Below are 214,480 nucleotides of genomic sequence, written 5' to 3'. Positions count from 1 at the left end.
TTTATGACCATATCTTAATGAAACTTGGTCAGAATGTTAATTTTGATGATCTTTAGGTCAGTAGGTCAGGTGAGCGATTCAAGGCCTTAATGGCCCTCTTGTTAAGATACAGCCTTGATATTTGGATGACGTACAGTTTTGCACACCGATCTTAAAACTGACTTTCATTGACCATGTATATGATCTACTTCCTAATATTTTAGCATCAGTTAGCCATTTTAAACATGTGGCTCATATAACTCAGGTGAGCGATTCAGGGTCATCATGACCCTCTTGTTGTAATGATTTTAATCAAACTTGCACACAACTTGTATTGGCATAATATCTAGGATCCTTCTGAAAACTGGCCAGATCCCATTATGGGTTCCAGAGTTATGGTCCCTTAAAGGGTCAATATTTGCTATTAGATACTTCATTTATGGTTTGATTTGATGCAAACTTGCAAAATATCTTTAACAACAATAGATCTTGGAATCCATGATGAATCCATCAGATCCAATCATAGGTTCCGGATGTTACGACCCCTGATTGACCCATGAAAGAGCCAAAATTTGTAAATTTTAACCTTATGAACACGATAGAAGTGACATTTTACATTTGATTTTAACCACATGTACACACAACTTTAGTCACATTAAGATCTCGGGTCCTTTTGAAAACTGGCTAGATTCCGTCATGGGTTCTAGAGAAACTGCCTCTGAAAGGGACAGAAGTTTCTGTTTTGGCACTTTTAGCAATATAAAGGTTCATTTATGCTTTGATTTGATACAACTTGCTAGGCCAAGTTTGAAACTGGATCATGTAGGGTCAAAAACTAGGTCACCAGGTCAAAACAAGGAAAAGCTTGTTTAACACCCTATAGGCCACATTTATGACCCTATCTTCATGAGACTTGGCCAGAATGTGTATCTTGTCGATTCCTGTGCCAAGTTCGAAACTGGGTCATGTAGGGTCAAAAACTAGGTCACCCGGTCAAATTAAGGAAAAGCTTGTTAACACTGTAGAAGCCACATTTATGACCCTATCTTCATGAAAATTGGTCAGAATGTTTATCTTGATGATTCCAAGGCCAAGTTTAGCAGGTGAGCGATATAGGGTCATCATGACGCTCTTGTTTTAACGATTTTGTCTACCTTGGTGAAAATAAGCAGGGGAGATTTTGTCCTTTGTGGTGGTTGGATTTTGACACCTTTGGAAATATTCCCTATAAGCTAATATCTCGGTTATTATTAATCAGATGTTAAAGAAACTTCAAACATGCATTGCCGATCTTAATACCAGCTGAATGTTACAGGCTCCATAACTCTTGCCTTCAGTTTTATAAAACTATGCCCCTCTTTGTAATTAGCCTTTATTTTAAAACAACCCCGGAAGCCTAGTGGTAGAGTGCCAGATTTGAGTGCGGGAGGTCGTGGGTTCACTTCAATGATATGAAAAATGGTACTAGGAGCTTCCTTGTTTGACACTTGGCATTAATAGAACAGTAATAGGACTGGTAAGCCCAGTTTCAGTATGATATGATTGGAAGGGATATGTCGCGTGTTTATGGTATGATATGATTGGAAGGGATATGTCGCGTGTTTATGGTATGATATTTCAGTGAGGCAGCACTAAAAAGTTTGGCATTGTGTTTACTGCTACAAGTAGACATCTGTGTTAAAAGAAGACGCTAAACCCGAACATACACTCTTTTATAACTGCAATTGTCAGTAAGTTAGTATCTAACTTTAATGTATATGTCACACAAAAAATTTCATATACTATGGTAATACCAACTGAGTGACAAACATCCGGTAACTTAATGAAATAAGCTCCTTTTTGCGACTGAACATGTTTTCCATATTTATATCGCCTGAGCACATATTGCTCATTGTAAGCTTTAAGGATCGTTAGATATGGGTTTGTTTGTGTTCGGCAATTGTTTAAAAAAAGATACATCCTAAATTATGAAGTTGACCGTCTACAAAATTTGTTCAAATGATTCTGTTTTGTAAACAGAGGGCTTGGTTAGGTTTCCTTATATGGCTTCGTGGAAAACTTTTAAAGTCTTCTGTGAAACGGCCGGTCGGATTTCAAAATAATTTCACGGCAATGTTTCTTGAGTGAACCTCTACCAGATAATATTTATGGAACAACTCTGTTAACGATGTGAATTCTAAATTTGTACTGATTATTCCTACTGTCATACGATTCATGAAATAAGGGTAAAAATCACAAAAACAAATTTCATGAAAAAAAAGGAAAAGACTGTATAAAGACAGAAGAAAGTGAAACACATATATTACAACGAAAAAACCATAAAACCATAAAAATACCTATCACTTATAGTAAGTGGGGTAACATATCTTTTATGACCCGCCTTGAAACAACACTGACCGGATATTGTTTACCCCTAGGCAATATTGTAGTACACAATAAAAGTCAAAGGGTAATTTTAAGATATTTGTTACAATTAAATCGAATAATAGATATCGCAATTTTTTAAAACGAATGATTAAAGAATGTACCAAAAACATGCATTAATTTAAGAATACAGAATAATATATACAAAGAAGGTTCGGAAAGAAGCAGAATTATTAGTTCATCAAGGCTATCTTTCAAATTAAAGCTTGATCATATTATGAATAATAGAAAATGTTTTTTTTTTTCTTTTTTATACGTCCGTTTGAAAAACGGGACGTATTATGGGAACGCCCCTGGCGGGCGGGCGGGCGGGCGGCGTCTACAGACCTTGTCCGGAGCATATCTTCTACATGCATGAAGGGATTTTGATGAAACTTGGCACAGTTGTTCACCATCATGAGACGGAGTGTCATGCGCAAGAACCAGGTCCCTAGGTCTAAGATCAAGGTCACACTTAGAGGTCAAAGGTCAAATTCAAGAATGACTTTGTCCGGAGCATATCTTCATGCATAGAGGGATTTTGATGAAAGTTGGCACAATTGTTCATCATCATGAGAAGGAGTGTCATGCGCAAGAACCAGGTCCCTAGGTCTAAGGTCAAGGTCACACTTAGAGGTCAAAGGATACAAGAATGAAAGCTTTGTCCGGAGCATTTCTTCTTCATGCATAGAGGGATTTTGATATAACTTGGCACAAATGTTCACCACCATGAGGCGGAGTGTCATGCACAAGAACCAGGTCTCTAGGTCTAAGGTCAAGGTCACACTTAGAGGTCAAAGGATACAAGAATCAAAACCTTGTCCGGAGCATGTCTTCTTCATGCATAGAGGGATTTTGATATAACTTGGCACAAATGTTCACCACCACGAGGCGTAGTGTCATGCGCAAGAACCAGGTCCCTAGGTCTAAGGTCAAGGTCACACTTAGAGGCCAAAGGTCAGATACAAGAATGACTTTGTCTGAAGCATTTCTTCTTCATGCATGGAGGGATTTTGATGTAACTTGACACAATTATACACCATCATGAGACGAAGTGTCATGCGCAGTTCCCTTCTTTCGAATTACTTCCCTTTGTTGTTACTATAAATAGCTTATATTGTAACTTTTTCATTTCTAGTCATAGGGAAAAATCGAGACCACTTTTCTGTAGTACAAAATGCATGCTACATCCAATTTTGAGGTGTATTTTGACCAGTCTCTACCTGGTAAAGATTTTTGTGAGGACTTACAATTTTTTTTTTTATTTTATTTTTTTTTTTTATTTTTTTTTTTTTAAGATTAACTTCCCTTAGTTGTTACTGTAAATAACTTATATTGTAACTTTTTTATAATTGACCATAGGGAAAAACCAAGACCACTTTTCTGTGGTACAACATAGATGTTACTTTCCAATTTTAGGTGTATTTTAAGGTATCTCTACCTGGTAAGGATTTTTTTTTGTGGACTTAGAAAAACAAAACACTTAGTTATTACTAAACAACGACAAAGTTAAAATTCCATTTGCAAATACAGGTGCTAGAGTAAAGAAATTTGCTGTGACGGGCGTATATTGTGACATTCTTGCACTCTTGTTAAAAATTATTAAAAATCCCATATGAAGTAAAAAAGATGAACGCGTCGGAGATAGGACCCGGACCGCCGCGGCAATAAAAAAGTCTCCTGATCGTTCGACAAAAAATAATATAGGTATCTTGAAATTAATAAATTAATCATCGTTATATTTCTTAAGAACTCAATTACTGACAGACTATATTTTACGGAAAACGAGAATTAGTTGCTTTAAGTATAGTTTGCGATGAAAATTAAAAGCTGAGGGGATTTCAAAAAATGTTGATACTAACGTGCTGTCGTAGAAACTCATTACGAACACAAGGACGGCTTTTTTTTCATGGACTTCTATATGGTTTCAATAGCTATGTACATTGAAAATTTCAACACAGTTGGTTTTGTTATAGCGGAGTTCCATGCGTTTTAACATACCAAACTGGTTTACACTGGTGTTGTTTTATCGTAAGCAAGGAGGCTCCAGGTAAGAGAGAAATTAGATCCTACATAAAGATGCGTTGATTTACCAGCCAAGCAAATTCTGCAAGAATTTATGGTGATTCTTCCCCAACTAAAGTCACTGCATGTTTATAGGTGGGTTTATTTAATGTGGGGGAATCTGCCTCATGTAGGCGCCCTAAAACGCCAACATCCTCTCATAACTTTGCTGCCATTGTAGCAGAAGACTTGAGATATCCTGCTTCCTAAACAGATGCACCAGTGGACATTTTATCGGGATGTCCATGAGTTCTTATTGCTGATTGTAAGCCCTTAAAGCCAAGTGAGCATGTGGGGGCTTGTTGAAAGCATTTGTCCCTCTGAACATTTGTGAACGGAGCTGCGGGGTTCGTATTCTGTGTGCTCACCCTACCCACTGTCGATGATTTATCGTTTGTTGATGTTGGCTCTTCTTGGTGACTTGGCTTGTTTTTAGCTCGACTTTTTGAAGAAAATGTAGAGCTATTGTACTCGCCCCGGCGTCGGCGTCGGCGTCGGCGTCTGCGTTGGTTAAAGTTTTTGATAAAGTCAAATATCTCTGTTACTATTAAAGCTATTGACTTGAAACTTAAAATACTTATTTACTATCAAAGTCTACACCAGGAGAAACAATCCCCATAACTCTGGTTTGAATTTTGACAGAATTATGCCCCTTTTTAACTTAGAATTTTTGGTTAAAGTTTTTGATAAAGTCAAATATCTCTGTTACTATCAAAGCTATTGACTTGAAACTTAAAATACTTATTTACTATCAAAGTCTACACCAGGAGAAACAATCCCCATAGCTCTGGTTTGAATTTTGACAGAATTATGCCCCTTTTTAACTTAGAATTTTTGGTTAAAGTTTTTGATAAAGTCAAATATCTCTGTTACTATCAAAGCTATGGACTTGAAACTTAAAATACTTATTTATTATCAAAGTCTACACCAGGAGAAATAATCCCCGTAACACTGAATTGAATTTTGACAGAATTATGCCCCCTTTTAACTTAGAAATTTTGTTAAATTATTTGATAAAGTCAAATATCTCTGTTACTTTTAAAGCTTTTTACTTGAAACTCAAAATAGTTATTTACTATCAAAATCTACACCAGGAGAAACAATTCCTATAACTCTGGGTTGAATTTTGACAAAATTATGCCCCTTTTTAACTTAGAATTTTTAGTTAAAGTTTTTGATGAAGTCAAATATCTCTGTTACTATCAAAGCTTTTGACTTGAAACTTAAAATAGTTATTTACCATCATAGTCTACACCAGGAGAAACAATCCCCATAACTCTGATTTGAATTTTGACAGAATTATGCCCCTTTTAACTTAGTTTTTTTTGTTAACATTTTTGATAAAGTCAAGTATCTCTGTTACTATTAAAGCTTTTGACTTGAAACTCAAAATAGTTATTTACTATCAAAGTCTACACCAAGAGACACAATTCTTATAACTATAATTTGAATTTTGATAGAGTTATGCCCCTTTTTAACTTGGATTTTTTTTTTACTGACAAAGCTCAAATTCAGAGTCAAGCACTGAGAAAAGTCGAGCGCGCTGTCTTACGGACAGCTCTTGTTATTTCCCATTTTTTACCTGATGTTTTGTAAAACCCCGTGTTCTGTATTTTTGCAGTACAATGTAATTATATTGTATTTGCTCGTTTCTGTACACTACACTACCACATAATTTTATATGTTTTTTTCTCTCAATTTAAATTTTAACCATCCTGATTTTGTGTAAAAAAACATGTTTAACATCTTGCATTAATGATCCACAATTGCACGTTGGACGTTCATTTAGATGATTTAAGAAAACTTTATTGTTAAAAAGAGTACAATCATTTCTTGGATTTATCGTGATCTTTTTGCCTCTTTGAAGTATCACTGCCATGAAAATGTTTAAAATTTGGTTAATTAGTTTTTACAGGTGGTCGAGTGAATTTCAGTAAACACCACATCTTTCTAGCCAAATCTTCCACAAATAGCCCGTGTAATATTCTTGAGGTGTCATGAAGGGACCACCCTGATAATCTCACATGCCCAGACAACAAGGCAGGTGTTGCACTGAGAGATCAATTGTTCAAGTATTAATCATTTATCACTGGCATTGTAGAAACTTGCAGCAAAATATTGTTTGCTGTAAAGAAGTTTGTTTGAATGCCAGAGAAACATGTTAATCTAATGCCAATGCGGGTTAACTGTAAAGCGTATCGTCTTGGAATATTGTCAATGTGAATTTTCCAGAGCTCTCCAGTTTGATGTACTTCGTTTATAACTCGTTCCGGAACTAAAATGGAAAGTTCAGAGCTAGAGAAATGTATTTATGTCTAAGTCACTCTACTTTTGCTCGATTTATTTTAGAATATACTAAAGGCGGTTGCTTTTCTGAGTTTTTAACCTCAAACCAACATATTTCAGGACCTAATATCTCTTAAAAACATCAATCGGAAGCATCTTTGGAATCTTACCGACATAATTACATTGCATACTAACACAATATTCTTGACAGTGTTATCAATTGTCAACATCCCCAAACGACAAGTGAGCCACGCCATGAGAAAACCAACATAGTGGCTTTGCGACTAGCATGGATCCAGACCAGACTGCGCAGATGCTAGTCGCAAAGCCACTATGTTGGTCAGGATCCATGCTGTTCGCTTTCAAAGTCTATTGCAATTAGGGAAACTGTTAGCGAACAGCATGGATCCTGACCAGACTGCGCGGATGCGCAGGCTGGTCTGGATCCATGCTGGTCGCAAAGCCACTATGTTTTCTCATGGCACGGCTCAAATATTTCATAAGAACGGCTTCAGCTTTCTTAACAGTGCATCAAAAATTTTTCCACCTGCTGTGCAACCTTACAAATGCAACAAGAATTTAAACTTGTATACCAGATATCAACTTACTCTGTCAAACTTTTTTTTACACTAGCAATCCCACAAAAGAAATGTCGCGAACATTACCAGACCATATTTAACCTAAAAATGCAGTCAGAGATATTAAGCAAATGCACATAGGCTTTTGTTGATCTAGTTGACATCTGAGTGAAACATGGACAATTGAATTTGTTCAAGGCGATGAAAATGGCGTTAGAAACTAGAATGAACAGAATGTTTTCATTTTCACGTGAATAGTTCCAAATATTTCATTTTCCCTACAACAGAAGACCACAAATTAATCTTATTTAACATAAAATAATGCAATTCTTCTATTTAACCTCAACCAACATGTCGATAGAAATAACGTTGCTTTTTATCTTTTTTTCCATGTACATGTACTTGAAATTGGCATTGTGTGTACTTTCATTAGAAGCATGCAGTGTTTGCGTATTTTCTTCAATGTTTTACATGAATGTATTAAATGAGTTGATAAAGATAATAAAATACGAGGCTTTGTCGAGCATGTTGCCCTTTGTATTCATTCAATGCGGAAAGACATGAATGTAAAAATCATTTCGTCACATACCAGCATTTGATTTTGTTGTAATATCAAAATTTCACACTTATCGGACAGAAAAATCTCTATTTTTAGAAATGCTGGAAAATCTTTTCTTGCATACCAGACGGGGATTTCCTGTATTTTTACCGGTGCTGGAAAAATCCATCTTACACCCCGGGGTGTAAGATGACTCTCGTGCTTTAAATGACGTAATACGAACTACATATATGTAGAAGATTTATGTAGTTATTTATATTTTATTTCGAAAAACGGAATAAAAATCCAATACCTTGACAGTTCCTCTTTGTTCCTGATAGTATATTTCTCGATTCAAAACACGTTGTTTTATAAAAAAATCATAACGTTACGCTGGAACTGATAAAAGAAAACCGGAACTAAACATTGTTATTTGTCTTTGAAACGTCATGACGTCTTTCCTGTTTACGGACGTTGATTTCCCGCGCTTTGTTTAAATACGCTGCTATAAGAAATAGTTGTAAAAAGAAAGCCGTTCGACTGATTTTATTTTTATTATTATATCTTTATATCGGTATACAAGAAAAAGATTCTGTCACTGGTTATAGGTTCAGATGGGAATATCCGGCTCTCGGGTAACTGTTTAGGCGGTCACTCGGTAGGAACCTCGTTACCGCCTAAAAAGTTACCCTCGAGGCCGGAAATTCCCATCTGCACCTACAACCAGTGAAAGAATCTTATATTCTTGCATACCAGACGGGGTTTCCGGGTATTTTTACCGGTGCTGGAAAAATCCATCTTACACCCCGGGGTGTAAGATGACTCTCTGCTTGTAAATGACGAAATTACGAACTACATATATGTAGAAGATTTATGTAGTTAATTTATATTTTATTTCGAAAAACGGAATAAAAATTCAATACCTTGACAGTTCCTCTTTGTTCTGATAGTATATTTCTCGATTCAAAACACGTTGTTTTATAAAATTCATAACGTTACGCTGGAACTGATAAAACAAAACCGGAACTAAACATTGTTATTTGTCTTTGAAACGTCATGACGTCTTTCCTGTTTACGGACGTTGATTTCCCGCGCTTTGTTTAAATACGCTGCTATAAGAAATAGTTCTAAAAAGAAAGCCGTTCGACTGATTTTATTTTTATTATTATATCTTTATATCGGTGTACAAGAAAAAGATTCTGTCACTGGTTATAGGTTCAGATGGGAATATCCGGCTCTCGGGTAACTGTTTAGGCGGTAACTCGGTAGGAACCTCGTTACCGCCTAAACAGTTACCCTCGAGGCCGGAAATTCCCATCTGCACCTACAACCAGTGAAAGAATCTTATATTCTTGCATACCAGACGGGGTTTCCGGTATTTTTACCGGTGCTGGAAAAATCCATCTTACACCCCGGGGTGTAAGATGACTCTCATGTTGTAAATGACGTATTACGAACTACATGTATGTAGAAGATTTATGTAGTAATTTACATTTTATTTAAAAAACGGAATAAAAATTCAATACCTTGACAGTTCCTCTTTGTTTCTGATAGTATATTTCTCGATTCAAAACACGTTATTTTATCATAAATTCATAACGTTACGCTGGAACTGATAAAACAAAACCGGAACTAAACATTGTTATTTGTTTTGAAACGCCATGACGTCTTCCTGTTTGCGGACGTTGGTTTCCCGCGCTTTGTTTAAATACACTGCCATAAGATATAGTTCTAAAAAGAAAGCCGTTCGATTGATTTTATTTTTATTATTATTTCTTGAAATCGGTATGCAAGAAAAAGATTCTGTCACTGGTTATACGTGCAGATGGAAATATCCGGCTCTCGGGTAACTGTTTAGGCGGTAACTCGGTAAGAACGTCGTTACCGCCTAAAAAGTTACCCTCGAGGCCGGACATTACCATCTGCACCTATAACCAGTAAAGAATCTTATAATCTCACATGGGTTATCCCACACTCCTGTGACGGACTACTTTATGCACTGAATATACATATTATTTATGTAAAATAATTAAAAATCAGGTACCTTTATCTTTTCTCTCCGTTCCTTATAGTGTATTTCTCGATTCAAAATTCATTACTTCATGATAAGAACGTACCGTTATGCTACAAACGATAAAACTAAAGCGGAACTTTGTTATTGTGCGTCACTGAAATGTCACGACGTCACATCTGCTTACAGACGTCAATTTCCCGCGTTTTAAATAGTTTCATATTTTCATGCTTGTTTTTATTGTTTCTGTTGTGGTAAGTGAGAAATAGAATCCATTATTGGTGTTCGATGAAGATCGGAAATCCCAACCCTCGGGCGCACCGCTCAAGTCTTAAACTCGGCACAGCCTCGTTTAAGACTTGAGCGGTGCGCCCTCGGGTTGGGATTTTCTGATCTTCACCGAAGACCAATGACAGATTCTATATTTCTTTTTGCTTTACCTATCATAGACAAAGTCAACTCGACATACGTCTTTATACCATAAACGACAACGTCCAAATGTTATTATCACATGGCATTATTTCAGTAAAATGTATCCCATTCAACCTTTGCTTTATAAAATATCTTTTAAAAGCATCAGTTGTTTTCATGAAAAATACAATAGATACAACAACCACTTCTATAAATATCATTCTTTACCTGTCTTGTCTTTTACCTAACTTACATGTGTTGTATATTGAATTTAGTCCACATGTAAAATATATTGGTCCTGAACTAATATCGTACTTGCATGAGAAAAGTAGCCAAGGACCAATATTTTTTCAAAATTGAGTAAATGCAACACTTGTTCTAAATCAAATTTGTCATTGATTGCTGTACTGCCAGAGATAAGGAATACATGTACATGATGATGAATTATTTCGCACGTTTTTCTCAAGCAGGTCATGTATATGTTTGCGCCAGCACGGATCATTACTGATACCCATCTTCTTGCTAATTACCCTCGACATCTTCCATTGTTCAAGTCTTCTTTGATTCTGGCGATACAAGTTCTCATTACATACCTATGACAGTACATAGTTCAAGAGTTAAACTGCATAACTGCCAAAGTTTATGATTGTTTCACGTCGTAATCGAAATCAACAATCGCTCTCTTTGGCCTCCAAGAATATCACTGGCTTCCGTCTAGTTATTTCCTGGTTTCTTGTATTTGTCTAGAAATTTACCACCTGACGTGAGAGTTGAAAATATTTAAAGACAGCTTGTTTTAAAGTGAGGACATTATTAAGATGGAGCCGAGCAATATTGAAGTTACGCATTACGTGTATCCTAAATACATGGAAGAACGGGAATTTCCGAAATGGACCGAAAAGGATGCTAGAGCTCTTCATAAATACCATACTGAGGTAGGCGTTTTTGTTAGGTTACAAATAGTTCAAATAATTGTATTTGTGTTGACATTCATGTATTTTTGTGTCTGCGTTTCTGTATTGTTCTTTAATGATGCGTCACATAATGGTTTATTTCTTGGTCGTCAGTTAATTGGACATGTACTATCTGGCACACTTCCTATCAATTAACTTTAAGATAGTTTTGTACATTTTTTGGACTTGCATTCTGAGACGGAAGCATGTACATAAGAAAAGCATTTTACTTTCGTTTTTAAAATGTTGAATCAAATAATTGTATGAATCCCCGAAAAAAAAAGTTTTAGATGTAACCTTATTTATTAAAATAATCGACAGAAAAAATAGGGAACTTTTTTTGTTGAAATATTATTTTGTAAAATTAAAAGCGAAACTTATAAATCCTGATTGTTTTTCTTTTCTTTTTGTATTTATATATTACCTTTAGATGAATATACAATTTTTTAATGAGTGAAGAGTCACCTGTCCTGTTTTTGATGTGAGCTGTTGGTCGCTTCTAGTAGATTTTTTTTATCCCCCGCCGAAGGCGGAGGCATATAGTTTTAGCGTCGTCCTGTTCGTCCGTTCGGAGCTATATATAAAAAATGGTTCGGAATATTTAGATAAAACTTCATATACATATTCACCACTATAGGGAAATGCGGTCCGTCAAGTTTTAGTCAGATTGCCCAAATAACAACAGAGTTACAGCCATGAGTAGTTTCTAGTGTTAACTATGTATCATAACTTGCGACTTATTTGAGCTAGAACTATGAATCTTAAAATAAATTTAGATCACCATAATGTTGTAGTGCACACACTATTTCGTCAGGATATCTTCAGTTTACTTAAGAATTATTGCCCTTCAATTGTTTAAAAATCCACATATTTCTACATAACAAACTAACCTATTGCTAAAATTTCATTAACTGTTTTTCACTTTTTTGCATGAACATTTATTATCAACATGTACCCACACCCGGTCACCCCCACCACCCTGGTCATAACCCCTCCCCCTTCCCATCCCACGATTAAAAAAAAAATCTTAAACCTTCCATGAGTAATTTATCAACATGCAAAGATGTACCCTCCCCCACCTCGCTCCTCCACCCAGTCACCCCCACCCCCACGATCATGCACCCCCACACCACCCGCAACATTTTTTTCTTCATTTTTTTTATTTTCCAGCAATATTTCAACATGTGAAGTTTTGTACCCTCACCCGGTCCTCCTCTCCTCACCCACGCCCCCCAAAAAATTCCTTCCTTATTTTTTTAATTTTTCAAACCTTCCGCGAATATTTATCAACATGTAAAGTTGTAACCCCCCGTCACCACCCACGTTCCAGATGTCTTACTTGATTGTGCTCTCTTAAGCACTTCTGTTCATTTAAGTTCAAATGTAATGAAATTATTTGCTTCTTAGTAACATCCTTAACCTTTTTTGCCGGCTATATTTCTTTGCCATTCCTTAACGCAAACCCATACGGCGGGGGATACCAATTAATCGAATTTGCTTGTTAATATTAAGTATAGTGTTTTTATTTGAAGTTGCACTTCTTATTCGAACATACAGAACGGATTAGAATATTCATTTAGATTTAAGCAGTGCAGCTTTGTTATCTGTCACCATTTCGAATTGCAGTGTTTCTTAAAAAGCCAGTTTAACATATTTAAGGTTCATGTTAGATTACTTCTAATGAGCAACTAAAAGACATACTTCCTAAGCCAATATTTCTATTTGCACTTGCAGAAATAGTACTTCCCACTTGCTTATTTTCAAAGCTATATTTTCTTAAATTAGGTGAATATTTACATGAAATGTATAATATCATAATCGTTATACCAATAACATCAAATTACAAATACGACTGGTGTTAACTGTTTCGCATGCATAATATCTTGGATATCAATGCAGAACGGAGATATGATAGCTTGTATTTTGAATCAGAAACCAAGGAAAGATACAAAGCTTTGATGCATACGGTTTAATTAGCAACATTTTAGATTGACGACTCGCGATTCAAACGTCAGTAACGTTCAGTCATGTTTTGAAAATTAAAAGCTCGTTGATGTGGACTGGTGTATCAGAATTCAGTGATTCATTTCGTCAGAGCCACAGGAATATTAGTGTTTAGATATTTAAAATGCATTTAATTGCGAGAAACTTTGAACCACTGGTAATAACAAGTTGTATTAATATTCAATGATTAAAGATGTCTAAGAAACGATACATAAATAAGGTTCATGTGCTAACATCTACAATTGAAGTATTCACATTAAATATGTTCTTCAAATATAAGCAAAATAGGATCAGCCATAAATAAAGATAAAGATATGAGCCGTGCCATGGGAAAACCAACATAGTGGGTATGCGACCAGCATGGATCCAGACCCAGGATCCATGCTGTTCGCTAACAGTTTCTCCAATTCCAATAGGCTTTAAAAGCGAACAGCATGGAGCCTGACCAGACTGCGCGGATGCGCAGGCTGGTCTGGATCCATGCTGGTCGCAAACCCACTATGTTGGTTTTCCCATGGCACGGCTCATATGTTGTTTCTGAACACCCCTTGTATTTCTTCATACTTCATGTTCCTTTTGTTTGGCAAAGTAGTTCTGAGACAACACGTTGCGATATGGGAAGATAAATTCTAGTAAACATCTCTATGTCGACATGTTTTGATATGCTGGTGTTTGTTTAATGACCTTTGCCTGATTTATCAACTTTAACGTTGAATGACAGTTAACATTTCTAGTTTATTGCGCTTGCGGTTTTCCATGGGAAGATTGTTGATTTTAAATCTGCCTCATTAAGAGTGCCGGTGTATCCCATGTAATGATGTAAGATTCTTTTACTGATTTTTAGCACTATTTTTTTAGCAGCGTACTTAAGCAAAACGCGGGAAATAAACGTCCGTAAACACAAAGATGTAATAATGTTTCAAATACAAATAACAACGTTACTTATGTTTGATAGAATAACGTTTTTTTTTTTCAATCCAGAAATATACTGTAAAGAACATTCGAATATGCATGTCTTCGTTAAATTTGTTAATTACGCTAGAATGACGTCACGTTAACTTGCGGTGACGTCAAAGTTTTTGTTGCGACAAAGAATGAGCGCTACTATATTTTATCTACTGTTTTAGATTAAGGGCATATTAGAATTGAAATAATTCATAGCAAAAGCGTGTTTTACACTCTTTATACACTCGGGCGGTAATACGTAGTACAAATAATTTCACTCGGGCTTCGCCCTCGTGAAATTATTACGCCCGACGTATAACCTATAATTATTTCTAAAATGATGAACTACCAAAATATTTGATTGATGTTCCGTTTTATGAAATTAAATATGAATAATTGCATTATTCTTGCATACTAGACGGGGATTACGGTATTTTCACCGGTGATGGAAAACACCATCTTACACCCCCGGATGACTCTCGTGTTGTAAATGACTTATTATGAACTACACATATGTAGAAGATTTTATGTAGTAATTATGTCTCCCCCAGGAGACATATTGTTTTTGCCCTGTCCGTCCGTCCTTCCGTCCGTCCGTCCGTACGTCACACTTCATTTCCGAGCAATAACTGGAGAACCATTTGACCTAGAACCTTCAAACTTCATAGGGTCGTAGGGCTGCTGGAGTATTGTTTTTGGGGTCACTCCCTCAAAGGTCAAGGTCACAGGGGCCTGAACATTGAAAACCATTTCCGATCAATAACTAGAGAACCACTTGACCCAGAATGTTGAAACTTCATAGGATGATTGGTCATGAAGAGTAAATGACTCCTATTGATTTTGGGGTCACTCCGTCAAAGGTCAAGGTCACAGAGGCCTGAACATTGAAAACCATTTCCGATCAATAACTAGAGAACCACTTGACCTAGACTATTGAAACTTCATAGGATGATTGGTCATGAAGAGTAGATGACCTCTATTGATTTTGGGGTCACTCCGTCAAAGGTCAAGGTCACAGGGGCCTGGACATTGAAAACCATTTCCAATCAATAACTAGAGAACCACCTGACCCAGAATGTTGAAACTTGATAGGATGATTGGTCATAAAGAGTAGATGACCCTTATTGATTATGGGATCACTCCGTCAAAGGTCAAGGTCACAGGGGCCTGAACATTGAAAACCATTTCTGATCAATAACTAGAGAACCACTTGACCCAGAGTTGAAACTTCATAGGATGATTGTACATGCAAAGTAGGTGACCCCTATTGATTTTGGGGTCACTCCATTAAAGGTCAAGGTCACAGGGGCCTGAACATTGAAAACCATTTCCGGTCAGTAACTTGAGAACCAGTTGACCCAGAATGTTGAAACTTAATAGGATGATTGGTCATAAAGAGTAGATGACCGGGTAACGATTTTGGGGTCACTCTGTGAAAGGTCAAGGTCACAGGGGCCCGAACATTGAAAACCATTTCCGGTCAGTAACTTGAGAACCACTTGACCCAGAATGTTGAAACTTAATAGGATGATTGGTCATAAAGAGTAGATGACCCCTAACGATTTTGGGGTCACTCTGTGAAAGGTCAAGGTCACAGGGGCCCGGACATTGAAAACCATTTCCGGTCAGTAACTTGTGAACCACTTGACCCAGAATGATGAAACTTCGTAGGATGATTGGTCATACAGAGAAGATGAACCCTAACGATTTTAGGGTCACTTTGTTAAAGGTCAAGGCCACAGGGGCCTGAACATGGAAAACCATTTCCAATCAATAACTTGAGAACCTCTCGACCCAGAATGTTGAAACTTCATAGGATGATTGTTCATGCAGAGTAAATGACCTAGACTGTTGAAACTTCATAGGATGATTGGTCATGAAGAGTAGATGACCTCTATTGATTTTGGGGTCACTCCGTCAAAGGTCAAGGTCACAGGGGCCTGAACATTGAAAACCATTTCCAATCAATAACTAGAGAACCACCTGACCCAGAATGTTGAAACTTGATAGGATGATTGGTCATAAAGAGTAGATGACCCTTATTGATTATGGGATCACTTCGTTAAAGGTCAAGGTCACAGGGGCCTGAACATTGAAAACCATTTCTGATCAATAACTAGAGAACCACTTGACCCAGAGTTGAAACTTCATAGGATGATTGTACATGCAAAGTAGATGACCCCTATTGATTTTGGGGTCACTCCATTAAAGGTCAAGGTCACAGGGGCCTGAACATTGAAAACCATTTCCGGTCAGTAACTTGAGAACCACTTGACCCAGAATGTTGAAACTTAATAGGATGATTGGTCATAAAGAGTAGATGACCGGGTAACGATTTTGGGGTCACTGTGTGAAAGGTCAAGGTCACAGGGGCCCGAACATTGAAAACCATTTCCGGTCAGTAACTTGAGAACCACTTGACCCAGAATGTTGAAACTTAATAGGATGATTGGTCATAAAGAGTAGATGACCCCTAACGATTTTGGGGTCACTCTGTGAAAGGTCAAGGTCACAGGGGCCCGGACATTGAAAACCATTTCCGGTCAGTAATTTGTGAACCACTTGACCCAGAATGATGAAACTTCGTAGGATGATTGGTCATACAGAGTAGATGAACCCTAACAATTTTAGGGTCACTTTGTTAATGGTCAAGGCCACAGGGGCCTGAACATGGAAAACCATTTCCAATCAATAACTTGAGAACCTCTCGACCCAGAATGTTGAAACTTCATAGGATGATTGTTCATGCAGAGTAAATGACCCTTATTGTTTTTGGGTTCACTCTGTTAAAGGTCAAGGTCACAGGGGCCTGAACATTGATAACCAGTTCCGATCAATAACTAGAGAACCACTTGACCCAGAATGTTGAAACTTGATAGGATGATTGAACATGCAGAGTAGATGACCCCTGTTGATTTTGGGGTCAGTCTGTTAAAGGTCAAGGTCACAGTGGCCTGTTCATGTAAAATCATTTTTTGGAAATAACTTGAGAACCACTTGACCTACAATGTTGAAACTTAATAGGATGATTGGACATGCAGAGTAGATGACCCCTATTTATTTCGAGGTCACTTGATCAAAGGTCAATGTCACAGGAGCCTGAACAGTGACTTGAGAACCACTAGGCCACGAGTGTTGAAATTTAGCAGGATGACTGGACATGCCAAGTAGATGATCCTTATTGCAGCTAACCATCAGTGTCTCTTTGACCTTCGCTCCTGACCCCTGTTTACTTCTTGCCTATAGGACTTTGCATTGGGGGAGACATGCGCTTTTTTACAAAAGCATTTTCTAGTTTATATTTTGTTTCATAAAAAGGAATAAAAATCCAATACCTTGATAGTTCCTCTTTGTTTCTTATAGTACAGTTCATGATTCAAAAACGTCATTTTAGCAAAACATATATAATATTACGCTGCAAGTGATAAAACAAAACCAGCACTAAACATTGTTGTTTGACTTTGAAATGTCATGACGCCTTTCCTGTTTACGGACATTGATTTCTCGCGCTATGTTTAAATACACTACTATAAAAATAGTTCTAAAAAGAAAGTCTTTCGTTTGGTTTTATTTATTTACTATTATCTCTTGAATATTGTATGCAAGATAAAGACTCTATAACTGGCTGTAGGTGCAGATGGGAAAATCCAGTTCTCGGGTATCTGTTCACACGGTAACTCGGCATAACCTCGTTGCCTCTTAAAACAGTTACCATTGAGCCGGATATACCCTTGATCCGGATATTCACATCTGCACCTACAACCAATGAAACACTCTTATAATCTTTTACATGCATGTGGATCGTTATACGTCATTTACAACACGAGAGGTGTATGTTAGAGTTTTCCAGCAACATTGAAAACACTAGAAATGCCCGTCTAGTATGAAAAAAATATGGTATAGTTTTTCTCGTTGGATAAGATTTACTATGGCGTGCAGTCATGTTGAGAACTGAAAGTAATGAATAGTTTCCAAATCACTCATATGAAGAGTAAATTTTTTTACAAAATTTTACGATCATGTATGCATTATTTTGTTAATATGCAATAAATGTGTAAAGAAATTTCTGAGGAATAGTTGATCACAACTGACTTTAACGGAGAAGTCATGAACAAACTCTTTTTAGGCTGATCACTACCAAATAGAGTGTAAGCCTCCTCTGGTCTATCACAAGTAGTCCAAATATAAATAGTACTGATCTTTTTTCCTTTCCTAGTGCACTTTCTCGATAGCAACGTGATTACTTTTACCCTACCGCGTTTCAGTATGTATCACTGCATTCTATTGAAATCGACATGTTCCTATCGCATGCTAGGTAAAAAATGGCGGCGTAAGAATTTAATGTCTCGAAAAGAGAAATTGAAAGAAGCGAAAAGTAGTAAATTCAGCGGGTTGTATTTACCGAACTGTAGTTTTCTTATATGAAAGTGAACACCCCCTTTTCTTTTCTTTTTTGTAAAGAAGCGATCTAGTTCTTTATGGGAATATAAGTCTCTGAAAATCTGATATGCTAGAAAATGTCGAAAAACCGTTATAAAGTCATGTATAACATTTTAAGTAAAGCTACATTTTTAACGTTTGAGGGTTCTACTTTTAAATCATTTTCAGTTAAGTTAAAGTTGCTTGAAATCTGTTTGTAAATATTTTCTTGAGATATATTATTTAAGACATACGTGATGACATCTATTAAATAATGGAATTTTATGTGTTAACATGTAAATGGTCCTCTTTTATGTTCTGAATATTTTTGTACCTACATCGCAAAGAACACATGTTTGCAAAATACGAAATTGAGAAAGAAAGGAAAAACACCCGAGGGGAGGTAACAAAGCACGTCAAAGAATAATTCACTTCTTGTCAAACAATCCAGTTTCCTGGACTTGTCTCCCTTGTAAATAAAAATCATTGATTAATAAGCTCTACCTAATATAGGTAAAAAATAACATGATATAAGTGAAATAACTTAAACATTTTGTACGGCATACATTTTGAAAATAGCATTGTTTGTAAAGAGGGGTTAACACATTTTGATGTTGGTGTTGCTCTACATAGTAGTCTCATATTTGTATGATCTGGAAAATTGCCGACAGGTTGATTTAATATCAGGATGTCTAAATGTCACAGGATGAATAATTTGCTGAGGTAAATAATAAATGAAATACCTGTGTTTTATAATCTCGGGAACCATATTTTCATGAAATATTCGAGATATTTAGACATTTGATGTATTGCTAAATTATATTTCCTGACATTTTGTAGAATTATGATGATTATTAACTATGGTCGAAAGAACTTCCACTATCTTTTGAACATACTCATATACCTGTATAACCAAACCGCAGGGCTAATTTGAATTTGATCTGATAGAAATGTTTCGATTGTCAGCAGCACTAGCAACAGTTAGTATAACGCATAGTGAACTACTAATAAACTTTGATAATGTGGCAGTTGACCTAAATCCAATCGACACTGAATATTTTCCAATACAGGTAAATCCAATATTTGCTTTACAATAGATCAATGACGGATTATCTTTGAACATCCCTGGACTTATTGGACTCAACTGCCACATTATCAAAGTTTATTAGTACTTTAGTATATCTGAACTTTGATTGTTTTTATTGTTTTTACCTTTCACCATAGAAAACACCGTGGATGATGTGTTGTTAAAAGACAACCTTTTACTATACGCATAGTGCCTAAAAATGTGCAGGCAGATATGGACTTGAATTCGAGGGCTAGGAATGCTCTTTTAAATTAGTTATCCTCCCATTTTTAAAAATCAAGCCATAAAGTGTCACATAAATTATAATTGAAAGTCTAAGCAATATGCACAGTAGTTCAAAAAAGTTTATTTTTTCATAATGATGTAAATCTACATATCTAAACCAGCTTTTTAGTTTTTTTTCGTCAGTATCTAATAATGTTATCAATAAAACATATCAATTTGGCACGAAAACATCATGAACGCCTACAAAAAAAAAGAGACAAAAACAGAAATTGAGGTAGGCAGTCAAAACATGTAAAACAAAAGTAAAGTGATGATGGAAATCTTAGAGTAGGTCAGGTAAAAAATCAGGTATTTTTAACGAAATATTTGACAGGTAAAACATGTGAAAGACATAAGAGAGAAATTGGTTAGAAGTATTACTATTCAATGCTTAAGGCACACATATATGATGTAATATGTTGTAATTAATCAAGGTAAGACGCAACAATATCAACATTTCAAGGTAGAACGTACACTCCTTTTTTTCCATTAAGAAGGACGCTCCCTAAAACGCAAATTTTAACATATAGAGAACGGGGACAAACAAACCAAAAGTAAAAAAGCAGATTCGTAAATATTGAAAGAGGATAATGACGTCACACCCAACATAAATAAATAAAGCAAGGTGGTAACAGAGTCTGTTCATAGCAGGTACTCACCCCCTAGCAACGGCTTAAGTGGAACTCTTATTAATAAGAAATATTGAATGAAAGGATCATCGAAATAATGCTTAAGACTGAGTGAATGTTCCGGGGAGACTTTTTAGTTTGCGTATGGGCATACATTTTGATGTTTTTTTGTACAGTACAGAATTGATTACTATAACGACATTGATAACGCTAATCTAAGCGAAAATGTATAAATGCACTAAACTATCATCTAACCTGCAACTGGCACTCTAGTTTTGGTTCACGTGTTGTAGACGGCAATAAGTAATTGCTAATAAACAAGAGCTGTCCGTAAGACAGCCAAGCTCGACTATTCGAAATATTGTCCCAGAAGCAGGAAAATATTACCCAAAAAGGTTAAATATCAAAAGAGTTTTAAGTTCAAAAGGGGGCATAATTTGACCAAAATGCATATCAGTTATGGGACTTGCTGCTATCAACTAGTTTTATAACCCCGAAGGCACATGTGAAGTTTCAATTCAATATCTGCATTAGTTTTGGAGATAGACACTCGCATGTAAAACTTTAACCAAAAGGGGGCATAATTTGCCCAAAATACATGCCAGAGTTATGGGACTTGACCCAGTGAGGTTGGTAATTGATCTAGAAAAAGAAAAAATAAGTTTCAAATCTATATGCCTTTTAGTAATAGCTGTATGTACTTGCACGCAAAACTTTAATCAGAATTTTCTAAGTCCAAAAGGGGGCATAATTTGGCCAAAATGAAGGTCAGAGTTATGGGACTTGCTGCTATCAACTAGTTTTATAACCCCGAAGACACATGTGAAGTTTCAAATCAATATCTTCATTAGTTTTGGAGATAGTAACCTGCATGTAAAACTTTAACCAAAATTTTCTAAGTCCAAAAGGGGGCATAATTTGCTCAAAATACATGCCAGAGTTATGGGACTTGACCCAGTGAGGTTGGTAATTGATCTAGAAAAAGAAAAAATAAGTTTCAAATCTATATGCCTTTTAAAAATAGCTGTATGTACTTGCACGCAAAACTTTAACCAGAATTTTCTAAGTCCAAAAGGGGGCATAATTTGGCCAAAATGAAGGTCAGAGTTATAGGACTTGCTGCTATCAACTAGTTTTATAACCCCGAAGACACATGTGAAGTTTCAAATCAATATCTGCATTAGTTTTGGAGATAGTAACCTGCATGTAAAACTTTAACCAAAATTTTCTAAGTCCAAAAGGGGGCATAATTTGCTCAAAATACATGTCAGAGTTATGGGACTTGACCCAGTGAGGTTGGTAATTGATCTAGAAAAAGAAAAAATAAGTTTCAAATCTATATGCATTTTAGAAATAGCTGTATGTACTTGCACGCAAAACTTTAACCAGAATTTTCTAAGTCCAAAAGGGGGCATAATTTGGCCAAAATGAAGGTCAGAGTTATAGGACTTGCTGCTATCAACTAGTTTTATAACCCCGAAGACACATGTGAAGTTTCAAATCAATATCTGCATTAGTTTTGGAGATAGTAACTTGCATGTAAAACTTTAACCAAAATTTTCTAAGTCTAAAAGGGGGCATAATTTGCTCAAAATACATGTCAGAGCTATGGGACTTGACCCAGAGAGGTTGGTAATTGATCTAGAAAAAGAAAAAATAAGTTTCAAAGCTATATGTCTTTAATTGATGGCTGTATGTACTTGCATGCAAAAACTTAACCAAGGTGTGACGCCGACGCCGACGCCAGGGTGTGTAGAATAGCTAGACTATTCTTCGAATAGTCGAGCTAAAAACTGAAACATACTGGAGAATTGTCTGAAAATGTGTTTGCGTATACAGGTGCCAAGCTAAAGTAGTCAGTTGCTATTGCTATGCAAGTATGCATATAATTTACATAATTATCAATGCACTTAAAAATTGTTTAGTGATATTCTAAGACTTCAAATACTTCAGTGGTAGCTCTTTTTGATGGTAACTAGAATTGACTTTTTTAATGTTTGATTTCTTAACTCAAATAGAAAGAAGGTATCTTACTCTGCATATACACACGTCCCAGCGACTTAATTGTATGAAAAGTATTTTTGTTTTGTTCGTGTTGCTTTTGGAGACACGCCGACAAAGTGAGGTCATATGACGAATTTTTCAGATATTGGTGGCTAACGAAGACCCCAGGTGCACATCCGTGCATTTTTTTTTCAGGCAGGAGCGAGCACCTGGGTCGTACCACCGATCTTTCATAGGCCAGCTGGATGTCTCCCTCACATGAATCACATGAAAGAATTCTACACTCATCGTTGAGGGTTGAGTGATTGCACGTCACGTCCTTAACCACTCGGCCACGGAATATAGTTTTGTACCATCTTAGAATGCCAATGATTAAAGCGAAAATTATTAATTAGTGTAAGTATAGGCTAAGATATATCTAACAGGAAATGCCATGACCATATTCTATACAATGCAAATATTGCAAAACACAAAGCAAAAAATCAAACTTCTGGAAATGGATTTTGATTTTAAAGTAAAAACTTATTATGATACTGCTACGCTAGTGTGATGTTTATATTTTCATTCGGTCAAAACTCATAACTTGACATTTTAATGCTATTTATAGAAACAAAAACAGAAATGTGAGCACCATTATATCTTGATAGTTTTGCAAATTTGATAAAATGTATTGATCTTTTAGAAGCATAGAATGCAACCGAGCAAAGTAATAGCAAATTCGGTTTAATATAGTTTGTTTATGAGGGTGCAATGTGCAAAAAAATACGACCCCTTGCACCGGCTTGAGTGAAACATAGTCACTTGTACATATATATTGAATTGTCTCCATGATCATAAAGCATCAGAAAATATAACAACGAAGTACATTTGTACAAGGATTTGATTGTAAATAAAATCGATGAAAATATCGTTTGGAAGGATAAGCTGGGACTCTTTTACTGTATTGAATGGACTAAATTATCATCAAGGACAAGGGAAAATAACAGAATTGAGTCAAAGTACTTAAAAACTAAGGAATTGCTTTTATTTGTCCGTCAACAGTATGCACAAATTTATTAGCAATGCATAAGTAACTGCGTGAAATGTGTGCGTTCCAGTGGGCGAATACCATAAGTTCTTAAATCAAATTTCAACGTAGAATGTAAACGGCCTTGTTGAACCTTCAATTCTTACATTCTTTTCTTGAATTGTAGCAACAATAAAAAAATATTAAGCTATTGTAGTATGGAAGTTCACACATTCCAAGGACAAATGCCATGAGTTCTGTGGAATGTAAATGTACTTACTGAACCTTCAATTCTTACATTCCTTTTTTTGTTGAACTGAAGCAACAAATGAATAAGCCGCGCCATGACAAAGTCAACATAGTGCGTTTGCGACCAGCATGGATCCAGAGCAGCCTGCGCATCCGAGCAGTCTGGTCAGGATCCATGCTGTTCGCTAACAGTTCATCTAATTGCAATAGGCTTTGAAAGCGAACAACATGGATCCTGACCAGACTGCGCGGAGTTTTTGTTATTTTCAAACACTCAGCAAATTCTCACTACTGTAAAGCTAAAAATCGACATTTGCTAAGAGTTACCTCATACCACCAATCTGTAAGGGATTCTGTTTATCTCTATGACAAACAAGAAGAAAGGGAAAGTGGCATTATGGGTAATCGCATGTAAAGTTGATATAAGAAACATACAACTGTAGAATGTGTAAAGAGAATAACAAATGCATAACTATTGTCTCAGTACAATATGTTTAAAGTTTAATGTGTATATTTTAAAAGAGATCGTATTTCAACAAGGCCGTTACCAGACCTTTCTTTAACATGTTCTATATGCTTAATTGGTTGTGTAGAAATGTTTTAAAAATATGTGCAATATATAATGTAGTGGATGAAAAACAAAACAGGAGAAAACTGGTTCTGATGGGATTTGAATCCACACAAGATAATTACAGAATAATGTATTGGAACAAATACATAAGGTCAATGATCATTGTTTTCTCAACATGTTTAATGACGACAAAGTAATCAGAAAATGGTTGAAAATTCTTTTTGTAAATCTAGCTTACACATTACCAACTTTTAGTAACATCGATCTATTGGAAAATCGATAAATTTGCCTATATAAACAAAGAAGGAAAAAAATACTTAATCTTAAATAGAAAAAGTTCTATTTGAAAATCAAAAATTCGATACCCCACAAATTAAAGTTTAATTTATTCCGGATATTATGAATATTTTTTTAAAAAAATTATTTTATATTTGGTTGGTCCTTTTTGACTTTAAATAGACCCACCTCAGTTCATATAGACTCTGTAGGAAACGGGTAAAAAAAACTGACTTTTTCAAATATAACAGATAAAATGAGATATTTTCCGCAAAAAATCAAAAATTCGATACCCCTAAAAATGTAGAAAAATTATTCAATTTTCGTTATTTGTAATTTGTTTTAAATTTTATAATGATTTGTTTGGTCCTTTTTGCATTTTAGTGTGTACAGTGAACATTTCTTAAAAGATTCCGGCTTTTTCCGCCGTTATCCGTAAGTACTCGTAAGTATTGTCGTCTGCTAGTCTGACTTTGTCGGTACAAATTGTTATAGCTCAAAGCCTATGAATTGTAGGCAACTTCACATTGACAAAAAAAAAAAAAAAAAAAAACAAGAAAAAAAAATGAAAAAAAAAACAAAACAACAGACTGTAATAAGACAAATTAAAACAAATTAATTGTTGAACTCAGAAACGCCGAAACCTAGATCCGCTGTCGTTTAAAATAACGCTATGGAGGATTTAGTGTTCAATTCGCATTCAATATACTAATGCTTTTAATTTTCATCGCAAAATATACTTAAAGCAACTAATTCTCATGTGTTTCCGTAAATTATAGTCTGTCAGTAATTGAGTTTCAAAGCATTCTTAAGAAATATAGCGATGATTAATTTATTAATTTCCAGATACCTATATTATTTTTTGCCGAACGATCTGGAGACTTTTTTTATTGCCGCGGCGGTCCGGGTCCGATCTCCGACGCGGTCATCTTTTTTTCTTCATATGGGATTTTTAATAATTTCTAAACAAAAAAAAATAATTTTCTATTATTCATAATATGACCAAAGTTTAATTTGAAAGAGAGCCTTGATGAACTGATAATTCTGCTTCTTTCCGAACCTCCTTTGTATATATTATTCAGTATTCTTAAATTAATGCATGTTTTTTTGGTACATTCTTTAATCATTCGTTTTAAAAACGCGATATCTGTTATTGTTTTAGTCTCAAGATTGCACACACATTAAGCATAAAATGATTTAATTGTAACAAATATCTTAAAATTACCCTTTGACTTTTATTGTGTATTACAATATTGCCTAGGGGTAAACAATATCCGGTCAGTGTTGTTTCAAGGCGGGTCATAAAAGAGATGTTACCCCACTTACAATAAGTGATAGGTATTTTTATGGTTTTATGGTTTTTGCGTTGTAATTTATGTCTTTCACTTTCTTCTGTCTTTATATAGTCTTTTCCCTTTCTTTCAGGAAACTTGTTTTTACGATTTTTATCCTTATTTCATGAATCGTATGACAGTAGGAAGAATCAGTACAAATTTAGAATTCACATCGTTAACAGAGTTGTTCCGTAAAATGTTACTGAGTAAAGATCCTGGCCCAAATTTCACGAAAAATCTTAAGTTATTACTTAGTTAAGTCCGCTATTCTAAAATTGAAATATTGATGAAGTTATTGTTATTTAATGTTGCTTTTTTCCTGTAACAATATATTTATAGTTAAAGTATACTATGGTAGTAGTATTTGTCAGCAGTACTTATTCAACTCACGCAAATATGATATTTCTATTTAGGCACGATATAAGAAACTTGATCCTTACCATGCTAAATTACAATAATGAACTTGTCTATCTTTCAATTTGGACAGTACTATTAATTATGAAAAGGGGTGCATACCAAAAAGTTACTGGCTGAATGGCAGACAGTGCAGATCATGATCAGTCTGCACGGATGTGCAGGCTGATCATGACCTACACTGATTGCAAAGGAAGAACCAATCGCGTGTCCAGTATGGTAAGGGTTAAATACAATCTGACTAAAGTACATCTCCTATTACGCTACGCATAGGATCTGACAACGAGCTATTGATGGCCTCGTTCTGACAACCCTTCCGCTAGCCAATCAAAAGCTAACTTACAACATTCTGCAAGCTTTAAAAAGCCTTGGTTTTAGATATCAACAATTTTTATGTCGATAGATGTCAGATAGCCGGTTAGCTCAGTCGGTTAGTCACTTACTCTGTAAGCGAGAGGTCCCGGGTTCGAGCCCTGGATTAACTGCAAATTTTTCTTACTCTTTGACATTCGAACAAGTTGTCTGATTGGTTCAAACGAAAATAGATTTGCGAAAATAAAAATAGCAATATTGGAAATCCAAAATATACAGAAGACGAATGTGAATGGGTCCTTCTCAGATCTTCGTTTAGAAGATCAAGTACTTTAGTCAGATTGGGGTTAAATATTTCCTTTTAAAAGTATAAGTCTTATTTCATACTTCTTTTTCTTTAAAGCGACCGGCCTCCAGATCGTTCGACAACAAAAATACCTTTTAGATAACTTGAAAAAAAAGCTATATTTCTTATGAAGGCTTCAAAACTTAAATACTGACAAATTTCATGTTATGGAAATACATGAGAATTTGCTGTTTTTACTACCTTTTACGGTGAAAATCGAAAAACGTTAGTGATTTAGAATTTTGAAAATATTTCAGAATCACTAAAGAAAAAGCTCATATTCTAATGTTCATAATATGTGAAAGAAAGCGCGTATAAATATTTTGGATAACATATTCATATTCTTGAATATTTATTTTATTTACAGACAGTTTCTTGTGCGTAAATGTCTCTTTTCTGTACATAGATATACGTTAGCATGATGTTTCATGTATTAAAAAGGAAGTAAATCTATGTGTTCGATGTATAAAATGTAACGATTTCTAAATATTTTAGATAACATATTCATATTCTTAAATATTACTTTTATTTGACAATTAATAAAGTATTATGTAGATTTTTGACTTGTTCCGATTTTCACTTTTATAATTATCAAAACTTCATTCAATTCAAGTATATCGTTTAGCAAACCGCCCGCCTGTAAATGCATCAGATAATGACCAAAGATGTTAATTATCGATTTTTCCCCCGTGTTACTACAACAACAACAATTAGTACGGAAATCAACGAATCCGTCCGGTAGCGATGATATTGGATTATTGGTTTATTGATTTTTATGATAGGTAGATCTGTCCCGCTTTATCGGTTTCGAGATGTTACTAAAAGTTGGTAATGAGATAATTCAAAGGAGACTAAACTCCTTACGAAAAAAGTCTAACAAAATGCATTACATCACATGTCTGCTTTTTTCATCATAAATAACAATTTAACCAGCATTCAGTCAATTTACCGTGAGGTGGATGAACTTGGAATCCTGGAAAAGTCATTATAACAACAACGTGTCTTGTTGTTGATTTGCTTATCTGTTCCAAAAATCCAAACACTTTGTAAAAATTTTCTAACTAAAGATTTTGACAGTATGTGTGGGGTGTGACGTAAAATGTGGATTTCCTTTTTGTAATAGGACACCTATCCATTTAATGTCAATATAACAAACAAAACATGAATAATTGATGACATTTCATTAATCTTAATAACAGAAAAGACAATATGAAACAACAACATTTTATGACGCCTCGGACAAAGACGTTTTGAAAAAATTTGATGATAATCAGAAATAGGCGTTGAAGAATATTTGACATTTATGAAAACATTATCAATGTCATTTTTGCATTAAATAGGTACTCTACAATATTTGATATTAAACTATACCTATGCTCAACTTTGTAATAAATGGGGCCACTTTGGTCGAGTAATTAGGTCGCTGACTCGAATAACTTCCCCTCACCGATGTGGGTTAGAAATCTCTTTTGATGTGTAGAACTATTTCATGTGAAGAACCTACCCAGCTGGTCTACGGACGATTGATGTTTTTACCAAGGCGTCCACCTGAAATAACGCTCGGAAGGGCATCTGGGGTCCAGCTAAAAATTTGTTAAACACAACAAAAACTATTAAAATATCATGAGTTCACAATTAAACTATATTCAAATATTTTTTTTAAGAATCTTCATGTCATAGAATTAGGTTATGGTTAGAAAAGTCCACAAGTATACACGTATTCTATACAGACGCTCATATCACGCTCATGTATTAAACATTAGCTGCTTTATTTGTTTTGCTTCATCGTTATCAGTAGTTGATATCAAAAGATAGGATACATAAATAATTGGTGCTGTCTTTGATGCACCGAACAGTTGCCATGAAAACATCATAAATGCCTACAAAAGATAAATGATCAATTTGAGACAGGTAATCAAATGCAGAATAACTGTACTACAAAAAAGCTTTTCATAAAAAGATACTCAAAGAAAGAAAATATTAAAATTACACCTTTTAACATTTCTTTTAAATGCAAACGTATATAAAGTTCTTGATAGAAAACGCATGCCTAAGTCTAGTAATTTTTATTTGATAACCGAGGCAGAAAAAAGTTACTGTATAGATAAAGAAAAAGTAAACAAGGCTTTTATTTATCTTTATGAAAAAGACAGTACTACTCATAAAATAAACAAACGTGTTTGTTAACATGGACGGTTCCAAACTGAAGGGGATCCATGCTAAAAAATAATGAGGAAATACAATACATATCGCATATCCGTAGCCCTGACCAACCTATAAACCGGGCTAGTCTATTTTATAAGTACAACAACACTGTTGACCCATTTAAACGAGGAGTAACGTGAATGTATAGGTATTGCTACTATATATTGTACTAATATTGCATAACGAAAACAATAAGCTCTATCAGGGGTGGATTGGGGTTGGGGGCGGGGAGTGGAATAAAACAGATAAACTGCCATAACATACTATACTAGACTGAAAACACCATTATTTAAAGCAAATTAACGTTGAATATTTTCATTATTTTCTTTATTACGGCATAGCTAAGTACAATCATTTAATCAGTTTTAGAGTTGAATATCTATGATACTAGTTGATCCATTATCTTATACAATCAAGTTATGTATCAACAATATTACTCTTCAGAATGAGCTTGGACAGCTGAATTCCATTGTCTACAAGCACGCAAGTACAGACTGATATGTAAATATCAGACATACACTCGTTTATATCAAACAATAATATAACCATAATACTGATAAGTTAAGGAAACTATAATTCAGCTAAAATGTATTCCAGTAATTATGATTGTCCTAAATTAAATGATACCAAGAACATAATGCTTTTGCAGGCGGTAAAATTTATATAACGAATTTCTTCATTGATATACACATTTTCTTAATCAACATCTGCAATGTCCCTACAAAGAACTTAACACCTGTATACGGAGCTAGTTAATTCAGTGTACATAATAGAGTGGATACAACAGTTACTTACATCATTTAACAAAAAAGACCATTATCAGTCTTCGAAAATTAATGATTGGTAATGTAACATTAGGTTATATGTAACAATAATTAATCATCCCACTTACTTCAGCAGATATTTCAGATTTTTAATTTATTGAATTCTTTAAGTGTATGTTTTGGTTTGATTAACATTCTTTGTGAGGAAAAAGACCGTTTAAAAACTAAAGGTAAATTATAAATTGTATTGCTTTTGGAAAGGCCGCCTCCGAAACGGAAGTGTAAATTGACATACAGTAATACGTAATAGTACAAAGAGATGATTAGAACTTGAACGGACATGACTGGAAGTTTAGTTTCGCACATTCTCCTCTCTTTATGAATAACATCTGTGCTAAGTACTACCCATTTTACATTTGATTTCAACATGAACCGTACAACCTTAAACTGGCATAGCCGAGAGATGCGTTCTGCACACTTTCCACTCATTATCGATAACCTTTCAACTATTAATACATTTTTTCAAGGAGTTGAACGGACGTGCATGATGGAAAATTGCATTCTGCATTTTGTCTCATTATCGCTAACATTTATGCCAAGTTACCAAAAAAAAAAAAAAAAAAAAAAAAACAACAAAAAACAAACAAAACACTCCATGTACTGCTTCTCTGACTTTCGATCTCACCGTTTCGCCTTTACTTGAAAATGACATGACTAAAAAGTCTTCCCCTTTTCTCATTATGGTAAACATTCATGCTATGTAGTAAAAATATGTTCAAAGAAAGCAGACAGGAAGTATTTCAATACATTTTGCAACATTCTTTCCATGTATTTTCATTTTTATAATCAGAGTTGTTTAAAACATTTGCGTTCGTGCTTTCTTTTTTTTTGTATAAGAAATGTTATGACACCTCAAATGAGCAATTTAGATCTATATTATATTCTACTTGTAAAGCTTCAATCACGGCCTCATTTGTTTGACGGGAGAAGGGGTGCATTGTCATAACTGCAGGCTGTTATTCGTGTTTCTACGATATTTAGTACCAGCGTTGTGAGAAAATGTGCTAAAGTGTTCATTCATGAGTGTACATCGGTGTGCTCAAAACATAGTTAAATCAAGTCCTACCTACAAAGACGATGTCAGTGCCTGGTATTGATGCAAGACCTCATCTCTGTAGGCTTTTTATTTGGCTACACTTTATATCATAATATTTTTGCCCTACTATATTGATCAAACACTTTTGTATCCGTCCATCAGTCACGGATATCCAGATTTGTTTGTCTTACTTCTTGTTCGTTGTTTGGCCAATTCCTTTAAAATATGATGGTGTAGTTCAGCATTCAGTTTAGACGATGGATAGGAGTTTAGTGTATTATACATGTATTATACGTCGGTATTATACATACTCCTGTAAAGTATTAAATAAGACATTGTCTGTGTTACAATTATGCCTTATTACAGACACTGCCTACTTTCATTAAGTCATAAGTAAATAACTAGTGTAAGGCTGGAAGAATTTTCATTTTTGCGACAATTACACTTCAAAGTAGCTGCAAAAGTTGTAAGCTTCTATCGGCACTTGTTCGCTACTTTTTTTTTTCACAGTATATAGTTTACTGGGAAACCTTTGACAAGCTTCCAATATTGTGTGCTTAAACCGTCTTTCGGAAAATAACGTGAAATATGTGAAAAGAAAATATGACGTCTATTTTTTCTCAGTTGTGAAACACCCAGTTAATATCATTAGTATATCCTTATTTCAGTCAACTTAGATACATTGAATAATTTCGTGCCCTTCAAATGTTCTCTGACAGACTTATTTGCATATTTTCTATTATTTAAGACGTATTATTTGTCAGTGGGTTACTTTCAAGGCCTCAAAAAGACTAATAATCAACAAGAGGAATGAGGTTATGTCTTACCAAACACGGGTATACAGGAAAAGTAGCCTGACATTATTGTGCCAGACATTTAAGAGGCAACAACATCAGAATGTATAGCTCTAAAATTTTGTAATGATTCATTATGATGTTCTTCTACATACTTGATTCATATTAGTGTGATCTGGAACCTTGCCGAGGACTAAACTGTGTAAATGTCAGTGTTAGAAGTATCTGCTCTGATACAAGGTCATAAATGAAATACCTGCTTCTTATACTCTGTGTTATACATAATAATCATTAATAAGTAATTTCTTTCCTGAACCTTATGTTTAACCCGAGGTTAACAGATGGAAAAGAAATTCCAGATAGTCTTACATACTTATACATTCCTTGACATTGTGGTATTCAGCATGGTGTTTAGTCGTATAGATTGTTTTTAAACAGTGATAGATAACCTGAACATACATGTCTTCTGCGAGTGCTATGTCACACCCTATATTGCTCCTTTCGGATATAGCTCCTCTGGGAGCTGTATACAGAGCACGTACTCGTATATAGCTCCCTTGCAAAAATGGAGCTATAAACGGAACACATGTTGCTCCGTTCCGCATATAGCTCTCTGGTCTTGTTATGCAACTTTGACCATGTAGTTGTTAATTCATTTAAATAATTTAAGTTATTGAGATTAATTTCTAAAAAGCGACTTAAAATATACAACACATATAGTCCGTATCTGCATTTTACGTTCATTGTGACGTTGGCTCTAGGATTAGCTATCAGCATTAATATCTATATAGTGAAAAACAAATACCGAGCTGCAATGCCAAGCAAATGAATACAGAGCTAGAGGAATAAGGTCAGTAATTCGGTCGAAAATGTGCTTCCGTGGTGTAGTCGAAAGAAGTCCATAATAAATAGATCCTAATTTTCCCATTTTGCGCGCAAATTCGTGTAGAACGAGTGCTTTAATCACCATTTTTCACTACTAGAATACATTCTGCATGAAATGAGACGGTTTTCATGTTCATACACCCCACCTGGCATGTTTTGCAGATCGAAACCGGAAGTAGGTGTTTATTGCGCGGACGAGAGCAAATATGCGCCAATTTTAGGGTAGCAGACCACAACTGACTGGCATTTCACTAGGAACTACATAACCCCCTAATTTCTTTTCAATTTTTCGTTAGTTTGTGATAGAACTTTCATGAAAAATAGGTGTAGGAAAAAGTGATGTTCTCTGAAGATACGTAAAGACGATCTGAAGTTGTCGTTTTTTTATATGAAACAAAGAAGGATTTGAATTACTGACCTTAACCTAGAATGCCAGGCTCGGCAATAGAAATTTAATCTTTCATAGTAATAAATGAATTTCGAGCTTAAATACGGAGGGTCATGCTCAATGTGTCACGACATTGTCTCTGAAATATCGCGTCATCGTAGATGCATCATCGCGTAATCTTTTAAAGAAGGTAACCGCGTTATTCCTGGGAAAACACACATTCAGGATGTTTCTGTATTGGCTTCTACACATACAAATCTAGAACTCTGTCGATAGGATACCAATGTCCCTACTTTGTCACTTTTTTTTCACAGAACAGAAACATTGATATTCTCCTTTGAGACTTCATGAAATGTATGTTAAATCTGTTTCACTGTTTGCAATATTTCACAAATGGTGTCTAAAATCTTTTTGAAGGGTCGTACCTTAACCACTCTTTGCTAGTCAATACGTCTGTACAGTTATGCGAATTTGGTGGCAATTACTTTACCTCGCCAAGGGCTCTAATTCTGTAGTTACTGGTCCAATCGTCACATCTAATTAACATTTTTTTAGAATTTGGTGATCCTTTCACAAAGTTTTCAGAAGATGGATGCCTGTCATAGTATGATCAAGAATGTATTTGGACTAAATTAAGGGCCACAACTGCCAGTCCAGATACAAAAATTTAAACCCAGGATGCCTAACTTAATTTATCAGTTTTGTAAAGTTTGGTGATTATCAATCAAATGGTACCCATTTTAGGGGCATACGTACCTACGTACGCTCGCTCTCTTACTCATTCGTACAAACGGAGAAGAGCAAATCTTTATGCCTCCCTCTCTTTCCAAAGGGGGATGCAATCATATGTCCAAATAACACTCTGGCACATACAAACGCTTTGTATTACTGTAACATTATTGTTACAGCATTTTAATCCATGTTTAGGGAGTCATGTTTGGGTTTGCTCATGCTTTCGTTCGTATAAAGTTCCTCTGCAGCAAGGAGCTATATACGAAGGGAGCCATATAGGGTGTGACAGTGCTATATTAAGTATCCTCGTGCAGTAAGTGTAACTGCAGTGAAACACCGCTCGGTCAAGCATCAATACCTCGAGCGCCAGCACTGACTCGATAGGTTTTGCTATATTTTCCATGCTGGATAGCCGGAAAACTTAATAATTTGAGCATTCTACTCATCCCTTCACAGCTTTGAGTAATCGATATTTAAGTGTAGAAGGATATTTTTCTTCTAAAATTAATCTCGAACTTGTTTGTGCAATGTGTTTAGATTTTTCTGTCTTAACAGAATCCTTGATTTTACCGAGAACTGTTGCTGTAGGAATAAATAGATGTTTGCAAAACATTTAGACTGTTATATTACTTCCAGGTGGTAAATACTGGTAACCTATTTGGCCTGTGTCTTTTCCTATTCATAGAGCGTTTCAAACGGTACAAAGCTCATTTTTGCATTTCTGGAGGCATAATGCTCATTCTTCTCTTGTTTGACCATAAATTGAATGTTAAAACGAGAAAGAGATTATATTGTTCTAATTTGCAAAAATATCTATTTCCAACATATATCTGGTTTCTTGAAACATCAAAGTAACACTGGGCCGCAAATTTTGTGAAAATGACAAGTGTGCGGTTAATTTTTGTTATAGTTTATGGACTTGAATCATTATCTTTTCATAGATATAATAATAAATAACAGCATTAACAAGCATTCGAACATTTTACAGGGAGGCGGATCATCTTGAAATACTGTTAATATAATTATAACCATAGGCACGAGAGGTGTTGTTCATTTGTCTACACGTTCCTTATGTTAAGGCAGGAGAGAAATAGCAAATTAAACACGTCATTTCCTATGAAGGTAGATGTAAAGTGAATTCGAATGATAATTTGCAGCTTAATAGAATTATAGTTTATATTTTTGCAAAGAAGGTTAAGAAATAGTTTTGAATATGGCAAAAGAAACGAACCTTTGTTGAAATAGTTATTTAAATAATTAGGCTTTAAGCATACAATATGCTTTTAATTTTGACAAAATTCAATTTTAAGATACGAAACAAGAACGTTATTCGTTATGGTTGAGCCCCCGCCAAAAATAAAACAATCCCAACGAACCTGTATTATCACTTGATTATTTATTATTGATTTATGAAGATGAAAATGAACACAAAATAACACAAACCTTTAATAAAATGGCTAAATGAATAGAGCTATTTATAAAAAACAAACTTTGATCTGCTTCAAAAAATAAGCTTCAGATGTTTTACTACATAGTTAAGAAGCAATCATACATACGGTACAGTCTTTTTACATGTTAACAGATTTGTCATATTTATTCATAGACGTAAATAAAACATTGCACTCCCTGGTTTGAAGTAATTTATTTCCAATCATAAGGATATATTTTTTTACAACGAAGTCTTAAAAACTAATCAAAATGTTGACTGTCATGGGCTCAAGGTAGTACGGAGTGATCAAACTCATTAAGCATTATTTTGTGATGACATCAAGGAAAATAAGATAATATTAACAATCGGTGTTTTCTGTGATACACCAAACAGTTGCTATAAAAACACCATGAATGTCAGAAAAGATAAATGATACATAGTAGATGTAGCAAATATGCTGACCACAAAATTTGAGTCTTCCTAACCTGTTTAGATACACATGTCGTTGAAATGTTTGTTGGAGGACGCATTTTCCATTCAAAGTATTTGTGTAAACTGCAACATACATAAAGGTATTCAAAGGTAAAGTAGAAATAGAAATTAACCTATATTATAGAACAGCAGAGCATTGGTGTCATATGTACGTTATCTGTTAACTCGAGGTTTCAAGATACTATCTCAAAATCTCGAGATAATTATTCGAGATTTCGAGTGACTTACACAGCCACAGTACACGCAGTTTTTGGTCCTGGCCAAGTTTAGGCAAATTTTATAGCCTCTGTCATCTCTGTCATATAAGAAGACAGTGCTATCTCTAAAATAATCACGATCTGAAACCTATTTATATCTGAAAGGTTTTTTTACTCAGTTTGAACTCATATAGACCTATCCTACATGAACGTGTAGTTATTGAGTTTGACTAGGGTACCTGGGTAGCTGTAGATTTTGAGGAGATGTCATATATAGTGACCGAGTAGTATTTGAAGTTAGAATATTTCACTATTTTGACCATATCTTGAAGGTTTTCGACCTAGTTCGAGCCCTTCCACATGAAAATACTATAAATGTGAATGTAGGTATAAATCCTGGATACAGTTAGATCTAGAGGTTAGGGTAGGTTATGCATTGATGTATGGCAGTATATGTCAAGTTTCTACATGTTGGGTACAATATATGTGTAGGTAGATGTATTCACTTTACATATTTACTATCTAAAGCCGATAAAATAGCCTCATTAAAACATAAAAGCCTTTGCAAGACAGTCTGGGGGATAAAAAGGGAAGATACTATCAAATTGCATTCGTTTGAACTCGACGGGTCCGGCAAAATATGTTCAAGGTAGTAGTTCGAGCCATCTAACAATATACATTATAAAAGGATTTGCCAGGACCTGGCGATGAGTCCGAGCGAAGGGCGATGCTCGAATTATCCGAGTTCGAACATACGAACTTTGACGAGTTAGTAACGTTTTTTATTTTAAAATGCCGGCATTTAATAACCGAACCAGGCGTTCAATATGAAATAAAAAATCCATCGAAATGTATAGTTTTAAATAAAAATATTAGATACAATAAGCTTTCCTTTGTCGTTATATGCAACGTCAAACTGCGAATAGTCTGCCTCGGTGAAATGTTTTTATTCTCTGTAGCAGTCAGATATAACTTAGTTCACTCCTGAACAAGAAGAAGTCTCACCTAGATCAGTTTGTGATAAGCATGAACATATTGTATACCTCTCTTGACATTGTGGTATGTGGCTATGTGTAAAATATCTATAATGTTGGTTTAACAACGAGATATAGCCTAAACATACCAGCCTGTGCACTTGAAATTGCCTGTTCTCGAGTTGTTGTTTTGGGTAGAATTTGTTTTTTGTTACCACTAGTGACAATTGTAACTGAGAGGAGAAAATGAGGAGGAAAACTAAATTCAGTAGAATCACCTATAGCCTTTAACATGCTATTAAATTCTGGGTGAAAAAGAATTATATGTTTTCATTTTGATCTTTTATGTGTCTTTTGTTCTTAGCATCGCTGTGTTCCAAACAACTTTTATGATATTACATGGGCAAAAATAGAGAGAATTGTAAAAACGTTAACAGAAACTGACATAATTATATTAAGGACATATTTAACAAAACATATTGCACCAAACAACTGCACTTTTCATCATAAATAATTAACATTAACCTACAAGAATGGAACAACTCTAAATGCCTATAAGTTATAAATACTATGTAATCTGTAAATATGTAGAATCTGCATGTTATTTATGCTGTGTTTGAAAGCCTTCCACAGATAGTACGTGGATTGCCTCAGGAAATGAAACGTTCAGAAAAATGATATTGTTTTGGAATTTGGAAACTAAAAACAAAAACATTCAGCAAACAATAAATACAGGAACTTTGCAATCTTTAGATATTATCAAAAGCTGTTATTCCGAGATTTCATCATCAAAATAAATATAGAAGAGAAATGTATGCGATAAAATGTCGTTTCAATCATAGATATAATCAATCCTTATATATTACATTGTGTTATATATTCTATCGTTATTCAGTACCAAATAACTGTGCATCTATAAACCGTTCTGATCTAACTATTGCACTCCTGACCATTCGGAATGGTTCCTGCATACATGTATGTATCAGAAGCGATAGTCCGTTTCAGCATGCAGAATATGCCTTTTTTCAAGAAATGAACTGGCTTATTGATATAAATCTAAATGGAAATGTGATGAAATTAATCATACTTATATAATCGGCGTTTATCATTAATGCAACACTCAAAACTATTTTTTCTTGCAATCAGCACAGAATTCTAAAGTTGCGAATTAAATGCCGTGCACAAGTATGTATTTGTGCGCATTCTTAACCAAAACGCATGTTAACCTTTCACTTAAAGTTGTCAATCAAATTCGAAACAATTCATACTAAAATATAAAAAGGTGGAATAACACGACATGAATGAATACCGTCACACCCTCATGTCCCGGGTTGTGCAGAGCTCAGTTCTTTTACACATGCTACAAGTACCAAAGTATTATTTAGAGGTACCCGCAGATGTACAAAAACGATGGTGTAAAAATAATGGAATGATAAACACACATTTGTTTATAGTCATTTTTCTTCATTATGCAGAGAAACAGGAAGCTAGTAAAACGACATATTTAAAAACAAATCATCGCACTTTTATTTAAGTGTTTGCAAAACATTATGTTATATTTTATCAATAGTGAATCGTGTAATATTACATGGTTATAAGTATTCAAATTTCTAATGAAGATATGAATAAACAAAAATATCCGGTATATAAATCAATAACAATAACTTCCAACCAAACCAATTGAGAGCCGCTTTTAACAAGAGCTTTTTACCATAGGAAGACGACATTTGACTGACTAACTACACGTATTTCGGACTTTGTTGCAAGCTCCCAGCATATCCACTTGGTAGATTTTATGCATTTCACAAATAATTGATTCAACTAAGGTTCTTTAAAAATATAGACGGTCACATAAGATTTCACATTGTACATGTTACAGAATTGTGAAACAATTTCAAACACATACACTTGGCAAATATTTTAATACGTTACCTGGCATTTAATAATATTTATGTCTCCCCTATTGATTTTGTTTTGTTCGTCATTCTGTCTGTGTGTCCGTCTGTCCGTCTGTCCGTCTCTCACGATCGTTTGTTTGGACTACTCTCCTGTACTGAATGGTAGGATTTCAACGAGACTTTGTGGTGATGCTCAGTACTATAATTTGTTTTGCAAATCATTGGCACTTTCAGGCTGAAGTGCATTAACTATTATTTTGAATGGTTGCGTTCTACGATTCGCAAGGATCTTTCTGCTTGTTTATATCTAAATACAATCCTATATACATTATATATGCCATATAATGAGCAGACGTGTGCTTTTTTTCTGAAATCAATTATTATTTTTTATTTGACTTACAAGACATCAAAGGAAATTCGTGAAGTTTTGTAATACATCAGTAATGACAACATCTCCTGTAAATTGGATTGCACAATACCTGACATTAACAGAATTACAGGCATAGGGAGTCACCCATTAAACAATTAAACATGCAACCACTTATTATAATTAAACAAATTGTAGTATATATTGCTGGCGTTCGTATGCAGTGCGCATATGTATCACAGAAAATTACACGATTCTATATGGCAAGTTTTAAAGGAACTCATTCACACATTTTCAGGGAAAACTTTTATCTCTCAAATATCAGTCAATGTGGGTGCTGTGAAAGCGACAAGAGGAACAAACATTTTTGCAAGACATCTTGCTGTGCAGAAGGGAGTAAATCGTTGAAGCGCTAAAATCAAATTCAGCTTAACTTTATTTTACAAATTTTCAACCGTTATCTTCCATCACTTTTCTCAGTGTCATACATATTTTCTGTTCATAACCTGGGAGAAATAAAATGAACATGTTGAAAATTTTCACCCAACTGTTTGCTAGTTGCTAACAAGTGCATCTTTCGGTAGCTTTATAGGGAGGGGGCAATCAGTCTTTTGTCAAGAAACAGATGGATTCGAAACTTAAACACTAATTGTGTTCACTTAATACAAGTCAGATTTTCATTAGAGGTATTTCTAAAATTTAATTTTCCTATTCTGATAGTCCAACCAAGACAGAGTTAATTTTTGCATATGTATTTTGATATAATATACGTACTTTGCCTGAGGAATGATATAAGACCTATAGCATTATATCCGTTTACACTATTGCAGCTTTTGAAAAATAAAATAAATACATATTGTGCTGAAATTCATTAGAAATGCAAGTTTGAAAAAATACTATTCTCTCCCTTTTCCTATCTTTATTAAGCAAATGCCGATGCTTCAAGCATTTTTAAAACGTGCCGTTTGGTTCAGAATGTTAAAATATCCCAATATCTAACAAATGTAGATATAAAACTAGAAATTATATCGAAATTAAAAGAAATAGAGATTTAAATATAATTAACCAATCTTTTTCGTTATTTCTACAGAATATACAAATAGTGAATTTTCAGTATTGCAATTTCTGTTATCAGGAACTGGAAGATTTTGCCTCTGAATATATGATGAACGCTAAGTAACACAAACTGCATGGATACATCATGGCTATATGACACAATCCCTGCATATTTCTAGGTATGTTATTAACTTATATATTCGGAATAGGACTATATTGAAAAGACTTTTGAAGACATCTGCGAAATGTTTCGCGAAAGGTCATTCAATATGTGCTAAACTCTACATTGTACTGTATGACTATATTAACCTGTTTAAGGTAGTTCTGCACGTTTGATAAACCGGAAGTGATGGCGTAACGCCATTTATCCGGATATGAAATGAAAATCGTTTTATGAATTTATGACAACCCGTGAGTACCTTTATTACAATTGCAACGTTACAACCTTTCTAAAGTTAAAATATGATATTAAAACATCTGACACGTTAAATAATTCAAAACAAAAGATTTTTATTAAAGTTTAAAAGTAGAATCAAATATCTTAAGAAAATGATCTTCAATGATTTTATTATCATACAGAAAAAAAAAATGCGGATAAAAGATATTATCTTTTCCGTCGGGGCTATGTATCAAAAGAAAAAAACAGATTATTAAACAAAACAAATTTAAAACAGCCAAGGAAGTTTGTCAGCATTTTGTGTTATGAAGCTTGCTGGTTACCAAGGTAACACTGCAATTATTCGTTTCTATATCAAGAACATTTACCATCAATCGTACATTAATGACGTTCATTATCATATTCATTTGCATCAACTATTTTTGTTTTGTACAAGAAAAGTGATTATATAATTATTATGTTGATGCCATGCACAGGAAAAAGCTATATCTAGGTGATATGAAAAAATTCTTGCAAGGGTCATTTAATAAGTAGCTTGCAAACTGCCATTGGCAATTCTATGATTATCTATGTATAGACATGTTAATTGAATATTCTGTTGCGCAAAATGGTACATGATACTGTAAAATCATAAACATTCTCGGTGGAAAAAATTTCATGGATTTCGTGATTGCGTCTATATACGAAATCAAATCCCATCATATATATAAAATTTTCACACCTTTCATCCTGAAAAGCTGAAATCACGAATTCATTTCCCAACGAAAAAGCTGTCTTGGCAAAATCCACGATATTTCGTGCATACAAAATTAAATTAGTTCATAGCAGATAGACAAATATGGAAATAATGGCTTGGGAGAGTCTGTCTTATTGTAAAGATTTGTCTTCATGAAAAAATGTTTGTGTTATTAACGGATGTTTGTTTTATATTACACAGTCTCTCAAAATTAAAACAAAACAAAAATGTACAGAAATAAAACAAGGAATAATTTTGTAGAGGTAGGGTAAAATTATTCACAATCTCTATACGCGTTTTCATATAAGCGAATTCATGAAACAGTCCTTACTATCTTAAATTACTAGTATTTGCTTTTTATTTGAATTTACAAGCTTATTGTTTTACATGTCATGTGCGTATGAGGTGTTCACATTGGCGGGGATTTTTTTGCTTATATCGTCCTGTGACTTTTGTGCGTGCGTGCGTGTGTGCGTGCGTGCGTTTGCACCTGCGTGTGTATGAGTGCGCGCGCTTGTGTTGCTCGTGTGCAAGTTAAAACGTTTACAGCTGTAATTGTTTGTTTGTTTTGGGTTTAACGCCGTTTTTCAACAGTATTTCAGTCATGTAACGGCGGGCAGTTAACCTAACCTGTGTTCCTGGATTCTCTACCAGTACAAACCTGTTCTCTTAAGTTGCGGGTTGGAGAAGATGCATGGAACGTGCCTTTCCTAGTTTGATTTTTATCCTTGTTTTTTTTCACTGCAACAGACAAAACATACTATATTTTTTCAGTTTCAATGCGTTTCTTTTAAACATCAACTGAAAGATATGTGTTTTATTTCGACTCCTTGCTTTATGTATTTTTGAGTGGGAATAATGCACACCCTTAAAGAGTTTCGACTTAAGAGGGCGTATGTTTTCTTATTGGATATTTGTCCTTCTATAATACAGGCCATGATTGGACAGATTGTACTGTATTTGACATCCAGTTGCCAATGTGATGTCACACATTTTTGTTGTAATGTAGCCATATTGTCAATTAAACCAAATAACAGTAGAGCAGAATCTAATCAATACGCTTTTGTTGTTCTACACCATTGAAGTTATACGTCGATAATCAGCAAAATATTCAAACAAAATCCACAGTCATAATTAGAAAAACAAAAAGAAAAAAAGTGGAATAAACGGTATGCTCGGTTTTCTCGTGTTGACTGGAAATGCTCAGATAAATCATTACCATGTTTATCTGATAAAGAAAAATGACTGTAATGAATCTCTTTGGCAAACAATATCTTACATGCAATTACGTTTGTCAAAGTTTTGTCGACTTGAGTAACATTTATTACCTTGCTTTCATACTTGTGAACATCACTGCCAAGAGTAAAAAATACGCCATACATATACTACATAAAACGGACACAACAATGTAACAATGTCTGTCTACGAAACCAGAGATCGCGAGTTCGACCTCCTGCTCCGCCAACTAAACGATAATTAATATTCGAATAAGAGTCCTGTTCATGGGTGCTTCACAGCTTTACACTTGGCACGGTAAAGAATCAGGGAAGGTTTTGAAATTGGAGATTCGTCTGCATATTGCATTAATCTTTTACTAAAAAAAAAACAAAAAAAAAAACAATCTTCTACTGATAAGCTTACGCATACACTGATTCTGATCATAAAATCGTATTTTTTTTCTGTTATTTTTTTTATATCAACTGCATTATTTAGTGATTTATGATTCTTGTGTGACTTTTTCGTCCACATTCATAATAGCTTTACCCGGTCTTTGATATGCGCATTTAGTATTGATAACTTTTGTACCCATTTCTAGAAAGCTTTTCTGATAAATTCTTGTTTGTTTACATAACGTGTCACATTTTAGGAATGATATTTGGCGTTTCTTTTTCTTCTTAAGCTGCATTATGCTATGTCTTTCGTTAGTTTGTAGTATCTTTTAGTCCTTCTGTAGAGAAGTTAGCCAAATGAATATCAAGATATTTTCGCATTTCAGATTTTGAGCTTCTTCTAGTCCGGAGCGTAAAAACACTCAGGATTGTTTAGTTTCAGGGCTGCGCGAATAGTAATTTCATGGCTACAGCATATTATGTGCTAAAATATCATACACCTTCTGACGAAATGTAAGAAAATGATAAAATTTGATATATTTCATGTCATGTATTTTCACAGCATAAATTCTTTTTGACTACAAAAAAACATACTTTTAGAAATTTCATTGGTTTTATAAAACTATAAGTTTCAGACATAACTGCATTTGTGATGTGAAATAAAGTAATATACATGCATGTCTTTTTAATTTTCATTTAATTAGATAGGCAGTTTATCAATACTTTTAATTTCACACACAAATATATATATATATATACCTTTTATGTCTTTTGCATATAATACGCTTCCTATTACTAAACCTAACTTTTTGTTCCAACAATTTCTACTCTATCAATGCTCTCCGAATGTTACTTCTGTGGCTCTTCTCTTGAAATCATTCTTATGATGGATATTAAATTAACCTTAGCTTCAATTGAATGATATTTTTGGATGTCCCCTGAATAACTGGATATATGTATAAAAAGAAGTAAAAAACATAATGAAATGCCGTGAAAAAGTGTGAACATACAACTTACAAAAATAAGATTTTTAAAACGATTCATTTAAATTTAATAAAGAAATGCCATGACCTGAGAAGGAAAATAAATTATACCAGGTTTTTCAATTAGCCTGATTCTCTTGTAGATATATTTATTTACTTATGTTATATTAAGAGCCCGGATCTCAAACGAGACCTAATATTTATTTTAGTAATCTAACCTACCAAGATTTATGTTTATAATTGTCTTGCTATGCACTCAATCATCAACAGAATTTCCTTACTTATTTAGATATTTAAATATAGATTAGCATATTGATAATAGTTGAATTCCACCGAGAAGAAAATACAAATTTTCATGAAGGAAGCATTCGGTATAGCCAACATAGTCAGGGCCACACATTGCAAAGTAGACCAAACACAAAGTGAAACTGCACCGGAAAGATATAGCAGACAGACTGATCAAACTATCCATCAACAAGTACATTTTATTATTATGAATTATATTAAAAATGAGACTGAGTTAAAAAAGGAGAGGGGAAAGGGAAGCAAAAATGTGGATGTTGTGGACAGGAAAAAAATGAGGGTCGGAGGCAAAGGCAAGGTGCACCATCAACATACCAAATAAATTACATTACAACAGAAACCAGCAAAGAGCAAGTTAAAATAGACACCGCATTGAAGCGGTCTGCTATCTTTCAGAAACTTAGGCGGGGACAGGTAACGCGTTTGAGACATGTAACACATACCTTTGAAAGTCGACTAGGTTTTAAAGTTGAGAATGTGTCAGCAGCAATGTTAAAAAGTAAAGCCTGGGAACAAAAGTAAACCAATCGTATGGCAGGTCAGTGACACATGCAATATAGTATACCCATCTCGTTGCATCCAGTTTTGAAACTTATTATTAAAGCTGTACACTTTATATCTGAGCACTTATATGTTAAATAATCTGTATTTCATTCCAACAAATGTTCAATTTGAGATCCGTTGCAAAATTCAATTCCTATTCAACGCCAGATGGAAATTTTATATTAAAAGTCTACTAGTCAAATGTCTTAATTTTAAAATGCAATCGTCTCTAAAGGAGTCTCCATATCATATCGGGGTTACGGACAGAGCCTATGGAATCAACATCGGAGAACTTATTAAACTGATTTTTGTAGTTTTAAATCAAATGTCTGTTATAATGTATTGATAGATATGGTGTATTGATAAAACATCAAATATTATGTGAAATCATCTAGAAACGCACATATTTGCCTACAGATTGACCCAAGATATAAGATTTTATCAAAATAGTTTATGGATAGCTTTAGCGTTCGCTTTGCAATTGCAGTTTATTTGTTCACAATTCAAATTTCGGTCTCATCTTTAAACGATACTCCACCCTAAGTGATCTCTCTTGTAGCTTGACGATATTCCGTTTCTCACAGTCATTGTCACCATTTCCTATGTAGCACATTAGGTTATGCCTGTATGTTCCATCTGAGTAGCCTCATCAAACTTTTTGGTTTCCAATATCCGATTACACAGTTTCTTACATAGTCTCAATGAACTTGCTGATTTGCTCTTTTTTTGTTGATGTTTGCAGTTTTAAGACCATGAAGCTTTCATTTCTTCTACAGCTTAGCTCCTTTATTTAAAAAAAAACACTGTTAAACGTTTCAAGAGAAACTCCTTACTTGCCCAGCATCTCTCTTTATGACCTGTGGGATCATATAAGCGATTGACTCAATGACAGAAGGTTTTGCCGTAGAAGGTCATTTCTGGAACGTAAGTGCTATTTCTATTGCACAGTACCCAGATATTAAGAAACACAACCGTAACCGGCTCGTAAAGTTGTTATAACCAAATTCATTTAAAACTGTTACAAATAGATATGAAAGATTAAATTAATCAACAAAAACCCACGTACTATACCCTCTAACATGTTCATTTAAGATATTGTTTTGCTAAAATCAGTGCAAATGCACAAATCCCGAACTACATATACCTGTCTCTCAGAGTTCAGTCATAAGCGGAACACCTCTTGAATTTCATCAGTATCGTAGATTTGCAAGAAGTATATATCAAAATGAGCCGCGCCATGAGAAAACCAACATAGTGGGTTTGCGACCAGCATGGATCCAGACCAGCCTGCGCATCCGCGCAGTCTGGTCAGGATCCATGCTTTTCGCTAACGGTTTCTCTAATTGCTATAGGTTTTGAAAGCGAACAGCATGGATTCTGACCAGACTGCGCGGATGCGCAGGCTGGTCTGGATCCATGCTGGTCGCAAACCCACTATGTTGGTTTTCTCATGGCGCGGCTCAAATGACGATTCCTTATCTAAGGTAAAAAAGAATCCATAAACTTTTGTTTATTCATTAGAACCAAACCAACGCACTTGCCTGTGTTTGTAAGATTTCTGTTTGTTTATATAGCAACGTAGGATGAAAGTAGACCTCCCGTGTTCATCATGTGGTAACTTTCTTCTTCCAAAACAAACAGTTAAAACAAGCTTAAACTGTTTTGAGCTAGTGTGAAAAAATGAAATATACTGAGCAGTTCTGTACCAGGCAGTCTGAGTCTGAGCTATACGTTCGTAATGTAAATAGAATTAAAAATTGGTAGGAAAAGATGATTTGGTACATTAATAATTTCTTCAAATTTCGCATTCTGTTTAACGTTAATGTATTTAGTACTGCTTCTTTCATTACTTTTTAGCGCTTGTAACATTATTGTAAATGATAAACAAAGCTTAGTTTTAATGCGTTATTTTTTTCTGTTTTAAACTGATTGAAATATAGCAACCTGTTTAAACATTGTTGGCGATTTCTTTCATTTAAAAAATCTTTAAAAGCTAGGTACTTGGTAGGAAAAGATGATTTGTTCCACTGGTAATTCAAGTCTATTTAACTTTCAGAAAGTTTCTGAGATTTAACTTTATCAAAAAATGCATTGCTTAAGTACATATTTGCCGTAATCTATACTTTATAACAAAAACAACGCGTATGAAAATGAGCATTCTTGCTTTGATCACATGATCAAACAATTCTCCATCACGTGACCAAAATAAACTATAAATGACCTGTAAAAATCGTATGTGAACTTCAGCACCATCCGCGTAGATCTAATAATCGGTATTAAAACCAAGTTGCCTCTTTTGTAAATGTTTTAAATTAAAACTCAGTTCCTGCTAGAAAAGTTAATCGAAATTTTATTATTATAACAGCGCCAATGAGCTTGTTTTGATCAGAAAACATCTAACTTAGCACGGCGTGCGTTCTAGTTCGGATATCCCGCACCCGTGTATCCGTCGAGCTTTGTAGCATAGGAATGGGTTTATGGAAAGATGTTTTGTATGAAATCAACAGAAGAGATGTTATCTTACTTATTTCTCATAGAGAAAGATACGATCCTTTCATAATACGTACGTAAATGATTTTTATTTGCACGACTTAGGAAAATAATTGCAGCCGTAACGAAGGGGGCGAAAAATTCGTACCTGTTTCCCGAAAATACGAACGTATGCACTTCAATTTGATTTAATATTACATTCCAGCTGGTGTTTGTGATTGAAATATCATTAAAGGGTATAATTAACTCGAAAGAAACATTATGTTTTAACACGTTAACCTTTTAACCAGTAGATTTGCGGCGTTTTCATCCACAAATATTCACGTACTGGCGTGCGATTTCTTCTCGGATAATTATACAATAGCGGGATTTGGAAGACTGCAATGAAATCATCTGAGACAATTCAAACTAAGTTCTAAAAGTCTCAATTTCCAATATTTACATTTTTAACAATAAAATTTGCAAACAGATCCTTCGGAAGCATAGAATGCAACCAAGAAGAATAACAGCAGACTCGGTTTGATTGAGTGTGTTCATGAGAGGTAATGTAATGTGCAACATCTCTTACGCCCCCTTGCACTGGCTTAAGCGGAAGTCTACATATGTTGAATGGATTCCATGATCCCAAAGGAACAGAAAATTTACAACACTAAAGCAGGCATGCTGTCATGGTTATGAGGCATATTATATTTATCTACAGCTGAAAAATGACTGAATGTAACCCTAAGATCATGATGTGTGCTGATATTGGAGACAGTAGTAGTTGTTTTGGTTGTTTTAAAATTTAATGAAACATCTAATTTCATTGTAAATATTTTTGTTTGCTTTTAGTTTAGGAACTATTCTGTGTCTTTTATCTATGTAATTTATGTATAATATATTCCTAGCCTGCTTTTACCAAAATGGGATCTCATTTGAAAAAAAAAATCACCTGTCAATGTCACAGGGACCTGAACATGGAAACCCATTTCTGATAAGTAACTTGGGAACCACTTGACCCAGAATGTTAAACTTCATAGGATGATTGGACATGTAGAGTAGATGACGCCTGTTGATTTTTAAATCACTTGATCAAAAGTTATGGTCACAGGAACCAGAACTTTGAAAACAGTTTCCAACCAACCACTTTATAATCATTTGACCCAGATCCTTCAAACACTGTGATAGTAATTACAAAGTCAAGGACCCTTAATGTTTCTGGGGTCACTTGACTTAAGGGAAAGGTCAGAGAGGCATGAAGATGGAAAAACTCTTTCTTGATCAGTAAATTGAGAATCACTTGACCCAGAATATTGAAACGTAATAGGATGATTGGACATGCAGAGTAGATGACCCTTGTTTATTTTGGGTTCACTCGATCAGAGATCAAGGTCACAGGGGCCTGAACATGGGAAAACGGTTTACTTGAGAATCATTTGATCCAGAATTTTGCACCTTCATAGGGTGACTGGACATGTCAAGTAGAAGATCTCTATTGCAGCCAATCATTAGTGTCTCTTTGTTTTTCGCTTCTATCCTCTATTGACTTCTTGCTTATTACGTCTATGCATTGGGGGCCTAGGAATACAGGAGGGGTATATTGTAAATATTTATGTTTGATGATGGATGTCGGGCGGTCTGTAGACAAATCAGTTTCCGGATGTTAGCTGGAGAACGCTTGGCCCTAGGATCATGAGATCGGGAGATTTGTCATGACTAGCAAATGACCCCTATTGATTTTGAGCTCAGTAGGTGAAAGGCCAATATCACATAGACAATAGAACTTTTTTGCCAGAGAATCACTAAACTTAAGCTAACTGTTCATGCCCATTACCAGAAGCTGTAAACCGCAGCCCACATCAGTTCTCTCAGTGCTTTGATTTTCACTTACTTTACCATTTTTCAATGACATATATACATTCTTTTTCAAACTTGGTGGAAAGGAACATGTTGAAAATTTTCATCCAAAAACTGTGGGTAAGTAGCACTAAATACGCCCGTTCCTTAAAATAATAAAACAATGAACACATTGTCACTTATCAACTTCTTGTCAGTTTATTGTAGAATACATACCAAGGCAATTGATACATTATCAAGGTAAGCCAGTTATACTCTTCCGAGTCAGTACCTGCATCGCAATAAAAATTAACACTTGAAGAGGTAGAAGTGAATATAAAAGCATTTCCAGATTGTATTGTTTATAATTGCGAGCATTCTCCCAATTTTTGTTAATACCTACACTATGCGATAAAGGTATTAATGCAAAGCTGCGGAACAGTGTACACAGTGTACCTTGCACCGACAGAGGTTGCCAAAATTCTATATGTATATTTCGATTTCCATGTTTTCTAGTTTTTATACGCCCGAAGGGACGTATTATGTTATACCCCGGTGTCTGTCTGTCCGTCCGTTAGCAATTTCGTGTCCGCTCTGTAACTCTTGAACCCCTTGAAGGATTTCAAAGAAACTTGACACAAATGTTCACCACACTGAGACGACGTGCAGAGCGCATGTTTTGGATGTCTCCCTTCAAGGTCAAGGTCACACTTAGGGTTCAAAAGTCATATGAGTGTGTTTCGTGTCCGCTCTGTAACTCTTGAACTGCTTGAAGGATTTTAAAGAAACTTGGCATAAATGTTCACCACACTGAGAGGACGTGCAGAGCGCTTGTTTTGGACGACTAGCTTCAAGGTCAAGGTCACACTTAGGAGTGAAAATTCATATATGACTTTGCTGTGTCCGCTCTGTAACTCATGAACTGCTTGAAGGATTTCAAAGAAATTTGGCACAAATGTTTACCACACTGAGGCGACGTGCAGAGCGCATGTTTTGAATGACTCGCTTCAAGGTCAAGGTCACACTTAGGGGTCAAAGGTCATATATGATTTTGCTTTGTGTATACTGCTTTGCATTGCAGTGCTCTTGTTATTATTTGGCAGATCCCTTTTTTGTTCTCTTACAATAAATGTTTTATGAATTACTTCCCTTTTTTTGTTACTATAAATAGCTTTTTTGAAACTTTTTATTGGCAATAGAGAAAAACTGAGGCCACTTTTCTGTGGTACAACATGGATAGTACATCCAATTCTTACATGTATTCTGACATTACTTTACCTGGTAAGAATTTATTTTTGACTTAGATGTTTTTTTTGAATTTCTTCTTTTTGTTGTTCCTGTCCTTTGGGCTTCAACAGTCAAGTTCTTTAAATTTTGCTTCCATCCTCTGATGTAACCCTTCGGACGTATATTGACCCGCTTCTTGTTATTTGAGTTATGAAAATGTTATGGTCTTCATCTGTAATTTGACTATAAATGCAACGAATTAAACACATTCTGACCAAGCTGATATTCCAAACGCTGTATTTTATTACCTAAATTTACCATATATATAGAATTCAAATTTGATGCCATCATTGATATCCTTTGACGTTTTTGTTTGGGGTCCATATCACGAAAAGACTTTCCATCTATAGATCTAAGATTCAATGCAATCGTAAAAGCATTTATATATATAGAGATTTGGTTGGCATTTAAGTAATCCAGTTGGTCCATCTACACTCTTTTAAACCTCTTTCTCTCGTTATAAGTGACAATTATATAAAACAACAACAGCAACAATAACAACAACAAATGAAAAAGATCCGCCACCCCCCTCCCCCCTCTAAAAAAAACAACTTAAGTCACATCTCCACAAACTTACGTTTTCAATAAAATCTGTAAAAAGATTCCTATGGAAGCATAGGGTGCAACGAAGCAACATAAGAATCGGTTTGACTGAGTATGTTCGCGAGATGAAATGTGCAACACATCTCACGACACCTAGCATCGGCTTAAGCGGAATTCCATTACAGTAACATGAATGTATTCCATGATCCCAAAGGACCAAAAAAGATAACAACACTTAGATTATCAAAGCATTTACAAAAACTAATTCAGTTTCAATTGCTTGCAGACAAATATTTCTTGAAAATATTGTTTACTAAATTCTCTGAAATCTTGATCTTTGCACATCTTAATTTTTTTCCGCTTCGATGGCGTAATACATTTACAAACAGGTTCTTAAAAAGCATTTTGTTCTTCATATACCAAAGGTATGACGTACAAATTTGACTTTTCAGTTGAAGTTATCAAACATGTGGCAATCTGTACACTCAATTGAAATCATCTCTATGTTATTTCACTACAACGTCTGCCAGTCTCGTTAACGATAGATCTTATATTTAAAAGATAGAAGGGTTTACTTTTTTCTCATTTACTTTTTGTGCTGATTAAACTTTAGCAATACCAATGTATTGATACTATGTTATCATATATAGAACGTTCTTATATATATAATATATAGTTAATTGTTTAAATAATATTTTAAAAATTAAAATCGATATCATATCATACAAATAATTTGCTCTAACATACTTAAAAATTTAAGTTTTTCAAAGGAATTGACAGGAACTGACAAGGTGTGTTTATTTCCCTGCTAATTATACAATAAAAGGCCTATTGGCACACAATGAACTGTAATTAGGCTATAAAAGCTTTAGAAATCCTTCCAGATACAAGTCTCCATGCGGGGCATTTTTCCAGGTAAAATGTTTCATATTGAGAATATCTTCCCACCTTCTGCTAGCTCGGTAAGTTCTCAAGCCGTTATAATTACCCCTGTATAATCAAGGCTCAAATGACAACTGGCACGCGGAATATCAAAGATAGTGAAAGTTATTAGCCGTCCCAGCAGCCTTTGCGAAAGGAACGCTGACATTCTGAAGGTCGTCTGCCGTCGGGGGAACGAGAACTCCAACTAGTTTGAAAATTAACACACGGGTTGAATAAGCCCTTGGACTAGGGACCATATATTTTTCTTGAAAAATAAACACTTTAATTGTTGGATTTTACCGGAAAAGAGAAAATGGCACACAAGTTCATGAGAGGAGCAGGCACAGAAGCCGATCAAAAGGTATTTATTACAAAACTTAAATAGTTAAATTTATAGTTGCTTACTAGGCATAATTTAACAAGACGAATTTCAATAGAGAATTCCTTTAAAAATGTATATATGCAATTTTGACTGATACACGTATATGAATGTCTTTTATAAAGTTCGTTTAACAATACAATTAATAACTGTCAAAAATTTATCCTATAGCGTACCTTTACGTTTATTCTATTTGAAATTTAATATGTTTAACTTTCACTGCAAAGTTTTGTATCGACAAACCAGACCTTTATCAACTCGAATATATGTATTTAATATCAACGAACAAATTTTGGCAAAATAGTGAGAATGTAATTTTTCTAAACTATTTATTTCATGGCCTATTATAAATCAGTTTATTTTGGGAACGTAATCTTTCAAGTTTCTATGTAATATTGTTTGACGTGTACTAAGTGCATTTCCTACGTCAATACTATCTTTTAGAAATATTATAATCACAAATACAGTATATGTTAAAGTTGTTTAGTGTATGTTTGTATTGTGAAATATGTAATTATGGCTTATACATTTGATGGCAATAATTGGCCCCGTAGTGTCACAACACTTAAGTAGTCACCGCTATCATAAGAAATAGTAAACAGTCGTTAACCGAGTTGGGTTTGAATCCACGACCTCATTTTTAAGCTGTACCTCAACTTCTCGACAATAGCTTTACATTTACATTGGCAGATAAACATGTTCGTCTAACTTACAAAACAAGTCTTTATAAGTAACAATCATTTAGTGATAAAAATATTACCTTAATACAGGACTTACTGTACATGAGGCTAACGTGCATGATTTAAGTGGCATTTAAGGATTACTGAACTGAGTCTTACTATTCAGAAGGCAGACATTCATGATTTAAGTGGTGCTAAAGGATTTCTGAACGGTGTCTTACTGTACGTAAGTCAAACGTTCATGATTTTAGTGGCATTAAAGGATTACTGAATTGTGTCTTGTTATTCATAAGACAGACGTTCATAATTTAAGTGGCATTAAAGGATTACTGAACGGTGTCTTACTGAACGTAGGTCAAACGTTCATGATTTAAGTGGCATTAAAGGATTACTGAACGGTGTCTTACTGTATGTAAGTCAAATGTTCATGATTTTAGTGGCATTAAAGGATTTCTGAACGGTGTCTTACTGTACGTAGGTCAAACGTTCATGATTTAAGTGGCATTAAAGGATTACTGAACGGTGTCTTACTGTACGTAGGTCAAACGTTCATGATTTAAGTGGCATTAAAGGATTACTGAACGGTGTCTTACTGTACGTAAGACAAACGTTCATGATTTAAGTGGCATTAAAGGATTACTGAACGGTGTCTTACTGTACGCAAGACAAACGTTCATGATTTAAGTGGCATTAAAGGATTACTGAACTGTGTCTTACTATTCGTAAGGCAAACGTTCTTGATTTAAGTGCCATTCAATTAATACTAAACTGTGTCTTACTGTACATAAGGCAAACGGTCATGATTGCAGCGGCATTTAAGGATTACTGGACGGTGTCTTACTATACATAAGGCAAACATTGATGATTTAAGTGGTGCTGAAGAATTACTGAACGGTGTCTTACTGTATATAAGTCTAATGCTCATGATTTAGTGGCATTAGAATTTAACTGAACGGTGTCTTAAAGTACATAAGAGAAACGTTCATGATTTTAGTGGCATCATAGGAGTAATGAACGGTGCCTTACTGTATATTAAGCAAACGTTCATGATTTAAGTGGCATTACAGGACTACTTAACGGTACCTAACTGTACATAAGTCAGACGTTCATGATTTTTGTGGTATTAAAGAATTACTGAGATGCGTCTTTTCGATGTCTTTAAGTTCACCGGCTATTATATCATTGACTAGGTTATGCTTATTGTTATTATGTTGGCTACGACTAGCGGAAAACAATTGACGTGATAATATCATTGTAATTGCCGTGGTTTACCATCATTATTTAATAATTCTTATCATATCGTTCTTGTGATTTTGTTAGGTCGTCAAGCAAAGAACACGATGCCGGTATAATGGTTATTGCCAACATTTCTATTTATTTCATTTTGCCGTAATACTGGTTATGTTGTGAAAGAATACCGTCGTTCGATAAATACCGACATGTGACTGTCATGTGATAGCTATTCTCTTCTTGTGGCCTTGCAAACAGTGTCGACATGTGATTACCATTCTGACAAGTATAAAAACTTAAAGTTAATACTGTTGACATGAAGAAAGCTGCGAAAATATGTGCCATAAAGACGACATGTGAAAGAATCGATTATGCCGTACTGACATTATGACGTTTAGCCGTCATTTGCACCTGTATTGTACAGTTGAACCTGCCTTAGCGGTCACCTGTATTATGCAGCCACTTACTTTAAGCCGCTAGTCAGCTAACTGTCATAATTTACATTTTATTTTAATTTCAACTTTTTTAAGTTGCCACCTGCCTTAAACTGTAGACAGGCAATTCTTTCAACTTGTACCGTCATACTGATTGCTTTTATCCTAAACAACTCGGAATGTCGATGTTTTCCATGTTGCTTGTAGTTAAAGATATCATGATCCTTACACCGATTTGTAATACATGCAGGTATGAAATTTTAATGTGGATATGTCAGCAATGACTTCAGGTGAATTTGAAGAAGGACCGTAAATTTTAAACAGCTTTGCACTTATCGAGTGTCCACGGCCACGAAATGATACCAGAGACTTTTGGTACTTTATCAGAATGAAAAGTAGTCATAAGGAATTCTAAATATTAATACACATGACTTTCGGGAGAATAAAACGTGTATAAACTACAAGTTTATTTTGACAATTTTATTTATAAACAATATAAAGTTTATATAAATGGTGAGTGACTGAATTTCGGTTAAAGAGAAAGTTGCTCAGGTAAAGCCGTTAGATGGCAGTAATGCGCAGTTAAATTCAAATTTCAATGATATGCTCCTTTTGTTCTTGTTACATAAATTCAAAGAAACAACGACACATTACACTACCATTATGTACAGGTAATAGTGAGTCCTTATGTAATTGACTCAATGCTCTTAAAAGAATATTTCCGGCCATCAGTTAATAATGCGATTTATTGAATAAAAGTTTGCCATATATATTATTATTGTCAAAGAGGTAGCTAAACTTATTATCAAATTTGATTAGGGTCAATTGGGTGCTGACTCTCTATCAGTATCTCTGTCTTTATGATTATCAAAACGAATTGATTTCTTTTTGGTAAATAAATCAAATTATGTAGCATCAAACGTAATACCTTTTCCCTCTGTTAAAATTGCTGCATTGATTGCTTGGCGAGTGTATTTACCCTTTCATCTTTGCAAAAAATTGTTACGTGATTTATGCGTTTCGCTGTCTAAAGAAGCAAAGGTTTTTATGTGATGTTATGACGATAGAAATTCTTATCTTCTAGACAGTTTCAATACAAACATAAAATGAGCCGTGCTATGGGAAAACCAACATAGTGGTTTTGCGACCAGCATGGATCCAGACCAGCCTGCGCATCCGCGCAGTCTGGTCAGGAACCATGCTGTTCACTATTAGTTTCTCTAATTCCATTAGGCTTTGAAAGCGAACAGCATGGATCCTGAACAGACTGCGCGGATGCGCATGCTGGTCTGGATCCATGCTGGTCGCAAAGCCACTATGTTGGTTTTCTCATGGCACGGCTCAAATTAACTTCATTTATTCAAGGTAATACAAGTTAATACATTCCTTACATTTACATATGGCAGAGAATCATACCTGCAGACAGTAATCATAGACAGTTCACTTTATATGAGCTTTCAGAAAAAGTACCCAGTCTTCAATATAAAATATCATTATATACCTTGCTATGAATAGTAACATAACTGCATAGGACAAAACCCTGTAGTCCAGGCAAAATAACCGGAAGAGGGCACTATAACTGGAAACGGGCATTATAACCGATTAATGGCCCAGGATGGATGAGTGACGTCATTTTTGATGTCAATTTACCCTTTGTCGACGCGATTAAAACCATTAACATCAAGATTAATATGATTTACTGATTCATGTAATCGAGAAATCGTTATTGTGTTTAGGTATATAATGAACAACTGATTGTGCAGCAATGCCGTTCCTTACGTAGTTATAAGCACTACTGAACTTAAGTTGGCACTATGGGTACATTCTTCTGCAATATAGACTTAGTGATGTTTATAACCACTTCAGGCCCGCCGTGGCCGTTTAGTAAGTGTATATTATGATATTGTAATGAATTAAACGCCCTATGCTTTTGTAACATTTGGATCAGTTTGTTATTGTTCTTGCTTTCGGTAATGTGGATGCGCTGACGTTTGTTTATACAACGCTTCCATGGTTATATATATTGTATTTTTATCTGTTTTAAATCAGATGGACATAAAAATCAACTTATTATTTGATTCGAGATCTTTTTGAAAAAGACAAAATAGCTTTGTACTTTGTTTTTTTTTTAATCCATTAGAATCTACAAACTCCAGCATGCAGTAATAATGTAATTAACATCACACATGGACGTTTACCAGTAATTCTCGGTATGTTCAACCCGTCTGAGTTCCGTGAGTGTAAATGCCACGTTTCATACTGTTTTCTAATTTACAGATAACGTATGCCTGCCTGCCCGCCTGATATGTTATTAATAGATATTTTGTATGTTTTAATAAACGATGTTTTCCTGAGAGATTATTGAGTAGATGTTTCTGTTATACTTCTATCCGGTTACCAATGTATGCTAATAATTACATATACATCGGACATTTTCACCTCGTGTATTTTTTAGCTGTTTGCAACGTTTAAATTTGCAGATATAGGGGCCTATATTGCCTAATGATACATTTCTCTGACTTCAAATTTATTTATTACTGCTTTTAATTACAATAGTTCGGAACCAATTAATTTATTGTTCCAGTCTGGGTAAACTGGATGTTGACACGTTCGGTATTCCTTTCTTTTTGTATTTAATGTTAATTGATTGAAGTTTGGCATTTTAGTCATCACATAACGTACTTTTAAACGAAATACGATGATCCCTCTTCTGCTGATTTCTCTGTAGGACGGGTGTTTTTTTACAATTCTTTATTGCATAAAATAATTATTATTAGATTTATGCGTTACACTGTCTAGACTAAAGAAACAACGTTCCATGTAATGTAACGACGATGAAAAATTTTCAAAATAAGTACAAAAGGAGCTTCATTTTTGCTTTCAGATACGTTCATTACAATGTTCGGCCAAAGGGAAATTCCCTTCATATATACATTTCAAGAATAGACTCAGCTATCTCTATATTAAAAGATTCTTTGTGTAAAAACACTCAGTATTCTTGTAATGTTTTGTTTTATATTTAAACTAAGGAACTTAAAATGTTCTTCTAATAAAAACTTTAGATCAATATGGATTGATCTTGACTTGTCAAAAGAGGGATATGCTGGATGCGCGGTAAAGAATGGGCTTTTGTCGGTGGCTTACTTCGTGTTTCTCTTCCAAGTAAGAGGGACAAAAAAATCGTCATTACATTTAATCTAAAGACTTTTCAAAGGAACCGTGTTCAATATACTATTAACTGTTCTTGAAAATGTTATAAAGTCACAGATGGACGTTTACCAGTAACTCTCGACGTAGTAAACACCGAATGTAAATAACATACGTTTTGTGTTCTCCTCTGAGATTTATAAAAAAAATGTTTCTGTAATATCTCTTTCAGGTTGCCAATTTATGATAAATAGACATATATTAAACACTTATACCTCATGTATTTTGTAAGCTAGTTGCAACGTTTTAATTGATAGACATAAGAGCCTTTGTTACCAATTGATTTATTCCTCTGACATTAATTTATTTATTACTACTCTTCATTCAGATTCAACACATGGTTGGGGACGTAGTAGTCCTCATGTCCATGTACCGTTTGTTTTGAAATAATTTACTTGGGTCCATGGAGTGTTATTATTGGAAACAAAAACGTCAACACTTTTTCATTATAGAACGAGACAAATCGAAAAAGGTATTTAGGTAACAGTAAGACAAATACCGCCATTGTCTCTAAGCGACAGGTGTACCATCTCAAGCTACTCCTTTCTTGAGCTGTTTATTGGTATTGTTCGGAAATTCACTTATAAGTACATTTACGTTGGTCTGTGCTGTGTCTAGCACGACTTCATCATTGATTTACAGCGGACTGTTTCTTAAAACAAGTTTTGGCAGTGGTTCGAGATCTTATCCTCCCAAAGTTTTGGCTGTTTCATGTGAGAAACACCCTTTATGCTCTCAAGCACAAATTAAACGGAAACTATCTTACATTAATTGAATATTCATCCTACTAGTAGTTTTTCTTCTCCCCATAACACCCCAGTTCTTTACCCTATCCTTTTTTAACTTTCATATAATTAAGATATACTTGTTAATGCATATTTGAAGCAGCCCGTTTGCTATACTTTTCACTACATTTTCTATTTATTGCTGGCCTCCTTTGCGATATGTGAATGTGTTGGCTGTGCTCTGTGCTTCTAGGGAATCTACCAATTCTTTTGTCTAAGTGTCATAAATAACCATACTATTAAGCTCAAGTAAGTAGCCGACGTGTTGAATTTTCGAAAACTTCTAACAGTAACGTGTACATTGTTTATTTACCGTATCTGATATGTTACCAGATAAACATCACTTTGATGCACTGCAATACCTGTATCCCACAATCTTTATCTACATTCTTTGTAGTTTAGTTTTGTTTACCTTGAAACACTATATGCTAACATTGCCAAGAAGCTGTTGCTTACTTAAAAATAAATCAATTCTGTTTTTCCACTTTATGACAGCCTCAAATACAGTCATGTTTCAAGGCGGTTTATAAAGAATGCAGGGTTAGACCCACGACGTGATATCACAAAATTGTTAACCTAAATGATTTTGAAATAAACAGACGTCACTTTTTTATAACGTCAGATGAATAATTTACGCAAACATATTGCCATTATAGTAAAGTCCATATCAGAAAAAGAAAGAAGATAGTCTGAATTTCATACAGGAAAAGCTAAAAACCCCAAAACCATTGACATTTCTTGTCTCAGGTTATTCAAAGACCCGAACAGATTACAGTCAATACATTGTTTATACATATTGTTAATACATATTGACTTATTATTATATAGGAGATGTCGCCATATGACCTATCATGTGTAGGTGCGACGTTAAATCCAACCAAACAAAAAAAAAAAAAAAAGAAAGACAAAAAAATATATATATACAAATGTATATATATATATACGACGTGAAATATTTTTCTGGAATACGCAGTTTCTCATGGTTTATTTGACTTTAAACATTTATGTAATTTGTAAGATTTCACACACACACACACACACACACACACACACACACACACAATTTAATAAATCAAAAGTATTTATTTTAAAGATTAAACACGCTTTCGAAAATGACCATTGGAAAATCCACTCGGTATCGGTTGATTCACAACATACAGCTTGAACACGAATTGTTCACGCGTAGAAGTAGTATTTTACATCTATAGTTGGATATCAAACTCAGTTTATCATGATCTGGTCAATAGAGAACTTATCTCATACTAAAGAATACAACAAAATTGTGGGTTTGAAACGTACATGTTTTGTGTTTTTCTCAAAACATTTTTCCTATACATTTTACTTTTTCATATTGATATAATGTGACAAATGTTTGCTATGATTTAGTTTGTCATAAACACATTTTTTGAATATTTTCTTTTACGGACTAATAAACATCATTTGTATTTAGATGCATTATATATGCCGCTGCCTTTTCTTTATAATAACTTCATAGTTAATAGACTATAACGTAATATAGAAAATATTTGAAACAGAAATAACGCTTTTAGAATGAGGAGAAAATAATCAGAAAAATCATGTATATCAGAGCAGAGAGTTTGTAGGGTAAAATGGGGTAACTGGGACACTTAAAGAAACACTGTTGAGTAATATTTTAGAAAGACAAAATATATACTTGATTTATTGATATTTCAGTATGCGCAACCTATATAATATATGACGAATATAAACTTTTACAAATACCTGATAACCTGTGATTAACTATAAATTAATTAAACATTGGTTAAGTGTCCCAAGTTACCCCACCCAGTTGGGGTAACTTGGGACATTTTAGTTTTATTAGAATTTATGTATATTACAGTCGCATTTATGACAAATGAAACCATTCATGTCCACAGATCAAAAACGAATTCTAAACTGAAAATATAGCTCCGTATTAATTACAATTTATGACTGTTTTGTAAAACACGGATGCATAAAGAAATCAATATGTCCAAGTTTTGCCTAAATTATGTCATTATTTGTTTCAATATATGCTTATTATATAAATCGTTTAAAATAGAAAAATGTTATAAGTGTAAATAACTATGTATGAATTAAACATAAACTTGACATAATCCATTATGTACTTATAAATGTGATTTTTACACTTGAAACTGATTAAAATTTTAAACAGTCTTAAAACATAGATTTTATCAAATATTAACGGGACATTTAAAATGTGTGTCTTTTTTGACAAAGAAATAAGGACATTAACTAGCTTTTTGCATACAGGAAAACTCGGGGAGGAGGGGATGAAATGTGAGTAGAATGAAGGCAGGGTTAAGGTGATCTAGACGGACACATGGGCATACGCTCTCGGAAACTATTAGCAATTGTACCTAAAATGTGTTGTCTGGCCAATATTTGGTGTTTGCTTTAGCCTGAATATTTGACACAACGTCATCTTTTAAAGGAGTAATTAACTAAAAGAACTACTATGTTGGCTTGACTGTCAGTTGGTTCCTGCGCTTCACCTAGTATAAATACTACTTATTAATATAAGATTTGCCGACAGTTTCTTTAAACATGAAAGAAATATCAGTATTAGCCTATTAGACTATCAAAAATTCTAAACTCACCAGATTTTACGCGGAATGAGTGGGAGGGGTTCACGGAACGATCTCCCTTTAAATAAACGTATGTGACAAAACAGTGACTTAGATCATGTAAACTTGGTATCGGGTAGAAAATTCAGTACTAATAAACTTTGATAATGTGGCAGTTGAGTCCAATAAGTCCGGGGATGTTCAAGGATAATCCGCCATATATCTATTGCAAAGCAATTATTGGATTTACCTGTATTGGACAATAAACAGTATCGATTGTATTCAGGTCAACTGCCACATTATCAAAGTTTATTAGTAGTTGCACCAGAGTTAAGCTAATATATATTATGACCACGCCTGTGAACTAGTGGTATATTTACAAAATATCAGAGTTTCGTCATTACTAGACTTTCTTTCCTATTTTCATTTCATTTGTGGAAAAAGATTAAAAGTTGACAATTTATGGTGGTTATGTCCAGTTATGTACAACATTTTATGTACTGTCCATTGGAGCATATCCCCATTTTCTTCCAGCATCCAGTTCGTTCAAAAATAAAAACATGGAGAACTTTGTTCTTAACGACGGTGTCCCACTTGCCCGAATACATTAGGGTAAGTGGGACACTTTCGGAAAGGAACGTTCAAAAATAAAGTATGTTGTAATTTCTCAAAAACAAATCCCATTGTATGAAATAGTAATGTGATACCTACATTTTTGCCACTCTTCCCATAACTGAAGGTATCAACACATACCAATATAAATATTTTGGACATGCCATATTTCACAAACAAGCACCTGTTTTATAACGTTGTTGTCTGACGTCAACGCAACGGTTCATGACAGGCCACTTTATTATTCAAAATGAAAGTCAATAAAACAAAATCATTATACATTTTTATAGAATTTTAAAAAAAATAATGTCATGTCCTTGATTTGCAATGATACACAATACGCTTCAATAATTCAAACAAGTTAAATGCGATATTACATGTATACGAGAACCAGCTTCTTGCGTCAAATTGACGTCACATTTATGATCAAGCCGTTACGGTACCGAAATTAAATATCTTTAGATCTTATTGATATACCGACCATATATAAGCAAGTATATCTAGAAAGTCAGACGACTATTTCCACTGTGCGTTTCACTAGACAGGAACATAACGAAAATATTTTAATGCACCATCTGAAAAAAGTAGGCATAATTATTTACAGCGTGTAATTTTATGTTTTCTTATTTTTATTTAATTAGTAATATTTCAACATATGTCTAAGGAAATCGATTCTTAAAATATTTTCCAATCCACCGGCAGAAAAGTTTTGTCATAATAGGCTTTAACACTGAATGTTCTTTTTCAACATATAATCTTATTTAGGGAACGTAACCAATATTTACCCCAATTTACTGAAAAGTGTAAAGTGTCCCAGTTTCCCCATTGTCCCAGTTACCCCATTTTACCCTACGAACGCAACATTTCATAATATCTAAAAAAGTGAAGTCAGTCAATTTATCAGTTATACGTAAGAGTCACTTAACACTTTATTTGTTGTTTTGAAAAAGCATAATGTTCAACCACTGTAAAAGGGGTGTATGCAAAGTTATCGATATGCGTCTATACAATATATTAATTTACAATGGATAATATGCTAATGATATCAGTAACTGCCATTTTAGCTCAATAGTTTAAACTACAGACTGCGAATCGAGGGCTGGAGAGTTAGATGCCAGGGTGCAGCCTATATGATAATTTCATAACAAAATTTGTATATCAAATGTGGATTCGTGTTAAAAAAGCGGTTACTGTAATTTAACAAAATCAGATAAGTGGTTGAATTTTCAACGAAATGTAAACTTTATGTCCTTTTTGAATTGATACGATGACAAATGTTAGACTCCATCAAGTTTTCTCCTAATTACTACACATAACGGAGAGAGCTGGTTTGACTTGTAACTTTCCCATTTGTGTCCGAGAAAATTAAGCTTCTGACGCTCTGAATTCATATAAGTTATTCTTTATATTAAAATCTTGTTATTTTTAAACAGTTGGATATTTAGTCATTTGTGTTAGATATTACCCCAATTGGGAATAATTGTATTTACACATTCTGATGTAACAGGATGTATTCAAGGTAGGTGTGAGGTTGTTACCTCCAATGACCTTTACAAAGTTTACTGTAGACAATTCCAAGGATATGTTTCCACTTTCAACTTGCTATATGTGCCTAACACGACATAAATGAAACTGTTACAGGCTCAATCAAACCAAGCTTGCAATATTTTCATTTATATGGGTTTTTGTTTGGTTTTGCACTTGTTATCCCTCGACGAAAGTCGGAGGGATATAGTTTTTTGCGTTGTCCGTCCGTCCGTCCGTCCTTCCGTCCGTCTTTCCGTCCGTCCGTCCAGAGCCATATCTAGGAAATGGTTAGGAATATTTATTTAAAACTTCATATACATGTTCACCACTATGAGTTCTTGCAAGTTTCAATTAGATTGCCCAAGTAACACCAGAGTTATGGCCCTTAGAAATTTCTAGTGTTAACTATATAGGGTACTATAAATATGGAAATTTCTGCATCATAACTTTTGATATATTTGGCCTAGAACTATGAAACTTAAACAGAATTAGATCACCATAATGTGGTTGTGTACACACAATTTCGTTCGGATTTGTTTGTAAATTTAGAGTTATTGCCCTTTAATTGTATAAAAATCCACATATTTGTACATAACAAACTTACCATTTGGTAGAATTTCATTAAATTTCTTTCATTCTTTTCCATGAACATTTATTGTAAACATGTGAAGTTGTGTACCCACACCTGGTCACCCCTTACCTTGATCACATCCCTCCCCCTCCCGATCCCCCATAAATATATATTTCCATTCCTTTTTTTATATGTTCAAACCTTCAACATGTTAAGTTGTGACTGCACAAACCTTACCCTCAGCCATGTTCAAGATATCTTACATGTGTTCTCTTAAGGACATCTGTTCTTTTAAGTTCAAATGTACATGTTAAACAGCAACACCTGGTGCCAAACCACTCAAAGACAATATTTCGTTCCAGTTAAACTTCAAGCTCACATTTCAATTAACTGCATTTAATTTTAAAAGCTAAGCTTATTACAGTAAGCATATCCCATTCAAAATAAATTCTTTAGTCAGGATCAAAGTATCATACATTTATTATGTACTCCTTAATTTATTGGTGGGTGCTAGGGTATTTATATATATATACAGTCAAACCCGGCTGCAGAACCTCCCTTGGGGACTGAAAATGCGGATATTTGTGAAAACATATATTTTTTCAAGACAGGTGACGTGTGACCATAGTAAGCAGGTTATATTTTTTGGTGGCTGTCTACAGTACAGGTCTGAATGCAAAAGAGAGTTCATCGGTTCTAAGACAAAGATGAATGTACCAAGTAATATAGCAAAAACAAAACAAAATTATGTGGGATAAGGCCGTGACTTTATTGTAAATTTTCAAATGAAGATTATGGCATATTGTAAATATATAGCATGGTATATATGAAAATGATGAGAAAATATGAAAGACGAAGCTCAAGATAAATGCCTGTGTGCAAAAAACTATGAAAATAAGCGCAGAACATACCAGACCTAATAGGAAATTGTAGGTGATAATACTTCGCACTATTGAGAAACGAGGCAAAGATGCTGTCACCGATCTCTATCATATAAGATGATAACTAGATTTCAACGAATGTAATGCATTTTAGATTTTAATACTTATAAGATTTACAATATGCCATACCGAAATGCACAATACGTGTATTGAGAGCCATTCAACGTTTTATGAAAATAAAATTCGGCAAAACGAGGTATGCAGTGAATACACGTTTACTCAAAAGGTACAGCAGCTCATTGACAAACAGTTAAAGTCTAGAGCTAGAAAATACCTTTTGCTATGTAACTTAATTTTTAAGATGTATCAAAATCTATGAAACTCGCTGCATATTTTACATATTGTATATCTTTAAACGTTACAATGTCATTCAGGTACATGTACATATGTACATATTATCCAATAGTTCGATTACTGTAAGCCAGGGTCATCATGAAATCTTTTGCTGAGGTTTCAGTCAAAATGTATTATCTATTTATTTTGAACGAACATCAGACGAACGGACGGACGGACGGATAGAAAACCAATAGCCTTAAAATTTTCAATCTGAAGAGTCTTACTGCCACTGACTTGTTACGTCATAAACAGAATATACTTGAACAGTTTCCTGTGACGTCTTCTTAGCATTCGTATTATCGAAATTATTATTCATATCATTATTGTTATTATAATTATTATTATTATTAACATTATTCTCATAATTGATTCAATTCTGTATTACATATATTTTCGATATTTCTTGATTATTTCGTTTTCCATATTAATGCATTTTTATAACTTATCCTTTTACATGCAGGCAGTTAAGTAATGCATGCAATGGACCTAGATAAATCGGATCTAATAAAATTAACCAGGTACAGCAGTTACCTTTCAAGACAAGGTGCCCAAATAGCTGCCGACCCCAACCATGCCACGCTGCTCCTATAGCTAAACTGTTTAAAGTCATTAGGAGAATAGCTGGTTGACGACATTAGTTTTGTGCAGCCCCTTATACCAGAGATTGACCGTGTTAATGCTGGTGTTACAGTTGCTGACGTAATGGATTATCCGCATCAAAGCGTACAGGCTAGAACTGCGTCTAAAATTAATGTGTATGCATTTCATTAGCGTGTAACATTGATAACCGAAATCCATATTTTAGTTATTAAGAAATACATTTATAGCTGAATATTTTTCAAAATATAACAATAATCTGAATTAATTTATATAAGTCTTTGTATATGATAATCTTTTGCAGAACGGAACCATGCAAAGTATTAGCAGATTCGGTTCGATTAACTTGGTTCATGGGAAATCAGTCGTCGCACTCCCAAGTAGTGTGGTTTATTCCATTTCGCTCAGAATGTTTGTGTTTTTATTTCTATAGCACCGTTCTCCATAAGTTTCGTTGTTTTGCTGGATTTTATTCTTATGTAAAATACACCAGACTTAAGTATGAAAAGCACATCTTACCTTACTTCGAACATGTCCGCATTATATGGTTTTACAGTTCTGAAAGAGCTTTGTAATTTCATTACAATGAATTAATAATATATCTATAAATCCGTGAATTATTTGCTTTAAACATGACGCTTTCGTGCTTTAAGAAATATTTCAACGACTTAGAATTGTGACAGTATGTTATTAATTTTCATAAGCATCACTTATCATTTACTGTTACACATTACAGCAGTTGAGATCAAGGTTGCACTGCTGATGTATAAAATGAAAATATATCTTACATTTCTGTCGAAATCTAACAAACAGCAGCTAACCAATATGTTACATTATGAAAACATCCAATATACACTATTCTTTCTTGTCAGATGTTAATGTTTCATGCCATGGTACGAACCCAACTGGAACGCTCTCTTGCTAGTATAGCTAATCAAGTTAATATAGCCAATATCGTTCCTGGACACGAAAAGCGGAAGCTTACATTACCTTATTACATACCAATTTTCCTATGTGCAGTCTCTACGAACACTTCAACCATCTGACCGCCATTGTATAACTGAAATACTGTTGAAAACGGCATGGAACCAATTAATTCAATGTCGCTCCTTTCTCATAGGATCTGTTAAGCTGTAACTAGAATATGCAGCATGCTTGTTATCATTTGAAGCAAGATATTTAAAGTATAATTTTGACACTTGGTAAGAAACAACCACATGTATATTTCTATTTGATTTAATGACATAATAGTTTGTATTTTTTTGAAATTACATTAGGCTACAAAGCAAAATTCTTTGATTCATCCCAACGATACTAAATCATGTTACAAAATATTTCCGCAACAATGTACGTTAGAAATGCATAAACCTCAATACACCTCGGGTGAAACCAGTACTTGCATATTGTACATATGATTTATGTCCATAAATAATAATGACCGAGAATAATGTACAGGAACTAACGTAATGCATTTTTGCGCATGTACATGCAAACAAAAAACGCTCATGTTTTACCTGTGAGTGTTTGTCAGCTCACTATGCCTGTTTATTTTATTCATTTTTATAACTAAAATTCACTTCAGACTGATTCAGTCAGTGATTGAATAAAACCAAATAACCAATATCTTGCTGATTGTACGATACGTGTCTACATTACTTTCCAGAGGACATATTGAAATGCTGTATAAACAGAAAGTTCATCAATCAAAATTATAAGCGCAGACATCTAAAGAAAGTATATAATGTATACTCATCTGAATTGTGAATTCTCAAAACAGTAGCACTGCAGTTTTCTGCCGTATTCTTCTGTAATTTTTTGTAAACGATCTGTTCTCTACGGATTTCCGATAAAGAATGTACTTGTCACTGCACTAAATTTGCCCATGAAAATCTCGTAGGATTAAAACTTATCAGACTAGTATTTGCACTGATAAGACTATAAATACAAATACAGGTGCGGATTAGCAGTGAGGCGTTATGTTAGGCAAGACGATATCCACCAAAATTAAAACAATTTATTTCATAAGAGAACATAAATTTACTTAATTAAGCATTTGTTTTCTGTTAAATTGATTTTGACTAATGAAATTCTTTGCTTCTTATTAACATCCTTAACTTTTTTGCCGGATATATATTTTTTACCATTCCTCACCACAAACTCTTTCGGCGGGGGATACCAATTCATCGAATTTGCTTGTTCTATTTCAAATGTTATACCCGTTGTCCTCTTTTACGTTAGCAATGTTACTAACCATCCATTCCATTTGGAAGGATATCTCATAGCTTCCCATCACAGCGTCTATTTATCTATTATCTGATTTGCAGTGTATGGCGCTGTGCTCAGTTCTTCTAGGGCTCTTTATAAATAATTTTCTCTTATTTTGATTCGTTTCTAATATAATCCTATCTGTCATCCTTGGACAAGATATATCCGTTTGATGTACGCTTATTACAAAAGATCCTGATTATATTCAAAGTTTATAACATGAATAATTGTAAAAAAGAGCGTTCATTTATTCTAAAATGCTCTTTTATCCACAATCGATTTATTGCAGGTGCATTAAAGCAGGAATAAAACAGTATACAACTGATACGTTCATGATAAAATATGTGAAATAGAAACGTAATATTCTGTTTCATTGTTTGTGCATAATGTCAACGCTTTTAAATCAGTATTCTTCCTCGAAACCATTTTGGCAAAAACATTATTTGTTTTCATCCTTTCATAAGTCATTCTGGTCCCAGAAAATATTATACGATTTTCCATTGCTGACCTATACCAGAAACAAACACGTTTTGTATTAATCAATGAATCTGCAGGTACAGTTGAAACAATACTAAAGAACCCATAAGAACAGCCAGATACCAAGACCACAGCCACTACTACAGCTGTGTATGTGTGGATGATGTTTAAATGTGCCTTCTATATCTGCAGGAGAACAGTGTTAGTTAAATTTGGAAATAAGCTAACTGAAGGTATAAGTCTTGTGTTCCTTGAAGGCAATGCAGAAAATGTAGCCTGAATCCTTTGTTTTAAGCATCTACAAATGCCTTTATCTGCCCAGACAATTCTTCTAGCTGACAAGTCAGGTTACATATTAGTGATTGCATATTGAGCTTTTTTATTTTTGCGGAACAGGTAGACTATAGCAAGTTGTGATAACTGGACAATGGGAAGATTGAACGAATATCGGCTTCCTGTTAAATATATTGATGTTATTACAATTTGGCTGAACTAGTAGACAATAGCAAGTTGGTATAACAGGACATAGGAAAGACTGAACGAATAGCGGCTTCCTGTGTGACATATTATGGCTGCTGTTCTAATAATATATTTGTGGTATAGACATTGTTGAATGAAACAACTTGTGATTCGTTCCTCAGTGCATTTTAGTGGTTGGCAGCTTGGCTTTTCTTATGCTTGCCTGACCTCTCCAATTACGAGCAGGTCAGGTACTTAAAAAATGAAACTATTTTTTCGGTATTCATGCGAAATGAACGACAGAATAGGATCGGCAAATCCATGAATCGCGCTAGCGATTCATGTTTAATTTGCCGATCCTATTTTGTTTTTCATTTCGTATGAACACCGAAAAAAAAAAGTTTCATTTCTTATTTTTACATTACATTTCTATCCATTTGTAAACAAGATAATACTATAGATTGCACATATTTTGTGACATTTAACATCAAAATCAGCTTCCCAGCCATTCTGTTCAACACACGGAATAACTGCGTCGTCATCTAAGGAACGTTCTCCCTGACTACGCGGACGTCGTCAAAACAGCGGTCGGTTATCACTAAGCAGCGATGACGTAAATTTAGCGCCTTTCGTTCTGCTGTTAATACGAAATGAACATCATAATTTTCAATGGAAAAGAATAGGGCGAATGTAAATATAATAAAGATACAATGCTATTCGCGAACATATTATTAAAAGTACTTTGATAGTACAATAAAAATCCAGTATACCCGAGTGATTGCCTAGGTTTTCAAATAATAACCACGTAGAATGCTATTTATTGAATTCTACGTAAACATCGGCTTCAGATATGAAACAAAAATATAAGCCCGGAAACACGGAATACTCTAAATACAGCCATGCATCGCAAAGTAGGCTCAAAACAAAAAGGTCTCTACAGTAACGTTTGAACTATAAATGTTTATATAATGATATAAACGACTTGTCTAAACTATTTATATACCTAAATGTATCCCTAGCATCGACTGGTGCAGGGCGACAATTTACAGACAAAATGATGTACTTAAATACAGAAGAGTCACAAAAAAGTCATGTAGTTTTCGAGTATTTCTTCTGTCCGTAATATTTACATCTGCAACACACCGTCCGGTTTCATTTTATTTTCTAACTCTTTAATGTTAAAGTTAAAAGCTGCTTGTTTTAAATCGACCTTATGTAATGCGTGTTTGCATTTTGAAACAATAACTACCTGCATATTAGTCATATACTTGAATCTACCTAGATATGCCAAACAATATCTTCCGGATTCTTGAGGATATAAAAGCACTTGTGACTGCCACAAAATTGTTTATATGTATACCTTGAGAGTTACGCTAATTGATGGGAGAAGCTAATATTAACAAGTATTTGTATATGAAAAGAGATACTTTTTTGTGCACTTAGAAAGACCTTAGCTACTCTATCTGTTAATGTACTTACAAAAGCAGCAGAATGTAGGCACCAGTTTTCGTTTTATTGTATTTTTGGCTCTAATATTCTCTTTGATACGAAAAAAACCCCAACAAAACAAGTTAATTACCGTAGGTGCATATTTTCCGATACACAGTAAAGTAAACGAATATCAATACACCTTACGTTTAATAAATAAAAACAACAGAGCTGATATATCCGTATCAAAAAGAAATCTGGAAAGTAGATCCCTCGGAAGCACCGAGAACAAGGCAAACAGTGAAAATTGCAGACTCGGTTTGTGTCTGGATACATATTGTACATACCTGTGAAAATGCTAGCTCACCAATGTTTCACTAAAAAAAAAATAGAAAAAAAAACACAACAACAACAACAACTCATGCAATATATCAGTCTTCGAAACCTCGCTTTCAATGTAATATATATATATGAGGAAGCTATACAAATTGACCCAGACTGTAAGGAACTTTGGATCTTCCTCCACCTTAAACGATCTAAATTGTGGTAGCGTATTTCAAAACTCAAATTTTACGAGCCATTAACTTGAATTTATATTATATGATTTTGTGTTAAATGGCGTAATCACATCTCCAGATGTTTTTGAAAGCTTAATTAGTAAAAGTTTTACAAGCGAAAACAATACACAGTGTATAGATAGATATGAATCATTGAATGCACGTGGTAGTAAGTGTTAAAAAGAATAACACCTTTAGCTTAAATCATCTGGAAAATAAATAGTGCTTTGTTGTTTCTCTTTTCCGATGCTAATAGAAAAATAAACAAACTAATAAATAATAACAACGCCCGATCGAAATGATGTCAAAATAGCATGTTATAATGTTCTTTTAATCATCAAATGACAGTTACAGAATTAACAGTACAGACAAGAAATCGGACATGACGTAATTTTTTTCTTTCTACATAACTCTATATAAATGGAAGTAACACTCAAGAGAGAGAAACGTTCGATGCAAAAATGTTAATGAAATGTAAGAAATAATTCAATTTAGCAGGTACATATCTATGGCTCACCAAAGCGAACTTGTTCTAACGTTTGCAACTAAATGGCTGTAAAATAACGCGGAAATAATTGCACATGAAAATTCACAGAAACATAGGTATATCAATTTTCTATAGGTAGTTCTGTTTTGTAATGATAATTTGTTTGAATTGCAGGGAAGATTATACAAGGAATCTGTTTTCAAAAGAGTTGGCGCATTTATCTCCCTTTTTCTTCAGCAATCGGGTTTGTTTATAATAGCAGTCAAACCAAAAGACAAACCAGGCAGAGGACTCTATGCCAGGTGGTTCTTATGTCCCCCCGAAACAGCAATTTTTATAATTGTCTTTTGTCTTGTTTCTTTGGGCCCTTACGATATTCGGTCTTCTGCAAAAGCATTGAGTACATTCGTTTTGGTTTTTTAAGGATTGCTTTTTATATAAATACAAGAGCATTTTTTTGTGTTTTACATAACTTGCCTTCTGTCTTATAGATATTATTACTTGATAAGTTCTATAACAAATACTGTATTATTCTTTAATTGATTAGATTTTAATTACTGTATAGTATCATTAGCAACAGAATAAGTAATCATTTAACATATGCATCTTGTCGATATGGTGCAGCTAGAAAACACTTTGCCAGCTGTTTATTTGAGGATATCCTGTTATGAAAATGTAACAGTATACTTTTACCAGACATTGATGCCATGCAAGAATAGAATCCCTTCCCTGGAATTACTGAGCACAGAGTGCACAACCAGAGCCACACACAGCAATGCATTCCACCCTTAACACTAGTGGAAAGATGTGGCAGAAATAAGTGATTAAGATACCTATAAAAATGTTCATTTTTATATACTGAACGCATTTTAAAAGAGACTGGCTTAGAGGAAGCAGGATTGGGTGAGGGGGAAGGGGCTGACGGGGGAGGGGGGGGGGGTTGTCGGGGGGCATTTTACTTAACATAATATGAAAGAAGCAAACTTAGGACAAAGGATTCAATAAAAATGCTTTGTGTTTTTTATCTTTAGAAACCTGCATGTCAACACGATTTGCAAATGTTAAGCTGATTGGCTTACAATTTTTTTCCTTTGTCAAATTCTAAGGACGGACAAAAGCGCTCAACCGTAACTATTTGAAGTGTTACGTTTCAGGCTATTTCAGCTATAAATGCTGTATAAATATTGAGTGTCCAAGTTTTCATTTGGAGGACAAAAATAATTTAACATCTTTATACAGATACGCGTGTATCACTTTACATAACACTAGCATGTAAATAGAAGATACCAGTGCATAAAAGAATGATGACTTCCAGTATGTTTGGGGACACATTTTTAGCTGTTGTTTTGATTGTTTCGGATTCTACAAAACTATGTAAAATTGTATTTTACATGCTAGACCATGATCGGCCAGTGAAAATGACTTTGGTTTAAAACATTAGCCGCAGAATGAACAAGTTATACACCTTTCTAACGCTGTTACATTACTTGTCTAGAAATGCTGCAATCGCGCAACATACAATTCGCCTTCTACTTATGACGTACATCGTTCGTTATTCATAAATCGGGAGAAGTTGATATCACTCCGCCAAAACACATCAGAATCGCTGAGCGTGCATGCATGCTTGGTATCTAAAATGGCATTGTATAAATTTTATTGGTGTATGTGTGCGTGTCATGTGATAAACGGTGCCAAAGGAAATGCAATATATACTTCTTACAACTCTAGTGTATCAATTGGGGAATGCATTTATGTAGTTCTTACACTGCCAACGTTTGAAATGATGCGCAAGAGAGATTCTGTACTTCTCAATCGGCTACTGTATCAAAGATGAAGATAAATAAATATAAACTTTTATTATACACTTTTATGAATTCATTCTGTTGAAAATACTGCTTTTATTTCACAAGTAAATATGAACAGGCAGAAAAATACGTATTGTACCTTTTGTATGTTGCTGGTCTATTTCTATTCAGTTCTATTAATAGTGCACACAAAAACTTCTCTCATATCTGTTTTAACATCGACAAACAACGAAGATTTCATTCGGTAACAAAACAACAAACAAAAAGGTGGAGGTATATGATAAAAGGGTTATTACAACAGTAGCTCGAGCTGGGATTTTGTATTCGCCTCTGGTGGATTTTGCAAGGACGGATCACAATTGGCGCTTGCGCGACTCGTGAAATCCGATCTGACAAAATCCACTCCAGCATTTCAGATCGAGCTACGATTATAATAATCCTATTATCTCATGACTTATACATGTATGCATGTGGCAAAGGAAGATAAAATATATACTTCTGACACCGGTAATATATCCATTAATGTATCTACTTACGGCGTAAGAAGGTGCATTAAATACATTTTACACGTATTACGAATATGCTCAGAGGTTAAAGGGAAATACGTGTTAAAACCAGACAACTATTCAACTCCAGTTGCATTTCATTTTTAACTTAAATAATTATTAAAGTTCATTATTGAATGCTTTTCATACGTTATTTTCAAATGTCCCTCACTGTGACATTTTTCATATATTTGACGAACTTACAAAAAAACGAATGTTATTATGCATGTCCTAGTACAAACAAAAATATTAGCTTTCTATATTATATCTGATAGCTCTGTTGTCCAATATAAGATGACATTGAGAGGTTTGACGTTGTCGCTAGACACAAAAGAATATTTCTTCCTAGTTCCTTTCTAAATGTAAAGAAATTTTATCAATGGATGCTAGTTACTCCGTTTTCATTAGTGTAGTTACAGGCCCACATTGCTGCAAGGCACTAATATGCAAGAAACATGTGCCTCCTTTAAATCAGTTTCCCGCTGTACTCGTTTAATCGCATCATATGTTTTTAATTATCGGTATGTTCTGCCTTACACTGTATTCTATAGACGTCAAGATATTGCTTTTTTACCTAACTATTTTCAAGGATAATGAAGTTTATTTGGAATAGGAAATACGTATAAATACAAACAACGCCGAAATCAAAATATCATAATTACATAACAATTGTAAAAGCTCTAAAATTTAACTTCTTGGAAAGTGGGGAACCAGCTCGTTTCCACTGCTTTGACTGAGCTTTTGTTTCAGGTTCAGCATACTGAACCCACATTTTCTCCGCAGTGACAATACAGTTTAAAAACTTATTTCTAATCACGGTTGTTCTTTTGCTATGGTCACCCTGGATGTCTTTTGGTCTTCTGTCAGCTGTGTTGAAACCCACCTAGCACTTCCCTTGCCCATAACTTGAACAACCTGGTGTGCCGACGCTTTTCCGATCTTATACTGATTAGCTACCTCCTGCAATGTCACTCTGCGATCTTTGTTGACAACGGCCTCAACATTCGCCACCATTGTAGGGATCACTGCCTCAGCGGGCCTCCATGGCCTAGACTTATACTTCACGCTTGCAATGACCTCCCTAAACTGTGAAACCTAGCATAAAAGGTTGAACGGGGCATGCAGGCAATAGAAAAAATTTCTTTGAAAAATGTTGCAACGCTTTTCACCCTCTAAAAGCAGGAATTTTATTACAGATCTCTGTTCCTCTAGCTAAGAGCCCATGATAACCTTAACATCTACCTCGAGTCACTGCATGCACAATTCTTATTGAAAATAAACTGACTGAATAATAGGCAATAAAATGTAGATTTTGCTCATGTTCAATATGTGTAAGTAGCTGCACGTGGAAAGATAGGGGCATGTAAAATCCAGATATTTTCCCACCGCTGCCCGTAGCTACTCTATATGTGAAACTTTGCTTCATTTTCTCTTCGAATAGACAATAAATGAGAATAAAACATCAGTACAGAGAATCTTTACAGTTTAAGACAAAACAGAAACCTTAAATTGCAGTATAGCGTATTTACCAAAACACGACATATAAACTTTCAGGTATAGATGGTTATAAAAGTGTTCAGATATAAGTTTATTTCATAATAACAAAAATAAAAGTCTAAGGTACACGCAAAGATTAAAGAAAACTTGTTAGTTAATTGTGAAACATACAAGGTTAGTAAAGGTGAATCGATCTGTTGAAGATCAACAAGTTGATTATGGGTTCATAACATTGTGTTCAGTTGTTCTTCCGCACAGCAGCAAACAAAATCCTATTTATCATACTACTATCGTCATGTAAGCAAACGCTTTGGCTTAGTACATCATGTCACAGACATAATGTCAAAAAAGTAACACAATAATGCATGGATTTTGCGTTCAAATCAAAGAAAATATTTAAGTGCAGTATGATGGCAGTATAAGCTGAGTAATATCAGCACTTTGTGTCAAGACATGTAGTCTGCAAAGGTTTTCATAAGTAATTACTGTTCCGATTATGTAAAAGTGATTTGCTTGCTTTCATAGTTAACACAGAGGAATGTTGCTTTTGCAGAGTAAATTCACAGCACGACATTGTGTGTACTATTAACCTTTATGGTAGGCACTTTGGAAACCGGTTCATTAAAGTAGTAAGTGCAACATTTAGTACAACTGTTCTGCTTACAATAAACAAAACCGAAAAGTAGTACAGAGAAACATTAGGCTCAACATTTAAAAAAATAAGTGAGCACTGATGTAAGTTAGTCTGTTAGGTAAATTTACTATCATCGAAGACTTTACTGGAGATAACTGACACAACTGGTCTGTAGTTATTTATTCTTTACAAGCGGACACAGTAGTCCAGTAATAACACTCTTACTGACTATTATTTTATGTTTTTCGGTGGTTTATCGAGATATAACGGTGAATTATATCCTGATAAACTCACTGGCCACTCAGTGAAAATTATCAAATCTGATACCCGGATTAACGTCAAAAAGTTTACCGAGCGTACTGAAAGCCGGAAACAATATGACGATGACGTCGTTAAAATGACGTCATCTTTGCGATGCTTCCTGATAAAATTTCCCGCAAATTTCGACATTTTATTGAAATAAACACAACAAAAGTAGAGTTTTAGACATAAAATAAACAGAAAAATTGTTGGTATCGATGTAATATCACGGTAATTTCACTCGTGAACACTAAAAGTTGTTATTTTCACTCGTGGCTGCGCCACTCGTGAAAATATCACTTTTGGTGCCCACTCGGTGAAATTATAACGTGATATTACACCGAAACCAACAATTATCCTCTTTTTAAACCAGGGGTCGTAAACAACAATCCAATGTATGGCCGGGTTACACTTGGCTCAGTAAATAATAAGGGGAGCTGATGGAATTGAACCGTATACTGTATCTTGCACTATCATCCGACTCCCCTATGCTGGGTTCCAGTGGCAAACATTAATCTGCGTATAGACAAAATAATATACGCCATAAGTAGCAATTTATTATTGACTTTAGTATTTACTATTTTTAAATGCAATGTATATGTCCTACTGCAGTACACAATAAACAGTAAACTATTCTTCATGAACAAAGTCTTAGAATCCTTTTTTGTCTCTATTTATTTTCTAATTCTAAAGAAAACTGCTAAAAAAATCTAATCGTGTATAGTTTTGTAAATGGACTGGAAATGTCCCACTTTGTTCCAAGCCTTTTGTTTATAAAAGTTCAAACTCGTTTTCTACTACTCCTCTACATGGCTTATCAAGCTTACTACCATACTATGCGAAGCACAATTCTTGTTTACATGTAGATGTACTTATGACGGATATTTTGTCACATTTTCTTTTTCCATTTTATCCACGAAGGAATAAAACAGAATTTGTTCGATCAGTGAAAGAGCTGGCACTCGCGAGTAAAATATCTTGAAAAAAAAAAAAAAAAAACAAGTTTTGTTTTCATTTTATTTTTTTAACAGCGGTTTAGGTTAAATTATATTTGACATTTTCACCGTGATATTTTAAAACATTTTACTTTAAAAATAAGTAATCAAATTATCAAAGTTCTGCACATGTAGGCTTGACGTTTCCAGGGAATAATTTATTGAAGCAGATAATTAAGTAAACATTACCTGAACATTTTGATAAATTCAAGAGACCTGAATCCACAACTTTAAATAAAATACTGTTTAACATACGTCATGTGTTTAAATAAAATACTGTTTAACATACGTCATGTTATTGTCACTCTGTCCTCTTTCTAAGTGAAATGTCTTGATAATGTTTGATCATATGAACGGGAAATTTACGATTTAAATCAATAATTGCTGAAAATGATTACAGATCACTGACAAATATTTTATTCTTATATTTTGTTTTTGATAATTTGTTATGGAGTGGATCAGATTTCTGTTAGATATGGCAAATTGATCCGGCATATAAAAGATGAAGTGTCGGAAACATCAGTTACGTTTATATCATTACCCTCTTAGCTAGACAATCTAAACAAAAGGTGAAGATTTCAGTAAAAGATTAATATACACAATCTGGTACAGAAGCAGCTGGCGATAAATTGATAAAAAGGAATTGGTAGGTGCATAATCATAGTGTCTTAATTATTCAAATATGAAAACACTAGAGCCGTGCCATGAGAAAACCAACATAGTGGGTATGCCACCAGCAAGGATCCAGACCAGCCTGCGCATCCGCGCAGTCTGGTCAGGATCCATGCTGTTCGCTTTCAAAGCCTATTACAATTAGAGAAACCGTTAGCGAACAGCATGGATCCTGACCAGACTGCGCGGATGCGCAGGCTGGTCTGGATCCTTGCTGGTCGCATACCCACTATGTTGGTTTTCTCATGGCACGGCTCACTATATAATAAGGAAGTTAAAGCTATCAAGAAACAAGTAAATTAGAAACAATAGAAACAAAATAAGTACGGCATCATTTTGAGGTAATGACATAAACAGTTATCTGTTGTTTTTTCTCTGTGTGAACAAAGACAATAACACTTGAATAAAATATCACAGATATAACAGAGCGGCCAGTGCACATCCATGCAGTCTGATCATGACCAGCACTGTTCGCCAACCAGTCAGTATCGTTTTGATATGCATCCATTTTTACAGTTAACAGAGCTGTCGAAATTGAACTATGGACACGTTCATTATAGAAATTTAGCAGGGTAAGGGTTAACCATGCAGAAATGAAAACATGAAGTAACGATGATATACATATGACAATACGAAGTATATCTCGATTCTTAAGGGCGTTCTATGTACATGTACCATCAAGTAGCTGCCTTGTAACATATGTGAAGAGGAGAGAAAAGCAAGCCACACTAACTCGCTTTATGAAACCATACTATTTACAGCTTTACTGTGGAGTCTCCTGGTTAAATACATAGTTATCATTTTACAAAGAGAACATTATATACCTTTATAACCATATAATATTTGAAATTATGAGGTGAGATGAGAAAGTGGCTGACTTTTAAACTTATGTAGTTTATGATATAAAATTACGTGCGTCAGTATGTTAGAGTTAGTAGGTGTAAATGATCAGCTTTTGTAAGATTAAACTAATCTTGCCATTTACGTACAATGTGAAGCCAAATTACAAAATATCAAAGTTAAAGAAGGGTAAACTCAATAATGACGCTCACAGAACTTCTCTGTTGTATTCTAAGCATAGAAGTCAAAGTTAGACTATAAATACATTTTCCTATAACAAATTATCGAACTTTATTTTCTTCTCAAACTGATTAATATTTACGAGAGTGTAAACCCCAGGTTAAAGTATAAGATTTCTACTAACGAGAAATAATCACAGTCTTTTAAGTTCTAGAATTCATCCAGATTTTATGTCTCCTGATCAGTTCTGATTGGTAAATCACGGTTTATATTCTAGTGTAATTGTTTATCTAAAGAGGCATTCACCTTAGGATTGTATCATTGGAACATTCTAACGGATGCATATCATTTTTATGAACCCATTGTTTTATGACGGATAAATTACAATGGTCAGTATTTGATTCCTTTAAGCAATTTCCCTATGAATCATGAATTATTAAACATGTAAATACATACTCACCTGCTTCTTAAGTATGCATTATAGAATTCTAAACCAACAGTTATATACTTGAATTTATTAGATCTTTGTAGCTTTGGGCAAACAAATTTCATAAACACATTAATAAGTATATAACATACACATGGCAGCTGCTGTAACCGTTCCTGTTATTGTCAGGTGAATAATGAACAATACTTTAAATTCATTTGTATGATAAGTGTAAATGAATAGCATAACCGTTCTTCTTTGTGTTGCTATGTAATGTAAAAGCAAAACAAAAAAAAAAGAGACAAAAAAAAAGACCCTAACAAAACCCTCAAAACAACTAAACAACCTGATGGTAAATTGCTAAATTAACTGTAAAATCCATTTAAACATACACAAAGGACCTACTGAAAGCGTTTATCCTTGTCGCAGATTAGTATCGTCTGGTAGAGAGAAACTCGCCTAATTTCATTTATATCTGTTAAAAATAAAGATAATTTACGACATGAAGTATTCCTATTTTCCTGTTTCCACAAGCTAAACAGTGACATTAAAGGTATCTCCATTCGACTTAGAATAACCAAACACAGATGCCTATCAATGCTGTATTACAAGTTATTCAACTTTATTATGTTAATAAAAGAACAAATATTTATGAGAGTATGAAAGCCTGTTATGCAAAGCTGTTAGATCCCTTCTTACCAGAAACAATTTCATTCTTTAATGATATCTACTTTTTCACCCAATTTCTTCCGTTGTCATTTACGATCTAACGGAAGCTCGTAATTGTTTTATAACAGTTTAGATTTCCGAGAAATTGTATATTTGATAACTTATTCACCTGTCGCTTAAACTGTGATTTATATATTTCTTATGGTGTGTCCAAATAAATACACATTGCTTCGATGGCTTGAAGCCAGATTTCAATTACTTTTAGAGAATTTCATTGTCATTACGCTGTTTTATGTATTTTCTTGTATCTTAAAATACATAAGAAAACCTATATTTGCGCATACGCTTAAAAGAAGAGATTACTGAAAAAGAGAGTTTTTTCATCAAAAGCTAGGAAACAAATAGGCTGAACTCGTATTTCAGTAGGTGATCCCACATAGTTCAAATGAACTAAAAGGTGGAGTGAATAGTAAAACATACGCAGAAAAAAAAACACTAAGAAGTACAAATAACAAAAGAATAAAAACAACATTAAGAAACCAATAAAAACTAGAAATAAAGATACATATAACAAAACACGAATAAACTTAACAGCTGATACTCTCAAAACTATGATTATGTGCCAAAGAAACATGACCACTCAATAAAACTTTGTATTTCATAGTGGAAAATGCAGACTGATAACTTGGCTATTTTCAATGTAGATTTTACCATGATCTGGTGTTTGCTAGTTCGTCACTTGGTAGGCAAAACAATTATTTCATCACTTTAAAACGTGTCTGTAGTATACGCCCCCTCCCCCTCTTACTGTTGTGCTTATCGTTCCTTGGCAATATGTTTCCCTGGAACATTATAACAACACAGTCCTGTTTACGCGGAATTAAAAAAAAAACTAACTTTTTTCATTCTATGCTTTTAAAGGATCGTCTTACAAATTTATACACTATCATAACACTAGTATTTTAACCATTACCCTGCTAAATTTCTATAATGAACATGTCCATCTTTCAATTTGGACAGTACCATTAACTGTTAAAAGGGGTGCTTACCAAAAGTGTACTGACTGAATGGCGAGCAATGCAGACCAGGATCGGATTACACGGACATGCAGGCTGATCTTGGTCTGCTTTGGTCGCAAAGGTAAAATTACTTGCCGCCGTGTGGCAGCAGTATAAAGTATATTCTAATGTTGTATTAATTGTCCGTTGGGGTCATGGAGTCCATTGAAAGTATTTATATAGCAGAATTACATTGAAGACCTTCTGAACATGAGGGGTGTGGTATATTTAATCACCTCTTATGAACAGACCCAGATAATCAGTATTTGCTATTATTTTGCTTCGTTAAGGGCTATGCTTCGAATGGATTTTTTTATTACAAATAATTATCAATCGTTATACAAGGCAATAAATTACAATATATTTCATCAGTCAATATTCTGCTACAACTTGTGAGGAGAGACCATATTTTATTAATTTCAAAGTTAAGCATTTGCATTTTATTTTAACATGAGGAAAAGCTCCTGAAAACTCCTAATTTTGGACATCCTGTATGTACAGGTTTTACTCAAACACTTGTCGTTATGAAATTGATAAAGAGCGAATGTTTGCATAAGTGAGGTAACATCAACTTGAAGCAAAACAGGTTTGACTATGCTCAGAATTGCCTAAAACACCACTGAATTTGTTGCTTTTTTTTAAGCGTTAAGAGCGGCTTTTCATATTCGAATAAATTGTTGAATCTCCTACAAAGAGTACTATTCGCAAATTGTATGGAAATTGATTACACATTTAACACAAAGGCTACACGGTCTACAATGGTTTCTTTCACCTTTCATTTAGTAGATCATAATGGTTTACTTTCCAATTAATAAGTATTTTCTTGATTAGGTATCCTTTGCACAAAAACAATTTTTTCATGATCACAAGCTGTGCGGAAGTATAAAATCAATACTTATGGTGTTTAAGCGTAGAGTTAATAACAACTACCGTTTTTCTTCTAATAATATACTTATAAGAAAATGGTTTAATGTAAGCACTGTACTAAAAGTTTTTCAATTCAGTATCATACAATTAGATGTATATTCATTTATGACGATGCATATTTATTTATGACGATGCATATTCATTTATGACGATGCATATTTATTCATGACGTATTATAAGCTGCATTTTGTAAACGGAATGCAGATAATGTGTATGTATATTATCATCAGAAACATCGTACCGTATTAATTAATTTGCATTACGGCATAAAAATAAAGGGAATTGTTTTAAATGAAAATATATTTAATCAATTAATTGAAAATTACTGTATATTGTATGTGTACCCAGATTAGTAAGTATTAGTTATCAAGGTAGAAATATTAAGAGTGACTAATAAAATGACTGTTTAAGTTTACCACATTTACTTGGTGTTAATGTTAAATGAAATAAAATGAGCATTGTATCGTAGCTCTTATATTAAATCGAAAGAAATTTTCCATATTAGCATTCATATATCAACAACCAAAATACATGATTTTGTTTTAGAGAGCTTTATTTTCATCACTAAAATTTCGCAGAAAGGCTTTTTTTTGTCATTCAAGATCGAAATTGTCAATTTTGTTTAGCTTATATTTTTTCCAGTGAAAAAGGGATTCACTTAAGTACAAAGAACTCATAATGGCGTTAAGAATTCTAGCATCTTGGTTTGATAATTGATTCTTAGTGCACCACTTGGACAACATGCCCAAATCCTAAATGATAATCAATCATAAGTATTGATTCCTTTTGGCAGATTGTGACAGGGGTGAATGGGTTGGCTTACATCTTGGGAACAATCTGCCTGGCCAATGTCAGAATTAAGAGTGATAACATCAAATACGGTACACCTGATAGGATAGACAAGACTTCTTACGTGTATTTAATTAACGTTTCTTTTTGTCCGCTATGTACAATTCCGTAATAAAAAAGAGATCCATCAGCCTCATTGCACTAGGCAGGACATATTAACGTTCTGGGGAATGTTTATGATAACAGGCTATATATCTCGATTATAATTTCATTAACATAATAATATCAGTCTGAGACATACATGCCTACATCCATTCTTTCACTGCACCGCTCACAGTGAACGTGTCGATAGCTCAATATTGGACTTGGGATTTTAATAAAGTAGTTGCTTGAGTTAGCTTGGTGGCAGAAAAAAGTCTGTTTCAACTTTGGAATTATGTCTTTCCGAAAACGTGCGGATGATCATGCATGGAGATTTTCATCGGACTCGGGGTATCTGGACAGTGCAGGGGTCAGCATTTTTAATTTTAATTCACTAATCTTAACGCATGCATTTTAAATGTATCATGACGAACTATATAAAAATATGTGAGATAATCATTGTTTTTCTATTGAAATATAAGGAAATAATATATATTTATACGGTAAAGTGAATGATATTATATGATTTTATATAAATATTTGTGGACAATATCTTTATTAGTTGCATTGAATTAATGATAAATTGAATGTGTGCTCTTTCTTAATCATATATTTGTCAAATTTCTTCATTTTATATAACAGTATATTTATTTCAAAAAAGGTTTACTCTATATTCGCATGATGCATATATTTGTCTTTTGATAGGCCTTACAAGGGGAAAGAGAAATATTTTAATACTCTTCAATAAGAAAATGTAGCTTTTCTAGTAAATCGAATGAGGTTATTTAATGTAAGTGCAAAGTAGTACCGCATTTCTGCAGAAAAGAAATAAGTAGAGTATTCTAACACGATCCGATTCATTTTCCTATTAAACAAAGAAGGCAGAAAACAGTGAATTATTATACAACAAATCACTGTTCTGACTTCACAATTTTTACGTCATGGCGTCAAACGGCATAGCGGCGCGCTGGAAAAGAAACGGATTGAAAAGGGGCAAATATTTAATGAATGTCATCAAGGATGTACTTAAGAATCCTTAGTAACGTGTTAGAATCGAAATAATATATCTCATTTAGTGATTTGCTCTTGAATAAATCATCGTTTGTCGTTCAGCTGCGCCCTCGTGATATAATTCCTTCGAATCTGAACTCCAAACCATGATTTATTCAACGACAAATCACTGGATGAGATATATTATTTCTTAATTAAAATCAACTTTACAGAAAATTATTGGGAGGAGAATTTCCAATTAATACCTGTGAATAGCTCTGTAGAATTATAAAATTATAAAAGATAACACCATATCTCACACCATATTGCTATTGCTATTCATATTTCTATTCATCTAAACAATTACAATAAACATCAAAGGAAACAGATGAACAATTTTTATTTCATAGACTTGATATATAAACAATTAACTATTGTTAATTTCTGGCAGAAGGAAAGATTATAATTGATTAAACGACAATAATTAAGCCGTTTTACCTCAAAACCGGCATAACAGACGAAACAATCAAAATTAAGATAATAAAATATTAATGAAAACCATTCTTTTACCTTTTAATTTTGAAAATTTGAAGAAGTTATCTTTATTAATTCAAGACTTACAATGTTTTAAAATAAGTCATCGAATGCTTTTAGAGACGTGACGTCAATAACGTCATTATTTGCATCACACTATTGTTATAATAAGTTCGAAATCTGTAGTGACAGTTTGAAAATATCTTACTTGAAATTACATAACTATGTCTTCTCGTTGTACAGAGGTTGTTTAAAATTTCTGTTGTCATCACAACACAAACAGTATCTATTTGTGATATCGTAATATTAGCTTTGACTGGGATTACATAACTAGAATAATCAAGTTTCTAGCTTCTAAACAACATAAACAAGGATTTTTGTATTTCTAATAGAGGCATTTCGTATAAGCGCATTACCATATATGATTTTAACATTATTACCCTCTAAAGTATGACAATATTTTCGAAGAAGTTAAACATATGAAATTCCGGACAAAATTTATATTGCATATTTATATTTAGACTTCACGATCGTTTTTTTTCTGCTTTTGTTATTTTTCAATGCTAGGTTTATTTTATGTATAATTCCGTGTTAATTCTAAATGTGAACGATCAATTTTACAACAGAAACATACTGATACAAAACACGACAACTAAAATCCTTAATAGTTCATGCAAACACCCTCTCCCTAAAGAAGAAAGTGAACAAATTTATACTTTGTCACATCACATATAAAATACACACCTTATAGTTTAATCAAAGCATTTTCCGAAGAGGGTTTATTTAAATAGAACCTATCTTCCCCGAAGAAGAATTGTAAAAGTATACCACTTGAACCAGTGACGAATTTTGTAAAGTTTTCTCCTTTAAATTTCACAATATTTAGAATGCAGTGTTCTAACAGGTACGGGAAATAACTGCTGATCATTTGTAAAGCGATTTTGTGTTAAGCTGTGCAATAAGTCTTTTGTTCCAGTGGTTAATGGAGCTCCAGTTATTCAGAAAATTCTTTATTTTGTTTGGACTAATCATTCTCTGCATGTTATAATCTTCATGATACAAAATCCTTAAGAAAATAATAAGTTTCCCAATTAAAGCGTGAAATCGTGTAGGGGAAATATAGGCAGGAGTAGGAATTTTACCCATTATCTCCCGAAGAAAGGCTATCGCCACCTTGGTTTAGTTAAAGTGTGTCGCAATCCTGGAACAGTGTGTGGTTAAGAGTGAGACTGTATGGACAAAATTCCTTAAGGTGTTTATGCAACTGATCTTTCCAAGACAGTGTCCAACTGTGTTCCGTTAGTTTTAACCTCTTTGTCTGTATTTGACTAATTTCACTGTCTATGTATTTGTATATACGTATATGCCAAGTAGTCTTTGTTGCAGAATTCCAATTTTACAGTGATATACTGCGAGAATAATAAAATTTGAATTAAATGCAAAAATGTACATACTGCTTACAACACATGCCTAAGGCGGTTCTGCTGCGTAGTCTACCCACTAAATGGATATACACCAATGACGGGAGGAAAAGAAAGCAGACAAATGAAAAGTTTCTATTCTGACTTAAAGCTTAAGCTTTCCAAATATTACCTGTAAAATAGTTTGGCAGTGAAGCTTAAAATGCATTTCACAGGTACGTTCCTGTAGATCATATAATAAATGCAATTTTTATTTGTAATTTTATTTTGTAAGGGATAGAAGAAGTTTGAAGTTTGAAGTTTATTCAAATATATTCCACTGGGCTATAAGCCCACGGTGGCACATATATACATAATATAAACGAACAATGGTGATATACAATATATATGAGGAAAGCAAGACAAACATAATTTTCATAAATATATAAAAACGTTACAGAACAGAAAGTTGTATACCAAAAAACAAATCTATGACATCATATAGAGAAATGCATAAAACACTGGCCGTATTATGTTTAAGAATATTATAAGAATACATATATTAGAATATTTTGAATGACCAAATAAGGCTGTGCATTCACAATATACGTTAGCGGCGTATCACTTTGTAAATAATTCTGTAAGACAGACATATACCAAGTTGGTAAGCATTTTTGTTGATAAGTTCAATTCAACATAATTTTAAATCAGAAGGTATCATTTATAGAAAAATTAGATACTGTCTTCATAAATTTAACTTTATAAGGCTTGTCTTCAAAAACTAATCGTCTCGGCTGCAGCCTCGACGTTAACATTTTCTTCGTCTCACCTTATAAATTTATAACAGCAAGACAGTAACCTAAGACAGTAACCTATTAGTCTCTATTCATGCCGGCGTCAATAAGTTTGGAAATATCTGGAATAAATGACGTCATCAGACGTATCTACGAGATCAAGTGTAATTTTTCTTTCATTGGGCACACTTTATTCTATCCCCTTGCATGTGAGTATACATATTACTCATATATTGCCAACGTTATTAACCTTTTAAATAGTGACTGATTTTTTTTATTGAGGCATCGTTTCTTAGAATGTGACTCTTCTTATAAGAAGTTTATCATTATCTCTTCACCTTATTAGATTAATTATGATTAACAATCACTAAATGGTTGTTAAGAACGATAAACATAGAACGTTAAATCGTACATTAGCTCAACTAGACATATTGCTCATAAACGATTTATTTAGATACAAAAATTTGCCATTGTTTAGATATTGTTAAAATCTTAAACAACAAGTATAAAAAAAAAAACATACAAAAAACCCAAGCAAAATGGAATAGCCCCGATCAAAGAAGGCAGTCTCCACATCAGTAATGTGTAATACAAATATGTAAATGATCTGTTGTTTTAAAACAGACTTAGATTTGATAAATCCAAATTTGGAAAAGGCAGATTTTTTTTCAATTTTGAAAGCATTGCTATAAGAAAATAATGTTGACACTAACGATACTTTTGTGAACAATATCAATTGCTTATCAATTTTTTACTTCATGATATAGAGGCTATGACATAATGACAACATTTTGAGTAAACTTTGGTGTGACATGAATAAAAACGTTTTTGCTTTATTTTTCATGGTCAGATATCTTTCTCGTGAACATTAGTTTAAATATTTTGACAAGCTGTATTATATTGCATCTGCAATAACATAAATATCCGCATTTTCTGGCCAACCACTGCATAGTATGTGCCAACATCTGGCACAAATATTGCCTAAAATATGCAGTTCACATGCTTTTTGTACTTAAAGCAGTAAATTTACTTGGACGATTGCATTCTTTCTTTCAGCTTTCACTTATGTTTTGTAGCAAACAAGATGTTGTAAATCACTGTGTTCCAGACAGGGGTTTTCAATAGTAAAACATCGTTAGAATAAAATCTGCCGTTGGCTACAGATCTCCCTGAACTAATTAATCCCACTTGTCTTAGAGATTTGAGAAATGCAGTTAATCAACACACAAAATGCAATAATCTCCGTGCAAAAGCTGCCAGAGCTGTTTAATCAGTAAGCATCCGCTATGAACTACAAGAGACTTACCTGTAATTACTAAGTTTTTTTAGATATAAGTAGTTGCACAAATGATTTTCTTTATTGTTACAAACATGACGTGGATTTTTTAGTACATTACGCCTGACTTCATTCGTAAGCCAGTCTTCTTGACACGCATTTTGTAGTGTAAATAGAGGAGATTCCATTGCAGGCAGTCAGATTTTGCTGAAAGCTTTTGTTCCATTGATTGGCCTAACAATACTGTATGTACGGTAGGGTACGGGCAAACTTTAAAAGATACGACCATATTAAAATGGTTCGTAATGAAAAAATGCTTATTGTAGTCTCTCAAAATTTCCAATAAAATCTATAACATGTTCACTAAAAGCATACTGCAACGAGGCAAAATACTGTGATCGAGTATGTTTGTAAAAGAATGTGTCTAAGAACAGTAGGAGGAACATATATACTTCACTCCTCCTGTGGCACCCGATGTCAAAATTGTTCGCACTGTGAAAAACATGACATTTTGTCTATTCAGATGGCGTATTAATAAAATCGTGTTTATTTTTTTTTTAATTTACTTTATAATAGATATCATAAAAAAACCATTGTTTTCCTCATGGAAAACTGTTTGTATACTAGTACCTTTCACAAAATTTGCTATGGAGCTATATTTTCTTTTTAAAATAAGAACACAAGTAATAAAGATTATGTCGGACGAAAACTGGACTCTCTGGCAAAACAAACAGGGATTTCAATACAATACAATACTTATTATAAGATATTTCAACAACATCGCTCCAGAAGAATATGCCTTAAGCGTTGTTCGGACATGTCATTTTGACTTAATCTTGGGCCAGTTTCACAAAAAACAAGGACAAATATCAATCAGGGAATGCCATGTTCCAAAAACGCAGTACCCACAGCATGCAGACGTGTACACTACAAACACACACATTCACTCGCATACAAAGCAAACACACGAGGACAAAACGAACAAATGCAGGAACACAGTGGGGTACCGCCTTGGAACGGTCAGTGGCAAAAACACCACTGGGGAGCTTAAACCGTTTTATGGCTATTCTTAGAGTCTAAGCCGAGCAAAAATAAGATAAACTTATCCTAAAATTTCATTTATGAAACTTTTTTTAAATGAAACAAGTTATATCCTAGGAAGTAAATGAGCCGAACATTCACACTTAAGAAGAAACTTGGAATGAAACTTATGAACTTCTGTAAAACGGGTCCCTGTACCAAAATGTAGACAAGAATAACATCCATACAATATAATTATTAAATGGAATATGTGAGGTGCAAAAACTTGCGTGTATGGAATAATAATATTTTACCATACATCTCATTATATATATAACTTGCATTATAGGGCATGCGATGGAATGCAAAAAAATAGCTTAATGGGTAAAAAAGCAGACAATGTTCATTGTATTGCAACTCGTGCAGCTGTATGACTTTTTGCACTTGCATCACGGTATTACAGTTACCATAATGCGAGGCAGTAAACGATGATAAAACCCCGATATAATCCATTGAGTAACTCTGGTTCCAACAGCAGCTCTCTGGACGGATAAAACTTGCGAAAACAAAGTCTTTTTGTTGGAGTTTTGCTTCCCCATACAGTAAATGCGGCTAGACAAACACAGACTACTAGACCAAATTTCATCTAAGACTAAAACAGCTTGGATATAAAGTATTAGTTACAATTCATAAAACAAGGCGCTTAATGTTTTTAAATGAAATGAAAAACTGCATAATATATATATCGAGTAGGTATTTTCAATAGAAGGTCTTTCATGCATTTAATGATAATTTGAACGGAACAGCTGTGTTGCTTGATAATAATGTAGGCATTATCAGACTCACCTGTGTACCTTCATAATTTCCTTCATCCACGGTACATAAAGTATGGTGGGAAAGTTTTCTTGAATAATCCAAACAATAAAACATGTTCTATGTTATAATATGCAAAGTCTGCAAGAGTTTAAATATGTTCGAAAAAATAATGAAGTACATATAGGAACATATTCTGATCAATTCAAAACAATTTTCAATACTGAACTACCTCTTGGTTACTCAGAGCCTCCTTTGTATCTAAGTGTAATCATTTATGTCGATGATTCCACTGATAAAAACACTTCCCAAGTTGTCTCCTAATACCCGTTTGGTAACACAGGTTGTTACCTATTCCCAATGACGATTTAACAGATGCCTGTTTTATTTTAACTAAATCTACATCTGGTGAGATGGTTCTTAACTGCAAGTATATTTGAACAGATCAAGTTGATTCGGATTAAGAATAATTTCAGACTCGTGCTAATAATATTGTCCAAGTCCATGGTACGGCTATAAGTACATGTACGGCACCCTGTTTCGATTCTGTATTTATGGGTAAACTATTAGAAGCAATTAGCCCTTGAAAACAACAATACACAGTCATGGATCTGGTTACGTTTGCTGGATGACATTGTTTTTAACGTATTTAAACGTATTAGCGTCTGATGGCCCTTTCACGCTTCCGTAGAATCAACATTTATTACACGAAATTTATTTTGAAAATATTTCTGAAATGTCTAGGTCTGCAGCTCTCAAATACGGTTATATCTTACATCCGAGGCATATACTGGCACTCTCAGACAACATCAAAAACGACCTTTTGAGCGATTTGATGAAGTTCCAAAATTATCAATGTACCCTTGGTCCGTTACGGACCCCTGTGGGATTAGTATTTTTCCCGAGCTCAAATATCATTTCGTAGATGAAAAGCTGACGTGCCATACTAAAGCCCAGGTAATTTTAATTCATTAAAGTCCACGCGCATACATTTAGACGGGGTGACCCCTGCGCGTGACCTCTGACTATCTACGAATCAAAATACGGCTTTCGTTTTCAAGTTTAGCATTTTTACTTTCATTTTCTTTACTTCCGGAAATAGCTGAAGGTCGAGTGACGTCATTTTCTGTGTTGTCAAAAACATATATATGCCTGGCGAGATTGCATAGATATATGCTGGCCGTCCTAAGGTTATGGAAACATAGTGAAGCAGCATTTTTAACATTTATTGATAAGATAAATATTAAAGGGAAATGTTGTTTTTCAAGTTAATTCCATCTGCTGGGAATTCTTTAATCATTTAAAGAAGTGAAACATTTTTCAAAATCTACTTAAATATGAGAAAGTTATAAGCATGTAGATATTTGATGAAAATGGTGGCTATTTTGTTTCCATGGCAACAAAAAAACAAAATGGCTATAATGAAATAAATTACCATGTTTTACATCTTACACTCAAGAAACATACAAAATTAATCAATTTAAAAGGTTAGTTTCTAAATAAAAAAATCAGCATTGTGTAAATGACGTCATAAACACACGAAATGACTGCCTCCATCATCAGCAAATTTCAAACTGCCATATCTTTTTAATAAAGGTCCAATTTTAACAATTCTTTCAGCGTTATGAAAAGCTTGAGAATAACTTTCATATGAAATTAACTTATTGCCAGGCTTTCCTTGTCCTTTAAGCATCCTATTTTCAAGTTTACTCCTGAATCTTCAAGTAAATGTAGCTGAGCGCGAACATGACTACATATAAAAGAAAGGGAGAATGGCGAAATCGTATACGGGACATAGGTAATTTACCAAATGTCATGACTGGTCGACTAACTTAATTCGTGTCAGGGACGGTTAGAATCAAGTGAATAACAAGAGAGTTTTTAAAAGTACTAATGCCACTGTATATAAATGATATACATATTGACTGATAAACATTATGGCAACAATTATCTGATTACCGGAAGAAAATCAACCTCTTAGCTGCATGAATGTCATCTCTGTATTTACTGTAAAATTTCAATTGTGTAAGTCTACTATATGAGTTCATGTTTGGCTGCACACCAGTGGCCGTATTCATAAAGCATCTTAAGTATAAGGTATTAGATCACTAATAGAGAACCTCCTTTTTGAAGAGTATTCAATTCCTACCATAAACCTAATTTTACTGCAATTCTTAGGGGGCGTAGGTTCAAGCCCTACTGGGACCAAATTTTTGTTTCCCCCTTATTTTCTTTTTTTCTAGTAAGTTTTTACTTCTTTCAAAACTTATTGTTGATTTCTTGTACAAAAATGGAAAAAGATGAATCTTATAAGCGATTTCTTGGTGTTCAAAGTGAGTCTGCTAATTAAACAGAAGGGAGAGTTACACATCTTTAAAAATATTGAGTTACACGCGGTGAAAGTTCTCTATTTTGCTTTCACTCTTAGATTATATATTGTGGAAGAAATTTAGGTAGGTTTTACGTCTGCCCTACGGTTATCTTTAAATGGAGTAAGCAAAGTTCAAAACAGAAACACAGCATTCGACCTTATTTTTCCAATGTTAAAGTATGAATTCTGTCTCATTAATTCCGTTTACTTGAGGCACCATAGAAAAAAATGATATTGACATTTTTATTTTGTGTTTTATAATTGTTTACCAATAGTTTGATGTTTCTTTTATTAAAATTAATAGAAAAATGAGTTCTCTGCAAACGTTTTGGATAGTGGCTATCACTTTGAAATTTGTCTGTACTTGAGCTTGAGGAGATATGATAAGTTATACAAAATTTATAAAAAACGGCACGGCAAAAGTTTTAAAAATTGTAAAATAGTGCAAATCACAGTTACCTTTCAGAATATACCAAGCAAAGGCCATTTTGTAAACATTACTATTAGTGATCTAATACCTAAGTTTGTGGTGATTTCAGCTTAAGTCTTAGTAAAAACTTAAGTCATATTCATAAAACAGCTTAAACTTAAGATACGTAAGAAATGACTTAAGTCAGAAAACAAAATTGCATCGTGAGTACGATTAAAGTGTTGTTTGTCAGATAAAAGCACTTTAAACATAATTGTGCATGTTGTATCTGTCTGAAATTAATGTTTTCGTCCACAGTAAAAGCCAATAATTACTTATTAAGTTGTTTTGTGAATAACAAATATACTTTCTTACCTAAGTAATACTTAAGTAAATAATCAATTTCTTATACTTATACTTAAGATGCTTTATGAATACGGCCCCAGATCCATTACTCTGAAACAGTATATATTAATTTTTCGGCATTGCCAACTATTTCAATTACAGAAGCTTGGTTACATTTCAGTCTTAGAATACAACACCAGTCAGCATAATTGGCAATAAATTAAATACGTCTTAATTCTGACAATTTGAGCATTGTATGTGAGATCGGTTTGTCTTATTTTTTTCCTAGACAAAGAAAAGACTTATTGATCTTACTTTCGTGCGAAATAAAGAAGAAGGCCAAGGGTATAATAAATTTCACTTTATTATGTAAGTGGACAAATAAAATTTTGACGGACTTTGAAGTAGATACGTACATTTAGCGGAAATGTTGTTGGAACAGTTTGAAGATGAATACCGGTAACAAATTCTATATTGTTGTGCCTAATGTTTCGGACTTCAATTAAAACTCACAAACAGTTTTGCAAAGTATATCTTTTGAAAAAATAATAACTCATTGTTTTGTTTTTAATAAACAAAATATACGTATGTATAAACTATTGAGCCGTACGCCTATAAAACTTATAAATTCTTCTTGTTGGACAACCCTCCTAAATGGTTGTTGTTTGTTCACAAAATATCATATGCTTGTTCTAAGTGTGAGCTTTTAAACACTAGTTTTTTCGACCTGTAGATTGGCCACACAGAAAAGAAATATAGCATATTCACGTTAAATGTAAACTTGGAAATATACGACAGAAGCAGCCTGTGTTTCTAGCGGTCTTAAAACAAATCTTACCTTCCACAATTACAGTTTATGAAAAAAAACCGTAACATTTTAACAAAAGATAGACCTTTGCTGCTTGATAATTTTTAGGTATCGTCTGACAAATCTGCTGAGTCTTGCGGTTTCCCAGGTGTACGCTAGGAATATGTTTTTTTTTTCTCAGCAACCGAAATAATCAACAAATACGTGAGATGAGAGTTCTTGCATTGCAAAAGTATGAAATGTACTTCGCGGTTTGACTGACAAATGATCAGTGTAAAAACGTTTATACATCTAAATTACTTTTATTGAAAGAATTTTATACAACACGCGGGACGTTTAACGATCAATGAAGAATAAAAATGATTGCAAAAAATAGGGAAATAAATTCTGATGTGTTTACCAGAAATATTCTACAAAACTAAGCTGATATATTTAAACCTTTGATGACACAAATAACCATCTTGTTGATAAATGTATTTTGTCTGTTTTTATTGGAATACATTTTTATTATATACCTATATAAATTCTGTAAAAAAATCGGCTTGTATTTCACAATTAAATATGAACAGGCAGAACAAAATCCGTATTGAGCCTTTTAAATTCCGTATTGTACCTTCCGTATTGTATGCTGCCGGACTACTTTCATTAATATACATTACCGGACACAGTTCTATAAATAGCGCACATAAAAACTTCGCTTAGTTCCATTTTAATATCGATAAACACTGAACATTTCGTTCAATAACAAAACAACAAACAAAAAGATAGAGGTGTATACTAGTAATAAAAGGGTCATTATAACTGTAGCTAGATCTGGGATTTTGTATTCGGCTCTCGTGGATTTTGCAAGGTACGCTCACACTCGGCGCTTGCACGCCTCGTGAGATCCATCCGATATGGCAAAAATCCACTCGAGCCGAATACATCATCCCAGTTCGAGCTACTGTTATAATAATCCTATTATATTGTTAGTAGTTTACTTTATATTTTCTAATTTGGCTGTAAACCAGATCCTATAACTTTGTAAACGAGACATTTATTTACCTGTCATGGAACCTTGATGAAATAATTAACAATTTACAATACTATTTGTGTATTTGGCAACCGTCCACTCTTTTTGTATGACAACTTGCCATGCTATGCAAGAATCTATATATGTTCATGTGCATATTGCATTCGATAGCTTGTCAGATTATTATACATGTTATCGAAATGAGGCAAAGACTAAATAACATTCATGTTGTGTTGTTATGAAACTTGCCCATTTTTATATCTCTAGAACGTGTAATTAAATACCTTGTTGGGCGTAATCATGTTCGTACACATATGCATACTCGTACACATACGTGGTACCCGTACTTTTATGGTAATGCTAAGCACATAATACCGCCAACATGATGTAAGACTGAATATAAATTTCATTTTCCTTTACATACTTATAAAAACAACGATGAACGTGATAATAAGTTTACTGAAATGTGATCGATGCCCTAATGTGTAATGAGATATACAGCAGTTTGATCAAGATTTGTTTAACACTTCATAAGTTTTAATCTTTAAAGATTTAATGCTTTTCTGCAACATGTACACCCATTTATTTGTAATGTTTATAAGTGAATAATGCTGAAAAGAGAAGTTGTATGCAGTCCAATGACTTATCTAAGCCGTACAAACAGAAAGTGCTATTGCAAAAGTCATTTGTCCTTTTATCTAAGCCGTACAAACAGAAAGTGCTATTGCACAAGTCATTTGTCCTTTTTGCTATGCTTCCAAAGTATCTCTCTTCAGATTTTATTAACTATCACAACATCACTCTTTAAGTGCCGTATCGTTGCTCTTAAAGGCCTTCTACTAGAACTCGTGGCTTTAAGGTACTAGGCCCATAATAGAGTATCTTCGTTTTGAAGAGTATTCAATTTCTACCATAAACCTACTTTGACTGCAATTTTCAGGGGGGCGTAGGTTCAAGCCCTACTGGGACCAAAATTTTTTTTCCTTATTTTTCTTTTTTTCTAGTGAGTTTTTACTTCTTTCAAGTCTTGTTATTGATTTATTGTACAGAAGTGGGAAATATTCATTTGATAAGCGATTTCTTGCTGTTCAAAGTGCTTTTACCTCTGAAATAGAAGGGGTAGAGTTAGCTGTAAAAATATACCAAGCAAATGCCAGTTTTTAAACAGTACAATTAGGGGCCTAATACCTTAAAAGCCTTCTACTTTCATAGAATTCCATTTCAGTCGGTGCTAGGGGCGTGTTGGATGCTGCACATTCTATTACCTCTAATGAACTAACTCAGTAAAACCGAGTCTGCTTTTATGTTGCTGTGTCGCGATCCAAAGGATCTTTTCATGGATTTTATTGACAACACTTGAAGTAAAGCAGTTGGTATTCACATTAACCTACATGATAACACTTGCCACCGCGATAATAGCACATACAATATGTGTTTTCTGAATGTCTTTAATTTGCTTTGTGAGTGTTGTGTACTTTGAAACCCCATCAAAGTTCTTACTGTAATGAAGTCAAGTGAAAGTTATCATAATAATATGTTATAAACATGGAGGTACTTCCAGCTGTATTGAACGTATATTGATAATTACGCTCCTCACTTCCCCAGAACAGACATGTGCCGATTGCTGTTAACCCGTATATACATGTTACCCCCAAGGCCAATAGCTAAGAAAAAAGAGTGTTTTGTTAATTCGAGGAGACTAGCATAAAGACGGAATGCGCACGTGGTTGTTGATCTGTAATCGATTTATCTTACTACAATAGATACCTGCTTATCGCACCTTGCCAAAGTTACAGAACATGTCACTACTAATGTTCATCAAGGTCAAATATATTTAACGAAGGATCAAACATGTAGCGAAGTTTCTATATCACTGTATAATTGCCTACAAAATGAAAGAGGGCGTGTTTTAGAAACGTCTTAGGATTGTTCATATAAATACCTTATTTAGGGAAGGTATTTACTATTCGGCGTATGTAACGTATGACAACAGTTGCCACTGAAGAACCTTATTAAAAATGTATGAAAACTAGTCAACATCGTTGATTTACTTTATGAATGATGCTGTTTATTTTGTGCCTTTTTCATATGTATTTAAAACGCATTAGTAAAAGAAATGAACTGTTCCATTTATCTTATTTTGATGATGTATCTTCTAATAATAGTGTTGTATACTCTGCAAAGTGGGGCATAATGTAGGTCAACATTGCAACATTCCTTCTTAATCACAATACCTAAATTACTTTGTAAACCTGTCTATACTTGCATACATTTATCAACACTTTCCCTTTTTAAACACTTCAATATCATATAAAATTCGTTCAGTATGGTATAAAATTCGTTCAGTATGAAATTCGTTCAGTATGATATGAAATTCGTACAGTATGATATAAAATTCGTTCAGTATGCTATTTTCATGCTTAATCTTTAAGATTTTATAATTGTTTTATAATTAGATTACACTAGCAGCATCGATCTGGTATCACAGGTAAAATGTGGTACTAAATGTAATTTTTTTTTCTGGCAAAACTGCAAGCATTCTACACAAGAGTAGTTAAATATAAAGGGGAATAATCTTCATTTACCTGACCTGAGACACTTTTACTGCTGCTTCCCTCTGTTTACGGTGGATTGCATGTAGCAGGAAAATCGCATATTAATTGATTTGGTGCGTTTTCTCGAAAATATTTTCTTCTTAATATTTTAGTAATTTTATCTACATACTTACGAAGAAAAAGATTAATTCTTAAATTATTCAGACTCACTTTCTCTACTAAGAATATTTGTATTCTTTAGTACCAATAGTCTGAAAATAATGGCTGACGTCAAGCCGCTTAGTTTGATGTCTTTGACTGGATAACAATAGATTGAAATCATTGAAATATTCTAAATCCACCCCGTCAAAACAACAACAACAACAACAACAACATCACCATCATCATCATCATCAACAACAACAACAACAACAAGAACAACAACGAAAAATGATTTCGTATAGTCATAAAACATACAACCCTTATATATATTAATTGAAACAAACAGTTTAATAAATTTTCATTTTCTAAGTTATTCTCCTATTTATCGCATTATTGGGCGTTTTTGCTGACGTTGGAATGAAAAATTTGAAAGAAAGTAGTTGATACTTTTCTTGCATCTTTATCACTGTCATTTGGCCCCTAAGTTAGACAAGAGTTACCTTTAAACATAGTTTGATGGCATTTTCATGACAAGTCTGTGGCAAAATAATCGGTCAGCAAAATACCTATAACTCTAGCGAAAGTATGACAATATATTTTTCTGAAGCTTTTTATTTGTGTTTCTATAGATACAATCGTTAGTTTTCTTGACACCCCGTACAAATTCTCCTACTAATGCAGTCAACATGTTCAGTATGTATGTTAAAATTCACATGACTATTCGACTTGCTATGAACGTGTAACACCCAGTAATTTTGACGATTATTAATAGTGAACAGGTATATAGCTCTGGCATTGACATGTGCTTAACAGAAAGAATACATGCATATGTTCTAGTTCCTTCGGGCCGGTTTATTTATGTGTAATAGATATTTTTTAATTCCATTAGACATGTACATGAAAGCTTGTCGACCTTCAGTATTGATATATCATATTGTAGTGTACACTTATCAGATGCTTTGCAGGTTAATAGTTCCAGGTCGAGATGTGCACAAGGCTTGTTGACCTTAGCAGGTACTTATCGTACAACAGTAAGCACATATTTATCGTACAACATTTATCGTACAACAGTAAGCACATATTAAATGGTTTGCTGGTCAATAGTCAAAATAATTGCAATAGTTCTATGTTTTATTAAATGACATAATTTATAATAGTTTTGACTCTAGCACAACATGACCTGTAAATAGCGCAAATTTTGGACCGATGATTTGTAAAAGGAGTCATGTAACAGTAAATGATTGTTGACTGTGTGTTTTACAGATTTTATCGTATACTGTTTTTCTTGCTTATGTTATGTTGCGTCAGAAATAGAAAATAGATCACACTAAACATTAAACATTGCAATTTTGTGCTTATATTCAATACTTTATACCATTAATTTACAATTAGAACGTTTTTTCAGTCTCTTCAATGTTCATTCATAAGAGAATGAAAGTTCATTGTTGTTAAGACGAAAAACAGACAATTATTTTCAATGATTGACTATCTAAAATATGAAGGATGTATATACAGCATATAGAACATTGAAACATTTGGCAAACCATTATTTCACAGAAGAAACATGTACTTTTTCTAGACGAAGATGTTGAAACAAAAGAAGCAAGCAATAAAATCGAAACCCTGTTAGAATTGCCAATTCATAAGTCAGTTTTGCAGAATACAAATAATTAAAATACGATTTTATTTCTTTTGCACGTTCAAATATCTGCTTTTAACAATGCCCTCTTGTCTTTTACTAATCGGTAATATGTTTTACATGCTTCCGAATATTTCTTCTCAAACGAACAGCAGTTGCTATTGCAAATTACAGGTTTAATCCAATGTGATCATCAAAAAAAGAGGGCAAAATAGTAAATTTTTGACATAGGTTTATTTTCATCATAAAGATTTCTTATACAATAAAATAATTTATAGTATTAACGCCTTGTTATATAATGTGATTCCATCAACATCTACGAACAATAAAATAATATCGAAAGTTAACATACTTACCGTGTAATTTGAGTACATTTTCATGTTTGGTTCTTACAATGAAAATAGACCTTGCAAGTTTTGAAAATGGCTTCATTGTTTGTGATGAACTATAACTTATGACGAAACATATACGAAAACATACCCTTCACTGACAGAGTACTGGTATGTCTGAATACTGTTGCAAGATTTATGAAGCACTGCAGCATTCAATCATAATCATAAAACCTACATTGCTTCATCAGTTATTCTGGTTTTGCCTCCCGCTGCCAAATGCGTTATGTATTTCAACACACGCTTGCATATCATCACCTTTTTCTTGGGACTTTCTGACTTGATTTTATTTGCATGTTTCGTATCCGATCCTAAACAGCTGTTTCCGCTTATATAAGGAAGTTCTTCCCATTCCTGAGGCTGCACGTATCTTAAGTTCTAGATCGAGTTCAATTTAAAGAATATAGTAATACAATTACAAATAATTTTACAATGTGTTCACTTCTTAGCTATAGTCTTTTATGAATACAAACTATCTTGTAATGGCCAAGCTTCAGCGCTAGATACACATTAATAAACAAATATTTTTAGATCAGAAGTTCTGGGAACTTCCTAATAACACATACAATGCGTTCAACACAGGAAAAGGAAGCGCTGCTGTTTATCTGAGCGAAGGCAATTCTCATAATACCTGTAAGCATACAGCAGGTAGACATGTTCTTGTAACTTCCCTTTGATTTGGTGTTTTGGTATATGATTGAAAATCTGGTGTGTGAAATTATGATTTCATCTCTGCACTTTAGAATGTTAAGTCTGTAATTAAAACTGTCACCATTTGTAACAATCACTATAATGCCATGTTTGTCAAACAATTGTAAGCATTCGAACACAATTTCATCAACTGAAAAATGAATTTAATCTTTTAATTACAAAATCATTTCTTGTTCCGAAAAATTACTATTAAAAAAGTAGGCTCACTTCTATCTTACTTTCGGTGTTGTACACTATTTTGTACGAGAAGCGTCTCTATCGGTTCATAGTAAACATTTTAAGATTGGTTTTGGTTACACCCTTTTTTTACTGCGAAATGGTTTGCATAACAAATAAACACAGGCTGGTTGCGGCCGTTTTTTGTTTTACCTTTCATTTGTGTTTTTGTTCATTACGTTGTGACACGTTTATTGATGGGAAAGTAAAACTTTCGGGAATTTTTTATTGACAGTTTTGGCTGTACCAAAGTATGTAAAATATTCGTTAATCTACGCTCGTTTTGTAAAACGGAGGCATTATGTGATGACACGTACGTCTGTATGTCCGTCTGTTTGTGCGTCATAATTTGTTTCCGGAGCATATACTAAATGTACTACATGTACCGCAATATTACTGAATGATAAACACCGTGTCAACATAATCCTTGAAGTTTTCGGGAATATTTGGCATCTTTTTCGTAAGTGTCAGACCATGCCTTTGTTTGACTCACTGCCACGTTCTTTAAAATCTGCACAGGAAATGTACAATTTTGCATCTGGTTCTAATAAAACGTTTGTCATACAGTGTTTTGACGTTAATATATAGCGGATAAATGATTAAAAAAGGAAGGAATTCATACTTACTTTTTTTTTAACTTACTTGAAAAAAGAATTAATAAAAATAAGTTAGTGTTACCAAAGACGGAAAAGTCTCTTATACTAGAATCAGTTACGGATTTTATAACATTATTTAAAAAGATTTAGAAAACCAAGATATTGTATGAAAGAGGCTTGCTTAAACATTGGTGACGGCATCGGTTTTAACATAAGAAATAAAACATAGTCCTGTTGCTTAAACATTGGTGAAGACATCGGTTTTAACACAAGAAATAAAACATAGTCCTGGCAGCTTGTTTATGCAAGTCTGGGAACTTTGTGCATCATATCTCATTCAGCGGCGTAACTCTTGTATAACCAAACCTTGTGCGAATTCGAGTTACTGCGCTTTTGAATATTACTTAACTGATCTTTACAGTCAAGCTCATTTTATTTATGATATCCCTACATGTTAAAAAAAAACACTTCTAAAAAACTTCGACCACGACAAACTGAACATAAGCCATGCAAAAGTATGCTTTTAGTTTTTGTCATTACACAACTATACATGTAATTATAATGATTAGAATAGGTTTTTTAAATTAGATTGCAATGAGGTACAATATTTTATAAAAAAAACTTTCAATAACCTAAAACAGTTTTACCTGGTAGATAAGTTATCTTTTATGTGTAATAGCTGATGAAAAAAAATCCTTGGCAATTGAAAGTTCAATAATGGAAGCGATAACATACGTTTACAATTTCGTTCTTATCAGTAAAGCACTTGGAAGTAACATTTTACTAGAAACTCTGACGGAACATCCAAAACGAGATGACATAGATAGTAAATGAAATGATTGAATTGATGCATTTGTGTAATAAGCTAGGTTTATGACATACACCTACTCTCCAGAATACCAGAAGTAAATGCACTTACAATAGATGCCAGAGCAATTTGGGTGTAATGATTATTCCGACTACACTAAGTCTTAATCAGATACAATAAGAATTGAATACATGATAAGACTGACAATGGAATCTTAGGTAGTACACTCTGATGATAAAATGGTAATCGAATTCGTCAGTTTATTTGTTTTATTATGTTTTAAGTAACATTTTCAATAAAATATTGTAAAATGTTATTCTAAATTCTTTGTCTTTTGGGATCATGGGGACATTTGTATTCAATTTTAATAGAATTCCGCTAAAACCGGAGGGGTGTGCTCACAGTTCGTTACCTCTCGTGAATCCAATCGCTCTTGTTTGCCTCGGCGGTTTTCTATGTTTAAAACGGATTTTATTAATGAGTGGTGAAGGACTTTTAATAAAGCATTTTAAATCGAAACTATTCGATTCGCAGGTTGGATAGCCAATGCAAATTAATGACTTGTAAAGAAAAGTACCACAGGAAAACACTGATTCTTTCAAACAGTTTTGACTGGCTTCCCTTTCATCACTGAGGATTCGAAACTTTGTTTGACGTGTAGAATTGTTTCATGTGACGAAGCCATCTAGCTGGCTAACGGGAGGTTGATGGTCTTACTCAGACATCCGCTAATGCCTGGAACGGTTACTGGGTTTCTTCCCCAACCCAAATTCAAACCTGGAAAGCTACACTATGACTTAATATTTTGTCGACGTAAAGTTAATCCCAACAAGTTTTTTTTTAAATATTTTGTTGCACATACTCAAATAAAGCAGCAATATATAAAACTCTATGAAACTTATTTTTATTTTTCTTCACTGTTTGTACCCGCCGATATTCCCTAATTTCCATGTAAATTTACGAATTTCTCAAACTATGTAAGTGAAAAAGGATTTACCTCAGACATGCATTAACTTGTCTTTGCAGGTGATTCTAAGTTGTCTCGGGTGATTATCATTTCTTTGGCAAAACCACAAGAAGGCACATACCTTTGTATCTATGTGATAATATCTTTCTGATAGAAAGTACAACGCTTTATGGATGAGGGGTGATCATGATGTTCAAAACAGTAAAGAAAGCAGACACATTTCCCTTTGTCAGCCCAGGAAATAAATACTTTCCTAAGAAAAATAAAGGTGGTAGCGAATTACGCTTGATGAACCAATAATTTTGTAAATGGTACATCTTTGTATTATATTTGAAAAGTATGTAAACCTATACATTTTGAAAAGGGCTTTTAAATAGATAAGGCTACAAGAAATAGGAGATTTTGAAAGATAAATTGTCTAACCGATCAGTCAGTTTTGAACTAGGCTGAAGTGGTACGCATAGGAAATAGAGATCAATATAATTGCACCTTTACTAATCCTACCAGGTGTTCTGTATTACCAAAGTGGATCTATTGTGACATTTTGATACAAGCAAAACTGTATTATCTGTACTATTATTTACCTACTGGTACTTCGTTTTATTATTGGCTTGTTAAAAGTTAATTTTGTACCATATGTAAGTTGACAGAATCATAGGAACCATGTCTTGAGGGGTAAATCAAACACAAATGAATAAATCCTTAATGATTTTGTTGTGCAAAAAAGTATGATATTGTGTCTGAAACAGTTTTCATTTTCCACTTAATTGTGTAATTGCAAGGGAAGTAAACTAATAGATCTCTACTTATAAGTACTAGCCCAAGGCAAGAGTTGTCATTCTTTGTGGATCACAACTTTAAATTAAAAATTAAAACTTCTGTTATTGATATTAACAAAACTATCATAAACTTCACATTTGGGAAATCATTTTTGGTTATTTCAAGGACTTGGAAATTAATTTCTAGACTTTATTTAATGTAATACTATCATTGAAAATTATAGGGCCTATCTCTAGTTCAAGTGGGTGCTAGTTGGCGTCATCTCATTGGAAATACCGGTTAATACATAAGTTAGGCGGAGGAAACAGAGATCAATATAATTGCACATTATTCTGTATTATAAAAGCGTTTATAATGTGACATTTTGATACAAGCAAAACTGTATTATCTGCACTATAAATACTTAATGGTATTTCATTTTATTATCAGTTTGTTAAAAGTTATTTTTTACCGTAAGTAAGTGGAGCAGGTTTCACATGAATAAATCCTAAATATTTTTGTTGTGCAGAAAGGTATGATATTGTGTCTTAAACCGTTTTTCATTTTCCACTCAATTGTGTAATTGTAAGGGAAGTAAACTAATAGATATCATTGCTTAAAAGTACTGGCCTAAGGCAAGAGTTGTCCTTCTTTGCGGATCACAATTTAAAATTAAATATCAAAACTTCTATTATTAACTCATTTCTGGTTATTCCAAGGAATTAGAAACCAATTTCTAGGCTTTATTTAATGTATTTCTATCGTTGAAAATTTTAGGGTCTATCTCTACATAAGACTTGATGTTCTTAGTGATAATAGAAATCTTGCAGTAAATACAAATTAACAATCATATTCTGTTTCATGGATTTAATCTCTATGAACGCAAAGTTATTGTTCTAATATATTGCGAAATTGCTTCCATCATTACACAATTATTATTCAAAAAATGAAAACAATATGAATGAAACATAAATTATCCTGGATTATTGTGAAATTTTCTATAGCGTTACCGTGACCTTCGTTCTATTCTTCACAAGAGATATCCTATAATAATTAAAACCAGTTGTCTATGGAGTATGTCTGGATAAAACAAAATATTAGATACAAAATTTGTTTCAGTGCCAAGAATGTAATAGATATTAACTTTATTATGCATAACGTTACGTAACCGGGATATATACAATTTATAGTACAAAAACTGCTGAAGTATTTTACTACAGACTTCAATTTAGTTGCATACAAACCATTTTTAATGTATTTTTTATAGGCTACAGTTGTTGCAAACATACGCATGGGTTTCTTGTAATATGCGTTTATTGTTTAACTTTTTGCTGGAATGAAGAAAAGTGTATATAAAGAACTTACCATAGATGTTTTTTTAGCATTTTAAGAATTTATCTGAAATAGCTTTTTAACTGTTTTCAGTGTTTTGAGTAGCATTCAGATTCCTGATAAAATATTTTATTACTAAATGCCGATGAGATAAAAGTAAGAAATAAATGTGCGAACATAAACATATATAGAACGTCAGTTAATTTTTCACAAATACAAGACTGAGCTGTTACTGCAATGGGAGAAACATATTTGCGCGAATTCGCTTGTTTATCAAATGCTTACTGCTGCAAAGAAAATACGTCGCTTTTTAGTGTGCCAACTAACGTTATGCGCAGTGATTCATTATGTAGTAAATGAGTTCCTGAAATCGAAAAGACGCAACCTTGCTTTTAAACACATTTTACGTTTAGTTGTCAATAGATATTTGAGACTATCACGTATGTATTTGCAGTTACCACAATACATTAGCAATTTAAGTTTTACCTTGGTATTATTAATTGGTATCATCATAACTTTACCATATAATCAAAATATATATGGCAACAGGGATTGAAATGGGCGGTAAGTGAAATAAGATGCACCATAGAAATAAAACAAAACACAATATTTCAATAATTTAAGTGTAACGTCTAACTAGAGGAAGACATTTTGCTCTCAAGGGGATACAATGCATTTTGATCAAACACTGCGGTGTCTAAAACTCTTAAGTATGCAAAATGTGATAGTTATTATTGTTATGCAAAACAATTAATTGATTTTAATCTTCATCAATGGACCAGTGTTAGGGTTGTCCACTATGATAGATATTCATCTTAGATAGCTTACTCCTAAAACTTATTGAAAAGAAGAATAGAGTGAAATGAACATCTTTTGATTACCAAAAGACGTTGAGTGTTCTATAAAAAATAATGTTTGTAAGAGCTTTTGCATCGGCGTAAATGAGAGCCTTATCTGTCACTTGACTATGTCTTAGTTCAAAGTAGCTCTTTATTCTTATTTATTACTTCAGAAATATATGAACCGTGCCATGAGAAAACCAACATAGTGGGTTTGCGACCAGCATGGATCCTTACAAGCCTGCGCATCCGCACAGTCTGGACAGGATCCATGCTGTTCGCTTTCAAAGCGTATAGCACTTAGAGAAACTGTTAGCGAACAGCATGGATCCTGACCAGAGTGCGCGGATGCGCAGGCTGGTCTGGATCCATGCTGGTCGCAAACCCACTATGTTGGTTTTCTCATGGCGCGGCTCAATTATATTCATTATCACTATGTATTTAAAACGGACAATGATCTATAACCAATCAGTTACTGCATGTAAAATCCGGTTAAATCTGCTTTGGTATCTCTAAGAAATCATTTGTTTCAAGAGCTACACATTTTGTTTTAGTTAAAGATTTTACATGAGATTCAAGCTGTAGATATAGATTTGATGTAGTTATCATCTAACAGAATGAGTGATTGTTAACAGTTTAGAATATGACGTCAAACATATGATCTTCTCTTTAAATTTCAGCTTTACAATGTCATGTCATAAATTGAGGGGCGCAGCAAAAAGTGGTCTAAGTGCTATACATTAAGACGCACATATTTTCAGACATTACTACTTTCTTCCGATTTATCATTACTTTACAGTGATGTTAACTACAAGACAGTGTTTAAGATACAGATTTATAGATATGTTCACAAAACAAACAAAAAATTGATTGATGTTGTGTTCAAAATGTTTGATACTGACAGTAAATTCATAAAAACATGGAAATCGGTACAGAAACAAGTTGTTTAGTTGGACTTGTATAATTAAATAATTTTTCAGAAGGTGCTTTATGACACATGTATGCCTTTAACTCATAAAATCTCTCGAAGGTACACATATAACGAAAAAAAAAAACCCACAAAAAACAGGGTCTTTATTCAATGTGGGCATTATTCGGCAGGGTCTACATATTCACGAACACCAGGAAAATAATTCAATTCTATAATGAATATGGACGAAAGGTCTATATGGTATATTTTAGCCATCAAAACAACTATTTTGTAACAAAAATAAATATGCAAAGTTACTTAGTATTCCTCTACAATGAAACGCTAAGGACCGGAGAAATACTCTATTGACCTGAATTTGAAACCTTATTGCTACCCCTCTCCCTCCTGATCACCCCGTCCTGTGTTTTCAACTGATGCCATACATTTTGTAGGAAAGCACGAAACATATTTATGCATACAAATTGTGCAATATAGAATTATATCTGCTAGTACAGTTTGATATAATGAGGATCTACAAATATCTTTAGAATGCAGTCATCCCTCAATCAATTAATATACATCTATATATATAAAGGATGCAGGCTGTTAAAATGTTCCTAGACAAAAACAGGGATATTCAGGTACGCTCACGTGTAATATATCTAAAGTAGTTTTTTTTCAGCTGACTACAAAAGATACTTAACTTGAAATGATATACAATTTATTATGCAATTACCTCCCCTGTTTCTTGTCAGTAGAAAATTACAGTGCGTAGTTTCGCTGCAAATGACAATCACATTATGCGTCTACATAGGGTATACAGTAGTAATTAAATTTGGTATTTGTTCGACGAGCAGTCTTCTGAGAGCTATAACACATTTTACAAAAGAATGACTAGGCGTTCCACAATGAAATAAAAACATGCCACTTTAACTGGGAAAAATATTGAGGAATTTTTTTCCGCATTAATTCTATTTAGTACTATTGTACTTGTAGAATCCGCAAATGTGAATAAAATCTTTAAAAGAATTGATAAAATAAAAAAAATACCGAGTTCTTATACATTTCGCCTAATCTTTCTGTATTATATCAGCTGCGAAAAAAGACATATAGTTTCGTGTATAAAAACTATAATTTAAAAGTTTTAGTAAAAAACTTTAAAAGTAGTTACACTATTCAAACTTCCAGAGCAGGCAAAATGCATCATTTTATATTTGCAAACTATTTTCATTTAGAATCCAGATCGGCAAAAATTGTATTGATGTTAATGATATAGTTTGAGAATAAAAAACTGGACCAGGCTTTGTTCACATCAGTGCGACAATGGTTGACTTAGGAATACATGTTGTTTTTACGGATGTTTGAAAGGGTCAAAATCACTATTACTCTTAATAATTATCACTGTCGAAGGATATGCAAGAAGCATAAGCATCCATCGAATTGCTAATGATGAGTTTAGAAGTCTCTGTTTTGTTTCCCCCTTATGTTTATACTGCAATCATTATGAAATATGCTGCAAAAGCTATTATGCCATTGCATCTAGATTTGTAGAACGTAAAACATAATTTACTCTACATACTTATGGTTTTGTGTATATTTTGAATTTTATAGAAATAAACGGGGTTGACTGCGATGATATATACTATTCAGAGAGCTAAAAATAGAATCAATTACATAATCCTTAAAACGCCACTTAGCAAGATAATAGCAGACTTGGTACGATTCAGTTTGTTCAAGAACTTTTTTTTCGTTAGTGGTAATTGCTGTGCGAAATGTACCAGTTACACACAGAAAGAACAGTCGGGCGTGTGTTGAAACTTGATGTAAATAAACACTTATAATTATGTTTTGTTTCATTGGTTTGATCTGTATGAACATAAAGTCATTGTTGTAATATTTGCAAAAATACCCTGCATTATTACATTATTATATAAAAAAAAACAATAAATAACAATTGCTTCCTTGAATAAACATTGTTTTATGGATATTATTAAATGTTGCTATAGACGTTTCTTGACCTTTGTTTGATGCTTCATTAGAGGTATCCTATGATAATTATAACCGTATGTCTGAAGAGTATGTCTAGATCAAACAAAACCATAGAATAAGTAGACACAACATCTCTTTCAGTGCCAAAGCTTAATAAAATATTACATTTTATTATGCATTTGATATTTCTGTAACCTCAGGAATATATGCATTTATTACTGAGTTATAAATAGTTGCATACAAAATAAAAGGAGAGGGTATATTTCACGGAAGCACAGAGCACCCCAAAACACAGTCAGATAGCCATGCATCCCAAAGTAAGCCCGCAACAAAAAGAAACTGCAATGGAAAGACATAGCAAACGGGTTGCTTCAAAAATCCAACAAGAAGGACATTTTATTTATATGCAAAATATACAAATGAGCAAGGGGTAGAGAAAAGGGCTTTAGGTTTTGGTAAAAGTGGAAAAAGCAAGGATGAATATTCAACAGGGAAAGCCATGCTGAAACGCAGTCTTCCCACACCGCAAACTAAAGCAGTGCAAACATGGACAGGCCCGAGACGCACGCACGCACACACACAGGGAAAATAATAACACAATGGGACACCGCCTAAATACGCCCGATTCCCAAAATATAGTAGGCACCTAACCTCATTCACAGCAAATGAAGAGTGGGCGTAAACTAAATGGGGGTATGCGCCACATTTTTTGCAGACATGTTTTTGTATCATAATATGAATTGTTGGTGTCAGAAGGAACATCTTATGTAAACAAAACACTTAAGAAGTATTGTGAAAATGTTCGTTAACATTTTAAGGAGCATTCAAATCCTTGATGAAATAGTTTGTATCTAAAAAGAGCGAAGATAGAAAACAAATACTAGAATTGTGTATATACTTTTTCTGTTTGCAGAAATTTCATTATTATTTCTGTATACAATGTGGTCTGGAATTAAGAATAAATTAGCTTAGACTAGACCCTTTGCTTTAAAATTCATTGCGTATTTTTTCCTTTTCCTAAGATAATACACTCGTAAAAAAGTGAAAAATAAACAAAAGAAAAATTCCACGGAAAATGAGAAAGCATAATCACGTTTGTTTAATTACGGTTAATATTCTGCTGCTGCTCCTGTTGTATACGATTTTGCATTTGTCAAAATTGCAATCAAATATGTTAAGTTCTTTTATCAGATTGAAGACTAAAGAAGAATTTTATCAACAACAAAAGCGATTTTAACTCTTTAAATTATGACGTCAAACACACATTATATTTTTTTGTATTAAGAGATACAAGCAAAAGAGGATAAACTGAAGTTCACACACAAGTCGATTTTCATAAGACGCAAAGATATCAAAAACTGTTAATAAAACAAAATATCTGAATACAAACGCATTGATCAGCATCATGAAATTCGGTTATAACTCAGCAGTCGTAAAAATATAACAAGATAAATTCATTAGGTAAGATTTCCGTGTGATGATAATAAAATGAACTTTGATTGGCATCCTAGCGAGAATGTAATGATGTTCTTTATACTGGAAAAAAGAAGCTTTACCGGATATGTTATTATATTTCTGAAATAATATAATATATTCCCCAAAACCTAACTGTGATATATTCTTTTTTTTCCGTAAGCATATAATAAAGGGAATTCAACTCGATCGCGAGTCGGTGTTTATGGACAGATGGTTGTTACACATTGGCTCCTGTCAACATACTCAACAAACAGAATCAATTATTAGTTGCCTGGTTACGTTCAAAGCTTCCAAAGGATCTTCATGTAAATTTTGTTTACAACTACTGATGCTGAAGAAAAACTTTCCGTGCCCTTACAGGAGTTGACTTCTCGTGGTCAATTTTCCCTTGATGTAAAATTCCATCAATTATATCATACATGTATATCATAAATCCAGATCAGCTCAACATCGTGACTTTATTGATTTTACATGTGAGAGTGACATTAATATACACAATGTAAGTAAATAAAATCTGAAAAGTAGATCCCTCAAAAGCACCTACTTAAATTAATACGCAATCTCCTTGTTCATGTCCTCTATTTTTGTGGAATAGCAAATAAATATAAAAAGGAAACATTTAAATTTGTACTGTGTAACTTATACTGGAAACATGTGTAAAATAAGCATACATACATTTTGTACAGTTTTACTTGCAGTTCTACTAAATTAATTATTTTTGTTTTAGAATGAATAAATGAGTTGGGTTTTACAGCGAACCGACACAAAAAGTTCATATATCGCCGAGCCTAGGGTCTACTGACCAAATATCTGTATGATCTTTTTCAGTCATCAATTAACACAATGCGATTACAAATGTTCTGTACAAACAGCATAGTCTTCTGTTTTGAAACGCATAAGAACCTACATTATTTTTAAAACCTTTATTGCTCCTCCTGTGTTTTAACTAATGCAACACATTTTACAGGAATGCGCGAAGCACAGTTATGCAAACAAAAATGACGTATAAAATTATTTCTTCTAATGCAGATTATGATATTATGAGGATCAATGATGTTTGGAATGCAGACATGTCTTGATATATATCTGTTCATAGAGGACGCACGCTGATATAACGTTTATAGACAAAGACAATTATAGAGATATTCAGTTTTTCATGTGTGTACAGTACTATTTCATTTATTCAGCCACCTACAAAAGATACCGAATTTCCAAGAGACTTGAGCATTTTGAGACTTGATTTATCATGTACTGACCTCCCGTGAATTCTTGTCAATACCAGCGCGAAAAAAATAGACAATAAAGATAAAACAAACACATTGCTTGGGAAATTGAAAAATTCAGTTATCGCAAAGAAAACATGTGATTATCAATAAAGGGCTTGAAAATATTTCATTTTTATATAACATTATTAGAAACTGAGAAAATAATATTTCCAATAGAAAATCCAACATGACATGATATAGATAGTAAATATAAATTGTGTCATGCATTTGTATAATATGGCAGTTTTATTACATACACCGCCTCTATAGAATATGCACTTTAACACTGGTTTTCAGAAATAAGTTATTGTCATTTTTTTTTCAGTGCCAACTCAATTTGGGTGTAGTACGATTCCGGAAACATTAAATTTAATTAGAGTTATAAACAAGTTTCATATAATAATTTTGAATACTAAGGTAGTGCCTTTACTGGTCAAATAATACTTAAATACATCTGCTGGCCAGACATTTTTATTTGCAAAGATACATCTGCGCCATTCAAACAATTGATAAAGGCTTAAGGAATTTGACCAAAGCTCAATAGGATTCTACTTCTAACTTAATAAGGAGCTAATATGCTGCAATGTGATAGCTAAATTAAAGATAAATGGAATAAAAAAAAGAAAAAAAATATATCAGACTTGGAAATATTAATATGTTTGTTATATATACAGAACGACTGGCCTACGTATCAAACATATTTTGTTCTTATGTTACACCAGCCATAATTCCTTTGTAGGCTTTCCCTAGAACGCACATTGTCTTTGCAGGTGATTCTTGGTTGTCTTAGGTGACTAACATTACTTTGGCAAAACCACAGGAAGGCACATACCTTTGTATCTAAATGATCTTTTTGATATAAATTACATTGCTTTATGGTTGAGGGGCGATCGTTATGTTTCAAATTGTAAAAAAACATCTGACTAATTTAATAGACCATACTAATTATATACTAAGAACCAAATTCTTCTATATTTTGTTTTGCTAATTAAGATTATGTATAACAATCGTTATAAAATATGCTGAAATATTGCTTCAACCTGGCACCTAGTTTTTGCAAAATGTAAAGGACCGTTTCTTTCGATGGAAACGATTTACTCAAAGCCGCATTTGCATGTTTTTTTTTTTTTTTTTTTTTTTTGTAAGCCGTCTGTTTGAAAGTGTTTATGTAGTAGAAATAAAAGGGGGAAAATCTTGTTTGCGATGATATGGATATGCAATTCAGAGCTTAGCCGTGTGTTAAAGGAGATTGTGATGCGATATTTACTACAAGTAAGATAATAATTCTAGTGGTTCTTTTTAACAATAAAATTTGTGTACAATCTTGCAGTAAAACACTGAATTATATAATTATGTTTAGCTTCACTGAATTGATCTTTATGAACACACAATTATTCAATAAGAAAGACTTGCTTCCATGATTTCATACTTTATATAAAATAAATCGAGACATAACAATTGCTTCCTTGTATGAACATTATTTCCTTGATAATTGTGGATGTTTCGAATGAGTTACTTGTTGTTTCATAAGAGATATTGTATAATAATCAAAACCATATGTTTGTGTGTGTCTGGATCATACAAAACACTAGCATAAGTAGATACAACATCTCTTTCAGTGCTAAGAATGTAATAAATAGTACATTTTATTATGCATTTAATATTGTTATAGCCTCTACAACGAAAAGCATTGTTGATGTGTGTTTTAATTGCATGCAAACCACATCTTACTGATGTTTCATTGTTAGGTCTCTTACATAGCATAAGTATTATCGTATGCGAGACCATTATATGGAAGGGTTGCCTGTTATATTCTTAAATAATATTTCGTTAAGAGTAATTTCTTAGAGTTCTCAGGAGCATTTCTATTTTGGCGAAATATTTCTCCTTTATATGCCGATAAGTCTAACGTAGAAAACAGAAACTGCCTGTATCTGTTTACTTGTACTTTGCTCATTTTGAGTCTCTATAATACCTTTGCCTGTCTAAAACGCATATGGAGTTTATGTTTTGAATACACTAGATTTTCATTTTACAACAATCATTTTCTATTGTCTCTTATAATCCATTTCCTTAACAATCAAAAAGAAATCAAGACATAAAACTTCCAAGATAGACAAGACGGTACAGTCTCTTTTCTGTAAATTACAACAGCCATACTCTGTCCATGCTCTGACAGAAAAATTTCTACACGTGAATATGTTTATCGAATTATCATTTGGCAACAAGACTGCATACAAATATCTATTAACTCAAGTCGGAAGAGAAAGGTATTAAAGAAAACATATAAGATTTAGAGGTCGCGTTCAAAATTCTGAGCACTTTGTGTAAAATTAAGCAAGCAAAACATTGGAGAGGGCATAACAACTTTAGGAGCATACTTAATTATTGTAATTAACCGTTTCGAGAGTGATAATTTACTGTTACTTTATAGTTAATATAAATAATGATAATTCAACATTTGCATAATAAATTGACATTGAACTGTTGCATACATAGTGGCTGTTAAAATCTGTAAAAGTTTTTACATCTCATAATCAAATGAATACTATGATCTAAACATTTAAAGGAAACAGATATATTTCCTGTAGCTACAGGAGAAAAGGTACTTAAGCCTTTTATTAGGCTGTCAACAGGATACGATATATCTTATTCTAGTGGACGATAAACAATTCTGATGGAATTTCCGTACGTTTTGTAAAAATACTTAAGTACGCAAACCTGGTAGAAATGATATTTCAGGAAAATTGTTCAAGTGGCTTTATTCCTGAACACTGCGCATGGTAATGGTCGTGCTACCATTAGAACATTATTCATATCAAATAGAAAAATACCAAAATAAATACCAAAAACATGTAGGTACTTTTTTAACCTGTCACAAATAAGGCCTAAGTTAAACGAAAACCTTCAGAACTTGGGCCTTTCGGTTTACCAAACAATATTTTTTTTCTAAATGATGTTGTGTCTACGTTGATGCCAAATTTTGATCTTCACTTTTATATACGACTTAAAAAATATTTAGTCTGTATCTACAACGGACATTGTTCCTGCATGTAAGATTCGGTCGGTTCTTCTTTGGTATCACATAGCTTTAGTTTCAGGGGTTTTTTTTATCAGGTTGAAAATTGGCATTGATTTAATGTTAAATTTTATCTCTGCATTTAACCTAACAAACATTAACTTGTATTTTACAATAACAATTAATGATCAACTTGAAGAAGCAGTGACTAGTGTCCTCATTATTTACTGCACTTCGACATGGTTTTCTTTCGCAAATAAGAGACACATTATGAATGTTCTCAGTTTCGCGTTTAACGTCATATTCTAAAATTAACAGCCTCTTAATCTAGCTGATAAGCAAGAGATATGTTGTTCATAAAACAAAATATTCGAACGAAACGCATTGAAATCGTGAATTCGGGTAATATCTGACAGTCATGAAATAAAACAGGGTTTAGTCGAAAGCTTCGAAAGTCGGTGTGGGACTACTTCCATCTTTTAACCCATCTTACTTCGAACTTTTTACGTCTTATTACTTCATTTTTATAGGATATATTGGAACTTCGTGTTCTTATTTAGAGGGTATGTTGACACAAATAAAGATTTAGATATTTAGTCCTAATAATAGATCCACAAAGCAATACATCAGGGAACAGACAGTTGAAGTATTTTAGATCAATATGGTAAAGCATTTGTTGTACGAGTTGAGTTTGAGCCTAGAATATATTTCATGCTGTCTCCACAGTAGCAGGTTGTGAGAAGGTTGTGAGACAGTTATTTTGGACTTTATTTCAATTGTAGGTATTATGCAAATGTTTAGCACATGACTGCTTTATGTATCTTTAATGCTTTTTGACATGCCAGCTAGTTAATAGCATCAAATATGGTATAGTTAAATACACTGCGAATGTATAAAACGGATTAACTAATCCCCCATTTGCAACGTTTTTAAAATATTTAATCATATGTATAGCTTGTCATAAAGATGATTATTAGCACATGTACATTGTCAAAGTAACGTTTCAGATAAAATATCAAATTACTTAGGTATCTGATGTAATTTGTGTGCGAATGCCAAAACATGTTTTACTTAAAATATATAAACTCTTCATTTTTGATCACTACAAAATAATTTTAAAACTAAGTTGCCATTGGCCTGAATTACCAGAATATATAATTACTGTTATCGATGTGTAACTGATTTAGTTTAGTGTTTAATGACATAATTTTTTTTAATACAGCCTTTTTCAATTTGAGGTCATATCAGTTTAATGCTTTAAGATAACGTCTTAAAAATCAATACAAAATATAATATATTAATATTCTGATCATTATTATGGATAAAGCATAACCTAATTGCATTGCATGTAATTTTCAAAACAAATTAGTAAAATACGTAAGTACAGTACCAGTTTAGATAAAGTCACATGATATTTTCACAGCGTTACAAGCATCTGAGAGTACACGCATTAGGTCAACATAGAGAAGCAAACACGCACGGATTTCCTTTTAAACGTTAAAAAGACCTTTATTTTGATATATCTTACACATGATATATATTAACCTTTGGAACACCCCTCATACATAAAATATATCTTAGTAAGTACTCTTAGTAAATTTCCGAAACAACAGCATAGTTTTTCATTTCAAATACATATAGTCTACGAACCTTTATTGCATCCTTTCTGTGTGCTTTTTTCTAGCTGATGCCATACATTTTGCAGGAATGTGCAAAGCAGATATGGCATACAAATAGTGGCATATAAAATTATTTCTGTTAATGCAATTTGATGTAATGAGATGAACAAACATCTTTGGAATTCAGATATTTCTTGTTATAGATATAACAGTACATACATATATTTGTTCATAGAGAGGTAGGTAAAATCGTTGTTGGCAATTATATTTATAAGAGTGGTTAGGTATCTTTTACACTGATTTACTCAATACATGAGTGGTAATACGCGAACATCATAAAAATCAAATATTTGCAAAGCACAGTACATTTTACAAAAAACAAGGGAAATATCAAACTGGGAATGCCACGTTCCAAAAACGCAGCCTCCCCAAAACGAAACCCAAAGCACACAGATGTGCACACTGCCAACACCACACACAGACACAGACACACACACACACACACGCACAGACACACACACTCACATACAAAGCAATCACACGAGGACAAAACAAACACATTTATTAAGGAACACAGTGGGGCACCGCCTTTGAAGCTTTCTAAGGAAATAAAAACACCGATTGCTTAATCAATTTGTTTGCGGTTGTATCTAGTAATGCCAGTATGGATAATAATCACACTGTCTTCCAACTCTCGTTATGACGACACCAATTTAAGAAGAACTATAGAGTGCTTCGAAGCTTACCGTTAACTATATTAACTAAAAGATTTGGCGTGATAAAGCATATAGCATATTGTTGCATGATTTAATCTATTATCATTTCATAATGATATAGCTTCCCATGCAAAAATGAAAATGAAATGATATCTTTGTATGGTGTACATCAATATATAAGATAAACAAAGATCTCATAAATTACCATTGCAGAAATCGTGTATTTCGGCTATGCATAATGAAAATAACTTCAAATTCCTTGTATCCTACCTCTGATGATCAACCGTATCCATCACAGTAAAAATGTAATGTTGGACTCGTTTTTGGAGAACAATCATTTACAACTAATGATAACTTCAGATATTTTCAGATACACACTGATATCCTGGATGCCTGTCTTAAGAAATTGATGGTATACATAAAGGGGAACATTTTTGTCTTGTTCAAAATTACACAGGATATTGTCCTCTTTGCTCAGCAAAATGGATATTCAGTACACTGAAAGTCTGAATTTAAGCGAAACGACTGACTTCACATTTTGACAAGAGCTGAACAGTATTTTGGCAGTAATAGTCAGCACTGTCATTACTAGACACTACCATTTAAATATTTCCTGTAACAATTACAGAATGTTTTATAGTGAGTGGTATCTGCAAAAAGTAAACAAATTAGACGTAAACCTTCACTAGGTAAAAACACTTAGGGTGTATGGAATGCAAAATTAATTAATCTGACAGCGTTGCACTGTCAGTAGCGCTTATTAATCCCATGCTTTACTTTGTGAATCATTTGTTGTCTGTAATACATACGACGGCATCTGGGAATTATTCAGTCTTAATTTGCACATTTGCTTAATAGTAATTAGACAGTTTTATCGCACAATGATATTATATCTCATATAATATATTCATACATTCCATTTGAAAGATACGGATGTGTATACAAGACTACATAGACACAATATAAAATGTCAAACAAGCAAATATGAAAAAACGGATTCCCTATGAAACAAACACATATTTGAAGTTACCAAACAGACCACCATGCCGTCAGCCCAACAACACGGAACACACAAACTCCTCAAAACAAAACATTACCAGACACATACAGAATACCGAAAATTTTCACAACACAAGCCATAGAAAACTAAGACACAATCCCCAGAATGGCCTGAAGCAAACAGCTGTACCTGACCTCACTCTTGTCTCCCTGAATATCTTAAACAATAACTACAAATATAAAACAAGTTGATTCCTTCAGTTCTCCATACCAAGCAACAACTGAAGTTGCAAGACAATTTCACAAACGAATTAAGTTATAGAAATATATGTTATGATGCACACGCTTGATGATAATAATAACTAAAGAGAATGACAGATTTGGTTTTATGCCAGACTAACATATAGATGACAAAATTTAAATATACAATGATTAGATTTAAAAATTCAATCAGTAGTATGAAACATAGATTTTAAAATGTATGTAACATAGACTTTAAAATGGAAAACACGATTTTTGAACAAATTAGTGACATGAAATTATCGCTCAGGCAGTGTCTTGTCTTTTAACAAAAGTTATCTTAGCAATATCAGAATCTGAACGTATTTACAAATAGCTTAAAGAAAATTATTTGTAATCAGCTTAACACAGCCATACAACTCTTTTTGCGAAGAAAGAACAAGAAATTTGAAAGTTGAATTTTTAATAAGCTTCTATTTTTTCTTGTCAACATGAAATAAAATTACGAGTAGATAAATGAATAAAACATAATATTATAAAGGCAATATCTCTAAAGGAATAAGATAAAAATAGGTAATACTGGGTAGATAATTGTAAAACATGTGAGGACCGAAATGAATATAAACAAAATACATATAAATCAATAAGAAAATAAGATTGCAAAGAAAATACCACTAACTGCAATAGTGAAAAAATGTGTTGAGAATTAAATTTTTTTGTAAAATATTTAGATAAAAACAAAGAAATTCCACAGAATTATCCATGTCTGTGAACTCAGACCTGATTAAAGTAATGATAGAATCCTACTGTAATGAGAAAAAAGAAATGAAAAGAATGTCTTGTCGTTTCTGCCCAGCAGAATTAACAACAGAAGACATTTTAGATAGTAATACGTCTTTCGGATAAGTATCAATTTTATAATCCAGGTGTTGCATATCATAAGTTCAAAGAAGTTATTTTTCCAGTTAAAAATTATAACAATCCGTACGCGTGAAATTTTAATGACGGATCTTGATAATCAATCACACCCTTAGCAATTATTTCATTTGCACTGAATTTTCAGTTATAATTAACGAAGTTGTCATGGTATTTACAAAACCATTGCAAATACCCAACGTTATAGTTTCGCCTATACTTTGTAGCAGTGCCAAGTTCTAACAGTTTCAATTATATGTTACTTTCGTGTTATTGAAGTTCGTGTAGAATTGGGTGCATTCCGCTTGTGAAATAAGATTATAAGTAAACAAAATCTACTGTCGATTGCTTTTTTGTAATTAGATATTTTATCTTGAAGAGTTTATCTTGAAATAAATTGTCCTGACTATTACGCATGTCATTTACTATCTAATGTATCTAATCAATGTACGAGGGGCCATTGAAAATTAAAGTTTTGAGACAAACGTACTTCTGTAGAAGATATACACACGTTCGCGTATCATTATACATGAAAATGGACACTGACATTTTACCTACAAATTTCCTGTCGTTTTGTTCAATCGGATATATACGTGTATTTGAAATATTGAAAGGCGTATACACTGGCCATATTTTGGCAGGTTTGATGTTTGAAATTAGGAATTACAATAAAACGTGTAGCGTTTAAATATACAGCAAAACTGTATTTGTCTGAAATGCGTGAAGCACATGGGGCTTCTGGCATTTCTACAGTTGGTATCAAAAGTTTAATAGTGGAGATCTATGTGTCCAAGACAGATGATTGCCGTCCCGGCAGACCGGTTAGCCGTCCTTCCGGAAAACATCTCAGCTAGGAAATGCATCGTAGAAGATGTTCCATACATATGGAAAGGTCGGCTTCTAAACGGCAGTTGTGGTTTGTGCAAGATGGATACCCCATCTCCTAAGGAAACCGTAAGGTTGCAAAATGCCAAATCTTTCCTGAACAATTTAAGAAAATTACAAAACTTCAGCAACAAATGTACCATTGTGCTCTTGACAGGTAATGAGACTTGGGCGTACTATTTTCAGCTCAAACGTCGCAATGATAATAAATAGTGAATCAAAAAGGGTCAACCAAGGTCAACTATTGCTAAGCGCAATCGATCCACCAAAAAAACATTGCATGTTGTCAAAGCTTACGGCCCTGTTGTTCAATTCCATTACCAAATGGTAAAATGGTTAAACTGTTACAGGGATATTTTACAAACACTGTAAAAAGTCGAAATAATTCAAAAACATGATATCAACAATTGGTTTCCGAGGTGTTTGCCTCATATAAAACAACATTGGACCAACAAATGCAAAGTAGTCCAAAAAACTTTGAAAGAAGAAAAAGTTGTTCAGCTTATTCCCCTATTTAATTTATGTTTCGTTATCTTCAAACTTTCTTAGACATCACAACTATCTTTATGTTTCGTTATCTTCAAACTTTCTTAGACACCACAACTATCTTTATGATTCGTTATCTTCAAACATTTAGACACCACAACTATCTTTATGATTTGTTCAAACCCTCATAGACACCACAAGTATCTGTTTATAAAACGTATGATTGATAACAAAGATTTTTTTAGGCAATCTAAAAAGTAAGAAAAGCAAGAGTAGAAGCAGACAAGTAGAAGTTTAAGTTTAAAACAGTTTTATCCATGTCCCAAAATGATAATGATACCTTTATAGTGTAAATGTTGAAACCATTCTATATATATGTTATAAAAATGTTTTGTGCTTCAGCTGAAAAAAAAAACACAAAAGAAGGTTAAACCGATTAAAAGAGAATAAAGTGCGTTACTTTGTTGTACACCCCAGGGATATAATTGCAATGTCATAAAAATCATCTGTTTCGTTTGTTAGTACACACCCAACAATAATATAACTAATATAATACAAATAGAAACCTTTCATCTTTCTGTTTATCATTTTCATGTATATGTCATAAAATAAAGCATTGCTACAAAGCCAAGTCAAACAGTTATTTTGGTATTGGGTGTCATCATGTATTTACATGTGAAAGTTTGATTATGTTCTATCATAGCACTTCTTTCTACTGACTACTTTAGTGTTGTGCTGTCTTTGCGAAGAAAGACAAAGTAAGTAAAATGTAAGATGGTGTATACCCATTCAATTGTAGACAATAAATTGTCTTCTGGAATGAAAATATGTTCACTCTAAGTTATGTTTTTTTCCTAAAACCAAATTTATCAAACTTTTATATTATGTCTTTGATAGCAAATGTTTATGTTATGTCCCTGATAGACATTTTACAGTGAATTTAAAGTGGGAATGTCACGAAAGCTTTCAGAATGTTATGTCAGGAGTACAGACGTATTAGTTTGTGTGGGTGTTTCAGCTTAAGTTACCTTCACAATTACACATCACATTAAGTCGCTTTATTCAAGAAAGGGACAGGGAGTCATTTCACAGACAAATGACATACCTATTCTTTATAAAACCCTAAGCAATATTTTGTCAACATAGCTTGATTCATGGAAACGGGCACGCTCTCACTCTCTTGGGCAAGTTACCAAAATGCGGCTGCCAGTTTTTCTCTTTTATTTCGCATACCTTCTGTTATATGTATTTTCCGAACACCATATTATTCATACAGTTCAAAATAATTACCCGAAACAATCCTGCAAATAACGCATTTGTTCTGAGCTAATAAGAAAATAAATACGCAGGTAGGAAAGCAGACATTTCAGTATTGTAAGAGATGTGTGTTCTCGCTGAGTTATTTCATTTTATTACCACCTTTTCCCTACTGCGAATATCGGCTTCATGTTTCTCGTAATATTCAGAAAAAAAATCGAGATTAATTCGTTTACCTGTGTTCTCCAGGTAATATTTATCATTTGAAGAGAGTAGGTAAGCATTTGCCCTGTCATTCAGCATTTCAAAGACTCATTTTGCTCTTTATGGTCCAAAGTGAAACACCTATTACCGCAAAGAGAATTGTCAAAACTATAACAAAACATTATAAAGAGAACTATGTCTATTTCACTGACTGTGACACTTAACAACAAATCTGAGTAGAAGAAAACAAGATACAATTATTCCAGACAATTCTTATTATCCTTATTCATCACATTCGAACATTAATATACATTATACAGAGTCTTCGTGGGATTTTAATTAAAAAAAAAAACACTTTCAAATTTACTGAAAACACTTAGCGCTGCACTGTTTTGCACACTTTCAAAGGAAAAGAATCATTATGTGAACAATAATTCGATATCTGTTAGGTCTATAACCCTTTATTTTAATGACAGTAAGAGCTCGCAAGGTAGAAATTGCTGTTTCTAAATTAGAAAAACGGCATTATTCGGGGATTATTTTGGAGGGAATCGTTTTCAGAATACAAAAATAGTGTTTTTTCCTCTGCTGTTCTCCTTTATAGATACCAGTTTAATTTAAAACTCAATTTACTTCATATTTTTATTATAAGATGCAATTTCCTTTAGCTTAATTATTACCATCTGCCTGAGTAGAATACGCATGGATATAAAAGTGTATTGTTTAAATAAGCAGTTTATCTCACCGGCATCAGTTTAGTACTTTTTAGCTGCTTTTAGAACATTTTCATACTTTTAACCTAAGAAATTCTCTTTGCAAATTTTCAAGTCTGCCAAAATTTCCACGTTAAACGGGTAGAATTATTGATTTTTTTGCTGAGCAATGTAGATCACGTGTATCGCTTTCATCAGCTTTCTAATGAGACGTTATGGTCGTTAATCATTAATTATGTCTTCCACTGTAAAGTTAAAATGTAGTGGTGAACAACAAAAAAAAAAAGCTTCGCAATCACACTGGAAATATCCGTTAAATAAAAATCAAGATTTTAATGGGGTTCATCTTTGATAATTCTTTCAGTCACACAAACATCTCAAAAACGAGAATCAAAATTACAGTTGTCAAGTACGACCTAAATCTCCAGCTGGAATATTTCAGAACAAAATAATACTAAAACGTCAGAGCTGTAATGTGATATCAGCAAGAATTTGCTAAAGTAAGGGAAAACGCTCCTTCGCCATATTTTAATGTGATTTGGCTATGTCTTTGTCGTATAGCTTAATGAACTTTTTACGGTTTTAGAATAGGGCTTAATTGCGCAGTATTTTAGCGCCAAAGTTTTTGAGAGAGGCAATGTTTATCACAATAACATACCTGCATAGATGCTTTTGAAAGTATTTACGATGTTTTAGGAATTTTACGCTTCCGCTAAAAGGTGACAAATGCCCTGTGAATCACTGAGTAATGGGTAAGTACTGCGATAGAATAAAAACAAAAATATGTAACTGTTCTTTTGAAGTGATAAGTTTTTAAAGGCGCTGAACTGACTAGAAATGTGGCTGCTTCATGTGGTCCTTTTTCTGGTATTAAAAGCATATATCAGTATATTGACAATCGTTTCGTAGACAAATGTGCATGTTTTCATGCTGTTCACTTTTCCTGCTTAACAACTCTTTCTTTCTATGATTTGGTGATGTTCGAATTTCGTTTTTGAAAGTACTAATCTACATGTAACTCTTAATTTGTCATGGTTAATCTCCATGACGTTGAGGACGAGTATCATTTTATTTTAATGTGTCCCTGTTACACTGATATAAGAAAAAAATATATAAAACGATGTTATTACATAAGACCCAGTCTGTATAAGTTTATTGAGATGTTAAAGACAGAAAATAGAAATATGTTAATTAATCTATGTCTATATCTTAGAACTGCATTGTCACATAGATTATCTTTATCAACAATTATTACAGAATAATTCATCCTCTGTATCTGTTAAATGTGAACATCCTGTATAACTTCGATCATTATGATTTTATTTATTGATGTTTTATTATGTTCAATGTATATTTGACGATGTACACATGTACAAGTCTGAATAAATGATCTGTTCTGTTTTGTTCTGTTAATCTAGTAGGTTTATAGGACTTGGAGCTACCCAGTTTTAAAGAGGTACTATGTCCATCATTTACTCAAATATTTTAGCAAGAGATATTGATTTAAATTTAAGATATATATTATCAGATATATTTAATTGCGCTAACTGTGTATATAAAACTGAATTCATTCTTTAATGTCATTTCTAGTAACTTACATACATTTGTACAAAAAGAACAAAAAACACATGTGGCATTACATATTCATATTGTGTTTACGTGTGTTGTCTTTTAGATCTATCACACAATACAAAACACAAAACGCACTTTAAACATACATAAAGTCCCAACTTCGAATAAAAGTTTTGACATAATATAAATTTGAATATGGCAACTTCCAAGGTGATATTTCTTTAAATGAATGTTTAACAAAGGAAACCAGCTGTTCTTTATACGTTATCACTTCAGCCATTTCGCTAGACCTCTAAATATACGTCATAACGATAAATCAAAGGTTTATCAAAGAAATGTTCGTACCTTTCGCCTCTGTATATCAATACTTTTCTCTCGATTATCTCACATCTAGGTAAATCAGGTAAAACATTTGGCATCATTTCACTCTGATTTAGGTCAAATAATTGGAAACTTTAGGATACATAAAGCAATTAACACATGCACCTGACGTTACGTCGCATTGTGACACTGATTTAGGCCATATTTATGCTTAACAATGATCAATTCCGTTTGTTTTATATTCAAGTAAAAAGAAAGAAACTCAATGCTGGTCCATCTCATTGTGAATCGATATGGTTTATTTTCAGACATTTTAAGAATGTACAACAGTTTTACAGCTTACAACAATTTCATCTGAGAACTGAAGTGTTATGATTATATAAAGGTATTTTGATGAAAAATATTGTGCCATCTTTATCGTCATATCGCGTAGTGATATTACAGCTCCCTATATAGCATTGAAACAATCAGTCTGCTATATTTTCCGTTACAGTTTCTTTCTGTTGCGGGTCTACTTTGCGATGTATGGCTCTATGACTGTTTTTGGAGTTTTCTGTGTTTTCGAGAAATCTGCCCTTACCTTTTACTTTTTGCTGTGATGATAAAGACGGAACAATAACCAATATGCATATTTCCTTCAAGCATAAAATCTCTAGCTGACGTCGACATTGTGCATACAGTTCATAGGTTTAAGTTTACTTTAATGGTTACAAGGATATTTTGGGGATGAAAAGGCCTAACCTTACTGTCATTTTAAGTTATATTGCAATAAGTAGATCCTCTGTTCCTCTTATCGCCTACACTATATGTTGTGATGGTAAAAACGCAACAAAAATCTTATACACCAAGCTAGATATGGCTTATGAGACACTGGGTACGAACTAAGTTTAGGGGCATTAATTGGATGCACTCATAAGAAGTAACTGCACTATCCACTGCACCACTGAGATAACTGGTTCCAAAGAATGAAATAAATTTTGCTGTTCTCAGCGCTGTTCTCACTGAACACCCGAAATAACTTTATGACAAACTTTATTAGTTTCATTATGGTTTTGTGGAAGGATTTTAAGATCATATTCGATCTCATTTAGTTCAAAGCAATGATTCTTGTCTATGAAGCTGCTTGTCAGTAAAGGTAACAAATCATGGCATTTAGTGTCCCGGCATAAATACAAATACTTTCTTTGTTAAAAAGCAATTCCATTAGCATATTTGATTATTCTAGCACTCCTGGATATAGGACAAGTTATCATGGCTTGCGAGCAGGTGAGCGTACGCAATGTGAAGAAAATCTGCTCATTTCATTCCATTTGTCGATCATTTCCAAAGATTTGGAACAATTTAAATTTCATTTTAAGTTATATTGTAAAATCATTAAGTTTCATGGGCAGGGAATTTCGTGGTTTTGTCCAAGATAGCTACTTCATGAGAATTTGAATTCATGGGCTTCAACTTCAGATGATAGAATGAGTGTGATTTTCACTTGTTTCTTTGGAATTTATCTCGTAGATTGATGCAGCCACGAATTCCACAAACATAGTCCCATACAAATATTTATTATTTCGCAGTAGATGTTCATGGGACAAATATTACGGGTGAAAAGGGTTGGTAACTTTATAAGTAGACAAAGCACTGCAATCATTTTGATAACATCAAGCATTATTTAGCAATATCTAAGTCTTGTCTAGGTGTATGTTCTTGGTTTGAAGCGAATCAGTTTCTCACAAAGAAGACGGGTATACAATTTGTTATCTGTATGGTCAATCTAGTCTTTCACACAGATGGTTCGAATAAATACGGTGTACACAGTGGACTGTACCTTGCTCAAAGATAATATCGCGGGCTCAATATTCTTCTCTTTATGTTTTTATCTAACCATAGATAACTGTGTTACTAGTTAGCGCTAAACAAACAAAGATATCGAACTGACAAACAACCTATCTATACAGTAGATCATTCGCAGATCATTTTCTATACGAAAACCATGTATCCCTTTTGCCTAAAGGCAATACTATCGTGAACAAGAGGCCAACATGTCTGCATTCCGTGCAGTACTTTAAGTACAGCTGTCAAATATGATTTCCCGGGGAACTCTTACAATGCTGTGTTGAAGGAGATACACACTTTTCATGTAAACTCCCGATACAAAGCCATTATCCAATTACAGACAATTACTCTAATATGTTCTCAAAAGTGTGAATTCGAGATCAAAAGAGAAAATGAACAGGAGCCTCCAGAAATAATTAAACTTTGTTTTTATTTTTTTCCTACACGAATATACTTGCATAACATGAATTGCAATGATATTAGAAACTAAAAGGAAACATATTGACAATAATATGGATATAACTTCGATTGCTGTGGCGGGCACCAGACATTAGAACCATTCAAGATACATGAAAATAAGAAAATTCTTTGAACAAATGGCTATAACTTTATTCGCTATTGGTTATATAGACCTTATTTGCCTATAGCCGGGTGTGTGTGTGTGGGGGGGGGGGGGGGGGGGGGGGTGTCTATATATATTGTGGTATATCTTCCCATACGACGAGAAATTGACGTTAAATGGAATATATCCAACATTACTGTAAACAAGAAAAATAAAGATTTGTGATACCCAGGACACGGATAAGAACCAGTAAGGCTTCTATTAGTTTGAAATACAGAAAAAAAATCTGTGTGTTATATTTTGTTTCTTGTTGAATGTGGTATATTTTTCTGGACGACAAACGCCAGTCTAGAAAATGATATAAGAAAAATTCTTCTTAAAAGTTGTCCTATCCTGACTTTAATATACGGGTGTTTTCCGCAATGTCTAGCGCGATGTATAAAGCAATTTCGAAACCATTTAGGTAATGATCCTAATGATAAGAAATTAACTAGCTTCATTTCTTCTTTATTTTATTTTTGGTACAATTGGATTTCAAATACAAAGATTGATGCTGTATCTAGTAATATTTTTGTGCTAAACACAAATAATCTAGTTTTTCTCATTGGTAGAAAGGTTAGACATCAGGTTGGTCAGTATTAAAGTTCACCAGGTCAAACTGGAAAGAAGGGAAATTACCGGAACGGTTTGCTAATTAGGTGCAGGCTCTTTAATTAGTAGGAAATTAACACCGCATTTTACATGCACATGAGATTATTTTTAAATCACAGAAAATATGAAAAGAAGAAAAAGTACCGAATGTTGATTTTCTTTGCGTTCCTTTGTACGCCAACATTTACAACGTCGACATGGCACATTGATTGCTTAAAATGAACAAATTTGTCGTTTGTGCGTCGGAACTAATGACGTATAGCACCTTCACTGTACCTAGATTTACTTTAATTATTTAAAACAAATTTGTTGGGTTTAACGTCACACCGACACAGTTATAGGTCATATGGCGGAAGACCCCAGGTGCCCATCCGTGCATTATTTCAGAACCAACGACCTTCCGTAAGCCATAGTACGATTTTATTGACAACGTTACATCCTTTAATTTTAGTAACACATTTTTTTCTGGTCAAAATCACGTATTACGTGATACGGGAAAAAATAAATATATTTAAGGTGACTTACAACGCTTTGTGAACTTTTATTCGTAAAAGCTTCCAAAGTTTGTATCTTTTGTATGGTATTTAGAAATCTTTAAACAGATGGTAAAAAATTTGACTACAGAAATACGAAAATCATTAAAAGGAAAAAATATGTCACCAATCATCATTTTTCGAACAAGGCTTGCAGCTAGGGGAGCACCTTTTACTATTGAGAGACTTATTATTGTTTGTTCATTTACTGTGTTTGAAAACATATGAATGATCCATAATTTACCTCATATTGATTTGATTTGTACTGTTCCTTATCGAACTGATGCATGCCTATCATACAATCACCGACTAACTGACGCGTCTGGTTTTTAGATAAGTAATCTTCCGGTACTGATATATTTAAGGTAGTTCTAACTCTTATTCCCATTCATTCACAAGCTGGTTGAAGTGTGCTATTTTTAAAAATTGAGAACTTTATTTAGAGTAAAATGTTTTAACAGATAAAACTAACTTACTGAATTTCTAGGAAGGAAGTTTTCACCAACACTGGCATTCTTCTAACTCAAATCATTACACATCACTCACAAATAGAAACGCTCGTTTCGTTGCTATAGTTACCGACCATCGTTGAAATCAGCCAAACTATCTCCGCGGTATGCTTGTTTGAAAACTTCGGAAGTTGTGAATTTGTTCTACCTATTCTCCTACGTTTCACCGAGTTGGAATTCGTTTATGACTATAGATAAATGTTTAGACGTTTGTAGTATAGAAAACATTTGTGGATTTTCCTTCTTTTTGTGAAGGACCTCTGCAAATCGTCCTAGATTTCTTTTTGACATATTGTGACACATTGGAATTTCTATAACGAGACAAGAGACTGTAAGTATTTCTTTACATATACATTAACAGTGGTCTAATTAAGAGAAATTCGTATAAAATACAGGCGACTTCACAGTCCAAACTGTGACAATAAATTACTTCACAATATGAAGTCACAGCTGCTTTAAGAAATTTCTGTGAAATGTAAAGATACTTTTATCAGCGTTTGCTTCATATTCAATTGTGGCTTACGTGCACAGTTGGAATGTATTTATTTCCAAACTTCTTTTTAGAATCTGTCTCACAGTGAATCTAAAACTGTATGTATAAAGAGCATGACTTGTTAAAAGCATAAGGTATGTTCTGAAAGCTCTTGACTGATTTTTATTGTATTAATGTATTAGTATTAAATTAAAGAATCTAACATTCTGCTATTATCAGTATAATATATCCAACATTAGAAATACTCGCGAGATGGAGAGCAAAAGCAACAGTAGTCAAATTTAATTTCTTTACAATGCAATGATTTTGTTTATCTTTTGTTTGCGTCGTCTTTCTCAAATTTATGCTGTTCCGATGTTGTTACTGGACATAAGACATAAGGCACTAGTAATCGTTTTGAACTAGTGTGTATAACGTTATATTCAGGTATTTTAAATAAACAACTGCATGGTTTATTTTTTCACTATTTTACAAAGTCATAAAACGAGAACAGTAAGAGGTTTATTTCGAATTAAATGTTGCTGTATAAAACATTTATGTTAAGTCGCGAAAACATATGAAAGTTTTTTCAGATTATGAATGTGACCATCCGACTATAATTATTTAAACATATTTGTGGAAAAGTGAGAAAGTGATATGTGATATTTAATATAGTCGTTACCAGGCCCAGTACTTTAAGTTTGAAATATCATTGAATTTTCTTACCCACCCCGTCAATGTAAGAATTTTTACACCATACATGTCAAGAAAACTTGAAAAGTATCGTGAAGAAATACATATTAAATTTCCAACACCACTTCAAACAAGATATCGCTTTGATTTACCTTTCGTATTTGAAAATATGATAGTTTTCATACATGGTATGTATAACAATGAAAGTTCTGTTCTGTTCTATTCTGTTCTTCCTCTTCTGAATTCATATTGGTACCAAATCTGTATACATTTTTTAAATCATGACAGTAATTTGTGGCCAATGCATCGGGCTTATTTTACTATTGACCTTATAGTATTTAAATATGTTAAAACTGTATAATCTGTTAACACCAATGACATTTTTAATCTTGCCTTATACATTGTGTTTTGAAAAGTGTTTAAAGACATGCCGGACGCTTTTTTTTCTTATTTTATATATATGTTCAATACAAACCTACGTTTAGATGATACCTTTTGCTTAGACTAGGTGTGTAATTTGCTCATATCTTACATGTTTTCTTGATCTCATTGTTTTGCTAGAGGTTGCTGTATATTTTGCTACGATTATTGTATATCTAGTTATACAAACTCAGCTGTCTGACAGCATTTTCAATACTTCTGTCATGGACATAATCAACCAGAATCCTCATGTAAGCAATTAAGATGTTGACTTGTTTAATAAAACATTTAGGCAAGCTAATGGAACTTTCCTTGTCCGTAATTGCTCTCATATTGGTTCATTCTGGTGGTTCACCTTTGTGGCATTGATTGTTTTCATGTAGCTTCGTGTAGATATTCTATAATAGAACGTTCCTTGGTTGCTCTTGGTGTCAGTTGCACTTTATATATTGTAAAAAGCAACGTCTATAATCAGTTTTCTATCACACATATAAAGATCCAGCAGGGCAAAGGGTTTCTCTGAAAAGTGATGTGTGTTTGCTTGCTGAGGGATTAATGTTATCGCGATGTTGATTTACAGAGAAACTGATCTGCTTGAACAGAAAATGAGTATTTATTCCGCACATGTTTTGTTGTATTAAACTAATGAAGAATTGCACGTTCTGGCGGTTAATCACAACATCAGTAATTGCAGAAGTAGTTAAAGTGTTTCGCACTTATCAGCTTTTCGAAACAGCATCTTAATAACAGGGCATTTGTAAATAAAATGCATGATGCAGTAATGATGAATTGACTGGGAGGGAAGTAACTGTATATGAGCCGCGCCATGAGAAAACCAACATAGTGGCTTTGCGACCAGCATGGATCCAGGCCAGCCTGCGCATCCGCGCAGTCTGGTCAGGATCCATGCTGTTCGCTAACAGTTTCTCTAATTGCAATAGGCTTTGAAAACGAACAGTATGGATCCTGACCAGACTGCGCGGATGAGCAGGCTGGTCTGGATCCATGCTGGTCGCAAAGCCACTATGTTGGTTTTCTCATGGCGCGGCTCATTTTATTATAAATTGAAACTTTTGTCTCCATATTCATGATTAACGCGATACATAACCATAAACTGTTTAAAATAATCTGACGATAAATGCAATTTTAAACAATATCTTACAGTGCAATGCACAATGATGTGAGGTATCAATATAATTTCAACATTTAGATATAATCCTTTAGAAGATATTCCGAACGTGTTTTCAAAGAAGAAGAACATGTTCATGCAAACACTTTTCAAATTTCATCACTGATTGACATGCATATTCAGCGAATGTGTATGCATGTACAAAAACCATCACAAGCTAATGAGCCAAAGTACTACAAATATTTGGACAACAGACATGTGTTTATACAGCAAACACTAGATGTTTATCATTTGTTTATCATGTAACGTTGCAATAGGAACAATACAGAACCATGTACAAGATCTAATCTGGCAGGATTATCTGTATATTTTATCTTTGAAAGAATTCGTCTTGGTATTTAACATTATCTGTATAACAAAGGTGCAGTGCTCTGTTGAACTTTTGATGCTATACAAATATATAATATACAATATACAAATATAAAATACACAAATAAATACATAGATTCAACAAAATCAGTTAAAGTTCCATAAAGCTTGAAATTTTATATCAAAAAACAGATGAAACAGCTACCAAATATTATGTTATGCGTAATTATATATTATGAAGAGCGCCACTTTTAATACTACACATGGACTTTTACTATTAGACTTAGAAAGTGAGGTAATTAAAACAATAGATTCAATACAACTTTCTACTTTGCTCATCAGTATTCAAACCATTGACAAATACTAGAAGAAACAATTATGGTAAACAGGATTTAACATGAAATTCTATGTTCATAACGGAAGAAGTGTCAGCCACATTTTAAACAAAGGCATTATAAGCCTTAAACAAGAGATGAATATACTCCTAATTAATAATGGTTAAAATTTGTTGACTGCAAATATGTGTCCGTCTGAGATGATACTAGACTACCTACTAGTCTAACAATGGATCTATTTTACGAAACTTTTATTTCATTCAATGAACTTTCAATTCTGTAAAATGCCCTGTTGAATATCAGGCATTATTGTCATGTTAAGTATTTTAACAGAAGTATAAGAAAAGACTATAATTGACAGCAGTAAGGACTATGACAAGTTTAAGATTTTTCTTGAGATGAAAATGATATTCCTTTAACCTACTTATGATATAAATATACAGTCGAACTCGGATAATTCGGGCAGCACCCTTTGCTCAAATTCATCGTCAGGTCCTTGCAAACTCCCCATATAATGTATTCCATGACTCGAACTATCAATAACAAACTTTGTCTGTCCCATCGAGTTCGAGTGAACTCATTTATAAATGTGAATCGTGTACCTATTTATATATGTATTGTTTGAAAACTTGTAATATTTATGCCTATTTTATCATAGGTATTTCATCTGCTATCTTGTCAAAATCATATTATGTAAGTTATTCAATATTGCCTTGCTATATGGCATTTTATCCTGCATCTTGTACAAAATGGTAATCTTAATATTAAAACCGTGTGTGTGTGGGGGGGGGGGGGGGGGGGGGGGGGGGTGGGTAGAGGATGTGGTTCGACGGAGGGATGGGGCAGAGCTTGAGGGGCGTTCTTGATTGAATAACACATATTGGCATTTATACTCTCTTTTTGCAGTATGTCGCACAAAGAAAATAAACCTTTGACTTTTGTTCAGTGTCACTGCGGGTCATTTGAAACATAGGTGAAAATAAACAGGGTGAAAAAATTCAAGCGGTAAAGCACATTTCTCAGAAGATTGCAAGAGCATCTAACTGGCCCATTTATAGAATGCAAACACTTATAAAACGTCGTTCTCCAATGTGTTAAAAGATCATTATTTATACAAAGTGTGCCGAATCTTTTCAGTTGCCTTGCACGTGACAATCCGCTAATTCTGATGAAATTAATCTCATAATTATTTTGAATATATAAATATTATTAACATTTTAAATTTACAATTTTCATTTGTTTGCTAGTTCACAGGCGCAGACTAAAATTCATTCTATGTAGAAATTTTGATTGCAGATATTGTAGACGCAACTTGACCGCGATGGTTGACCTTAGGCTAATTATTAATATCGGTTATTTCATTATAGAAATCAAGGGTGCTTAGGGTAGCCGTATATATTTATATGGAATTAGTTTGTATACAGTGCAGTATCAAAGTATATATACTTACATTTGATCAATTAAAACTTTCCAATACACTAATTTATATTTACACAAAATTATATTTCCTTCTTCTCGTGCAGCTCGTGTTTTACGTACACTCCTTTTCAATAATAGGTTGTGCTTCATTATGTATTATAATGCAAAGGTCAGCCCTCGGGGTTAAGTTGCGTCTACTATAGCTGCAAAAATGGTTAAAATTGCCAAAGGTAGAAAACTAATTAAACACATCCAGTTAGACCTGTCGTATAATATGATTACAACAAATTCATTATCAGATCAAAGACATGACTTGAATAATTGGTAGTAGATTACCACTAATAACAAAAAATATGCAGGTAATTAGTATACCTCCCTCACAAGGAAGCCACTGATATCATCTAGTTTCAAAGCAAGCGCGGAAAATGCATAGATAACTTTTTCGTCGAACGGGATACAATATTTATACAGATATTCCACGACCTTTACAACACAAAAACTGGCTGACTGGATAATGCTGATGAATAATACAGGTGCTGAAAAAACACCCGTAGAGAAATGTGGTGAAGTACTCTTTTCGCAGCATTTGGTCATCAACCTTTTTAATGCTAATAAAACAACAGTAACAGAAGTTGATGGGAAAAGCGATGTCTCTATTAGAGAAACAGAATATTTTAACAGTCATACATAATAGGATGGAATAGCGATATAAACAAACGCGTTATTTCGCGAAATATAAGCATCGCGAATTTGTTTAATTAGTCGCGTTTAATTATCATGCTGAATAAAGAGATTCAGGTGTGAAAAAGTTTCCTTACAAGAATGAGACGGAAGGACAGAAAAAGTGATGAAACACAAGAAATTAAATAGGTTTTAGCGCGAACTGATTCCGCTTTACAGTAATGGTAACGATATATTTACAAGTTCCCCAGAGTTGGTCAAATGAAGAAAAAAAATTGAAAAGAAAAAAATTAAGTTTAACGCTTCCTGCGCAGACTGAGGGTATTGTGTTTCTTTCTTTCTATATATAATTCTATATATATATAATTTCTTACTCTGAACACGGCGCGAATAATCCAGAATTGGATAATGTTGATCTGTTTTCTATTTAAAGAAAGTAAGCTTTTTTGAATGGTCTTAGGTTTATTTATATCATTTTTTTTTAAAATATTTAGATATTGTGTATTGTGGAACCGATGAAGTATTACTTCGTGATTTATTCCTGAGAATCTTGTTCTACTCAGAACAGATTACTGTCTAAATGTTGTTTGACGTCAATGTCATAATCTTTTGTCGTAAATCAATGCTAAAATATCCCATTTAAATAATATTAAATTTGTTCTATGATATACATTGACAATTAAAATAACTCAACACGGTTACACAGTCCGATGTCTTAAAGATTTAAACGTGCAAACTCGAAACACAAGTGTGATATAGTCTGTGATCAAAATGATACGTCCTGTATTTATTTTTAGCGTAATGCTTCCAGCAATAACATAAGGTTACATATTACAGAGTGTAAAAGATGAGATGTTATCGTTCTGTGTGCGTACAAAGGTGTAACTCTCCGCTCATGTGGTATGCAGATTAAACTTTGGCATCTCATTCACATAAAATACAAATAAAATGTGTTTTAAGCATGAAGGTGAAAATATGTCCTGTATTTACGACCCACGCTGTTTTCATTATTCCATATGATTGTGTTTGGTGTTGTTCATCTGTAGTCGTGATTGGCTGACATGACATCTGACATTGTCTTGTTTCATTTGGTACTATTTTTTTCTATAAAGTTTGGATGTGGAAAGACGTGTTCATAACAGAATATGTTAAATTTCTTCTACTTAGACCCCTTTCGATAAATTAAGAATTATGACACATTAAAGACTATACAAGGTGACACGGTATATTTACGGGAGCGTGCATGAGTTTGCCTTACTTCAGCAGAAAATTTACATTATTGCGAATTCAGTTATCCCATTATCTGTTTCTCAATATTGTGTTTTCTTAAATCAATAGTATATGCCATTATCAAAAATTTCTTTACCTTATGGACAACATGTATATAGTAAAACTTATTGAAGGGTATAGTTAGTATACTTTCTGAAGAAGCTTTTGTTTTGTAATTGTTTACATAGTCGAGTCTCGAAACGTTATAACCATTCAAATGAGCAGACTGTGGCAGATTCAACCCGTATCTAAATAAAAGCTTCTATGCTCTGTTATTATTTTTTTTGCATTTGATTTTCTGTAACATGTTCCACGTGCTTCCTGCAGCGTGCTCGTATACATATTTTTCGGAATGCTCACCCTTTGTCACAGGTATACACTTACTGATTCACCTTTTACTACACCTATTCACTTATGATTTCACCTTCACCTTCAGGAACCGAAAAATAACCAAACTCTCCCCGGCATAATATAACCTTGACATTTGCATACCCTTTACAAAACATAATAATTACATTTTATTATCAGAGACCCATCAATAAGCACTATAACTTAATATCAATCTCTGCGTATGTGGCTCTCAACGGTTATCATATGGTGTTTGTCTCCTACACGTGTATCAAAGTACGGGAAGTATCGCAAGGAGTTTCGCAAAGTACTCATATAATTATTTTTACTGCTGTTCGTACATTAAGGTGTATACAAACGTCGTAGGCACTTAGTTTTATTTTTGATTAGTATTTTCCTCCTGCAAAAGTTACATACGACAGCTCGATTTGCGTGCAGACAAGTGGAATGTTCTCTCAATATCATAAATAAAGAAATTACAAATATTTTGTTTTGGCAAGACATATATTTAATGTATGCCCCAGATTGAAACACACAGATTGGCAAACCCAACACCTCATTTATGCATATTTACATTAATGTAATGCCAGGAACTTCTGTATCAGCATTATGAATTTTGGCAGTCATTTAGGCGTTAGAAAGATTCTGAGTTCATGTCTTTAGTTTTTCAAACATTTCGAAATGTAACGAGTCATTAAAAATAGAACATTCTAACACTTTTAAGATTTTCTTTTATATAAACAAAGAAGGATTTTACCGTGTATTGTCTTGTCGATTAGAACACGTTTCGCAAAATGACCTTCTTTTGGCTATTGCAGTTTACTCTTAGATTTTAGTTTTGTGTGCTTTGTTGGCAAATAAAACACGGTTTTGAGTTCAGATACGTAGTAGTCTAATCACGAAGGCCGAAGGGCTGAGTGATTGATTACGACGCATACATAGTGATTCAGTGTAATGTAGACAATAGTTAACGTAAAAAGCTTTAAGATATGCATAAGTTAGATTCATTATGTAAATAGTAGGACTTTAAACGTCGTTATATCATATTCATAGTCATAATATAAGGAAGTAGTCCCATAAAGACACGTATTGTCCGGCCTAACTCACCGCGCATGTGCAAAGTGGAAAATGCCAAAATCACATACGGAACCACGTAAGTTGCCGATTCTCTTTATGTGTGCAGTACCTTAAATAACATTGATTAATGGTGAAAACGAATTTAATGAACACGTTGAAGCATGCCCCTTTAAGAGGTTTTTCTAGATAATATGTCACCGACAGAATTTAACATCATTGAGAAAGAACTGCAACTAAACAGATACCGAATAAAACATATTTTGACTGCACTATATATAAATTAATATTCATAAAAAACTTATTTAACAATATATCACTCTGGGATCTCCAATTAAGTTGTTGTATATATAATAATAATGTATTTCGTACGAATAAAATGGTTCGATTTTGTAAAGTTCAACTGGCTTTTTGTATGACATTGTAATAGTTTCTTTGAGAACCGACAAAACACATGATAACCATACCCAGTGCCGAAGCAATGTTATGATGAACATATCTGTAAAATTGGCAGTTATAAAATTACTTGACATCCAAACAGACTAGTTAATGTTGTGTTCTTATAACAATACCTGAATTATTCGCTACTTCTAAAAAAGGGGCGAAAGTGTGTTTAGGAGAAAATTTCACAGTATAAACATTACATCCTTGAAACATTTCCTGGTGTAACCATCCTAGAAAATTCAACCTCAAAATTCCCAAAAGTTAATTTATAACAGATAGCAAAACGTTGACAGATTGTTAAGAAATACCAGAAATTGCTTTTAATACTTCAATTAAAACTAAGTAGTTCTTGAATGAAAGTTGCAGAAGAAGTTTAAACTTTGACCAGCTGAGATATTTCAAGAGCTGTTGGTATGTAGAAAGGAGTGTTCAACACTTATCTTCTGTGCAAACGTGCAGACGCGTGTTGCAGTAATGTACATTCTTGGTGAATTAGTTGGCAGAAATTCACCCAGACGTAGTAAAAACCCTATCTGATATATTTTGATTAACTTGTATCTATTTTCGGTGTTGTTTTTCTAGTTCATTTAATTCTAGCTATTTTACGTCTACTCATACGCTCAAAATTTTCAAATATTCGTTTTATTTATAAAACAATAACATCATCTGCCTGACGGAAGATAACACCTTCAAGAGAGCAATATATAAACAAAAAGCAAGTGCACGATAATAAATTTTACGTTGAAAAAACTTTATGATGAAAAGTGAATGGCAGAACGTCTAAACAACAAGAGGATCGTTTGTATGTTAGTAAATTAACAAGGAGAGTAAAAGTCACACACACAATGTTTACCAGGTGTAACAGACACTTAAATAAGTGAAACAACATTCCAAGACATTTTATGATTATGCATATTAACAAAATGTCAAATAGTGCTTTAGAAAGCATCAAAGAGAACAAAGATATTCCGCGTGTCACACTTTAAATGTTAAGCATTGCTAATTTGTTTGAACAGTTGACACGCTGCTCTTTGATGTTAAAATCATCTTTCCATTTTTTTTATTATTATCATAGAGGTGCATTTTGTTATAAACTATGAAAACTGCTAGAGGTGAAAATGACGTCAGTAAATGCTTTTTTAAATGACATTGCATCAAAATCACGCCTACTGTTTAAATTCATAAGTATTATGAAACTAAAGTTGACTGAAAAGAAGTATGTAAAACGTTATTACTGGTTGCAGCGTGGCTTATCGGCGTCACAGATTATATTGACTCGGTATCATTTTTTGGTGAAAAAAATAAGCTTAGTATTCATTAGGGTATCAAAACATTCAAATAGGCTTCAAGCAATTTGATATCTTTTATTGAAAACCAATACCGATATCAAAACCAACAAGTACGAATTTTCTTTTTAGCAAATACAAGAAACCTACATTACAAACTACATACGTAGAACAATATATATTCACACACACGTGAGAACAAATAGGAAGAAATAGAGTCTGAAATTCTCTTTAGTGTCTGTAGGATTTTTAAATTGGAACTAGATTCCGTCTGGGAACTGTGCCAATAGGTGTTACACTGATCCTACCTAGCATGTGTGGAAACTGATCTTGCCTCGCTAGATGCAGTTAGCATACCTGCAAATGTCAATATAGAACGTCAGCAAAAATGTATTTCCCAGAACCATTCTATAAGAGCGTTCAATTTTTCAAATCTCGGAACCAGACTGTTGTTGTTTACCTGCAAATATTTGAAGAAGAAATAATGTTTAAGAGTTTTACCAGTCGTTGTTAAAAATCAGTCATTGCAAACTTCATTACCGATGTTACATGAGCCAGAATGCGCCATTATTAATCGTGTTTTGGAATTAAAATATGATAAAATATAATTAATAATTAAGCACGGTGAATGAAAAACGTATGCGTAAGGTGAAAACTTTACAAAGCTAGAATCCCTGCATAAAAAGGAAACATGAATCATGAAATAATGAAAAAAAGCACAATGCCTAAACATTTTTCCCACCCACATATCGGAAAACCACAGCACCGCTAACTATTCTAAATAATCCCCATAACGTAAAACCGCAAAAGTGCACACAACCAACGTAAAGTAACAAAGCACATACACAAACTGTGAGTCAGTAAAAAACATGTTGGCATCCGCTTTATCAGCAACTCTGTTACATATATCGGTAAAAGAGAAGTTACAAGACAGCATTTTCTTTATATTCACCGATATATTAGCTCTACATAGTAATCGTATACATCTCCATGAATCAAAGAGTTCTAAAGCTTTAATACTCCATTAAAAAGTTCCAAGTAAAGCACAATATGAGTTACGTCATTGTCATGCTATTACAAACGCAATACGCATAAGAAGCAGGTTGAATCCTTGGAATGGTCAGTCACCAACATAGACGAATGCATGTGTTAATTGATCGCCAACTTCGCACTTGACCTAGTTGCAATTTGATAGATCTTTTCGAACGAAGCTTTGAACCGCCAGAAGACTTGTAACGTTATGACAAGGCTGTTATACTACTCATGTTTCTGTGCTACTGTTATGACTATTAAAGATGCTTCCAACACATGAAAATCTTTCCAGCTACGATGATTTAATCTGGGAATTGGCACCAATGTTCTGGCTTATTGTTAATTTTCCAAAAGATAAGACATATTTTCTAAATGCGTTTGAATGTACGATGCCTAACCTCCAAAATGACACAACTTTGAAGAAGATACCGTACACGTTTTAATAAGTTGTTTTCTTTTGAAGAAGTATCAATTTTTTTCAGCCAGTGGTAAAGAATATTTTGGAAATATAAACATGGTTTTTTAAATACTTCCAGGTGTTCGTGTATGAATTCTTATGACATTGGTTGATTTACCAAATTAAGTGTAGGATATAGTCAGTCTGCCAGGCATGTTTCGTAGCAAAGAACCTTGTAACTTTAGTTATTAATTTCTGTAAAATTCTTAAAACATAATGTTATCAAGGCTGAATAAGAACAGATTCTATTGAGTGAAAAAAGTTTTGTCTAACCACACTCTCCCCATTAGTTTTATTATGACTGATCGTTCCAAGGTTGTGCCCCACTGTGCTCTTTTATCTTATATACTTGTTTCGTACACGCTGTCTTTCCGATTAGCTTTATCTGTGTTCATAGCGTTTTTGTCGATAGCAGATCCGATCTTTAACAAAGGTTGCTGCTTGCATCGTAATATACATACCACGACATTTATTATAAAGTAGAGGGCGTGTAAATTAATTAGGAAATGGCATATAGGCCAATATCTGGACTGCCTTATTGATCGGAACAGCGCAGTAAACCTTAAAAAGCGGACTGATATTGAAGTTTTTAATCACCATAAATCTTAAATAACTTTAGATTGTCATTTTTCCATTTCAGTACAAGATGCCTACTCCGGAAGGGTTAAAACCTGAAATTAAAGACAACAGCGATGGCTCTATCAATGTCTCATACCAACCTAAAATTCAGGGCAGACACGAGGTTCAGATGTGCTACGAAGGAGCTGCAGTAGACGGTGAGTTACCAATACCAAAACACTGAAAGCAAAGACGGTCTTAAGTTAAACAACAAAGCCATGGGATGTTAATCAAATTTGCTCACATCTACAGCTTCAACTAACCGTTTAGTTCTGTAATGATAACCTGTTAACCTGATATGACGATATGTTTGTTAAATTCAGTAACGATAAAGACTTTCTCTGTGTATTTCTTTCGTGGTCCATATGCTCCTAAGTGTCACCATGTTTTCTCATCACACGAACTGAATATACACATGTCTGTTGCCCTCTCTTGCCTTTCAACACATTACACAAATAAACAAGTTAATTGCTTTAGTCTTGTTGAGAGGTTGTATTTTTCTAGTAATATCTATTTCTTTTTTTACATTCTTGTTGTATGCTAGAAACCAATTAGCGAAAAGTATATTAAATGAAGGGCTTAAGGAATATTACACAAGAACATGAGTGGAAGACTATTAAACGATTTTATTCTCCATAATAAACCATTCTAAAGCAATGAATGCGAAAACAACAGTTTTTCCATCTCTAAACAAGGGCTTTAAGTAAATATATTAACCTCGGTTACTGAGAAACACGTGGTTCCTTTGATTGAAAAAATAGGCACAGATGCGTGTTGAAATACGTATTTCCGTTGTATATATGCCAACCATTAAGATCAGTCAGTTGAATAACATATTGAAATATCTAATTATATTTCTAAAAAGGTAATTGCATATTCCATATGTTCTTTACGTAATTTTTTATCTTAGAAGAATTTTAATAGCTCGTAAATACACATAATTCATAGAAAAGGTAAAATATATTTGGCATCCGATTCGAGGGTGAAGAAAAAGTTTTATGTTTTTAACCCACCATCATCAGATGGTGGGCTATTAAAATCACTCTGCGTCCGTGGTCCGTCCGTCCGTCATTCCGTCCGTCCGTCCGTCCGTTAACAATTTCTCGTTATCGCATCTCCTCAGAAACTACTGGGGGGATTTTGACCAAACTTTGTCAGAATGATGTATTGATACCCTAGTTGTGTCCCCCTGAAAATCAGACTGGTTCAACAATTTATGAGTGAGTTATGGCCCTTTGTTTATTTCTATAATTTATATAGATTTATATAGGGAAAAACTTTGAAAACCTTCTTGTCCATAACCACAGAGCCTAGGGCTTTGATATTTGGTATGAAGCATCATCTAGTGGTCCTCTACCAAGATGATTCAAATTATTTCTCTGGGGTCAAATATGGCCCCGCCCTGGGGGTCACATGGTTTATATAGACTTATATAGGGAAAAACTTTGAATAACCTCTTGTCCAAAACCACAGGGCCTAGGGCTTTGATATTTTGTATGTGACATCATCTAGTGGTCTTCAACTAAGATTGTTCAAATTATACCCCTAGGGTCAAATATGGCCCCGCCCTGGGAGTCATATGGTTTACATAGACTTATATAGGGAAAAACTTTGAAAATCTTCTTGTCCAAACCACAAAGCCTAGGGCTTTGATACTTGTAATGTAGCATCATCTAGTGTTTCTCTACCAAGTTTGTCAAATTATCCTCCTAGGGTTAAATATGGCCCCGCCCTGGGGTCAAATGGTTCATATAGACTTATATAGGGAAAAGCTTTTAAAATGTTCTTGTCAGTAACTACAACATTCAAACTTGGACCACATGTATATTTTTGAGTGGCAAGATGAACCTTGACATGAGTTGACCTTGATTTTGACCTAGTGACCTACTTTCACATTTCTGTAGCTACAGCCTTCAAATTTGGACCACATGCATAATTTTGTGCACTGGAAAAAACTTTGACCTTTATTTTGACCTAGTGACCTACTTTCACATTTTTTAAGGTACAGGCATCAAATTTGGACCATATGCATAGTTTCGTGTTTCAAAATGAAATTTGACATTGATTTTGACCTAGTGACCTACTTTCACATTTCTCAAGCTACAGCCTTCAAATTTGGACTACGTGCATAGTTTTGTGTACCGAAAAAAACTTTGACCTTGACATTGACCTAGTGACCTACTTTCACATTTTTGAAGGTACAGGCTTCAAATTTGGACCACATGCATAGTTTTGTATTCTGAAATAAAATTTGACCTTGATTTTGACCTAGTGACCTACTTTTACATTTCTCAAGCTGCAGCCTTCAAATTTGGACCACTTGCATAGTTTTTTGTACTGAAATGACCTTTGACCTTTACATTGACCTAGTGACCTACTTTCACATTTTTGAAGGTACAGGCTTCAAATTTGGACCACATGCATAGTTTTGTATTCCGAAATAAAATTTGACCTTGATTTTGACCTAGTGACCTACTTTTACATTTCTCAAGCTACAGGCTTCAAATTTGGACCACATGCATAGTTTTGTATTCCGAAATAAAATTTGCCCTTGATTTTGACCTAGTGACCTACTTTTACATTTCTCAAGCTACAGCCTTCAAATTTGGATCACATGCATAGTTTTGTGTACCGAAACAAACTTTGACCTTTACATTGACCTAGTGACCTACTTTCACATTTTTGAAGGTACAGGCTTCAAATTTGGACCACATGCATAGTTTTGTATTCTGAAGTAAAATTTGACCATAATTTTGACCTAGTGACCTACTTTTACATTTCTCAAGCTACAGCCTTCAAATTTGGACCTCTTGCATAGTTTTGTGTACCGAAATGAACTTTGACCTTAAGATTGACCTAGTGACCTACTTTCACATTTCTGTAGCTGCAGGCTTCAAATTTAGGACCACATGCATAGTTTTGTGTACCGAAACAAACTTTGACCTTGACATTGACCTAGTGACCTACTTTCACATTTTTGAAGGTACAGGCTTCAAATTTGGACCACATGCATAGATTTGTGTTGTGTACAGAAATGAAATTTGACCTTGAGCTAGTCAATAAGTCTTGAAATTTGGAACACTCAAAAATGGCACATTGGTGGGCGCCAAGATCACTCTGTGATCTCTTGTTTTTATCCAGATATTTCAGCAGGTAGTAAATAATGTTTTTTCACGGGTGAAAGATAAAAATATGATAGTTTAGCGACGGTAGTTTGTATGAGACCAATCCGTATCCACGAGACAAAATGCTGACGGTTTCTGCAATCCGTTATCATTTAGTAATTTCTAAGGTTGTATAAAACAAACTTCAAATCTGACGCAAGAGATAATCGCCAAATGTTGATATTCAGTTACCAGCATACCCATACAAATGTTTCAACAGATAGAGCAAATTATATATTTTCGGACAGATATTTTTTTTCTTTATGTTATGACCTCACATAAACATTAAGCAAACATATCTTTCGGCAACATTTAGCTCGAAGTATTAATGTTGTACGACATAAAACACAAACTTTTTGAATATATGTTGCAAAAGCTATGTCCGATTTGTTGATCTGGTGTGTCAGAACTTGTATCAGTTTCCATAGAAACGTTCATGAAGACGATAAAAGATATTTTGTACACTCATATTGAAATTGTTCCGTTGTTTGTGAATAAGTTTTTTGACTACTTAAAACTGTCAAAGGCTGATGGAAATTATACCATTTTAATCACTTGTATTAATCAAATAGAACGGAATTCTATTTCCAGTTTATAGTTATAGACAGTGAAAGTGTTCGACAAAAAAAGTATATTTTAAGCTGATGGTTAAGCTTAACGGAATAAAAAGCAACAAAATAAAACAACATTTATTAACAATGCTTTCTTCTCGTTAGGCTTTCGATAGATGATAAACTTTTATATTTCAAAAGCAATTGAGATTTAATTAAATTTTGCAGCTGTTTCTTCTAAAAATTACTTCATGGATATGAAAATCACATATAAAATATAATTCTTTAACAGTCTATAGTATACACTTGCGGAATGTCTTGCCTGTCAATAGTCAAAATATTATTGCCCGTGGTCCGAAGTCCGAAATGAATTTTCTTTCTTTTTTTCAATTTTTGACCTAAGTCCAGCAACATTGAATGTAGAACTGTAAACCGGCCAATAACACAAAGAATGGACCGGCGATTTATATGATGAGTCCTGTAATAATAAACATTTTTGAATGGCTGCCAGGTCAATAGTGAAAAAAGCGATTGACCCTTTGGTCCGAAAAAGTAATTAATTACATGCCATCAGAAAATAACAACATTTCATATTAATCACATAAAGTAACGACTTTAACCCAGTCAAGCTAAGCGTTGAACAAAAGACCGGTCGATAGCGTAAACTATGTATCAGGAATTTACTTTGCATCATCTTAATGTATGTGATAAAAACTTGTTTACTTGAGAAATGAAAAAGAAATGAAAAAATACGGTTTGTCCAAAATAGTCATAGAAACAGTATGCTGTAAACATAATGCATATCAGAAACCAGCGGAAAACTACACAAGGAAAGATTGATTCAAATTATCGACGGGCGGGCAAAACAAAACGGACCGTACCAAAAGATTGATTCAATAAATATCAAGAAAGATATTAAAGACTTACGTTTCATTTTTGAAGATATGTAACAGCATTTCTTTAAAATGTGCACATATGAGGGACATAAAATCATAAAAATGTATCTGGATTTTTTTTTTAATTCGAAAACAAAATAAAAACGAAATATATTGTGGATCTTTGTTGTTTCAAAACGTAAATGACAGTTTCTGAAACACTAGATAAATAAAACTAAGATTTTCGAGCCCAAGAATTTTAAAGATGCAGTGTACACGCTTATCAAATATGAAAATGCTATAAATAAAACTTAATAACATCGGCGCTATTTCATATTCTGAATTTAGATTGAATATAGCAGAAATGACAACTGCAGGTTTGAATGTAAAATAAATAAAAAAATATTTTTATGCCCCCGAAGGGAGGCATATAGTTTTTGAACCGTCTGTCAGTCTGTCAGTCTGTCCGCAATTTTCGTGTCCGGTCCATATCTTTGTCATCCATAGATGGATTTTCAAATAGCTATGCATGAATGTGTACCACAGTAAGACGACGTGTCGTGCGCAAGACCCAGGTCCGTAGCTCAAAGGTCAAGGTCACACTTAGACGTTAAAGGTCATTTTTCATGATAGTGCATTCGTGTCCGGTCCATATCTTTGTCATCCATGGATGGATTTTCAAATAACTTGGCATGAATGTGTACCACAGTAAGACGACGTGTCGCGCGCAAGACCCAGGTCCATAGCTCAAAGGTCAAGGTCACACTTAGACGTTAAAGGTCATATTTCATGATAGTGCATTCGTGTCCGGTCCATATCTTTGTCATCCATGGATGGATTTTCAAATAGCTTGGCATGAATGTGTACCACAGTAAGACGACGTGTCGTGCGCAAGACCCAGGTCCGTAGCTCAAAGGTCAAGGTCACACTTAGACGTTAAAGGTCATTTTTCATGATAGTGCATTCGTGTCCGGTCCATATCTTTGTCATCCATGGATGGATTTTCAAATAACTTGGCATGAATGTGTACCACAGTAAGACGACGTGTCGCGCGCAAGACCCAGGTCCGTAGCTCAAAGGTCAAGGTCACACATAGACGTTAAAGGTCATTTTTCATGATAGTGCATTCGTGTCCGGTCCATATCTTTGTCATCATTGGATAGATTTTCAAATAACTTGGCATGAATGTGTACCACAGTAAAACTACGTGTCGTGCGCAAGACCCAGGTCCGTAGCTCAAAGGTCAAGGTCACACTTAGACGTTAAAGGTCATATTTCATGATAGTGCATTGATGGGCGTGTCCGGTCCATATCTTTGTCATTCATGCATGGATTTCAAAATTATTGGGCATGAATGTGTACCACAGTAAGACGTCGTGTCGCGCGCAAGACCCAGGTTCGTAGGTCAAAGGTCCTAAACTCTAACGTCGGCCATAACTATTCATTCAAAGTGCCATCGGGGGCATGTGTCATCCTATGGAGACAGCTCTTGTTTTTCGACTTATTCTCGAACTTATTTGCTTTTGCTGTTTTGCAAAAGGCTTTAGGATTGAAGTAACACTGCATTTCCTCCATAGACCTTCATTTCTCGTAGCCAGTTTCAACTTTAGGTTGTCCTGAAGATAATGACAATTACTTTTTTGTATTAAAGTCAGACGTTGCATTTTAACAAGCAAAAAAAGCAGCACGGACAAAACAAATGCCTTAAGACAATGCCACAACTGCGCGAGGGAAATGTACATAAAAATACTAACAGAAGTATACATTCAGTGAAAACCAAGTCATACACTAATCTAAATTGAAAATCGAACCAAAGCTGTGAACAAACAAGATTTTAGTCGATAATTTCTACATAATTTCTACAGCTACGTCAGATGTTTTATGTACACTTAGATTTTATTAGCGTTACAGTATTGTTCCTTTGGTCGGCATCTCCATAAAACAGCAGGCTGGTATTTAACTCAGGTGCATTTAATCCTTACTGTATAATTCCTGCAGTTTTTTGAAATTATTAAGGGTGATAAGAGCTAATCTTTTTTCACACATGAAATACGACTTTTGTGTATTCAGGGAATTTTTGGTAGGAATAAAAATGATAGGATTAGAAGACGAAATTAATTAATTTTAAATGGCCCAGTAGCTTTGGAATGTGGTGGGGTTTAAGATTTAGATTGGGTGCACCAATAACCGGTTTAAACCCTCCAGCCGTGTCGTTTTATTGATCATTCTAAGGTGGTGCCACTCTGCGTTTCATAATTTGCTTGTTTTTCCTCTTCGTCTAATTGGTTTATCTCGTACATTTCTTCAACCATTTTCACATTTATACATGATATTTGTGGGCATGTCCACCATGTAAACATCTGAATAAGTAGAGTTTTGTTGGGTCTGCTTTCGGAACATGGAATTTCCTGCTAGACCATTGTCCTTATTTTCATCATCCTATAGTCGAAACACATAATTTATAGTTTTTTTTCCTCTGGAGCATCAATTTTTGCGGGGGTTTCAGATTGATCGCCAAGGATGTTGTGCGAAATGTGCGTCTATTATTGCTAAATCGAAAAGATATTTCAATTTCAATTTTCCAGGTACAATTATCTTTTAATTAAACTACAGATGCAAATTTGCGATGGTCATTCGCTGGAAATGTTATTTCTTTTAATTGCAAAACTTAATATGTAACAAATATCAAGTGGCCTTAAATACACTTGTAATAGAGCGGTGTATAATATTTCTGATGATATTATCATACCATTAGATGATTACATCGAAGGATCAGAAAGATACAATATATCCGCTGGAAGCGGAATGGTCTGCTCAGTAAAGAAGTTTTGAAAACAATAAGAAGTCACTGTTTATACTTTGGACAGAATCAGTAATTTAATGATGCTTATTTTCAATTTCAGGTAGTCCTTTTCAGTGTTTAGTGGACAGTATAGGTGATGGATTTGTTTCTGTATACGGTACAGGCCTTGTTGGTGGGATGTCAGGAGAAACGGAGAGCTTTACAGTCGTATCGAAATCAGGGACACAAAGTATGTATCACATGGAAAGTTTTAATGCTTTATTGCGAAATTTAGAATCACATAATTTGTATCACATGATAGATATTGCAATTTCGGGACACAGGGTATATGTATTTTATAGTTTATAGTCAGGTCATATAATTACATTTTGCTGTAGCACGTTTCTCTCTCGTTACTTTTAAAGAAACAAAACTAACTTTTAAAGGTTGCATGACCAATCACCCACGAACATTTCAAAAAGTAAATCCAACTTTTTTAATGAGCATATTACATACTGATTTTATTCTAACTGAGATATCTGACATGTTTTTGTTTTTTAAGAAGGATGTATTGGCGAACCTGACTATTTCTATTGACATTTTATCTTTGATTTGTTTCAACAACAAACGGAGTCAAAATTGCAGTTAAAAGTTAAAATGGTGTCATAGAAGGCCGGAAAAAGAATAGCAAAATGCTCAGTCAAGATAAAAAAAAAATCAGATAAAACAAAAAACACCCATTTTTGATTTCTTTTAGATGTTTACTACCATTCATTGGAAAGGGCATATCAAACATTCACATTTCAGACATAAAAATCAAACTGGAAGAAACTTAAAAATTCCAGTAACAGTGGATAATAACGCGATGTTTTGTTCTAAGAACATCGCCAAAGTTTATTAGCTTCTGTTTGAAATATCATTTGTAAGACATTTCTTGTTTACTTTGCACAGAATAATATCTTTATTTAACACATCGTGATGTAGTGTTTATGCTTGCCGCGTGTCCTTGAAAAAAAAGTATGTAAGTAATATTTTCATTCCACCACAAATGCTATTAAGATAATGGGAAATGACAGTAATCAATGAAACGCACAATAGATATGAACATTTGTTATATAATGCAGAAGTTTCTTGATCGTTTCAGAGAAGCCTACGCCACTCTAGGCTGTCTTCTAAGAGCTAATTCAGTGGCAAACTATATTACGCATTAGCCAAATATTATGATTATTTGTAATTTTGATAGATACTGTTGTATTTTACGCATCCGGATGTTTAGACTCATGATCGACTGGCCGTCCTAGAAATATGAAAGTAAACATCTTTTGTCGAGTATCTTGACTTGTATATTGCATTTTAGCCCAGACATGACAATTAAGGCCCAGACATGACATACATGTATTCTGCATTAAGGCCCAGATATGACATACATGTATTCTGCATTAAGGCCCAGATACTGTATTAAGGCCCAGATATGACATACATTTATTCTGCATTAAGGCCCATATACGACATACATGTATATGACATGCATGTATTCTGCATTAAGGCCCAGATACTGCATTAAGGCCCATATACTGCATTAAGGCCCATATACGACATACATGTATACTGCATTAAGGCCCAGATACTGCATTAAGGCCCATATACGACATACATGTATACTGCATTAAGGCCTAGACATAACATACATGAATTCTGCATTAAGGCCCAGATATGACATACATGTATTCTGTATTAAGGCCCAGATATGACATACATGTATGCAACATTAACACCCTCACATGCGATAATTGTACACTAACTTAAGGCAGATGCTACGATTTGTTTCAATAGTTCTGTGAAAATACTGATTGTCCGTGTTCTGTAAGCATTTACTTTTCCTAAAATTTTAAAATAGATGCAATCAATTAAAACTCAGTGTAAAACAAAAAATATTTTAAGTACCGTATTTCGAAAATTCTTGTGTCTGCCCTTCTTGAAATTCATTCTGGAAGAGAACTTCGAAACGTCTTTATTCACATAAGTTGTATTGCAACATATTAATAAAATTAAAAAAAAACATACCTTTGCTTTACCAGACGATGTCCAGGTCACCATTGACGGACCAGCACGAACAGAGGTCACTCGCAATGTTTCAGGAGCCCATGCGACCTTTAGCTACCTTCCCATGACATCAGGTGCTTACAACATCAACATATCATACAAGGGCAAGCCCATTAAAGGATCTCCCTTCCAGGCTAAAGTATCAGGTAAGATTTCATACACTTCTTTTATGTCAAATCTCCACTGCAGTAAATTGTTATGTTTAAGGTAGTTCTACATTTTTGTAACACCGGAAATCAAGAATAAAAACCTGACAAACGGAAACGTAAACAGATGAATTGTAACTACTTAAAGGCGTACGCTAGAATTCCCTGTATATGAGATGGGCGAAAATTTTCCCAATAACAGAATTTCTTTAAACTTTGGACATTGAAGGACAATCATCTAAGAAACAAAAAAATGCAATAAAAATCATAGGTCACCGGACTCGAAAAAGAGTTATCTGCCCTTGAAAACGTCATTTTTGGGGGAAATGCCGTTTTCAAGGGCAGATAACTCTTTTTTGATACCGGTGACCTATGATTTTTATTGCATTTTTTTGTTTCTTAGATGATTGTCCTTCAATATCCGAAGTTTTAAGAAATTCTGTTATTGGGAAAATTTTCGCACCAAATACTAGCATACGTCCTTAACTGATAAAACTAGCAACGACTTCTAAGAATAATCAAAGCCTTGAGATGTCTGGTGGTTGCGGGTTTTGCTAGAGTTATTTTCATTTTAAATGCCAATCTATAAATATACATGCATAAGAAACAAATACTAATGTGCCTCATATCTAAGATAAACTCTGTCTGACCTTACATGAACAGCTGGAAGTCAGTGATGTAACCATGGGCTGGAATACCTAATCATTGACAGAACTTATATAATCTAAATGGCCAGTGTGAATGGATAGAGGATGAATAAGAACTGCTTGATCATTGATAATTCATCCACATTGTTCCTGAATGGGACTCCTTTGTGTAGCACATGACTATGTTTTGGATGTGATTTGGAATCAAAAAAAGATGCTACATGATTGTCAGAAATACACTTAACTTTGGTAGCGGGATAAACCTGCAACCAAAAACAAGAATGTGTGTTTACATGTGAAATAGTTCCAAAAATTATGTCAGAAAATTAGCCTCAAATTTGGATGTATTTGTGGTCGTCTACAAATATCTCAAATTAATATGCGTGAACTTATACATTATTTCACCATTATTAATGGTAGGGACATATTAAGTTTATAACATAAAAGTTTCGTTAAAATCTACGACGTAGGATTCTCTATGTACTCGAAAGTTTCATTAAAATTATGATTTTCCCATAGACTCACTACGAAACTTGCTTGAGGTTCATTTTCTTTTCAAATCAGTCCGGCAAAAATTTAAGCATTTCATTGGCTGAATTTTATTAGTATATTATAGAATATCAGGGTCTAATCAGATTTGATCCGAAGGTGCAGATCTACTTTAACAAAAAATTCGTTTTGTATTCGAGGATACATATTCCGTTGAGAAAGCCTGCAAAGATGAAAAGAAACATATTCCAAACTGTACATGTTGCCATTTAAAGCATGTTATACTGTATGACGCTCGGTATCTGAAAACCTCAATACGAAAAATAAACCATTTATTTTTAGAAACAGCAATGTGCAGCAACTACATTCGTAATTGCCTGTGTAGAAATACAAGTTTGTCGTGCCTTGCATGTTTCAGATTATCTGAACTTTGCGTACTTTTCTGTGGTAACACACATCAGTTGTGTTTTTTTTCTATTGTAAGTGTTGTTTATGTCAAATTACATGTTTAATTGTATCTACTGATGTTAAACAGGTAACTTTTGCCCAGTTGTGATGATTATACATGGATGGGTAACCTTTAAATTCTTGCTGAATCAGGGTGCTTCATATGTAAAATCATACTTAACCCTTAGCCTGCTGCAGGCGAATTTAACAGCCTTTGCAAACAGCTTGGAACCAGATCAGACGCCGATTAAATCGGCGTCTGATCAGGTTCCAAGCTGTTTGCTACTCTGACAATATTTCTTCCAATTTTGGAGCAAATTGAATGAACTTTACAATTTAAGCAGAGGACATTTCCAGCAGACGACAATTTATCTAGCATGCTTACAGATACGCTAATAATCTTGTTTAAACGCTGTGTAATTGATCTGCATAAAATTGTGTAATCTGTGCCCATTTCTTCGATAGTAACGTACAAATTACCAGAAAACTCGGATAAAATAGACATGTCTTGCTGTCGATATGCCAAATTGTATAGATAAATCATACATCTAGCTCATAGTTTAGTCATTCTGTCTGTAAATCAGCCCCACCTGAATGTTTCTCGAACAATATTAGATAATAATTCCTGCTGATATTTCATCATTAACTTTGTTGTTATTATCAAAAACATTTGAAATATTGAAACAAGTATGTGGTATTCGCTTTAGGCACCGGTTTTAGGTTACTTTGAAAACTTTGTTTTGACGTACTTATCACCGACAGTAAATTTCTTTACCTATGAAAATGTATTGATAGAAATTTTATATTTCATTAAAAAAGGTCTGAAAAAGATAAACTACTAGTGTCCCTCTACTAACAAATAGATTTCCAAAGGTATTTGTATTTAATCTGTCACATTAATGAAGATTTGCCTCCCTTATTTGCTTATCTTGTTGTGTTGTCTTATTATAGGAGAGGGAAGAAAGCGCTCACAGATGTCCATTGCCAACTGCAGTGACTATGCATTAAATGTAGTTGAACCAGAAATAGTTGATCTTTTTGGTGCTTTGAAGAAACCTTCTGGAGCAATTGAACCATGCATTCTAAAGAAAATGGGAGAAGGTGGACATCTGGGTAAGTAAAAATATTTCATTTTTTTAAAATGTATCAGCGAAAGTGTGGTATATCTAGAGACAAACAACAGGGTGTAACTGTGTTGACTGACAAACTAGACGATTTATCTAACTAAGTAAAACAGAGGCACTAAACGAGTTATACTTTTAAGATTCGTAACGAAAACGAGTTGACCAATACTCCTACAAATCAATGTGCATTTCTAATAACGTCAGATTATTGTACCAAACCTTTGTAACTGTATACCAGTAATAATTAACTTGTTTGTTTAATTGTATTTAATGATTTATACAGGGATATGCTCATTTGCTCCTAAAGAGATGGGCAAATACATGGCTAGCATAAGCCGTGCCGACGAGAAACCTATCAAAGGAAGCCCTTTCACCATCAACGTCGGAGATAAAGAAATTGCTCATGCTGCAAAGGTCCACTTAACTGGTCAAACGACTAGCGCCCAGGCAAACACAGAAAATACTTTTACCATAGATACAACTGGAGCAGGTACGTAATAAAGGAGATAAACATCTAAATGGTTTTATTTATGACTTAGAAAAGACGTGCGACCACGTCAGAGTGGTATAAATAAATTGACATTTTCTACAGCTTTTCTCAAAAGTATTGTAAATACACATTACGAAATTGCATTTAATTGTGACAAGAGACAATTGGTTTAGTATACTTTTGGTATTGTACAAAAATTGGCATGTAAAACCTTAGAGAAATTTGACTTAAACTTGCGTATTTATCAAACGTTCGTAATTTACTTTCACGGTCCCGCGCATTGATTTTGGCAGTACTAGTTCTAGATTTTGTGCTATATGAACGTGCTGATATGCCCCAATCTCGTTTACTTAAATGCTTGTCTTTATGAAGTTTAGGTCAAAACTGAAACTTTGTTATAAAAGGCTTAAAACAAGGTCACTGTGTGAATTAATAGAGCAAAAATGTAAACACTCTAGAGGCAACACCTTGTATCTGATCGTCGTAAAACTTTGTCTAAGAATTCTAGGTCAGATTTGTAACCGCATTGTATAAGATCATAAAATAGGTCACCATACGAGGGGTGATTGAAAAGTTTTGCAACCCACCTTCTATTTCTTTAATTAGCAGTCAAATCAACAACTTTAGCATTTCATTCTCTCAAAGTAATCTCCTTTTACCTTCACACAAAGTTTCAAGCGTTTAATCCAATTTTGAAAACATTTTTAGTAGTCCTCAATAGGTATATCCTTAAGGCACTGATAAATTGCTGCCCCTGGGCCGTTTCGAGAGTCATAGCGTCTACCAGCAAGTACAGATTTCAGTCTTGGGAACAAAAAATAATCGCACGGGGCCATGTCCGGGGAATAAGCAGGATGGTCCAACACTCGCACCTTCCTTTCTGCCAGGAAGTCCTTCACAAGTTGGGCTTTGTGGCTGGACGCATTGTCATGTAGCAGTGAAATGTTCCGCATACCCTTTCGTGGTCGGCGTTTTTGAAAGTAACGATCAAGCTTTGTCAAAACCACTTTTCTATATAATTTAGCATTGACAGTTCTTCCTTTAGGCACAGGAACTTGGATGACAGGTCCTTTATGGTTGAAGAAAACGCAATATAAAACCTTGCGCACTGTTGCAATTCTCTTGGCAATTACGGGTCTCTTTGAATGTTTTGTTGCCCATACACGATTTGAACACTTTCGTCGAGGTTCAAAATATTGTACCTATGTTTCGTCGCCCGTTACCAATTCAGAGAACGCGTTACCTTTACATTTTGAGCACAACTTCAGTAGTGACTTGGCCATTTTAACGCGCTCCCGTTTCTGCTGTGGCGTCAGCAAATGAGGGATCCAACGAGCAGAAATCTTTGTAACTTTGAGCTTTTCCTTTAGAACAGAATAAACTCGTTCCGATGATATCCCAGTAAGACGAGCTAGTTCTCGCAAAGTTAATCTAGCATCTTTCTCTAATAGTTGTTTTATTTTTATGACGTATTTGTCGGTGGTCACAGACTTTGGCCGCCCACTCTTTGGTAAATCTTGCAACTGCTCCCGACCCGATTTAAAATGGGATATCCACCTGGTAACAGTGCTGTAAGACACTTCATGGTGTCCATATATGTCACAAATTTCAGCAAAAGGTTCCCGTGCACTTAAACCCAAATGACTTCTTGCTTTAATGTAGGTCCGAATTTCTAACCATTTACTACTTCTAAATCCAGCCATTTTTAACACAGTGTCACCGAGATTTTCAATTCGCTCGCTCTCGTAACATGTACAATACACATGAGTGAAATTTTACACATCAGTAGATAAATGTTTGAATTTCAAATACACGCAAGGTTGGTGCATCTACTGCACGTGGATTTCGAGATTTTACGGCAGTTGCAAAATATTTCAATCATCCTTCGTATCAAATAATAGAAAAAAACGTTGTTTACACTTCAGAGGCATATTACAAACAATACTCATAAAAAGTGTCAGAATGTTGGTCTCTGTAAAATCTAGTTTAAGGTTGAAACTGGATTATCTAAGGTCATTATTTTTAATAGGGTCACTAGGACAATTCATTGATAAACTTTGTTAACACTCAAGGAACCACATTTAAATCCGATTTTCATGAGACTTGGTGAGAATATTTGTCTGTTTAAAATCTAGGATAAATTTGTAACCTGGTCATTTGAGTAAACACTAGACCACTGTGTTAAATTATTGAAAAACTTGGTAGATGATCTACCTTCATTACATATAACATTGTCAGAATGTTTTTTGTTAATAATATCTCGGTCAGATTGGATGCTAGGTTATATGGGGTAGGAACCAGGGGTCTGGTGCGCGATGCAGGGCCTTCAGTGTCCGATGTTTAATTATTAATTTGTTTGACATTGTTGTTATATATTAAGGTTATGGTGGAGTCAGCGTAGTGGTTGAAGGACCGCACAGATCTGAACTTGAATATGAGGAGTTGGAACCAAGGAAGTACAAGGTCATGTACAGTCCCCACGAGCCTGGCATATATATCCTTAATGTCAGATTTGCTGACGAGCACGTAACAGGTAAATATATTTTTTCATTGAAAACGGAGAACTTGTGTGAACACTAAATGCGAGGAATCAGAACATTTCGAATTAAAAACACATTGCGGTTATCATAAAAAATCTTGTTTTCCTTTGTTAGAAGTGTTTACAGAACATATTCCTGTTTATATATATATATTATCATGTTTTCTCTTAATTAATACTTGGTGGTAACATAAAGTATATTGTAGCTTATGACTAGAAACAATTAATTTCATAAAGTGTTTTATCTGATGCCTTTTAACCGTTTTAAGAAATATAGATACAGACGTAAATGCACAACAAATACCACCCACGTCGGATTATTTCTCCCACACACACAAAACAAACATACCTAGACGAAATAGATTCTACTTTTATATGATGTCATATCTCCGGTTCAAATTTTTAAATATGCTTTATGATTTTTTGTAGGAAGCCCCTTCTTGTTGAACGTAGCAGGTGAGCCATCTGGGCGTAAACGTGAAACAGTTTCCCGTGAGATGGAACAGGCCGAAGCTGTCCAACCCAACACGAGATGCGAATTCCTTCTGAAAATCCCAGGTAATATTGTGTGACTTTAATTGCCAAACATTCTATCCGCCTATACCTATCAGAACGTTGCGGTAAATAGGAACGGACAATTTGAATGCAATTAGGATCACGATTCAACAGATGTGATGAGCTGTTGGTAAAATGTCAGAATTTCCTAAAAGATAATTGAATATTGCCATGCTTTTTTTTTCAACCACAAACACTATGAAGTCGTTCTTAACTGAGAGGTGCAGGTGCTCTTCAGAAATGTATCAGATGATAACACTAACCGATTATGATACCTGCAGATGGGCTCTGTTTTATAGTAATTTTATTTTTGCTTTAACGTCTGCATTATGATGTCAGACGAATGTGTCTTTTTTTGGCAAGGAACAAGGTTATAAAGTAACGGCATCGACTAAAATAAGCAATTACTTAATCCTATTACGGAACTATCATTATCAGTTACGTCATTGATGATTGGTTTCTTGACATATGCACTGTTCAAATTATAACTAGTGTTATAATAAGGGGGGATTTCAAAGGGGCAATACCATCAACATAAAAACGCTTGCGTCCGGCTAGGTCGGTGCCATCAACATAAAATTTTGCCTACGGCTGGAATGAACAATGCTTAGTTTATACTAAATTATGATCATTGAAAAGCTTAACGCATATATGAACCACCCTCGAGCCTGGGAAAACCAGTCATATGAGATGTCATGGTCGTGACTTCAGTGGGGATCGAACCCACAAACCCCAGGTTGAGCGTCGACACCTTAACCACTAGACAACCGCTCCCCTTTAGATAAATGTTTGAAATATTGGCACTTTTCATAACTCATACTGTAAATGACTGTTTTTCCTTATTTGAACTCTCTGGCAGGCTTAGCAGTATTCTTTATAAATCTGCATAACAGAAGTATAATTATCACATAATCACAGCAATAAATATAACATATATTTCAGGAACCAACCCATTTGATATGGAAGCGTCCATAACTGACCCCGATGGACAGACAGAATTATGCGAAGTTATGGATGAAGATGATTTCCACTACAGAATCAACTTTACTCCTAAATATAATGGCATTCACATTCTTAGTATTAAACACAAGGCTATGCATATATCTGGTATGTTCTTTATACAAACAAAGCTATGCATATATCTGGCATGTTCTTAACATACATAAGGCTATGCAAATATGGGATGTGTTCTTTACATTTAAACACACAGGGCTATGCAAATATATAGTATGTTTTATACACATATGACTATGTTAATATTTAGTACGTTTTCTATATACACAAGACTATGCAAATATCAGGCATGCATTTCATAAATAAAAGACAATGTATATACCTGGTATGTCACGTTCTACATATACACACGGCTAAGCATGTATCTGACATCTTTTGTATAAATATCTGGTATGTTCCCTATACACTCAAAGCTATGCATATATCTGCTATGTTCCCTATAAACACAAGGCTACGTAGAAATCTAGTCTGTTCACTATACACAAGATTAAGAAGATATATGGGATGCTCTCTTCAAACAAGGTTATGCATTTTCCTGGCCTGTTCTCTATTGGACAAGGCTGTGCATATATCTGGTATGTTTTCTATACAGCCAAGGCTATGCATATATCTGGTATGTTCTCTATACAGACAAGGCTGTGCATATAGCTGATATGTTCTCTTTATACACAAGGCTGTGAAAATATCTGGTACATTCCCAATACATGAATCTGGTATGCTCTATGTACACATAAGGCTATTCTATACATTTGCAGCAAGCTACATGTTTTCCGATTTTGTAGACTGGTATTTACCAGTATTTCGAGGCTACGGAAAAACTGCTAATTGTTGAATTACAAGTAATCATGGATTTAGTAACGATATATTTTTCTGGGTAAATATGTATGAAAAATATAGCTTGTAGAAATGGAACGTTAAAGGATTGAAATGTTTTAAAAAAAAGAAGCAGCTTTCTAGATTTTTAAAAGGAGATATAATTTTTCAAACAACTGATATAAACATGGTTACGCCAAATAATGCGCTCCAGAGTAATTTTTCTAAGTTTGCATTTTAGGAAGAATCAGACACAATGTGCTTAAAACTTTGTATTCAGAAGTCAATAAATAACAGCCATTCAAAGTGTATGTATCAAACAATCAATGCATTTTCTGCTTTAAAGGAAGTCCATTCCAGTATACCATTGGTCAACTGAAGGTTGGAGGAGCTTATAAGGTGCAAGTAGGTGGTCCAGGTCTAGAAAAGGGAGAGGCTGGACAAGAAAGTAAGTACCATACTAGTCGACATATATCGATTGTTTAAATTTTCATTATGTGGAAACTGAGGATGTTCGAATCTGTCCTGAAACGACTTGCGGTAGCTTTTGATATGCGAGCACGCGGTTGTGTTTCCAAAACGACCTGCGGTAACCTTTCTCTAGTTAAATGATTCGTTGGATGTACCATAACATTTATTGTTGTTAATATAAAAACAAAAACAATGGCTTTTTATTAAATAAGTGTACGTCTGTTTATTATGGTTAATACTTTAAAGATCTGTATAATTCTACATATAAAACTATGTAATTTAATATATAAAATGATCGTTCCAGATCACTTCAACATTTATACACGTGAAGCCGGTGCTGGTTCATTGAGTGTTGGTATTGAGGGTCCAGGAACTGCCAAGATTAAGATTGAAGAACGTCCTCACGGATTTCTTGGAGTATCTTATAATGTTGACAAACCAGGTAATTAGCTTTTCTGTATTTCGTTAATGCTTATATATCTTAACCTGTTACAATTTAATACTGTGCAGTGACAATTCTTTTAAAGTACCAAATGCATTTGTTTTGTTTCAAGTCAAATTTTGATTATTTTGAATGTACATGTAAAAAATTTAATCTTAGCAGTTAATATTAAATTTGTTACATGTTCAATATTTATTTGGCTGTTGCATTCACATGTTAGATTTTCTATGATTTTTTTTAAATGGTAACGTTGAAACCGACATTATCCGTATTAGGTAGTAAATGTGGCGCAACAAAATTTATTACAAGTATATCTTATTTGTAACACGGCTATAGTGCTATGTCAAGTATCTTCTAACATTATTTATAACACGACTGGTCATTTCTAACATTTTTTTTTGGATTTAACGTCGCACTGACACATGATAGGTCATATGGCAACTTTCCAGTTTTAATGGTGGAGGAAGACATTTCTAACATATCGATAGCACGTCTTCATTGCTATATCCAGTCGTTTATAACATAATTATAAGACTACTTCAGTGCTATATACAGTCGTTTAAAACATATTTATAACACGGCTACAGTGCTATATTCAGTCGTTTCTAACATATTTATAATACGGTTTAAGTGCTTTTGTCCCACTGTTTGGTTATGATTATTTGAGTTCAATCTTTGCAAACGTGTCATAAATGTTGGACACAAGATTCGATATTGTTTCATTTACTGTTTTATCTACGAGTCTAATCTATCTACGAGACTCATTGCGTTTTTTAGGCATGTACGGTATCCACGTCAAATTCAATGACGAACACATCCCCGACTCTCCGTTCCGTGTAAATGTAAGCCCCGACGGCGGCTCAGCTAGACAAGTAACTGTCCACGCCCTCAAAGATAGAGGTTTGTCGGTAAGTACGCAAGTCTAATTTTCTTCGTTTAAGCGGGAGGATTTGTACCAGTCTGTAGTTCTTTGCTGAAACATATTTTAAAGTTACAAAGTCCTCGAAACACTTTTCTCGTTTCCTTAGATAAGATAAGATAATCTTTATCTAAAGTAGGATTTAACAAATAATACATTAGCTATGCAAGCTATTTTCCGACGAAATATGCTTATCCTGTAATATTCATATTGGATAAGAAAAGCATAAAGTTAAAAGCTAATGTTCAGAAATAATAAGTTTCAATAGATAATAAAGGAGTGTTTTGAATGTGCTCCTTTGTCCGGACACTTGCATGAAAAAGTCTGCCGGATTACAATGAAATGACTACATAAACATTCAATACTATGTACGATATTATATAAATATCATATGGCAACGTGTGTGACATCGATATTGTCAACCCGAGGGCAGAATGTCACCCGAGGCGAAAGCCGAGTGGTGACATTCTGTTTCGAGGGTTGACAATATCAATGTCACACACGCTGCCATATGATATTTATTTTATTATACCGAACAAAATTAAGTACATAAAAAAGTAAAAAAAAAAGTTTTTAATTCATTTAATTCAACTGTTTTAATTTTTGTCTGAATCGTCTGTTTACACATTAAACAGTGACGTCACTACTATATGTGTACAAGGGAGGCAATCATTTCATGATTTGGCTGGAAACATTGAAGCAGTTATTTGCCCTTATATGACATTCAAAATATCAGCGCGGTCACATGACCTGACAGTCACTTTCGCTCGGTCACGTGGCAAAAAGTTTGAAAATGTGTTTGATAGTCATAATATCTCTTTTATGGGTAATGGGATTTTATCATTGTAGACAAAAGTGAGGTATAATAATTTGGATTATACATCGCATGTAGTAAGGTCTGTTTAAGCTAACAGTTAAAACAGAAAAGGTTGTAATAAACAACAACAAAAAAAAATGCAGAAAGAAAGAGAAAACACACATAGAATCGAAGTCATCAACGAGTTTGTAACAGGGACTTCAGCGGTATTATAGGTCCGATATACATGATGTACATGATGTCATATTGCTAGTGGTTCCCGGCTTATATTGTAATTTTAGCTTTTCATTTGCTTGCATTGACATATAAATTTTTTTATTTGCTTACATTGTAATGTTAGTTTTTCATTTGCTTACATTGAAATGTTAGTTTTTCATTTGCTTACATCGTAATTTTAGGTTTTCATTTGCTTATATTGTAATGTTAGTACTTCATTTGCTTAAATTGTAATTTTAGTCTTTCGTTTGCTTACATTGTAATGTTAGTTTTCATTTACTTGCATTCACGGTAATGTTAGTTTTATGTAGATATTTAGATTTATGCGTTTATTTTTGATTTCCTGGCGTTTTATTATTATCAATGTTTAGTATACAGTATTTCATTTCAGTTTATTTTACTGTTTACAGGCAGATGGTAGACTAGAGGTCTGTGTTTATTATATGACCTGAAACTCTGATTCTTGTTTCAGTGTAAACATTCATATTATATATAACTAAAGCGTATTTCTTGCAGAAGCTCTACACTACCCGAAATAAAACTAAGAAAGATAAATAAAAGATGTTTCTTAATATTAGAAATATTTTCTATCCAAACATGTCACCTCAAAAGTTTGCATCACTGTTAGCGCTTTTGTAGACTAGCTGTACTGCTTATAATTTGGAACTACGCTTGTTTATATATATATAATCATTGTGGAAAATCACATGATCAAAATGATCTCTTAACCAAAGTTATATTTTGAAGAACATGAATAAATTTCCTATCATGATACGATGTAAAATTTAAACATAGCCTAACATATGAAACTAACTTATGAAAAGTGTTAAATTATTTTGTAGTTGACAATAATGATAGCTATCCTGTAATTACAAACACTTAGGAAAATAAGAAGTCTAAGTTTCTTGAAACGTTCCAGATTATCAGACGGTGGCTGTGATTGAAATGTATGTATTTTTAGGATACATCTATGTTGCCATATGAAAGGCTATATTATAGATTTACGGCGAAAGTTGCTTCAATATTATCCCATAATTATTATTCCCAACATTTTTTGGTTTAGAGATCATTTGGATTATGTGATTCCTCACAGTTAAATGCCAGTATATTTGTTCGCCCCTATTATAATTTAAAATATTGATTTGCTTTATCACATATACCTTATTAAGTTTCAGTTTGAATTTTAGCTCACTTCAGCAAAAAGTGCTCTTGGAGATCTTTATTTAAGATCTTTGAATATCTATCGTCCGTCTGCCGTCCTTCTGCCGCCCTGCTCCTTTCCTACCAGGGAAATGTCAACCAAACTTCATTGAAATGTTCCTTGGGTAGTCCTCTTTCAGATTCCTTCTAATATCATCCATGCAGAATTCTGGTTGCCGCGGCAACGAAAAGGAAATCCATTAATAATACTGTCCTCAGAAACAACCAGCCCGATTTCAAAATAAATTCACAACAATGTTTCATAGATGACCCTCTATTAGTTCCATTTAATCATTCTGTTTCATTTACAAAAAGGCATCTAGAGGGTGGGACTGGTTTTCACTATGGCTCATATACAAAAACCATAAAAATCGTCTCTTGTGAAAGAACTAAAACTTCACAGCAATGTTGCTTTAGTAGCCCTCTACAAAGTCCTTTCTAGTTATTGTGATTCATCAAAAACACGTGGCTGTTACGGGTAGGGCTGATATTTCTTTATATGGCTAGAAGCTGCAGATAGATTTCAAAGTAATTTAAACAGGAATATTTCTCGGGTGACCCTCTGCCAAAATTGTTCAATCCAGCTATGAATCTCTTGTGAACGATCTACGATCATCATGACCTCTTATTTTAAATTCTTAAATTTTATATGATTTTTTAAATAAGATTGCCACTTTAGTCCGAAACTCCCTTTTCATCGCCTGTCATTATATTCATTTTAAATGCAAATTGCGTCACACTCGGTTTAAAAACCTCATAACCTAACTAACTTTCATTCATCTACACGCATGTCCAAATCAGTTTTACAAATCTTTTAAACTTGTCAATAAATCTTGGGTTAAAACGGTAAAATAAAGAAAGGATGTCGTGATAAAGTTGAAATCTTAGAGAGAAAAATACAGCACACTATCAGATGATGTTTGACAGAAGTTAAGATATATATTGCCTATCATATTAAAGAAATTTTGGTTTCTTTTGACCTTCTACGGCAACGATACAATGTTTATTCTTTATAACGAAACGAAACCATATTATATGTTAAAGTTATAGTCATTCAAAAGTTCTCCATGTATATTATAATTCTCAAGTTTAGGAGCAACATTATAATTTTCAAGTTTATGAGGAGAATTCTAATCGGAAAAATCAAAATATTCAAGCTTATGATTAGAGATGTGCGAGGAAAATTCTATTCTTACGTGGGGAATCATAATATTCAAGTTTACGAGGAAAATCATAAGTTCTACACTACCCGAAATAAAACTAAGAAAGATAAATAAAATATGTTACTTAATATTAGAAATATTTTCTGTACAAACCTGTCACCTCAAAATTTTGCATCACTGTTAGCGCTTTTGTAGACTAGCTGTACGGCTTATAATTTGGAACTACGCTTGTTTATATATATATATAAAACTCATTGTGGAAAATCACATGATCAAAATGATCTCTTAACCAAAGTTATATTTTGAAGAACATGAATAAATTTCCTATCATGATACGATGTAAAATTTAAACATAGCCTAACATATGAAACTAACTTATGAAAAGTGTTAAATTATTTTGTAGTTGACAATAATGATAGCTATCCTGTAATTACAAACACTAAGGAAAATAAGAAGTCTAAGTTTCTTGAAACGTTCCAGATTATCAGACGGTGGCTGTTATTGAAATGTATGTATTTTTTGGATACATCTATGATGCCATATGATAAACTTTATTATAGATTTACAGCGAAAGTTGCTTCAATATTATCCCATATTATTCCCAACATTTTTTGGTTTAGAGATCATTTGGTTTATGTGATTCCTCACAGTTGAATGCCATTATATATTTGTTCGTCCCTTTTATAATTTAAAATATTGATTTGCTTTATGACATACACCTTATTAAGTTTCAGTTTGAATTTTAGCTCACTTCAGCATAAAGTGCTCTTGGTGATATTTATTTAAGATCTTTAGATATCTATCGTCCGTCTGCCGTCTTTCTGTCGTCCTGCTCCTTTCCTACCAGGGAAATGTCAACCAAACTTCATTGAAATGTTCCTTGGGTGGTTCTCTTTCTGATTCATTCTAATATCATCCATGCAGAATTCTGGTTGCCGCGGCAACGAACAGGAAATCCATTAATAATATTTTCCTCTGAAACAACCAGCCCGATTTCAAAATAAATTCACAACAATGTTTCATAGATGACCCTCTATTAGTTCCATTTAATCATTCTGTTTCATTTACAAAAAGGCATCTAGAGGGTGGGACTGGTTTTCACTATGGCTCATATACAAAAACCTCGAAAATCGTCTCTTGTGAAAGAACTAAAACTTCACAGTAATGTTGCTTTAGGAGCCCTCTACAAAGTCCTTTCTAGTTATTGTGATTCATGAAAAACACGTGGCTGTTACGGGTCGGGCTGATATTTCTTTATATGGCTAGAAGCTGCAGATAGATTTCAAAGTAATTTTTAAACAGGAATATTTCTCGGGTGACCCTCTGCCAAAATTGTTCAATCCAGCTATGAATCTGTTGTGAGCGATCTACGATCATCATGACCCTCTTATTTTAAATTCTTAAATTTTATATGATTCTATAAATAAAATTGCCACTTTAGTCCGAAACTCCCCTTTCATCGCCTGTCAATATATTCATTTAAATGCAAATTGCGTCACACTTGGTTTAAAAACCTCATAACCTAACTAACTTTCATTCATCTACACGCATGCCCAAATGAGTTTTACAAATCTCTTAAACTTGTCAATAAATCTTGGGTTAAAACGGTAAAATAAAGAAAGGATGTCGTGATAAAGTTGAAATCTTGGAGAGAAAATACAGCACACTATGAGATGATGTTTGACAGAAGTTAAAGATATATATTGCCTAGCATGTTAAAAAATTTGGTTTCTTTTGACCTTCTACGGCAACGATACAATGTTTATTCTTTATAATATATTACATGTAAAAGTTATAGCCATTCAAAAGTTCTCCATGTATGTTATAATTCTCAAATTTAGGAGCAACATTATAATTTTCAAGTTTATGAGGAGAATTCTAATCGGAAGTCTTACGAGGGGAATCATAATATTCAAGTTTACGAGGAGAATTCTAGTCTTCAGTTTACAAGGAGAATTATAATCCTTAAGTTTACGAGGAGAATTCTAACTTTCAAGTTTACGAGGACAATTCTAATCCTCAAGTTTACGAGGAGAATTCTAGTCTTCAAGCTTACGAGGAGAATTTTAATCCTCAAGTTTACGAGGAGAATTCTTATCCTTAAGTTTACGAGGAGAATTCTAATCCTTAAGTTTACGAGGAAAACTCTACTCTTAGGTTTACGAGGAAAACTTAATTTTCAAGTTTACGTGGAGAATCTTAATCCTTAAGTTAACGAGGAGAATTATATTCTTTTAGTTTACGAGGAAAATTCTACAAGGAGAATAACCATATTAAAGTTTACGAGAATTTTTAATTTTCAAGTTTACGAGGAGAAATCTACTCTTCAAGTTTACGGGGAGAATTCTAATCTTCAAGTTTACAAGTAGAATAATAATAGTCAAGTTAACGAGGAGAATAGCTCAATATATTAAACTGAATATCCTTGCCTACTATGTTTCTAAAATTAGTATAATTAAATCTATTATGTTTCCAGATTGATAAACCGGCAACATTCACTGTATCTTTCAACGGGGCCTCTGGTCAACTCCACTCATATTGCCGCTCGCCATCTGGTGGCCATGAAGACTGTTTTGTTCAGGAGATGGACACTGGACTTTATGCTATCAGGTACATATTCCTTACAATGTCTAGAAATATATTTTCGTCTTGAAGTGTTTAGAGATAAATTGCTCGTTTTGATAGCAATAATTATTTTGTCCATTGCCAAAGAATTCAGAGAATGCCAGTCTATACATTAGTGTATGGATTGTGCATGAATCATTCCTGATTTGATAATCGACAGTCTATTGCATGATAGATCTGTCAGTAACATTTCAGGAACAGAAACATGTCTTTTCTAGTCCATGGATTATTTATATAATGTGTGGTTCGGCAGAAGACTACAAATTTAGTTATAGATATCCTGCGACAAGTTTGGCGCGCTATGATACAGCCAACCTGCTTACAGTAGAATTGTTCTAATGCATGTCTTCTATTAAATGACTAGAAGAATAAAATGGTAAATAAACAATAAATAGTCACGTTACAGATATAGTTACTAGTGAGCCATTCAAACTTTACCTACTATGGCAAGCAGAGAGTCGTGTTGAACTTGGATTCGCCTCGGTCAATATGAGTTTCTGTTTGTGGATATCAGGGCCTATTTTATCACCCACTTATTTATTTCGATTTCCTATCTTTAATATTCAAATTCATCAATAGATATGGATACAGAAGCTGTTTGTAAAACACGTATGCCATATTTGATGTCCCGTTTTCAGTCTCCAGATAACCATGACACCTTGACCTTTGACCTATTGACACCCAAAACGGTAGGGGTCATCTACTGATCCCAGACACTAATCCTTTTAAGTTTGTGAACTGTAGGTCAATGCGCTCTTTACTTATTGAGAGGAGATCGTTTACTGTCTCACTGTCATTGTGACATTGATACTTGACCAACTGACCCCATTTACTGATCAGAAGCAATCATCTTATGTATGAAGTTTGAAGAAAGTACTAGGCTTAGCGGTTCATAAGTTACTGAGCAGTAACTATTTTTCAGTCCCGAGGTCAATGTGACCCTGACATTTGGCTACTGAATCTAGAAATGATAGCTGGTTTTCGACTGACCACAAACAATTATCCTATGGCGTTTGAAGACTGTAGGCCAAAGCAGTCTTTAGTTAATGAGCATTCTCATTATATTGAGATACCTCTTTTCCATTTCAGATTTGTTCCTAAGGAAAATGGAGTTCACTATATTGATGTAAAACTTAATGATACTCATGTGCCTGACAGTCCTTTCGCAGTAATGGTTGGTTCCGTAGCTGCCGATCCGGCTATGGTCCACGCTCATGGTGATGGTCTTGAAAACGGAAAATGCAGTAAGTTATCTTTGCATTACTTAATTTTGTGTTTGTAGTGGTGCTAACTTGTTTCTATTTAAATTCAGTATTGAAACTTTTCTGAAACCAACGTATGTGCTCTACGAAATGTTCATGTTTATTGTTTAACAATTACATTACAGCACTGATTGGTATGGTAACTTGTGTTAGTTATGTTGCGTACGTCAAGTCAGTAACGATGATAGTACAATGTACATGCACATATGTGCACTGGTTCCGTATTAAAAGAAATAGATTTTGTTTGTAGGGTTTAACGTCGCACCGACACAATTATAGGACATATGGCGAATTTCCAGTTTTAATGGTGGAGAAAGACCCCAGGTGCCCCTCCGTGCAATAATTCATAATGGGCGGGCACCTGGGTAGAATCTCCAACCTTCTGTAAGCCAGCCGGATGGCTTACTCGCATGAAGAATTCAACGCCCTAAGTGAGGCTCGAACCCACATCGGAGCGGGGCAAGTAATTCGAAGTCAGCGACCTTGACCACTCAGGCCCGAAGTCTCCTACTCCAGTAGTTTCAATGAATCTGTTTAAGGAACATTTCATAATTTGATTGAATGTTTACGTTTTCTAATGATATAGCATTATTTTACTTTTCATACTTTTCAGATGCAAAGGCTAAGTTTACAGTTCGAACAGCTGGGTCTGGATCTGGCTTCTTGGCTTGCTTCATTGACGGTCCTTCAAAGGTCGCACTCAGCTGTAAAGAGGTTGATGAGGGTTACGAATTCAGTTATACGCCATTTGCAGCGGGAAAATATCTTATAACACTTAAATATGGAAATATTGGTATCGCCGGAAGTCCCTACCAAGCAGTTGTAACAGGTACATGTTATATTCTGTGCTTTGTAGGTTTTTATTTAAAACAGTATAAAATATTCCAAAAATAACTACGTACTCACCTGCCATGGGATATACGGTATATATGTCCGCTGATGTTTTCTTTAACAAATAGATTTTTTCGCTCCTATAGTTAAGCAGGTATATTAGAAAAATGTTTTGCCCTTGAAAGCGAGCGTAAACGGTCATTGCAAAGTTATTGTTAAACGCCACTTTTTTATCCTTTGATTATTTTTCACCTTCACGCTGTAAAATGTGATTGTATCGATTTTTAAAACTTCTTTACAGGAACTGGACGTAAAGCATCACCTATTCTTGAACAATCTTCCATGGTTGTTGAGACAGTAGAAAAGAAACCAGGATCAAAAGTATCTAAAAGATTCCGTGGTGATGCCAGCAAGGTGGTTGCCAGAGGACCTGGTATCAAGAAGGCTTTCTTAAACAGAGTCCAGAATCTTACATTAGATGTAAAGGAAGCAGGTATTTTTGACTCTATTCTAATTGTTTTTTGTCACCTTGAGCACGTTGTGTTGTGTTATGGTGGATTTTACGATCGCTCGCCGTTCGGCGTCAGTCGTTCGGTGCCCAACGTTCAACGTCCGTCAACAATTTTCTTCAAACGACATCTACAGGGAAACCATTTGGCAGACGTTTTTGACCATAAACTTGGCTGTTACCAGGATAGTTTTTATCCAGAGTTGTCCAAATTGTTGTTTAAATGGTTCTGCATAGAAACATTTTCAAACGACATCTCCTAAACTGCTGGTCGGATGTTGAAACGATTTCTACCAATTTTCTTATAAGTATTTCGGTTCATAAAAACATGACCATAGTCATGTTCCCAAATATCTATTGGGGCAATCAAAAACAGTGTTCTTGACAAACGTTGAAATATTTTTACATAAATGATCCACTGGTGACCCTCTAACAAGAGTGTTTCGTCAAAACATTATCGCCAGAGGGCGTTGCCACTTTTCTATATGATGTATATAATGAAAACTTTTAAATACTTTTACAGTCAAACCTGTGTTAAAGACCACCTCTGAACAGAGACCACCTGGCTCTAAAGACCGCATGTTTTGTTTCCCATTTTAACATCTACAGTGTATTTTAACCTGTGAATAAAGACCACCTCCCAATAAAGACCACATTTTGGCTCTCCCAAGGGTGGTCTTTATAGACAGGTTTGACTGTATATAGTTCCTTACAAATGATCCTTTGTTGACCTTTATCAGAATTGTTCATGTCACTCTGATTCGTCAAAAGCATTGTCATTTCCCCCACATGTAAATTTTTAACGTTTCAAAATACTTTTGTCATTTTATTTCAATTTCCTCTTTGATTTGTTTAGCACTTATTTTATTTTATTTTCATTATTTAGGTAATGCCATGCTGAGCGTCGGAATGATGACGCCATCTGGAAACCCAGAAGCGGAACTCTCCGTAAAGAAGGCGTCAAACACATCATATACAATATCTTATAACTGCAAGGAACCCGGAGAACATACTCTTCAAATTAAATGGGGAGATGAGGACATTCCCGGAAGCCCTTTTAGTCTTCATGCATAGATAAACATTGCCTTATTTATCCTAGGCTAATCGTGTGATATAAATTATATCAGTTCACAAGAAACCTGTGTTCCATTCCCCAACCCATTTATGTTGTAGAAACCGTATGATTCTAATCAACAAAACGGTCAACGGTATGTAATAGAAATTGGTCAATACCATGTCACAGAAATTTGCCATCGATATGATTGGAGAAAATGCCTTATGGAGGGGTAAACAATCGGTATAAACGATTAAAAGATATACTTGCTTAGTTTCGCAGCGGACTTTGAAAGAAAAGAACTGTAACCAGTGTGTATTGCCGTGAGACATTTAGTCCAAGAGACAAACATTCAAGGAAAAGAAAGTTGTTTAAATTAATTGTACTAATTAATTAGAATATATTTTATTATTGTTGTAAATGCAATTTAACACACAGAACTTGGAAATATACTACCGGTTACTTATAATATCATATTATGTATGAAAACAGAACAGAAATGCTACGTCCTTAATTTGCGTTTTAGTACTTTTGAGCGTTTTAGTACTTTTGAAACAAATAATACGTTTTAGTACCTTTGAAACAAATAATATATATGTAAATATTGAGTGATTGTATCTAATCATATGATTTGTAACAAAAATCAGAGAAAATGAAAAAAAAATCTACAGAACTTGATATTTATTGAGAACTTGAGTTTTTCTAGATGGCCATTTCTTTTGAATTTTAATTTTCAGAGATGTTTTATGTGGAAAGCAATAATTATTGTGCAATATATTTATTGTATTCATTGTATTATGAAAGTCTATAACCTTTTTTGTGTGAAATACAGAATATTTTTAACTATAGTAATATTTTTAAACTTGGTAGAAATTATAATTTTACATGTAACAAAACTGGAAATTTTGTTCGTGCTGCCACCAGTTAATCTGAAACAAACGACAGACACTTTGTGCATGGAGTGATAAAATGTCTAGGATTGTTTAGGAAAATAAAACATCAAAAACAAATTGTTCTTTTTCTTTATTTTCCAACTGATTTGATGCCATTGTCTTGTCCCACAAAGAAGGGAAAAACAATAATTTTATGACACTGTTGTTCATTTATATTTATAAACTGATGCCAAAGCTGGCTGTACTGTCATCATTGATCAATATAAGTAACAGAATCTGTAAAAATGATCCCTTGAAAGCAAATAATGCAACCAAGAAGAATAATAGCAGACTCGGTTTGATTGAATCTGTTCATGAGAGGTAATGAAATGTGCAAAACTTCTCACGCCCACTAGCACCGGCTTAAGCCGGACTCTTTTACACGTATGTTGAATGGGCTCCATGATCCCAAAGAACCAGAAAATATAACAACACTGAATCCATGTAAGGGGAGACATTTTACAGCCGCCACTATTGTTGTTGTGATAGTTAATAAAATCTGTAAAAAGATCCTTTGGAAGCAAAGAATACAACCATGAATAATAATAGCAGACTCGGATGGTAGTACACTGATATAATATACGAGATCAACAGTGTTATAGAGAAGTTGGTTTTATGTCGCTGGAAACCGTTTCAGCAATTTCCATACTTCTTTTGTAAATACGGTACAGTTTCTTACGTTTACATTTATGCACTTCAATATAAATCAGCTTGCATCCACCGAAACAAAAGTGTCCTTTCTTACGATATAGACACATGTCAGTTTTAAAAAGTGCTACATGTACAATAATACTGAACTTAGATTTCTCGGAAAAGGAAAGCCCCTCCAGACGGTCATTAAAATGATGCTTTTAAGAGTAGGAGAAATATGCAATCCAAGCTGAGGGTTATTTTTCATCGAAATTTGCAGAAACCAGTGTTCTTCGGGATACTTTAAGCTTTTATTAAAAAAAAAAGAAAAGCAAAACGTTTTCTCCATACGCAATACTCCAGTGTCATTACACTACAGAATGGTTCCGGGAACGTAGGATCGTTAAATGAATCCCCTTTTGACAAATATGAATTTAAAATAGTAATTTGCTGAATTAAAGCTATGTGTTGATGAAAGTAAACACTATTCTTTAAGTCTATCCTGTCTTTAAAGCGGAGTCTATTAGTTACAGAAGACACTGAAATTAGGACAATACTAATAAGCATGTCCGTTTCTTATGATAAACATATTCAGTCTTGCACATTTGATTGAAGATGGAAATTGGTATCCCAAGAAATATCCTAGTCATGAAATATCATGAAAAGAATTTACAAAATAAACTACAAGTTCAGAAGTACAAAAACAAAGATCTTTGGGGGCATCGCTTACTTCAAATCACTTGCCCCTCACCGGTGGGTTCGCCTCATTTGGGGTGTAGAATACAGAATCATGTTTTAATACATTGGAAAGGTACAAATACGGAGAGGTTATAATTATATAATTATGCCAGCAGAAAATGATTAAGAGGGCTTAGCCCAAGTGAATTGCTACACTCGGCTTGTAACGAATTCAGAACGGTTTGATAAATTTATTTCATTTCAATTTTAAGATTTGTCTTCAAATTGTTGTTATGTCATTTTATGTGCAGTAACTTAGAGTTATACCCAAAGTCATATATTTCAAACAAATATTTGTTTTTCAAAAATTGTTCTCTCAATCAGGTATGGTGTATAACAACAAATGTTACATTCTGGGTGAACTTAAGGGGTCACTCCTAGCTTAAACCTTGTTCAAAAATTGATAATGTGTAAGCCCCTTATTTCCTTTATTGACATGTATCAAATTTATCCTTAAGCTCTTCGATAAGTTTTGAGGTACCTGTCTGGAGACTGAAAATATTTTCTAAAAATATATAGGTTTATTTAGATTCTACATGTAATAAAGAAAATACAAACCTGCAAAGATTCTGGTGAATAAAACATCATACAGCACTATACGTCACCTTGATGAAAAGGTTGCATAATCCATCCTATATCATTCAATTGATACTTCCAATTTAATCTCCCCTTAATATTTCTGATGGAGTTTGTTTGTATAACAGAGTTTCGATTTAACCGGTGCTAAGGGCGTGTGGGGTGTTACACAATTCATGGACTTGATCAAACCGAGTTTGCAATTATATCGCTCGGCTGCATTTTATGCTACTAAAGGATCATAATATGGTATTCATTATAATGAATATACCCTTAAACTAATAAGAGATATTTAAAGAATCGGGATAAATAGTACAGTCTTTATATATGTTAAGTCAATATTTTCTCTCTTTCTTTCATATCCACATATTTAGTAGTCATTGCAATGCTCTTCTCACCTATTACATTGGACCTTTATTTCAAGATATCTAATGAAAAGAACACCAAAAGCTGTAGCTATCACTAAATGTGGTTTATACTCCCAATACCGCGTTGTCAAAGGAAAAAAGACATCTTTGGGTATGGTTGCCCCGCACTTCCCGCCATAAACCTTAGGAAACGTAAAAATGAGGAAAAATTGGTCGCGCTACAAACAAAAAAGGCATGGTTTATAGGATGTCCATACATTTGCCCATCAAAGGAAAAATATATCACGCATATCTAAAATTCATGCGGAGATCTGTATGAAGTTTCATTTGTATTAGTTTGAAACTTTGAGAGTTATTTCCGCTTGACGAGGAATGGCGGCATGGGTGCTCTTAACCGTAGTCAATCCAAGAAAAAGGGACCCAAATCTACACTTCATGATCATCATGTGTTTGAAGTTTCACTTGATTTCTTTGAAACTGTGGAACAAATTAGCTCCACACAAGTTTAACAACGGACTGCGTGACCGATAAACTGTGTATCCAACTTAACTTCGTTTGCAGCAAATTTGGTTTTACTTCATCAGTTTATGAGAAGCAATGAAATGTGCACCTCATTCGTACGAAGCACCGGTGTAAGATGCAAACAATCATTAATCAACATTTAATCGACTTACTAATCCAAAATGGCCAGAAATAATCACAAAACCAAGTCCAAACATGAGACGACTTTTACGGTCGGCACACGGCACTTAAGGTGCAACAACCTTTAGCCACCACTCCCTCTACCATCATCGATTTAAGCGGAACTGTATAAATATTAATTGGATTCAAAGTTTTAAATCCATGTGTTTGACTTTTGACTAGCTCGAGCTACCAAGCTACATTCACCTATTACAAAAAAAAAAAAAACACTGAGAGGAAGAGACTACGAGCTATGACCCCTTAGGACCTTAACACGTTACTTACATGTTTTTCTACTGAGAAAAATACTAATCAGTCAAGCAGAGATTTACAACACTAAAGGCAAGACTTTTAAGCTCCCCAGTGGTGTTTTTGCTAATGCCCGTCCAAGACGGTACCTCACTGTGTTCCTTTATTTGTTTGTTTTGTCCTCATGTTTGCTTTGCGTGTGCGTGTGTGGTGTGCAAGTCTGTGTGCTGTGGGTTTCGTTTTTGGGAAGCTGCGTTTTTGGTACTTGGCATTCCCTGTTTGATATTTGTCCGTGTTTCTTTTTTACTGATTATCTTGTCTTATATAATCACTTGCCAATAGTACGACCCAAATGCTATCAAAGTAAGCCTCCCATTTCATATTTGAAGAAAGACTGGACATCAAACAATAACCTCTTTCCTTGATGTTGCTATACTGATACTGTCCGGTAAACTATTTAAAAGCAATGTCGTTTGACAATGTTACATAATATATGATATTCATTCAAGTACATTATATTTAATGATAACATTTAGTGGTACCCTACTCTTTACTGGCGCCATCTTAAATATTGTCTGCAAGGCGAGCTATTCTGGTAATCAAAAGTGCTTAGATTTCAAACAAAATGCAAGTCATGATCACACCGATCGTTACATATGAAATATATATATTAAATAATTCGTCATTGAATGTTCGGGTTATCAATAAAATATGTTAATTAGCTGACGGCACGGCAAATTAACATTTTGTAGTCCGTTGAGCCATGCTGTCTGTATAATTTGATATTGTGCCCGCTAACGTAAGATCTCTCTTCAGATAGAAAGTGATAAATAGTTCTCTAATATATGCATTACTTTATCAGAAATGAAGAGAATACACATAACACAGATCGTCAAATATTGTGTATTCATTTTCTTATATGGTAAGCCATTCTAAAAAGGAGTAACGCTTTGTTAATGCATTAATACATTATCGTATATTTCATGTTCAATGTTTGTACTACCTTAAAAGTCTCTTTCTCATGTTTTGTCAGCTGATGACTTAAATGGTTTATTCTAAGGTTCAAAGGGAACGTACTTCTTAATGAGTTATTATAGCACAACGTAAGTATTTTATTGATAGTTTATATTAATGGAAAGTTTATGTGAATGTCGTTAATGGTGTAACAATTTATTACAGTAATTTTACATCCCATCATTAATTTTCCCCAAACATGAAAGGGTTTCATAAGAAAGTCTGACAAATGTAAACATTTTGAATGTGTGTATGATTTTGAAAGTGGTCTAAATGCAAATATGAATTTGAAAGTGTTCCGGTCGTAAGACAGAATTGCTTAAGATGAACAGTATGAACAGCTGTTTTAAAAATGTGCAAAAACTGAATACTTAATGGGATACCGCAATTGTAATTTATCAAGATCTTTGTTTCGCCTGACAGTATTGTAACTAGGACAACTAGCAATACAAATTAGATATTTGTTTGTTTTTATTTTCTGAATGTGTATGAAACAAAATATGGACAAGAAAAAACAACAGTAAACACCCCTGTGTTTATGATGTGTTTTCTTACCGTATGTATAAATACATTGTACTAAAAAATCGTGAAACATAACCCCGCTAACGTCCCGTTCACATTTCAAAGCCCCTGCCCATAAGTCAACCCTGGTAACTCAATATTTGTGAGAAAAAGGGAATAACAATTCTACTCCACCCACCTTTTTACCAGATCTAGCGCTTTGTGACACTTTTCTGTTTATACAATGGCAAAACTACTTCGAGAGACATTCGTTTATTCCAGGAAGACAGTTGGATTTGCTTTTTTCCAGTATGTGTACTACCTGGTTCCCGGCATGTACTAAAAGTAAACTGTAGCAGTTAAGGGGCAGGTAATCCAGACTTGTATATGTCTAGGGAAACGCTGAAATGTTTATAAGTGGATGTGTATTTAAGGACGAAACTTTTCACCAACCATCCTTCTGTCAAATTTTTGGTAAATATTGCGTAAGGAACTTTACACTCTTTACACGGACACAGAACAGCTAGACTACTAGCAAAGCCTTAAATTTCTTCCCAATCATTATGCAAAGAAACTAGGTCAAAGATCCGGTGGAAAAAGGTCTTCTTGCACATCGGACTGACATTTCCGGTAATTTTACCCATGCCGGCAAAACTCCTCTGTCATCCCCATGCCAGATGACTCTCATGTTGTTTATGACAACTGACGATTCATGCGTTGGTTATACTCGTATATTTTTCTGTAAAATGCGATAAAAATCAAATACCTTGATAAATGCTCTTTATTCCATATAGTATATTTCTCGATTCAAAATAAATTAATTTACCGAAAAAAAAAACCCATAACGTCACGCTACAAAGGACAACACTAAAACGGAACTTTGTTTTACGTTATTCAAACGTCATGATGTCACTTCTTTTAACGGACGTTACTTTTCCATGCTTTGTTTAAATACGCTTCAATTAAAAAGAGTGCTACAGAGAAAGTATTTCGTTTCGCTTTATTTAGTTTACAGATTGTAAAATACGGTATGCAAGAAAAAAGTCTACCACAGGTTATAGATGCAGATTGGAATATCCGGTTCTCGGGTTACTGTTTTAGCGGTAACTCAGCAGAGTAGGAATAGAGCGGGTGACCATTACCTAAAACACAAGTAGCGACTTTATACTGGTTACTTATGCAACAGACCCCAATCTTAATCACTATCATGTTCCAAAAACAGGGTTGTGTAAATAAAATTTATCTCTGCCAGACTGATCTGGTAACAAAACATTACGTAAACTACAGACATGAAAGTGTAAAGTACATGAAACAAACCTAAGAACCATACACGCGTATACTCAATGACTTGCAGAATGCATATCGACTAAGAGCCCGACGAAACAGGACAAAAACAAAACTCAAGCTGTTCAACCCCAGTGAACATTATATCCTGGGGTCCATAGCTTGTCCCGCCAGACACAAACAAAGAGCCGTAGAGTCCAATTTGTCTGAACACCAAATACGCGGTGTATCTCAAAACAGCCGACTAATAACTTCTTGTACAATTTGGAAAATTGACATCACCAATTATCTTTCACAGTTTGTTAATATGGTTCCATTAAAGTCAGATTGTGACATTCCTTGTCACATAGGTGTCCGAATTACAAAAGAACATTGAGGAAAATGTTTACGTGTCTATGGCAACATTAGCCCTGTCTTGGGAATGTATTGGTAATAAATTCATTACGATCTTTGTAATCTTTAAGCCCCTGGTTACAGCTCTATTTAGAACTAAAAGTAAACTGATCTCTCGTCATAAATTTTTGTTCAAATAATATTTTATATAAGTATGAAGGACAGCACTCATCAATATTAAGAACAATTAGGAATTAATTCAACAAAAGAGGTCGACATAAATTGACCACTAGTCTTTCATCTTTATTAGCAAAATGAAGACTCTTTTAGCAACTCAGCGGTTATTTTATCTGTCAGTGACCATACCTGAGACAAGGACACATTCTATACAGTTTCACATTATACGTTGAAAAGGCGAAATAATAAGTTTCATGTAACATGAAGCTGTGTTTCGCATTTGCTTCCCTTTAAATGTTCGCGAGATTGATACCATATTCTCAGTATCCGGTGCACTTACATTATGTAAAGCACAATCTCTGTGCACTGTCACACCCAATATGTCTCCCTCCGAATATAGCTTCGGAGCACGTTTGCGTATATAGCTCCTTGCTATAGAGGAGCTATGTGCAAATCCGAATATGACTCCCTAAACGTGAAATAAAATGCTATAACAGTAATGCAAGAGTAATATAAAGCATTAGTACGTGGCAGAGTGTTATTTGGACATTGATTTCACCCCCGTTTGGGAAGAGAGGGAGGCTTCAAGATTTTTTTTTCTCTGTCCGTGCGTACGAATGAGTTGAGTGCGTGCGTACGTACGTCCCGAAAGTAGGTACCATTTGATAGATAAACACCAAACTTTACAAAAAGGATAAAGGAAGTTAGGCACCTGGGTTTAATTTTTTGTATCTGGACTGGCAGTTGTGGCCCTTGATTTAGTCCAAATACATACCTGATCATACTTGGACAGACATCCATATTCTGTACTATGTAAAAGAGTCACCAAATTCGAAACAAATGTTAACTATGTGTAAGTAACGACTTTATTTTTGTTTCGGACCACCTAGAGCTCTTGACGAAATAAAGTAATTGCCCCCAAAGTCGCCACACTGTGTACAGAAGTACTGACTGTCAAAGAGTGGTTAGGTTACGACCCTTTCAACAGATTTTAGACATCATATGTGAAATATCGTAAACAGTTACCAGATTTGATACAAATTTCATGAAGTCTCAAAGATTAATATCAATGCTTTTGTTTTGTGAAAAAGTGTTTTCTCAGAAATAACGCGGTTACCTTCTTGAAAAGAACACGCGATGATGCATCTACGATGACGCGATATTTCAACGGTAACTTAAAGGTCCATTACTAAGGGAAAGTGAGTAGGCAATTTTTTTCATAGCCAGTGCGTAGACTTCTGCAAGACACTAAATAATGAAGATTGGCAGGTCAAAATTTACAGAAGGTCTTTGGAACTCAAAGAAATGTATGTGTATTATGTTGAAATTTCAATGAATCGACAGAATGACCCCCCAGGTCTTTTTAACTTTCTTCATACTTCATAAATAATTGTACATATACTGCGATTTATTTCGAATTTCTACATACCAACTTTCATTTTCCAATAAAATGAAATAGTTTCTGTGCTTTTTAAAAGAAATTAAAATGTTCACTTTCCTTAGTATTGGACCTTTAAATGTCATTCTCTGTAAATGTGAAAAAAATATGTCTTAGTGACAATGTCGTGACACATTGAGCATGACCCTCAGGTACCGGTAGCTGAACTCCTGACATTCATTACTACTATGAAAGATTAAATTTCCATTGCCGAGTCTGGCATTCCAGCTCTGTATTCTTTTTGTTCATCCATATAAAAATGAATGCCGATGGCAGAGCTTGGCATTGCAGCTCGGTATTCGTTTTTCACTATATAAATGTGAAAATGCTGACAGGTACTCCTAGAGCCAGCGTCACACACATTACTGAACGTAGAATACAGATACAGACTATTCTATATTTTAAGTCGCTTTTTAGAAATTAATCTCAATATCTTAAATTATTTAAATGAATTAACAACTACGTGGTCAATGTTGCATTACAAGACCGGGGAGCTATATGCGGAACGGAGCTACATGTGTTCCGTTTATAGCTCCAGTTTTTGCAAGGGAGCATACACAGAGAATATAGTTCCCCAGGAGCTATATACGAATAAGTACCCAGAGGAGCTATATCTAAAGGGAGGCATATAGGGTGTGACAGTGCACTTTTGTGGCTTACGAAGTTTTGCGTTAAATGTTTATAATATTCATAAACAACATAACGTTTTATGAAACATAGTATTTTGGTCAAAGTAGCTATAATGGTCTTTTAGAATATTCTCAGGGTAAATCTGCGGCTTTTCCTATTTACGCATGTGTTTAGATGCATTGTAATATCCCATAAACTTGTTACAGTTTTTACTGAACGCTTTTGGCAAAAGTCACTCATACTTAACTGTTGTCTTTTCTTTGTTATTGCATATATAGAGCGGACGCAATGCTCCAGTGGTAACACTGTCTGACTACGAAACCAGGGGTCGTGAGTTCGAGCCCCGCTCCTCCAACTAAAAATTACAAATAAGCATTTAGTGAGTTAAATGAAAAGTTTGTATGACCTACAATAAAGTTGGTGTGTCTTCTACCAAGATTTGAAAATAATGCCAACATAATTATCACCCAAGTTAAATACAGTCGTCCCTTAACGCAAAAAGGTACCATGAGCATATGAATAAAGAAGGCACTTGGTACCTTTTTGCATTAAGCGGGCGCAGTGTATATAGGTTCATCCCGAACTTTAACAACAGTAGATAAATTTTGAAAGGGACATGCACTGTATACGCGAAATATTTTCTTTCTTTTACAAACAGAGTAATGTATTTTTCTTGTCCAATATTCAGACCGTGCTAAGATGTTGCAAGAAATCATACTGTCGAGTATATTTCTTAATTTCAAAAGACACACATGTATATTTTCTGTCGTGCATATTTAAATACTGAATCTCTTCTGGTTTTACCTCTGAGGGATATGGCGTGATACCCCTTCCTTGCGTGTCGTGTTTCATAAATTTCTAGAAATAATTAAATATTTCAGCCTGATTTAAATGTTACTGACGCGCGTAGTGTAACTTCAAACGACGGAAGGTCGTGTTTGCTGGTGTATATTGTTGGTGTCCATTTGAAAATTTAATTGTCAATGACTTTTCACTTTCAATGTTGTGACGCAGCCACAGAGACAAATGCTTGTAACATAAACGGAACATAAATATTTCGTGAAGCCTGCAGATCGGAATTAAAAAAAAACATGCTCCGTTTAATGTTTACAATGTCATTCTGATAGCTTAAAGACGTAAAACAGGTTAATAACTCTGACTTCAAAGCAAATTTTCCCTGAATTTATTAAGTACTTCAGTAGTGAAAGCTGGTTAGCTGGTGACATTGTTTATCAACTATTTTAGCAGCGCCACCTGTAGAGATAACTCTGCTGTTTTTATTTTTATTGAGTTCAGAACCAAATCATAAACACATCACTCTGCTTTATGACCCATCAGCTGTGTAGAAAAACTATGAAATATGCCCTCATTACTTCATCTTTAACACATTTAATATATATCATCGATACACACTTCATGCAAAATATGCATATATATAGGGACATTGTTTTAGTTTTGACGGTCATTTACGTAAATTCCCCTTTTATTGGCATAAGCGGTCTAAGACTGATTTAAATATTTATCTAAGACCCCACTTAAACACGTATTTTAATTAGCAGCCTTTTTAGCTTTGTTATAGTTTGTTTAAAAAGCACATATAATAAACACTTTAAAGCAAAATCAATATTTTCAAAGCTGAATGAACATTCTGCTATTTCACAATGTCACCAGTCAGTTGATATTATTTAATCCTTACCATTGATCGAATGAAAAGCTATATTCACAATTAGCTATTTCCTATATTGACGTTTGATTTTCATATCTGGTACATTGACATTTATGACATCATTTTAATGTGGGTTGTCGCTTTAAGTAGGTCATACATGGCGACTTTGTTTAATGTTACCCATGATTAAAAACAAAGGTCTAACATTAATAGTATATTAATAAGACCAGATGCGTATGTAATAAAAAATGTTAGTTTTCATCGAGAAATCCTGTTAACCTCAGTCTTCGTACAATAATGTTACGTTAAAGCAAGCAACCAAAGTTTATTATTTAGAAAAGCAGTCTTCAATTTAACAACTATCGCAATGTTATTTCAAGCTACAAATAGAAAAGGTTTTTGTTAAATTACGTGGAAGTAAAGTAAAATTTATTTTCAGATGTGTTTGTCACTAAACAACATGTGTATATCAAAAATTGATAACCATAGCATTCAGTTTGAAAGGAGTGTTCAATCGAACGTCAAACTATTCAGAAGTCAATGCTGTGTCTGCATCTTACTTGTATTTTGCAGGCATTCCAAAACAGTATTTTATAAATATATTCTGTCAGTTATCCAAATAATCTTCAACGTTTAAAGAACAAAACATTGCGCCATTGCATCCTGAAATGTAAAAGAAACATATACATGTCATAGAACTATTTCTTGTGACGTCATGACGTTGCGCGTATTTTTTGCAACTTTATTTAATAAATACAAATGAATTTAAGCTGATATAAAGCCATAATATCAAACAAGAAGCAATAAAAGTATTGCATTTAATGCACGACATTATATCATGCAAATATTAATTAAAATATTGTTACGTTATTTCTCTCATATAACGTGAATTTTCCTATGTTGGTCAAACAAAACTAAAACACAGAGTATAGTAACAAAAGCAGTTATTTATTTTGCAGCACAGCATTTTTAGTTATACAAAATCATATTTAAAACTTCTCAATATCATTCATTCAGAACAGCTTTTCTATAAATCTGGCATTATTATTGTCCTTCAATTCCCTTCTTAACTAATTCATTCATTTTCCCCCTCTCCTAAAATAAAACATTCTAAGCTTTTATACCCTTACTCTTGGGCATTAGGGTAGTGTGCAAAAATGTGATAGGGTGGTGTGCAAAATAGTTGCGCTGCGCGACCTTTGCACTACGCAACCCTTGCGCGGCACGACCACTGCTCTGCCCAACATTTACAACAGTAACTCTTGCGCGACCTCTGCGCAGCTAAAGCTGCCCAACCTCTGCGCAACATTCATTCTAAACATATTTGCGCAAGAACCTAGTGTGCGCAACCCAGTTGTGCAGACAGTGTCTAAATTGCACTTAAAAGACTGAGTAAGCATAATTCTATTGCATATTGACTAGAAAAACAACTAAAGTATATGGTTTTATACTAATAAGTGCATTACACTAAATATAATAGACTAGTAGGTATATTTGCTATATACTTCAATATAAACCTAACATAGAATACATAAATGATATGCAGACTATATAAAATAATAAAGGGGTAAAAGAAATAGCTTTCTGACACTTGAACATTCTACTCTGGATGTAGAGGGCCAAACATAGACCAAAAACTGAACCAAGTAACCTGAGGAATTTGTAAACAATCTTACAACTGATTACTATGGCATTTCATTCATGAAATCTGATAGCTTGTCCTAGTTTTTGCAGACCAAGCAATGCTGGATGCTGGAAATATAAATAGAACAAAGACCTCAAATGACCTGCGCGACATAACCCTGCGCGACCCTTCCTGCGCGACCTTTCCATATTTGGCTGTCTATTTTTAGTGTACAAAACAATAACAACAAGCTGAGTCAGTTAATTTCAACCCAGAGACAATGGCTATTTATAATTTGTATATAACTCATTAAAAATGATAGCCCAGTATATACCAGCTTAAAAATACCCTATTTCTTGAAAACTTCCTTTGAATTCTGCAACACTCCCCCCTTCTAGCACTTTGCTTACTCCGGAAGCAAACTGTACTTTCAGTTATTGAAAACTTCTGTTATTCAAATAAATTGAAACTTGTTACTCATTGAAAACAACATGAATCAATGGTTAACTCACAAAATAGTAGAGAAACAAATAATACTTGTACACAGCAACAAATATGTAAAATATTACAGAATATGTTTAAAATGTAAACAAATACTGTCCCTCAACAGATTATAATATTACTGAAATGTGAACTCATAGTTACAAACAAATAGTAATAAAACATGAAATTGGTTCAAGAAAATATCCTATGGTACCAGTGTCAGTTGTCTGTGCTGGGCTACCTTTCAAAAATAAATCCATTTAATAGTTCTTGATAGCTGCTGAATACCAGTTACTTTATTAAAGAATTATTTAATACACTGTTACACTGCGGTAATAACACTGCAAATATATAACACTTTTAAATTATTTTAGACCTGATTTTTTTTTTTAACGAAACTATATTTCATTTTAAAACTTCCAGCACATTTTTATTCAATTCTGAAAGGCTTTTCAGAAAGTCACCTAATGCTTGTTTCCGGTCTGTAGTAGACCTTATTTCTTTTTGAAGGTGTAAAGTTAACCGTTTCTGATAATCTTGGATATTGTTTGTGCCGATTGCTATCTCATTTTGAAGGAGAGTTTGTGTCTTTTTAACTTCTGATGTTAATATGTCTAGCTTTGTTTCTATTGAAATAAGTCTGTCTTCCAGAGAAGTTTTATTGGTAAGATCCTGCACCTTTTGTTTTTTTGTTGGCTGCGGCAAGTCTTCATCATCACTCAAGTTTTCGTAAGGAATTATATCATTGCCTGGTTCTACTGATGAAGATAGAACTGGGTCCACACCACTTGATACAGGAATTATGTTCTCTGGTACATATGACGTAGTACATGCAATAACTGTACTAGGCGTAGTATTACACATAGTTAATGCTGGTGAAGAATAACTGGATACAACAGTTTGACTTAGATGTTGATTTGATGGTGCGACAGCACTCTGACACACTCTTTCAAGAAAATTGTCTCCCTGTAGTAAGTCCATCTTTTCACTACTACTAATTTCCATTGACATGGAATGCTTAAAAGTTCTACAATCTTTTCTTGCCTGATGTCTTTTGAGAGAAGATTTTACAGTGTAAATACGACCACAGTCTTCACATTTGAACATAATGAAACATTGTATCAAAATAAAACAAACTGTAACTTTGTCTATTGAAAAATAAATCCAAATGTTTTTTGTTTTTTTATTGTTTGATCAAATTTTAATTTTACACAAGAGCTTTCTGTTTAACATATGGCTAATAAAGTTGTGAAGTCAGGCTGTGCCTGCCCTTATATACCAAATCTATGCGCGACCTAAAAACAGAATTTTTAGCTGGGGCAGAAAGTTCTGGACATTTGTCATCACTTTGTTACAACGTTCCCTTTTTTGGAATGCCCAGCCTATCAGGTTGTCTCCTGTTACGTTCTCCCCTACGGATAATGACCTTTTCATTGTTATAAATGCCTGTAGATAAATTGTTACTGGTTTTCAGTGTATTTTTAGTTGTACTTTGTGTCTGCACACCTAAAACCCATTGTGGTAATGTTGAACACTGATATCTTTTTAACCTGTCATGGTGCACAATTTTGACTTTTGATTTTGAGGGTCCTGATATTCCAAATAACAAGTCACTTATTTTTCTGGTAATTACAAAGGGTCCTTTCCATACTTGAGCCTTTAATTTGGGACTTTTTCCCACCATTCTTGAAGAGTCAAGGCAGTACACAATATCACCCACATTGTAACTGTTTAAAGAAATTCTTGTATCATAGTCTCGTTTCTGTCTTTCTGAAGATTTACTCAAGTTTTCACGAACGATACAGTATATTTTCGAAAATTTCTCATTTAAATCAGCTACATAGTCAGAGTGATTCTCAAAATTGTCAGCGTGGCAAACATTTCCAACTAGAAAATTTACTGGTAGATTGAACTCTCTTCCAAACATTAACATGTTTGGTGTATATTGGGTGCTTTCATGTACACTTGATCTGTAAGCACTGGTCATTATAGGTAAGTACAAATCCCAGTTTGTCTGTTCTCCATTCACATATGTAGTAATAAGGTTTAGTAATGACTGATTAAAGCGTTCTACCATACCATTGAGGACGCGCGATATGGTGTACATCTTGTTTGATTTATTTCCAGTAAACAACACATTTGCCTAAACAGTTCAGACTGATAATTCTTTCCCTGATCAGAATGCAAGTCTAATGGTAGACCAAATCTACAAAAGAATTCAAACACTAATTTATTTGAAACTGTTTCAGCGCGTTGGTCTGGTATGGCATAACATTCAACATACTTTGTAAAATTGTCCATGACAACCAGGATATACTTATTTTTGTTCTCAGAAAGAGGAAATGGACCTAAAATGTCTGTTGAAACCCTGTCCATAGGAAACCCAACATGATATTCTTGTAATGGTGCCTTAGCCTTCTTATTTGGTTTCTTTCTAGCACCACAAAAAGCACATTGTTTTATCCACAATTTCACAGAAGCAGACATTTTATACCAGTAGAAATTCATTTTAAGTTTTCCCAAAGTTTTCTTAACACCTAAATGGCCAGAAAGAATTGCATATGTGAAGCTTCAATAACTTGAGGCCTTAAAATGGATGGCAATACCAGTTGGTCATAGGTGGTCACATTATCTTTCTGTACAAATTTTCTAAATAATATCCCATCTCGAATATGAAGTTGAGTCCACTGTAACCATAAATTTCTGGTGGCTGGACTCTCAGCAGCCACATTATCACGTGCTGGTCTCATATTCGAAGTTGACATCCATGCTAAAATTTTCCCTATATCTGGATCTTCTTTCTGCATTTTAATCAGTTCTGATTTAGTGTATGAGCCTATCCAATTTGAAAACTTATACACCAAATTTTCAGCTGGTTCTTGATTATTCGGATACAGTCCTCCGGCATGACTTGTTTTTGCCATGTCCTTTTCTTCTGTGGAATCGCTCAAATCAACGTTATCCTCTGTTTCACTTTCAGACTTCTGCTCAGTAGCCCGCAAACGCCTCACCGAGCTGAATGTCTGATTAACACAGAAACCACACTTCTGCATAATTGTTTGAAAAATGCTCCCAAACAAATCATAAACATAAACACAAAATTGATTACACTAAACACATGAACACTAGGCTTTGCGGAATCATGATTTGCTTTGACCAAATTGACTTTACCCTTGTCCTTTTTGGTCATCAAAGGAATCACATCATCGAATTCTGCAAGCTCTGACCACTGTTCATGCCTCTTCGTACACTCTTTACAACCTCCGCATGGAAGTTCACTTAGTATAGACTGACCATCATAGCAATTACATGTACAAGGATCACACGGAATCCTTGACAAGAAATCTGCATTGGAGTGTTTAGACCCCTTCCGATGCTCTAATCTAAAGTCATATTGCGATAGCACTTCCAGCCATCTTGCCATCTGATTTTCAGGTTCTTTGAAGGACATAATCCACCTTAATGAAGAATGATCACTCCTGATTAAGAATGAACGTCCTAACAAATACTGCTTAAACATAGTTACAAATGTAACAACTGCTAATAACTCACGCCTTGTTACACAGTAACGTCTTTGTGCCTTATTTAAACTTTTGCTTGCGTATGCTATGGGCCTTTCAGTGACCTTTCCCAATTTTTCATTATACTGCATTTGCGATAACACACCGCCAATTCCAAAATTAGACGCGTCACAATCAAGAATAAAATCTCCATCATCTTGAGGAAAAGCCATGACCTCATCACCAGTTAAAGCTGAACGCAAGTCATCAAAACTTTCCTGACACTCAGCTGACCACTCAATGGTTGCCCGGCCTCCAACAACCTATTTAATGGCCTTGCTCTTGTAGAAAAATCACGAATATATATCCTGTAATATGAACAGAAACCGAGAAAAGATCGCAGTGTAGTCAAATCATGCGGTCTTTCCCAGTTAGCAATACAGCTAACTTTTGACTTTTGAGGACTAATTCCATCCTTTGTTACCACATGACCAAGGAAGCAAACTTCAGTTTTCAGCAAAAAAACACTTGCTAGCTTTAATTTCATGCCAGACTCTGACAATCTGGTCAGCACAATATCAAGCCTTTCAATATGTTCATCAAAGGTACGACCAAAAATAATCAAGTCATCGAGATAGATCAACAAAATTTCCCATTGTAGACCTTTCATAACTAGTTCCATGCAACGCTGGAACGTCGAAGGCGCGTTGCAAAGACCAAATGGCATGACAAGGTACTCAAATAAACCAAACTTTGACGTAAATGCAGTTTTAGGGCGATCAGCCTCATCAACCTCAACTTGGTAATAGGCTGACAAAATATCCAAGCATGAGAAATAAGTTGAACCGCCTAAACTTTCTAAACAATCACTAATATTTGGTAATGGATAAGCATCTTTCTCTGTGACAATGTTGACCTTCCTATAATCTACACAAGGTCGAGTCGTGCCATCACGTTTCCTAACGTACACTAAAGGAGATGCCCTCGGAGAAGTACTTTCACGAATAACATTTGCCTGCAGTTGTTCTTTTATTATTTTAGCTTCTTCCTCAGCAAATGCTTTTGGCGGTCGCCTAGGTCGCTGTTTAATGGGTTGCGCTGCTCCTGTATTTATCTTGTGCTTAATTACTGATGTTCTGCCTAAATCGTTTGGAGATTTTGCAAATACACTTGAATGTTTTATCAAGAGATTCTTTAACTTAAACTTTTGATTAGGATCAAGATTTTTCACTGAATTTTCATAAAGCCCACTCAGATGCTCTGGGACTTTCAAATTTTTTTCTTTATTTAAACTACATTCAACCTTTTCACCAGGGGAGCTAATTTCTTCAGCTTCTTCAACACAACCAAGAGTTGTGTTAGCCTCAATTTTCACATCAACAGCACTTGTATTCATTAATCTTACTGGAATACATCCACTTTTAGACCTAGGATCAACCAGTGAATGACCAACTATGATACCACTTTCACATTCATCACTGTTTTTACATGGTGTTACTATTCCATACTGGGTATTTATACCAGTAGCAGAACAATGCCCTTCAATTATCTTTTCAGAATTTGCTGGTACAATAGTAGTCTTGGAACACTTAACACGGGCTGCTCTGTATTTTGATGTTTGCATTAAAGTTGGGTATCTTTTCCCATTGAGACGTAGCCCATGCTCTGCACTTAAAACAAAATTGTTTGCTTGTAAAAAGTCAAGACCTAAAAGACCGTCTTCTTGAATTGGTGCAACAAAAACTTTCCATTTAAACACATCTTTTTGAATTTTAAAATCAATTGAAACAGTTCCTATTATAGAAAGATATCCTTCATTGGCTACTTCAAGCTTAAAGCCATCACTAATTTTTTCTAGTGGTGGACGGCAGTCAGTAGGCAGACTGTTGTAGATTTTTGATGAAATTATCGTCACCACTGCACCAGTATCCAAGATAAAATTTGCACTAGTATCACCAAATTTTACAGGCAAAAGTAAAGATAATCCATTGTAAACATCACTAAAACACACTTTAATAATTTTGTCTTTTTCCTGGACTAAAGCAGGGCCGTTTGCCTTAGTCCTAGCTAGTTTTCCTCTTGACTTTTCAGACTGCCACGCACCTGGCAATCACGCGCATAGTGACCAAGATTATGGCACTTGTAACACTCGACTTCTGCCATATCTCTGCGTTTGAACTGATGCGAAGGTACATCCTTTTCCTTTTTCTTTATTGCTGACAACAATTCTTCAAATTTCTTATCAATTTCTTGCTTAAAAGAAGAAAACTGTGCCTGAGAAACAGTTTCCCCCTCATTTCTGCGTTGTTTTACCATCCTTACTTAGTGCTGGATTTTGTTTCATCTTTCAAGCTGTAGTAGGTTTTCCAAAATTTCTCTGGCATCTTCTATAGTTTTCGGGTCCTTCATACCTACTGCAAGTGCCATCTGGGAGTCGCCCAAGCCTTTAATGAAATGACGAAGACAAATAGTGCCGATTGTATGATCATCAGCTGTGGAGTAGCCTTTACGGACAAGACGCTTAATATCAGCAACGTATTCAACAAGCTTATCCCTTGAGTTCAACTTCAAGTTCTCCAGCTCAGCCAGATAGGAAGCTGTGGACCTCCTCTCAACAAATCTGGCTGCCAAAGATTGCTCTAATAACCTGTAACTCTGCTGATTCTCAGCACTCACTTGGTTGAAGACAAATTCAGCTGCCTCATCACGTAGACTGTTGAGAAGGCGGAATGCCTTTTCCCTGTCATCCCAACGGCATGCACTAGCTAAAGCCGCAAACTGGCGAATAAATGCAACATAAGATGTTTTCCCATCAAACAAGACTTGTTCTGGGAGTGGTACGTTATATTGCGGAGCTCGCCTTGGGTTGCATTCTTGCATAGCAATGTCCTGCAGACGCCCTAATTCAATGTCCCGTAATTCCAGATTATTTCGCAGTTCACGCACTTCATCACTTAATTTATGAATATGTAACTCTCTATTTGCCTGTGTCCTTTGAAACTCCCTTTTAATATTTTCTTTTTCCTGCTGATACTGTTCAGCCTCACTTTGAACAATTTCTTGCAGACCCGATTTTTCAATTTCCAAGATTTTAACAGTTTCTTGAAGTCTTTCAATGTTTTCTAAAGCCTCTGTCAAACTAGCTTGTAAATCCTCATTATCTCCTATTATTCTTGCTAATTTTTTTCTAAGGTCAATATTTTCTGGTTTAAGTTCTTCCTCACGTGATGCTGATGCAGACCTGGCAGATTTTTTCGGTCCCATATTACTGACTTTCTTCTAAAACTTGTGTATCGTCATCTAAAATTGCTGCGCGTAATTTCGCATTGTATGATTTCAGTTCTTCTATTTCTTTGTTCTTTGACATGAAAATTTCATTTACCTTTTTGTGATAGTCCTTCAAAGCACTGTTCAGATTTTCTTCTTGCATTATCATATGCTTAGATAAATTTGATATTTCTAAGCAAACTAATGATGCAGCATGTTGAAATTGTTCCAAGTCCTTTTCCATTTTTGTGCAGTTACTTCGAAAACATGTTAAAGTATTTATCCCGACGCTGCCACCAGTGTTACGTTATTTCTCTCATATAACGTGAATTTTCCTATGTTGGTCAAACAAAACTAAAACACAGAGTATAGTAACAAAAGCAGTTATTTATTTTGCAGCACAGCATTTTTAGTTATACAAAATCATATTTAAAACTTCTCAATATCATTCATTCAGAACAGAATTTTCTATAAATCTGGCATTATTATTGTCCTTCAATTCCCTTCTTAACTAATTCATTCATTTTCCCCCTCTCCTAAAATAAAACATTCTAAGCTTTTATACCCTTACTCTTGGGCATTAGGGTAGTGTGCAATAATGTGATAGGGTGGTGTGCAAAATAGTTGCGCTGCGCGACCTTTGCACTACGCAACCCTTGCGCGGTACGACCACTGCTCTGCCCAACATTTACAACAGTAACTCTTGCGCGACCTCTGCGCAGCTAAAGCTGCCCAACCTCTGCGCAACATTCATTCTAAACATATTTGCGCAAGAACCTAGTGTGCGCAACCCAGTTGTGCAGACAGTGTCTAAATTGCACTTAAAAGACTGAGTAAGCATATTCTATTGCATATTGACTAGAAAAACAACTAAAGTATATGGTTTTATACTAATAAGTGCATTACACTAAATATAATAGACTAGTAGGTATATTTGCTATATACTTCAATATAAACCTAACATAGAATACATAAATGATATGCAGACTATATAAAATAATAAAGGGGTAAAAGAAATAGCTTTCTGACACTTGAACATTCTACTCTGGATGTAGAGGGCCAAACATAGACCAAAAACTGAACCAAGTAACCTGAGGATATTTGTAAACAATCTTACAACTGATTACTATGGCATTTCATTCATGAAATCTGATAGCTTGTCCTAGTTTTTGCAGACCAAGCAATGCTGGATGCTGGAAATATAAATAGAACAAAGACCTCAAATGACCTGCGCGACATAACCCTGCGCGACCCTTCCTGCGCGACCTTTCCATATTTGGCTGTCTATTTTTAGTGTACAAAACAATAACAACAAGCCGAGTCAGTTAATTTCAACCCAGAGACAATGGCTATTTATAATTTGTATATAACTCATTAAAAATGATAGCCCAGTATATACCAGCTTAAAAATACCATATTTCTTGAAAACTTCCTTTGAATTCTGCAACAATATTTACACTTGGTCGGAACGGAGAACATGCACAAAATGATTTGGGATCCATCAAAATGCATATTTTATCAGATATTTCTAACTATATTGCATCGTTATATGTTTTGTTATGCAATAAAATCTTAATTTATTACCGTCATATAACTAGTAACTTTTTACATTAACCCTAATGGTTGCATAACATAGATTTATACATATCGGCTACGAAATTGTACTCTGACAATGTACTCAAACGTCATTTTGTAACCGAGGATACACTTTTTAATAATTAATCATGAACATCTTATGATCATTTCGTTCTAATCAATATTAAAATTAATACTAAAAGAAAGGATGCAAGGTTTAATATACACATCACTGTCAAAGTAAACTAATATTATGAAGAAATCGACTACATTCAACATTCCCACATGCAGAGTAACAAGTTTCGTATGATTTTCAATTGTATTTAGCATTTATCCCCCTTCATATGTGTTTGTTTGATATATTTTGGCTCCAGTACCTATAATAGTAGGCGTTGTCATGGCCCTAGGCTATCCCTTCTGGGTAAGAATCTGTCTGGGTTGAATTAGCTGTAACTGAAACATTTCAAGAGTTTGTCGATACATACCGATAAAATTCCCTGCCCATAATCGTTTATATTGCCGGCCTAAATATGCTTTTCCTTCATTTACTGGTTACTTTATTTGTTTGTGGTATATGACTCGACAAGGAAATCGAAAGCAAAATATCGACAATCGATATTTATCGCTTCTTTTTGCATATCATTTGGAGCAATTTGGGTAAAGATGAAAAAAAAAAGTCAATCAATATTGAGATTGAGCGGAAGGGAAATGTGTTAAATTACTCGCAATTCGGGTTATAAATGATATATGTAAATTTGCTACCGGGATGACATATAAACACTATCTAGTCTTTGGAGTCACGTTGTCTGAATAATTGGACAATTTTCTCATTAATACCTGATCTCACCGCAGATAGCAACTTATTAATGGCTCCTTAATATATACATTTCATTATCAGAAACAGAGCGAACACACATTACACAGGTCGTTCATTTTTCTTTTAGATTAACATCATATTCATGAGTTTTATTTAGTTGTTTTTAATGACACGATTATCGTGAAACGTTATAACTTATTTTTAATGAAAGAAGAATTTATCTTTTTCATAGCGCACACATTAATGAACAAACTTACGTTTCGTATTAAAGTTTTGTATAAAATGTAAGCGTCTCTATTTCATGCGTTGTTAGCTAATGGTTTTTATGGTCTATAAAAGGATCAAAGGCTAAGTGTGCCAATTAACATACTGCTTAATGGGTTATTATAGTTCATGTTAAGGGCTATAGGCTAAGTCTCTTTTGACATTTTACGTTTTAATGAAAGTATCTGCGAATGTCATTTATGGAAACGTATTTCTAACCGATGACGTAATTTTAAATGGCAACATTACGCTCTGCAGGTTTGAAACTCACTGGTTCAATTAGAAACTTTTTCACACATTGACGTCGATGTAGCAGTGGAGCATATGAACATTTCAAAGATGAATTGGAAAGTGTTGAATATGTCATATAATATTGATATTTCATCAAACGCTACGGTAAAACTGACTGACTATTGGTACAATTTGTTTGAAATCTTGCGAAGGTTTGCATTTTTAATGTATGCGCTGATAAGACCTATGATTACATGTACTATGTAACAATGACGTGCTTTTAAACAAACTTGATGTTGTGAACCATTCACATTGCATGCTTTAAGACTCCTTTTTTTAAAATATAACTTACGGAGTTATTACAAATTTCATGTTTTAAGTGCTAAATGTTTTAATGTGAACTGAGTCGATTGGTATTTACTTTTTATGAAAATGAATGCTTTTCAGCCTAGGTGTATAATAAATACGGACCGTATGTCTTGTTAAAAAATAACGGCGGGTGGATGTGAATTACACATTTTTATTCCGGAACATATTTAATTTTCAAGTCCCATATTTGACCTGTGAGAAAAAGTTCTAAGAAACTATACAATCGAGTATATTCCATAATTTAAATAAAATGCAACGCGTGTTTATTTTCTGTCGTTCGACTTCGATGCCATTACCACTTGGGGTAGCACTTGACTGTGTTTAGAGGGAATAATATTATTTAAATCTAATTTAAATGCTATCGTTGCGCATAATCTTAAATAGCACACTTCAGACATCTGGAAGACCTTCTTTGCTGAAGCATATTGTCAGTGATATTTAAATTGAAAATAATCAGTGTCGAAATTATTTCTTTTTTCAATATTTCAATTCAATAAAACGAGGAGACAGCGCCTGTATGCGACATAAATGTTTCATCAAACGAGTTGAAAGACAATCTACTACTGCACATTTATAATTATTTTGTTCATTAACAAAAAATAATGTTAACAGATACCTTGCGGACATAGATTTCTTTGTTTGTTTCTATATTATTTATTTCATAATGTATGACATATGCTTCACTTCAGTTATTTTGTGCATGCGAAATTTCATAATAAATGAGCCGTGCCATGAGAAAATCAACATAGTGGCTTTGCGACCAGCATGGATCCAGACCAGCCTGCGCATCCGCGCAGTCTGGTCAGGATCCATGCTGTTCGCTAACAGTTTCTCCAATTCCAATAGGCTTTAAAAGCGAACAGCATGGAGCCTGACCAGACTGCGCGGATGCGCAGGCTGGTCTGGATCCATGCTGGTCGCAAACCCACTATGTTGGTTTTCTCATGGCACGGCTCAAATTACTATTATTTTAGTTAAATATCCGCGATAATTTAAACCGTACCTCCAGCTTTTGATATAAACCTTAGCCTGATTCTGCCTTTGTAAATTTTCATTGAATACCCTTTGAATCATAAGTGGTACTGCCCGTACTTAATGATGGATCAGTCCATTTTAGAAATTTAGCAGGGTAAAGGTTAAGTCTGACAGTATATGTGTTGTCTCAATACAGAATTCAAGTTAAATATCACAAGTGAGTGACATATGCTTTGGAATTATATCCTGAACGTCAGCCGACATAAGCAAGTTAGAACTATGCCATTAAGTTTATTCTCAACCGATCATGTCACTTAAGCCGACGTAACTGTATGTGTGTATAAGATTGCAAGTAAAATGTTGCTATGACTTGGTGTTTAATCTAAAATTTGATAATTTTTGGTACATATCATTCGTGCAAAATTTTATTTTACGCAGTGAACAGTGAAACAAGAAACTATTTTCTAGCTTCTTGACAGTCTGAATGCAAGCACTAAAGTACGTTTTTTATGTATAGCTTTAAATTCTATTTTAACAGTATTTCGTTGTCATATTTTACAATTATCACTGAGTGTTCTTCAACTTACACATCGCCTAGACTCGCTGAATCATTTGATTTATTTACAATTTCTTGCAATAAAAGTAGTTTCAAATGAACGTTTGAAGTTACATACAGCTTTTTAAAAAGTACATCTTTGATTTTGCTACAAGCAATCCTTAGATGTGCACAGGAACTTACATAATTTTGAGAAACACACCTTTTTTACACCATTATTTACGATGCAATTTTAGTTAATAAGTAATTTATAACATGTTGAATGTGCTAATAGGTAATAATCAAAGCACGGCACTACGTAGACGTGTTTTGAAGTGCAGCGCTAATGGGAGAAAATATACGCTCTTAAGCAAAAATCACATAATAATAAATAAAATTGATAACGCAGAAGATGCAGCGAGATGTAATAGGCAATAAACATTACCTTATGGCAAATCGTGTCACAATGAAAGGATTAAAGTATCTCTGAAAGAGTCTCGTGTGTCAATATTTCATTATTTGTTCACCTGGGTGACATTTACATTTCATGCAGTCAGTTATATATTAACCCTTGGCCTGCTTAATTTCTAAAATTGACTGCTCCATCATTCAGTTTGGGCAGTGCCATTTATTATTTGAAGGGGTATTCACTGAAAATTTACTGACTGAATAGCGAACAGTGTATACCAAGATCAGACTGCATGGATGTGCAGGCTGATCTTGGTCTGCACTGGTCGCAAAGTCAGAATCACTTGCTGCCAGTAGGCTAAATGTTGAACTATTTAAAACAATCGAGGCCACTTGTCTTGTTATCTTAAAATTGCATCCAGTCGCGCGGTATTCAAGTTTGTCTTTAAAAATGAAACACTTTCTGCTGCATATTAGCGTGAAATGAAGATGTAAACTTCAAAAACTTCCATGTACTACACATTTCTACATCATTGTACAAAGATATGAATATGTGTCATGCTTGTTCATGTCATTCGATACCTAAAGAGAACGTATCCAGGTTCAAAGCTGAATGTTTGTTGACTTAGTTGTTGGTTTTCACAGACACAAGAGTCATACTGTTAAGGTATCTAGTGGTATTTATGTGACAAATTTAAACCAAGTTATATTTCATACATTACACATTTCCGAGTCAACGATTCATATATTTGATAAAGTCAGGTTGTAGACATTTATATTCGTGATCTCTTTATATTAAGGATTTCGATCCTTAGAATAATCTAGTTATGTGTAAAAGTACTGAATGCATGAAATCAAATTTCCGGGCTCCTTAGAGTCGGCCGGTCCTAGACTATTTACATGCATTCTGACTTTCTGAATAATTGTTAAAATGGGACTAGTCATTTTTGCATTCATCACTCCATCTATCTAAATTCAGCTAATTATTCTATAAATAAACCGTTGAATATTTAAAATCTAAAAAAAACCAAAACAACAGTTGGTTAACATTTAGTGCTAATGTCACCTAGAACAAAAGGTACTACGCTAACTTGATAGTATTAGTTAAAGGGAACAGGTGCTTCGAAAGTCTTCTATTTTTATACTTGGCGACTCTTACATATAGCGGATTGGAACCATTTGAACAAAACTTTCTTTTGCACTGGAGAAAGATTTTTGTGAGTATGCTTGTAGATAAGTTAGTGATCAACAATCGATCAGTTCGATTGAAAAGTTGAGTATTTTTTTCTATTTTCAGCCAAGCTGGTAGCTCATTTATGCAAAAGGAGAAAGGTCCATAGATAAACGCTTCTTATCAAGCGTGGTGAACATGCATGAGGCGGTGCGTTAAAAAAGTCTAACTGCTTTTTTTCAAAATATTTAGACCTTTCATCCCATGTGTGCAGCGGATCAGAACCAATTTGGTGAACGTCCATTGAACATAGAGAACTGTTAACTACGAAACTATATTTATATAATTTTGGTAGTCACTTTTAAAAACGGAAAGATGTGAACGAAAACTACTCCATAAATGTCATGTATATATGTTTCCATCTATATATATTCATTTTGAAATAGTATTGGAACGGTTATGCATCATTCAATAACATTTTATTGTCTATATGTAAGCAGCTTAACTCAAAGTTCTTGGTAACAGCATAATCAAATAAAGTAGGGTAATTGCTTTTACTATACGTGATATCTGAAGTTTGCACATTTAAAAGATAATTTTGAAAATAGGATTATTATCACGGCGAAAATGCGTTAAGTTATATTTAGACTTGACACTTCTTGGTCAGGTGTAAAGTTAAATATAGCAAAAAAGAAAAAGAAATGAAAACAGTTCGTAATCGATATTTTACCTTTCATAGTAATAAAGGAATGCCGAGCTATAATGCAGAGCTCGGCCATCGGTGTTCGATATTTGAAGCAATAACCAAAAGTCGACCTTGAATGCCGAGATTGATGTCAAGTGCTTATCTGTTTAGTTGAATGCGAATGTTATCGAAGTTTGAAAGTTTAATCCGAAACTAGTTTTCGTCAGGGGCTCTAACTCTGCACTGCGATACAAAACTAAAATATTCGTGTACACCTGATTGACACTTGTTTCGAAGTTGGTGACTCTTTCACATATTTCACATAGTCCAGAAGATGTCTGTCAAAGTATAATCGAGTATATATTTTGAGGAAATCAAGGGTCATAGCTGCCAGGCCAGATACAAACATCAAAATCAAGGTGCCTATCTTCAGCTATAGTAAAGCATGGTTATTCGCGGTCATATGGTACCAATTTTCTGGATGCACGTACCTACGTGCGCTCGCTCTATCGCTCATACGTACGAATAGAGAAGAGCAAATATCTTTGCCTTCCTGCCCCCATAGGAGGCGGGGAGGGATAAAATCAATGTCCAAATGACACACTGCCACATACTCCTGTTTTGTATTACTCTTTCATTACTGTCATATAGGATGTGACAGAGCATGTTTCGTAGAGATATAAAGCAGGGCGGTCTGTTTATGAATTACATGCCAACATAACTTGGAGCGTGTTTGCTTTGATCACACCGCCTGGGAACATGATGAGTATCTCGATATAAATTATCGCTTTTAAAAGTCCTCGAATGAATTAATTTTGCACTCAAAGACACTAATGAGAACATCTGAGCAGCACCATGAGAAAACCCACATAGTGCATCCGCGCAGTCTGGTCAGGATCCATGCTGTTCGCTAACGGTTCCTCTAATTGCAATAGGCTTTGAAAGCGAACAGCATGGATCCTGACCAGACTGCGCGGATGCGCAGGCTGGTCTGGATCCATGCTGGTCGCAAACGCACTATGTTGGTTTTCTCATGGCGCGGCTCATTTCTAGATGAGTAGATCTGGTTGGCTGTAAAACATTCTTATCAACTAGTATCTAGTATATTCTATTAGACCCTTTCTTAACTTCCCTTTTTTCAGTGTAGTCATAAAACGAAACACTTACTGTATCATGCAATCGGTAATTATCCGAGCCTACGGAACTCAACCTGGTCAGGACCATACACTTTGGTATTCACTTCACCATCATACAATTACTAACTAATATGCACCTTTGTGTCTTGTATCTCTTGTTAGATAGTCTTGTTGATAAACGGTATATTACGACTTTCGGGCAATTTTAAGAATTTCTGCCGACAGATGGAATAAATACGAAGAGCTTGTTAAATTTTGATTTGACCGCTATGTATATACGTGTTCGTGGTCTTAAGTGTTAATATGGCATGAGGACAATACAGGAATACTGTAAAATGGATTGGGAAAGTATCTTTTTTCGTATTCTTCATGAATCCGTTAACAATTACAGTTTTAATCTTACAAAATTAGTATTCTTGAGATTTCATTACATATATAGGTTACATTTTTCCTGAAATAGGTGAAGATATAATTGCATCTATAACCAATATATACTCTGAGACCCTTTTAGGACTTTGTCAAAAGTTTAGTATCCAGGGTTTAACATGCCCTTTAAAGATTTAAGAATATATACATATTATTTCATATAATTATCCTTGAAATTCTCAACGTGTTTTATAAGCAACGAAAATAGAAAAATTCAATATAAAACTGAACTGCTTATATCGAATCAAATCAAACTGGCTATTACATTAAATGCCCAATGGTATCCAAGTTAACTTAATATCAACACATATCTTTATGAGGAATTTATTTCGAATATATTTTAAAATATGATTTCCTGATGGTGAAGTAGATAACACCACGTACATTTCATATAAATAAAAAATAAAACTTTTTGTGACACTGCAACTAATGTTTATTTTACACTGGCACGGCTGATGCATTCATGTATGTGCTATATCATATGTGTGATGTTTACCTTTACTTCTAATGTTGGATTGTAAGTAAGTAAGTAAGTAAGTAAGTAAGTAAGTAATTAAGTAAATATTTTATTATAGTGACATGTGCAATAACAAATTATATATGCATATACACAAAAACAAATAAATGTATATGTGTATGGTAGGTTTGACTAACGCTCGTATTTTCTATTTTTGTAAAGGTGTTTTTTTTTAATTTCAATTTTTTATTATTATCATTATCATTATTATTATTATTGTTATTATTATTGAATTATCATCATTATTATTATTATTATTGTTATTATTATTAAATTATTATCGTTATTATTGAAACGTGCAATCAAGTATGGATCTTGCTCTTTGTCTTTTGAATCTCTGTTCAATTTGTGCTTTTAATAATTATAAATCATGTGAAAAATGTGTTTGTCGAAATGAATAGTTTTTTAATAGTATATTGCATTTGTATACATGTACTTTATTCTTATTTCAGCTATTATGACGAACATTTACGCCGCTGGACACCACTTGAATTAAAAAGACACTGACACTGACATTTCAGTAAAACATCTAAAATGAAACGGTTTCAACAATCCAAATGTGATATATTTTTGTTGCACCGACACTGAAGTATGCATCACCGAACAAGGCCTTCCATATGTTTGAAGTGTGCAGCATCAAATTAAGCAAGGCGATAGCATTTAAATTAAACTAAATGAAATTACTTTGTTAATGCATTAAACTCGACACGCAAGGGAGAGATAGCTCTCCCTTTCATCGAGTCCTCAAACCAGGAAAACAAAATTGCATTGCATGACATAAAATAGACACATTGTGTGTCTTTTTAATCATAAAAGTAGACTCGGTAGTAGAATAACTTTGAACAGATTGACAGTATTTGACAAGAGAATGAAAATAATCTAATTTTCAATGCAAGACATTTTCATTGTTTTTATGTATTACTGAATTATATTGTGCATTGGAGTGTTTACTTTATGCTTAAACCTATTCAGGTTGTACGAACATGAATATTATTCCATGTATGTGCTATATGAAATTGACACTATTTACAGACAGCTAGATTAATAGCAGAAAATAATTTTGAAGAATTAACTTAACACTGACACAAATGACGTGAATACTAAGGGAAATGTATTTTTCAAAAATGTTTTTTCCTGTCTGCTATTACGCGACTAGACCAGATGGCTTCCGTGGACGTTCCTTTTGTATTGTTAGGCAGCTCTTCTACGATAGTGTCAATTTTATTGATATATAATGTAGAACAAGTATCTAATCTGCATAAAATACCAAGTTACAGCCAGGTAAAATATGTTTTCAAAGTTTTTTGTGTATTTAAATCAACGTGTGTTTCCTAGTCAGATTCCCTTATAAAAGCAGCCGCGACATTACTTTTAGCGAAGTACACTTTAAAACTGTTGAATATAACCAATCTCGCCTTTGACAGCTGTAACAGGCAAATATTAGTCTATAACTCCTCCAAAAACTGTGCAAATAAGGGTTTTGCAGTTTTTATAACAAATTTTGCCGTACAATATCAGCAAAATGTTCATTTTCTGTCAAAATCGGACCAAATAGTCCTTTTATATCCATATCTGGACAACTTTCTATTTTTGCTTAATACTTTTGCCTATATATTCTACAAAAAATTTCACAGAGTTGTCACACATATCACGACTAATTTCTGGATACAAATTCTGACATAGTGAACAGGGGAGAAATTATGCCAGTAACGTTTTCAAGGAGTGTAGGGGATGCCTGAAATAAAGAAAGCGCACACAAGTGCTAGGAACCCCAGTTGCAACGGTCAGTGTGAAGCTTTTAATAAAACCTTAGTAAGGATTATCAAGGCATACGTGAGTACAGAGCAGGAGGACTTAGATGTTAATTAAATGTCTGACGGCTGCCTACAGAGCTACACCGAATGAGACGACAAAATTTAATACCGAATCTGATGACCATGTGACGAGAAGTAAGACTACCAGCCGAGCTAGTATATGGCAGTTAGACTCCTGATGGACAAACGATCACCTCTTATGGGCAGTACCTCGACCAACAACTTAAACACAAGATACAAAGAACACACCAAATAGCTAGAAAATATATTGGGGATTCAGCGAAGCGTAGTAAAGAACTCTATGACATCAGACTCAGACTCATGGTAAATGTCTACTCAGAAGGAGACGCTGTGTGGTGTCTAGCGAAAAACAAGTCACAAATTGGAACCAACTTATGAAGGGCCTTACATGATTAAGAAGAAAAGATCTGATATCAACTATGTGATACAGATGGACAGACAAAGGGGAAGACAAGGTTGTACACCACAAGAAGTTGAAACCATATGAAGGAAAACGTACGCCAAGATTGATTCTCAAAGGCAGAGAAAAGATAAAAGAATGCACACCAGAGTTTTAATAAGAATGTCTTTAATGCCCCGAAATCTCGATATCTGTTTGTACTTTTACGAACCGTTTGTTACAACGTTATGGTGAAAAGAAGGAATAAATTTGAAATGTAAAGAATTTAACTTTGTGTTTTATATATCTGCGAAACCCAAGATCGCCACTGGCATAACTGTGCGTTGTTGATCGTAAATGTCGCGTCGTCCGTCTTCAATACCAAACGTACGCATGATACCCCACCCAGTCATATTATACTGACACCGGGCTGACCAGTCCTAGCACTATCCCCTTAATAGCGCCAAGCGAGGAAGCTGCTAGTACCATTTTTTTACGTCTTTGGTATGACGCGGCCGGGGATCGAACTCACGACCTCCCGCATTCGAAGCGGACGCTCTACCACTAGGCTTCCGAGGCAGTTCAAAAAGGAACAGATATAGCAAAGACAGAAAAAAGTGGAAATTAAACCTATAGATGAACCTGTCGACCTAGGGATTATTAAAACAAAGGGAGAGACTAAGATAAGCATTTGGAATGAAACGATTGAAGAAGAATTGATAGATGTTATAATAGATGATAGAAATGAGCACAACGAGGAGAATAAACAAGAGAGGACGGACCAAGAAGAGGCAACAACGCAAGAGAGAAAGGTCATCGTCTAGTTCTAGCTCTGACTCAAGTTCGAGCTCAAGTTCTGGATGTTCCTCCCAGCGTAGTAGTAAGCGAGAAAAGAAGTTTTGTTCCATCTTGTGCAATATGATGAAAATGACGGGGAACATCTTGGGCGCTCAAATGATGTCCACTGTAGAAATGATCAACACCTGACAGAAAAACAGGGAGGAGGCCAAGGAACAACATAAACGACATCAACAACAAGAAAATAGGCAAGAAGATAAAGGAAAGCAACAACAGCCGAATCAAGATATAGATTTTTTGCATGATAGATACTTACCATAGTTCTAAGACGTTTCAAAATCCACAACTGGCTTAACACCGGTAGTAGATATGAGTGAAAACCCATGACTCTAGCATATGGGATAAACTGGAACCACATGAAATAATTACAAAGACTGCTGATTAGATTAAAATTTATTCACAAAATGAACTGGTATACATAGCATAATTAGAAGTACATACACTTTGGTACTGGGACAGTGCAGAACAACAAATAATATATTTCACGCGGAACATAACTTATAGTGTCGATACGAATTTCAAACATAACATTTTATCAATGCAGTGGTAGTAAATACTTATGAATATATAGGTATGAGGTGAGTGACTGTTTAAGTTAAGACTGGTATAACTCATTTAATCTCTGAACTTCGGTTCTAAGAAACTGTCTATATTTGTTACACAAAATCATTTTGGAATGATAGTGGGCGAGGCTTAAACTTTGCCTCGCTGAGAAGGGGTAGTGTGATGTGCCGATGTTTCCTGCATATTTCTATGTCCAGTTTACAGATGATTGCTCCAGGCTTTATTTACTGTATGTGATATTTCATTTGACTGAGACCCAGTTTCACGTTTTTATACAAAATAATTAGGTATCCAACCTTTAATCATTCTATAAAAACAAAGAAAAATATCAAACAGGGAGTGCTACGCACCAAAAGCGCAGCCTCCTCAAAACGAACCCCCCAGCACGCAAACGCGTGCACCACACACACACACACTCAAAGCTTACACATCAGGACAAAACGAACAACACACACACACTCAAAGCCAACACATAAGGACAAGACGAACAATAAGCATACACACACGCGCGCACACAAAGTCAACACACAAGGACAAAACGAACAAACAAAGGAACACAGTGGGGCACCGCCTTGGAACGGTCAGTGGCAAAAACACCACTGGGGAGCTTAAACCGGTTTATGGTGCGCACCCAACCTCACTCTTACCCCCAACATGTTCCAAAGACATGGGCCAGTGTAAATAAAAGTAATCCTCTCCAGGTGAATCTCTTACACACGTAATGGAAACAAAAAGGCATGGCATGTAAAACACAAAAATGCTCGTGTATAAATATATAAAAAACAAACCTTCAGAATCAAAAACGTATGTACTCAATGCCTTTTCAGAAGACAGAGCAACAAGAGAAACATCCTTAAGGGTCCGACGAAACAGGCCAGAAGACAAATATCAAAACAGTTCAGTCCTGGCAGGATTTAAAAACTGCTTATCATAGAGTCCTCCCCCTCTTCCGTCAGACGCAATCAAAGAGGGAAGCGTAGTGTCCAACTGTAAACGGGTTGAACAATAAACATGCGGTATGTCTCAAAACAGTTGGGTCGTAACCTCTTTTAATAAAACGTTTGATAATCTTTCCAAATACATTTGGAAAATTACCGTGACCCAAGATCTTACGAAGTTTGTAAATCACATCCCCATAAAAAACGGGTTTAGAAATACCTTCTCGCAGAAGTGTCTTTAAATTACTATTGAATTTTAAAACTAAATCAGAATTACGATAATAAAATATAGCAAAATATTTACGCAATTTGTAATAACGGTAGCCTTGCTGAAGAAGTTTACCTGTAATATATTGATTACGTTCATTGAAATGCTTGACATGACTACACGCTCTGGCAAACCGAATTAATTGAGAAATATATACCCCATAAGATGTAGCCTGAGGTACATCCCCATCCAAATGGGGAAAATTTACAATACTAAAATTAAAATCATCCCTCTTGTCATAAATTTTGGTATGTATAAAATTGTCATAAATAGAGAGATGTAAATCTAAAAATGAAGCATCAGTATCCGAATTGTTAGTTTTAATTAACTGAAGCTCCCTAAGATAAATAGTACCCACCAATTGACCAAAAACGGATTATCCATATTAAGAATATCATCTAGATAACGTGATGTTTTATTAAATGCCGTTATAATATCTGCCTGCGTATCTGGAGAGAGGCTCAACATAAAGTCTCTTTCATAACAATATAAAAACAAATCTGCGACAAGGGGTGCACAATTTGTTCCCATGGGAATACCAACAACTTGTCTAAAAACTGCATTCCCAAACCTGATGTAAATGTTGTTCAATAAAAAGGAAAGGGCTTTACAAACTTCGTCACAGGTCCACATTGTATAATGTTTAATAATATTGTTAGTAAAAAAAGCTTTATCAAAATTGCAAGCAATAAATGTAGCATTCTCTCTGGCAAAAGTCTTTTGAATTAGGGCAGTTAATTTGTCATTTATTAAGTTATGTGGTAAAGTGGTATACAAAGTAGAAAAATCGTATGTACTGACTGTAGATACCTTGTAATTATTAATTTTCAACTTATCCAGGATTTCACCAGAATTTTTAATCGACCAAAATAAGTGTTTACCAGAGTTCTCGTATACTTTATCGCAGTATCTTTCCACGTGGGCTTTCACAGCAGTTAGACATGATGTTAATAGTTTTGAAATATTTGTAGTTGTACAAGAGCTTGAATTAGCGACAAAGCCAGCTTTATATGGCTGTTTATGCAATTTAGGAATCCAATACATGGTCGGTAGTTTAATTTGGTGATCGTCTATACGAACTTTTAAATTAGAAACTTCAGTGATGTGATCAGTAATCAACTTATTTTCAACAGAAGGACTCAATGTATAAGTGTTAGTGCTATTTAGTTCGTTTTGTAAAACATTAATATAATGTAGGCGTCAAATGATGATAATATTGTTGGCCGCCTTGTCTGCTGGAACTAAGACATAATTAAAATGAAATTCTTGGATTTCCTTTTTCAAATGTCTTAAAGTAAACTTGGGTTTTGGTGGAAGTAGGTGTTTATTAGTTTGATAAAATTTTATTCGAGAATCAACAATGTTAAAAATATTTCGTTTCCAAGACGTTAATGCATTGGGATCAGCGTTCTCACGACGACACCATTTAACACAGAAGGTTTCGATGGATTCTGCAATCTGACCACGACAAGCATTAAAATCAATTGTTGAAGAAATTCTATATTTAGGTCCTTTAAAGAATAAATTACGAATACGCTTGTCCTTAACAATATCAAAATTGCCAGTGATGACATGACCTGCATCTGAATAGCAAAATTTTGAGCTTTTACATTCGCAGTAAGAAGGAGTATTTGTTTGAACATCTAAGTCGGAAACAATTTTATTGTAATTGAAAATAACATTTCTTACAGGTGTTTTATATTTATAACAGATAATAGGAACTTCGGAGTTTCTGAAATATTTAGGCACAGAATCAATGACACGTTTATCACGAAATATACTAGGTACATCGATGAAGTCAATACCTTTGTTCATGAAATAAATTTTAAGAAAATGTCTCCCATGGTCAGATTGGGTGTCAATATGTGGACGGAGAACATGTTGTGTGTAACTTTGAATAAGATATGATACAGTGTAAAACGGATCTGTTTGAATAACATACTGGTCCGCTTCTTCGTCTAGCTTTTTAAGAGACTGTACAGATAAAGATGTAAGACGAGAAAGCATTGAATGTCTACCAGAGTTTGAAAGAATTAAATCGAGGTCAGCAACAGATATATTGACTTTAGAATTGCGTTTAACATTACCATTTCGTCTAATTCCATGAGACCTGGATTTACGTTTCCTAATATTTAAAATAGAAAAGATATCGATATCAGGGTTTTTAGAGATATTACCTTCCTGATAAATATTATCATTTAAGCCCAACGGAAACGGTGACTGTAAATTTTCAATCCATTTGAATTCTGCTACATGCTTGGCTTTAATTTTAAAACTGGGGCCTCCGTGGCCGAGTGGTTAGAGTCGTTGACTTCAAACCATTTGCCCCTCATCGATGTGGGTTCGAAACCTCATTTGGGGCGTAGAATTCTTCACGTGAGGAAGCCATCCAGCTGGCTTACGGAAGATCGGTGGTTCTACCCAGGTGCCCGCTCGTGATGAAATTGTGCACGGAGGGTCACCTGGGGTCTTCCTCCACCATTAAAAGCTGGAAAGTCGCCATATGACCTTGTGTCGGTGCGACGTTAAACCCAACAAAGAACGTCCTGTTGGCCAACATACTGAATACCACAATTGGGTGCGTTTCAAGTCAGTACATATATCATGTGGGACGTATTTCAATCAACGTCAGAATTAAGTAGCACATTAAAAGTTCTGCCGTTAACGTTTGAGGTAATTGTAGACCTGTGCGATAAATGATTGCAACAACCGCACCTTTTAGAATTGCATTTGTTAATAGAACGGTACTCTCTACATCTCTGTGGAAAATTTGTACGTTTAATTTTATGTTTCTTCAGTATAGTAGAAGTTAAAGGTGATAGACAAATACGCAGATTATTACGAAAAACAGCTGGAGAATTTAAACTAGTACGTGGAATATAAACTGATTGAACAGAATGTAGCTTAAGTGGAGAAAGGTTAATCGATGGTGTATGTCTTTAAAAAGTACTGTCATCTTTAGGCAGATGAACAGAAGATGTAGAATGTAACCGAAGAGGTGAAAGAATTAATTTCGGTACTCTATTATATATACTCATGAAATGTAATAATTGTAATACCATTCTGTGAAAAGTGGCATTCGGGTAGATCAGTCATCAGTTTCAATTCGTTAAGTGAAAATGTTAAACGCCAGTAAAAAAGCGCTGGAGGTCCCAGAATACAAGAGGACGGGATAACTAGCATGGACCGGAATGTCAGTGAACACATGTCAGTGAATCCAACAAACGACATATTTGATCATATCTAACAGGGCTGTTATATTTCGATCTTCTCGGATCTTTCATCAAGACTGTTATGTTGTGTATTTGTTACTGTTAAGTGTCTCAGCTTGCACATTTCGGCATGGGTGGTTCCAGTATTCCCGCTTCCATCGTTTTGGGTAATGTATAATCACTCCTTAGATATGGTGCCTGTTTTTTAATTTTGTCTTTTGGCAGTTCCTGTGATATGCAGGCTTCATAACCTCAGATCCCCTTTCTAAACTCGAGTTTGTTTAGTTCTGCCGATTGTTTTCTCAGTTTGGGCAAACCCATTATTTTAACTGGGGGCCATACGCCGCTTTTCATGGAATTACACGCTAGTGTATCATTGAAGGGTCCATGTGCACCGCCGTATGAACACATCTGAGTATATCTCTCTGTTTGTTTGTTTTGGGTTTAAAGCCGTTTTTCAACAGTATTTCAGTCATGTAACGGCGGGCAGTTAACCTAACCAGTGTTCCTGGATTCTGTACCAGTACAAACCTGTTCTCCGAAAGTAACTGCCAACTTCCCCACATGAATCAGAGGTGGAGAACTAATGATTTCAGACACAATGTCGTTTATCGAATAGTCACGGAGAATATACGCCCGTCCGAGGATCGAACTCACGACCCCGCGATCCGTAGACCAACGCTCAACTTACTGAGCGCGGATATCTCTAAATTGTTTTTTGTACTTTTAGCATGTGTAAATTTGAGTTCTGTTCAACCCGTGGCTAGAGCATCCATTTCCACTACCATCCATGAACAGGCTCAATCAAACCGAGCATGCAACATTTTCTTTTTTGTCGTGTTGAGCAACCTGTGGAGTTTCGACTTTTGCTATTTTACAGAAGATCTAACACGACAAGAAACAATTGACAGTCGGTAAATTCAATTCAACTCACAGAAGTACTGGTAACTTTTTAAATAAAGCAAAAATGTTTAATGTTTTATGTGAGTATATCGATAATGAGATCATCAAAAACTATGTTTAGGTTTTGGACCTTCTGTCGTTTAAAACTGCTGAAATGTGGCTGAAATTATAAAGATTTGTTAAAATGTAGTCAAATGGGTATTATGAAAGGTACTTGCAGCAAGCTATACCATATATTATCATCTGATAATGCATCATTGTTCTTTTAACATTAAATTTAATTCAATTTGCAAAAATGTCAGAACTGTATCTGAATGTTTTCAAAATAAAGCAAAAATTACAATTGTCATGACGAAATACAGGATTCAAGAAAGGATAAACACATAGACTCTCATGACGTTATCTTACAGTAAATAAATTATGGTGTGAGAAATTGCGGTAAAACTTTTAAACTTATGAAAGATACTAAAACACTTTTTGTGTTACTGCAAATCGCATCGATATTGAGTGTGAGTGATATAAGACTTTAGATAATGAGCTCGCGATTGACGATTTGAACTATAAATTTGCAACCGGCATGGTATATATACATTATGCAGTCTTTTAGCCACGTTGTCTGATAATTGGGTAGTTTTCTCACTAATACCTGATTTCTCTTTAGATAAGCTATTAATGGTCCCTTAATATAAACATTTCTTTATCAGAAATGGAGGGAATACACATTACACAGGTCGTCAATTTTTCATTTAGATTCATTTGTTTTAATGCGTCAATTATCTTAGCGTATTTCAATGAAAGTAGAACTTTTCTTTTCTCTTATCTTACATGCTTAAATGTATGTAATTATTGTTGTATAACAGGTAAATTTCAGTTATTCATGTTTTGTCAGCTGATGGATTTTATATTTTATGTTATATTCTACGGATCAAAGGTTACATGTCAATTAGTCTGCTGCTTAATGGGCCATTATAGAGCATTTTAAGGGTCATAGGCTAAGTATTTACTGACATATTATGTTTTGAATGTGTACGTGGATATGGTTAGTTGTATTGTAATTTATTAACGCAATTTTTAAACCGTGTCGAAATTTCACATGTGTTCAGTACATCAAAACCTTGCTTTAATAAAAGTACTAAAAGTACTAATGGTGATGGAAATTTGTTTCAAATCAATTTGTGTTATGTTGTTTGGAATCAAACTCTGCACACATGCTTAAAGACTTGACAATTTTGATGAAGATTAAAGAAAACAAGGCAATTATACTTTATGAAGATTAAGTAAGTAGGTCATAACACATAAATCTTTCTAGCATTTTATTAGAATTATGGCCGTTTCAAAATCGGTATTTCTGTGTTATATTTTATTTAGTTCCACTTCCGCTTGCCTTGAATACTGTAAGAGTTATAGCTTTGAAACTTGATGCATTTTTTTTAAAATCCCTTTATTTAACTAATAAGCAAGAAGTAATACAAAAGTTTAATTCTGTAGCGTTCATAGACCAGGTGCGATGAGCGGCTAATGACCCTTGTATTAATTAAATTATTTTTTTAGCTATTTAATGAATATGCCATACAAATTTATCACCATTGTAATAGTTGCCATTTTTCTTTAATCTTCTTGAAAATGTGTCAGTGTTTAAGCATAAAGTGTGCTGAGTTTAAAGTTTTGCTTCCAGGAAACATATTACATATTAAATGGAAACAAATTTCCATCACAATTAGTACTGCCAGTACTTTGATTAAAGTCAAGTTTTGATGCATTGAAGACATGTAAAACTTCGTGATTGGTTTCAAAATAACGTAAATAAATAACAATAGTATTAATTAATTATTCGCATATACATTCAATAAACATGGCATGTCAGTAAATACTTAGCCTATATAACCCTTAAAATGCGCTATAATGGCCCATTAAACTGTAGACTAATTGCTACTTAACCTTTGATCCTTAGAATATAGCATAAAATCCATAAGCTGACAAAACATGAACAACAGAACTTTACCTGTTATGCAAACATAATAACATTCATTACTGAAAGGATAAATTATACTTTCATTAAAAACACGTAATGATGTTCACGATAATTGCGACATTAAACGTAACTAAATAATAAATTAAAAATTGACGACCTGTGTAATGTATATTCCCTCCATTTCTGATAATGAAATGTATATATTAAGGGACCATTAATAAGTTGTTATCTGAAGAGAGATGAGGTATTAGTGAGAAAATTACCCAATTATACAGACAATGTGGCTCCAGGACTGCATAATGTATATATATCATACCGGTTGCAAACTCAAATCGTCAACAGCGATTGATTTAACCGACATATCTGTCACTAAGTATCGATCAAATTGTTTTAGAAGTGGCCAGATTTGCACTATGATATACAATAGCTCAAGAATTGTTTAAGTATTTTTCATAAATTTGACAGTTGTATTTCTAGAATGTCGTAATTCTAGTACCTAACAAATTAGTGATGTGATAGTTCAAACCACTTTCCTTTAATATTCTATAGTTAAAAAAAATTGTTCCATATAACTTTCAAAAAAAAAAAATATTTTAGACCCAGTGTTACTGGCTCGTGTTAGCGCTCATTGCACTTTTTACACCGTCATTTAGGTATCGTTAGATAACGATCATGAGAGTTGATGTTCACCTTTCGGAAACATTGCTTTATTCTATGTTGTTTCTTGAATCCTGTATTTGTCGTCATGAAGAGCAGGTTGAATTGATATTTCGACCATAGCGGAACTAATAGCTGATAATGTAATTGATGCAATATTTTGAAAACGTTCAATTTGTGTTCTGACTTCTGCAAACTATCTTAATATCACATCTGTTCTGTGTTTTGCAAGAACAAACATTATATAAATGTCATATGACAGCGTTTATGACACTGATATTGTCAACCCGAGGGCAGAATGTCACCCGAGGCGAAAGCCGAGTGGTGACATTCTGTTTCGAGCGTTGACAATATCAATGTCACACACGCTTCAATATGATATTTATTTTATTATACCGAACAAAATTAAGTACATCAAAAGTTTTAAAAAAATGTTTTTAATTCATTTAATTCAACCATCCTCATGAACAATTGCAACAAGGTAAACAAAATATCGTTAAATAGTGACGTCACCTCTATATGTGTACAAGGGAGGCAATCATTTCATGATTTAGCTAAAAAATTGAAGCAGTTATTTGCCCTTATATGATATTCAAAATATCAGCGCGGTCACATGACCTGACAGTTACTTTCGCTCGGTCATGTGTCAAAAAGGTTGAAAATGTTTTTTATAGTCAAAATATCAATTTCTCGGGTAATGGGATTTTATCATTGTAGACAAAAGTGAGGTATAATAAAATGCGTTATCACACGATAATATATGGTTTACTGTAAGTGCTTTTAATGATACTCATTTGACGACATTTTACAGCTCTTTAGCATTTCGCCAATGTATCAACAATTTTAAACGACAGGAAGCCAAATATCTAAAATAGATTTTGATGATCACGTATCTATATACTCTCACATAAAACGTTGAACATTTTTGGCATTATCATAAATGTCGTCACTACTGCTGTGTGAGTTTAATTGAATTTATCGGCTGTCACTTGTTTCTGGTTCATTCAATGCAATTTTGCGTTAGATAATCTGTAACACATGATCCAAGAACTCATTCACTGGCTTTAATCCCTGTTTTTTCCTGAACAACTCGAGTTTGTTTTCAGACACAGGTTGATTCCATGTTATCAACAAAAAACTATCAAACTGGTTCTTGCTTTTCATGTAACATACTTTGATTGTTTCATCACTCATACATTTTACATATTATAATCTTTGTAACCATTTGAATTTGTAATATCTCAAAACTCATTAGGATGTTTATTTGGATCATCAATATTGTCTTATAACAACAAAACTACAACATGGTGAAGTATTTCATGATTGTAAATGGAGTTTTTAAATTGTTCTTATTTTTTATCCCAATTACTGTACTACCAAAACTGCTAAACCAGTGATCTGTGATTTCTTTCCTGAAAAGAAATACAAGGTTCTTTAATACCCCAATAGTACACAGTACGTGTTGCTCTGTAATATGGTTGTTATGTACAATGCCCAAATGTGTTCTATAAACTGGCAGTTTTGTCCTCTATGTCTGTATATTCTACTTTGTCCCGACTGTGTTCTGTAAATTATTCATTTTGTCCTCATTGCCTGTATGTTTTATGTGTATGGGTTTGTGTTGGACCTATGCGCATGCGCTGCTGCGTGTTTAAAGTATCGTTCATTAGACTTTGAAAAGCTGTAACCATGTTCTCTCTTTGTTCTTGGCCATTTATTCTTTTCTTTCTGCAACTCGAATGTAAAACCCCTTAAAGCATTGAACCAACTCAAAGAATATTTGTCATACAACTTTTGCCAAACAGTGTAATGTTATAGCCATGTACATCCGTCGTCTTTTCATGTGTCAAACGTTTTCCGCACGTTTAAAAGCGAATGTAAATATTCAGCTGATCATTTGAATGAGTATTTACATAGCAAGTTATACTGATATTTGCTCAACAAATATTAAGCGGAATTATTGAACTTGGACGTATAGTTTCGTTTTTGTCTTCACCATTTTCTATCATACTAAAGATCTTCTAAATATTCTAGATATTACGGAAATTTATTCATGGTATTTTCCAGAGTGAACTAAAGTTATTCCATGTTTTTTATTTCTGCACACTTTATTAGATGTCTAGATGAAATACACATATATATACAGTATGTACTGTGAAAAGACGGCAAGTCCGTACTTGCTCAAAAGTGGTTTCTCAGGTTTTAAAGTTTTAGACATGTTAGTGTGCCAAGCCCCTTACTTTGAAAATATATGTATATGTCATTAGATAGTGGAATTCTCTTGAAAAAGTCTATTAGAATAAAAAGTCAGTGATACAACATAAAACCGAACAATACTTGTATCAAGTCATTCTAAGCCCAGGGGCCCTTCACATCAATTCTAACAATATTTATTTCACGAACTATTAAAACTCGAAGCCATCGTATGGAACGCTTAGACTGCCTTGACATGATTTGTTTTATCACGTAGTCATTCCAGATTGTGTTGTGCTTTTGCTAGTTTGTGCTATAATTAATACTTCGCCATGTGCATTTTCAAATATATTCGGTACAAACTATTTGTTATGTAGATAAAACAGTTTGTAATGTACATTTACTAGTTTATCCGGTACATTTCTTAGTTTGTGTTGTGCATTTAATAGTTTGTTCTATACAATTAATAGTTCGTTATGTGCATTTTCCAATATATTCGTTACAAATAATTTGTTATGTAGATAAAACATATTCGGTACAAATCATAACTTGTTATGTAGATAAAACAGTTTGTTCTGTACATAGACTTGTTTGTCCAGTACATTTCTTAGTTTGTGCTGTCCAACTGATAGTTCGTCATTGCATATATTCGGTACAAAATATAATTTGTTATGTAGATAAAACAGTTTGTTACATTTATTAATTCTTAGTTTGTGTTGTGCATTTAGTAGTTTGTTCTATACAATAAATAGTTTGTCATGTGCATTTTCCAATATGGTCGGTACAAATTATAATTTGTTATGTAGATAAAAGAGTTTGTTATGTAAATTTACTAGTTTATCCGGTACATTTCTTAGTTTGTGTTGTGCATTCACTAGTTTGTGCTGTCCAACTGATAGTTCGTGATGTGATTTTTCCAATATATTCGGTACAAAGCATAATTTGTCTTGTAGATACTGGAAAAAGCACATCACGAACTATTAATGGACAGCACAAACTAGTGAATGCACAAAACAAACTAAGAAACGTACAGGACAAACTAGTAATTGACATAACAAACTGTTTTATTTACATAACAAGTGATAATATTTACCGAATATATTGAAAAATGCACATGACGAACTATTAATTGTACAGAACAAACTGCTAAATGCACAACACAAACTAAGAAACGTACCGGACAAACTAATACATGTACATAACAAACTGTTTCATTTACAAGACAAATTATGATTTGTACCGAATATATCGGAAAAGGCACATGACGAACTATTAATTAGACAGCACAAACTAGTGAATGCACAGCACAAACTAAAATTATGTACCGGACAAACTAGTAAATGTACGCAACAAACTGCTTAATCTACATAACAAATTATGATTTGTACCGAATATATTGGAAAAGGCACATGACGAACTAATAATTATCATGCCTAGGCAGTTTAGGCGTTCCATAATATCGCTGCCAAATGTGACTAGTTATGCTATGCTTGCTATTCAATGATGTTTACTCAAGTGACATTGATATATGTCCTGTATAATGTCATGTCTTACCTTAAAAATATGTTCTTAGTGCTTTGCTCTAACTTAAAGACACTATTGTGTTAATGAAACTAAATATGTTTTAGGTTATGCAATCATAGATTTTTCTAAAACCGAAAAAAATTTACTATACTGCTAGTTTCTAAATGTGTTACCTTAACCGAAAGTAAAGGGTGGGTTTCTTGGAAGCATAGAGAGCAGCAAACACCAGAGCCACTCATCGCCAAAAAGGCCTGCAACAAAA

The 214,480-nt window shown here is 34.1% G+C and overlaps 1 protein-coding gene and 1 long non-coding RNA gene across 5 annotated transcripts in view; one reads left to right on the top strand and one right to left on the bottom strand.

The window, feature by feature from the left end:
* Positions 1–11,030: 11,030 nt before the first annotated feature.
* LOC123561999 (filamin-A-like) lies at positions 11,031–170,725 on the top strand. Of its 4 annotated transcripts, none has more exons than XM_053531082.1 (17): positions 11,031–11,205; positions 140,491–140,626; positions 147,962–148,090; positions 149,919–150,089; positions 152,624–152,785; positions 153,080–153,286; positions 155,667–155,819; positions 156,255–156,383; positions 157,323–157,487; positions 158,554–158,655; positions 158,983–159,120; positions 159,898–160,028; positions 165,912–166,045; positions 167,150–167,304; positions 167,936–168,151; positions 168,455–168,646; positions 169,548–170,725. In XM_053531082.1, exons 1-17 carry the CDS (start codon positions 11,089–11,091, stop codon positions 169,733–169,735), a joined length of 2,625 nt encoding a protein of 874 aa, XP_053387057.1. In that variant the 5' UTR covers positions 11,031–11,088; the 3' UTR covers positions 169,736–170,725. The 4 variants fall into 4 exon arrangements, with proteins under 4 accessions (XP_053387057.1, XP_053387067.1, XP_053387060.1 ...); XM_053531092.1 differs by lacking the exon at positions 11,031–11,205 and adding an exon at positions 52,037–52,352; XM_053531085.1 differs by lacking the exon at positions 11,031–11,205 and adding an exon at positions 83,243–83,400.
* Positions 170,726–211,270: 40,545 nt separating this feature from the next.
* The window catches only part of LOC123562595 (uncharacterized), a 12,136-nt gene continuing 8,926 nt past the window's right edge, over positions 211,271–214,480 (bottom strand). The window contains exons 3-4 of the long non-coding RNA XR_006688582.2: positions 214,392–214,469; positions 211,271–211,913 (exon numbers count right to left, since the gene is read on the bottom strand). This is a non-coding gene — a long non-coding RNA (uncharacterized LOC123562595). The remainder of the gene's footprint in view (positions 211,914–214,391; positions 214,470–214,480) is intronic.

The sequence above is a fragment of the Mercenaria mercenaria genome, chromosome 2 (assembly GCF_021730395.1).
Source record: "Mercenaria mercenaria strain notata chromosome 2, MADL_Memer_1, whole genome shotgun sequence".
NCBI classification, from domain to species: Eukaryota; Metazoa; Mollusca; class Bivalvia; order Venerida; family Veneridae; genus Mercenaria; species Mercenaria mercenaria.
The sequence above is the reverse complement of the archived record's forward strand: the minus strand, read 5'-3'. Positions and strand labels throughout refer to the sequence as shown.

What these genes read in the sequence shown, in the direction of transcription:
- LOC123561999 (XM_053531082.1), top strand. Translation starts at nt 11,089, where the DNA reads ATGGAGCCGAGCAATATTGAAGTTACGCATTACGTGTATCCTAAATAC. An exon ending in TGCTGACGAGCACGTAACAG is followed by an intron (nt 155,820 to 156,254) that starts GTAAATATATTT and finishes GATTTTTTGTAG; the next exon opens with GAAGCCCCTTCTTGTTGAAC. An exon ending in TCTTGAAAACGGAAAATGCA is followed by an intron (nt 167,305 to 167,935) that starts GTAAGTTATCTT and finishes CATACTTTTCAG; the next exon opens with ATGCAAAGGCTAAGTTTACA.